The following is a 288,358-nucleotide window of genomic DNA, read 5'->3' as shown; positions in this document are numbered from 1 at the left end:
AGCCATTGGAATGGACCAGCTTATATAAAGAGACTCTTGGGTAAGAGCGAGATGAGAAATGCATCTAGACTAGAACCTTGGGGAGTCCTACATCTAAGGCGGGGCAGAATAAAGAGATCCAGAGAAGGTACAAACAAGCCTCCAGAGGGACAGAAATAAAACTAGGAATGTACCAAGAGAGAACAGATTTGAAGAAAGCAGAGGTGCTGTGCAAGGAACTGCAGAAAAGGGCACAGTGGAGGGAAGGGCGAAAAGGCCCTTCAAATCTTCCACAATGAAGTCATTGGTTACTTCAGACAGACAGTTTCAGGCAAAGGAGAGAGGCAGACAACAAGATCACAAGAGAGACATTTTTATTCTTCTCCCTGTTGTAGCACTCGATGCCTGTCCCTGATTAACCAGCTATGGGACCTAAGGCTTGTGGGCTGGAAAGTATATTAGGAGCTCTTTCTACACCAGCTGGGGATTTGGTGCTGCCATCCCATTGGTACTAGTCAGTCCCCTTCTCCAGCCCACCGCTGCCCCGTACCCGCTTAGGCTTTTCCCTGCCTCCTTTCTCTCTGCCTTGGGAGTCGCAGCCATGCCAGGGGGTTGGAGGCCACAGCACTGATGACACACGCATTCACACTTTGTTCCAAGGTACTGTCCTTACTGGCCTTTCTGAGGGCCTTGATGCCTCTGCCAATACGGGAGCCCTTTCATCACTTTTTTTTTAATAACGTGAACAGACATATCAACACATTTGTCTCAATCACAAGTCAACAAAGAAAATTCAAACGCTTAACAGAGTAAATACGAGAACTGTCTCCAGGCTGCAATAATCTTGCTGGAACTCAGACATAACAAACCACCTCTCATCTGCCTCCCACCAAGCCCATTGCCTGTCACTCCTGGACCCTAATGATCCCACCAGTGAATAAACAATTAGGCTTGAAGCAAGTTTCTTGACCAAGCTGAGCCCATACTGCCTGTGGCCTGATCTGTGATGAATGATCAAGGATCTTAGAAAACTCTGTGCATCGTATATCACCCAAGGAACAATTTCTTGGTGTCAACTTTTTAAAAAGTGATTTCCAAGAGGGCTTAAAAAAAAAAAAAAAAAAAAAAAGCCCACAAGACATCACCACCCTCCTTCAGTTTTGTAGAATCCTTTCATATGGTCAGATAAAAGAAACAGTCCTGTGTAACTCATCGAAGCCTGCCGACAATCCCCTAAGGCCTGAAGGGTATTGGGCCAAGCATGATGGATGCAGGGGCAACAGCACAGGGTATGCAGCCCTGTTTGCAGACAGTGCCAAGGATAGTTAAATGAGCCCTGTGTCTCATGTCACCTTTCCCCCACAAACAGGGCAGAAACGAAATCCAAACCAGGGGCTCTGTTAATAACCTGAATGCACAGAGAGGATGTGATCATCTCTGGCCCTGGCAAAACTACTAATCTGCCTCAGTTTCTCCACTGGGATTGAAGATAGATGCAGCTTGGAGCAGATGCAGTATGTGTCTATGCTGGTGCTGTTCTATGCAGATGCGCTCATTTGTTCCCACTCCAGTCCCCTCCATCCTGCCCTTAGCCACTCCATTCCTGGTGAACAGCCAGGAATGGTCAGGCCATTAATCCAAGTATCAGTATCTCCAAGAAATGATGTTGGACCTCCTTCCTCAAAGACTGGATGTTGCTAAGTACCTCCAATAGTCAGATTCTGTCTGTTTCTTCAGGTCCTGAGTCCTGATCTTTTATTGCCCTATCCCATCACTCTCAGTTGGGTAAAAAATACAACATCATATAGAAATACAGATGACACGTCCCAGGTAGTCTGCCTTACTGAACTATACTAACGATACACACAAGCATGTGTCCGTACCATCGCAATGAATACAGCATCAGGACCAAACATATACCAATTACTTTCTGAGTTGCCTGGGCCAGAGGCTCATTAGTGGAAAAAGTGGTTCTAGTGACAGCAGAGAACATGCTGCCCACTGCCCACAGGTAACAGCTGCCAAGCATCAGAACGGGCCAGTAGGAGGCAGAGGGAACATCGAGTCCCAGTCCTGACTGTGTCCCAGGGGCACTCGGGGACTTTGTTTTTGCTCTGCCTCACCTTCCTTCTCTGTGAGAACACTAGCTGCCTCCCAGGGAGACCGGATTGAGGAGTCCCTAATGAGGGACTTGGCAGCCGTTGATAGCTGTCCTGTGGGGAACAGCACGTCCTTGTTAGCCCACATCTCCCTCCTCCCCTCCGAGATATCAGAGGCTCACAGCAGGCAGCTCAGCTACAGACACCCACAGACCTGTCAGCTCCGTGAGGCCCCCTGCATGGTCTGGAGGCTACTCAAGGATCGTCACTGATCATATAATATAATGCCTGTGCTTCTATTTCCTCCAATGATAAAATTAATTTACTTAGGATACTTAATGAAAACCAGGCATCAGCACCTCATCGCTAGTTCACCGAACATGGTGGCGTTCATTGCACCAGTACTGCTGAGGTTTTCGCAGAGTTTGTGTTAGATTCAAGGGGGCTACAGAGAGGCTCACAGCCAGGGGAAGTGAGTAAGTGGTCAGTGAAGACTGCCTGCCCACAGGTTGGGAAAAGTTCAGCTATAGGCCAGCCTTTTAACTTGTGTCTCCACACTTGTCATGCGTCACTTAAAATAAGCCGTCCCTCTCTTGGGTGAAATTGGACCTGCTTTGGGTCACAAAAAAAATGTTCTTGGCGGTAACCTATGGAACCTGCATCAAGCATTCAGGGCTTGATCATCAATGCTTGATGATCAAGCATTCAGTAATGGGCTGCATCCTGATTTCAAGAGCCTGGCCTCTGGCAGCTCACCATCTCACTCCTCCTTTTTCTCCCTATTCCTTCTCCTTCAGAAGCAGCAGTGATAGCCACTCACTGCTGGAAACCACAGATGCATGAGTTTTTACTTCATAACGATTGTTAGGAGGAAGGCTGAGGTTGTTTTCACTCTACTCACGGTCACATGATCAGAGACTCAGGATTCACAAGCTCTGCCCTCCAATTCATCTGCTCCCTATAGCAAGAGTCTAGGAAGGTATATACAGAGTACAATAGCAGAATGAGAATAAAAAACCAATTCAGTAATAGCTCTCAAATCCCTGACATTCTGAAAAGAGCTCGGTTAAAAATGCTAAATTAGGGGCCGGCCCGGTGGCTCAGGCGGTTGGAGCTCCATGCTCCTAACTCCGAAGGCTGCCGGTTGAATTCCCACATGGGCCAGTGTGCTCTCAACCACAAGGTTGCCAGTTCAATTCCTCGAGTCCCGCAAAGGATGGTGGGCAGCGCCCCCTGCAACTAAGATTGAACACGGCACCTTGAGCTGAGCTGCTGCTAGGCTCCCAGATAGCTCAGTTGGTTGGAGTGCATTCTCTCGGCCTCAAGGTAAGGTTGCCGGTTCGACTCCCGCAGGGGATGGTGGGCTGCGTCCTGAAGCTGAACGGCACCCTCCACAACTAAGATTGAAAGGACAACTTGACTTGGGGAAAAAAAGTCCTGGAGGTACACACTGTTCCCCAATAAAGTCCTGTTCCCCTTCCCCAATAAAATTTTAAAAAATAAAATAAAATAAAATGCTAAATTAGAACAGGTAGATTCTACTTGAGAACTTAACATAACTTACTATTTCCCCTAAATTTGAATCTAGAGCCTAACAAGCTCACATGTGTTTATGAAGAGGGATAAAGAGAGGAATAACCCTCAGGGTCCCCCCAGGGTTCAACCATCCAACTCCTTGGACTCAACGTGAAAGAGAAAGAAATGACAGTTTACCAATTCTATACAATAAGGTGAATGAGAAAAAACAAGAGGAGGTAGGAGACCTAAAGATGGCACTTTCAAGGCACATTGTCCCCACCCCTCCAGTAAATGGGACTCTGTTCCTTTATCACATTAGTAAGTCTTTAGCCCTTGAGAGGCAAACAGAGGTCAGTGCTCTTGAGGAGAGTGAAGAGGGAGAAGTCTTCCTTCCCTTACAACTGACAGCATCATTGTGGTTGTTATCAAGCCTAGATATACCTTTAATCTCTAATCCGAGGCAAAACTGATACCATGTGACCCGAAACTCCCCTTATAAATCACATTGTTGACTATCTTGTGGCCAAAGCCCCTGAGCAAACGAACACACTCCTATCAGGCAGGACTTTCCCAGGGCCTGGAGATCACCCTCCAGTAGCTGAGGGAAAAGGCCAGATCTCTCTTTAGGGAAAACGAATTCTTCACTACACTGGAAGGTTACAGTAGGCCCATGTCACTGGCACCCCTTGGCTCCCAGCATCGACATTTTAGGCGAGCAGAATTAAGGTCAACCAATAAACTCACAATTAAGGTTAATCAAGCACTTGAGAAATTAAGTCATCATGTGTGACACTCAATGGAAATAAACAATAGATTTAGACTTCTAAAGGCTGCAAATATCGGAACTGTCAGACTCAGAATGTAGAATAGCCAAAAAACTATTTAAATAAATAAATAACAGAATTTGAAATATGTATAAAAACCAAGATTCTATAAGAAATAACAGGCACATTCGAAAAAGAACTAATTGGAACTTGGAAAAATAATAAGGGGACTAGTACACTGGAAAATACAGGTGAAGAAATTATCCAGACTGCAGCCCAGAGAGATAAGTATATGGAAATTATGAACAAGAAGATAAGAGGTATGCAGGCTAGATTAAGAAAGTCTAAATGTTTTTAAACGTACCCGGGATTTGTTTTGGTATGTTAAGAAATGCAGACACAAATGCAGGTATGGTAAGAAATGGAGACACAAAATGACTGTCATGAAGGAAGAAGTTGTTATATTCACAGATTCCCACAAACAGGAGGCAAAGGGCCACATAGGGCCACTTGGGGAAGCACCAGGGTTAGTCAGAAGGCAGAGGAAGTGAGGGGAAAATGTGGGCTGGATTCTTTACTGTGGTTTCCATGGAAGGAATGGGCAAGTCAGAATAAGCAGGTGTGGGATCAGCTGCTTTGAATAATTTCAGCAGGCTCTGGAGTGGAGGGGCTGTCTCTAGTTGTCTGGAGCCTGGTCCTGGGTGATATTGGCCCTGAATGTGAGCACCCAATGGAGGAGATAGCAGGATGTGTGAGCTCTGGATTGGTTAGTTTGCACGTGAAAGGCACATTCCTGGGTGAGTCATTTACTATCTCTAGGAATTGGTTAGCCCTGGGAGGGGCAGTCTCTCCAAGGTCCAAGATGTCAAAGCATTAGAAAATACAAAAACTAAAATGCATGGTTAATACACTAATATGTGTCTAATATGAGTCTAAGGAAGAAAAGAATAGAAAAGATAGAAAAGAGAGAGTTTTTGAAGAGATAATGACTAGTAAATTTCAGGAACTGGTGATAATCATGAATCTACAAATCCAGAAGATACAACATATCCCCAAATATAAAGAAATCCAAACCCAGATACACCGTCGTGAAACAGAACAAGCAAGGCAAGAGAAGATACTGAAAAGTAGCCAGAGAAAACTGACAGCTTTCCAAGTAATGACAATTTGACTGAGAGCAAATTTCTTAACAGCAACAATGAGAGAGAAATAACTATCAACTGAGAGCTGTACTCCCAGAAATAAGAGTGGGGTCCCAGCTCTAGAAAAGGTGGAGTGAACACACTTGACTCTGTTGCTTTCACTGAATGCAAATACAAACCATGAACAGAATGCCGGGAGCAGGTATGTGAGGAATCTGAAATGTAAATAACACAACAGGAAGACTGTGGAATGAAGCCAAGATTTCAAGAACTGAACTGGCAGTGAGTTTCCCTTTTTTTTTTTTCTTTTCCAATATTACTATGCCTGGACTCAAAAACAGCCAACCCAAAGCTTTTTGAAAAAAAGAAGAGCTTGAAAAGAAGCTCTCTCTTTCTGGTCTGAGAAGTAGGAAAGGGAATTGTAAAGGTCTAAGAGAATAGGAGGAGGGGTGGACGGGTGGCTCAGTTGGTTAGAGCGTGAGTTCTGGGCAACAGGGTTGCCAGTTCGATTCCCACCTGGGCCACTGAGCTGCGCCCTCTGCAACTAGAATGAAGACAACCAGCTGCCACTGAGCTTCCAGGTGGCCAGATGGCTCAGTTGGTTGGAGCGTCCTCTCAACCACAAGGTTGCCGGTTTGATTCCCGCAAGGGATTGTGGGCTGCGTCCCCTGCATCTAAGATTGAACAACAACAACTGAACTTGGAGCTGAGCTGCACCCTCCACAACTAAGATTGAAAGGACAACAACTTAACTTGGGGCTGATAGGTCCTGGGAAAAACACACAGTTCCCCAATAAAGTCCTGGAAATACACACTGTTCCCTAATAAAGTCCTGTTCCTCTTCCCCCATAAAATCTTTATAAAAAAAAAAGAGAGAGAGAGAGAGAGAGAATAGGAGGAAGCTCATATTCTTTTTGTAGTTATTTTAAATTTCTTTTAATTAAATTTCTTGGGGTAACATTGGTTAATAACATTATATGTTTCAGGTGTACAGTTTTATTATATCATCTGTATATTGCATTGTGTGCTCACCACCCAAAGCCTAGTCTCCTTCTATTTCCATATATTTGATGCCTTCCCCTCTCTTCATGTTTTTTTTTCTCTTTGCCATTCTCTCTCACCCCAGCCCTCAGGGACGGCACTACAGCAGCAACATGATGGTAGCAGTGGCCAGACAGGCACTTACAATTACCAGGGAGAGGAATATTTCTCTCTGGCTAGAGGAAGAGAATAGAGTGAATTCCTGTTTCTTTCTCTTTCTCTCTCTCTCTCCTTCTTTTGCTTGCCCTTGGATGGAGATGTAGTCACTGGAACTACACTGCAGAAGGGGGAAAATAAGACCCCAGATTTCTGGCCAGAAGACTAGGAATGGGGACCCCAATCAGCTGGAAATTGTGAGAGAGATCAAGAAGAGAGGATGCAAGAGAGAGATCCCGTAAAGTTGTAATCCACATAGATTAAGGACTCAAATCTGAAAGGCCAAACTTCAAAAGTATTAGAAGAAAACAAACAGTATATTATTTGAACAAAATTAATAAAAATTTTTTTTTTAAAGCAAGGGAAAGAAAAGCAAAAGATTTGGCACAGTGGCTACCTCAGCGGATAGAGAGGAGGTATAAAGGTTAGTGTAATATTACAAGTGTGTGCTATTTATTTATGCTTTATAAATTACATACAAGTCATATTATATCATTTTTGTGTATCACATATATAAAAGATAATAGAAAAAATAAAATATAAAAATTAAAATAATATTATGAAATACATAATCCCAAATAGTTAAAAATATATGTATTTACATATATTTACAAATAGTTAAAAATAAATAAAAGTCTGGAAAGAAAAAAAAGTCTGGAAGAAAAAATAGCAGAAAGTTAGCAATGGTTATTTCTGGGTTGTGGAGCTTGGATATGGCTGTTTTTCTTTTTGTATAATTGTATGCTTTCTACAATAAATATGCAATACTTCACAATTAGACAAATTTGCTTCTTTTTATGTTAGCACATATGGGATTCAACTAGCTGTACTCAGTTATTCCCCAAACCCTCCGTGTATCTTTACACCACCTCAGTACAAAACTTAAAAAGGACCCATCTCTATTCTCTAGAATAGATGTTTCAGATGCCTTTTCATGTTTTTATTAATGATAATAGTAACAATGACAGCTGACGTTTATTAAGCACCTACGATGTGTACTTTGTTCTAAGTATTTAGTGAATAAATTCAGTTAATCCTTACAAAAACACAATAGTTGGGTGGAATTATTTTCTCATTTTACAAATGTAGAAAAGGAGGTATGGCACTTACTTAAGTAGCTTGGTTAAATTGTTTACGCAAAACCACACAGGTAAGAAGGTGGTTTCCCATCACCATCAGTGAAAAGGAAAGCAACACTTGGTGTTTCACATCTGGGTCCTGTTTTAGGGCCCATTTTCTCAGAAATAGCTTGGTGAAATCATTCTACCTACCAACAAAAAGTGGGGAGAGAACTCATGAAAAATGTATTAGATTTCCTGATCTAATAAATTAGAACAAGCAATTTTAATTACTGGCGATGACAGAACTTCCTGGCCAAAATCAATATCTGTCTCAGTGAGCAGTGTTTGGCTATTCTCAGTCTAATCAAGACAAACAGAAACCTGGATGACATCAGCAGTGGTTAGACTCAAAGGAGCCCTCAGCTTCATTAGGCCCTGGGGTCTCCTGCAATTTGGTTCACCTTCCAAAGAAAAGAGACTAAAATTCATTAGCTGTTCTATTGACTGTTAGAGAAAGTTTCAGTGAGTATTTCCCTCACTCTCAGTGTACATATGTATATGTTCCATGCTGACATAATCAATTACCTTACTGGCCAAATACAATGGAAAATAAATACTATTGATTTCTCCTGGCAACATCATGCTGATACTGAGGCCGTATCAGTCCAGAGGCGTTATTTTTCAACCACAAGTGGCCTGAGACATCACTAAGCAGCTTATTTAATTTTATTCTACTAAAACCCCCAAACTCCCTTGCTTTTAAAAAATATTTATTTAGATTCATTTTAAGAAAATAAGCACCTTATTGGAAAACCCATGGCTTCAAATCCGTGATGGCAGCAAAGTGTGTTTGTATTTGTGGGGATCAGCTTGAGCAACCTGATCTGACCAGGCTGGGAGTGACCACAGTGGCTGACAGCTTAACTCAGCTGCCAGGAAGGGCAGAGCCACGCCCCAGCCCAGCAGCTGAGGACAGAGGAAAAACAACACCCGATGAGACCAATTATTCACAAGGTTCTTAAAAGTGGAAGAGGAAATTAGAAGAGGGAACCAGAGAGATGGCAGCATGAGATGGACTCCTCTTGATGTGGTTGGCTTTAAAGATGGACGCAAGGGGCCAGAGTCAAGGAGAGTGGGCGGCCTATTGAAGCTGCAAAAGGCAAGGAAATGGAGTTTTTGCATTGATTGTTAGACTCTGCCTATGAACATAATTCACATTCTTTTGTGAGCCACACACACAGCTCCTCATAAAAGCATTCCCCACAATTCCATTTCCTATGCTTTCCTTTATTTCTCTATTTCTCCGAATAGAGCAGAACACAAAGGCCTTCGTCCAGCTGTTTTTCAGGGACCCACAAAAACACAACTTATCCTTGGCCATCTGCTTCACCCCAAAGCCCTGTACTTCCTCAACTATTTTACTCCTCTGATTTTGAAGAACCCTGAGCCACTTAAAAGTACTCTCTCATACAAATATTTATTGCACTTCTATCATGTTCTAAACATTGTGCTTATCTCCGGGGATCAAGTGATGAGCAAAACAGACATTGGCTTGGCCTTGGGAAGCTATTGAGGAAAAGAAGGAGTGAACAATTACATAAAAAATAAAAGTAAATACTTAGATAGGCACTATTTTAAATACTTAACACACATTAACATTTTCTTTTCCTAGCAATCCTAAAGGTTATTATTTGTGTCCCCATTTTACAGTTGAGAAACATGAAGCTCAGAGGAGTCAAGTAACTTGGCCAAGGTTATCTATTTAAGTAGCAATGGAACTAGGATTCAAACTGGGGCCATCAGCATCCAGATTTGGGGTTCTCAGTCTTTTTAATGTATCACCTCTTTGTGACCCTATAAATGCTGTACTACCCATTTTTCTTCCGCAGCAAGATCTATTTTTATCTAGAGTGACAGATCAGAAATAAGATTGCTAAAAAGCAGGACAAAGAAAAAGAAGAATCAGAATCAAATACCTGACACCAAGACCAGAAGCCTGGTCTAGTTTTGGGGGAACCTGTTGTGGTCCTAGAAATGAACACCAGTGTTGGATCCCACTAACCATATATCAAAACTCTACCATTTGCAGTGGCCTTGCCCCTGAGAACTGTGACTGCTCTTCAGGTTGCAGTTCTTGATAAGCCTGCTCTGGCCCCAAAATGGATCCCTGCCTTTACCTGCCTTCATCAAAACCAGATTCCACCTATCACATTCTCTCCTAGTGCAATAGCTGGGATCTCAGCCTGAGACTTTGCCTACAAGGAAATGCATCTGCACTAATAGTATGAGACCACTAAGAAATCTACCCTCAGCCAAAAAGCACTTCCTCTCCTCTCAAAACTCACATATGACCAGCTCCATGGTGGGCATTGCCCAAAAGCATCAGCTGTAGGTGAGGTTTGAACTGTCACTAGAGAGTTCTCTCCCAGTGCAGGAGCCTCTTTAGAACTTTCCTCCTGAAGATATTCCCAGCTCATACCCTCTCTTAGTCCCGGAGATCTGCAGAATACACCAAAGTGTAAAAAGGAAAGAAATAGGAAAAAAGTGAATGAGACCGCCTAAACTACCCAGTACCTACCTAGTAAGGCCAAAGAGAACCCAACTAGGTCTCAATAAGAGAAATAAACATAGAGGATAAAGTTAAACCAGTATTGCCAGATGGAGCTTTGCCCCATCCTTCTCTATGGAACCCTGAATGAATGAGTAGACTAAACCATATTTCAGAGGGTCTTGCTTTGGCTGATCTAGATTAGCCTGAGCAGCCCGAGTCAAAAACCATTTGAGTGACTTCCTTGTTCCACTGTCTCTAGGCTCATACCTTCTCTTAGTCTTGGAGACCTCACCAGTGGTGAGAAGAGACAAGAAAAAATAAACCTGTGCAAAAACACACCCCAAAAAGGGGTAGTCTTTCTTTCCCTTAAGGTTCCCAGTATTGGCCTAAAGCTACCTACCTCGAGGTCTTCCTAGGGCAGAGAGGAGGAAGAAGTGTCCCAATAGACAGAGGGTCCAGCCCATCTCCCTGCATTAAGAGAGGGAGCATTCCAAGGAGACAGTTCCAGCTAGAACACACACAGGGAACGCCAGGAGTCAGCCTCATGGGGAAGATTCAGGGAGGAAAAGCTCCCCAAAAGCTTGAACAATACATAGAAGTCATGACTTTCTTATTTTCTATTTTACTCATGATTTATGAAAAATAATAATAGAGTTAGAAATGAAAAACTAAAAAAAAATTAAGAACCTAGGACAGTGTTTATTATTCAAATATTTGTTGGATGAATGCATACTCCCTTCTCTTCACTCAAGAAAAATTGCCAAATTTCCAGAACAGTTTCAGGATCCTATAACTTCACACTGGATCCAAAAGGCTAGTAAAAATTTTGGCATATTCAGCCTCAAGCTGCCCTGCCTGTTTTGATATTGCACGTCCCGTTTGAGAGACTACTTCCAGATGCCTATCAGCTTCTTCTTGCTAAGATGGCAGCAGTGACCTGACAGTTGCTCAGATGCAATAGTGAAACTCTACTGTTATGTCCCACAACTTCTGAAAGAAATTCTACAGCAGCCAGGGACAATACACAGAGCCTACAAAATGATGCAGACTTTCCTTTATTCTTGCAAATAGCTAACTTTTGCTAAACACTTATTGTGTTCAGGTACTTTTCATATATTTTAACTCATTCAGTCTTCCTTGGGTCAACAAGGTCAGATCAAATGGGGAAAAAATACTACTGCCTTCTTAGATAGCAAGAGTCACCTAAAGAGGGCTCAGTGGCTTTACAAGACTATTTTGTTGTAGAGGGCTGTGTCCGGTTCTTGGAGTCACATTTTAAGAAACACTCCACCTGTACTGAGAAGACATCCTAGTAAAGGTGACCCCATCTCATAGCTGAGAGAATAAATAGGCTGAATGACAGCCATGTTCACATTATACTGACACTGACATTCAAACAGCATCTTCACCTGCTTCCTTTTATCCCATTACGCTTACTTCACCTCCTCTGTCTCTGAGAAAGAAGAGTTCAAAGGAATTCAAGGCAAAACACCCACCCCGATTTATTTATGAAATATGGTCTGTCTCTACCGAGCCTGCATAGGAGGGCGAATTATTTTTCTCTTTTCCTGAGGGACATCATTAGCATAGTGATAATTAATGAAAAGCAGCCACCGGAATTTGGTAAATTATTAATGGTTTTAATCATCCAGAGAGCAGACAGCCCCTGCGTGCCACGGTCCTTGGTGATTGTGTGGAAGTGTTCTGGGGAAATAGGGACGGTGGGTGCAGAAGCAGAGGATGTGTGCGTAGCTCTGCCTTCCAGAGTCTGCACACATAGGTCCAACCTTGCTCTTCCAAATGGACTGAGTTTTCATGCAGAAGTGTTCCTAGATTAAAACTGGGAGTAGGTCCCTCTGGCAGGTTGTGGATACTATCAGATTCTCCCTATAGAAAGGCTAAGTGAGAAATAAGCCTTGTCTCCGGGACCTGTTGGAAAGTTGGGGAGAGGAAGAGACAGGTCTCTTAGATCAACCATAGAGATTGGGAGCCAGAGAGTAAAACTGAGAACTGCATTATATCAGTGCCAAAGTGTAGCTGGAGAGTGTATCCAAAACGGGTTATCGGAGCCAAAGGGTTGGAAACAAATATCAGGTGAGATACACAGACAAAGGGAATCACACGCAACCTGGCAAAATGAGAGTGAAGAGCATCATGTGGGAACGGGTGAAAGAAGAGATGATCTGGACAAATACCCAGGGGAGAAGGATCCAATGACACAGTAGAAATCTTTCTCCCTTCCTCGGTCTTCCCATATGGGTCCCACTTAAAAAAAACTGAGCCTTCTTGTTACATAAGATCCTAAGTTCCTTGAGGGTGGCAATCTTGACTGTTTTCTTCTCTGCTATATCCCTGGAGCCTAGCACAATGCCTGACACAGAGTAGGAGCTTACAATGTTTGTTGAATAATAAAGTACAAATGAATGGATACAGCTATCTTATCATGCTGGACACTGGCTAAAGGAAAGAAATATTGAGAAGCACTTTTTTCAATAAAACCACATCAATTGTTACTTTGAGTAACAAAGAATTTACTAAGGAATTCATTAGAGAGCAGGAAAAGAGGTTTCCAATATACACAACCACACAGCAAATAACTGGATATGTGCTCATTAGAGATATGTGTTTCCCTTAAATTCCTTTTCCAAATGTTGTTTCTTTCAACTCTTCCCCAAGAGAGAACATCTTTCTCCCTGCTCTTTACTAAGTGTAAAGTATATACAAAAAGTTCTCTTTATTATTTCATATGTTTTAAAAATCAGTCCTCTTAGAATCGTGATGTGATTTGAAGAAGGAGAGGTATCACTCCTACATGTCATCTCAGGGTCCTTGCTATCTTCCTCCTTATGGAGGTGAGTGTGAGTTTTTGAGATCTCCAGCCACTAGCACGTATCCATAGACCTCTTCTGGAGGCTGGCTACTTCTCCAGGACGTATATTAAGTCAGATTGTGCATAGATTCAGAAAGATATTAATAGATTATGCTTTAAAGATGATTATTTCAATAAATGCAGAAAAAAAGCCTAAAAATTAAATATTCATCTATGTTTGAAAAAACAATTTATCAAATCAGGAACAGAAGGAAATTCCTCAATCTAAGAAAGGTGTGTTTAAAAAAATATATACAAAAAAAATAAATTTTCTGTTAAACTTTAGAAGCATTGTCACTAAAGTCAAAATTAAGAATGCCTGCCATTACCCTTATACCATTGACATTATACTGATAGATCTATTCAATATAATAAGATAATAAATAAAAGTATAAGAATTCAAGAGGATGAGAAAACTATCCTTATTTTCAGATAACATGATTGTCTACATAGAAAATCCAAAAGAATATATGTAAATATTTAGAACTAATAAAGTTCAGGAATATTATAGGATATCATTAATATATGAACATAGTACATAGATTCCTATATACCAGCAAACCAATTATAAAATATGATAGAATTAAAAAACATACATATCAGCAATAAAAAGTAAATACCAAATAATAGATCTAAAACTTAAAAAAAAAATCTAAAATCTAATAAATCCAAAACTATGTGAAGAAAATTATTAAAGTTGTTGAAGAACATTTTAAAAGATCTAAATATCTGGAGAGACCATACTATACTCATGGATTAAAAGATGAAAGAAGATAAATATATTCATTCTTTCTTATTTAATTTACAAGTTCAATGCAATTCCAATCAAAATCCAACAGAGCTTTTCATAAAATTTTACAGGCTGATGCTAAAATTCACATATAACAGGAAGAATAACTGCAAGTATTTTGAAGAACTGTGTAAGGGTGAGGAGGGAGAGGATTGCTCTACCAAATGAGACATCTGTGAACTGCTCTGCTGCTCACAGCTGGCCTCAGTGTTGTTGGAAGCTAGCCTGGTGCTCACAGCTGATCTATGTTATGCTCCTGGAAGACATACACCATCCCATAGAACACCAATCTCAAACAAGTTCACTCTGAGACCCTAATAAAGTGAGTCAAAAACAAAGCCACTTGATTATTTTGCCTAAGCACAGATAAAAATAAGGTTCCTGTGTAACCCATAAGATATCAAGCATTCCCTTCTCTCAGCTAAAACAAGTAACTACTACTTCTTTACGAGGTACACTTTTGTCCTTACTCTAGCCTGCTCTCCCCAGAGATAATAATTACTGAAGTATCCAATCATAGAACTGTCTCCACTTCCTGATGACACTCAATCTAGAGTGAATCCCCTCTTGCTCAGGCCATTCCCAGAAACATCAACAAAAGCCCAGATCCTACAAAGAGTTTTTTTTTGCACACTCTTACTGAGATGCCACATGGTTCCCTGATATCAACTGAAACTAGTAATAAACCTAATTCGTTTAACTATAGGTGTGTTCCTGGAGGTTTTTGGCTGAAGGATGTTGACAGATATCAAGACTTATCTTGGAGAAGAGATCCAAGATGGCAGAGTAGATATACACTGTGTCTGCTTCCTTCTGTGAACACATTAAAATTACAACTGAATTATTTAACAATCAACCTGGAGAACCATCTGAAGTCTGGCTGAACAGAAGTTCTATAACTAAAAATACAAAAAAGAACACGTCCAAATTGGGAGAAGGGGCAGAGACTCAGAACAGGCCCCATACCTCTGTGTGGCAGTTGAGAATCAGTAGGAATATCTTGGCCGTGGAGTTTCCCCTTAGAGGATCGAGGGACCCCAGCCCCCAACACCAGGCTCCCCAACCCTGAGTACTAGTGCTGGAAAGAGGAGCCCCACAACATCTGGCTATGAAAAACAGTGGGGATTCTGAATGTCCAGGTGGGACAGAAGGCTGCAGGAAATCCAGACATCCACTTAGACAGCCCACGCTCAGACTCACTCACTCATAGGCACTCACCTTGGGCTCTGGTGCAGGGACAGTGACTCAGCAAACATTGGAGACATGGGGGTGGGGCTGGTGGGACAGACTGAGGTGTGTGGCTTCGAGAGTAGGACTGGAAGACAGTTGGCATTTTCCCGGTAAAGTAGTCCTCCTTCCATGCAGCCTGTAGGTGGGTGCCATCTTGCCTGTATTAAGCCCGCCCCCCACAAGCCAAATCTGAATCTGATTGGTCTGGTGAACTCCACAGCTCAGCCCCGCTGACTCAGGTGGGACCCACCTGACCCAACTCTCAAAATGCTGGAGGCACTTTCTCATGAGCAGCCAGCCCCACCCACATTGCACTCCTTCTTGGAAAACTGTAGGAGTCTAGCAGGACCCAGGTGGACAGTGACTGGCCCCCATGTGCTCTGAGACTTTTGCTGAGTCACTCCAGGCTTGGTACTGGTACCAAATTGGAATCTACATTAACCTGGTGACCATAACTCTTCCCACTTTAGTGACTCCCTGAGACCCTGCCTCACCCAACTTGCATACCTCATGAGGCTATATCTGCAGCTGAACCTTAATGGAGCTGGCAGGTAGCAGCAAACTACCAGATGTCCTGGCTTTTTGTGGCGATACCTCAGGCCTGGTACTTGTAGCAGCTGATTTTGGTTCACAGTGAGGCCTCTCCCACGTGCCTCCAAGTTTAGCACAAGCAGTGAACAACCACGGATCACTTTATAGCTCCTATCAGGTAGTCCCCACCCAGTCACAGGCAGTGGATGACCTTGGCCTGCACCAGAATCCCTCCCAAGAGTTCCCAGAATGAACATATTTGGAGGTTGGCTTCAGACCACAGCAGAACACCACCCAATTAGCCCCACAAGAAGCACACACAAAGGGTGGTCTCAACAGGCACCAGGTCTGCTGGGATGAATCCCGCTGCACGTGGTAAGCCTCCCACACACACACACAGCAGCCCATAAGCTGTGGACATGGCCAAATTCCACAGCCAATCAGTCTGAGGGTCAGTCCCACCCACTGATGTGCCAATAGTAATCAAGGCTCAACTATAACAGGATAGCAACAAAACCAACACAAGGGACACTCCTAGCGCTCCCAGAACAGGTGACCAGGGAGACTGTGCCCCTGGGCCCCACAAGACACTATATAAGGTCACTGGTCAAGACTGGGAGACATAGCAGATCTATCTGATACATAGAAACAAACACAGAGAGGCAGTCAAAATGAGGAAACAAAGAAATGCATCCCAAATGAAAAAAGAGAAGAAAAATTCAGAAAAAGAACTAAAGAAAATGGAGGCAAGTAATCTACCAGAGACAGAGTTCAAAACAATGGTTATAAGGATGATCAAGGAATGTAGTGAGAACTTCAACAAAGAGATAACAAGCATTAAAAAAAACATAGAAACTATAAAAAAAGAACCAGTCAGAAATGAAGAATACAAATAATGAAATGAAGAATGCACTAAAAGAAATTAACAGCAGATTAAATGAAGCAGAGGATCGAATCAGAGATTTGGAAGACCAGTGTTACAAGGAATGTTATAGGGACTTCTTTAAAATGGAAAAACAGGATGTCATAGGAATGGCGGCAGCAAGACAGACTTTTTGAGTTCTCCTCCGAATCTTATCACAAACGGGACATCTATAACCCATCAAAGGACTCTCTGCTCATCACACAGAACAGCTGAGACTCGTGCAAGGATTACTTGAAGCACTATACACAATAGCCAAGACATGGAAACAACCGAAATGCCCATCGGTAGATGACTGGATTAAGAACCTGTGGTACATTTATACAATGGAGTATTACGCAGCCATAAAGAAGAAAGAAATCTTACCATTTGCAACAACATGGATGGACCTAGAGAACATTATGTTAAGTGAAATAAGTCAGACAGAAATACCATATGATCTCACTTATATGTGGAATCTAAAGAAAAGAATAAGTGAATGAACTAATCAGAAACAGTTTTGGAGACATAGAGGAAAAACTGAGGGCTGCTAGATGGGAGGTGGGGTGGGGATAAGGGGAAAGGTGAGGGGATTAGAAAGCAGTCAGTAACCACAAGATGGCCACGGGGATACGAAAGTTAATTTGGGGAATATAATCAATAATGTTGTAAAGATTTTGTAGGGTATCCGATGGACACTTGTCTCATTAGGGAGACCATCTCAGGGAAGATGTAGATGCCTGACCACTGCACTGTACACCTGAAGCTAAAGCTGAACAATAATGAATGTCAGCTACAGGTTTATATATATAGGTTTATATGTGTGTGTGTGTGTGTGTGTGTGTGTGTGTGTGTGTGTGTATACTTACAAGAAGCGGAGTACAGCATTAGGAATAGAGACAGTGGAAATGTAATGGCTCTGTGCGATGTCAGAGGGGTAGTGGATGGGGGAAGGGAGGGTTGACACAGTGTGAGGGATATAAATGATAGACGTCTAAGTATTACTTTGTCTTGTGCACTTGAAACTAATTTAAAAAAGAGATTAAAAAAAGATTAAAAAATAAATAAAATGGAAAAACAATTTCAAAATTATGAATAATAAAATGTCAATAGCTACATATCTATCAACAACTACTTTCAATGTAAATGGATTAAATGCTCCAATCAAAAGACATAGGAGGGCTGAATGGATAAGAAAACAAAACCCTTACATATGCTGCCTACAAGAGACTCACTTCAGATTGAAAGACACCCACATATGGAAAATAAAGGGATGGAAAAAGTTATTTCATGAAAATGCAAACGAAAGAAACAACAAAAAATCTGGGGTAACAATACTTATTCCAGACAAAATAGACTTTAAAACAAAAGCTATAACAAGAGACAAGGAAGAACCCAGTAACTACACTTCTGGGTATTTATCTGAAGAAAATCAAAATGCTACTTTGAGGGGACATGTGCATCCATATGTTCATTGCAGCATTGTTTACAATGGCCAAGATGTGGAGGCAGCCTGGGTGTCCATTGATGGAAAAATGGATAAAGAGGAGGAAGTACATATATACATTGAAACATTACTTGATCATGGAAGGGAGTGGGTTCTTGCCATCTGTGTCGGCATGCATGGACCTGAAAGGTACTGTGCTGAGTGGAGTATGTCAGACAGAGAAAGACAGATGCAATGTGATTTTATTTGTATATGGAATCTACAGAACAAAATAAACAAAAAACAGAAACAAACACATAGATACAGAAAATAGTTTGATGGTTGCACTAGAAGGAATTAACAGCAGTGGGAGGGGGGTTGGAGGTGTGGATGAAAAGGGGGAAGAGATTAGGAAGTACAAATTGGTTGTTACAAAATAGTTATGGGGGTGTAGGGTATAGCATAAGGATTATTGTCAATAATAATGTAATAACTATGTATGGTGTCAGATGGGTACTAGATTTATTGGAGTGATAGATGGGAGGGGTTGGGGAAAGGGTTAAAAAGATGAAGGGATTAAGAAATACAAATTGGTAGTTACAAAATAGTCATGGGGATGTAAAGTAAAGCATCAATATTATGGTAATAACTATAGTGCCATACTAACCTGGTGAAGGTTATTAGGTGGGTACTAGACTAGTCGGGGGATCATTTCTTAAATTATATAAATGTCTAACCACTATGCTGTACACCTGAAATTCATATAAAATAATATTGAATGTCAATTGTAATCGAAAATTTTGAAAAGGGGCAAAAAGGTGAAGGGGAATAAGAGGTTCAAATTTCCAGATATAAAACGAATTTAAGTCATGAGGATGTAATGTACAGCATGGAGAATACGGTCAGTAATATTGTGATAACGTGGTACGGTGTCAGGTGGTTGCTGGCCTAATCATGGTGATCACCTCTTTAGGTATATAAATGTTGAATAACTATGGTGTACCCCTTAAACTAATATAATATTGTATATCAGCTATATTTTTAATAAAAATCTTTTTAAAAAAAGACTTATCTTAAGTACTGTATAAATAGTATGTAGTTGTGGCACCCAGATGAACTAATTTGTCAGTGGAACAGAATAGAGAGTCAAAAAAACCAACCCACAAATAAAAGAAAACCTGAAAATTGATAGAGGTTATTATTATATGTTTATTATTATATTGTATGTCAGTAGTGAAAGGTAGAAACTTCAATAAATGCTGATAAACAATGACTCTTTCATATGAAAAATGGAATTAAATCCCAAACTTATACCATCATACACAAAAATAAATTTCAGGTAGATTAATAATCTTAAAGTGTAGTACAATATTCCAAATCTTGTAAAAAGTATATAGGAATGTCTTTATGATTCCAGATCATGTTATATCTTAAACGAGTCACAAAACATGAAAAGATCAACTCATTTGGGTACATTAAAATTTATAACTCTGCACAACAAAAAAACTCTATGGTAAAAAAATATGCCACTGATGAGGAGGAAATGTTTGCCGTACATACAGCCAACAAGGAAGGAGTATTCAAAATATATGAAGAACTCCTACAAATTGTTTAGAAAAAGATAAGCAACCCAATTAAAAACCAGGCAAATACAAGAAGAGAACATTCACAAAACAGAGGATTTGAATAAATATAAAAATATATTCATCCAAAGTTGTGAGAGGGATACAAATTACAATCACAATGAGATACCATTGGTACCTCACCAGCAAAGTTAAAAATTTAACAATTCCAAGCATAAGTGAGGTTTTGATGCAATGGGAAGTCTTGTGTACTGCTGGTGGGAATATAAATTGGCACAGCCATTTTGGAGAGAAACCTGATAATATCTTGTAGGGTTAAAGATATGCACTGCACAATCCAGCAGTTCCACTACTAGATCATAGATAAACCTACACGAAGCAAAAGGAGTGGGAGGGGAGGGAGAGGCAAGGGAATGAGAGGAGAGAAAGAACATTTGTGAGTGAGAAAGTAGGACAGGGAATGAAGGAGAGAAAAAAAGACAGAGGAAATGACTCCTACTGGCTTTGGGATCCAGTTCATTTCCTCTGCCTACATTTCCTGCCCTCTAATCACCTTACAATAAATTTCTCCTTTAGACATAAACTCAGAATTTGCTTATATTTTTTTGCCACCAAATGACATGTCCTAGGTGACTTAGCTCAAAAGGAAATCAAATTTTAATATAGACGAACAGGAGATAGAAAGATTAATATAACATAATCAAAAAGGGTTTATTTCTCCCCCAAACACTTCTCAAGGCATTCTCCCAAACTCAAACAGTGCTCTTCCAAACAGGAATTCTGTTGGATAAAATGTCCTACAACCGATTGAATATACTCGCAGACTGATTGCTTAACTGAAGTTTCACTTGGTCACCATAAGGAATGGATAAATTGGTACCTTTAGGGCCTTTGTCTCCTCATTTATAAAATGAGGTTTAATTAAATGACCCCAAAGTTCCCTTTCAATTCTGAAACTCTGTGACCAATCCCCAAATTAAGACAATTTATAAAGTAGGTTTAGCAAACTATACAGCAATAATCACAGCAAACTCCTAAGAAAACCCACAAAACACAACCACTTCAGAGGATTAATGTAGACACTATATATCCTGAAACACAACAGAATGTAAATAGTGGGGGCTCGTGAACCCTCAAATCCCCAGTGGAAACATAGGAGCTCAATCCATCAGAAGTGTGGCTTTAAGACTTCAGAGCCCTAGAAAGCATTTTCTAGTATAAAATTTTCCAAGTTAAAAACATTCTCTAGTTATATCTATACAGAGATTTTCCAGTCTTTATGAAGAGTACATGAGTGTGCTTCCTTGGAAAGTCCCAACTGGGTCCTAACCACCAATACAAACTTGGAAATGAGAATACAAAAGGAAGTAAATTATACTGTGCGTGTGGAAGCAACTAATGTATATAATTTATATACATATATGATGTACATGAATAATGTATGTTTAAAATATAATATTTTAAAACATATTATATATATTATATAGTTTTAAAATTATATATAATGTATGATAAAAATTATATATTATACATTTTCTATAATATTAATATGTGTTTATAATTTAAATATATAACTATAACATTACATATAATTTTTACATATAATATATATGTATATAATTTAAAAGCAATTCTCTTCAAGTTCCAGAAGTGTAGGGTTAGTCACACGATTGCTTAGCATTTTAAAAATCCAAACTTATGAAATTGAGGTGGCTTTATGGTTTATTCTTTCTTGTTAAAGCCTACAGTTCAAGTAAAGTCAAAACCAATTTGGGCTGGAACATATTTGTTTTACTTCCCAATTGCTCAAACATAGAATTTTAGAGATGATCAAATAATGTAGAGTGCAGTCTCAAAATACCTCAGCTGGAAAAGGGAATCTCAAGTGTCTGCCTCTCTGAGGCCCTGTACAATTATGTCACTTGCTTTAGGTCACACGGCTAATGAGTGTCGGAGGCATGACTGGAAAGCAGGCTTCCTGCTTCCATTGCAACACTGCTCTGTACTTGCCTCCATTCTGGTGAAGCCACTTCTGGATTAGAATCTAGAGGAAACCTGGACAAGCTTCAGGTCCCTTAGGTAGTCCAAATTTCAGTCCTCTCCCTGCTACAAGCATCTGCGCCTGTGTTTCCTTTTTCTGGCATATACCATCCCCCCAGCATTTCAAATTCCTGATTTCGTAAGTCTCCACGAATTCAATCGTTGGCAAATTTTTGGATTGTCTAGACCAAATTTCCCACATAACTCTGGCATCCCAAAATAAAGACATTAAATTTTGTTTTGTTGATGGAAACCTTAGGAAAACAACTACTATCATCTCATAAAAGAAAAGACATTTTCAACACTGAAAATGTAGGGAGTGTACACTTCAAAAGGATGGAATTTTATTATATATAAATTATACCTCAATAAATCTGACTTTTTAAATGCAGATATGCTAAAATTTGAATTAAAACAATTAGCAATTAGATTTATCTAACTTTGCTCCACGCAATTTTACCCGAGATGAGGGGAAACATCACAGACTAGAAGAGTTTGGGGGAACTACTGCTTCAGACTCTTCCTGGACAATGTCTTCTGCATTCCTCCTGTCCACCCTCACTACCGTATCCATCCAGACCCTCATCACTTCTTTCCCAGGCTACTGTAGTTCCTTCCTGTCTGCACTTTCTGTGCCCGCATCGCCCTCTCTGGTCCCACCTTTAGTCATTTGTAACTGCCTTCTCTTTCCCCTGCGTAAGGTCATTCACACTATTTCTCACACCTTAAACACATTTTCCCCAATCTTCTTCTTTTGAAATATTACACATTCTTCAAAGAATACTCAGAGACCTCTTTGCCTATGATCCTTGACAACTCACCCTTTGTGCCTCTAAAGTCATCTTTCTCTCTGTCTAGTACTTGTATCATGTATCATGTCTTGTTATGGTGACTCTCTCACCTTACGGTGGAGGTTTGGTTGTCATCGATTTCTATATTGTGTATATGTAATTATTGAATGGATAATTTGCTTCACCTCTTTCTCAGACAATAACTTTATATGCTACATCCCTTGGAAAACAGAAGCCATGAAGGCACTTCCTGCCAACACACCTACAAATTCTCCTGCATCATTATATATTATACATCATTATACATTATGCATTATGTGCCCTCCCACCGTCTTCCTCCTCCCCCAAACTAATCTTTTTCCTGGCTCCAAATCCCATCCTCTCACTCCTGACAAGACCCTTGCTCCATCAATTATCTCCTCTTTCTTTCACATTTTTAACTTTTTCCTTTCTGCTAATTCCTTTTCACAATAGTTCAAGGAACTTGACAAGTTCCTTGGAACATCATAGAATTTCTCATGCCTTATAATTTGTATTTTGTTTGTTTCCTATTAATTGTTCTAATCACCAGACTATAAATTCTATGAGAACAGGGATTATGTATTCCTTGTTTACCATTATATTCTCAGCACCTAGCACACGAAAGGCACTCAAAAAAAAGTGTGGAATTAATGGACTATATGAAAAACTAGCTCAGCATTGCAGTGGGTCTAGGGTAGGAAGCTCAGCAGAACTGCTTAAGGATCTTATTTAAACTACACAATCCTAAAACCCCTTCCGTTAGCACACTCCACTAACTGTCAAAGAAAAACCAGATCTGGATAATAGTTAAAGCCATAAAACAGATTTTATTCAGTACTATTGCAATAGGGGGGAACAGACCTCAGTATAGAATGGGGTTCAATTCCAAGTACAGTATAGGCAAGTAGAAATACATAGCAAAAGAGTAGGGTGGGGGTCAGTGGATGAAAATTACTAAGAAGAAACATCAGGGGTAAGTGAAGATTCTGGGTAAACTCACCTAACAGGATCTTTGAGGAAGACAGGTTAGCGTGAACAGACATCACCTGGAGGATGGTGGAGGATGAAGAACCTGATCAGATATTGAGAGTGGGAGCTTCTTGATAAACTGACTTAGCTGGGTTCTTGCTAAAACTGGATTTTACAAGCAAGTACACACATAGGCCTAGGAGAAGCTTCAAGAAACTGACTGAAATTTGGTCAAACAAAAAATCTCTGTCGATACCCAGATTCAGATACACCATTGGGAGGGAGTATAGGTTTACAGGTACACCATGTGTTCCTCCAGATTCTAGCAGAGGGTGAGGAGTGTAATATTAGTAATTACTGTGGGAAGAAGAGTCCTCCAGTAACTTTCGTACGTCATCTCCAGGCACTTGAGAGACCCACTGCTCTAGGTACCTCATCCTTATGCCTTGTAGCAGTCCCCAGAGCTTTAGATGTAGTTGCTTGTCAACTCTCAGACCCCAAATCTTTCAACCAATCTCAAGAGGCCTCTGAGCCTCATATGTGGATGACTACTTTTCTCATTAAAATTTTCTTAATCTTTAACTTTCTTGTCCTCAATCAATAAACACACTAAGGCATTCTATTTGAAGAAAAGCTCTAATATTGATAAAATGAGAAGACTAAGTTACTTCCAACAAGTCACTTAAGATTAAATATTGCCATCATTAGTGTGGAGTGGTGTTAGCACAATAAACTTAAAACCTGGGTCTCCAGACAAAACTTTTGGGAAAAGCCTTTTCATACCTAGGCTACAGATTCCCCATCAACAATCTCCCATAAGTCTATACCTTTTAGTTTTGTCCAACAAGAAAGAAGGGGTAGGAGTATGGGGAACAAGTTAAAGGCGTTTAGAGCAGAGTTCTTGTTCCTTTCTTTGGACTACAAATTCCTCCAGCATCTCTTGCTTCCAGAGAAACATTCAGGCTGAAATAGGAAGCCGTTCTAAGTATTATCCCTGAGGGTCTTGCCTGTGCACTAGTAAATGATTAAAGCAACTTTCTGATCTTATTTATTTAGGGCTGACATGAATGGGAACAGTTAAGAGACTCAAGAAGAAGGTTAGCATTTTGACTGAAATGCTCTCTGAAAAGTAGCAGACTATGAAACTATTAAATAACTCTTTGCAGTTTTTAAAGATTGATATAATTTTAATCACAACTAAGCCTGTCATGGAGGAATTCAAATGGAAATGTGACCCCAAAAAATAAATTGGCACCCCAGTGAGCTAATTTATGTTAGAGAAGAAGAGTTTTCTGGGGAATATGGGAGATCAAACAGCCTGTCCAAATGCCCAGAGTGACATGAAGGGAAGACAAACAAGTCTTTGGAGTCAGAGGGGTTAGAGCTACAATCATGATTTAAAATCAAGTGCCTTGAGTAAGTTCCATCAGCTCTCTTGGTCTCTGTTTCCTCCTCTGAAATACGGTAATCATATCTATCTTGCAAGATTATTAAGGGAATGAGCCATGCTATTAGGTTGGTGCAAAAGTAATTTCAGTTTAAAGGGTTAAAAGTAATTGCAAAAACTGCAATTACTTTCTCACCAACCTAATAATAGTAATAAGAACACTCAAATAGCGATTATGTATGAGACTATTTTCTTTCAGCATACTTTATCTCCCCATGAATCAGAGAAAGGACTTTCTTTTTCAATTCTACTATTATTCAGGTGCCTCTTGAGTTTGCATTAGGAAGCTGTAAGCATCTGTTCCTGTCATGATGCTGCATCTTAAATGTTAGTCTGGTTTAAACCCTCAGAAATGTGACCTCAGGTAAGCATTTAGAAATATTGAAAGGCTACTTTACATTTAAGACTTTTTGTATTTCTTGAGTTGAATCTGCTCCCATCAATTTTCATTTGTTTCCCCTCAAAACTCTACTAAAATGACCATTTTTCCTTTGAACAGATAATTTTTCCAAAATTGTGTATTTACCAGAGGGAATAATTGAGTTTCACAGCCTGGTTGTACCTAATATAGCTATTTCTCTTGGACAAACAACAACCTCGAAAGAGTCCATTTTAAAAAAATAAATGTATGTTTTCTAATAATAGGGTTGCCAAAACAAAAGTCCTAATGTTTCAAATTGCTTTTAATGTGGCTAAAGCAAAAAAAAACAATTTATCTTTTATTGGTCTTACTGTTAAAATTAAGGGATCTAGCTAAAGGTTTTAATAAATGAGATCATATCAGCTCAGCTCCAGCCATCTCAATCTCATCTCTCTCTCTCTCTCTCTCTCTCTCTCTCTCTCTCTCTCTCTCTCTCTCTCTCTCTCTCTCTCACACACACACACACACACACACACACACACAGCACCACTGCAATAAAAAAAAAAAGAGAGAGTGTGTACAAAAGCTTGTGTGGCAAACTCCTAATTAATGACCAAACTCCGTGGAGTCAAGGTGCTGTTCTCCCAATAGACTGCTGTTTTTTAAAATATTTCTCTTTGAAAACAACCGCATGATTAATCCCACCATTCCTACTTATGTAGAAACAACAGTGTACTGTGAGCAATTATTAAAAACACTTTATTATGTGTAATTTGTACATGCTTCGATTGCTGATGCTTGGGGTGATTTATTTTCCAGGTTGTGATATCATCTACCAACATTAACGAGATCTAATTTTCACTCTGTCATGCACACATGAAAATACAATGTTCAAAGCAAAGTTCCCCTACTTTACACAAAGATACACAAGAGTTTGTCAGACAAACAAAATAAGAAAAGAATACTTTGCACACGTGTGAACACCATACGAGGCATTATCCTTCACAAAGTAACATCTACTGTGTTCTTTTATTTGAAAACAGCAGGAAAAGAGCCCCTTCGCCCTCAGAGGGAAACGCAAATTTTGTTGCTAAAGCCCAACTCCGGGGATGAAGTGGTCCTCTCCGGGAAATACGGGGAGTAGGGACTGCTGGAGGAGGGTGGCCGCCTCACAAGCACTTCAGGAGGAAGGAATTGCAGGAGGTGCCTCGGGGACAGTCGCACAGCTTCCCGATCCTCGCTCCTTTTCGCACTGCGCACTGCTCACCAGCGTCACACTGCAAACAACACAATGCGTGGTCGCCCGGCATGCGCAGACCCAGCTCCCAACAGGTACCTCTCCCAGCAACACAAGTCCTGCCTCGTGGGAAAGCTGGATGGACCCTTTCCTCATCACCAGAGGTCTACGTAATGTCAGGCCTGAACCGCAGAGAGCCTTGCGCTTACAATTTCAGTGCGAGAACTTAAAAGAAATGTACATGATCGAGCCCCTCCTACATTCTTTCCCCTTTAGCAGGTGGTAGATGACATTTCCTGACTCTTTTAATGGCTCATCTAAAAGGGAAAAAATCAACCACACCATTTTTTTCTAAGGAATAAACAATAGATCTGTATTTTCTCAAAATCCTTGCTCCCCACTTTCGCCTCCTCATCCCAAGAAGGAAGATTTAAGTGTGTGCGTGCGTGTGTGTGTGTGTGTGTGTGTGTGTGTTTTCTCCAAGGAAGGTGACAAGCCCTGGTCAAGAATTTTGACCCTAGAACTCAAAAAACTAACAGTGCTTCGGAAGGCAGGAGGAAAACTGGAGGAACGAGAACTGAATAAATTTAAGGGCCCTTCCCCCTCAGCATTCTTCCGGAGGTGCGAAAAGCTCATCTTCAGGAAATGGTCCTTTCCACACAGACCCGAGCTCTAGTTCATGGCACAAGTGTTTGAGCCTCCAAAATGGCCCGTCTGTCTTTTGCCCTTAGAGACCACGGGGCAAGGAGTGACCGTGGAAACAAAGGGGAGCCCAGAGAATCTGCAAACCAATTACCCGAATTATTTAGCCACTCCTAGATCCAAGGTGGTATATTTCCTCTTGGAAAAATATGGGGAGGGGTGACGCCCAAGCCTTACCATGGGGACTTGTCCGTACTTCTTCTCGTAGACGGGAATACGCTTACTCTTGAGCTTCTTCAGGACTTCCTGCAGCGCTTCGATCTGCAACACACCGCCCCGGAGCCCGAAGTTGCCGCCTTGGCTGCAAGCCCAGCCCAGGTGCTCACTTCCAGCCCTAGTTATAAGGAGCCCCAGAACCACACACACTCCGCCCTGGGACTCCGCAGACAGAAAGGATGCTGGAGGAGTGGAAACTTAGGGAGCGCTGTCCCAGGTATTGACAGCAGGTCCCGGAGCCGCTGAGGCTCACGTCGCTCGGAAGAGCGGGGACGACAGATTCGCTCCACAGATTGCCGGGCGCCTGTGGGCTCGAGGGGGTCTTCGGATGACAGCGGGAGCCCGGACTTTGCGCTCATCTCCCCGCGCCCTGACTCTGGGAATGGGGGTGGGAAGGAGGGAAGAAAGGAGGGACGCGTACAAAGGAAGGGACCGCCAGGCAGCCCAAGGGAGTCTGGGGCGTGGGGGATACTAACCAGCTCCTTCTCATGGGAGGCGTCCTCCACGGCGGAGTAGATGTCCAGGGCTCTGGGCTGGAGCTCGGCGTCCTCCTGGGCACCGGCGCCCAGCAGAGGTAGCAGCACCAGCAGGGCGGCTCCCAGAAGGGGCAGCAGCCGAAAGCGAGGGCTCTCCATGGTGCTGAGACTGGGCGCTGCTGGGGCACCCCGCGCTCCCGCCTTTTATACCGAGCCGGAGCCCGAGTGCAGGAAAGGGTGGGGAGCAAAGGAGGAGGGGGGTGTGGAGGAGGGTCCAGGTCAACCGTCTGTAGGCAGCGATCCGCCGCCGCTTGACGTCAATGCCCGCCGGGCTCCAGGAGCCCGGGAACGAGGCTCTGCGCGAAGATGGGCAAGAGCGCCGAGACCGGAGACCCTGCACCCCAATTACTGTCAGCCCCTCGGCAAGGAACGCTCCCCAAGGGGCATGAGCTGAAGTGGAGGGGCGAGAGGTGAGGAATGGAGAACGGGAGGGGGTCAGGAAATGGAAAACGCCTTCTAGACAAGGCACAAGCAGAAGAGTCCCTCCCCGTCACCTAGCAGCCTTGCCTGGACTCTCATCCCAGCCCCACACGTGGCAGGAAGAAGGGAGCGTTGCCTCCAGGTAGGCATGTTCCCTGAGCACCTTACTAGGCATAGGAGAGACGAATATAGTATATAAAAGAAAGAGAAATTGCAGCCTTCCTCACGATGGGTTCTTCAATGGAAACTGTGTGGTAATAATGAGAAAAGGGAAAACAGACTGACCCCGATTCAGGGATAGTGTGGAGAGCGCAGAGAGTTAGACTCTGGTCCAGTCTTGGCTCCCTCACTTAGAAGCTGTGTGACTTTGAGCAAAATAAAGAACCTCTCTGAGCGTCACCTTTTTCTTTTGTAAAACTGGAATTAAAAAGAGGTACCTCACAAAGTTATCAGGAGGATGGAATGAAAGATTAGGTATATAAAACCCCTGGCTCTTAGTACCACAGCACTAAGCTCCCTACCTCTCCCATCGAACTTTGAGACTGCCCAGGTAAGTGGCTGGTGCAGTATCTTCATAAGCCCTCCTCCAATCCACCACCCACCTCTGATACCCAAGGAAGATACTAAAGGAGGGAAAAAATGTAACTTCCTGTTTATGGAAATACCTCCAGAGATCAGAAGTCAGTGGTGAGCCAGGTCCTCAGTGACTTGTGAAGACACTGTTTATTTTTTAAAGTTGGGGTCCCTATAGCCTGAGTGCAAATGAAAGTTCCTGTAGAAGAGGTGATGTTTTCCCACTTAGCGGCTCATCCTACCTGCCTGCCTACATGGCTTCTTTCACCACACGCTTTCTCTCAAACTGCTCCTGAATCCACCCTCTCTCCACCCTCTCTTCTCCATGCCCTTTACTACCACCCCAGTCCTGGACAGCTGCCCCAACCTACTTCTCGCCTACTCCCAACCCCCGTCCTTTCTTCTCTTGCCTTTAATCCATAACTCATCATCAGCCAGAGTATTTTCCCCCTTAAAATACACTAAGGGCTTTGTATCTTACTAAGTACTGAATCTAAATTCCTTGTCCTGACTTACAAAGTACGACATGATTTGCATCTCTCTTCAATCTCATGTCCTACACTCTGCCCCAGGCCTCTCCACTCCATCTTCACTGGCCTTTTTTTTTTGGTTCTCTAACAAGCCACGCTCATTCTCATTTTGAGGTCTTTGCACTTACCTGGAAAGGTCTTCCTGCATCTCCAAATGGCTAATTGCCTCTTGTCATTTAACTCTCCATTTAAATGTCTTAAATGTCTTTGACCACCTAATCCAAAGTATCCACCAATTTGTTCTCCACAGATTTATTGCTTAGTAGACGAAGAGAGTCATTGGGATAGTTAATACATAATATGTATCTGGGTATTTCATTTATCAAGTACTTAATTGTTACTCAAACGCACAGGGGGAAGCAATTCAAGAAGTAATATCTCTTCTAATGAATAGCATACATATTAACGCATCAAAATATTTTCCCTTGGCATAAATCCAACTTGAAAATTTATCTAACACCTCCTCCAGCTCTGCGTTTCACACATACCTTTTGATTCTATACAACAAAACTTTAGTGGCAGCACATTTTACTGTTTAAACCTGACAGACATATTGGCACTCATTGCAAAAATCATTTCCAGTGATCTCAAAAACATTCTAAGCTTCGGAAGAAAAACAGCCCCAAGTAAGATTTTAGCCCATCCTTCTGCAAAGATAGAGTATTCCTAATGCAACACTTTCCCCCAAATTGTGTTCTACCCTGACACAAGTAATAGCTTTCCCTTTGTGCCACTTCTGTTGGACAAATGACTCAAAAGTTCAAGTCCTGCTGATGTTGGGTGGGTGCTACCATCTTCATGTAAGCAGGACACCACTTTTAGTTGAGGCTAGTAAAGGGACCCTTGGACATCCTGTGAAGCAAGGGAGGGGCATTCGGTTATTTACATATCACAACACTTTGTTCACCTTTGAACAGAATGACTTGAGAAACTGTCTTTAGGAAGCATGGTACAGTAAGACTTAGGCCATCTTCCTCCCAAAGACAACTTATTTAAGTTATAACAAGGGAGGGCACAAAAGCATAAAATGTTCTGCAGTCTTTACAACATTCTCTGTCAGGAGAATTTATATCTTCTTGCTACTTTGTAATGACTCCCTTAGAAAGAAAAACTCACCTTGATGCCCCCAAACAAGTGAAGAAAAGTTATAACTCGATTTAATCACTACTTCTCATATCGGTATAGAAAAGGAAGGAAGGTCTCCTTGCAAAAGAAAAACAGTGACCAAGAGATTTACTGTGGACAAACCTCTCTAACCATTCCTCTTAAGATAGAGTAGGCCTTCAGTTCTGCTCTTTGGAATAGCTCAAGGAGAGAAATCTCATCATCAAAGAGCTGAGAAACTAGTGCCCACAAGATCTACTTGTAACACACTACTATCTGAGAAGAAAATTTAAAACACTGGGAAAACCTCTTCTTATTGATGTCTATCTCTTGGAGTTCTGAAACTTTCACTATAAAAATAACCCATTAGTTGATTTGCAACTTGGCAAGAGAACAGTCTACCCTGCTTTGGTCTAAAATCCTTTAAAATATAGGAACTGGTCAATATTACTAAATGATAACTCTAGAGCCCTAAGATGTGAATAATGGGAAAACCAAAGAGAATCAGACACTAAAATGATGTTTTTTCCAGCTCCAGTACTGCCCTCTCTGTCCCTCCTTCAAATTTTGAATAATTTCTTTTTCTATATGGCCCTGGCCTTTTGGGTTATCATATTGCTCAACTGTCAGCTTACTTTGTTATCTGTTAGCCTCCTCTCCATACCCACCCCCAGCCAAGTCTTGTTCAATAGCAAAACTTTCTCAGTTTCACTAACTTCTTAAATATTTGTATTTAAGATTGTTTCTCTTGTGTTCACTGTGTATTCCTCCAAGTTAAACTTCACTCAGTTTTCTTTGGTACACATTTATAATCTCTTAAGCGGTACACTTTTCATTTCTCTATGGTTTGCTCTCCATTCTCCCTGCCTCCAGAAGAGAGATTAATTTCCATTGACATTCATTTTCTGTTTACCAGCTTTCAATCCATAGCCTTCCAAAGGGACTGGTGTTCAGTCTGTTCTGACTAAATATCTTTGTAACTATCTGGAAGAAAATAATCTGTTTAAGTAAAGGACACTTGGCATTGCTGCTCAAGTGGGGGGACGTGCTGGAGATGAAAGCGAGAATATGTTCTTGAAGAACGATGTATCGTGCCAAGTGGGTATGAGACTAATCGGGGGGAATCACTGCATAAATTATATAAATATATAACTACTCTGCTGTACAAACTAATATAAAATAATATGGAATGTCAACTGTGACTGGGAAAAATAATTAAGAAAAAGAATATGTGCTTTACAGACAGCCTTTGAAGGAATAAAGCAGGGAAATTAAACAATGCTTTCTCTTAATTTTTTTTAAGCTTTCAATTAAAAGGCTTTCAATTTCAAGCTTTGAAATTTAAAAAGTCTGAATTCCCAATATTTCACAGCACGGCTAAGTGCCATGAGGACCACTGAGATCACCAAGACACAGTTCTTGCTAGTGAACTTTGCACCTGGTCTTGCCCGCAAATACCTATAATGCGACAACTCAGTGAGGTGAGGGCTCTAATAGAGAAAAGGCAACCCAGAGAAGTCATAAATTAACTCCCTCTAGAGTAGAAACTTCATGAAAAAAAAAGTGGCGTAGGAGCTGTTGGGTCTTAGAAAGGGGGTAGAATTTCAGCGGTAACAAACATCCCACTCTGGGGCATTGGGTGCCAGTGGGCAATATAAGTGAAGTCACAGAGGCAGGGACTTCTTGGAAAACACTGACGGGCCTGGGTTGCTAGAGAGTAAGGTACCTGGAGAATATGAGAGGTAGAGCTGTGCAATAGGAAACTGTAGAGTTGAGAAAGAAAACCCAGAGCAGCAAACCCTGTGCCAATGAACAGGAGGTGGGAGCATTGGCGAACACAAAGGATTGAGTTTTTCAAATGCTAACACAAAAAGCAAGCTTTTTGACCTGTAAGGTTTAGCCTAAGAAAAGTAGCCTGTCAGATATAGGGAGGTGTCACTGATGAAGAGACACTTGCCCCTGTACAAAGAAACTTTCTCCGGTTTCTTTTGGCCAGCATACCTGCAGTGCAGCAGCAGGAGTGACACGCCTAACCCACACTCCCTATGCCACATCTATTAATAGCTCATCTTCCCCTGTGACTTTTCTGGATCCAGATCTCCTGAACTTATAGGATTCACACGAAAGCACCAGACAAGGATGCTCCAAGAGATGAACAATATGACTTAACAGAGAGCAATTTGAATCCTTCAGTAGCTGCTCATTGCCTATAGTTTCAAGTTAGTGCCTCAGTATGATGTCAAAGTTTCTCAAAGTTTGGTCCTAACCCATATTTCTACTTCCAACCAGTCCTGTACAATATCCTATATTTTATTTTGCAAGAATACCATACTTATCTCTTAATTTTGCACTGAATTAGAAGAACAGACTAAGTTATGCAGCCATAACAAACAACCTCAAAATCTCACTGACTTGAAAAAAACAGATATCTCACTCACATGTGCCTCAAGGGTTGATAGAGTGTTGTGTTTATCATGGTCACTCAGAGACCCAAACTGACTAAACAGCCACCATGTCTGATGTTGCTGGTTGTGTTCTAGAGAGAGAAAAAAAAAAGAGCTCTGGACAGTGTTGAACAAAGTTATTAATAGCTTTGGCCCAAAAGTGATACTTCACTTTTGCTTCCCACTCATTAGCCTGAACTAGTCACATGGTTCCAAAATAAAAAGGATTAAAAATGGCAGTGCTACCGTGTACCTGGAATGTATTAATGACTGCCACATGCACTCTGCATGTTTATTCCTCTGCCTTTGTCTATGACCTTCCTTAAAAACCCCACCTTGAACATATAAAAAGCTCATGCTTCAGGACACATCCCATCTGAAGCCTTCCTCATCCACTGCTCCATCACACCACATGTTTTTGTTTTCATAAAGCTTTATACATATGCTTAGTAAAACACCTGACATGTATTATATCATATTGTCATATGATGTAATCATAGCTCACTTGCTAAACAAGGAGATCCTTGAGGGCAGAGACTATATCTAATCACCTTTCTATTCCCAGTATTTAGTTTGGTGCCTGATCCACAGACGAGGAAGGGAAAGTTAGTTACTATGAAATAAAGATAACATTTACACACTAACTAGATGACTTTTCCATAAAGTATATAATTTATTAAGGATAGATTCATTAGACAGTTTAAAAGCACCGCCAATTTACCATCTAGAAACCCTTATATGAAGGAGAAATGTGCCAGAGAGGGTACAACTGTTTCACAGGTAGTCAGTTTCAGAAATAGGATTTCTGAGGTACAGACTATGACCTCTCTCAACATTTCCTCTGATACTAATGGCACTTCAGTTGTAAAATGGAAAATTTTTCCCAAATGCAAAACTTGTATCACTAGAAAGAAGGGTATTGTCTCCACATTCCTGTTACAGACTTGTACGTCACTCCTTTTCTCTCACACTCTCTATAGTACAATATGGGAAGAAAACAGGGACAGGACCACATCCTAAGAAACCTTGGACGTTTAAAACCTGTCCCTAATCACCAATATCCAGACTATAGATGTAAAGAAGTGACTCTTGTGCTGGGCAGATGTTTGCCTTAAATGACATCTAAGATCACTTTTAAAACCACAGTTTTGGGGCTTTCTATGCCTCCTTCAGAACTCATCAAAGTGAAGTCTATTTCTTTTGACATAAACTCTCACCTCAGGAGAAACAGAATACCATCTGGCATGATCCAAAGAGGCAGGGCCTGAGGGCAAATGTATATTTTATAGGAAGAAGGATCCTCAGTGAGTCTCTCCTTTAACTTTTTAGGGGATCTCTGGCCCTAACATATCTCTATTGTGCATCAGCCAAAGTTTAATCTGGTTCTGGTTTTAATGACACATCCGTCATGTTGGTTTGGCTTATCAGCTAAATCAGGCCCAACTTCTCCTGCTCTGCACGCTAGATGTACTGACATTCAGATCTTTGCACTTCCCATCAAACTGTCTCTCTAAAGCCAGTCTGGCAAGGCCTCTGAGATGGATGGGCTAGCAACCATTCCTTAAGCTCCTCCAACATTTGCAGGAAGTCCACAGAGACTGTGCTTATTACTCAGGAAGGTGAGATTACAGTGGGACTTTGAGGAGACTGAAACCCACAGAATGGCAGGCTTGCCGAAGGTCGTGTGTCAAGTTTTCCTCTCCTATTAACTGACGGCTGGAAGACAGCTGTTTGGAAACCCAGTTTAACTTTATGAACAGGATTATAGACAAGGGAGGCTGTTATATTTATATACAGAAGAAGCTTTATGAGCTTAGGAAAGGTAATCCAATCTGAAAAGGGGTGCTAGGGTATATGTCTTAAAGCTTCATTTGTCATAGAGAGTCACTGTTTTAGGGGGACCTCAGGGTAGTAACAATGGAGATTTTGAGAATGCTAAAAAAACAAACAAACAAAAAACCCTCAGCTTTTCTCAGCGCCCCATATCCCCTTAATTTTCACCCTTCTCTAGGAAAGATAGCTATTCAATTGTACTCTCCTCTTTTAGACAGGCTCTGGGGCCACTACACCCATTCATCTGAGGATGTGAGCTATTCCTTCTCTTTTCTGTACATCATGGCAGTCTGTGGAGACCATTACCCCTGACCCACTGTACGACTGTACTGTGTTACTATTCACAAATATTCAGTGCCACTCCCTAGAGGAGGATCACACTTTGGGCCCTGTTCAACACCTAAGTGGCCATGTGACTCACTTTCACCAATGAAATACAAGCAAAAGTATGATGTGTTGCTTCCATGGGAAAGCTTTAAAAGCCAGTGCTCTGTTTGTCCTCTTCCATGATGATTGGCAATGTTCCAGACAGGGGGCCTCTGTCAGCCTGAGTTATAGAGGGTGTGGAGGGAAGAAAATGTTGAGCATGTCTACAACCAGCCTTCAATGGACATACAGTGTGAGTGAGAAATACACTTTTGTGGATGTAAGCCACTGAGCTTTGGGGGTCATTTGTTTCTACAGCATAATTTAGCTCAATCTGACCAATTCAGGCAGACAGACTATCATGTCCACCAAACCATCTCAAAGAAAGTATTAGTTCTCTATTGCTGCATAACAAATTACCCCAAAGTTTAATGGCTTAAAACAACACATATGTATTATCTCACCATTTCTGTGGGTCAGGAATCCAGGCATGGCTTAGCTAGATCCTCTGCTTCAGAGTCTGTCAGGAGTCTACGATCAAAGTGTGTCACAAGGTTGCAATCACAAGGTGTTGACGAGGGCTGCAGTCATCTCAAGGTTCAACTGAGGCAGGGTCCACTTTCAAGATAACTCAGTAGTTCTTGGCAAGATTCAGTTCCTCACAGGCTTTGGACGAAGGCCTCAGTTACCTGCTGGCTCTTGACCAGAGGCTGCCCTCAATCCTTCCAGGTGGCCCTCTCTATCAGAGCAAGCATGCGAGATGGGCCTGCGAGAGAATGGCAGCAAAACAGAAGTCACTATCTCTTCTAACCTAATCACAGATGTGACATCCCGTTGTTTTGGTACATTATATTCACTGGATCCCACCCACATGCAGGGGTTTTCATAAGGGTGTGAATATCAGGACACAAGGATCTCTGGGAACCAACTTAGAAACTGTCTACCACAATGACTCTTTCAAAAAGAAATAAAGTTAAATGAACAAGAATTGTGCAAGAACCTAAGCTTGAGTGGTGAGGTAAGAAAAAGAAATGTGGAGTTTTATAGCTAGGGCTCTGAAACCCAGAAAGGTTAAATACATTGCCTCGGGTATACAGTTAGAAGTAAAGCCAGAACTACAATTCAGGTCAGTGCTATTTTCACTAGACAGAGATAAGTGAAAAATTAAATAGCAATATAAGACAAATTGCATTCAACTGAAACAGAAGCTAGACCATCAATTGCTAATTGAATTGTCAAATAAATCATCCAGACAATGAGTGAATTAAAAGTGCAGCGAAGGCAAGCTCTTTAGGCTGGGGCAGTCACAAAGGTAGGTCATGATATGAACTAGGCTTTAAAGGGTAGAATTGTTGGAACAGAGAAAGGCAAAGTCTTCTTGGCAAGGGACTGGCCAAGCTGAGGTTTCTTCAGGGCTACTACCCCCAGGTAGTACATGGGAATGCTACTCTTCTCTCTTCAATCTCAGTTCATCGGATGACATTTTCCAAACAGGCTGTCTCTGGCACACTGTGCATCCGAGACAAGGCCAGATAGAGACCCTTTAATTTACCTTTAGAGAAAGGGGTTCCCAGGTTGAGGTGGAAGTATCAGAATCAACTGGAAATTTTTGTTCACTAAACTACATGTGCTAGTACCCCAACCCCAAAATGTGGGATACCAGAATTTCTGTGGAGAAGGGCAGTGAGTCTAGCTCATGTCATTGGAAAAAGTTGCCCCAAGTGATTCTGCTATAACCTGATGGATATCACCCCCTGCTGTATCTGTCAGTTGAGGAACACCACTTAGGGGATCTTAGCATCATCTAGTGAGCTGTCAGGGAGCACACTTTGCCCTAAAAGATCTCCAAGGCCAAGACTTTTCAGGATTCTAATACCCTTCCCTCTTAAAACATGAGTAGCTCGATAGCTAACACAGTATGGATGGATGAAATCAAGTCACTCTCAGCTCAACAGGGATCTCTGTTGTCTCCTCATTTAAAAGGTCATGAACAGGGGCTTTCCAAGGGTGCCTAACATGCAGAGATAAGCCCCCAAAATAATAAGTAATTAAACCTGATGGAAGACTTACTTATACTCACCTTGAGCAGATATTGTGTTCCAATTCTGTACGTGATAAAACTGATTATTTAAGTAACTGGATCCAGGTCCCCAGGTGGGTGAGAAAGAATTGGACCCAGATCCTTTGAAAACTTTGTTTTCTTATTTACATTGTTCTGCCATTTTATCAACTTTATCGTTTTTAAAAAGGTGAGAAAAAAGAGTAAAAGAAAGAGAAAAGCTCTCTTTTTCTCACCTTTTTTAAAACGATAAAGTTGACAAACTGGCAAAACAATGTAAATAAGAAAACAAAGTTTTCAAAGGAAAAGAGAAAAATAAAACTTGAATTCTAAAATAATTTCTAAATATTGTGAAAGATAGTCCCTAATAATCAAAGATCCCCATTACTCCCTGAAAAATCAAGTCCTTTTCCATTGAAAGCTGCAGAAATGTAGGTTGAGTCTCCAAGTGCAAGCTCTGACTTTCTAAATGTGAAAAGGGACTCTGTCTTATGACTGAGATCTTAAATTTTGGACTGAGATCAACCTCGATGCCCCTTCGGAGATCTCCCAGACAGACTGCAGAGGCCCTTGAGGGCCTTTTGGTTGATGTAAGAGCAAAGACTTCACCCTGTGCTGACACAAACGCTTCATGCCTGACCGATGAGGAGAGACCCTGAGGAGCCATAGCTACAAACAAATATGATGCTTTTGCCCAGATGCAAATGTCATTTTCTGCCATTTGCACTCTTAGCCAGGGTAGCCCTGGATGAAGACATCACTGATGGACATGGCCTTTTCCCAGAGCCCCGCAGCGGGGATTGGAATGAACTATAACCGTAGCTTTGCCCACAGCAGTCATCAGATACCCGCAGAGACCAAGCTCTCCCCGTGCTTGCTAATGAAATTTCTCCTCGGGAATGAAAAAGACTTCATAGAAACCTGTCAAGTTTGTTTTATTTTTTGTGTGTTATGATTATGTTTTATTTCTGAAGCACATGTGTACGTGAGAGCAAGTAGCTTCTAAATGTCATTACCTGTTTCCTAAGAATCTTAATATTTGCCATAAGATGGTATTGATGTTTGAGCATTTAAAAGGAAAACTTTGAAATATTTCTTTATTCCTTTCTCGTCTATTCTTTCTCCAGAATTCTGTGAAAACACATCTGAGCTTTGGAAGTGTTGACATAAACATTGTAAGGGCCCAGTTACATGTGAGTACATCAGGATGAGGTGAATGAATGGAGCTGCCCAAGAGGTGCCCGGAGACCTATGAAAACAGCAATTTTGCGTACAAGACTTCATAAACCCATTTCTCTGAAAGAGACCGAAGGCTGGCTGCTAATTATGGGCAAATCTAAGCAGAGCTTCCTAAATTGTTGCAGATTAGAACCAGCTTGGGAGCTTTTCAAACAATATCCCCCTTATAGATTCTGATTCAATCAGCCTGGGGTGGTGCCGGGAAAGGGTCATTTGAAAGCTCTCCCAGTGGAAGCCAGAAGTCTTTCCCTCTCAGTGATCACTATGATTGTTCTGGTGCCTACTCTGAACTGGGCATTTGGCTTTTTTTGCTTTGCTCTATCCTAGGGGTTGCAAGCTCAGACATCTATGGGGGCCGGCAAGCAAGATAAGGCATGAAGGGGGCCAGATACAAGGCAACAGAGAGTGGTACAACTTTTTCAATAGGAGATGGAAATTTGGATTCGTACATGACACTTCTCAATTTTAAAGTGTTGACAACTGATTTAAAATGAAACTCTTTGAAAGTGCACAAGGCAGCAGCCTTGGTTCCCACCAGTAGTGTTTCCTACACTTGGTCCTGAGATGACCTGGGTATATCTTTCTCTTGGTTACAGTAAACTAGAAAATTAAGATAAGAGTGAACACATCTGCAGAACTTGATTGCATGACCTGGTAAATAGTGCCCCGTCAGTCGGGGGTGGGGAGTGGTTCTCATTTATACTCATGTATCTTTAATTGACATGCAACAAGACTGTGGTTATAGGGAAAGCACAGGAATATCCCCACGACCAAGATGCATGCCCCTGACCCAAGAGGCTTCACCAGGCCTTAGACAAGGATATGCCACTGAGTCCAGGACTTCAGAGTAAAAGCAACAAAAATAAGAAGAATAACTCTCCAAGAGATCGTTGTTGAGCCTTTTTGTTAAGCTCACTGATCTGAGAGTATGGTATATGGGGAAGAGCAGGCCTTGAAGCCAGATACCTACCCACGGGATAGCACCTGGCAAACCAAAGCATCTTCTGAGCCTCAAACTCCACATTAATAAAATGGGCAGAAAAACACCTTCCCCAGAGAGTTGCAACGATTAAATGGAATGAATATGGAGCACCCAGCACAGTGCCTGGCACATAGAATGCATACCATACATTCCCAATCAGAAAAGGCCACCATTTTCATTCCTTGGTAATCTAACTAAACCCTCACAAGTGAAAAGTTCTTCCAAATATTTAATTTAATTCTAAATTATTTTTGTTTATCTGCAACAGTTGACAATTACACATTTTTTCCACATATTTTAACACAGGTAATAAATGTCTCCTTTCATCAAAGCTCTTTCTCTTTCCAGTGTTTTTCCAAGGCTCTAGTGATTCTGTTGCCCTCTGAATTCTGCCCACCTACCACATACCTCAAGTACAAACTCTGACAATTAAGTTCGCGAACCTGCCACCATGTGCTTACATTGGCAGCACTGTATAAACAGCTGGATAAGGTTTCATAACCTCGGCATATCAGTGTCTCACAGCTGTGTTCGTGTCGACATGTGGCGGTGTCTTGCTGAGTGGCATTCATTATTGTTGTTGTGTGCTTTTGTGTGCCGTCACAAAAATGAGCTTGAATTAGAGCAATGAACAAACATTAAATTTCTTGTTAAACTTGGCAAGAGTGGAAGTGAAATCAGGGACATGTTAGTCCAAGTTTATGGGGATAATGCCGTGAAGAAATGGCAGTGGACAAATGGAGTAAACATTTTTCTGAGGGGAGAGAATGCATCACTGATGAAGAGAGGTCAGGGCGGCCAGAAACGAGCAGAACTGACAAGAATATTGCAAAAATTCATCAAATTGTGTGTGAAAATCATCAGCTGACTGTGAGAAGCATAGCAGACCAAGTAAGCATCAATAAAGAAACAGGAAAATCTTAACTGACAATCTTGGCATGAGAAAGGTGTGTGCAAAAATGGCCCCAAAGGAGCTCACTGATGAACAAAAGTAAAGGAGAGTCAAAGTTTGCCAAGACCTTTTGGAGAGGCAAGACGATGTTTTGGGCCATGTTATCACTGGTGATGAAACATGGGTGTACCACTACGACCCTGAAACAAAGTGTCAAAGTGCACAATGGAAGTCAGCCAATTCTCCACAATCAAAAATCTTCTGTCAGTTCAAATCAAGAATCAAAATGATGTGGAGAAAAGGGAACGCTTGTGCACTGTTGGTGGGATTGCAGACTGGTGCAGCCGCTATGGAAAACAGTATGGAGGTATCTCAAAATTCTGAAAATGGAACTACCTTATGATCCAGTAATTCCACTCCTAGGTATCTATCCGGAGAAATCCAGAACTTCAATTCAAAAATCTTTATGCACTCCTATGTTTATTGCAGCACTATACACAATAGCTAAGACATGGAAACAACCAAAATGCCCATCGGTAGATGACTGGATTAAGAAACTGTGGTACATTTATACAATGGAGTATTATGCAGCCATAAAGAAGAAAGAAATCTTACCATTTGCAACAACATGGATGGATCTAGAGAACATTATGTTAAGTGAAATAAGTCAGACAGAGAAAGATAAGTACCATATGATCTCACTTATTTGCGGATTCTAAAGAAAAGAATAAGTGAATGAACTAATCAGAAACAGTTTGGGAGACAATGAGGAAAAACTGAGGGTTGCTAGATGGGCGGGAGGGGTGGGGGGTGGGGGGGAGGGTGAGGGGATTGGAGGGCAGTCGGTGACCACAGGATGGCCACGGGGTTTGAAAATTAATCTGGGGAACGTAATTTGGTGGTTACCAGAGCGTAAGGGGGTTGGGGGGTGGGGGATGAGGGTGAGGGGGATCAAATGTATGGTGATGGAAGGGGAGCTGACTCTGGGTGGTGAACACACAGTGTGATTTATGGATGATGTGATACAGAATTGCACAACTGAAATCTATGTAATTCTACTAACAATTGTCACCCCAATAAATTAAAAATAAATTTAAAAAAAAAAAAGAAAAAAAAAGAATCAAAATGATGTTGCTAATTTTTTTTGAAATCAGAGGGATTATTCATTATGAATTTGTACCAACTGGACAAACAGTTAACCAAGTTTACTATTTGGAAGTGCTGAAAAGGCTGCGTGAAAAAGTTAGATGAAAACAACCAGAACTTTTTGCCAAAAATTTTTGGCTCTTGCATCACAACAATGCACCAGGTCACACGGCACTGTCTGTGAGGGAGTTTTTAGCCAGTAAACAAATAACTGTATTGGAATACCCTCCCTACCCACCTGATTTGGCCCCCAATGACTTCTTTCTTTACCCGAAGATAAAGGAAATATTGAAAGGAAGACATTTTGATGACATTCAGGACATCAAGGGTAGTATGACGACAGCTCTGATGGCCATTCCAGAAAGAGTTCCAAAATTGCTTTGAAGGGTGGACTAGGTGCTGGTGTCAGAGCATGGCTTCCCAAAGGGAGTACTTCGAAGGTGACCATAGTGATATTCAGCAATGAGATATGTAAGACTTTTTCTAGGATGAATTCGCGAACTTAATTGTCAGACATAGTATATCACAGTATTTATCACCTGCCACTAAGCATACCATAATGTGAAAACATCACAACTTAGCATTCTGCATATAGTTGCCTGACATTACACTTAGGCAAGATACTGTGTGTTGTTCATTTTTTCATCCGCTTCAGATATAGAAATGTCACCCAGGAGATCGAAATGTCACCCAAGGCCTTTTCTCCAGCTTCTTTCTGCAAAGCCCCATCTTGCTTCTAGCACCCACTGCCAGTTATGAAATCCCATTTCCCATCTTGGTGGGCTCTGCATTCTGAAAAGAAGCTACAGGCGTGGCTCACCATTTTCCAGGACATCTGTTTATATTCAATTTAATTCGACAAACACGTAGTGACTTCTCTACTGAAGCCCCAAGGAGGAAAAGCTGAACAATACACAGCTCTTTGCTGAAGCTCCCACAGTACAGAGATTATATATCAAGTTTGCTTGAGGGTGTGACACACCCATCAGTGATTAGGCAGCTTTTATTAATATTTCTCTGTTCTGTATCTCTTCACCAAGCCATCCATCTCTGATTCGGATTCTCTGGCCCAGAAATAGAATGGGTATGACTATTAACTAATATAAATGATTATTTAAAAATAAAGAGCTTCTTTGTCCAAATAGACCTTGAAAGAGATCAGGATATGCTATCCCAAAATATGCCACCTTGACATAAGGATTATTTGGATAAGAATTGGAACTGAAGGCAATTGAGAATCAGATACAGAAGGAGATCTCTGCCCTCCCCTTGTCTGCCTAAAAGCAGGACATAAATTTCGCTTAGTGAAGGTGTCCCCCGCTCCTGTACCAGGAAGCGGAGAGTGACCGCTATCACCAAAGATGAAGAGCACCAAGATGAATCTATAGAAATAAACCTTACTAAGATAGCCCTTATCTTCCATTAGTCATTAGTTTCTCCCTGTATTTCCTAGTCACTTCCTCACAATTTATCCTCCCTTGAAGCCCTCTTTCCTTTGTTAAGAATGGTATATAAGTCCCGATTCTAACTGCTTCTTTGAGTTTCACTGCTTTTCTATGGACTCCCTGCACGTAAATATTAATAAAAATTGTGTATCTTTTTCCTGTTAATCTGCCTAATGTCCATCAAATTCACAGGCCCCAATCACTGAACCTAAGAGGGTGAAGGAAAAGTTTTTCCTTCCTAACAATCTCCTTAAAAGCAGAGGATTTCGGGGACAGTATATGTACATCCCAAACCTAAAGACCTGCACCCCTTTCTTGGAAGGTGCATTGTAGTTGATCTCCTTAGCAAACAATTATTGAGTCTTTGTGCAGGCAGGGCTGCAGATGGATAAGAACAAACACCTCATTGCCCTTGAGCAATGGCGAGGGTGTTGGGGGTGGGGTGAGGGGACATCCAACAACTTACATAGCACAGTGTGAGATAAACTATAAGAGAGGAAAACACAGAATACTCCACACTGGAACTTGCAAGCTGTGTTTGTAGCCCCTTCAAATCCCATTCTCCAACATAGCAGCCATAGTGTTCTTTTTAAACATAAATTGAGTCTTGTTCCCCTGCTTAAATCCCTTGAACATTTCCCTTTACACCTAGTATGAACTCCTAACTCTTTTCATGGTCTACAAGATGCAGGGTTATCTGGTCCTTGCTACCTTCTCCATCCTCATTCACTGGTTTTTCTGAGCATCTACTAGGCTGTAGGTGTCAATTCATTTCTTTTCATGCCATTCCCCTTGACCCCAACCTACTCCTGAACTGTTTCTTCTCGTCCTCTAGGTCTTTTGCTCTAATGTCATCTCAAAGAGTCCTTCTCCAACCACTCAAACTAACTGCTCTTTGTTATTCTTTATCACAGAACTCCATTTCCTGCAGAGCACTTATCACTGTCCATAATTGAGTAAGTTGTTTCCTTCTTAAATGTTTATCTACCTCCTTAGACTGTAAACTCAGTGAGGGTGAGGATGTGGTCTGAGTAGAAGAATGCCAGCCACAGAGTCCAGCGAATGAACAGTTGTGTGTGACGAAATGAGCAGAAGGTCAGCGTTCAGGGCCACCCTTCTCCTCACCCCCTCCCTTGACATGCTGGGCTGGTGCTGTCGGCAGCCAGCCACCCCTCACCTGGTCATGCCTGGCACGTACAGATACTCCCACAGATGCCTGGCACACCCAGCAATAATTCAGGCCCCTTTGCAGCTACATTCTTCCTTTCCCTCCCCTCCCCAGAAAAGCTTTTAGAAAGCCAACTGGGTGGAAATAAAAGCCTGTTCCTTCCCATCCCTCCTCATCCAATGTCCCATGCTGACAGTCATGTGTGTACACCGACACACACACACACACACACACACACACACACACACACACACACACAGGAGAGGTATGCCTAGGGTTCCACTGACAGAGACACAAACTGCCAAGAGCATCTCCTATGAAGTGCAATTATGGCTTTATTCTAAGATCTTTAACTCTTGGTCCTTCACTCCCAAGTTGTTTCCTAAGGGAGTCTATGCTGGGCCTTGATCTAGGGCTCCTGCTGAAAGCCACAAGTCAGGCCTGAGGACAGGGTTGTGGCTGTCACCCAAAACATCAAGTGTGACAACAGTTCCCAACAGTGCCCGTGAGTGACTGCACCACTGAGTGATATCATACATGACTTACCACTAGACTCTCAATGCTGCACCGCACCGTCTTCATCATAAGACCTGGAAAGTACAGATTTGATGCCTCCAGAACAAAATAGCTAACATCTCTTTTCCGAGGGGATCAGACAGTTTCAGCTGAAATGGGTGCTAATAATACCCACAGATTGCATCTCAAGGACCATTTCCCTGAACTAAGCCTGGGTGTTGCTGTCAGAGAAATTACTCCTTTATAGCTGCACCCACTGGGGAAATTTCAGTTCTAAAATTTATAGCATTAGAGAAATGGGGAAAATAAAAACCTGTTACAATTGTATAATAAAGAGGTGGGGAGAGTCATTAAGAGATTTAGATAAACATTGTGTCTGTGTCCTACAGTGAGCACATTAAAATTACAACTAAATTATATGACAATCAATCTGGAAAACCATCTGAAGTCTAGCTAAACAGAGGTCCTATAACTAAAAATGTAAAGAGGAAGCCACACTGAAACTGGTAAAAGGTACAGAGATGCAGAATTGGTCCCAAACCTCCATGTGGCGGTTGAGAATCTGGAGGGATGTCTCAGCCATGGATATTCCCGCTGGAAGAGCAAGGGATCTCAGCCCCACACACCAGCCTCCCCAGCCTGGAGCACTGGTGCCGGGAAGAGGAGCCCCCCATCTCATTGTGAAAAGCAGTGGGGATTCCAACCATCCGGGTGGGACAGAAGGCTGCGAGGAAACCCAGACATCCTCTGAAACAGCTTGTGCACACTCTCACTTGCTCGCATGCACTCACCTTGGGTTCTAGCAGAGGGAGGATGGTGACCTGGGAGGCGTCGGAGACAGACGTGGGAACAGACTGAGGTGTGTGGCTTTTGGGGGGAGGAAGGAAGGACATCTGCATTTTCCCTACATGAGGTCCTTCTCCCATGCAGCTGGCAGGTGGGCGCCATCTTTACTGTGTTGAGCCCGCCCCCATCACAGCCAAATCTGAATCTGATTGGTCTTTTGAGCTCCACTGCTCCACCCTGTTGACTCACTGGGACCGCGCTCCACCCAACTCCTACTTTCTCTGTGAGCAACCAGCCCTGCCTGCATTGCACTCTTTCTTGGAAAACTATCAGAGTCTGGCAGGCCTGCAGCAGGCAGCAACTGGCCTCAGTGTGCTCTGAGACTTTTGTTGAGTAGCTCCAGGCTCAGCACTGGCACCAAACCAGAATTTACATTAACCTGCTGACTACAACTCTTCCCACTCTAGTGACTCCCTGAGACCCTGTCTCACCCAAATTGCATACTGCACAAGGCTCTATCAGCAGCTGAACCTTAAGGGAGTTGGCAGGTGGAAGCAGGCCTCGGAGTGTCCTAGCTTTTTGGGGACCTACCCCAGCATGTAAATGAATTAAATGCTTCAGTCAAAAGACATAGGAGGGCTGAATGGATAAGCAAACAAAACCCTTACATATGCTGCCTACGAGAGACTTACTTCAAATGAGAGACACATACATACAGAAGGGATGGAAAAAGTTTTTTCATGAAAATGGAAACAAAAATAAACAAAAAGCTGAGGTAGCAATACTTACACCAGACAGAATAGACTAAAACAAAGGCTGTAAGAAGAGACAATGAAGGACCCAGTAATCCCATTTCTGTGTATTTACCCAAAGAAATCCAAACACTGCTTTGAGGGGATGTGTGCATCCATATGTTCATTGCAGCATTGTTCACAATGGCCTAGATGTGGAGGCAGCCTGGGTGTCCATCAATGAATGAATGGATAAAGAAGAGGTGGTACATATATATAATGGAATATTGCTCGGCCATGGAAGGGAATGTGTCCTTGCCATCTGCAGTGGCATGGATGGACCTGGAGGGTGCTGTGCTAAGTGGGGTATACAAAGTCTGACAAGTAAGTTCGCGAACTTGTTGCTACCCTTTTTTGCTATCAGAGGGATTATTCATTATGAATTCATACCAACTGGACAAACAGTTAATCATGTTTACTATTTGGAAGTGCTGAAAAGGCTGCATAAAAAAGTTAGACGACCTGAACTTTTTGTCAACAATTCATGGCTCTTGCATCACGACAATGCACCAGCTCACTCAGCACTGTCTGTGAGGGAGTTTTTAGCCAGTAAACAAATAACTGCATTGAAATACCCTGCCTACTCACCTGATCTGGCCCCCAATGATTTCTTTCTTTACCCGAAGATAAAGGAAATATTGAAAGGAAGACATTTTGATGACATTCAGGACATCAAGGGTAATACAATGACAGCTCTGATGGCCATTCCAGAAAAAGAGTTCCAAAAATCGCTTTGACTAGGCACTGGCGTCAGTGCATAGCTTCCCAAGGGGAGTACTTTGAAGGTGACCATAGTGATATTCAGCAATGAGGTATGTAGCACTTTTTCTAAAATGAATTCGTGAACTTAATTGTCATGCCTCATATTAGACAGAGAAAGAAATATGCAATGTGATTTTGCTTATATGTGGAATCTAAAGAACAAAATAAACAAACTCATAGATGCAGAGAACATTTTGATGGTTGCCAAATGGGAGAGGTGTTGGTGGTGTAGGTGAAAAAAGGGGACGGTATTAAGAAGTACAGATTCATTGTTAAAAAGAAGTTATGTGTCAATAATATTGTAATAACTATGTATGGTGACAGATGAGTACTAGATTTGTTGGGGTGATAGATGGGAGAGGGTTGGGGGTAAGGTGAAAAAGGTAAAGGCATTAAGAATTACAAATTGGTAATTACAAAACAGTCATGGGGATGTCAAGTAAAGCATAGCGTATAAAGTCAATGATATGGTAATAACTATGTATAGTGCCAGGTGGGTACTAGACTAGTCAGGGCAATCAATTCTTAAATGATATAAATGTCTAACCACTATGCTGTACACCTGAAATTCACATAAAATAATATTGAATGTCAACTGTAATGGAAAAATTTTAAAAGGGGGGAAAGATGAAGGGAGATAAGTCCAAATTTCCAGGTATAAAACCAGTAAGTCATGGGGATGTAATGCACAGCATAGGGAATGTAGTCAACAATATTGTGGTAGTGTGGTACGGTGTCAGATGGTTGCTGGGTTTACTATGGTGATCACTTCTTTAAGTCTATAAATGTTGACTATCTATGGTGTACCCCTGAAACTAATATAATATTGTATGTTATCTCTATTTTTAATAAAAATCTTAAAGAAAAAAAAGAAATGAAAACAGGAAAAATTTTTTAAAAATAAAGCTTTTGTCATTAAGACAATGAGGTATTATTACCACAGGATAAGCAAATACACCGATGGGGGAAGAAAAACAACAAATAGGCCCACACACATATGGAACCTTGATATGTGAGAGAAGTGGCAGTGTAGAACAGTGGAAGAAGGATCTCAAAATCATCACACACACAAAGAATTAATTACAGGTGGATTTTCACATTAAAGACTTTATGTGAAAAACCCAACTTGGAGGGCAGGGAGAGATGAATAGGTATAGCACAGAGGATTTTTAGGGTAGTGAAAATACTCTGTATGGTATTATAACGATGGCTATATTTTATTTATATTTGGCTAATCCCATAGAATGTACAGCACCGAGAGTGACCCCTAACGTAAAGTATGGACTTCATGAGTCACAACGATGTGTCATTGTAATTTCATCAGTTGTAACAAATGTACCCCTCTAATGGAGGTTAATGGTAGGGGGGAGGCTATGGATGTGTGGGTACAGGTGCATGTGGGAAATCTCTGTATCTTCCTCTCAATTTTGCTGTAAACCTAAAACTGCTCTAAAAAAATTGTGTTTAAGTCAAAAAACAAAACATAACTTGGGTACTTTCTGGAGTATGGAAAATTTTCTTAAATGAGAGACAATGTATCTAGGGCCAGTCCGGTGGCTCAGGTGTTTGGAGCTGTGTGCTCCTAATGCTGAAGGCTGCCGGTTCGATTCCCACATGGGCCAGTGGGCTCTCAACCACAAGGTTGCCGATTCAACTCCTCCACTCCCGCAAGGGATGGTGGGCTCCTCCCCCTGCAACTAACAAGGGCAACTGGACCTGGAAGTGAGCTGCGCACTCCACAATTAAGATTGAAAGAACAACTTGACTTGGAAAAAGTCCTGGAAGTACACACTGTTCCCCAATAATGTCCTATTCCCCTTCCCCAATAAAAAAATCTTAAAAAACAAAAAAGACAAATGTTACCATAATTAAAAAAGAGAGAGACAATGTATCTAAATAATAAAGAAAAATATTTACATAAAAAAGAGGTGGGGAGGATGACTAATTGTTAGGATAGCATAGAGCTTCTCATTGAACAGCAGCCCTAAAGAAAAACGCATTAGCACTCTTGGAGGGGGTGGGACACACTCAATAGATTCTGAAATCAGAACCCATCATGTTTGCCAATGGAGCCCGAACTCTGGGCCAGGCGCTGAGCAAAGCACCTGACAGGCATCTCTCATTTAAACCGAGAATCAGGAATTATTCCCCGCTTTTCACCTGCAGAAATTAAAGCTCAGAGAGGTTAAGTAGTCACACAGCTTGTAAGTGGTGAGTCTGAGCCCTTTGCCAGATGACTCCATCAGTTCTTCCTGACATCATCTATGTGCTTTTGCACTAAAAGGTCAACAAGAAAGCCAGAAATCCATCATCCACTGTCACGTTGTCCTCCCTCTGCTTCCACGTAGGTTGCCACATCATTAGCTGCCCTGGCAGGCGGCTCTTAAGGCTGACACCTTAAAATAGAACCTGCAGGAGCCGTGAGGAGAACAAAGAGCCTAAGGGCAAAAGCCTCACAACCTTGACCTGCCACCTACTCACAGTGCCCCAGTCACCCACATCCACAGCCTCCATCACACAGGACACCGATGACTTGGCTTTGAAACATTAATAGTACCCTGCATTAGTCACCACAATCTTACTAAACCTGAAAACGATGCACTTTTTAAAAGCTACTGTTTTTCAAAGCTCTATAGACAGAGCTGAATATAATGGGTGCCCTTTAAATATAACCTAGCATAGATAGGATAGCAATAACAGTAATCATACTAATAAATTGCCACTGTGTACTGAAGATCTACTATGTGCCAGATACTTTACATAGATAATTCTCTTCAATAGCTGTATCAGGAATAACATACACTAAATGAACATTTTAATAGTGATTAATTTGGTAGTTATTCATAGTATCTTAGTAGTATGAATACACTATTAAAGTATTTTATTTATCCACTTTAAATCATTTGCAAAAATAACCATTTCATTCTTTCAGACTTTCATAGCAATTACAGGTAAAACCCACTGTCACACAGTTAGACGAGTGGTAGAGGCAGGATTTGAAGCAGATCTGACCCAAAGCCCACATGCTTTCTACTCACTACACTGCCTTTCTGGAAGAATATGATGAGAAAGGATTTCAGTTCTGTTTTCCTATTAAACCTGGAATTTATGTTAAAAGCTATTAATCAAGGGAGGATAAACACACCTAACACTCATACAGTATAATTTATTTGTCATTCTTTGCTCTATTAGTTTTCTATCCTTCATAAATTTTGTATCTCCGGGGTTTTTTATAAATCATATTGGTTATCATTAAAAGGATTGTCTATTTCATTGATTGGTTTTAGTGTGAAATTCTGTGAAGTGTGCTATAAGTTTGGATTCACATTTTGCAGCATTTCTTTTTAGTTTATCATAGACTCTCCCTTTCTCCCTTGTTTTCTAAATGGTTTATTTTAAACCAAAATATATAGCAATAGAAACAAGGGGTTTTGCGGGAAACGTATCTGTGGATACTGTGGATACTATTATTAATTTATTGTTTATTCATTGTCTATTCATTGTTAATTCATTGAAATCATGAACCTTACTCCAGAATTCTGGATAAAACATGGCCTACAAAGCAGGCAAGGGAGAAAGGGGAGGGAGGAGGAAAATGTTTAGACTTCATCGCAGTTGGGTCACGCAGACAAAACAAAATGCCTGTAAACTGCATGCCTTCCTTAAAATGCTTTATTTAAAAGCACAATTTGTTTTTCTTTGCCTTTTACCACATTTTGAGGCAAGTTCTAGCCTCCCTTTTGCTTCAATTGGCTGGCTAACCCTGAGGTCATTCAAGATAACTTCCCTGATGTCAGACTCAGACAGAGCAGAAAAGGATAATGGCTGTAAGGTTAAAGATTCAGGCCGCTCCTCCCGAGAACTGACCTACCTTGAGTGGGGATTCTGGCTGCCTCAGCCCCCCACTAACTCGAAGGAGCAAGGGACCACTTGGAAGGAAGGCCTGCTCTATTCTCTGTTGTCTGTCTGTCTCTCTCTCAAACTACTTCAGAGACTTGGGGTAAGCTTAGGACCAGGGATTGGACTGAGCCAAAGCAATGCCCTGAATTTTTACAGGCTGAGACTATCCCCCTTCTTCCTCTACAATCGCACTGAAGTGCTCTTCTTCGGTCCCAAGGAACCATAATGGCGGAGCATTTTCTGGACATCCTGTGCTGAGCCTCACCCACATTACCTGGTACCTCTAGGGAGTGAGTGCTCTGATTTGCACCCTTGCCCAGATGAGGAAAAGGAGGTGCAGGCTGGGACTACAAAGCCAGGCAAGCTGCCTCCAGAGCCCACTACCAAGGACACAGCTCTGCCAGTAGAGCACCCCAGGACCCCAGCAGGGATCTGGGCGCATTGGGTAGAATAATGGAGAGTAAGAAGGCCAGGAAGCCCAGAGCAGGGGAAGGAAGACCATGGAAAAGGCTCACAATCTGTACCTGTCCTCAACCCTCCAGGTCTCAAGAGGCAAACATAAGCTCCAGACCCACCTGCAGGGCTGCAATCTGGGTCCTCAGAGGCCTCAGAGGAAATGAACTTTCAAATTGCTTTCTGGGCCTGCTGTAAGCTAAGAAAATTCTGCTTGAGGGCAATGACAGAGTCAGCCCCTGGACACGGACCTTACGGGAAAGGACAGACAGGCCTCTCTCCTGGGTATTACACTTGCTTCCACTAAACCAGGATGTTCTGCTGATGCCCCAACCCCATCAGCACGGAAGTCCTCTCTCCTCTTCTCCTGTCTGCCCCTTTCTTTCTCCTTCCCTGAAAGTCTTTACTAATTGGACATTTTGAAATATTCCACCACTTGTCTAAAACTTAGTCACACTATCCAATAATTCCTTGAGCTCCTCCATATACAGACAATTAAATAGTTCTTGGCTCAGTAATAAGACTTACTCGGTCAGACTTAAAAAAAAAAAAGGCCTCAAAATGGCTTGTCCCCACAAATCACTCCTCTTTCAAGCCTGAAACAAATGTCTACAATTAAGTGTCCATTGAATAAATAAAATGTAATTTTTTTTTCTCTAATAAACCCTAATTCTTGGAGCAATAAAAACAGTTCATGTTGACAACACCCTTGTAAATCTTTTCTGTTTTTTCCTGTTGGTCTTGTCTCACATTCAGCTAAATGCTCACAGTGAGTTCAGTGACGGAGTGAGGAGACTTTCAATGTCTCCCCGGACAGGCCCCCTGGATGACTGCTGCCTCCCAAAGACAATGTTCATCTCTGGGGAACTTTTCCATTAACCACGGGTCATCACCATTCTCAGAATTTATTATGTGTGTCTCTACATATGACTCTGTAAGTGAGGGAAGCATAACACAGTGCTTTGGCATTAAGCAGCCCTGGGTTCTATTCCAACCCAGCACTTCTATCCTCCCATGTGCGCATAACGAGCCATGGACGTGGATAAATATTACAGCATTGTTTTTAATAGGAAAACATAGGAAACCACCTAAATGTCCATTCCCAAGGAAATTCATTGATATAATATTACACAAGAGTTAAATGAAGTGATCTGGATAAACACAATAGCTCACATTTAAGTGCTTACAATGGAATAACTGGACAAATTTCTGTTCTATAGCTAATAATTTCAAGTCCACCCCCATGCAGCAATGTTGGGAATGCTTGAGAGCACAAGAGGGATTCAGTGGAAATCTGTAGCACCAAAAGAAATAAACAATTCAACATGTTTGTCTTAGAGAGGACCAGCCGGTGGCATCTTTAACAACAGCAACAACACAAACAGCAGTTACTGAGCACTTCCTGTGTCAGGTGTTTCTTTACATGTTTCAACTATACAACAACCCAATAAAGTAAAGACTATTTATTAGAGCCCACATTTCACAGATAAAGAAGTTAGGACACAGAGAAGACTGGAAATTTACCAAAGTCACCTAACTCGTAATGGTAGGACTGGAATTCAACCCAGGCAGTCTGATTCCAAGTCCTGTGATCCGAACCTCTTAGCTCTGTTTCCTACGGGAATCAAAATGGATAGATGCCAAAATAAAATCTGAGTGGGGAGGAAAGCAGGATGCAGAACTTTATGGAAACTTTATGAGCACATGTATATTCTAATAATACTATGTATTAGCTACTAATATACAAATGTATTATGTAAAAGTTTTTTTTAAGTGGACTAGAAGAAGCTACACCTAGTTCCTGAGAATGGTTCATTAGGGAAATAGAGGGAAACAAGACATGGGGAGGGAGAAATGAGAAAAGATTGAATATCTCTAATATTTTAGTTCTTTAAAAAGATTTCCTAAACTTTGATGTATATGAAGTCAATATACTACCTTTTTTAGCTTTCCCAATACTTTTACAAAATGTGCCCATATTTTCCCCTCTAACTCCCCATTTTTACTTGCAAAGCCCAGAATCATGCTTTAATTTTAATCCTATCAGTTAACATTTGCATTATTAGGAGAGTGATGAAATGACATTTACTTTTAAGCAAATTTTATTAAGCTATGCATTTTAATAGTGTGGAAAGATAGAAGGAAAAACTCAAATAGGTTAAAACAAACAAATTTTACTTCCTTATAAAAGTGATGCAGGTTCATTTTAGAAACTTTAGAAAATTCCAATATGCAAAAAGAAGACACTTCACCAGTATGCTACTGTTTATATTCCCATGTATATTATTCCAGGGTTTTTTAATGATTAAATATACATACATAATTTTTATACAAATGTTTATATATTATACTGTATATCTATCTCTATAAACTGCTATTTTCCACTAAATAAACAGCAAATGCCTTTAAATATATTTTTGCATTATTTTAAACAGTTGCATATATTTCATTCTATGGATGTACATATTGTTACTTCCCCACACACAATACACATACAAAAAGAAAGTTTTCCATTTTCAGAAAAAGGGAAGCTGGGAGAATAGTGTCGCAGATCTACACTACAAAAAAAATGTTAAAGGAAGTTCTTATGACTAAAGGAAAATCAAACTACACAAAGAAATGAAGATCATCAGATGGTAAATATGTGGACAAATTTTTTGTTGTTTTTTTAACATTTCTATAAAAGATAATTTACAATTTAGAGCAAAAATGAATAAAAATGTATTGTGAGTTTTATAAAACGTAAAATTAAAAGGTATGACAATAATAGCACAAATGATGGCGGGGGAAATGAAAGCAAACTGTTGCAAGGTTCTTATACTATTCACGAAGTGGTGTAATATTATTTGAAAGAAACTATGTTAAGATGCACATTGTAAACCCTAAAGCAACCACTACATAATTAAAACAAAAGATGAAATAAGACAGTAAACACATGATTCAAACCAACAACTGGTATTCAAAGAAAGGAAGGATGCTTCACTGAGAGACGCAGGCCAACTTCTCCACTATTTTCACTTGCTGCATTCCAGAAATAAAAGTGTCCTCTAACAACTGGACTCTGGTCTAATTCCTTAGTCCACCTATCAACTCAAAATTTGGAGGCAACCAAATCCACCTGAGCAAACTCCAAAGGAAACTGGATATAAATAGCCCAGAGGGGTCCACAAAGAGAATTAAACTAGATGAACTCCAAGCATCCTTGTCATAAGCCAGAGAAGCTTGGGATCTGAAGCCTTGACATTAATCACCGGATTTCAGTTTTAACAACATTATCAACCAAAGTGGAACTATGCTGGCATGTTCAATATTGAGGGATCAATTTTTCTAAGGTTTGGTTCCTTGTTGCATCCACATGCCCACAGAGACAAAAACACAGTGACTTGGGCTTGAATGAGCCCTTGAGGGAACATTCAGCTTTTGATGCCAAATACATATCAGAGCTGTGGTGACGGAAATCAAACAGACTTTCTGAATCATCCTAGCCTGCTGCCTAGATCCAGGCATAGCTCTGAGCGTCTCTGAGGGGCAGTGAGGGCCAGCCAGAGGCTGCAGGGCTCTCACAGCTGGGGTTTTTAAAATGGTCTGTGAATCTCAAAACACGTATTTATCACTCCAGACCCATCCTAGACTTCCTTTGTGGCTTTGGGCAAGCCACCTAACCTCCTAAAATCTTGTATTAGTCACCTGGTAATTATTATATTAATATTATTTAACACTTAGGGCTTAGTATTTGCCCTCTATGGACTTTAAGTGGTTATAATATATAATCACACATATATAATCACATATATACATATATGTATAATTACACATCTATACACATATGTATAATTATTCATATATATGTATAATTATTCATATATACATATATGCAAATATAACAATATAATAAATAATATAAATAAATAACAATATATATTCACTTAATCTTCATAGCAGATAATGAAACTGGGGCAGAGAGAATTTGAGTAACTTGCCCCCAAATTACAACTAACAAGTGATGGGGGCAGCCGGATGGCTCAGTTGGTTAGAGCACGAGCTCTGAACCACGGGGTTGCCGGTTCAATTCCCACATGGGATGGTGGGCTGCGCCCCCTGGAACTAAAGACTGAAAACGGCAACTGGACTTAGAGCTGAGCTGAGCCCTCCACAACTGGATTGAAGGACGACGACTTGGAGTGGATGGGCCCTGGAGAAACACACTGTTCCCCAATATTCCCCAATAAAATCTTTAAAACAAAAACCAAAAAAACTAACAAGTGTGGAGCTGCTGGGACTTTAAACCCAAGACTCGGCTCCAAGTGTCCACCTCCATACTACATGGCCTCTGGTAAAAAAATGAATGGTGAGAGACAGACATCATGCAATCAACTCCTAGCAACCATTCCAAGGGGACAATGGACAAACACTGGGACAGAACACAGTAACCTCACTTCTTGCTCATGTCCCTACCAATCTGCTGTCCCTACAGCCTCCCCTGGACTGTCCCAAGTGTTCATCTTGTGAGCACTTCCCCAAAGGGTGGTTGGGGATAGACAGCTCCCCCAGTCACTCCGGAGAGGCCCAACTGTGCAGCAGATCCTATTCTAGGTGCTGACTCATTGAGCTAAGCTGACGTTCTTACCTTTAAGGAATGCATTTATTTGTACAGTCAACAATTCTTACAGCACCTGCGAAGTGCCAGGCCAGGCACTGTGCTAAGGACAGTGTCAGCAAACAGGTATAGTCCTGGTCCTTGCAGACATATACTCAAGTAACGGAGACAGAGGGTGAACTCACAATTATAACTGCGGAAGAAGGAGGGCAAAATTAGGGACAATGTGATAGAAGAGCCAAGATTTAAGCAGAATTTTGAGGGAAAAGTGGGAGTTTGTCAGTCAGAGCAGGAGAATAAATTTCCAGGCAGAGAGCAAGCACATGCAAAAATGTGAAAGAAAAAAACAGATTTAAGGGTTCCGTGACTGCTGGATTGTGGACAAATGATGATAAAATACGTAGGAAGCCAGGGGGAAGAGATCAGGCAGGCTTTGACTGAGGAAAGCCAAATAAGCAAGGAGATGTGTCTCCTCACCCTCTTTACACACCAATCAAATCAAGGAAAGGAGCACAAAGGGAATAAGCTGGCAACAGATATAGACAGGAGGTTATCAGTGGATATAAAAAAGAATTCATCAAGGTCAAAAGTTCTGGAAAGGGTATCGACTCATGAAGCAGAGTAAAGGAAACCACACTATGCAGAGAGTAGCTGCAACCAAGTTCAGAGCTCTTGACAGATGTCTAAATTTGGGGTTTCCCAAAAGTAGACCCTCAGACAAAGACTTAGATACAGGTAGTTTGCTTGGGAGGTGATCAAGCGGCAAGATCCTTTCAGCAGCTCTGTCACCCTCTATGTCAGCTTCATCCTCCTATAGCAAGAAGGCGCCACAGATCCCCGAGTTACATCTCCACCCAACAAGATACAGAAAAAGAAAGAGATCAAATTTTCTGGCTTTTCCTTGGAGCAAACAATATATATCCTACTACCAGAAGCAACGGCATCAACTCATTAGAAATGCAGAATCTCAAACCCTATTCCAAACCTACTGGATTAGAATCTGCAGTATACTAAGATCCGCAGGTGATTCATATTCACATTAAAGTTTGAGGTACTGCCCTACAGCATCCTGACATCCGGGCTCCTCTTTAATCTTTCCTGGGACAGGCTAATCCATAACCACACAGCTCACAGTACTAGGAAATTCTTACTACAGCTTCCCTAATCATTCCACACTTCCCCTCATTGTGCCATCTCAACTTACAAATGACAACCCATCAGATCTGGGAAACACCTATTATATCTACCCATAGTCCTGTCTCTTTAAGCGAAATATCCACTTCCTTCAAAATTTTCCACGTTGTTCATGTCCTCCATACCAGTGGTACCCAAACTAAGATGTGCATTAGAATCACCTGAAAATATCCAGGGGTGGATCCCAGAAACCTGTGTTTTTTACATAGTCCCTAAGTATAGCCATGGCCCACTTCTCGGGCCTTAGAACCACTACCCTGCATGCCCTGCTCTAGTTTGTCAATATTCTTCATGGAATATGGCTTATAGCACTGAAGACAATAGTCAGCCTAAAGTATAGGCATTATTATGGCCCATGATCAGGGCGTTTTTAAAATCAGTGCAGCCTAGAATGTTATAAGGAGTCTCACCACACTGTTAACCTACATAGACCCTGTTAATAACCAAAATTCCAGTTTTGTTTTTTTTTATGTAAACTGCTGCAAAGTCAGGTTTCTCTAGTTCTGTACATAAGACTTTATTTTCCTAAATTTAGATGTATGACTCTGTATTTATTACTCTTAACTTTCCTCTTGTTGTTTTGAACCCTTGATTTCACCTCCAAGAGTTCTGAATCTTTATTCCATCCTTATTGGATGGATGTGAGTGCCCTGGGAAAAGTTGGCCTCTAGAATCAGATGTACTTGGGTAAAATCAGATTTATTGGAGACAAATGGCTATGCAGAAGACTGTAACTTAAGAGGCCAGCTTAGGGCCTGACAAGAAGTGTTTGTGCAATATAACATTCGCTGGATGAGTTAATGAAATAATGACTGATGGCAGTGACAACCAGGGACGTGGGTTAGGAGTCTCTAATACTGATCCAAGTGAGAATAGAGAGGCTGATTGAGGCTAGTTCAGGGATTAAATAAAAAAGGATTTAGGGAGGCATGTGAGAGGTAGAATCAATAAGGTTTGTTGAGCAACTGAACGTCAGGGTGAGGAAGAGGAGAGAAGCACAGTGACATCCATGCCTCTGGACTGAGCAGCTAGGAAGATGCGGCTGCCGAGAGCAGGCCTGATGCACACGGCCTCCGCCCTTCCCAGGGCCGCCTAAAGGCTCCCGGGATAGCAGTGTCTCTATCAGCTGTGTGTTTGTTTAACTGAAATAAGATCAACACCTTTATGGACCTAATTCAATTGTGACATGGATACATTTGACCAAAAAAAAAAAAAATCTCTGCATGAAACTTGAAGACATCATGCTAAGTGAAATACGCCAGACACAAAAAGAACAAATACTGCATGATTCCCTTATACACACAGAATAGGCGAATTCACAGAAAGTAGAATAGGGGTTGGGGAAAGGAAAAAAAGGGGAGTTACTGTTTAATGAATACAGAGCTTCAGTTGGGGGTGAGGAAAAAGCTCTGGAGATGGATGGCGGTGACACTGCCCAACAGTGCGAATGTCGCTAATGCCACTGAACTGCACACTTAAAATGGTTAAAATGATACATTTTGTGTTATGTGTATTTTGCCGTAATAAAAACGTTTTAAATGTAATTTCCAGTTATCGAGCATCCGTGTTGATGAATATTCTTGTTTTATCTAGTCACAGTTGGTTGGCCGTGAGGAACTGGTAGAAGTCCTTGGAGACTCACGTCCTCATTTTAATCCACTGAGATGTTGCAACAAAGGCACCAGGGCGTAAAGAAATGAGTCAGAGAAAAATTCTGTACAAGCGAAATGTCCACTGCCGTTATGGCCCATTATGCAAAAGACTTCTCCTGTTTTTGCTTGTTTTCTTTTTGCTCTGATCTTATTTCTTTCCATCCCCTTGGATAAACCTCATTAGCAACTTTCAGCTATTGGTAACAACTTTTGATAGTTATCCTGAAACGAGGTACATACAGAAGTCAAAATAAGGCAAACTTTTATCTAGGCTGTTAGCTACATCTAAAAAATGCACACACAATTTAAATTTAAGATTTTAAATTCATGGAAGTGTCTTGAAATGAGCTCCATTCATTTCAGCTGCTCCATTCTGAAATCTCCCGATCTGGCCTCACCCAGAGAAGTGACTCTCAGCTTTGGCTGCACATTGCAATCTTTTGAGGAAGCTTTAAAAACTGATTCCGACACCTTAACCTGAGTCTGATTAAGTTGCATGGAGTCCGGCCTGGGCATCAGGATATTTCATAAGCAAAGTTCCTCAGGTGAATCTAGGGGTCAGTGGGGCTGTGAATCACTGACCAAGAAGTTAAGACCAATTCACCCCACATTGAAAATGGGGAGGAAGGGAAATGTAAATGACCTAACCAAAAATACATAAGAGTGATAATATCAGCAAGGCAGAAACTGATCTTGGAATCCTAAAATTATAGAGCTAGGAAGGAGCTTCAAGATCACCTGGAGCAGTCAGGGTTTCCCAAAGTGATCCCAGACCAGGGGTATCAGCTGGAAACATGTTAGAAACGTAGATTCTGGGGCCCACTCCAGACAAATGATGTCAGAATCTGGGCTGGAGCCCAGCAATCTGTGTTTTAAAAAACCCTCCAGGCGATTCTGAAGCCATCTGCATTTCGAGAATCATTGTTCTAAAGCAGTTACGGGGAACTCTAAAAACATCCCATCACTCCCCACAAAGATTGTGATTCCAGCGGGGATTGTTTTAAAAACTCAGCTGATTCTAATTTGAAACCAGAGGGAAAAACCACTAATCTAGTTCCACCCCCGTATTAAGAGATAAGGAAAGACTAACCCAAGATAAGACAGCTAGTTATTACCACCATCTAGACAAGCACCAAGTTCTTGATTTAAAACTGAGCTCTCTGTCCAGCAAGTAATTCTCGATCTCTTACTCAGAATGCTAAATCCATTCTGGTATAGATTTAAATTATGCCCCAGTTCAGACTCCATTGTTCCTTTACGTATAGTGTTCAGCTCTAGAACGTGATCCTTTAGTTACCTTTCCTATAACCCTTGTGGTGGAAAGAGGTTAGAAGATGGGCACACAAAAATCAAGACAAAGTTAAAATAAAAGACACCAATAGCTCCAAAATAAGAATAGGAGCCTCACAAATACTTGCAAACATTTATATAAAAAAGTGTTCACATATCAAAAGAGATTATAGACAATCTGTTTACCATTCATAAAAGACTTATGAATGTCTTACTTACACAGTACAAAAGTACTGTGGTCTTACGGCTACCCAAAAGGTCCCTTAAGGCTACATAAGAAGTCAGTTCTACCTTCTGTCTCTTGGTATGGCTGTCTTAAAATTATCCCCAGTGAGAGACTGTCAGATATGTTAGCCAGATTTCCAATTAAGAGTAACTTAAAATCTTGCTCAATGACATATTTCAATGATCATAAAGGTTGCAATAAATCGAGTTTCTCTTGTGGCAGTTTAAACACCCGATCCATCCTCACTATTGATGGTAGTGGGACAGCACATCCTCCTTTGAATGCTCTGTGTATCTGAAGGGCCAATATCCTCAGTTTACTCTTCTGTTTCCATTATCTTTTTGACTTAGTTTCAACGTTCCAGTGGTTTCATTTCTAAAAAGCTTTTTTTCTTTTTAATGCAGGCACTGAAGCTTTCACCAAGTTTGAAAATATAGAGAAACTTATTTTAACCTTTGACTTGCAGGGTATGCTACCAGTTAGTGTTTGTTGCTACAAGCACAGAAGCCTGACTCTGGCAAAATTTTTTTTTAAAGAATTATTGGAAAAATACAGGATGCCAGGATACCTCAGGCTCACAAGGTCTCAGTAACTAGAGTGCCAGGGAGCCCAGAGCAAGAATGGACAAACAGCCTCTAACAGTCCCCTGGAACAACTCAGGGCCAGTCAGCTTCCATCTTTGTACCTCTGCTCAAGAATCAGACGCTGGAGAAAGTCAGCCTGGTTAAGGCTCGGTGAGGTGTCCAGCTCTCGGCTGGGACCAGGGCTCTTTGCTTGACACTCCCCAAGACTGCACAAAACAGGAGAGGGATAGCTCCCAAAGGAGAATGAGGGTGCAGTTACCAAAAGCTAGAGGGGTCCTGAGCAGGTGAAAATACTCTCAACTCACCTGACTCACTGCTGCACGAAGTTAGGCACCAGGTCCTTAACTCTGTGTCCCACCCCAAAGCCAGCCACATAGTAGGCTTTCAGTAGATGTTAGTTCATTTGAATAAAATAAACACTGACAAAACTGAAGAAGGCATTATCCTGGTAAACAGTCTCCACCATCAGTCTCACCAAGCCATCTGATGCACTATGTGTAGAATTAAAAAAGCTCTTATCACACCCTACTTTTTTTTCCCTCTAGCTTCTGACAAGTAATTCTGTGATGTTTTCTCTTCAGTAAGTTTTCTATTAAATCCTCACCTTCTAAAACCCTCCCATCCCTCCAATTCTCAGCCCACTTGCCCCAGTCCTGGTAGAAAGAAAGAGGATGCCAGGAAATGGAAAAAGAAACATGGACATCTGAAAAGAGAAGGAAACAACTGCTAGGTCAGAGAGGCTGATTTTTCCCTTCCCATCTTCCTCAAGTTCACACAACTTTTTAGTAGCAGAAGTCGGGCTGACCTGTTCTTCTCCCAGTCTAGGTTTCTTTCCATGACCATGATGCCACCCACACATTTGTGCTGGCTCTGCACAATTTGTTACGAATGTGACATTATCATCTAGACACAATTTTTAAAAATTAAAGGAAATACTGGTTTCCTAAACAATTTAATTCCACTGGAAGTTATTTCAGTATAGGAAAGAACCAGGGTCATCATTATATCCAGCAATAATTGTAGCATAAATGGACATAATAGAGCAGAATTTAGCAATATGCCTTAAAAAGTCTACATATACTTTGATCAAAAAATTCCACTTCTAGGAATTTGTACTAACAAAATAATAACAGTTATGTAAAGAAACTACAGGATGTTTACTGTAGCATTATTTTGTAATAGTGGGAAACCAGAAATAACCTAAGTGTCCAACAATAGGGGAGTGGCTAAATCAAACTGGCTAAAATCAATCATACAACATAATATCATGCAAAACTAAAATTATTGTAGAGGAAATGTTAAATAACATGTAAACATGTCTATACGTTTACACTACATTGCAGATTATAACTTTTTTTGCAAAAAAAAAACTTCTTATAGAGGAAAGGGAATAGTACACAAAAAATATTAATAGCAGCTGTTATTTCTGAGTGGTGGGATTATGTAGAATTTTTACTTTATTTTCTTTACTCTCTAATTTTTCTACAAATAACCTTGTTGGGTTTTAAATTATAAATAATTTTAAAACAAGTTAATTATCTTATAGCTATAGAAATATGATGAATAGAGACAACCCAATTCACCTCACCTCACATGAATAGAGCTGTGGTTGAAATGTCAAATACAGTTTCTACAGAACCCTCTCGATATTAGTTTGAGTACAGTAAGTCCTCACTTAACGTCATTGATAGGTTCTTGGAAACTATGACTTGAAGGAAACGAAATATCACTAAACTTATAAAGACCCAAAACACTTCTAATATTAAACAGTGAAGTAAATGTGAACTAGACATACATTTAAGAAAGATTAATAAAAACAAGTAAGATAATTCTTCTCTTACCTGTTTGTTCCAGTTCAGGGTCACAGGTCACTGGAGCCTATCTTGGCAGCTCAGGGTGTGGGCACAGGCACTCACACATACACAGTTTTTCTATCTATCTATCTATCCAACCATCCATCCATCCATCCATCATTTATCTATCTCTCAGACTGGGACAATTGAGACAACCCAATTCACCTCACCTCACATGCACATCTTTCAGATGTGGGAAGAAACTGGAGTCCTGGGAGAAAACCCAAGCAGGCAGTGGCCCTGGCCGGGAATCCATTTTATTTCCCCATCAACGCTGTAACAAAACGACTTAAAACAAAATGATGAACGAAAAGACATGAAATGACATTACTCGAGGAACTGTTATACTCCAAAATTCTATTTGTTCACTTCTTACAATTAACACTGAATAGCACATTAAAAATATCTTTTTTTCCAGTTTACTCTTAAGAAGTAGTTCTGGTCACAGTTTCTCTTCAGTAAGTTCTCTATTAAATCCCCGTCTTCTAAGACTTTATTCTCCCTCAGACACTTCTCTTCCGTAACATAAGGAGCTGCACAAACCTGTGACTTGGGCCACCTTTATGAAAGAAAAAACTGCCAGACATACTGAAATGCTGGGTGCTACAGAAAATAAAATTGCTCCTGCACTATGGTAAATACTTTTCTTGAATCAATTAAATGGCTCTTTAGAATGCTAATACATATTATGTGTTTGCTATCATACCGAAATCTATAAAAGTTACAAAGCAGGCAGGAGGCTTCTAGAAGCTGAAAAAGGAAATGAATTTTTCCCTTCAAAGCCTCCAGGAGGAATGCAGCCCTGCTGATTGAAATGAAAACATTTTATATTCTCTTGATGACCTCCTCCCACATCCTTCTAAAAATGCAACTTACCTCTGAATTGAGATCATCTATTGGCACCCAACTCAAAAAACTAAATTGACTTCTAATACACAAATGTAACTTAATTGAACATCACACAGAAATGTTTGAAATACTAATTTTATTAGAAAAACATTTGATAGTTGTATTAGTTCATATAACTTAATTTTAAAGTGACGTGGCCTCAGGATATCAATTAAAATATGGATTTTTTTCATTAATTCAATAAGTATTTGAGCACCTACAAGTGCCAAGCACTGGAGACACAGGCTAAACAGGAAGATCCCTGCTCTCATGGAGCTTACATTGTAGCAGGAGGGTAATATTAAAGAAACGTTTGTATTTCTTATAAACATGTAAGACAGAGAAGTGACAGGAAGTGGATGGTGCTTTACAAGAGCATAATGTGGGTGACTAACTCAGCCCAGGGAAGTCAGAGACAGAAAGATAAGTGTGTAAGGGACACTAGAAGAGTTCAGGCAGCAGGGACCTTGCAGACGCTGAGGTGGGAATGACTTTGTAGGTTCAAGAAACTAGAAAAAGTCTAGAATGGCTGACGCACCAAAGTGTGAAAAGAAGAGTCAAGGAGATGAGACTGAAGAGGTGATGATCAAGATCACAGAGGGCACTGGGGGTCTAGCAATCCTATAGGAACCAGTGAAAGCTTTAAGTAAGGGGGTAACATGACCAGATGTGCATGTAGAATGGCCATCCTAATTCCAGAGCAATGGAGAGATTAGATTAGGTAAAGCTGAATGAAGGTAGACCACTCCTAGGACTCAAGTAACTGGGGGAATTTAAGTGAGAGTTAGGAGGCAAAATCAACAGAGCTTGCTGACAATCTGCAGTTCCTCTAAGATAATCAATGCAGATATCCAGGTCTGAAGCTCAGGGGAGAACTGTGTTATGAACTGTCGACGCGGGAATCAGCTGCATTTATATGGCAACGGAAGCCATAAGAAGGGTTGAAATGGCCTAGCAAAAGTAAATCAAGCCATGAGAAACACATATGTTTAAGAATAAGATGTGCCAGGGGCTGGGGGCGGGGGGTAATGAGGAGTTAGTGTTTAATAACAACGTTTCAGTTGGGGATGATGAAAAGTTCTAGAGATGGAGGGTGGTGATGGCTGCACAACAGAGTGAATGTACTTAATGCCACAGAACTGTACCCTTAAAAGATGATAAAATGGTAAATGTTACGTCATGTATATTTTCCACAATTTAAAAAAGAATGGGGAGATACTTCCGTGTTACTTGTATCTTTCAAAGTAAGACTGTACCCATTATTACTAGTGAAAAATCAGGACAAATGGTGAAGCGGTGTCAGAATCAGCAAAGGAAGAGTGGCCTGTGAAGCAAACTAAATGAGAATGGCCAAAGAGTTTGGTAGAAAACCTAGAGTGTCAGGAAATGGAAGCTAAGGATAGCATTTCCAGGAGGAAGTGTTCAACAGATTTGAATGCTGCACAGAATTAAATCCAATAAAGGCGGAAAAGAACCCACTGGCTTCAGCAACATGGAGCTCAACGGTAGCCTTTGAGAGGGCTGTCGGCCAGCGAGGGGTAGGGTGAGCAGAAAATGGGCACGAAATAGAGTCTCCAGTGCAGTCAGCAAGAAATCTGATCATTATCAGAAGGAGTAGGATAGTGGCAGGAGGGAAAAGTAATAGATGCTTTTAAAAAATAAATGTGTTAAAATGTCATGCATAATCATAATCAGCAAAGTAATCATTTCGGTGGGAATACAACTTTATATTAATAGTCTCGATAATACCTGGAATTTATAGCTTATAGGACTTTTCATACTACTTGTGCTTTAGAAAGGATAACTGTAAGTTATTCTTTTTATTTTATGGGTGATAAAGCTGAGGCACTGAAAAATCTCTCCAAGAAAATTTACAGGGAATTGAGGTTCATCAAATAAATATCTTCACTGATTTTTTTTAAGGTAGAAAAGTACAGTGCACTGTTACAAAAACAATTTTACTGTAATAGTCACATGCTGAAAAAGTCTAAAATTTTAATGTTGTGAATGTATTAATTTTTGGTACATGGCCAATAGAAGATGCTTCATGTTCCAGTTACATCCTCAAGGTGCCAAAGTCAGTCTTCTGGATTGGTGCATTGAGGGCCACACTAAGACTGAGACCCAGGACCAGTCTGGTGTCCGCTGGATCAATAATCCCATCATCCCACAGCCTGACAAAAGAACAAAACATGAGTGATTAGGAATCCACCACCAAACTACCACTTACACACTCCCTGCCCAGAAATGGCAAGTTGGTTTTTCTTCAGGTAATATATGGATCTACTGATCAGATCCTGTGGACTCTAATCTCACTGCTGAAACCATGTTTAAGAGAGAGGGAAAAGGGAGAAAGAAAAATGAAATGGCTTTCATCCCACGCCCCCACAGAATGTCAAATCAAGCTTATGGCTTTAGGAACAGCTTGTTACAAGAAACTACAAAATAATCCCTGGTCTAAAAACATTTTTACTTATTTCAGGGAAAACTTTCCTGTCCCTCTTCGGTCCACACAAACATACAAACCAAGGTGATGTATTCCTGTTAATATGAAGAGCCACACAAACCCAGGTAAAGTCTCTACTGGAAAAGGTGTATTCCCCAAAACTCCTCCTTCAGAAACTATAAACATTACTGAACAGACTTCAGTATATTTTATTAATAAAACAATACCTGCATATGTAGTTCTTTATTTTTTGCTATGATAGGAAGAACAAGAAATAGCTTTAAATTGCTTTTAGAAGAAACTTTTAAGTAGAAATTTTAGTTTGCTTTTCAATGACAACCTCAAATTTATAAGAAAAATGAATGAGAAATACTGCTTTTTTTAAAGGTCATTAGTAGGTGGCAGTTTTGCTTTCGTTAAACAAACTGCCTTCAGTATCTGGACATAACATCAATTATTAAACCATACTTACATTGACAGATAATGAATCAAATCTCTGCTTATAAAACATTCATAATAGGGACCCTGCAGTATCAATAGCCAATTTAAAAAAGGCCACTCATGTAATTTGTAAGCAGGTCAATTGATTACACTACCCCCTGAAGCCTACAGCGGAGTGACGTAGCACAATGATGAGGGGGTGGGGTGGGATGGGGGCACTGCTTCATGATGGTCATTAAAAAAACCGCTCCAGATAAGAGGCCTTAGTCAAATGCCTGAAAAGTCTGATTATAAAAACAACTGAGCAGAACAGAACTGGCATGCTGCATATGTAACATGTAAGGATTAAGAAAAACACAGAAGGTTATAGTAGTAGATGAAAAGATAGAGGGAGCCATGTGAAAGCCTAAACCTGAAATTTATTAAACCCAAGGAAGGTGCCATAAATTGGCTTGAAAATCCTTTCATCTTTGAAAGAAAGTTGCTGTCTCCATGCCACCAAATGTTTCAACAGAAGGGTTAAATATCTACAAAGTAACAGAAAAACCTACTATCTTTCAATATGTCTTTTCAAAGATAAGTCTATCTGGGCTATTTGTTCTCCTGCCTTGAAAATAATCCATTAAAAAAATAATAACGTAAGTATGACAGTAATGAAGGATTTAATCTTTCTTAAAAGATGGCTTAGTCAGGGCTGAAAACAAAGTAATGGCTCACACCAAATATGCTATTTTTCAAAGTTTAATATTTCAACTGTCCTTGTAAATTTCAGTTAAAATCTTATGCTAAAAAAGCTGTAGGTGTGTTTACAATATACATTTTCTCTTAAATCTTTTATATGGTTTTCTAGTTCCTCTTTGCTTCTACTGGCTACAGTATAAAGCAGAACATGTTTAGTTCTCAAATCAAAGACTATGAAATATTTTGTTCTTAATTCCACGAATCAGTGACCCACCCCAACAAAATGTACCTGTAAAATTGCTTATAAAATAGATATTAACAAAACGAGAAACAGGCTTTTAAAAAATCCCAAATGGTATTATTTGAAGTCTGAAACTAATTATGCTCTTAAAATAAGTATGTTCAGTCTTTGAACATACATTCAAGTGATTGAAATGGATTCTAACTTTTGATTTTCTTTTCTCCCTCCTCTCCAGTTTCCCTTCACCAGGAAATGGCATAAATCACAGCATAAACTAATTTCAAAAGATACAAATTGTTATTTTCTTTTTTCCATCTGCTCAAGGGATAAAAGGAACCCATGAAGCTTACTCTTCAGAATGCAAAACATTGGAGTTGTTGGAAAAGCTGTCTGAAAGCATATGCCAGCAAGTGTCCAGCTGGGACAGGCCGTGATAATTTATTACCTTATTAAGTGGGATAAGAACCAAACAGAAAACTAAGAGCTACATAGGTGTATGAGGTAATTATTTGATGCTGACACATGGACCCTGGCTGTGACTGACTAATCACTTTCTGAATACACTGGTTAGTAAGCGACAAAAAGTATTCAATCTTGTGTTTAAAATGAGGTAAAAACAAAATAATCAAAGAGAGGGAGGATGATAGAAATCCATGGGTTTAGCAAAAACTATAACAGAACTAATTCCTGAAAACGACACAGCCAGGATTCTAACTTAACTTCCCAGCCCCAGTGTGGCCCACCTCTGGCTGTATGCAGCGTCACTCAGATCCCAGACAGCTCGAGGAGAAATGGGATAAAGGAAGAGGAGTGAAGAGTGGCAGCGTCAGACCAACAGTGGGAGAAGGGGCTGCGTTTCAGCAGGACACATTCCCAGGATAGGGAAGACGTACAAAATTGTGTCTAAATATTATTTTTTGGTTCCCACAAAGGCTGGACCATCCCGACTGCCCAGATCTCTGGAAAGCTGCAGCCCTGTCCACATGTGCCTATCAGAGTTAGTTATTCTCTGGCTCCCACCTTGCACTGGAATAGTAAGGATTTCCTTCCTCTTCAAACCTCTTCAAGATGGGCTCTTTTAAAGCTGCTTCCTCAGCACTGGAGAACTGAAAGCAAAGGAACCACTAGTAAGTCTGCTGTAGTAGAACAGATCCACTCAAGAGAACCTCAAGAGAAAAGGATGACTGTCGTGAATATTGTTACAACCAACATCTGCACAGTGATGTACAGATTACAAGTGATGCCTTAACATACAGAATCTGAGACATGAGTATCAAATTAATGCACTGTAACAGCTATATACAATGTCAGCTATATACAATAGCCGGGGCGGGGGGCCGGGGTTTATCACTTTGTGAGGGGTATAATTGTCTAACGTTGCTTTGTACACCTGAAACTAATAAAAAAAAATTAATGCACCATCATCTCCCCCTTATCAGAGACAACACCCTGAGGCTGGCCGTTCAATATAAGGTCAAAACCAAGGTTACCACATAGTCCAGCAGGGACAACATTGGATGTGAATCATACAATGTAACAAAAGGGTTACGTGACATTTAGCAGCTTCTGTTTAAGAAGGTGAAGCAGGGAATTTTCATTCAAAATAGCCAAACTTTTAAACATTTTAAAGCTTAAACCTTTTCAGTTTCCCAGATAGCTGAGAGATATTTTTCTCTAATTAAAAATTTAGAAACAAGGTATAATTAATTCAGATGTAAAAGTATTTATGCAGATTAATTCTGAAATGCTGAAAAGTAGTTTCAACTTAAAAAATATTCCACAGCAGAAACAAATGACTTATTTCAAATAAAGCTAACCTTCTTTTACGTACTTCCATCGTTTAATATCATTTATTGGTCAAGAATTCAGAGGGAGAACCACTAAAATCCTGTACTTTCCTTTCATATATAAAAATAGATGAATTCATGCATCGGTATATCAAATTAATCAAAGAACAATTATTTAATAAGAGATCACCATGCTGGGCTAGAATTTAAGACTTATCTTCAAAATATTGGAACCTTCACACACACCCCCACATAAAGCTTTCCTTTTGCTTGGACACGCGTCGGTATTAATCTGAAACCTCAGTTTAAGTCTGCAAAGTGCCTGCTGCTTAGAAAACACAACTGGGGATGTGAGGCACGGGTGGGGTGTATCCAGGGAGGCAGGGACCACCCTCTGGCTCTGTATTATTCCCGTCCCACAGACTAGGAGACGGACCAGATGCTTCCCACACAGCAGGACTGAGAGCAGGAGCAGACAGGGCCTCCTCCATTGTTCGCCTTGTTATGATGAAACAATGCACCTCGCAATTTCAGGAACATGCATTTCAAGGCTTGATGCTTATACAAAATAGTTCAAAGCTAAGACTAATAAAAATGAGTGCAAAATTTCAGAAGAATCTCTAACGAAGACACAAACAAAGGAGTTCATTTACCTGCTTCTCATGAAGCTTCCGGTGCCCTTCCCATTTTTCCTCATTTATACTATCACAGTATAAGAATGTTAATCAACTCTCATAAGATGACTGAGTACTCCCACTCAAAGTATCCTTAATGACAATTAAAAGTAAAATAGAAAAAACAAAATTCTGCTGCTTTAGGTCATAAAATCCAAGAAGTAAATCACATTTATTTAAAGCTCACTAACTGCGAATGACGCAGACTCAAACATCTTTACGCCTTAGGCACTCGCAGGCAGTTTCTTGAAGTGTGTTCTTGGGATTCTGAAAATTTTGTAAATTACCACAAGAAGGTACCTCAAATGAAATGGCTCTACAAAGAGAGACAGAGAATGTGTTAAGTCCAAACTCCTGAAACAACTTCCATGCCAGCGTCTTCTCAAAAGCTGAACATCCCTGCACGTTGGACCCCGACCCACAAACATGGAGGGAGTCTGAGGGCGCTGCATCCTGGCTTCAGCGTGTTCACTGGTGAAAGCCAAACTCTGAGATGGAGGACAAATGGCATTTACCTCTTTCCCTTCCCGTGCTCTTTGGTCTCTTGCTATTGTTGCCAACACATTGGCTGCCTGCTCTCCTCCCATCACTGAGATACGAGCATTTGGCCACAGGTAAAGAAATCTTGGGCTATGGAAGGAAAAAAAAGAATGATCAAATTAATTCACTGTTTAACAGATATTTTCAGAAGTCCATGTTTACCTTTTAGACGAGTGGTTCTTCATTCTAGCTGCACATTACAATCATCTGCGGATTAAAAAATATTACAGTGCCTGGAACCCACCTCACACTAACCTCCAGAGGTGGTGCCTGGACCTGGTTAGGACTTGAAATTCTCCAGGTGATTCTGATGTCTGTTTTGATAAACTGTATTTTTCCATTTCATCTAAATTCATTTGACATAAAAGTATTCAAAATAGCCTCTTCTTATCTATGGTCTTACCTATTTTCCATTCCTGATACTGAGTATATGTGCCTTCTCACTTTATTTTTTTGGTGAAAAGTTGCTTAACCTTTCAAACAAAGCAATTTTGGGCTTTCCTGATTCTTCTGTCTTGTGTTTGCTCTTTACTATGTCCTGTTTCCTATTTTTCTTTTGTTTAAAATGTTGTTCTTCTTTGAACTTCTTGAGCTGGCTACTTGGCTCACTGATTTTCAGCCTCACTTCTTTTCCATAACATACGAGTATATAGAAAGTCTACACACCTTTCTCAAAACAAGATGTTAGCCACATCACACAAGTTATGATATATAGTATTTTCATAATCAGCCATTTCAAAATATTTCTTGATTCCCATTGTGGATTTCTTCCAAGGAGTACTTTTAGCACTAAATTTCATTTCACCCCTCCAGATGATACAAATTATGCTAAAACTGATCAAGATTTGTGAATGCCATTCTATATTTCAAATAAACCTGACCACTTATACTTGAAGTGTGATTCTTTCAGAGAAAAATAAAGACAACCACCTACCTGTATGCTCTGCCACACATCCCGTAGTTCCCAGCCCCATAGGATCCCCCGATGATGAGAGTTATCTTAGGAACATTGGCACAGGCTACAGTGGCCACCATCTTGGCACCATCCTTGGCAATTCCTTCAGCTTCATAGTCTCTACCAACCATAAATCCTAACAGAAAGAACAGAAAGAGAGCCTCTGGGTGACAGGATTAATGTGCAGAAGTCAATGCCATCAAGGTATCGGAAGGACAACTTATCAAATTACATTTCACTATAGGCCTCTCACCCTAACAAAATATGTATATGTGAAATACACCCCCTAAAAAAATTTGCTTTAAAATATAAAATAAAATTTTCTCTAATCACTTTAAAACTTTTCTTAAAATGGTTCATTTGGATGCACACAGAGATCTTCGAACAAGACAAGGATGCAATTTATCTTCAACACATGATCTCAAAACAGTAGCTTGGTGATGAAAGAGTGACAGGGCAAGCTAAGGAAAAAGGACTGTGGGCAGCTGAACTGTGAAGGGCTGTAGTATTCACTGACCTGGTTTAAAAAAACAGACTGATCCTTCTGAAATGCTGCTTTAAAACTTGGATGAAATAAAAAGGAATGTTTCAGAGATGTTAAGAGTCTGTCAGGGACTCGATACATTATCATCACACGACCCTTCTAATTGTTCAAGCTCCCAGCTCTGTTGGATGCTCAGAGCTGCACTGGGCCTTCCGGGCCTTGGGCTCCTTCCTCTTCACCTAAGAAACACCCAATCAGGCTTCCCGTGTCTCCCTCCTCACCGTGTCTCCCTCCCCACCGTACACTCGCTAGCCTACTGGACTGTCACTGCTCTTGCTTTGCAAATCTCCAGCATCAGATCATCCAATTGAATTCAACCAGTTCTTATGGAGCACCGGTACCTGCTGCGGATACAAAAGTGGTGACAGGACAGCCCTGGCCCTCACCAGGTACCACCTACTTCCTCTGCCCATCTGAGCTGGGCCATCAGAATAGCTCAGAAATCCTTTATCTACCTTATCTTGACTCACTGTAATATTCCCACAATAGCTATCTCAAATGTCAACTCACCTCCATCCCCCCCACCACCCCGCTGCCCCTCTAAGGCTCTGTAGATAATTTTGCCTTCAGAAAACAAAACAAAAAAAAAAGACTGAGGCTATCTCACTTGGCTTTTTCCGATCCTTCTCCTTCCCACCTGGAAAAACAGTATAATTATACTCCATTTCTTCTTACTGTCATCTCTGTGGAAGAAATTAGAGCTACTCCCAGATTGTCCCTCTTCTCTTCCCAGAGTATTTTTATCTCTTCCCACAGCCTTAAATATCATCTCCATATTCTGGTGATACCTACACTTTCACCTTCAGCTCACACACCTCTTCTGTGTTCAAGATTTTTCAATGGCCTATTATATATCTCCAGATGGATGTCATACAGGTCCCTCAATTGCAACGTTATGAAACCAAACTCAACCTCTGCTCTCTGCCCCCAACCTAGATAAAATAAATAAATAAATAATATTTTTTTAAAATGTAGGAATCTCCCCAGCACACAGTTTAACTTACGGGTGGTTAATAAACTATGCATCATTATTAGAAACAAGGCTGTTGCACCAGTGACACTTCAGAACACTTTATATCTGCCTTTTTATGAGGTTTGACACATAGGGCCCTCTCTCAGGCTGCCGTCTGGATATAACTCCTCTCAAAACCCATCTAACCAAGTATCTTAAACTTAAGATGTTTTACCATCAATACTGTTTAAAGCCTTGTGCCTGTCAAGAGCCAACTTCCTCTTCTCATGAAGGTCTGCCTGATCCTAACAACTAGTTAAGAGCCCCTCCTTCCTTTAAACCTGAGATAACCATGGGTGATTTAGAAGACTGAGTGAAAAAAGAAGTTTTTCAGCTAGCCTACATATTTAAGCGCCTCCTATATGTCAGGAACCACACAACATACAAAACAAGTATCAATAAGAGAATCATGGAATTCTAGGAAAAAGAATTCTAGAACCATAAGATAAGAGACCTTAAAAAATCATTTCATCCATCATGTTAAGATCATCTATGGAACATGAAATCCAGAGAGCTGACATTGGTCATACCATTCTTTGGAGTCAAAACTTAAATCCCCAGACTTCGGTTTAGGATGTGCATGTACATTTTAAAAAGATGTCGCCTGAGGTAGAATTAACTGCATAATAAAAGATGAGAAAAAGCAAGGACCATGGCAGGTGCTTGAAATCCTTTAAGGGGAACAAAGTACTAAGAAAAGGATGCTGGGCCAGACAACATCCTCTGGCAGTGGTGAGAGAGTGTCAAGAAAAAGCTCTGCTGCTCTCTGGGTGTGCGGGTGTGCTCGTGCAGGAGCAAAGGGAGGCCACTCAAATGCCTGTGATACCGTAACTCAGAAACTGCCTCACTTAAAAATGTGGATAAACTCCCCAAAATATTTACGATTCATGAGACATTAACCTTTAAAGAGACTCTAGGAAGAGTATCACCAATAAAACTTTCTGCTATGATGGAAGTGTTCTATGTCTGCTCTGTCCAACACATGAACCATCCTGGACAGTGCAGCTCTAGAATAAGCGCAGCCAAAATGATTACGCTATTTCCTTACCAGTAATGTTCTGAAGGAAGAGCAGAGGAATATTCCTTTGGCAGCATAACTGGACGAAGTGAGCCCCCTATAAGCAAGTAAGATAAAAATCTTTGTAAAGGGGGTGAACAAATCTGTAATCATCTTGCAGCCTACAAATACCACACTTGGGTCAAAGAAAAGACCCAAGATTAGCCTTTGCTTGGCTAATCTGACCTCATAGTAACAGTAACAATAGAACTACTGTGCAGCCCCATTATCAATGGGACATGTGGCTGTGGTTTGTACTGCACGTGTTGGGCACAGTCACGTGTGTGACCACTGGCACACGGCTGGAGGACACGTGCTGTATCAGGGATCAAGTCAATCTAGAACATTCCGAACAGCAAGTGAAACCTCAATAATACAGAAGAAAGAAAGGATTGCTTGTCATGAGGATTTCTGAGCCTCACTATAATTCCCTAGTTCAACACTTTACAAAAGATAGAATATAATCTCTTTAGGGAGATCTATGATGACATTCATGTTTTCATGATCCTCTGAAGTTATTTCATGCACCAAGATTAGAGTAATATCTTTCTTACCAACATACCCCCAAATAAATGGGATTTTAGATGAGTGCTAGAGACCTTCTAACCTTGAGTTTAGGAAATTAACTATTTGATGACATAAAAATATAACTATTCCTTTCCCTATCTTCTAAAGATTATTTGAGTAAGAAAACCTTTATAAACCATTTCCTTTATATTTTACTTTCTATCTGCAGATCCATTTAACTTTGCAGGAAATGCTCTGGCAAGTACAAAATTGCAAAGGAATTGCTCAACCTCAAGTATAAGAATAAGGAAATCACACAGACCTTTAGGGCTTACTTCTATAAATGAAAAATCAGATTGAAGCCAAACATAACTCCTCCCCAGTTTATTTGTGCCAAGCCACCAAACCAAAGTAGGTGGATTTTCTTGGCCTCAGTCTGACATTTCCTGTATTGAAATAAGTATATTATATATTCATTAAAAGTGATTATTTCAGGAATATTTAACATTTTAGAAACACTATACTATACATATTATTAAATGAAAACAAGCAAAACCTCTATATGCAGCCGGCCCTCTATATCCACGGATTCTACATCCACGGATTCAATCAACAACCATGGATCCAAAATATTAAAAAAAATTTTTTTTTCACTTTGTTGCTGATGTGTACTACGTAGTTAGGCCTATGGTGGTTGAATCTGTACTGAACATGTACACTTTTTTCTTGTCATTATTCCTTAAACAATACAGTATAACAACTATCTACAGAGCATTTGTATTCTATTTGGTATTGTAAGTAATGCAGAGGTGATTTAAAGTATATGGGAGGATGTGCACAGGTTATATGCAAATACTACACCATGTTACACAAGGGACTTGAGCAACCAAAGATTTGGGTACCCGTGGAGGGGGCGGGGGTTGTGGAACCAATCCCCTGCAGATACTGAGGGGCAACTGCATACGGCAACACCAATTTTATTTTTAAAAAGGTAGGAGGAGAGATAGGAAAAACTAAGGAACCATAATAAAATGTTACTCAAGGTTATTTCTGGTGTGAGTGTAGGTGATTGTTATTTTCCATATTTTTACTTTCTTGTTTTTGTTTTATAGTCACAGTGAGGAAACAATAACGGATAGCAGGATGTAGAAACTGATTTTACTGGTAAAACAAAGACAAATTCTTTGTTGGTTTTTTTTTTTTTTTTTAAATTTATTGGGGTGACAATTGTTAGTAAAATTACATAGATTTCAGGTGTGCAATTCTCTATTACATCATCTATAAATCCCATTGTGTGTTCACCACCCACAAAGTCTTTGTTTTACCAGTAAAACAAACATAAATTCTTCCTCAATTAGGGTCTGAAAGAGCTTAACTGCCTGTTACCTGCATCAGTAAGAGACCCTTAACCTTGTTATTTACTGTCATTTGAAGAGGAAACACAAGGCTTGACATATTTTTTTCTGAAGAAAACACTACCAAGTAAGTACATGAACTACATTTATTTAAGTTAGTTATTTAAGTTTAGGTAAATCTGAGACAATGATGTATGAAACAGAATACTAAGCCAAAAGATATTCATGAATTCCCTCATTTAAAACCAGAGCTTCAGTAAGAAGACCCATTATCTTTCCTTTTGCAAAAAGTGAAAATAGTATCAAATTAAAGTGATGATGGGATAGAATAAACAGATCAATGATCTCAGAACCATCTGGAAAGTATCTTTGAATCCCTCAAGTACATGAAGCACTAGAGAGTAAAACACTTTCAAGACAAGTATTCCTGCATTCTTAAAATATGTATATATTGCCCACAAAAGTTATAATTCAAGTAGCCTATAAGAACTTTCCCCCCACAAAATTTAACTTTTAACGGTGCTCAAGATGGTTCAGCACGTTCATGTAAACCTCCACAAAAACTGTTTCAAACACTACCATGTTTCCCTGAAAATAAGACGTAGCCAGACAATCAGCTCTAATGTGTCTTTTGGAGCAAAAATTAATATGACACCCCTTATTATTTTACTATAATATAAGACCGAATGATATGATATATGATATGATATGATATGATATGATATATGATATGATATAATATAATACCGGGTCTCATATAAATTTTTGCTCCAAAAGATGCATTAGAGCTGACTGGCTGGGTCTCATTTGCAGGGAAACGTGGTAACACACGCGCACACACAGTGTTCTGTTTGCTAAGGCATCTGGTTAAATATCTTAAAGCTTTTATGCAATAAATTTTCATACATTACCTGATCTTGAAAGTTCATTATGTTTTAAAACAGACAATCTTGAAGCATGTTTAACAGTACTTACCTTTTTTGCAGATTCAGAAAAGAGAACTCCATTATTTCCAATGATACCAACTGGGTATCCAAATATTCTAGCAAATCCTCAAAAGAAAATTGAAAAAAAGATTTATGTATTTCAGAGGACTTTTAATTCACGGCAAACAGATATATTTAACATTCTGTACTTCCAAGTCAAAGTTTAAAATAGAGATTTTGTCTATGGTACAAAACAGCTCACGTCACATTTTGTTTCTCAGGTACTAGAGTCTAGGGTTTTTGCTTTCTTGAAAGGGGTGTGTTATGTATCAAGTTATCCACTTGTCTGGCTGGTTGGATTACTGGGTTAGTGTGTCATCCATTCATTCATGTAACAGGTATCTCAGTGCCCACTATGCAACAGACATGAAGGATATTCTGAAATAGAACAAATCAAAGATGCAGAGCCTTTTAAAGCTCAACGTTCAGAGCTATTGGCCAGTTTCAGGTGACTTGCTTGCCTGAAAATGCCTGTGGTAATGACAGGCCTTTCAAATACTGAGGATACATTCAGCAAACGCAATTTAAAAAAAAAAAAAAAAAAGCAGGAACACCATCAAGCCTGGTGGTGACCAAATTTGAAATAAGAAATCCAGTTGAAGCTCAGAAGAATGAATCAGTCCACCTTCGTCTTCTCCAGGTCTGCATCTTTTTTTCTTTCTCCCTTCCACAAGTTTCATTTATATCTCATCACCACTTCTACTACCACTCCAAACACCCACTACACACACACACACACACACACACACACACACACACACACACACACACACGAGAAATAAGGAAGAAGAAAAAGAGGGGGGACACTTGTTATTTTATAAGGTAGACACTTCAGGTGATTTTAGGAGGCTAATTATTTTGTGAACCTGAAGAACTTCACTAGAGAGACCTTCCCAAAAATGATTTTCAACAAGCCCACTTATGACTATATATAGATGTCAGATACTTGGAACGCAGAATCAACGAGCTGTCTAGTTAAAGTGGGTCAGAGAAAGCACGCTACCAAACTGGAACCAGACTCTGTCTCCAAGCTCAAGCCGGACAGGCTGCTGCTAAGATACCCACAGAGCGATGCCTGATACACAGCAGGTGCTCAAAAAATTAATGGGTAAGAGAATGTCAACCTGTTGATAAGCCAGAATGCTGAATTTTTAAAGATTTGTTTTTAACTTTGGTCTTGTCATGATTTATTTTTTAATTATTGTGTTTATTTAGTGTGGTAAAATGAAACACTGATTAGATGTTCACCCAGATTTCTTTTCGTCTTTCATAGCATAAAGTCTATGCTGCACACCCTAAGTGCACTGCCACTTACAGAGGCAATGCAGAGAGAGGTGGACTTCCCAGAAGGCCTAGCGATCCACTCGGAGTCCTGCCCCACCCACCAAAGGAGCTGGGAATGTCACCTATCTCTCAGCAGTAAGGTGCTACAGTGAAGCTATACTGCCCTCTAACTGCCCTGTAGCTATTTAGACTTTCAACCCACCCCTAGCCCTGCCTGGGATCTCCAGGCACAGGACCTGCTGACTAGGGTGCTATACTAGGCACAGCCATGGAAGGAGCACCTTCACCAGCTTCCCATGGGCCAAACAGGAAAGCAAAATGTCCAAGAAACTACTAGAGCCAACACACGGCAAGTGCAAACCCCTGAGAGCTGCCAGGGACACCTGATGCTCAGAAAACTCTGTTCTTCCCCCTCCTCACTCACTCCCCCCTTATAGCTCCCTCCTCTCACCCCCCTCTCACTCTTCCCCTCACCCTCTGATCGCCCCTCCATCCCCTCCCCCTGATCTCCCTCCCCCTCTCATCCCCCCTTCCCCTCGTTCCCACCTCACCCTCTCAATGCTCCTGCACCCTCTCATTTTCCTCCCTCCCCCTCTCACTCCCTCCCCTTTCCCCAACCTTATTTGAATTCCAGTACAGTCAAGAAGAGATAGAGGAAACTGGATATATCCCTAGTGTTCCAGTGAGCAAAGATGCCACAAGACTTTTAGCAAATACAGGACACACACGTCAAGATAGATGACAAAGACAGCCATCCATCCGTGAGGAAGCAGCAGGAACAGCTCTGACTTGCTTTAAACTGCTGCACAATGAGGGTTCCATCCTGAACTATTTAGTGACAAATCCTGTCTATATATCAGACAAAAGCCCTTAATCACTTAAACACCAAAATACAACAACATAAATTCCACTCTCAGTGTGAACCCTTCTCTTGCTCCTAAATCAGACCAGGAGAAAGTGCTGTGACTTATCCTTAAGCCTCAAAGTATGTTTGCAATTTGGAATTTGGCAGCTAGTTGTTTCTTCTACCCTGACATGTTGTCTTCAGACTAACAGCTATATTTCCAAGCTTTTATAAGACCAAATAAAATGCCCACATTTGTTTTGCCATTTGTCCAAAATAGATTATTATGTGTCTAGCATCTATGTTTCAAATATTTTTCTTCAAAGGCCTACAAATTTAGCACTTCAAATGAATGAATTAACTTTTATAAACATCCTTATTTTGTTTTTTCAGGCTTGGTATTCTGTCCTGTATTCTTAATCTAGTGTTTGCATAAATCAGCATAAAACCTACACTTAACTCAGTCTACACCCTTTGGAGAAGACTTAAATATCATATAAAACTTGCCAGGTAAATTGGAGACTAAAGAATAAAGTAAACAGTGCTGAAATTTTCAAAATAAATATAGTTATCCAGAAAAACAAAAAGAACTACAAACATTTCTGCTAATTTTGCTATGATAAGAAACTTTTTATACAGCTAATGCCACAAAGTCACAGATAAGGGCCTACAGCACAGCATCTAAACATCATCATTTTAAACTCTCTGGATCCATGAAGCTGTTCAGCTACAAATGATCTTTACAAAACAGCTCCATTGAACACTGACTCACACATTTGTACTGCTCTAAATAACAAAGCTCACGTCAAGGGCATCAAAGCTTTGAGACAAGACATCACTTATTTTCCAAGCATCAGAGAATGTTCACATTTTCAGTTCTTCGTCTTTATACCTGTAACTAATGTGTCTCCATATAAGGCTTTGAACTCATTGAATCTGCTTCCATCCACAATTCTAGCAATGACCTAAGAGGAAAAATAACAATGTCCCTGAGAAATTATATTACAAAAGAATTGTTGCATTAAAGTTATTTACAAGGAAAACAAATTCAGAGTGAAGCTGTTACTTTCACAAAATTTCACCCCACACAGAAAATCTCGCTAGTATTTCACTCTGTATGCATGGTTAATGCCCTGAAGTCATTCTGGGCTCAGATTTTACACTTCACCATAAAAGCAACAGCACAGTGTTGCATACCAGAGAAGCAGAGAGACTCTGTGGGCTGGATGCTAGTCGCAAAGCCTCAGTGGCTGTTCAAATGTCTTGGGTGAGGGTCAGGGATTCCATCAGAAAGCAAGGTATGGAGCTTACACTCAGAAGACTGAGGCTCCAACCTAAGGTAGCGCACGTCATTTGTGTGTCCTGGAGTAAGTCATCTAACCCCTCTGAGTCTCAGCTCTCACTTCTGCAAAGATGGGACAAAGTTGTGAAGATGTGATGACCTAGTAGTAAAGGAACCGAAGAAAATAATGCTGAGATGAGGAACCATCTCTGAATCCCTGATCTAGCACTGAGAAACAAGAGTCACAGGCTGCTTACCTAAAATCCTCTAAGCCTCAGTTTCCTCATCTGTTGCTGTTGTTGTTTTAAATAATAATACTTAAAAAAGTGCTAACTACAGCACACTTCCTGGCTGCTACTAAAAGGTAGCTGTTATTATCAAGCCTTTGAAGAGGTTCAGAACAGGCCTCCCTGAGATGTCCTACTGTGGCACGCGATTACTTTGAGCTAAAGGCAACTGAGACCCTGTGGGCTCATGAGAAACTTTTACCTCTCCGTAAAGAATGTAAAGTTGGGGCCTTGCCCATAATAAGAGTCATCACCAGAAATAACTTTTTATGATCTATCTATAAGACAGGGCAAACTTCTAATTACTGAACATATGTTCTTATTGTCCCGCAAATGACCTTCCTCTCCCATGAAGCTCCAAGACACCTTACCTCATCCATAGCTCAAAATGCCACATATACCTCATTTTGATTTTTCATCCCTAAACCGGTCTCTGACTCTCTCATGTATGTTGGGTTCTCCTATGTAATATACAGAAGGTGTCAAAAAAATGTACACACATTTTAAGAAAGTAAAAACTATTAAAATTGTAATACTCAATACATACCGATAACAAAAGATGAATACAAGTCACATCTGACTTCTGCAATTACCAGAGGTGCTCAAAGTGGTTACCATCAGTGTCCAGACACTTCTGATTATGGTGAACTACTGCTTGAGCAATGCTGACTGAAGTGTCCACTTGTACACATTTTTTTGGCACCCCCGCAGTACAATTAAATTTAGTTATTTTTCTCTTTTTGAATCTCATCTGCCCCATGTAGATTTCATTCTCAGATCAGCCAGAAGAACCTTAATCGGTAGAGGAAAGTTTCTTCCTCCCTCACACCTTCAATAAAAGTTCATTGATTCTGAATCTGATATAACCAAATGATCACCCCACATATACCAAGGTGCCAAAAAATGTATACACATGACTTGTATTCATTTTTTGTTATCGGTATATATTGAGTACTACAATTTTAATATAGTGTTTTCCTTTCTTAAAATGTATACACATTTTTTTTGGCACCCTCTGTATATAACTAATCTAAAAGGAGTAGAAATTACTAAATAATTTATCCTTGGGGTTCATCATTATCCATCAGGGCTATTTCAAAGAGTTCCAAACATAAAGCATATTCCAAATTTCTTCAGAAACTATTTTAGATGATACACGTCATTTTTCTATCTAATTTGAACTTCCTTTTTTCTGTTTACCACATCACTCTAATTTGCAAGACGCAAAGGCTGAAAAATGAGTGACTGCTTCCCAATATCTTTCTTTCCAAAAAGCAAAAGTTTCTTTGAATTATTTTTTAGTTATTTTCCTAAAAGGTCCAATTATATAATGGAAATATTAACAGTTATCTGTTCTAAGTGCTATGTACCACCAAAATTGCATCTTTTAAAAAACAATCAACACATAATCACCATTCTTCCCATCAAAGATAAAGCAGCTCAAAGGGCACAGCAACCTAGCACCACTTAGTGTGAAACTACTTTCTAATTGCTTTACGATGAACACCACTCAGCCATATAAAACATAGTAACTCATCTTCACAAAGACTCAAACTTCAGGAAGTAGACACAGTACATATTAGTAGTACTCCTATTCCTATATGTAAAAGCCGAAACCAATGCTCAGGGTTTCCATCCCAGTGCCACTGACGAGGGAGACGAGGACTGGCGTCTGGGCTTTCTGACTCCTATTCCAGTTCTACCCCACAGATCCATATACTAGAAAGACTTCCATACAGAGCTAATTTGCTAGTACAGAAAAATGTAATAAATTATCATTACAAGGAGGCACATGAGCTAGCCGAAGGTTAAAGTCCAGGATACTATTTAAAAAGGCAAGAGACTATCTTTATAAGAAGATCTCCATTAAAATGAAATGGAACTACTTGGAAGGCATGGATCTGCATCTGTTTTTTTGCTCATTTCTGTGCCCCGGGTACATGAAATAATACCTTCATAAAAAAAGGACTTAATAAATACTGTTGAATAAATGAAAAAAAAGTGTTTATGCTTAAGAGGCTGAATTCTTAGCTATCTAGAAAATTCGGCTATCTGGAACTACTCATTTTTCAGGCACATCAGATTGTACCATTTTTTGTGTGCCTGTAATCAGTTGGAAAGTCAAATTAAAATCCTAATTCTAAAACTTACAGTTAACTAAGTCATCTTGCCAAACCGAAGCTGCATAAAAATCCAGGATTTAAGACCCTCTAACAACAGTAAGGTATTGCCTAAAATAAGTAATTCTATATATCTGTAAATGGGATATTATAGCCATCAATTCATTCGAAAAAAATATTTACTGAGTGCCTACCATGTAGCCAGGTACTATCATAGGAATTAGGACATAGCCATGGAAAATGTTTCATGAAAAACTTTTAAATAATGGGCAAACGTTCATAATTTAAATTGGGAAAAGCAGAATTCATATATGTGTGTGTGTGTGTGTGTGTGTGTGTGTGTGTGTATACACACACACACACATATAAAATCTCAACTACATAAAAATGTATACACATTAAACCAAAATACCAAAATATTACCTGTGTTCTCTGGATTGTAGTATTATAAGTAATTTGATGTTTTTCTATATTATCTACATTTTTCACAATTAGTACAATAATAGTTTCATAGTCAACGGAAAAAGTAACAAAATATGAAGGCAGAATCTGGTATTATGGTAATTTTCTAATTTAAAAAACATTCTGCCAGCTCTGGATACTGAACAAAATGAAAGACTTCATGCTATTATATATGCAAACATTAAAAATTGTCAATCTAGGCTAGAAAAGACTAGGTCGACTATCTGTAACCATAGCAACATCCACTGGAATCAAAAGTCTAATCTTTGCTAATGTAATTATTGATCTAAAAGGGTATGTTTATCTTTCAACAACTTACTGACATTTCATCCATTTCCTGAAATAAGAACATTGAAAAGAAATGTTAATAGCTGAAGGTGCCCTACATCATTCCTAATGTTCACAGGTACCATTTAGGAATAAACCAAGCTGTCATCATTGTACAATGAAAACTTTCCAATAATTAAGAATTCCTCACCCCCTTTCTTTTAGTATGTATGTGTACCAATGATACCTACACTACGGAAAGATACCTTTTCCTTAAATGTCCCTCCTGACTGAATCCACCACAGTTCCTGGGCATGAACATATCTAAACAAACTTTAGTTTTAAAAATGGATACACACATAAAGAGACTGACAGAAAGGTTTACAGCTCAAGGTTTACATGCCTCTCGGACATCAAAGTTCCTCTTAAGGTTAGCACCAACTATTCCGTACAATTCATCAGCAGGAAATAAAGGCTCCTCAGAAGGCTCAATGGTAACCTGCAGAAAATAGAAAAATCATATTAACAAATTTAAGACATTATTTCAAGACAACTTAAGCCAAAATGCTTTTTAGGAAACTAACAGATAAAAGAACATATCCTACTCACATCCAATTTCTTCTGATAATTTAGATTCCTCACAATCTTCCTAGTTAAGTGAAGGGCGTGATTATCATCCAAAGCGTAGTAGTCAGTGACTCCAGACTTTCTACAAAGTAAAACACACTAAAATAATCAAAAAAGGAAAAGGAAAATAATTAAGTATCTTAAACCCCAAATAGCTTCTCTCATCTAAGGATGACATTAATTTTTACTTCCAAAACACTTCAACAAATGTTACCTAATTTGATCTTCATAATGTCCCTGGCAAACATGGTGATGTCCCTGGTGTTATCCTTATTTCACAAACAGGAAAAACCAGGTACGCATAAGAACCTTGCCCTAGGATCACCAGTAGCTGCATAAGAACCCCCGCCTCCTATGTCTCAGTCTTGATCTCCTTCTACTCGACCATGGCCTTGCTGACGAGGACTTCTATTTAATGCTCATGCCAGGCAACTCAAATACAACTCTATGTGATCAAGTTCAACCACAGATGGCACAACGTTGTGATGCTGTTGTTAACGAAACGTGTTTTTTCCTGAGTTCCTAATGAAGATGCCAGCTATGGTCTCTCGTTTCTGAGACACTGCTGAGCCCCCTCTTTACAAAGTTACGCCCAGAGTAAGCTGCAGTAGGGTAACAAACACAAAGGCTTCAAGACATTATCCCTCACTCCATGGCTAAAAATGGGTATTAATAAAGTGCTTCTGTGATAAGGGCCATGGACGTTCCAGTTCAATTTCAAGTTCAGTGTGAATGAAGCCAGGGGCTTGCTCTGGTTATTAGTTCTGTTCTGATTACATGGCTTGTTATTTCAGATGTAGATGTACTATGACTTTCTAATAAAGTATAAGAAAACCATAAAGTCGGGCAAAAATAGATACTGAAAAAAAATCAAATTTGGCTCATTTTATGAATAAGGACTAAGCTGCTGTGATCTAAATTTTGATGTCTTGGCTAGGGAAAATGCTAAATCCTTGGGAGACATTTCTTAAAATTGGGCTCTCATAGTGGTTTAATGTTACTCTCCACCTCTGAATAAGAACAGAGACCATATTTACTCCTCATTATGGCCCTCCAATGGCTTTGCAAATGGCAGCCCCTTCTGTTTCTTTAATACAACATTTACAATCGACCACATCTTTTAAATGCTACATACGTAATGCTAGCTACAATTGCTGACTTTTGGCTACACTAGTAATCCAGAAAGCAAATAAAAGCAGAAAAAACTGCTTCCAAATTAGTAAGCGTTTAAAATAAAATGCTTTCTTTTAAAAACTGCCTAGTATGGGGCGGCTGGATGGTTCAGTGGGTTAGAGTACGAGCTCTGAACAACAGGGTTGCCAGTTCGATTCTCATATGGACTAGTGAGCTGCACCCTCCACAACTAGATTGAAGACAATGAGCTGCCCTGAGCTGCAGGAGGGGCGGCTGGGTGGCTCAGTTGGTTAGAGCATGAGATCTCAACAACAAGGTTGCCGGTTCAATTTTGGGATGGTAGGCTGCACCCCGTGCAACTAAGATTGAAAACGGTGACTGGACTTGGAGCTGAGCTGCGCCTTCCACAACTAGATTGAAGGACAACGACTTGGAGCTGATGGACCCTGGAGAAACACACTGTTCCCCAATATTCCCCAATTAAAAAAAAGTAAAATTAAAATTAAAAAAATAAAAACTGCCTAGTATTAGGTCACAAAATAAGCCTCAATAAATTCAAAAAGACTGAAATTATATCAAGCGTATTTTCTGACCACAATGGCATGAAATTAGAAATGAACTACAGGAAAAAAGAACTGGAGATTAAACACCATGCTTCTAAACAACCATTGGATCATAGAGGAAATCAAAAACTACCTTGAGGCAAATGAAAATGAAAACACAACCTTATAAAATCCATGGGATGCAACAAAAGCAGTTTAAGAGGAAAGTTTATAGTTATACAGGTCTATCTCAAGAAGTAGGACAGCAATCCCAAATACACAATCAAAACTTACACCTAAAGAAACAAGAAAAAGAGGAACAAACAAAACCCAAAGTAAGCAGAGGAAGGAAATAATAAAGATCAGAGCAGAGATAAATTAAATAAAAAAACAGAAAACATTAATGAACCTAAGAGCTGCTTCTTTGAGAGGATAAATAAAATTGACAAGCCTCTAGCAAGACTCCTCAAGAAGAAAAGAGAGTAAAACAAATCAATAAAATCAGAAAAGAAAGAGGAGAGGTTACAACCGACACCACAGAAATACAAAGGATCATTAAAGAATACTATGAACAATTATATGCCATCAAATTTGACAATCTAGAAGAAATGGATAAATTCTTAGAAACATACAACCTTTCAAAAATAAAGGAAAAAACAGAGAATCTGAACAGGCCAATTACTAGCGATGAAATTGAAGCAGTAACCAAAACACTCCCAACAAATAAAAGCCCAGGACCAGATGGCTTCACAGGTGAATTCTATCAAACATTTAAAGAAAAATTAGTACCTATCCTTCTCAAACTATTCCAAAAAATTGTAGAGGAACACTTCCAAACTCATTCTACGAGGCCAGCATTACCCTGATACCAAAACCACACAAAGACTCCACAAAGAAATAATTATAGGCCAATATCCCTGATGGAAAATTCTCAACAAAATACTAGCAAACGGAATTCAACAGTATATTAAAAAGATTATACACCATGATCAAATGGGATTTATATGAGGGATGTAAAGATGGTTCAACATCTGCAAAACAATTAATGTGATTCATAACATCAACAAAACCGAGGATAAAAATCCTATGATTATCTCAATAGATGCAGAAAAACCATTTGACAAAATTCAACACCCATTTATGATTTAAAAAAAAACTCTCAACAACATGGGTATAGAAGAATCTTACCTCAACTTGATAAAGGCTATGCTATGTATGACAAACCCACAGCTAACATCATACTCAATGGTGAAAAGCTTTCAGTTCTAAGATCAGTGGCCAACAAACATATGAAAAGATGCTCAACATCACTAATCATCAGGGAAATGCAACTCAAAACCACAGTGAGATACCACCTCACACCAGGCAGAACGGCTATTATCAAAAAGTCAACAGATAACAAGTGTCGGTGAGGATGTAGAAAAAAGGGAATCCTTGTGCACTGCTGGTGTTACTGCAAAATGGTGCAGCCCCTATGGAAAACAGTATAGACATACTGTTTTCAAAAAACTAAAACTAAATATGCCCTATGACTCAGCAATTCCACTTCTAGGTATTTATCCCAAAAAACAAGAACAGTAATTTGAGAAGATACGTGCTTCTCTATTTGCTCTGTAGCATTATTTACAACAGCCAAGATATGGAAGCAACCTAGATGCCCACCGACAGATGAATGGATAAAGATGTGGCATATATACTGTATTTTGCTGTGTAAAATGAGCACTTTTCTGCCCAAATTTATGAGGAAAAACTAAGGATGTGCATTATACATGGGTAGTACTGATTCCATATCTGTATAAATGTTTTTAACTCTTTTATTTATGCTTATCAGTTAAAAGTGTAACTTTAGAAATCAATAATGATATCCATGTGCAAAATAATACTCTGGAATACGATAATTGGTTTTGTTGAACTTACGACGAACTTGCAACAATGAAGAGTTCTTGACCTTCTATGATGCATAAATATCGTAAATTTGTTACCGGTACCTAAAATTTCTTATACCTTGTATCTGTTGTTGTGTTTTGTAATTATTTGTTACATAAAATTTCTTGTACCATAAAATGTTAAAAAATAATTGCTAAAATTCCTTTATAATACAAAAAACAAGTACCTAAATGTAAACAAATAAAAATTTGAATTAAAAAATTAAAACAAAAGATTTTTTCCCCTGAAAGTTTGGGCCAAAAATATGGGTGCAAATTATACACAGGAGCGCATTATATATGGCAAAATACAGTGTGTGTGTGTGTATGTGTGTATACATATATATACATTACATATATGTACACATATATATGTATATACAGATGTATATATGTTTATATACACACATGTATGTATATACACACAAACACAATGGAATATTATGTAGCAATAAAAAAAGAATAAAACTTTGCCACTTGCAACAACATGGATGGATCTAGAGGGTATTATGCTAAGTGAAATAAGTCAGAGAAAGACAAATACTGTATAGTTTCACTTATATGTAGAATCTGAAAACAAAACAAACAAACAAAACAAAAACAGATTCATAGAAACAGAGACCAAAGGGATGGTTACCACAAGGAAGGGGGTGGGGGGATGGATGAAAAGTGGAAGGGGAATACAGTCAGTAATATTGTGATTAAGTTTACATGATGACAAATGATTACTAGAATTAGTGGGGTGATCACATTGTAAGGTATAAAAATGTCGAATCAGTATACTATACATGTGAAACTAATATAACCAATATAAGATTATATACCAACTATACTTAAATAAAAAAATAAAATAAAAATGAAAATATTTATTTATTTATTTGGAAAGAACGAAAAGGAAAGAAAGAAAGAAAGAAAGAAAGAGAGAAAGAGAGAAAGAGAGAAAGAGAGAAAGAGAAAGGAAGGAAGGAAGGAAGGAAGGAAGGAAGGAAGGAAGGAAGGAAGGAAGGAAGGAAGGAAGGAAGGAAGGAAAAGAAAGAGAAACTGCCTAGTAGTTAGCGATAGAACAAGAAAGAGAAACCTTTGATGAGGCACTATATTATGTCTTTGTGTTCAATTAACTCCTACGGATGACTAATCCGAGAGTTATAAATATGTATTTATAAAGACAGAACTCAAAGCAATTTGTGACTAGTAAATTTTATGACACTATTCCCCCAAAAAGAGCTACCACCACCTAATCTTTGTCCCATGATTTTAATATTAATAGAGTGTTCAGTATGCACCAGACACTGTGCTATGAGGTAGGAACTATTCCTATCTTCATTTAACACATGAGGGAATAAAACTCAGGGAGGTTCAGTAGTTTGTTTGGTCACAAGGGTAATAAGTGAAGTAAATGAAAGATGACTTCTAGAACCTACACCCTAAATTGATATACTGCCTACAGCTTTCATGGGCACAGATTACTTTTTTTTTAAACATTCAAAATTTAAAAAAAAAATAATGCTCCTCAAACATTATCTTCATCTACTTTCCCTGATTAAGCACCTGCAAACAATGGCAGTCCACTCTGTCCTGCACCCCACTCACCCTATTCTACCTGTGTCCCCTTTCTGTCCAGGTGAACACATCCACTCCACTATCTCCCTGTGACAGTCAGTAAATGACCAGATAAGAGAGTATCGCTGCATCTCCACTCACACAGTTGTGCTCACCTAAATGAACAAGTATTCTGTTCAGACTCAGGTAGAAACTCAAGCTCTCCCTCTAAGCTTTTCTGTCTACCTCACCTCCACTCCAGTCATTCCCTTACTCATTGCTCCTTTTGCCTCTAGTTGTGAAACTAGATCAGTAGTGATCAGTAGTCTCCCCTGCCTCCTAGCACCTGCATGCCTTATGCACCCCTTAGATAAGACCCCCATGGGGCTTACCAAAACCCCACTCTTTTGGTTTAAACTGACCAATCCGGCCCTAGCCCAGGGACCCCAAAGCACTCCAACCTAGGACCCTATTAGAAACGTGTGCCCCAGGCTCCCTCTGCCTCTCCCTCTCTCCATGCTGCCTTGACCTTCCCGTGTGACGACTCGAGGCATGCCATGTACTTCCTCCAGGACCTGTGAATAATAAACTTCTCTACTTCAACTTCTCTTGTGGTCTGTTGTTGAACTGTGGCTCCCGATCCAGCACCCTGTGCTCCACTTAACAAATGTTAATTTAACAAAATCATAACAGCTACACACCACTGGGCCTGATCGACCTTCCACATGCTCTCCCTACATTTCTCCTTAGCAAGCCGTTTCTCATATACGCGTTTATATAGTTTTTTGGTAATTATCTGTTTATTGTCCCCCTTCCTGACTAGAAGGCAAACTCCTTGAGGTCAAAGACAATGTATATCTTATGTCAAACATCTAAAACAGTGCCTGGCACATGACAGGTGCTTGACGGATGTTTGTTAAATAAGAAACCTACCTCCCCAGTCTTTGTATAATGAAAAAGCTGATGTTCTAGCATAAAAATGCAACTCTACAGTTCAAAGAACTGAACCCTAAAACAGCAGATCAACAACAAATAAAAGTGTGGTTTGTCCGGCAAGTTTAATACTTGGAAAAATACTGTAAAGTTTTTTAAAACAAGTGAAAATCAATCCTGGAAAGAAACAACTGCTTCTGTTTCACCTGCAGTGAAGATCAGCACCTCCAAGATCCTCCGCTGACACCTCTTCTCCGGTTGCGGCTTTAACCTACGGCAAGGAGAAAAGTCAATGGTCAGTCAGCCCATCTGAGATACACAAATGCTTTCCTAACACGCACCTCCCAACCTGCCTATACCTACAACTTTCTTTCACAGAGCTGAAGAACATTTTGTTTTCTAATTCCACCCACCTAGCAAACCTAGATCATATTTTCTCTTGTCTACAGATGAAAAATCTGAACCCAGAGTCACTGTGGAACTTGCCCACAGATCCTGAGCACGTGATGGACCTTGATCTGAACCCAGGCACTTCTGGCCGGAAAGCCTGCCCTCTCCCGTACGTATGTTAGGCTGCCTACATGCACGTCACAGCCTTCTTGTCTGGGCAAGTGCTGCTGCCACTGCCTAGGCTCCCTTCTCCCTGTCGCTCACCTGGTGAATCCCTGCTTATCCTTCAAGCCCCACCTGCTCTATGTGGCTTTCCCTGACCCACCCAGACCTTTTCATCATTAATGATATTGCACAATATTAATAGAGCAATGCTTGTTTATCCATCGTTCAAGAGTATTCCACTTACACCTCCAACATGGCACTTGCCAGACTGTTTCAGTAATTTGCATGTGTCTCTGTCATCTCTATACTGCGAGTTCCTTGATGGCAGGAACTGTGATTTATTCATCTTTGAACACTCAATAAATGTACTGAAGTAATGACTTTATTTCACCTATGCTGAAAAACTCGTCTTAAAACAAAGTCTTAAAGGTATAATATCTTTAAGATGGGAAAAAATATCTAAGATTACTCACATCTAAGATTCAGCAGAATATGACCAAAAAGAAAGAAACCTCAAGTAATAAATTAAGCATGACTTAATTACAGCCTGAGAAATTCTAACAGGTAAAAGAAAGAGAAATCATTTAGTTCTAAATGCCAACGTGATCCTGTAGGAATTGCTTATTGATTTCTACTTCTTTGAGTTGATTGATCTGTTTCTTTTTCTTCAAACAGGAAAAACTTTAATTAGAATAATGAACATTAAAATACACCATAGAAATGACTTATTCACTACATCGAAAGCTCTGTCTTAAATAAAAAAGTATTCCATGGGGAAAGGAAATTAAATTTTTTATCTCTAATAATTCCATAGGCAGACCTAAATTTTTGGTTCTCTGCTTCCCCAAAAAATTCAGTGTAAAATAGCATTCAGACCAGACAATAACTAATTATAAGAGGTGTCTGGATATTTAAAATTGTTAAAGGAATAAACAACCAATATACTATGTTTATTTTCAGGGATGTGACTAAAAAAATAAAAATTTGTCATTGGTTAATATTTATTGAACACCCACAACATTTGATACTGTGATGGGTGCAAAGAGAAAATTAAAATAGCTCATTCTATTCAATAACAAGTTCAGAAGATAAACAAAAGACAGGAAAACAAAAAGCTCCTTCAAAAACTTGTCTTATAACTATGCTTTTTTTCAATCATTTTAAGCTACTGAAAACTATAGCAACTCAACCACACATTATGTGTGAAACCTACAAAGCCTTTTCGCAATTTTCAGTAAAAGCAGTGTCAAAATTTAGAATTCTCAGGAAGATGAGGCTGCTGCTACTTGTCTTACGACCTGCAAACAAGTCTTTTGATGGTGGACTACTGAACGAAGGACTACTGAACGAAGTTCAGTTCTGGGACAGAACTGCAGACTTCTCTGGCTGCTAAGTTACTTCTTTCTAAGGTACAACTTACACCTGAATCCACTGACAACTGCTGACTATTAGACAAAATCTCTGGAAAACAATTAGCATTACTCTATGATGCTGCTGCCTATATTCCCAAAAAGATGTTTAAAGTTTTACTCATATCTTTACTCATTCTCTAATAAAAAATAAACAAGAACTACTCATGAAAATTTGTACCCTTTACTATACAAAGGTAAATTTTCAGTGAATCTTCCTCTCATTAACTAATGATAGCTATCACATAAAGCTAGAGAAGTATTAAAGAATAATAAACATCACAGGCTTTTTGAACAATGCCTTGAGACTTTTACCACATTTGAAATGGCAGCTCTTCACACTTACTTGATCCTCAAAAGTTATCAAAAATTAACAGGATCATTTGGAAAATACACTTATTTCACATCAAACCATAAGCTCTTTTTAACATTCTTTTTAATAAGTGTGTGTTAATATTCCAAAACCAAAGATTCTTTGACAGACTTTTGAAGCAATAAACTTACTTTCTGAGATAGAATTCACATACTGTAAAGTTCACCATTTAAAGTCTACAGTTCAGTGCTTTTCAGTATATTCACCAACTGTGCAACCATCACCACTACCCAACTCCAGAACATCTCCTCACTCCCAAAACACACGCCGTACTCACGAGCAGTCACTCCCCACTCCACCCTCCTCCCAGGACCTCGCAACTACTACGTAATATACTTTCTGTCTCTATGAATGTGCCTATTCTAAATATTTCATACAAGTAGAACTATACAATATTTGTCATTTTGTTGTCTGGCATAATGTTTTCAAGGTTCATCCATGTTGTACCATGTGTCAGAACTTCATTTCCTTTTATGGATGAATCATACCCCATTACCTATAGATTGTCTACTATTATAAATAATATTATTAGCTATAGTTTATAGTTTTATAATGTGACGTTTCTTTTTACTGATTTAATATTCTTGGATTTTACTTACATAATGGGACATTTTGTCGTAAGGTGCAGTGATGACCTGTGTCTTCACCTACCCTCTATCCCTTTGAACTCCAAGATCGTATTGTGACATAAACACAGCAGAGTGATGACTGCGGAAAATCACTGGAATGGAGCTGACCAAAGGGGAGGTGAGGGAGAGACAGGATGATATAATCCAGTCTAGTCCTGCATCACAGGCCCGTGACCAGTGAGGATGCACAGGGTCCCCTCTCGGAAGGGCCCTGTGCTAGGAGTTTAGTGCTCAGTAGTCGCCCTACTGAAATTCTAATTTATCTTCAAATTTGTGTGGTGTAAGTGAAGTCTGACAGGGCAACGGGGCATATGTGTTGGGGTTTAGAGCCTCAGCCCTTGGTCAGTCTGCCTCCTATCATCTCCCGGGGATGGGTTCTTGGCTCCCTGCTAACTGATGTCTGCGCCTGCGGCCTGGGCCCTGCTGTACCTTCTCCTCCCCACCCCTGCCTAGCAACTGTTACATCTGCCGCCACTGAAGGCCTGGCACAGCGTGGGATCAGGGGCCCCGCATGCACCCCACGGTGTCACAGGGTGGACAACAGCACGTCATCACTGTTCTGGGCTGGCGGTGCTGAGTTATGTTCTCCAGCAGATGACCTGGTGTGGGTATGAGCTAAGGGCTAGCCTTTCACCCACTCCCCATGTAGGTACCAAGCAAATCCTGGCATGGAGGCTGCCTACCCTTGGGGGGTCACGTGTCCACTGTGAGTTGGGATAGAGGGCCCACTGAAAGCAGAGATAACCTGGGAGGGAAAAGATGAGAAAGTTCTGGAGATGGGTGATGGTGATGGTTGCACAACAAAGTAAATATACTCAATGCCACAGAAATGTACACTTAAAAACGGTTAAAATGGTAAACTTTATATTATGTATATTTTTATTCAATCAACTGAGATTATGTTCTTACCAAGGGGGGTCCTCCCAAGAAAATGGTACCCTGCTTGCGTACAATGACATTTTCATCAGCCATTGCAGGCACATAGGCACCTCCTGCTGTACAGGAACCCATGACCACCGCTATCTGGAATCCAAGCACACAAGAAACCCATGAGTACAGCTCAAACAGTGAATCATACAGTTTCTGGATCTAGTCTCATAAACATTGCAGTATCAAGGGATATTACTAACTGGTCTCTGTACATCATTTTAAAAATGGAGTCTACTAAACATTTGGAAAAGTTTCTTAACTTATTGTATCAAAGTATTTTCAAGGGCTTATGTCATACTTTCACAAAGTTTATGGACAATCTCCCTGTGAGGAAGAAGACTGGCAAGGTAGACCATTAGCCTAAGCAACTAATGGAGAGAAGAAACTCACAACCTACCCACAGATGAGCAAAACTGTATTAAAAGGATAATTTTTAAATCAAATAATAAGTCCTGTAAAAAAAATGCCACTTAGTCACAGGAATACTGAAATTTTCCAAACGAGTGTTGTTAATACTTTGTGTTATCCTGAATATGATATAAAAGCTTAAAAAATATTCTTACTTAGAGATTAGTATGACAAAAAGAACAAAAAATATGGGTTTGACAGATTACCCCTAGATAGGAATAAATAATATCACAAAGAAAATTAAGCGAAGTATGTAATGGATATTTTCTTAAATTATCACATGAAAGCAGTTTTTGCTACTAATTCCAATATTCCATCAGTTTTCCTTCTGGTGAAACAAATATCTGTTTTGAAAACAAAAGACCACACTAGTACTAATCCAAAAACGGAAGGCAGCACAAGTTCATGTTTTTATATCTAAATGGCTATCACAAGAGCATTTTTTCTTATTTAATGTATGTTACTAAAAATGGCTGTAATATTTCTGTCAACATGCTACAGAAATATTTATAACTTATTGTTTCTGCTTATCAATCACCCAGAAGTTTGTTTTCAAAATAGCAATGGCTAGAAAAACTCTTGCCAATGAGCACAAAAAAACATTCATCACAGCAGTGTTCATAACAGAAAAAATATGCAAATAACCAACATGTCCATCAATACAATATTTTGAATGGGTAAATGAATTATTGATAAATTCTTTAAAAATCGGAGGCAAAAATAACAAATGAAATGTTAACATTTCATAAATCCAAGCGGAGGGTACGTGACTGCTCTGTTCTATAAGTCTCTGTACTTTCTACATGTCTGAAATATTTTATGGGCTTTTTCTTTAAGGTTCTATCAGGAGCAAAGGACAATTTCACCTTCTCAGCTTGTTCTCTCAAAACTACTTCAGTACTAAAAAAAAAAGTCAAGGAAGTAGAGAAGAGTCACAATTAAGTAAGAATCTAGAAGGGGACAATTTTCAAAAGTAAGAAGTAAACAGGCATAGCAGGGTTCCAAGAAAACAACCAGAGAACAAAAGGAAAGAACAGAACAGCACTGTCAGCAAGTATTCAGAGACCAAGGATGGGCGTGTAGGTGGAGGGGGATGGAGGAGACCAACAAAGAGGAATCAGTCTGTCAAAACGTAGTAAGACAAAAATAAGAAAGATGTATGTCAACTCTATAGCAATAAAAAAATTTTTTAAATGAGAGAAATAAAACTGAATGCCATCATGCCATCTGGGGAGAGGAGGAAGATATACCAATTTAGTAGAAAAGTCTCACAAATGAATAGCTGACAAATTATTAGTACATCTATGTCAGAGTTTTACCACATTCCAAAGGGGACTTCAGATGCATTTTCTCCACAGTACTTCTGAAACCAAAGAAATCAACAATCCACTTCTCTGCCACCAGCTAATAATGGTCCCCGATAATCCCTGACTCTGGGTATTCAAGTCCAGTGTGCTCTCGTCCCCTTGAGTGTGTGGAAGATACGGTGATGTGCTTCTATCCAATGGCAGTGCTACTTCTGTGATCAAGTTGGGAGACTGCGTCTTCCATCCTGCTGGCCCTCTCTTACCCACTCGCTTGCTCGCTCCGATGCAGCCAGCTGACATGGGGTGAGATGCTCTACGGAGAAACCCACGTGGGAAGGAACCTGGGGAGGCCTCCGGCCAACAGCTCCTAAGGAACTGAGTGAGGCCTGCAAAGATCTGAATCCCGCCAACAACCACGTGAGCGAGTGAGGAAGAGAATCCTTCCCAGTCAAGCCTTGAGGTGACTGCAGCCGTGGGAGAGACCCAGAGCTAGAAGACCCAGCTAGAAGAGCGCTCAGACTCCTGACCCACAGAAACTGTGAGATAATAAACGCTGTTGTTTTAAACTGCTCGATTTTGGGGTAATTTGTTCTGCAGCAATAGATAACTAATACAAACCATCTACTGTAAGTGACTGCAATTGAAGCATATCTGAACATTTGGGACAGTCTGTTTACAGTACTTGGTTGTTGTTGCTCTTCGATGTATCTATCTGAAAACCAGGTCCTGCATTCCAGATGGGAGACAGGCCATAAATAGAATTCTGTGCCATCCCAGACAGTGACGGAAACCAAGAGAAGGACACAGGTAAACCGTGAAACCCGTCACAAAAGACCGCACATTGCATGATCCCATTATATAAAATGTCCAGAATAGGCAAGTCTATAGAGACAGAAAGTGGACTGGTGGTTGCCAGGGGCCTGAGAGACTAGACAGAAATGGGAACAGCTACTAATGAATAAGGCATTTCCTTTTCGGGTGATAAAAATGTTCTAAAATTGAGTCAACTCTGTGAATATCCTAAAAACCATTAAATTGTATATATTAAATAGGTAAATTTTCTGATACGTGAATTATATCTTAAAAGTTGTTACAATTTTTTTTTTAAAAAAAGCAAAAACTAGAGGTACTAAGTACACCAAGATCAAAATTCTCAAATTTACCATCAATAAGAAAGGCTATTCCACTCAGACATACCTAACAAGAACAAAATTTAATATTGCTAAAGCAAATTCTGATACTAGGAAAAAAAATTAAATAAAAGAACACTGACAAGTTGCTATTTGTCATCATTTCATTCTGAGCCATTCGCTCATGCACAAAATAAAGTGAATGAGGTGTACCAAGAGCTCTGCCACTGTGTCTGCTGCTGCTTCTCACAAAGCACAGGGACCCCAGGGCCAAAACAGCACCGATGACTTTCCAAGTCCCAAAGCATCAGTCTGTGGTACAACAAAGATCTTACACTGGGCCATGCTGGACAAATGATATGGAACCTCAGGAAGGAAATTCTGTTGTTTTCACTACTAAAAGGATATAAGATGCTTGACTATAAACTGTTCTGATGACACTCAGAGGCGTGTGGGGGACACAACACAGCCACTGTGCCAGGAGAGACCCTCACCTGCATCAGGACAACAGATGACTCCCAACACCTGGACTGAGAGGCTACAATCCCCCCAGTCACCAGTGAAGGGGGTCCGCTCTGTGACATGGACAAACCAAGAGATCCCTCTTGCAGGCTGAGGAAGTCCCTGGTGATTCCATAACTTGAATCAAGAAGGCTAAGAATGATGTACACCTGACAGTAACGATATTTGTCATAACCACCACAGAAAGCACAAGCAGAATTTTTGAATAAATGAGATGCTGCAAAACAGAGGTAAAAGTCTTTCAAAAACTTTAGACAAAATTTCATTACCCTCCAACTCTTGTTTGAACAAATAGAGACTGGGTCTCATTGCACCCAAACTGTCTGCCCTATGGAAAGGGTCTCTGAAAGGCAGTCAAGAGGTTTTATGCCGAATTCTAAAAACTGTGTGAACTCTAGACCTCCATCCTTCCACTGGAAAATTGCAGAAGACTATCCAGTTCAAAGGCACACAGTGATATAAATGTATTATAACTTGGATCGGGGGAAAGTTCCGGTTGGTTACTTGATGAAAAGCCATTAAAAATATAACAATGGTTTTTAAATCTCTCATCTTCTTTTTCAATTCCAAGTAACTGTGGAAAGCAAATACTTCCTGTATCAAATTTTTTTGTCTTCCTGTACTTGAAGAGCTGCCATTAAAAAATAAAAGCCACAAAATACACATGTCCATTCTAGAGCCATCCAGTATTTAGGAACATTATTAACTATAGAGACTGCTCACACCACTGATTCTAGAATACTCATGCTAATCTGTACTAACTGGATAGGCTGAAATGTATATGGAAAACAAAAAGTCCATCTTACCCAAAACATTATGTTTCTTCCTCAATCTTTCTATCAGAGACTCAAAGCAATCTTTCCATCAGAGACTCAAAGCAATAAAACAGGCCCTATCTGGCTTCATGAACAGGTTGAAATGCATTTTTAAAGTAATATGATATACAGTGCCTGTCCTAACTAAACCCCAACAATCACCAACGTCTGAAGCAAAGAAAATAAATTTCAAAAACAATGAGCTAATGAGGGTGGCCGGTTGGTTAGAGGCTGTGCTAATAACACCAAGGTTGCCGGTTCGATCCCTGCATTGGCCACTGTGAGCTGCGCTATCCTTAAAAAAAAAAAGCGCTAAGCCAAGGTGGGGAAGAGGGAAAGGATAAGGAAAAAGGAAAAGAGGGACACCTGAGAATAATTTTACATCCCAAAAAGAGAACAAATAGGCAGAAACACAAAGAAAAACAAGTGAAAGACCTGAGGAGCTGCAACTAAACATGGCTCAATGAATAATGCCTGTCTCAGAAGAAATAAACTGTTAGTATAAACAAAAACACATTGTTGCTGGTGTAGTAAGGATTACAGTAAAACAAGGAAGAGAACTGATGCATCGGAACAAAAATCGCTCTAGACTGGACTACCACTAGATCATAAAAATTAATGGTAATGTGAGACCTAAAAAAATAAATACAAAGATCCCACTTTGGAAGACAAGTGTCTCACATGTAAAAAGCCAGCAACATGGAAACAATCAGGAAAACAGAAGAAACGTATTTCCAAGGTCATCAGGCATTGATGGATCTGGAAAAGGCCCAGGAAAGGTATCCTCAGGACGTGAGAACCAAAAATTAGGACAACCAGACATCAATACGCCGTATCTTTAAACTTCAAAAACAAACAAGGCATCCTAAGACCTACCAGAAAGGAAGGAAAGATGGAAAACAAGAGAATACGAAGGTAATACTTCATTTAACTGTCTTTTCTCCTCGAGAGCAAAAACAAAAATTTTAAACATGGAAGATGTGTAGGAATCTGTCTACACTTTTACAACTGCAAAAATATAGAAAATAACAGAAGTCTGATTGTCGAAAGACACACAACTTAGAAGTAGGATATGTGGATTTACAACAGGCAAGGTTAATAACATTAAATAAAAACCAACCCTGGGAAGGAAAACAGGAAATGAACCAGTAAGGAAGGCTGTGTTCACTATCAAAATGCACACGTAACATAACTGGAGTTACAAGTGACTGTTTATATAATAACATATAGAAATTGTTTTTATCACCCACCTAAATCTAAGTCTTATATAAATAATAAAACAATAAGTTAAAATATGGGAAATAGAACTACTCAGTATATCAGATATCACTTTAATAGTCATAAGGAATTTCACTCTTTTGATAAATAGTAAGTACCTTCTCAGGAAAATGTGTGAGGATATAAACATTCACCTAATATTGTCTCTAATCTCTAGTAGCTTAGAGTCTAGTGAGGGAAATTAGTTAGGATATATCTAGATAAAAAGGATAAATGCCGTTAATAAGGTATAGCTCAAGAATTATGGGAGATGGGAGAAGGAAAAGATTACTTCCAGTAAGGGATTCTGGGAAGCTTTCCTGAAAAAGGTAACACCTGAGATGAGCCACGGAAAATGGGTTGGAGAATTAGACTTCAAGAATCGGGGGAAAGAAGGCATGGCATGGACTTGGGCAGACAGTGATAAAAGGCTACGGTGCACAGGTACAACAGTGAGTGGTTCAGATTCACGGCAGCTTACCGGGGATGAGCAGTAAGGCCAGAAAGTTAGTTTACAACTAGATCACTCAGGGTCTTAAGTACCAGGCTGAGAAGTCTGAAGTTCGCTTTGTAGAAAATAGGGTTTGGAACCAGGGAACTAAATAAAGAATAACCTTGCAGTAATGTGTACAATGGACAGAAAAGGAGAGACTCGGCAGACAGGACACCAGGCCAGCATAGCCCGTGCCACAGGATAGTACCAGGATAGCTGGTAATGAAGCCGTGAACTACCCATGGTGACGAATGGAATGGAGAGGAAAAATCGATAGGACTTCATTCGCCAAAGGGTTTCTATGTGTTAATTATCTGACCAGCATCCGAAGAGCTCCTGGGGATACAAAAATAAGGACGATACTATATATATATATATATATATATATATATATATATACACACATATTTTTTTTTTTTTTTTTTTTTTTACCTACAAGAATTAAGTAGGGGAAAAAGCAGAAAAGAGTCCAGGATGACATCAAAGTTTCAATCCTAAGGAAAAGAGCAAGAAGGAAGTACCATCAATAGCAAACAGGAACACAGGTGAAGGAACAAAAACCAGCGGGAAAGCAAATGTGCTCAGTGTCTAGTTTGAGCTGATGGTGCCAGCAGAAAATCCACAGAAACAGAAGCCCTAAGTGTAAGCAGAGGTGTGAAGGGAGGTCAGGACTTGAAAAAGATCACTGAGGTGGCAGGTATGTCATGAGATTTTATTAAACCATTAAGGTCAAGTTCTTGGGTGGGGTTGGGAGGATCAAATAGATAGAGTGGGAGAGTAAGGAAACCCCAGTGGCATGAAGCCTAAGGAGACTCTCAGGAAAGGAAACAATGACGATACCATGAGGTTGTGCCAAGTGAGAATCTGGTCTCTAGAAGGTTAGCAAGACCATCTGTGGGCAGTAAGGCTGTAAGGAGAGCGAGCAGTCAAGAATGAAGATACTGGGCCAATCCTTAAGAAGTTTGGTAAGTCCAGGAAGGAGGGAAGCTTCGAGGACGAGCAGAAGCTAGAAACAGTCCTTTTCTTTTGGCATCATTTTTGGTACTTTTTCTTTTTCCTTTAAAAAAAGAGAAAGTCAACATTAACTATTGGCTATGAGGGGGAAAAATAAGTGGATGAGAAAATATTTAAGTAAAAGAGAGAAATGGTATAAAGTACAAATGGTGTAAAGAGGGGTTGATGTTAAGATTATGACAAGTTTAGCCTTGGAGAAGAGGGACAATTCTTTCTGGGATAACAGACGACAGAGTAACAGTATTTTCAATAGAAAGAGCAGCGCTCACACATAGCCTGACTTTTTCAGTCAAGTACGTAGCAGTAGCTTCAGTGCAGATGTCACGTTTAGAGTTCATATACTGGGGGAAAGATCCGAACGGGCAATATGAAGACTAGTATATAATAAAAATTATTTTTTTTTAATTTCAAGAGGTTCATAAGAATATCAAAAGGCAAATCTCAACCATAAACTTCCTATTGGAGTGCAATAGAAAAAATATGTTAAGAGTAATGGCTCGACTAAAGAAATACTGATGTGAAAATTTTTAGGAAACAAAAATAAAATAGGTGAAAGGAAGGAATTCAGTCAAATGACCCTCAGACATTTTAGACTTTTTTTTTTTTTACCATAGGCAGGTATTGCTTATTCAAAAATATATGGACACTTTTAATTTTAAAACAACCTGTTTTTAAAGCACTTCAAGCTTTAGGTTCCACAGGAGCAGAGACCCTACGTGGTTTTATTCACCAGCATAGAGCCGTCTCAGGGAGCATGGTCCTGCTACCACCTTGACTTCAGACTTCTAGCCTCCAGAACGTGAGAGAATACATTTCTGTTCAGTTAAGCCACTCAGTTGGTAGTAATTCATTATAGAAGTCCTAGGAAACTAATGCAAGGTTAGTACAACTATATAAATTATAATACCAGATTAAATGGGCTAACCTCCCCTATAAAACAAAAGATCACAATAACAATTTCATACCAGATAATTGAAGAGCCATTTATGCAAAATTAAGCAAAGCTGGTTTCTATTTAGATAAATAAAGCATAGAGATATAGGCAAGGTCACTGCACAACAGTAAAATATATAATAGTAACAACATACCCTATTGATAGAAAAGAAAAAAGAAGAGATGTAGTAATTGCAAGTGAAGACAAATTAGAAGATTAAAAATATTACAAACTTAAAAAATCCAGTAACAACATAAACAAAGGAGTAGCATCAGTATTATGAAATATTTCAAACATGTAAAAACCATTAAAGAAAAATAAATGTCCTTTCACCTAATACCAAATCTTAATAAATCTTGACAATCGGCCAAATTTAAATGATATTTTTAAGGAATAAAGTATTTCAGATATAATTAAAGCCTCTACATACCTCCTACCTGACCCCTTTTTCCTCCCTTCCACCTCAAAGGTAATCATTGTTTTAAAGGTAAGTGTATCATTCACATGTACATGTTTAGCCATATAACAGACAGTATTATTTGATATATTTAAGCTTTACATATATAACAATTGGCTGTATATTTATTCCACTATTTTTTTCTCAACATACTTTTGAGACTTATTTACGTTGATGCATGCAATTCTAGTTCATTGACTTTAACAGTTAAAAATTGTATTATTAATCTCCCATTAACGATCATTTAAGTTGCTGTTTAACTTTTGCTGTAACAAACAATACAACTTTCTACTACATGTCTCCTCACACATATACTAGCGTTTCAACAGAGTCCAGTCCTAAAAAAATGATTACTCAGAGCCCATTGTTTTTAAAAACTCTTTTTCTTTGGTGAATAACCTTTATAACAGTATAAGTGTATTCCCATAATTAACAAAAGTATCTAACTAGAGGTAACCTTAAGATATTTTCTATGGAAAAAAACTAAACCTTGAATTAACTTCTGTTTTAAGTTATCTCAGAGTACCTACTTAGTAAAGTCATTTGGAGCAAAAAGCAATATATCTCATTAATGAGAAATTACCTGTGCAATATTTTTAGAAGACATAATTGCCTGATTATAAAATATACGGCCAAAGTGATCTCGATCTGCAAATTCCTCTGCTTGTCGAGGTAAGTTTGCCCCTCCTGAATCAACTGAGAAATGACAGAAATAAATACATCTCTATGAACAAAATATGCGACACACAGGAAGACTTGTATCAATGACAGCAGCAGTTCTTAATCCCATTCACAAAAAACTTGCCCTATCGTTCTAAACTATTCTGCAGCACCTTTCTCCAGTCCCCCAATGCAGCCAAAAGGATTCTCTGTTTTTTCTTCAAGTCCATTTGGCTCTCCTACCCCTGCACAAAACTCCACTTGAAATGTGTAGGACATTCTCTCCTTTGAGGACCAGCTAAAGTCCCAGAAACACCATATATGCTTAACCAGTTCAGCTAAAAAAAGTATCTCTCTTTTAAATTAATACAAAAACCACCTATGCAATTCATGTGACAATTTATCACATATTGCCTTTTGGTATTGTTTTCACTGCAGATTAGAGTAGTGGATAAGAATATCAGCTGAGTTCAAAACAGAGCTCAGTTACTATATACAGGCCTTTTTCCTAGACATTCTATGTCTTGGTTTCCTCATCTGTGAAATGAAGGTAACAACAGTAGCTATCCCATATAGTTGTTACTGGGATAACACGAAATAATGTGTGTAATGCACTTAGTTCAGCACATACTGTGAATGCACACAGTAAAGCTACAAAAAGTTAGCTAGTCCTATTCTTATCACTCTTGGATACAATCATAAGGCTCCTATTGTTAACAGATACATTATATCCTGACTCCAATCAAGACAGAAACAACATAATACTCTTCACGGCCTCCCCCACAGAGTTGGCACAGCACCTGCAAGCAGCAGGGCCTCATTTGCTGTATTCTGTATGTGCAAAGTACTTCATAGTGTAAGTCAACCAGGTAAATTCACTTTCATAGGGAAAAAAAAATCTCTGCATCAGTACCTGTTCAAATACCCACATAAATGAACAATATATATTGGCGTGTTACCAAACTAAACCAATCTCCATCCAGAAGTGGCAATTCTATACTGCCTTGCTTTGATATTCTTTTTTGAAACATCCTCAGATTTAAATCTATTTTAATTTTAAATATAAATTTATTTTTATTGAAAATTAAATTTCCTTACTAGATTTATTGGGGTGATCACTTTGTAACGTCCAATCAATATTAATATCTAATCACTATGCTGTATACCTGAAACTAATATATTATATATCAATTATAATAGAAAAATAAATTTTAAAAAATTACATTTCTTTAATATCTGCTCAAATTAGAAACACACTCAAACATTTAACATAGCATCTGGCACTCAAGAGATCCATAAATATTAGCCACTATTTGTTCATAGTTTGAACTCATTATGGTTAACAGAAAAACAAAATATACAGAAAAAAAGAAAATACACGTGTAGAGAAAAAACTGCCATGCACCAAAATACTGTCAGAGGTTATTCCTCAGTGAAGTTATTATGGGTAGTCCTTGTTTACTTTATCTCCCAGCGTTTCCAGCAAAGAACATGCATTTCTTTTGTAATAATGGGAGAAACGAACAATTATAAATACTAATTGATAATGTCATATAAATAGCCTTCTAAACAGTCTTATATTTTACCAGCTAAAAATAGTTTATTTTACAACTACTGTGACTTGCCCAAGTAGATGCAAGGGAGTCTGTTTTGCATTGCAATTTCCTGTGCCCGTAGATGTTTTTTCACAGTCACTGGGTAGTAGGTACCTCCTTTGACAGTGGCATCGTTGGCAACAATCATGCATTCTACTCTGAAAGGCAGAAATTTCATGGAAAGAAAATGAGAGATTTCTTCAAAGTTAAAGACCAACTACACCACATTCCATGACACTCCACTGCCACCTTCAACTTCTAGTACATATCACCAATGACAGTCATTATATCACAATCTTGGGATACAAAAGCAAGATTTAATCACAATTCATATGTTCATTTATATAATATAAAATGATCGCTTTTAACAAGTTTACAAACTCACACTTAATTTTTATAGAGTCATCAGTCCTGTATTAGTAGTGAAAAATTAACACCCTAAGCCACATTTCATAATGCTTATTTGAATAGGAGGGTATTTGAACAAGATAATAAAAAAAAAAAATCCAAGTCTCAAGAGTGAGAAAACCTATCATAATAAACCTTCATGTTTCCTTTAAGGAAGGTACTTTGCCAAAATGAAAACTAACCCATCACGAGTATTTCTTTTTTACGTTTTCAAAAGTTCACCAATATGGCCATATGCTTTTCTATAAAACTAAAAGAAGTTTAAAATACACCATTTATCTTTCTCAAAGTGACAACAGACGCAAACTTTAAAATAGTATATTGGAAACATATACTACAACGTGCCCTTTCTCCTCAAAACCATGCTGATGGGTACCTCAGCCCACAAGTCACACACTGAGCAGCAGAGTGGGGAATGCAGGCGGCCAGTTAGAGAAACTGCATAACTTGTCAGGAAACCTGAAGATCAGAGGTTCACTTGAAACTTGAAAGAACAGTGTCCTCTTTACAAAACTTAATCTTCTTTATATTGATGATGTTTCTGCGATCACATTTTATATTCTCTAGAATTCTAAAAAAGTAACTCATTGAATCTCTGTTGAAAGTAGAGAACAGGAACTGAGCACACAGCCTGGGCTTGTGCAGTGCTTCTCAGATTAGGGTACGTGGCCTGCAGTGCAGTGCTCTCCAAAGCGTAACAGGGCTGCTCTCCCTGGAGCCTCAATTGTATTCATTAGATCTGTGGGCGGGGAAAAAGGGGCTCTATGGAAAGTAACCTCACGGGGGATCTGATCATAAATTCCTCACTGGGCAAGTCATGGCAGGCAGTCACACCCCAGGCATAAACTTTTTAGTAAAAGGTTTATCTTTGCCTTAAGCAAGCTCTGTCCATTGTTTCTATGCATCTAGGTGAACACACCTAGAAATAAACTGTAACCACCCTCCAAAAAAGCACATAATCTTGTTAAGTATCCTGTAATCCAATCCCCACCTTGCTTTTTCCCCACCTCCATGTAATCTTCCTAAATTCCTTCCTTCATTTCAAATGTATTTTTAAAAAGCTGCAAAATTGTCATTCTCTGGAGCATTCGAGATAGTGTGTCCTGGCATATGTTTGTCTCAAACAAACTCTTAGATAAATCCTCTACAAGTTAGGACATTTCTTACCTGGACAGGTCATATAAAGCCTTTTTCTATGACTGGAATGCAAACTTTTCATTACTTTAACATTAAACAAACTAGACTTGAAAGGGAATTTAGGCTTCAGGCTGGTGGCTGCCCTGCGGTGCTGCAGGAAAAGCTTAAGAAGCTCTGGTGATGGGCGGAGACCAGGCTGTAAAGTCAATCAAAGCTTGGCTGAAATTCTGGCTCCGCCACTTGCTACGTACATGACCTTGAACAAGTGACACAGCGACTATTACTCTACTATTAAAAGGTCACAGACCCGTTACAGAAGGAGAAACAAAATCAGTCCAGAAAAGTATCGTATTGTACATCTATTGGTTTGCCTATCCAGCATCTCTTATTTTGGCAACAGAATGAAACTTTCTTTCAGAAACAGGCTCGTCTCTAATTTTAACGCTGTGCTCTATTTTTTGCCCATGTGGGTGGGACTTGACCCCAAAGCCCATCTTCAAAGATGGGCACAGGAACCAGGCCTTCTACTCAGAGTCCACACTGTGACCGGGCAATGGACTCAGGCCCCAGGCCTATCCCCTTAGGAGTTCCCCTACCATTGCAGCTGCTAAGCTTACACAGTAGAAACCAGGAATGCCTGGGACCAGCTCTGCAACAATGGTGAATGGCTATAGTTGCACTTCCTTAGAGGCACAGAGCTGAGGAGAAGGTGGAGGAACACACACCGCCCACCGGCTTCTGAATCAAACGCAATTGTATCAGGCCAGAGTCCAACTGCCTAAGGTCAAAGCTGAGCTTTGCCAGTGGCTTGACCTTGGACAAGTTATTTCACACTCTAAACAGTTCCCATATCTGCAGAATAATGATGACAGTAACACCCATTCTCACTGAGCTGTGGTGAGGATGAAAACAACTAATCAGCAGGAAGTGTTTATCACAGTACCAGGCATGGTCACTTCACAGAAAACATGAGATCATACACAAATATATACAAATGCATTTAACATCTAGATTCCCTAAGTCCACAGTGGTTTGAGAACACCGACTCCAGGGGCCCACCCCCAGAATGTGACTTAGTGCCTCTTGGGAAGACCTGATAATCTACATTTCTAACAAGTTCTCAGGTGATGCTGATGCTACCTTGGAGAGCTACTCCTTACTTAGAGAGCTGCTCCTCTAAGACAGTGGTTTTCTCCCTAGATGTAAAGAGATCACCGTGGAGCCTAGAAAACCATACAAGCCAAGCCCACACCTGGAGGTCTGGATTGGGACCCCGGGATCTTTGCTAGGGTTTTTTTCCCCTCAATTTTTGTCTCTAAAGCTCCACAGATGAATCTAATACATGTCTCCATAAAAAGCTTCAGTCCTAAATAACATCAATAGCATACAATTTGCATGCTAATATGCAAAGCAGTGAGTGGTGGATGCCTGTGCCTTGTCAATCTTCTTCCTGACCCACAAGATTGAGTGTAAGTGGAATACTCACCCTGATACTCTCCCAATGCCTGTAATAATGCCACCTGCAGGGACCTCCTCATTACCATATAACTGGTAACCTGCAAACTGGGATAATTCCAGAAACGGAGACCTGAGGGGAAGAAAGGATATTGTTTGGATTAAAGTTATTTTATATATATATATATATATATATATATATATATATATATATATATATGTATGTTACACATACATATTATATATTTATACATTATATATATTTAAACAGTATATATATGTACATTATATATATATATATTTAAACAGTTACATGTGGAAAAAGAAGATATTTTTCTTTAATGAGTCAATGTTTCAAATATGCATGTTGTATATAAAATCTACAAAAAGAAGAATATCTAAAACAAAATCTAGTGTGAATACTGTGGGGATTTATAAGGTATAGCCACACAATAGAACACTAGGTACTTATTTTAAAAGATGTTGTACAAATGTATTTATTAACATAGAAAGAGACTAGCACCTGAAACTTACGTGGCACTTACCACGTGCCAGGCTCTCTTCCAGGACTTTTAGACGCCTAACTCCTTTACTCCTAAGAACTATCTTCTGAGGTGGATCCTATTATGATCCCTAGTGACTGATAAAGAAACTGAAACACAGAGATTAAGTCACGTGTCTAAAGTTTCACACCTAGCTAAGTGCCCGAGCTGGGTTTTAATAGCAATCTAGGACCAGGCTCTTACCTACTCCATTATTCTAGCTCGCTCTTACTTAAATGTTCAAGATACAGTAAGTGGCGGGGGGGGGAAGGTTATAAAACCTCACATTTAGTATGATTACATTTTTCTTTTAAAAAACGATGTGTCTAACACACATATGAATAAAAACGGTCTAGAAGGATATATGCTGGGTGTTACTAGCAGTGTTTATCTCTGGGTTGGGTGTGTGCATGGATGTCACGAAAAATACTTTTGGAATCTTCCTTTCCTTCTCTCCAGCACCCCACAAGCCAGTCCTTCAGGAAATCCCGTTGGGCCAACTCTCTTGGCAACACACCCAGAACCTGACATTCTCATCATCTCCACCACTCGTACCCTTGTCCAAGCCACCAGCATGTCTCTCTTGAATCACTTCAGTTGCCCTCTAACTGGGCTCAGTGCTCCCACCCTTGCTGCCCAGTCTACTCACAACATAGCAGCCAGAATAACTCTTTCCAAACATTAAAAGTCCCACAAAAACTCCCCATTTCTTTCAGAGTCTGAGTCAAAACTCTTACGCTGGCCGATACAAGATCTTAAGGAATGCGACCCATCTCCTAGGTACTACTCTCCCCTTCCTGTCCTATTCCCAACCGCACGGGCCTCCTGGCTGCTTGGGCATATCAGCATATCCAGTACAGTCCTACCAGGGCCTTTGCACTGCTCATTTCCTCTGCCTGCAACATTCTTTCCCCAGTATTTACAGGGCTGTCTGTCTTCACTCCTTCAAATCTTTGCCCAAACGTCACCTTCTCAATGAGGCCTACCCTAAACACCCCATTTAAAATTGCAACTTGACCCTCATCTGTTGGTCCTTTACTCTAGTCTACCTTTTCTTCTTCCTATGACATTTACCAGTTTTAACATACTGCATAATTTACGATGTGTATCATTTATTTTCAGTGTCCTTCTGCTACAATGTAAACCCCAGTTGGGCAAGGATCTTTGTCTATTTTGTTCATTGATGTATTCCTAGCACCCCACCTGGAACAGTGCCTGACACACAGTAGCCTCTCAATAAACATCTGTTGTTGAATAGGATACTAAGAACCAGATTTTAAAATCACTGATTTATAAAACTGTCTAAGAAAGTACCATAGAATAGAGAACACTGAGCTAGGACTTCGGTATATACCAACCCTGGGTCCAAAAGACCATCGACTCTTTCTCTGGGTAACAGTTTTCCTCTTGATATGTGACGTTCTCGGGCTTTCTCACCACCTCCTATGATAAATTAGGATATGATAAAACAGAATTGGATTAGATTGATATATAAGGTCTCCATTTAACTTAATGCCAGAAAAACATATAACACTCGATCCAAAATATAGAACTTTTAAAAGTTCAACGTATCCTGTGAGAAATGGCTAATTTTTCAGATCACTCACTTTACAAGCTGCCAATTTTCTGAAGTAAATAATTAAAATGGCGTTTTTAAAAAGTCAATCTATTCCTAATTTCACAGCATATCATACACTTTCTGAATTCACTAGTAATTACTTAAAGAAGTAATATAGTATTTTTTCTGCAACTCATGCATTGCAAACACTGCCTCATCTCCACATTTATTAAATAGCTACTCCAAATATCTAACACTGTGCTATATGACATTTGAAAACTTCCTAACTTCCTCTGTACCAGGTAAAAAGCACTATTTTAGAAATGACTTTCATAAGCACAGCGAAACTTACCTAGGGGGGCCATTAGTGACCCATAACTTTTTAGGCTGTCTCCAAACTGGAGAGAATGTAACACCTTCTGCAGCAGTTTAAAAGTCCCCTTTTTTTGTTAGTGTCTTGACTCAGAGATTGTCTTTGGTGCTTCCTGACATTGTTCCACACAAAGAAAATTACAATACTTCAAGAGTCCGCTGAGGCAGCCTGATGCAGCCGCTTGGGGTGAGAGGTACACCAAACCTCGCCCACCTTGGAGCTGTGGGCTCCGGGTCTTGGGAATACCAATAACCCACTCTCGGCAAACCAAGGTAACAGATAAGGAGGATCAAACTGTACCTTAAAATGCTTCTTTTTCCCTGTTGCCCAAGAAGTTCATCCTAATATACTCTAATAAAATGTTCAGCTATGTAAGAAAGCTGTTTCTTTGCTTTTTAAGTGAGAAAATAAGTCATATCTATTTCAAATAAGGTTCCAAGTATGACTGTATTTTTCAAACCAGTACTCTTTCCTGTATCTAAGGGGATTTTTTTTTTTCCTGAAGAAGTGGATGGCATACTTTTAAGATTAAATCTGCCTTAAAGTTACAAATAATTCTGGAAGGGAAAGATTTAGATATAAAATAGTGTAATCAAGCCAACGCTTTTCTTGTTTCTCCCAACCACAGTTAACACAGAGTTCCCTACTGAAGTGCATTTAAGGGTACAAGAAGGAGTGAGGGGGACAGGGCGAGGGTGACAAAGGGGCAGAGGAAATTTCTGGGAGTGAAACGTTCATTGAGCCGATTGCGGTGATGGTTTCATGGGTGTATACATCTGTCAAAACGCAAAGTGCACTCTTTAAATGATGCAGTTCATCGTATGTAAATTATACCTTAACACAGCTGCTTAAAAGTAAATAGTAAAAGAAAAATGAACTGAAAGCACTCTAAGGAAGGCCAGGCCCCCTGGTGAGGGTCTTTGGGAGTCAGGTGACATAAGTGCCCACTAAGGGGCTAGCAGGGGAAGAGGTGAGAGGGGATGGTGGGGGGACAATGAGATGATAAAAAATTTTTAAGCACTTAAGACAACATCATTCTTTCTTAATTCTGCCTAGAGATTGAATTTGCAATTTGGAACACCTAGTGAATTCTGGTTTTATTAAGAAAAAACAGAAAGTGAGTAATCTGCTTATCCTGATGCAGATTCTCAGAATTAAGGTCTTCTGGCATTTAAACTGGCCTACGAGATGTGGACCTGACAAAACGACAGCGAGACACAACATCTTAGTTTTCCAAGGATTATTCTCAAAGATTTTGTGTTAATGATCTCCATTCCCACAAACTCAAGGCCAGAAAAGCCAGTTTCCTTCTATCTCATCCATCATACTGCATCGTTTCTAAGACATACAGTTTGTTCACATTTAAAGATCCCTGAAATGAGAAAGCATTTTACAGTTTGTAGCATCTTTCAATTGCTGTCACCAGGGGGCAGTCATGACCCAGCTGTCTGCCTCTGCAAGCACAGCACAAATATCTATGGCCACTTCAGCTGTTCACCTGCATTGTTGGAACTACATGCATGGAATTTAACTTCCACTGTAAAATGTCTTCAAAAACTACACATGCCTTACTTTTAGGTCATTAAAAACCCCTGTTTCAACCACCAAAACTATTTGTGGTTTTTCTGTATCAATAAAATTATTACCCAGCTTTATAAAAAATAAGCACTTCTGAATCTATCAAAACACAGCCCTTCAATAAACTTGTGTTAATCAAAGCACTTAGTTCTGAGTATTATGAATAATACGGATAGGTAAGTAGGAGAGTTACTTATAGAAACAGGGTTAGTGGACATTTGTTATTCTTTTTGACCAGACAGATCTTGAACCCCTCTTCTAATGTGGGGAAATAGTGTTAAAAAATGACATGAGTTTTGTCTATTGGATATGATTTGAGAGGCAAAATATCCTGCTGGTAAGCTTCTCTGAAAGATAACTGGAATCATACTCTTGAAGCTATTTTGAACATTCAGATGAGCGTGATGCTGTGGCTGAAACAAAACTTTAAGAAGTAATAGTTTAAAAATTGATGAATTTGAATTTCTACTTTCCCCCAAATAGTGGAGGTGCTATGTGAGCAGAAAAACTGGCCAAGTAATGGGAGAAAATGTCTACATACCAACAAATGCAGTCTTGAGGAGTTAAAAGCTTAATGCTACCAGTTTTTCCTAAAACCAGTAACTATAAAGGGACATTTTAATTAAGTGTGAAAAATTAATGTAAATGGAGCCACTTCAAAATTGAGTTGGAGCTGCTATTTCAGACAAACTGCCTTGCACATCTTACTCCTCAAACCTTTGGAATGTAAAAAGTAGGCAACATTATCTTTGGACTGGGCCTAAAGCAGCATTATATTGCAACTATTTGCAAAGCTATCAGAAAACCAGACGTGACTACAGGACTGAAAATTAAAGACAATCTTTTTTTTTTTTTAATTGGGCAATACTGGGGAACAGTGGTTTCTCCAGGGCCCATCACCTCCAAGTCGCGGTCCTTCAATCTAGATGGAGAGGGCGCAGCCCACCATCCCATGCGGGAATCGAACCGGCAACCTTGTTGATGAGAGCTCGCTCTAACCATCTGAGATATCCGGCCGCCCCTAAAGACATTCTTTAGAACTATCATCACTATGTTAGCTTATCTGTCTCTATCTATAGAAGGTCCTTCCTTAGCTTATGAACACCCATAGAAATTCTTTCCTTCTGTTTCTGTAATTATTCCCCTTAACTTTCTCATAAATACTCCTTATCTTCACCACCTATTTGGAACACTATTTGGGTTTCAGCCTGAATCAGTACGTACTTCCAGAATAGCTATTCTTTTGATCTCAAATTAATGCTTGTTGCCTCTCACTTTGGCCTTTTATTTTTAAGTTAATAAAAGCATAAATTGAAGAATAAATGAGTATTTACCTCGTTTTATCTTCTGTGCTCGTTCATGGAGTTCATTTACTAGTGCTTTCATCTGTTCATAGTTTTCCTAAAACAGAAATAAAGAGTGAGACTAGAAAGCAGATACCTTTTTTTTTTTTTTTTTTTAACCAAAATAAGGGTTAAGGAGAATATCATGTGCCAAACCCATGTGGTCTCCATGCTGGGCTAATCCATTCTATGGAAAAGATTAATTCCTGCCTCTCTTCTATCTTTCCTCAGGCTCTTTACTACCAGCACTCCTCTCTGGTCCATGTATCCAAAGCTCACCCCTCTTTTAAAGCGTAATTCATGTTTCTCCTCATCTCCAACACCATTTCTGGCCACTCCTACTCATTTTAATATCTTTCTCCCTCAAACATCTACTGAACTTAATTGATCTCTACTTGTTTTCCTATTTTAACAAAAATAAGCCATATGTTCCTTAACTTTTAAGGGTTAGAATGACATCTTATTTTTCTGTCCCGTCTTGAGGAGGTTCTACCCAATGCAGAAATACTGGCTTACTGACAAATTACACTTAAAAACAAAGCCTAGGGGAAAAGAAGTGTATCCTATTTCATGTTTAAATAGGAACAAAACTGTTTGCATATGCTTGGAAATTTTCTAGAGTACATACAAGAAAATATAAACAGTGAAAAGTGGAAAATGGGCAGAGGTATTAACTTTTCACCATTCTGTATTATAAATATTTTCAGTACATTACTTTAGAACAATACTTACGTAGCTAATTATTTTTGAAAATTCAGAGTTTATCCCGCTAACACATTTTGCTCCCCATAATGTGATCAACACATCTGGTGCTGTAATTCCCTTTATGTGACACAATACTAAACAGCTTTCCAACTGTTCAAAATTAGATGAATTTACAGTCTTTATAATATATCTCCATTATTTCCTATTTTCTACAGCTCCAAGAGTTCCTGAGGTCAAGAAACATTCCATGTTTAAAATTGATAAGATAAAGAAAAAAGGTTTCAGTGACATCACTTGGGGCTAATTCACCAGCAAGTCCGTCCAGTCATCATGACATCCTATCTCCTGCCCAGTCCTATTTAGCTCAACAGCACTAGAAAATGAAGGAACAGGCAGGTTACATTAGGCAAATTACAGAGTGGGGGGTTTCACTAACACGTTCAGCGCCCCCTTTAGTGTGGTTCGTTGTCATTGCTGTGAACTTTCTTTCATGGACATTTTCAAACATATAAAAAAAGAAAAAGTCTAGTATAATGAAATGTACCCAATGCACTTCAACTATTATCCATAAATGGCCAGTTGTTTCCCTTATGCCCCCCACCCTGAATTATTCTGAAGAAACCCCTACATGTAACACTCATCTATAAGTGCTTCCAAATCCCCAAAAGGAGCATCGTTACATGTCAATAATCTGTTAATATCATCAAATATTCAATTAGCGAAAACATTTCCCCACTGTCAGACAGATGTTTTTTTAATAGTTTATTTGAATAGGATCCTATGGAAGGTCTACATACCCACAACTGGCTGATGTATTTCTTAAGCCTTTTCTAAAGTATAAATTCTCCATCTTCTTTGTCTTCAAATGTTCTGTTTATCCCATGGATTTTTCCCACAGTGCTAAATACATCCCCACAGGGTCCTCTAACAAGTTCTTCTTCCCTTGTAGATCTAGAGGCTGATGGGATTCTGGAGTGCCTTTAATTTTTCATTCTTTCTCCTCCCGCTCCGCTCCTGCATCCTATCTGCTGATCTGCCAACTTTGCAAACCACAGGCACCAAAGTTTAGAGCTGATGAAAAACAGTTCACATACAGAGAAAATAAGTAATCCTCTATTAAAGCATAGCCAAACCCCAAAGTACAATCACTGCAGCCAATGAGGCTGCCCAGTTTACAAGAGCGTCAATGAAAGCTAAAGCTGGTTATGCAAGGGATCTTTACCCTAGATAAGCCAGCCTCTCATTAAAAAATAAAGGAAAGTGTCACTACCTGCCAAGCCTTTCTGAAACACATGGTTATGGGAGAAGTGAGAGCAGGCAGTACGTATTACTGTTCTAACATGCGTGACTAGGAAAATTAGGCAGAGAGAAACTGGACTGTGGCCAGGGCCCCTATGTGCCATCTCTCATCCAAGGCATGGCTTTATTTTTTGTCCCCCTTTTGTGGGTTGTTTGTATCAAAGTTTACTACTTGTAGCTGGAGGTCCCAGAAGATACGGATGCACCTAAGTGAAATCTTTTAACATCCAACATAACTTACGAAGAACACACCCACTCTCTCCATGCTACTTATTATCTGTGGCAGACAGTATTAGCTGCATGTCCATGTCCATTCTTCCAGTCTTCCATGATGATGGAATCCCAGTTTTATTCAAGGTGGCAACATGCCCAGCTGGAAAAGTACTATATCCTGGCTTCCTTTTGTAGACAGGTATGGTCGTGTGACTAAATTCCAACCAATGAAATATAGACAGAAGTTGTTAGGTATGACTTCTAGAAAGGCTCCTTAAAAAGCAGACAAGCAGATGAAGATGTCCTTTTGCCTACTCACCTTCCTCCTACTTTGTGCCTGGAACTCAGACATAATAGTTGTAGCTTAAGCAACCATCTTAGGTAACGAGATTAATTGTATTATTTGTTTAAAATTCTTCCCTCCCATCCTTGCCAAGGCTCACTGGGAGATTATACTTCCCCACCCCACAGTCCATGAGCGTGTCCACATTACTTGCTTTAGTCGGTGGAATGTGGGCAAATGTGATGTGTACCAATTGCAAGCAGAGGTCACCATGTATAGTGTCAGATAGGTAACTAGACTTATCAGGGGGATCACTGCCCTGATGTCTAACCACTACACTGTACATCTGAAACTAATATAAAATAATATTGAATGTCAACTATAATTTTAAAAAGTCATGGGGATATGTAGTACAGCATAGGGAACATAGTCAATAATCCTGTAATAAATATGTACAGTGTCAGATGGGTAATAGACTTACTGGGGTTATCACTTTGTGAGGTACATAAATATCTAATCACTATGCTGTTTTTACACCTGAAACTTAAAAAAAAAAAGAAGAGTTACAAAGTGTTTTCATACTCTGCTCTTGTGCCCCAGCCTTCCACTGTGAGAACAGCATTCCCCCAGTACCCACTGTCCCTTCAGCCTGGGTCCTGGAATAAGAGACAAGTAGAGCAGACCTGAATCTCATGCACTGCCTAGACCAGAACTGCTACAATCAGATCCAAGAGCAAAAAATAAATACTTGTTATTTTGGACACTGAGATCTTGGGATTATTTGCTACACAATATTACTGAAGAAAAAGCTGGCTAAAATACAGATCCTGAGATGACTTTGAGGAGAGGAGGAAAAGCATCAAGAACTACAGTTTCTTGAGGGCTTATTATATTCCAGGCATTGACCCAAGCAATCACTAACTGTCCCAATGAATTCTGTTAGATACCCGAGGCACAGGGTCACTCAGCTAACAAGTAGTATAGCTAGGATTCAAACCAAGGCTCACTAGCTCCAGAACCTTGTTCTTAAACCAACGTGCTACACTGCCTCTTCTGCCCACTGACAGGGCCACTGTTAACATTTTAGGGTATTTCCCTCCAGGTGTTTTCCCCCCTATGGAAATATGTTGTTTGTTAGTTTTTAATATACATGAAATACAGACTAGTGCTTTTTCCACCACAACTGCTTGCCTGTTTTAATTACTGGTGCAAATTAGAACTGAAGATAAAAACATTTTACATAGAAAAAGAAGTTATATTCTCAGACCCACATCCCTAACCCCTAGCTACAGCCACCACCAGAAACATCAGCCCAGACCTGACGTCAAAAAGATGGCAGACCAGGAAGCTCCAGGCCCTCATTGTCCAACAGAGACATCACAAAACAACCAAAAACTGGTTAAAAGAACCTTTTAGGGGCTCTGGAAAACAGTAAAAGGCCTAGAGCAAACAAGAGAACACCCAGCCAAGCAGCAGCCATATTTATTCAAAATGGCAGGCGATCCACCCTCCACGATGCCATCACACTGAGGATTCTATTTCCACAGGATCAGGCCACTTCTCTACTTAAGTATCTTAGCAGACCGCCTGTAAAATGAAATCTAAAGGCGGCTTATGCGTTCAAGGTGCTCCTTTATCTGGCCACATAATCTCATCTACTCCACTGATTTCACACCGCAGCCATGACTTCCAAGTCCTCACACCCACTATATATTTTCACAACTTGGTACCTATGTTCTTTTACCTCCCTTCATTTGTAGTCTTGCCTCCCATCTTCTCCCCTGAACCTGGCCAGCTTTTACCCAGCCGTCAAAATCCAATTTGTTAATTATTTCCTTTCTGCAGTTTTCTGCAATCACCTTTTCAAGCTTTAGACCCCACTTATCACAATGTACTATCATTAACCTCCTTCCTTGTCCATCTCCCTCACAAAATTATGATTCTATTCCCATACATCTACCAAATACCTAAAATAATGCCTAGACCAAAGTAAAAAAACACTTAATGTTTCTGAATTAAACATTCTCTTAACCCCAAGAAATCTAAGGACTTCTGAAAGCCTCTCACTAGATATGGTTCACATTGTCTTTCAATTTCCTTGTTTTCCCAGGGGCAGGAATTCTTTAAAATGTCTTCTCTGAAAGTTATTTTCCCAATTTAAATGCTATCTGTAAAAGCTTAGAAACCATGGCACAGGGTGAAATTTTCCAGCTGTGACATTTCACAAGATGCAAATTATTTTTTATCTTCTAATATCTCCCAGTTCCAAAAAAAAGCCGCTCAAAGATATCCTAGGGATATTTTCTATTAACATTAACAACTATTTAACTTAAGTCTGATAAGCACTACCTCCAAGGTTTGCAGTCCTAGGCCAGTAGTTCCCAAAACTGGCTGCCACCACGCCCTCAGGACATTAACCACGTAAACACCAGAACCCCACCCTAGAGACCCAAAAAGATCCAGGGTGGAGCTTAAGGCAGCTGTATATTTATCAAGCTCCTAAGGTGACAATGCTAAGCCAGGTTTTGAAAACCACCGGTTTCAAAGACACAAAGTACAGTGCTGATGCTAAAAGTGAACTACAATGAACTTGATCTAGAATTTTTTTTTTTTAACTTCATGACCCCTTAGTGCGTCCCAGAGTCACAACTGGGGCTCCAGAGAAAAGAAAAGCAGCTGTAAAAGTGTGCCCAACCTCCACCTGTTTCCTACTCCGGCCAGCGCTTACTCCCGTGGTTATGGCACTAGCGGACGTGATAAAGGAAATCACAGACTCGGCGCGGGGGCTCCAGGCCCAGGCCCCGAACCAGCCTACCTGGTAGATGGCAGAGCCGGAGTCTGGCTGGGTGCCCAGCGTGGCCACCGAATCGCCGTGATAGGCGCGCCGCCCGAAGGCAGCAGCGCGGGCGCACTGCCACAGAGCTAACCTCCGGGTGGCCCACATGGCAGCGGGCAACGAGCGAGGGAAGAGCGCAGGAGAGCTACCGCGCCGGCCAGGAGCCGGTGCTTTTACCTCCGGCTTCCCTGCTTCCGGCTAGGGCTCAGCGGACGTTCGAAGTCCCAACCCGACGCCTGAAACATCCGAGTCCCAGGCCAGGCCCGGGACGGGCCTGTGCATATCTCCCGTGATTGGTCGGCACTACGCACCACACCCCCCAAACTCAGCCAATAAGGGGCAGATGTGCAGCCACGCGAGTCCCCGTTCATCGCGATTCCACCCGCACTGCGAGTCCAGGGGTGGAGCGACCCTTTCCTGGCGGTCCTGCCTCCCGGGGCGCTGAATTGATGAGCTAGCTTTGAATTTCCTTAGAATTGGTTTCAATTCATTTTCTATTGTTTTTTTCTTCGCGTGCTAATAAAAAGGGCATTCCAAGACTTGAAAAAGCATATCCTTGTATGACAGCAGGAAACTGAACAGATACTAAGTTGCCTTAAGAAATAAAACTCTTTAGAGGAGATACATATTTATTCATTCAACAAATGTTTCTTTAATGTCTCCTGTGTAAGGTGCTCTTCTGCTCTAGGGTTACAGTGGAGAACAAAGTGTCTAATTGTATAAAGCGGCGAGATGATCAATAAGTAAGCAAAAAGAATTCTAACAGTGATAAATTACAACTTAGATGTACAATTATTATCCACTTGTAAAACTTTGCCTCTAACAAATCTGGACTTCCTCACACTCTCTTACCTGCTGGACAATAAGAAAAAATAGATTCAACCAAGCACGGATCCAAAATATTAAAAAAAAATATGTTATGTAGTTGCTGGCGGTCTACGATGACTGTCTGTATTGAACATGTAGAGATTTTTCCTGTCATTACTCCCTAAACATACAGTATAACTGTTTACATAGCGTTTACTATGCATTAAGGATTATAAGTAATCTAGAAATGATTTGAAGTATACAGGATTGTGTAAGTTATATGCAAATACTATGCCATTTTATAAGGGACTTGAGAATCTTCATATTTTGGTACTTGTCCAGGGTTCTAAAACCAATCCACACAGATACCAAGAGATGACTGTACTATATTTTCATGGAAAGAAGAAAGTAAGTATAAGCTATAGGTGAAACACTACTAGTTTTGGTTAACTAAACATTAAGAAAAGGACACAACAAAAATAGTATAAAATAACTTTTATTTACATAATTTATATCTATAGAACATAACTGCTTTCTTTAGAACAAGAAAATTTACAAATGACAGATACTGCTTTTTTCGTCTCAGACTTCTTCAAGCAAAATAGTATACATGGTCACTTCTATTTCAAATAACACGGTGGTAAACAATGGATATTCATATTTTTATCTGTGCCTCAATCATTTACCAACAATTAGGGTTTTATATGTTGATCATTTGCTAAGACGGAAATGTTCAGGAGGATAAGTCACGATAAAAATAAAGACCTAATTTAATCATATCTCCTTTAAGATTTACAAAATACAAATTCTTCCAGACATCATCATCTTTACATGAATTAGATTAAATACATTTGTGAGTGAACAAGTCTTCTCTACCTTGTAAGGTAAATACACTGATTAAGTTTTCTTTTCCCAAGATTACTTTTAAGTATATAATAGTAGGATAATTTACTGGCTGACTTGATTCTCTAATACAATGAATGCCCCAAGATAAAATTACTCTTTATACAGTAAGAAGTTACATCTTTCATAAAAGTAATTCACTCTGGGGGCAACCGGGTGGCTCAGTTGGTTGAGAGCGCAGCGCTCATAACACCGAGGTCACCGGTTCGATTCCCCTATGGGCCAGTGAGCTGCGCCCTCCACAACTAGATTGAAAAACAACGACTTGACTTGGAACTGATAGGTCCTGGAAAAACACACTGCTCCTCAATATTCCCCAAATAAAAAAAAAGTAATTCACTCTGGAACAAGAGACAGATATTAACAAAGTTAAAAAATATTACAGAAGGGGTTGTGTAACCTAATATCCAAATCAACATTAATCAAATAAGAAACCTATTCAGAATATGAAATTTTTAAAAATTTATAAAAACACGGCATTAAAATAGCAATGTGATTTACTACCATGATTTTTGTGATATATTAATGACATGAAATAAATAAATGCATACCTATAGAGAATTTCTACTCAGATTTATAAATCCTCCTTTATGACAAAAAAGTTAAACTGTAAATTTCACTATAAGAAAATGAAGAACTGCTCTAATAGCATCAATTGTTTTAACAAATTAGGATTACTATTGTACTTCCTCCTCAGCCATATCCTATTTTACTTATGAACTTGAAAACTGGCGACCATTTTATTTCAATACACAAACACAATTATCTAGACATTAAAATATCTCCCCAATTGAAATACTGAAGCTTTCATAATGCAATCAACACAGTTTTAATTGTTAGGCACAACTTATAACTTCAATGACAAATATCTCATAGACAAAGACATCAGCACGTGTAGGTAAGAAGATTACTATCTATCTCATGTAGGGATCAAACTAAAAACCCAATCCAGACATGTCTATCATCTTAGTATTGTCTGTGGCTGTTTTCAACTGAAATGGCAGAGTTGAGTATTACCAGAGAGGCCATCTGTCCTAGAAACTTGAAAATATTTTGTGGAGAATGTTTCTGACTCCTAATCTAATGCATTATCAACCCAGGAGGCTTTTCAAATAAAAGAATAAATCTTTCAGAAATTTAATTTTAACCACCAAAGACTTACTCGGGTGGAAAACAGAATAACACTCACACATATATAAATCACAAAATAAAAAATAACCCTTAAATTCATATTGATGATAACCACTGATTTAATAAAGTCTTATCTTGTTTTTAATATCACAATTCTGTGCTTAAAGGCCTAGAGTTCCTTAAGCCTCCTTAAGAATTTAATGGGGGGAAAACTACCAAGAAATTAGTTTTTAAAAAAAGGAATGTGTACATATAAGTGTATGTGTGTGTAAAGGAGATTGAGTTTTGTATGGAAATTTGCCTCATAAATGAAGTTAAGGGTTTTTTTCCCCATACAAATCCTGAGATTATCCAAGAAATAAGAAAAACAAAAAATTCACAGTACAAAGTCAATATACTAAACTATGAGAAAAATGTATTCAAAACATATACACTATCCAAACACTTTTAATTATATGACTTTAAATATATTTAAAATTAAAGAGGGAAAGGAGACAAACACAAATTTGTTAATGCCTTCTTTACCCATAATCTGAGGGGTGAAAATAATTAAAACTGAGTATTCTTTTAAATAAAAAATTTAAAAATAAATAAGCTTTTTGATGTTTCATTTTTATAAATAATAAGCTTAAATACTAGTTCTTCAATTAGGACTAATGTTACATCATGAAATAGAAAAATACACATTTTTCAGTCAGTCAAATAGCTGATAATAGAAAAATTTTTAACATTTATAAGTGGTGTTTCACAATTTGCTGTCGTGTACTTAGAGACAATTGTAAAGACCTTAATCATCAAAAACAAATCCAAACAAACAGAAAAAACTTTCACAAAAGTAGGTCGATAAATGTTAAATTCACCTCCATCTACGCGGGCACTGTGATTTAGAGAGATATTTATCCACGCACGACATTCCAAAATGTCCATGTGTGTTCAGCACAGGAAGAGTTGAATGTAAACAAGAGTTGCTATTCTGTCCAAGAAAGCAGTCATAATTGCTTGGTATTTCCAATATGCTAAATTAATTAGAATGAAAGGAACCTCAGTAATGTTTTCCATTGATTATAAAAGTTTCAAATCAAGCTCATTAAATATTCAAAATCAACCTAAAGAGAGATACAGTGATGCTTTTTTTCCAAATACCATTTTGTTGATATAATTGACTCTGAAAGTCCTAAACTTAAAAAAAGAAAAAAGAAAAAAAAAAAAACCTTTATTCTGTTTCATCCACTTCAATAAAGATATCATTAAAGAAATATTCAGAGACTGTAGCTGGCTCCTCTTCAAGTGCCTGGTTTTGGACACTTTTACATACTTCTTTCGGTAAGGAACGATCACAAGCAGCCTAAAAAGGTAATGAAAGTAAGTATGCAATAAAACGTTTATATATTTTGTAATGTTAATCTACATCAGTATCTGTTTGAAAAGCGATATAGCATAAATATTAAGAGTTTTAAATATGCTCATACTGACCAAAAAAATCCATTTCCATGCTATTATATTAAGGAAATAATACTAATATAGTTTTATGAATAAGATAACTTTTGTAGCATTACTTATAATAAAATTGGAATCAACAAATATACAACAGTAGACATGATTAGGTTAATTACAGTGTACAGTATACATGATCCATTACATCACCCTAATTTCCATGAAAAAATTTTAATATAGTTAAACATAACATTGTTAAGTCTATAATGAAAACATTTTAATAACCAGTATAAATATAGATAGACCAATGAAACAGAAGAGTACCCCAAGAAAACATCACAAATGAAAACAATCTTATCAAAAATTTTCATACTTATATATCTATAAAAATTAAGACACCATGGTATAGGCACAGGAAAAGACACATAAATGCCAATGAAACAGAAGACTAGCAATATTCCCAACACATATAGATGGAAATTTAGTATCTGATAAAGTGACATTTCCAAATAGAAAATGAGAAAAGTTGGATTATTTAATAAATGATATTGGAAAACGACATCTCAGGGAAAAAAGTCAGAACTGTGCCTCACCAAAATAAATCCTATATGGATCAAAAGATTTAAATTTAAAAGTATGTTTTTAGGGCCCGCCCGGTGGCTCAAGCGGTTGGAGCTCCGTGCTCCTAACTCCGAAGGCTGCCGGTTCGATCCCCACATGGGCCAGTGGGCTCTCAACCACAAGGTTTCCGGTTCGACTCCCGCAAGGAATGGTGGGCTGCGCCCCCTGCAACGAGCAACTAGCAACGGCAACTGGACCTGGAGCTGAGCTGCGCCCTCCACAACTAAGATTGAAAGGACAACAACTTGACTTGGAAAAAAAAGTCCTGGAAGTACACACTGTTCCACAATAAAGTCCTGTTCCCCTTCCCAAATAAAATCTTTAAAAAAAAATAAATTAATTAAAAAATAAATAAATAAAAGTATATTTTTAAAGTCTAGTATAAAATACCATGGGAAAACTTTCATAATCCTGGAGTTGGGGAGAGGGAATGCCTTTAAAATGGCATGAAAGCCAGAAGTCATCAAAGATTGGTATATTCGTCTACATAAAAACAAAAAACATCTGCATGGCAAAAACCATCATACACAAAATCAAAAGACAAATGACATACAAGGAAAAAAATATTTGTAGCCTATACCACAAAGAGTTTTCTTTAATATAATAAGAGCTTCTACAAATCAATATGAAAAAGACTAATAACCCAATTTTTTAAAAAGTCAAATTATATGAACAAATGGTTCACAGAAAAAGCATAAATGATTCAAATACATGAAGAGATGCTCAGTCTCACTCATAGGTGCTCAATAAATCCACGAAGAATGTCAAAAGTGAAAAAAATTGATAACATGCTATGGTGAGGAAAAAAGCTAATAATAATAGAAACTGTTATATGAGGACAATCAGGCAATATCTGTCATAAGAATAATCACTCCTTTTGATCGCCAATTCTATTTCTAGGAATTACCTGTAGATAAATGTTCAAAATGTCTCATTTATAAGTTAGCTATTACCACACCGTTCGAAATAGCAAATAATTAGGAATAACCTAAATGCCTACCAGTGTGAGACCAATATCACTTTATGGTACATTCAAACAATGGAATATTATGTCACCATTAAAAATAAGGAGGGCACGCTTGTGTACTCATTCCTGAAAAACAAAAACTTATGTCTATACCAATACCAGTATACGAATGTCCATAGAAGTTTTATTCATAACAGGCCATGAATGAAAACAACCCAGATGTCTTTCAATGGGTAAATGGATAAACAAAACTGGTACATCCACACTATGGAATACTATTCAGCAATAAACAGGAATAAACTAGTGATACACAAACCATCTGGATGACTCTCTAGGGAACTATGTTGAATGAAAAGAAGCCAATTCCAAATGTATGATTCCATTTACATAACTGTATATACAAGTCATTTATATCACTTTCTTGGAATGATAAATTTAATGGAGAACAGGTTGCCAGAGAGATTAAGAGAAAGTAGAGGTGGGAGGGAAGTGCGTGTGTCTATAAAGGGCAACACAAAGGACCCCTGTGGTGACAGAACTGTTCTGTGTCTTTACTGTAGCAATGTCAGTATCCTGACCGATACTGTACCACAGGTTTACAGATGCTACCAGTGGGGAAGCTGGATAAAGGGTACATAGGACTGTCTCTGTATGGTTTTTACAACTGCATGTGAATCTACTATGACCTCCAAAGAAGGTTGAACTTAAATTTTTAAAAAAGAGAACAAGAGAGAGCAGGAAGCTCTTTATTTAATGTTTTGCAAAGATCTCCAAGAAATATTGTCAGGTGAAAAACAGCAAGAAAGAGAACAGTATGCTATTATTTATATTAAAAAAAAAAGAATGTTTATATTTGTGTATAAATAAAATATCTCTGGAAAAGTAAAACAACAACTAATAATACTATGTACCTGTAGAAAGGGGGAACTGCGAAGCTAATGAACACATGTGGGAAACTTTTTACTGCAAAGTCTTTTTTGTAGATTATAAATTTTAAAACATATGGAATATATTACTTACTGAAAAACTAAATAAAATAGCAATTTGTGAATAACATTTAGTTGAGTCTTGCGCCCCACCAAATATACCTCACACTATATACCACAGTCAATAACCATGAGTAGAATTATTTTGAAAACTGATTACTGAAAATTTTGTACCTCTGGAGAAAAACCTAATCATAAAAGCAATTTAAGAAATTGCAAGGAAAAAAGTAATGTATTTGACTAAACATTTAAAACTTATGTATATCAAAAAACCTCCGAAATTTAAAAAAGTAAATAAACTTGGAAAAACTACTTGCAGCAAAGAGCAAAAAGGTACATGGCTTTTTTTCACATACATAAAAATCTCACACAAATTGGTAAGAAAACACTAAAATCCCAAAAGCTATAAATCAGCAAAAGACGGGAACAAAAAAGAAAAAAAAAAGAATATCTAGTAAATATATGGAAAAAAAACTAAGTCACTAGAAACTTAAAAAATGCAAATCAAACAAATGAAATGACATGTCCACCCCTCTACCATTATATAAGAAAAAAAATTTATTTTGAAGAGTTAATATCTAATTCTGGCAAGGATGTGATTACACTGGCACTGCAACCCTGCTGGTAATTATAACAGTTCTCCAAAGTAATTTGGCAATAATAATAAAGACTCATAAAATCTTGGTCTCAGAAGATAATTCTAGGAAATAATATAAAATATTTAATAATTTTTTAAAGATTTTTTTAAACAAAAGTACACTTTCCTTTGAGTCTTAGTACCCAATAGATGGTCAATTGCCTTTTTTTTGTTGAGATCTTAAGTCAGACCAATATTCTTCTGAAGTCTTTGAAACAGGTTCACTGATTTTCCCATCCCAGTACTTGCCATATAGACAGCTTCAGAACACATATAAATAAAACATGCAAACAAATTTGAATTTTACTGTTTCTTGAATTCATGTGGGTATCGGGACATTTCTCCTAAAGCAAATAAAATGCAAGCACTGCTTTGGGTCACAAGGGTCTTTGCTTTAAAGAAATGGCAATTAAGTGTCCATTTATGGCTGGTTCATTCAATGGCTCTGTATTAAGCCAGAAGTAACTTTCTAATTCAACACCTCATCTTCTTCCAATATAGTGGGGTATGATGGGAGGAGATGGATAGGAGCTGCTCTGCAATAATTTCTGACACCCGAATGAAAATAACAATTGTCATCCATGGTTTTCCTAGTTGAATCTGATATCCAACCCATTCTATACAAACAGTAAGATAAGGAGTTATCACATACCTGAGTTGCTGAACTGCTAATGTTCTCAGAACGAGTATTAACAACACCACTTGGAGATGGAAGCAGATCAGAGGGCTCTTGAATTTTTTTCTGACTTTCATTGAGTGGATCAGATCTTTTCAAATTCCGTCTTGATACAGGTATAAGAGGTTTTAGGCGTTTCTTACTATGAACCTGAGTAGGTTCATCAGATTCCAAACTATTCTTTGAACATATTAAAGACAAAAATCCCAGGGGTCTTCTGCCAGGTCTAGAAACGCAAACATAAAGATATTCAAGAATATCTAGGAAGACACATTCTTTTATTTTTTAATTACAGTTGACATTCAATATTATATTAGTTTCAGGTGTATAGCATAGTGGTTAGACATTTATATATCTTACGAAGTGATCACCCCATAAGTCTAGTACCCACTATTATTGACCTATGCTGTACTTTACATCCCTGTGACTATTTTGTAACTACCAATTTGTCCCTCTTAACCCCTTCAGCTTTTTCACCCAGTCCAACTCCCCTCTCATCTGGCAACCATCAATTTATTCTCTGTATCTATAAGTCTGTTTCTGTTTTGTTTATTTTGTTTTTGAGATCGTAAGTGAGGTATTTGTTTTTCTCAATCTGACTTATTTCATTTAGCATAATACCCTCTAGATCCATCCATGTTGTCTCAAATGGTTAAGATTTCTTTTTTTTTTTTTTATGGGCAACTAATATCCCATTGTATATATGTACCACATCTTCTTTATCCAATCATCTAGTGATGGGCACTTAGGTTCCTTCCGTATCTTGGCTATTGTAAATAGTGCAGCAGTGAACATAGGGATGTATACACCTTTTTGAATTGGTATTTTGGATTTCTTCAGATAAATACCCAGAAGTGGAACTGCTGACTCATAAGGTAGCTCTACTTTTAATTTTTTGAGGAAGCTCCATACTGATTTCCGTAGTGTTTGCACCAATTTGTAATCCCATCAGCAGTGCATGAAGGTTCCCTTTCAGAAAGACATATTCTCAATACTAACTTCTTTCCATTAATCGTAAAATGGCACATGTGATATCTCATTAGTGGTATCAGCACATCTACTAAGTACTGATACCACTAAGTACTGATATCACTATAGCATGACATGTATTTGTGACAAAGAGCAAAGCTTACTCAGAGCAGCACTTCTTAAGCTGAAAAGTGCACACAAATCCATGGGAATTGTATTAATGATGATTCTGACTGAGTTGGTGGGGGGGGGGGTGGAGCCTGAGTTCTATATTTCTAGCAAGTTTTCAAAGGATGTCCATGATCACCAGACTTTGATTAGCAAGGCTCTAAAGCAGAGATCAGCCAACTGTGGTTCACAGGCCAAATGCAGTCTACTACCTGATTCTACAAACAAGTTTTACTGGAACACAGCCATGCTCATCTGTTTAAATATGACTGCTTCTGCACTACAAATGCAGGGTTGAGTAGTTGCAACAGACATATGGGCCACAAAGCATAAAATATACTATATGACCTTTTACCAAAAAAGTTTGCTGACCTTTGCTCTAGAATACCGCTGCTCAACTGGTTTTAACCCAAAACCCCATGATGCTTCCCTCATTCTATTTTCAGCATTTCTCTAAGGCCAGAAAAGATATTGCTGAGATTTATTTTCTGTACTTTATATAACAGAAACAATAGATTCATTAAATATGCCTTTTCAAGCTACACATGCCCTTTCCTCCCTTTCCTTTAGTGGAGGTTAGTGTACATTTTCCCCACTTTAACTCACCAACACCATGTTAATGATTTGAATGCGACTGACAAGTCAACAATTATCCATCACCTTGACGGCTGGCTTCTAGAGTATGAGGAAAATAACGTGGGAGAAGCTGGCTTTGGGCTTGAACTTCACACTTACTCTTATAGGGAGAAAGCCATGGCTTACCTCTTAGGTATGCCACAAGGGAGAAAAATGTACACATTATTTGGAACCTCAATAAAACAACATCCAGAGCTACTTCTGATGTTAGATCTTTATTTCAGACCATCTACATCTGCACTGGCAACTACTATATGGTAGAATAAATAATGATCAAAATTAATAACCATGGACAAGCTGAAAAACAAAGTGTACAATACTAAATTCTAAAGATTTTCTATCTAAAAAGTTAGCTTCAGCCTTAAAGTTAAGCTATTATTATATGGATTGTATATTTATCTGGAACAGTCCTACAAAAATGTTTGACATTACTATATTTCCTTCCTTTTACATTACCAACAGAGGGACATGTTTCTAAAACAACATCCTTAGTATTGGACTTAGTCTTTATAAATAGATAGGCAGATATAGATACCTATATATCTATAAATATAGACATAAATATAGATATAGATATATAGATATAGATAGATATCTGCTCCATATAGGTTACATTTATTTACTGAGAGAAAGAAATGGAGAGGAACATTTATTAAAGATTTTCTCATGATACCTGGATAGTGAGGTTTTTGAAGACGATGTGGTGCTATCCATTTGTTTAGCCTTAGAAGCTGCACAAGTTGTTTCTTCCTTATCAGACAAAATCATCTCATCCTGAGGTAACTGAGGTGTATTCTTTTCTGTATGTGTACCTATTATTTTATCAGAAGATCTAGATCCTATACTCTGAAAAGTTGGTTCAAGTTGCTCTTTCTGAAGTCCTGGAGTTGTACGTGTGCTTTCTGAGGTAGGGAAGATATCTTGTCCCTTATAAGACTTCCCTTAAACAAAAAAGAAAACAAACGGTAAGCACACATATTGAAATTAATACATCCAAATGAATTGCAACATTTGAAGGAAAAAATCCACAGTGTTCTATCATAAATGTATACTAATAAGAGTAAGCTAAATTATAAATTAATGGAGTTATCTGGACTTTTAAGAATATTATAATTGGTTAAAAGCCATGGTAACAGCTTCTGCATTCAGATACAAAGTAGTCATATCAATATATTTGCACCTAAAAAGGTCTTTCTTTACAAATATTTCTTGAACTAGCAACATGAAAGAGTGATCACTTTCTAATTTCAGGGTACAGCTAAGAACCTATTAAAAACTTTATACCCAGTTTTCTAATTCCTAAAATGCAGTTATTGAGCTCGTACAGGAAATCCCATAGACATATGATTTTCTATTAATTACAGGAAGAAAGTAGCTTCTTATGGCTACCAAAGGGCCATATATCCAAGGTCTCAGCAGGGAAGAAAAAGTTCTAATAATAAAAGCATGACTCTTAGCAAAAAGTGAACAAGACTGCTTCAATCCCAAATTTGAACAAGATGCCTCAAAAATAATCAAGGGTACTTAGAAAAATATAATCACATTAAAATTTATTTTACTCACCTCTTTCCTCAAAAACCTTTATTAATTCCTTTGAGCACACCTGTTTTAAGAAAAAGTACCAAAAAAATTTGAAATCCATTTATCAAATAAAATTAATTTTCTTTCTTTCTTTCTTTTTTAAGAAAACACGTATCAACCCAGAAAGCTCTAGGGTCAAACATTTATGAAAAAGACATTGTTATTATTATTTAAACTATTCCAGAGCACAGAAGAGGAAAAGTTTCCAAAAATCCTTTTATAAATAAAGCACAATATTGATACCAACTAACCAATCTCACATCGTGCAAAAATATCAAATGAAATATTACAGGCACAATTTAGCTGTACTCAAAAGACCAATACAGCATGATCAAGTAGAGTTTGTTTCAGAAATGCAAAGATGACTCAATATTACAAAATCTATTAATTTAATTCAATGGATCTTAAAAGAAAAATATTATCTTCTATTATAGGAAAAGTACCCAATAACATTCTTTAAAAATTTTAAATTGAGTAGACATTTTCTTAAAACCGTAAAATACAACTACTGTAAACCACAAGTCAACAATCCCACTTCATAAACACTTGAGTCAGGAACATTAAAGTCAGGAATAAGGACAATTTTCAGACATTTTTTTTAGTTCCATTAGTCAATATAATTAGAAAAGAGAAATTGAAGGAATAAAAAGTAAAGGGGAGGAATTACAGTTATATTTGCATATGATATGACTGTTTACTTAGACAAGCTAAGAGCATCATTGAAGAATCAATGCACTCAAAGAAGGGAATTCAGTAAGTTCTTTAGATAGAAAACAACTCAATGATAATAACAAAAAAGATAAAATTCTTAAGATAACCTAATAAGAAATGCACCAGATTTACATGAAGAGCTTAAAATACCATTTAGACACACAAAAGGAGACAAACAATGGAAAGACACACCATGTTTTTGGATAGAAAATTCAACATCACAATGATGATGTCAATTTCTCCTATGTTAGTCTGTCAAGTAATACAATACTGACACAAGTACCAATAGCTGGTTTTTATTAAAGTTCTGAACAAGGTAATTCTAAAATTGATCTGAACTTCAGGACATATAAGCAACTAGGAGGAACCTGAAAAAAAAAGAAAATTGTAAGGGGGGGAGAGGCTATCCCTTTAAGATATTAAAGCACTTAAAAGCTACAATAATAAAAACTGTGATACTGGCCCCAGGTGAGTCAATGTAGAAGAAAAGAACATTCAGGAATATACCCAAATACATGTGGGAATTTAATATCAGATAAAAGTGGAATTTTATATCAGTGGAGAAAAGATGAATTATTCAATAAATGGCGCTGAGACAACTACATAGGCATCTGCGGAAAATTAAATTGGTTCTACTCTTCCTAACAGCAAAATAAATTCTAAGCAAATCAATATTAACTAGAAGAATTTATTTTAAAACTCAAGGTAGATTTTCAATGTATAACATAATCACCAGAAGCCATAGATACAAAGACTGACAAATTTGATCACAGAAAAATAAAAACTGTTTGCATGTCTACCTGAATGCAGTAGATGTGCATTCTAGAATTTAAAATTATAACTCTGATTTTTACAAGCAGTTTTTTATTGTTAAAACTTGGAAATAAGGTTTAGAAAATAAAAATCACAAATAAGCCCAACAGACATTGTACTTTTCGTACATATATTTAGTCACACCAATGTACATCTATCATTTTTAAATAGCATATTAAAAACCAATGACCTAGTTTTGTATATAGTAAAATACGGAGATCCACCACTCCCCTCTCCTCCCCCCCCCCCCCCGTCATTAAATATACTTTTAAAACAAATGAAACAATGTCTGCATGGAATGCTAATAAATTGTTAAATTTGAGTGACTGGTACATAGGGATACACTGTACTATCCTGTCTACCTCTTTAAATGTTTGAAAATGTACATATTAAAAAGTTAACCACACTAAGTCTGCAGGAGAAAAATCAGAGAGTCAAATAACCAACTGGGAAAAAATATTTGCAACTCCTATCACAGACATACATAACAGAGTTCCTCTGAATCTGTAAGAAAAAGCACAACACCCAACTGAAAAAAATGTTAAAGAATATAGAGTCATTTCACAGAAAAGGAAATAAAAATGGCTCTTAAGCATACGAAAAGATGTTCAACCTTACTCATGATAAGAGAAATTAAAACTATTCTGGGATACCATTTTTCACCTATCTGATATACGAGGACACACTGCCTCTGCTGTCTACTGTCATGTAAGGACGATAGGTCTTCAACTATCCCTTTGAGAATAAAGATTCTAAATTAACTTTTCCATGGTGCTGTTACATAATGTAGTACAAGAAACAAACACCAGAAGGTGCTAAGAAACCTACAACGTGGTGGCTGCTAATTGAATCTGTCTAGTATCATCAGGCTTCCCCAAGGTAGTGACAATTGAGCTTAAGTAATTTGTATGTTTTTCAAGGAAATGCTTCAGAAATGAGACAGCAAAAGAAATGCCCTAGGATATGAAAGAGTACAGTGCTTTTGAGAAACTGAAAGATGGCCAATGTGGTAGAGAGCGAGGGAGAGATGAGACTAGAGACAGAAATGAGCCACATATATAGAGGGCCTCAGAGGTTCTGGTTTTATTCCTGATCGCAACAAGGAGCTTTAAGCATTGTGATAATGGTGGTGCTGATATCACTATCACTATTTTACACAACAGGAAACTCAATCTGAGGTATCTTGCCTAAGGGCTCATAGCTGTTATGTGGTACTGCCAAGATCCAGATCTGTATGATGCTTTAAGCTTTATTTTTAGCTAACGACACAGAGCTGGGCATGGATTTCCTGATTAAAGCCCATCAATTTTCACCTAGAGCAGGTTGAAAGTGAAAATACAAAACCAGTTTTACCTGAATTATTTATGATGAAAAGTATTAGAACTATCTTTATAGAAAGAATTAAAGGAAAAAACAGGAATTTATTTGTTGTAATATGGCCATCTTACTTGCTTAATTAAGCTTCTCTTACCTCAGAGGTAAATTTTTGACAATCATCTCTTGAAGTGAATGAACTTTTTTTGGCAGGAGGAACATGGTCGCTTTCATTAAGCCTACAATGAAATCTCTTCCTAGATATAAGATCCAAATGAGCAGGAGGCTTTTCAGAATCATCTCTTCCAGAATTAGATAAACACATGGCATCCTGACCAACTGAAGTTACTGGAAAACTCATACTGCATAGAAAATACATACATATTAAATCAGTGAATTAGAAGTTACTTAATGAGGTTAAAGGCTGAACTATTCCAATGCAAACTGCTAAAAAAACTTCAAAGTAACATAAACACAGCTACAGCCACAAAAATGTTAGTTTTGAGCTCCATTCATACTTAAAGGCTCACAACTTAAAATAAAGTAATACTGAATTAAATCTGAGGTATAAAAAATGTTTTCCTTGTCTGTAAAGTTAAATTTTAATCTAAAATGTCTCTTCCTAATATAAAAGCCCTTAATTGCTAAAGCTACTTAAATGACAATTAAGCATCTTAACCAATGACTATAAAAATAAGAATTCTAAAAAATTAAAATGGATATCAAAAATACACAGAAATGTTACCTCTCTGTACTATTCTTGCAACCTTCTGTGAATATATATTCAATTCAGAATTTAATATATATAAATGTTTACAGCATAACCATACCTTTCATACATGCCATTTTATGATCCAGATTGCTAAGTATTTTTAGCTTTCAAAATACTTAAAATACCAAACAAATTTCATATAGAAGTATCACATAATACATTTAAATGGCATATTTATCAGATATAAAATAAATGATTTCTTCTCTAATTTACCATATAATTACTAAATAAGATCTCCAGGACAATTATAAATATTGTCGGTGAATGACTCGTTCAATCAGTATTATTCTATTCATAAAGCACCTTTCCTACTAGCAAAAACAGCTTAGCTCATTCATTACCTCATGTCACCCTTTTCTTCCGTATTCACTGATTTGACCAATATGGGTGCTGGCAGTAAAGGGTTTGGCATTAACTGTGTAGTAGTATCAGTAAATTCTTCCACTGCATTGGTTGGAATTTCCACCAGAGTTAAAATGAATGCTTGTTCATCCTCACCATCGTGGTGTACGTTAGCAACTAGATTCACTATCAAAGTTTAAAAGTTAGTAATGAAAAGCTGAACCATGAAAGAACAAACAATCATTTATTTCATTTCTAAAAGAGTCTCACAACAACTTATCACCAAGAATAAAAAAAACTGAATCACATCCAAAAAAAAAGTAATTTCATAAAGAATAAAGATGCTTCACTATGGAGATTTATAACTTTGACCAACGAAGCTTATACACAAAATACTTCAAGTTGTTTTTCTTTAATTCAAGGCCATCATAAACAAAACAAAAAAAACCAGAACTGCTTTGTTTTCTCAAATGGGGGTGGAGGGTTAAAACTATACTGTTAGGTTCTATGACACTTTATTGAAGCAGATTATCATACCTGTTAAATCTTGAGGATTGATTACACTCTCTTGTTGGACTTCTGGAATACTAGTTGGTATACACTGCCATAAAAATTAAAATGAGAAAGTAAGGTTAACCAAATCTCAGTTTTGGAAAGGATTCCTGACAATTTGATACAATGAACAGTTACTGTTTCAAAACTCAACAACTTACCTAACCATATGCAATTTTTCAAGTGTTTTGAAAATTTTAGTTGTACCAATAAACTTCTGGTTAATTTAAATATATATATAAATACACACACACACCCGAAGGAATTCAAACTAAGTTGTACAATGTGTATGTACAATCTATGAAATGATTTTTGAAGTAACAGGAAAGGGAGATCCAAACCCCTCAATCTTCTCTCTATTCCCATCATAGTAGCTGTTGTAATATTAGTAGGTGATACCTGAATAGAGACAAACTGGTCTGCCTTCAGCAAGGCTCCCTCCAATCTGTTTTCCACAAAATTGCATTCTTTTCTCTAAAATGCAATTCTGATTATAATTCTCTATTGTTTAAAATCTTAAAACTTTCATTTCGCAACTATGATTGAATCAGGCAAGAATAATTAACAAATACTAAAACCACTGGTACAAGGCTGCTAGGTCTCATTTGACAAATTACTTGTTAACTGGAAAAAATGCTGTTATAATGGAGAAATCTGGCAGGCACCATTCTAGCCAAGTGATCTGTCAGCATCACCAATAATGGGACAAACTGCTATTGTACGTCTCCTGATGTGATACAAAAGGAAGAAATATCATCACCTATGTAGTAATCTTGCCAAAAAGTGTTTAACCTGAATCTAATAATGAGGAAGCATTAAAGAAAAAAAATCCAGATTGTGAACTAGCCTAGACTATTTTAAAATATCAAGTTCACAAAAGATCACCCACTTCTCCCAAGAAGACATACAAATGGCCAACCAATATATGAAAAAATACTCAACTTTACTAGGTATTAGGGAAATGCAAATCAAAACCACAATGAGATACCACCTCACTCTTGTTAGAATGGCTATTATCAACAAGACAAGTCATAACAAGTATTAGAGAGGTTGTGGAGAAAAAGGGACCCTCAAATACTGCTGGTAGGAATGTAAATTGGTATAGCCACTCTGGAAAACAGTATGGAGTTTCCTAAAAAAATTACGAATAGAATTACCATATGATCCAGCAGTCTCTCTTCTGGGTATCTACCCAAAAAAATCTGAAAACATTTATCTGTAAAGATATATGTACCCCTATGTTCACTGCAGCATTCTTCATTGTGGCCAAGAAATCGAAACAACCAAAGTGTCCTTCAATAGATGACTGGATAAAGATATGGTATATATTTACATATATATATATATACATATGTATATGTATATATATATAATGGAATATTACTCAGCCATAAGATGAAATACTGCCATTTGCAACCACATGGATGGATCTTGCAGTTATCATGCTAAGCGAAATAAGTCAGACAGAAAAAGTCGAGAACCATATGACTTCACTCATATGTAGAATATAAAAGTGAAAGCAACAAACAAACAAGACAAACAAACAAAACCTCATAGACACAGACAACAGTTTAGTGGTTACCAGAGGTTAAAGGGGGAGGAAGATGGTAGAAGAGGGTAAAGGAGGTCAAATACATACATGGTGATGGAAGGAGAATTGACACACCATGCAATATATAGATGATGATGATGTATTACAGAATTAATTGTACACTTAAAACCTATGTAATTTTACTAATCAATGTCACCCTCAAAATTTAATAATTTTTTAAAAAGCTCTGTAAAATAAACAGATGACATCCATAAAAAAAGTTCACAAAAGAGGAAAAAGGGCAAGAGAACTACTCTAGATTAAAAGAGTAAGAAGAAATGACAAATGTAATGTACGCATAAAAGTCTTGACTGGAATTACGTATTACAAAATATTAAATCAATGTTAGATAGTACAGTAACATTAAGTGGGACAACAGTACTGTCATTCTCTGTATGAGAATGTCCTTGTTCTTACCAGCTACAAACTAGAGTATTTTGGGGTGAAGGCTCATGTCTACAACTTGACTTTCAAATGGTTCAGTTTTTGAAAAGTATTTAACTATAGAGATGGAGAGTGAGACAGACAGAGAGTGGGGAAAGCAAACGAGGCAAAATGTTAACAATGAATGAATCCAAATGAAAGGTATACGCGAGTTCTATGTAACATTCTTGCAGCTTTTCCTCAAGTTTGAAATTATATCAAAATAAAATATAGAATGTGGGGGGTGACGGGAAATCCCATAAACTTTGGATGTAGTCCAAACTCAACAAGTCATAAAAATTCCTTTAACAATATGTCTCCAAGCTACCTATTTCTTCATCTCTAACCACTTTCTTCATTTATATCCCACTCATAACTACTTGTAGTCACTGAACATGTCATATGCCATTCCTCTCCCTTTTAAAAAAAAGTGCTAACGCCTGGGCCCTGTTCCCCCCAGAGATTGATTTCACTGGACTGGGTTGCGAACCTCTCCTACAGTCTTGTGCAAATCTCTCTCACAGCACCTACCAGCCTGAGTTTAATCATTCATTCACTCATCTGTTTCTCATAACTCTTTATCCCCATATCTCACATAGTGTTGGACATGCGGTAATAACATCTCAATAAACACATGCTCTATGAATAAAGTTCACAGATCCAGGGGCTAAGAAACAAGAGGTGAATTTTCTGTGTACAAAGCTTTTACAACAAAGTTAGGTATTGGTTAGGTTATCTCTGCTCCAAAGCCTAAAAACACACTCAATAAAAATTCTACCACAGGACATTCTTGCAAAGACAAATATAGGGGAAAAAAACAGCCCAGTGGTTGCCAGGAGCTGGGGTGGGAGGAGGGATGACGAAAAAAAGCGCACTGGAGAATTTGGGTGGTAATGGAACTGTTCATGTGCTGGTTACAGGACTGTACATGTTTGTCAAAACTTACAGAACTGCACACTAAAGAGGGTGAAGTTTACTGCACTTATATCTAATTTTTTAAAAACGAGGAACAAACAGCTAGCCACCACTTGTTATATTTGACATTCTTTTACCTCTGGCACATAAAGTGTAAGCACACTGTCTCCATCAGAGTCCTTTCTCAGGGGCTCTCCAACAGAACTCTCACCAAGACCCCTACCCAAACCAAGTGTGTGGGGCCTCGTCTCGGAGGAAACAATTGGAGCAACTGACAGTATCTGAAGCTCTTGAGATCCCTCTTCTCGATCTTCCTTTCTGAAAGAGAAATTAGTATGTATTAAGAGTTTTAGTATGTATATGAAACCACGTGGACAACCACACAATAATGTTTAGAGCTAGGGATGTCAAATTCATCTAATTTTATGTTTTTTAACTTTGTTATATTTAAAGCAACAGAACCCGTTTTTCTATCAAATTCTTACAGCTTATGGCTATAGTTGAAACAGAACAGAAACCAAATCCCAGAATTTCTTTCCTTTTACCTTTCAGTTAGGCTTGTTTCCTGCGAAATACAGGCCTCTTCAATACCACATACATGAGACAATCTGCTCTGCTCCTTACTCTCTGCTGCTGTAACTGATCCAAGGTTTTTATCTTCTATTGCTTTAGAAGCATTTTTCTCTGTTTCTTAAATAAAAAAACATATTTAAGATATAGTCCAAAATAATACAGCTAAAATCTCCATATTAGAAACATATTCTCGCTTCAAAGGCAGATCACTATATAGTTAGTGGCTCTTCCAAACTTCTCTTAATCCAAAAAACAAGCTTATTCACAAAACAGACGGGTGGTGCTGGCCAACAAAATTTCTGGACAGTAAAACAGATGATTAACGAATCCCATACTGCACATAATTCACTTCCAGCTGCCACAATAATTGTATCCCCACTTTATGGTAATAGCAATATAATTAGCAACCCACATAAAAGAGAGGTTTAGAGGTGGATACACATGTGGTCTGGCTAGTTCCACCTTAAGAAAAGTGTTGGAGAGGGAGCTATTCTACAAAAACAAAAGTCACAAAGGAGAAGAAAAGGGCTTCTATATAGAAAAGGAAACTTGATTCTACATAATGAGAGAGCTTCTGGGTACTGCTCAAGCCTAAGTAAGTAATGAATTAACTAACTGAACCACAGGCATTGCTGGTTGAAAGAGAAATCCCGGAAATCAGGAATCCCAAAACAGAGAAAAGATGACGCTAATTATCCAGATCTTCTACATATGGGGTTTAATTCAATCTTGGTGAATACACTAACCACCACTGAATTGTACAGTTTAAATGGGCAAATTATGATATATGACTTATCTCAATAAAACTGTTATTTAAACAAGTGCTGAACAGTATACAGTAATGCATATATTTTTGTCCTTTCTGAAATGAATATACATGTATATGTGTATATATACATATATATGCCTGTATATACATGGATGCATGGTATACACACACACACCCTCATTTAGATGCTTATGTATAGCAACTATTTCTAGAAGTCTACAACAAAATCTGTTAAAAGGAATTTACCACTAGAACTGGGATTAGAGAACTGGACAGGGGGAAGGAAGGACTTTTTAAATTTTATGCCTTTTGGACACTGTCTTATTTTTTGCCACATGCAAGTATGCCTTTCTAAGAGATGCATGCTTGAGTCTTCATGTTTACACATACACACACACACACAGAAAAAAATACATACGAAGAGAAAGTTTGATCAATATATCAAAATGATAGTAATTACTGAAACTAATAGGAGGATTTTCTTGGGTGTTTTATAGCTCATTTTACTTTTTATATGTTTGAAATTTTTTAATAGTAAGTTAAAGTAAGTTTAACAACTGAATATTCCATTTGAAATGCTAACGTAATTTCTTGTGTCAAAGTAATTTTATAACTTGCAAGAGAACAATAAAATTTACCTCTTTGAATTTCTTCTACTTCTCCTTTAGTTACAAACAAACTGGGAACTTCCTGATGAGCACCAAATTTGTTGGTCCCTAAAATCTTCCTAAGAATTGGCTTAGCCTTGGCAAATCGATTTCTTAAATTATTGGTCACTTCAGAAGTTGTATTCCTAGAAAAAGAGAGAAGAGAAAAAAAGAGAAATTTGTCAACCCCGTAAGAATACTCTCTCACATTGATACATTCCGTCTAGCATTGATAAAATTATGTGCCACCTTCTCAGGTGCCACGTTGTTTATAAGTGTTCATTTCTTACTGGTAAAATTACATGGTACTAACTTTACTAAAAGTCTTGAGAAAGGAAGAGAATTGGACCATATTTGTACAACAGACTATATTTATATAAAACTATTTCATTAAAGTTTCAGACACACATATTACAGTAATTTTAATATGCAAACCAACTAAAATCAAAATCAGCCAATCATTACTTTAAAGAGGGAGAAATTAGTATTGCCTACTTCGCATTTATACAAGTGTTATTCAAGCTATTAATTAAATTGATAGTTGGTTTAATTATATTTATTAATCGAATACTGTAATTTATTTTTTAATAAAACTCAAAAGAAATACTAGTGTAATAAAGCAAAATAAACCTGGTTGTTAAAGTGTTTCCCTTTATTTTCTCCATTAAACCAATTTCTTCATTAGTACTTTGTTCCTCCAATACAATCTTGTTTTCTTCTATCGGTGAAGGAGATGTACTATTGACAGGTGAAGAAAGCTCCTGACATTCACGAACAATGTTGTGGTTTACATTATCTGGGCTAAAAGGAATATGGCTTTTATCCTTTGAATGAACATCAGGAAGTACACATACTCCTACTGCAGAAAAAAATAAAAAATCAAAATTGACCCAATACAAATAGATGTCCAAATAAAATAAATCCTTCAAAATTGAGCAATTATAAAATTCTATATTGTTGTTAAAGTTTGCTCTTTTTGGCTCCAAATTTAAATTTATGATCTCATATTTCATGCCAGAGATTTGACTTACTCTAAAGCTTAGTAATTCTTACAGACTGAAATTTTGGTGCCATTATAAGTAACAATGAATCTTTTTGTTACTTTCAGTAACCACATAAACTCAAATGAATTTCAAGATAGGATCACCTTCATTTACAATTTTTTAAAACTTATATTTATGTTCTAGAGATTTGTAACAGGGTCCAAAGCAATATTCTACTATTGAGAAATAAGCATTACAGGGAACATAAATCAGAGTGTTTCCTGATAAATACATAGTTATGGGCCTAAAAGTCTAACATCTAAAATAAATGTCAGGCCACTCATCAACAGTGAAAATAATTAACAGGAATATAATTAACATGATTATCCATTTAACATACTTAAAGTAGAACATACTTAGATAGTAAAGACTATAGCTTCTCTAGAAGGTCAGACAAAAATATTAAAAATCTCGGTTGACATATCTTTTGGCTCAGTCTAAACTAAAAGAACAGTCTAAACCAAATGCTCTCAGTGACCGCTATTGCCCATTCATAGTGGATTTGACTGTCACGTAATTCTGAAGACTATCCGAAGAGGCAACTCCTTTGCTGAAGAAACATGTATAAAGTAATCAGTGATCTATGAGCTCAGTTAACCAATGATGTTTATAATGACAAAGGTAGAGGATTCACTAGATTACTATTCCACAAATACAAATTATTCATTATAAACAAAGTACACTATCTCGAAATGGTGGCCACTACATCTAAAGGGGATAAGATGGATGAATCGATACACACATATTGCCTTTTCTGGAAAAACAACAAAGTGATGTCAACTTCAAATGTAAGCAAGTATTCACTTATTACTGAAATGTGGGTATAATTTCTTAAAAGTTGCAATTTAAAAGTTTCTTTGTTGAGAACTTGTCTTTCATTCTTACCGTCACTCTGTTCTGTACTGATCTCTGATTGTAACACTAGATCTCCCATTGTAAGTAAAGTTATGGCAGCTTCGGTGCTTCCATCATTGGTACCTTGTGAGAAAATATACCAACGTTAAAACAGAAGAATAAATCTTGAAACTTAATTTTGTTTACATACAAAAGTGTTTTTAATTCAGATATTTATCCTCTAGTAACAAGCTTCAATATCCTCTGTACACTAATGTTTTTGTTCAGCTTATACACTACAAATAAAGAAATCAACTGTTGGCTTTTACTCACTGAAAATGCCTCCCTCTCAATTAAATAACTTAATACCTTCAAAGAAAATGCATCTGTGCAGATCAGAGGCAATAAATACTTCTTTATTAAACATTTAACTCTTAATTCACATTCTAAAATAACATTCCAAGAATCCACATTTCTCCAAAAGATAGCAAATTCAACAGCTGAATCTTTTTGTTCAACTCTCCATCAAAATGACTCATTTACTAACTACCACCACTACTAAATCATCATGCTAGTATTAACCAAGTAGTTTTAACAGTTTCCTCATTGATAGTTACCTGTTTCATCTTGGGTATGTTCACCTGTGGTCATTTCCTAAAAGAGGAATAATAATATATTACATATTTTCCCAAATATATGTTCTATATCTCAAAAAAGCACTGTTTTACAGGTCTTTCTATGTTTTGATTATGACGGAGTGGAAATTGGTGTTTCCCCCTTACTTTATAATTATTCATAAAATTTCATAAACAACAAAAACCCAATTCTTTTGTATCTTGGTTCTTGTTTTACCTTTTCCTTGCATTATATGCAAAAGTTAACTCTGATCATATTGCAATGTGCATCTACCATTCTTACTTTACTTCTGCACTTTCAAAATCCTTTAACTTCAGGCATATCTGCCACTAGTTCCAACCCAATGGAAACCATGGTCTTAAGAATACTGCCAATTGTTTACACTACTAAGAGGTTTAAAACTTAAATGAATTTTAATAAATTAAGAGGTTACAGCATCAATGTCCAGCATGAGAACATGAGGAGTTCTGCTGACCCTCTCCCATTGGCACTGGTGAAGTTTATTAAAAAACAACCATTAAAGCATCTGGAAATGGACCTATGGGAATAAGAGGGAGAAACATCTATTCAAGAAACTAATGAAAATTCAGTAACAAAGGTGAAAGTCTGAGGTATTTGAACTACGTCTGCTCTCTCCTTCCTCCATCCCAGCTCAGCAAGGCAGAGACTCCATCTCAAACTTCTGCAGCCAAGAAAACAGGGCCCTTTCTCCCGCAGGTCCCAGCTGGACGGTTTTCGTCCTAGAAGGAGCAGGGCTTCAACTTCTAACACAATAATCTGGTGTCAGACTCAAAATAGATAATAAACCATTATCTATTATGAATATGGACACAAAAATACTAGTAAACCAAATCCAGCAACATACAAAAATTACACATCATGACCAAGTAGGATTTAACCCAGGGATACAATTTTTGGTTTAATATCCAAAAGTCAATCTATGTAATACATCATATCAATACAATAAAAAACAAAAATCATATGATCATCTCAAAAGATGCAGAAAAAGCGACAAATGCAGATACGACAAATTCCAACACCCTTTCATGATCAAATACACAAACTAGGAATAGAATGGAACTTCTTCAATTGATAAAGGGCATCTATGAAAAAAACCACAGCTAACATGGAACTTAACAGTGAAAGACTGAACACTTTCCCCTAAGACCAGGAACAAGACAAGAATGTCCACTCTTGCCACTTGTACTCAGCATTGTACTGGAGGGTCTAGCCAGGGTAATTAGGCAAGCAGAAGAAATGAAGGACATCCAGCTTGGAAGTGTGGTAAATCGAACTGTGTCCTCCATAAGATATGTTGAAGTCTTCTTAATCCCCAGTACCATGAACATGAAACAGGGTTTTTGTAAATGCAATCAAGTAGAGGTCATACAGGATTAGGGTTGGCCCTAATCCAGTATAACTGGTGTCCTTATAAGAGGAGAAGAAACACAGACATACAAACGGGGAAAATGCTATGTGGTAATGGAGGCAAAGGCTGGAATTGCGCTGCCATAGCCAAGGAATGACAGGACTGGCGGCAACTGCCAGAAGGTAAGAGAAAGGCTGGGATGGTTTCTTCCTCAGAGCCTCTGGAAGAAGCCATCACTGACAGCACCTTGATCTTAGAATTCTGGCCTCCAGAACTGAGAGAATAACTTTCTGTAGTTTTAAGCCACCCAGTTTGTAGTAGCTTGTTATCGCAGCCCTAAGAAACTAATACAGAAAGGCAGAAATAAAACTCTCTCCGTTCACATATGCCATGATCTTGTATGTACATAATCCTAAGGAATCCACTAAAAAACTATTAGAATAACTCAGTTCATCAAAGGTGCAGGATACAATACCAATATACACAAATCAATTGTATTTCTGTACACTTGCCATAAATAATCCAAAAATGAAATTAAGAAAACAGTTCCATTCATAGTAGCATCAAAAATAACATTCTTGAAAATAAATTTAACAAAGGAAGTGCAAAGCTTATACTCTGAAAACCACAAAACACTGTTGAAAGAAATCAAAGACAATCTAAATAATATCCAATGTTCACGGACTGGAAGACTCAACATTATTAAGATGGCAACAGACGTGCCCCCTACCACCCCACACACAAAAAAACTGATCTACAGATTCAGTGCAATCCCAATCAGAATCCTAGCTGACATCTTTGTAGAAACTGGCAGGATGATTTTAAAATTCATATGGAATTGCAAGGGATCCACAATACCCAAAACAATCCTGAAAAAAAGAATGAAGGTAATTTACACTTCCTAATTCCAAAACTCACTACAAAGCAACAGTAATCAATAGAACTTCACCTGCACAGAGACACATAAATCAATGCAACAGAAATGAGTCCAGAAATAAATCCATACATCTACCGCCAATTGATTTTCAACAAGAATGCAAGATCATTCAATGGGGAAAGAATAGTCTTTTCAAAGAAGGTGTGACACTGGATAGTCATATGCAAAAGAATGAAGTAAGACTCTAACCTCACAATATATACAGAAATTTACTCAAAATGGATTAAAGACTTAAATATAAAGCTATAGTTAAAACCATGTAACTTTTAGGGGCTGCCAGTTAGCTCAATTGGTTACAGTGCAGTGCTCATAACACCTTCGACTCCCACGTGGGCCAGTGAGCTGTGCCCTCCACAACTAGATTGAAAACAATGACTTGACTTGGAGCTGAGCTGTGCCCTCCACACCTAGATTGAAAACAATGACTTGACTTGGAGCTGAGCTGTGCCCTCCACAACTACGTAGATTGAAAAACAACGACTTGGAGCTGATGGGTCCTGGAAAAACACACTTTTCCCCAATATTCCCCAATTAAAAAAAAATAAGTAAAAAATTAAAAAATAGATAAAAAAATTTTTTAAAACGTGTAACTTTTAGAAGAAATATAGGAGTAAATCTTCAGGAACTGGGCTTTGGCAAAGGATACTTGGATACAACAAAATCGTGAGCAACAACAAAAAAATAGATACACTGAAGTTCATAAAAATTAAAAACTTTTGTGTTATAAAGGGAACCTTCCAGAAAATGAAAAGACAACCCACAACATGGGAAAAAATATTTCAAATCATATTATCTGATAAGGGACTTGTATCCAGAATACAGTAGTCCCCCCTTATCCACAGTTTTGCTTTCCATGGTTTCAGTTACCCACGATCAACTGTGGTCTGAAAATATTAAATGGAAAATTAGAGAAATAAATAATTCATAAGTTTTAAATTGCATGCCATTTGTGTAGCGTGATGAAATCTCCAGCTGTCCTGCTCCAGCCCACCCAGCATGTGAATCATTCCTTTGTCCAGCATATTCATGCTGTGTATATAGTACAATAAAATATTTTGAAAGAGAAACAGATCATATTCACACTAACTTTTATTACAGAATATTGTCATAATTGTCCTAGTTTATTATTGTTGTTATCTCTTTCTGTGCCTAATTTATAAGTCAAACTTTACTACAGGTTTTTTTGCTTGTTTGTTTTGTTTTTTAAATTGGGAAATACTGGGGAACATGTGTTTTTCTAGGGCCATCCGCTCCAAGTCGTTGTCCTTCAACCTAGTTGTGGAAGGCGCAGCTCAGCTTCAAGTCCGGTCTCTATATTCAATTTTAGTTGCAGGGGGAACAGCCCACCATCCCATGCGGGAATTGAACCGGCAGCCTTATCTTTGAGAGCTCACACTCTAACTAACCGAGCCATCTGGCCACCCTACTATAGGTATTTATGTATAGAAAAAATATAGAATTAGGTTGGTGTAAAAGTAATTGAGGTTTAAAAGGTTAAAAATAATTGCAAAAAACCGCAATTACTTGTGCACCATCCTAATATCTATATGATTTAGTGCTATCAGCGGTTTCAGGGATCCACTGGTGGTCTTGGAATACATCCCCTGTGGGTAAGAGGGGACTACTGTATATAAAAAAATTCTTACAACTCAGTAATAAAAAGACAAACAGACCAATAATAAAAAAATGGGCAACGGCTCTGAACAGACATTTCTCCAAAGATTATTTTAAAATGGCCAATAAGTACATGAAAAGATGCTCAACATCATTAACGATTAGGGAATGCAAATCAAAACCATAATGAGGTAACATTTCACACCCACTCGGATGGTTAGATCAAAACAGTCAAACAACAAATGTTGGCAAGCACATAAAGAAACTGGAACCCTCATACATTGCTGGTGGGAATGTAAAATGGTGCAGCAGCTTTGGAAAACAGTTTGCTGGTTCCTCAAATGATTAAACATAGTCATCATACAACAAAGCACTCCTAGGACTGTACTGAAGAGTAATGAAAATATATGTCCTTGTATATATTTGTACACAAATGTTTATAGCAACATTATGTATAATAGCCAAAAGATGGAAACAACCTAAATGTCCATGAACAGATGAATGGATAAACAAAATGTGGTATATCCATCTGTACTATTATTTGACCACAAATGAAATGAAGTACTGATACGTGCTACAACATGACGAACCTTGAAAACATTATGCTATGTAAAAGAAGCCAGACACAAGAGACCATATTATGAGTCCATTTATATGAAATGTCCAGAACAGACAAATCATCAGAGACAGAAAGCAGATTATTGGTTGGCTACGCCTGAGGAGGGTTGGGAGAAAATGGGGTGCAACTGCCAATGGGTTTCTTTTTGAGGTTATGAAAATGTTCTAAAATTAACTGTGATGATGTTTGCACATATTTGTAAATATACTAAAAACCATTGAATTGTACACTTTAAATGTGTGAATTGTAAGGTGTTAATTGTATCTTAATAAAGCTGTTTTTAAAAAGTTGTGATTCCAAGTCTTCATTTGCAAAAATAAGATAAATACCAACCAAATAAGGAAGAATGCTAAACAAAATGCAACTAAATATATTCATTCCAAATAATTTATATTTAGTATAGACTTAATGCAACAGAACTTTAACGTAAGTCTCTGATGATATAAAGAGCTATACACAAACACACACACACACACACACTCACACACAAATCACTGCTTTTCAAGTAAAATATAATACTAGTGAATGGATTATTCACTAGTTTCTATTGTTCATACTTACAGCTCCCTACATGCTAGAAATTATAGCTAAGAACTGCTTGTAAACAAACCAAAAGCTTCTAAAATAAACTTTCAGTCTTTTGAAAGTAAACAAAGAATTAAAACATGTTAAAATGGATGCTTACAACTGGTAATGCATTCAAATTTTCTTGTTTCATTTCTTGCGTGGTCACATCTGTGTTTGAGAATTGATGTTCATCAACAGTTATGAATCCCATGTCTGGAACATTCACGGTTATTTCAAGCTGTCAAAATGAAGTCTCATTAATTCATTTTGGAATACTAAACACAGCAAAATGTTAAACTGACGAAATAATCCATATTCATACACGATTAAAAAATTGAAATATAGTCATTCTTAAAACTGATTTGACATCAACTTGGCAAAAGTAAAACATTTAAGGTTTTTGAGGGGTCTGTGATTCTTATAACCAGTAAACAAAATTTCCAAGGCTAATCTTCCTACCTAGCTTTCACTTTCCATTATCCCCACTTTGTCCTTACTTTCGCATAATTTCTCTCATCAGTTTGTTGACATTTATGGAGTGCTTCTGCAGGTACAAGGATACAAAGCTGAAGAAGACAAGTTTGGCCCTGCCCTTGAGGAACTCACAATCTAAGAAAAACAGATATGTATCAACTAACTATACACTGAGATGAGTTGAAAACACTTAAAAAGATTTATTCCCTCCCCACCAAGGCAACTACCCTCTCCCACAATTCCAAAACCTGCATCACTCTTGACAGCCATGTCAACAGCTATGTAAAATAATGGGTTCACTTGCATTTACTTATATTCATTTAGCAGTCTTACTGGTTAAAGATCCCTATAGTCCGGAGACAAAAAAGACTCAGATTTATCTCCTAGACTATATACAAGACAGTCTGGCTCCTATTCCCTTATTAACAGATAAGTATAAAAGACTGATTCAGTAGAAACTGAGTAGAGACTCAAGTTTGAAAATCTGCCTTCAAGACATGTTTATCATATAGTTAACACCTGTGTGTTCGGGTTTGTTTTCTCAGATGCAAACATTAGGGAAAAATCTTTGCTAAGATCTTATATCCCTGGGAAGATTAAAAAGTTCAAGTGATTTGAAAAGATAAAATATTCTGAGAAGTTGGGTAGAAAATGAAAATATTCCAGATAATTGTTAAGTTGGTTGATTGAGCACTACACATTTTCAAAGCTCTACGTTTTTTTTTAACAACTTTATTGAGGTACAATTTACATACCATAAAATCCACCCATTTAAAGTGTGTAATTCAACGTTTTTTGGATTGTGCACAAATAGGTACAACCATCACCAGTCACTTTCAGAACATTTTCATCACTTTAAAAAAGAAACCCATACCCATTAGTTATCCCTCCCTTAACACTCATCCCCAAATTCCTAAACAACCAACCACTAATCTACTTTCTGTCTCTCTGGATTTTCCAATTTGGGACATTTCATATGAATGGAATCATATAATATGTAATTTTTTAAACTGGCATCTTTCACTTAGCACAATGTCTTCATTCAAGGTTCATGTTGTAGTGTATATCAATACTTTATATCCCTTCATGATTTAATAATATGCCAGTATTAAATGCTTTTTAAAGGAAACATTTTCTAACATATAAACGATTTAACTGCCTTCGTAATTTGGCTATAAGAAATGTACTTTAAGCTTTCTTTATTCAATTATTATGATTAATGTTTTTTGTTTGTTTTTAGCAAAGAGACCATCCAAATTTTATTCTTTATACTACTGACACGACTTTGGTACATGGTATTAGTATTTTTCCTAGGAGCAAAAGTAGCAAGTTCTACTTTTCTCAAGGCCTTTCCCCCAACTTTTCTGGAAGTAAACATTATTTCCAACCTTCAAATTAAAATGTTACCCTCATAAATATTGTAACAGGTTGGTATATTCACATATATCCTTTCCAATTTCAGGCTAAGCAAAGACATGCATTTAGAGCTATATTAACATCATTAAAGCAAAAAACAATCCAACTTAATGTCAAGAGAAAATGTGACCTTCCATGCAGTATTTGATATAGAAAATAATTGATTTTGCCACATTTTATTCAAATACCAGTCTGATCACACATGGTCCAAGAACATTCAAATAATAAACTAAAAAGAAACAGATGTTAACGATTCGTCTTCAAACATTATGATTTCGCCCACATAAAACCACATCCACACCTCAGTGGCCGCCAAACCATTCAGCGGAGCTTCCTTAACTGTGAGCTATTTGCAGCTACCAGTTTGAGCACTACTGACTTTTTTTTTTTCAAGCTCTGAGTAGCCATAGGGATCTCAGCAGGTTGGAGGAACCAGCTCAACCTTGGCATAGTGCCAAAATGTGGCCAATCAAGGCTTTGAGTAAGTCACAGCAGCGTTGACCAGCACCGGGGCCTTCTCTGAGAGGTTATGGACAAACTGGGCCACGGCTCTAGGATGGAAAGTCCATGGCCTCGAACAGACAACTGAATGTCACCCCCCGGAAGGACCCCTGATTAATGTTATTTAAGAAGACATTGTGCAATAATTGAGGGATGAATCCTAGAACCTGATTTTCAGAAAATTCTGGTATTAGTTTTCACTAGCAATTTTTCTTTCACACAAAGAAATTTGTAAAATACAAAACATACAGCTAAATGAATTCACATGTGGTATTAAGCAGCTGTCCTTCCACAAAGTTAACTTTCCTTTTGCATTTTCTTAGTTTCAACTAAAACTTAAATTCACTATCTTTACTTTGAACTTTTAGTTATAAGAAACAGCTTCATTTTGCGTCATTTGTATTTAGCTTCGACCATTCTAACTCATTAACTTTACAACATCCAGCATGTTATTATTAACAGTGAACAACTGACGGTGGCTTTGGACTGCCATTCATAAATGTAAATTTACAAATGCAGTAATCCATTAACTCTGGGTTAACTTAATATTACTTGAATTATTTTATGTTTCCTACTTCTTTTATTATCATCAATACCATCTTGGTTAACTCCTGATTCTGTTTTAAATGACTCAGAAATTATCATGAATATTTACTACAAAACTGGTTCATATATGCTGCCCTATAAGCCAAGTAAGTTACTGAAAATGGAGGCAGAACAGAAAAGTTTGTAGTTACAAAGTTGGACTACTAGACTAAGAGGCAAAATGATAAGAAGCTTTTATAATAAAGTTAAGTTGAAGTAATACGTTCCTTCACCTCAGATCCATCATGACAGTTATTATCACAAGAAAGAAAAGAACACGTGTTGGTGAGGATGTGGAGAAACGGGAGCCCTTGTACACTACTGATGGGAATGCAGCTGCCATGGAAAACAGTACGGTGGTTGCTCAAAAAATTAAAAATAGATTTACAATTTACCATATGATCCAGCAATCCCACTTCTAGGTATATGCTCCAAGAAATTAAAAACAGGAGTTAAAAGAGATTTTGGACACCCATGTTCATAGCAGCAATCTTTCTAATGGCCAAAAAGTGGCAGCAACCCAACTCTCCACAAAATGTGGTATATGTACACAATGGCCTATTATTCAGGCTATAAAAAGGACATGCTACAACACAGATGACCTTGAAAACATTATGCTAAGTGAAATAAACCAGTCACAAAAAGGACAAATACTGTCAGATTCCACTTACATGACGTACCTAAAATAAAGTCACAGAGACAAAACGAGAATGGTGGTTAGCACAGACTAGAGGGGTGGCGGTAATGGGGAATTACTTTTTAATGGGTATAGAGTTTTAGTTTTACAAAATGAAGAAAGTTTTCTGGGTGGATGGTGATGATGGCATAGCACAATAATATGAATGTACTTAATGCCACTAAACTACACACTTAAAAATGGTCAAGATGGTAAATTTTATGTGTATTTTACCATAATTTTTTTAAATGTCCCTCCTACCTTCTGTACCAATCAGAGCTCAGCCTTATCCTACCACAGTTAATAGAAAACACCTGCCAAATTTTTTTTTCATTGATCAGAAAGTAGACCAGATACAAATGCAATCATCAGATTTCTATCATTATTATTATACTGATTACCTTGTGGTGGGCCTGGGCTGTAAGGGCTGAGTAATCACAGGAGATCCCATAAGCCTACTACTGATTCCTTAGGCTTATCCACCAGGCACAAGACAAATTACATTTGGTAGAGGTCATTTAAGAGAATGAACTCTACAAATCCTAGTAATCACTAAGAGAAGAAAAAATGATCCACTAAAAGAAAAATACAAGTAAGATAAAGTTCCAAGCATTCAAAGAAACAAACTACCTCTTCCATCGTTTCCTCGATCTGAGCAGAAACAGGTTCAGGAGATCTGAGACCAATAGGTACAAACACTGGAGCTTTGTTTACTTCTTCTGGAGCAAGATGATAGCTTTCTTCTTCATAGTCAGACTCTAAATCTTCAGCATCATCTTCGTCCTCTTCCTGGGAAGCCCGAAGAGTCACCAGCATGGCCTTGGAAGCTCTAGGTTCCTTCTTAGAGGTCTTACTCCGAATTCGTTTGGATCCACGCCCTTTGGTGACATTTGGTTTGATCTTTCGATGCCTTCTCCTTTCACTATGATCTATCTCACACCCAGGGGCAGAAGAGATAGTTGTTCTTCGATTCAGAGCAATTTTAGAGTAATTTGATTTTTTTAGCAGTTGTGAACAGCTGGATGTTTAATCAAAACAACAATATAGTCACTACAGGCACAAGGTTAATTTTGATAACCAAACTTTTAGAGTGAAATCCCAGTTCAAGCCATTAAGTGAAAACTCCCAGAAGAAAGGAACTATTAGTTTCTCATTCAGAGTTAATTCTTAGTTATCTACCTACAAATTTTCCATAGTAAGTTTTTATTTCTGGGCCATTTTCCCCTTTGCTATTTAGGTGGAGATGAAATACAAGGCTGGCAAGTATCAGAAGAAAAAGGAATAAAGTACAATGGGCCAATACATACAGAATATGGGGTCAAAAAGTGATAATGGTTTGTATTACTGGGTAAACATATTAGTATATAAGGAAAAAGAGGAGGCAGAAAAATCCATCAGAACAATGTTGTTTTTCAGAACGTAGGTTCCCTTCTACTTTCCTTGAAAACCACGGAAGAAGGGTACCCTTCACTTGTGTTTGTGACCCCAATTGAATTATCATTCAAATTATTTAGGCACTACTCTTCGGTCACGCTTCTGTTCATGTCTAATATACTCTAGAAATTTTAAATGTAGGAAAATCTTCCTAAGATCAGAAAAAAGTTAATTTTAGTAAATAAAAATCAAAAAGGGGAAACAGACCTGTCAATAAAAAAACAATCTATACAAGCCATATGTCACTCTCTCAATATATTAAGGTAGGGGGCGGCCAGTTAGCTCAGTTGGTTAGAGCGCAGTGCTCTTAACAAAGTTGATGGTTTAATCCCCACATGGGCAGGCCACTGTGAGCTGCACCCTCCACAACTAGATTGAAACAACTACTTGACTTGGAGCTGACGGGTCCTGGAAAAACACACTTAAAATAAAAGTTTAAATAAATAAACAAACAAATAAAAATAAATAAAGGTAGGACATCCATAAAGAGTAAGTTTCTATTTCCTATTCTGAAAGTATTTGTTAAATAAAACTTTACCTTGCTAGTTTACTGAGATACTGCTCTTCAACGACTGAAGACATAGAATTATCCCCTACAGTTTTCTGTCCAATGCTTGCTGATGGTCCAACTTCTGACTGAGCATCTTTTTTGACCAAACCAATCTCTTTGGAACCTACACAATCTTTTCTTGCTGAAACTCCCAGGGATGTCAGAAGCTCAGCCTTTTCCTTAAATTTAAGAAGAAACAGCAAGTAATATTACCATGGAAACAATCTTGATGGTAATTTGGTTTGACAGTTTGGCCTAATCTTACACACACACACACACACACTCACAAATGGTTTCTAAAGTTTTATAATACTAGAAAGTCACTCACTTTTCATGAAAATAGTTAAAATACAAAAGGCAAAACTATAGATTTTTTAAGGCTTTCCCTCACAATCAGCCCACTGATAAAAATTATGTTTTTCAAACTTACTTTTTGAAGGAACTGGGTATCAGAATCTCCTTGCTGCAGCAAATTATCTTCTGGCTTCTGTGACTCACTAGGATCTGCTCTGGTTTTTTCTACACCTGATTCCTCTTTCTTACTGTATGCTCTTCCCAAATTTGGCTTAGCCTTTTGGAATTGCCTTCTTATCGATTGTGCTGGACTGGGAACATACGTTTGATGTTCATGTCTAGAATGAAATACAAATCACGCAGAAGAAAAAAAATCAGAATTCCTTCTTAATGTAACAGCTGTTAAATCAAACAATTTTTCACACAAACCAATTCTATGTTCAAAGGACTACATATAAATTGGCTACAAAACGAAGCATGTAACATGAAACTACACATGCTGATATAAAAGGAAGAACATAAAAGCTTTTATAACTTCCATTTTCTGTACAGCCTGGGGAATAGTTTTACAATAATCTTTTTTACTTTCATTCCCTGATTCTGGTTTGTGGTTTCATTCTACCGTAAGATATTTTCAGAGTAATAACTAGAAACAAACAAAATAATGCCAGTAGTTGAAGATGGATTTCATAATGGAACTTTAACAAATGCTTCAACTGGGCTCTGAAGCATGAACAAATATACAATGGTCACAGCAAGCATGGTTCTACTAGTAGTACAAGAGCAAACTCAAAAGCTAGATGGTCTCCTAGCATATGCCTGTCATCTCATAGTAAAGGGTTTATTGACAGTTGGTGTCATAAAGATCTCAATATAACCCATATATAACTGCCAAATCAGAGAAAGACTAGGTTTTAACATTCAACAGAGTAGCCATAGCCTCCCAGGCAACCTGAACAGCTGTCTTAAGGTCTCCTGGGAAGAAATAATTGGCAAAGATCTGAATTCTGAATTAGAAGGCTTAAAACTAATATAAACTTGGATATTTATGAAGAATAACTGGATATATAAGTATTCATTATGAGTTCTCTGAAAGATCTGTATTAAAGACTAATCTTAAGTAATATTTCTAATAAATTCCCAGAAGAGAAAGTACTTAGTTACATTTTCAAATGTTCCAACCTGACTAAACTCTTCTGGCAGTAAAATAAGGAAGTTCAAAGAAGTTCTAACAAGGTTATGATATTAATAGGCTAATGTATTTGGGAAAACAAATTATATTTAACTTAAATATAAGCTATTTACAATCAAGTGTGATTCTACAAAGGTATTTAAAACTAAAATATATACATAAGTGACAATGTGCTAGCAAAGTCAAAAGCAACAAGAAAATGCTGGATGTTAGAGTAAGCTAATTTACAAACTGTACAGTATACTCTGAAGAAAGTATCAGTCATGATACAGCTAACAGCTGGAATAAACCTCATGAACAGAAAAGATGAAAAAGGGGGAGAGGGGAGTTGAGTAAGGTATAGGTTTCCATATAGGAAATTTAAAAGTTAGATCTCTCCCCCTAAAACATGCAAAGACTAAGCATAAAATCTCTTGACATATGTAAAGTTTCTTTCAGGAAGCCCTGCCTATATAACTATAGGATTTTGCTAGTCTGAAAGTCATAAATCCTGAAAACTTAAGTTTAAATACTACATTGCCAATGTGACTTTGAGCAAGCTATTTAATCCTCTAGGTCTGTTCAGTCAATTAAAGACGAGGGCATTAGGGAAGGCTGACCTCGAAGGTCACTAGTCTTTAAAGGCTCACTTAGAGTAAAAATCAAAATCCTTACAAAGGTCCACATAATCTGCCCTTCCCCCTACTCACTTTTGCCTTTCCTTCATCTACTACTCTTCCTCTCTTGTTCCCTCTTTCCCTAGACCTCCCCTTGACTTGCTCTTTCACCTCTTTTAGGTTTTCTCTCCAATGGTGCCCTTTCAATGAAGCATTCTCTGATCACTGCTAATTAAAAAGTAAATACCCAATCATGATACTCCTCACTCCCCCACCTGCTTTATTCTTCTCTACTTACTTATTACTGATTTATTCAACTTACTTATTTTGTTTACAATCTGTTCCCCCAATGAGAATATAAGCTCCACAAGGACAGGATTTTTTTGTTTGTTCCTATGTTGTCCTATATTGTCAGTACCTAGAACAATGCCTGGTACATAGGAAATGAATGAATGTATAAGGTTCTTTTTAGTGGCAAAATCATGTAATTCTGTAAGACCAAAAAGGGATTAAATTATACACGGACCATAAATCCATAAATAGTAATTAGGAAAAGGCAGAGATGGAAACAGGTTAATCTTTAATGTTTGGGAGTTAACATCTCAGAAAGTGTTCTCTGGCATCACTTTTAGAGATGAATTACTCAATGGGATCAATCACCAATCTAATCCAATATATAGCACTTGTAATACAAATGTATCTATAATGCATTTTAGTGAAAATATTTTTAAGAACCAATCACTTTATTTAAACATCCAGTTTAAAGAAATGAAGAAATGGCTGAGTAAGAAAACTTGAAATTAAATTTCCGCCATACACACACGCGGAAACAAATGAGAGAAATTCGTACTAAAACAGTAAGAGCTTCATATAAGAAGAAACCTGCCTAAATGAAAACAAACTCTTTAAAGTCATCCAAAATCAACAGCACCACTCATGCAGTTAGATGACAAAGCAGGCCCAATTCTATTTCATGGCTTCACAAAAGGTGAACAAAAAGATACAGTAACATCTCTTCTGCATGTTCCAAAAAATCAAGTTAATTCTACGTAATTAAAGGAAGCTGGAATGATCAAAAAGAATTACATGTTCTGAAGACATCCTGCAAAAAATTAATGAATACTTCACTAAAACATGTCCTAGTTACAAAGATAGTATAGTAAATTAGATGGATCGTGAACTATATCCAGAAAAGGAAAGGTGTTTTTATTTCCCTCGTATAATAAAAAAGAACCTAACACAGCTTGCTTTAATATCAACAATAAAGCAGACTGCAAGTCATAAAAATGGTAATACTGATATATCTTCACCCTTACAGCATATCTCACTTAAAAGATTTCGGTTTTAAATGGTTTGTGACACAGCTCCAAATATAGCATATAGTAGTCCTTCATTGCACTACCTATTTATGAATTTTAGTCAGTAGGTTATAAATTTCTAAAGATACAAAGAACTTAAGAACCTCTGTCACCAACAAAGTTCAGTTTTAAAATAAAAATGAGGATGCTTGCCAAATTTTTCACACAATTTACAAATTAAGAGAACATCAGTCATGCAATTCACACAGTGCTAAAGAAGCAGATTTAAAGTATTCTAGTTTCATAATCATTATCCTTTCATAAAATTTTCAAGATGTGAAGTTAATCAATTATGTAAAACCCAGCCTTTGTCTTTGGAAAGTTTTATGCTTTTCTGCTTGAAAAGGAAACTCACCTCATCTTTTCATCTAAAACATTAATTTTGTTAACATGAAGGTTTTCTGCAAGAACCACGTGACTCTGATTTTCATACATTCTGTCCTCTGAAACTTTGGAGGATACAACTTCAATTTCAGTTCCAATTTGAGAACTTGGCTGAAATGACAAAACCACACTAGTATTTTTTTTTTTTTAACAACAGAGCATACCTCCTAAAATATGTCAATTATTAAGAAAGGTATTTTAAAATTATAAAGTTTTTAAAAATGAAGACTCAAACTGGGTATGCAATATTCATGTTTGCTACCCAAAACAAAACTGCCTAACTCAGAGAGGAAGTTTCAAAGATTATCGCAGTGATATGTTTTAATGCTTTAAAGACTACAATAACTATCTGTTATGAAACCAAAGAAATAAAGTTTAATGATTTTTTTTTAAAGAGTTGGGAGGTTCAAATAAGGATTACAATCGCTTTAAATCTAGATTTTCCCTTGGTAGACAGAGAAAAGGACAGAAAAACAAGAACTGTTGAAATCGGCATTACACTACTTAAATTTATTTTTAATATCAAAAGATCCATCAGTAAGAAATTGGTTAGACTGGCATTCAAAAGAGCACAATGTTATGCAGCAGTTAAAAATAATGTATTACGGGCCGGCCCGGTGGCTCAGGCGGTTAGAGCTCCAAGCTCCTAACTCCGAAGGCTGCCGGTTCGATTCCCACATGGGCCAGTGGGCTCTCAACCACAAGGTTGCCAGTTCGATTCCTCGACTCCCACAAGGGATGGTGGGCTGTGCCCCTGCAACTAGCAACAGCAACTGGACCTGGAGCTGAGCTGCGCCCTCCACAACTAAGATTGAAAGGACAACAACTTGACTTGGAAAAAAGTCCTGGAAGTACACACTGTTCCCCAATAAAGTCCTGTTCCCCTTCCCCAATAAAAAAAAAGAATCTTAAAAAAAATAAAATAATGTTTTTCCGTATTCTTGACACAGAAAGTCACTTAAGATATTAAGTGAAAAACAGTAAGTCACAAAATCACATGTATACAATGATTTCAGTATTTAAATTTACATAAGTGTGCACATATGCATGCATGGAAATAAATCTGCTAAAATTATGTCAAAAGGTTTACAGTGGTTATCTCAGGGTGGTGAGATTTGGAGGAGTTATTATATCATTTTGTATTGATTAAAGATTTTCAAAATGAATAGGTTCATTAGTTAGGAAAAAAATAAATCTATATTCACTTGTTTAAAAATTCAGAATGGTAAATACGAAACAAAACTAGATACATACTGTATTCATTGATTGTCAAATGCCTATATTTTAAGTCAAGTCTGAGCTATCATTTGATATGTTAATATGCATTAAAAGGCTCAATTTAATTACATAACAGTAACTCACCACAATCAGAAACTTCTTTTCAGTTTTATCTTTTTGTAATACTGTTCTTTCTTCCTTAATTATGCCTTTGGCTCCACCTTTTTCCACTATTTGCCTCTGTCCAGCCTTTCTTATGTTTGGTCTGGGTCTCTGAAGTCGCCCCCTTACTGGTCGAGCAGTTTGGATAACACTTTCCTTCATTTCTTGTTGAAAAGTGTCTATATTATGACTCCTAAAAAGGAGGAAAGGAAAAAAGAGAGGGAGCTTGACTGTAAAAAGATGAAAACTACTTAAAAATACAAAATCTGAATCTCCTCTAATATACTCTCTATAAAAATGTTTTATACCATGAAAGGAAAATTACTTTCTGAATATATCTTATTTTATAAAAGAACAAAAGTTATTTCAATTCTTAAAAGGTAATGAACTTGAATGAGGTACCTAGAATATTCAAATTCACAGAAAAAAAGTCCAATTGTGGTTTCCAGGAACTGAAAGAAGTAGGGAATGGGGAGTTATTGTTTTATGGCAGGTTTTCAGACAAAACTTCTGGAGATGGATGGTGGTGATGGTTGCACAACAGTGTGAATGTACTTAATGCCACTGGACTGTACTTAAAAAATGGTTAAAATGGTAAATTTTATATGTATTTTACCACAATTTTTAAAAGGCAAATAATACATATCTTATATACATATATTTTTAAATACACTGCTTTGTGTAAGATCTTAAGCAGCAGCGAACAGTGAATATGAGCAGGGAAGCATTAAAAGGTGTTTAACTCAATCTGACTTTCAATTTTAGGCAGTCTGCCATATGAATAAAAATAAACCAAGTACAGTACTCTTTACATTCATTTTTAAAATACATTAACACATTTTAATAAAAATGAAGAAATATTTGAAAGAACTCTTATTTTAGATTTTCAAAGGACTATCACTGTTTACCCTGTAGAAACAACTAATTCCTTTTTCTGGACTTGTGCACAAGAACTTGAAGGCGAAAGGTCCTTTTCAGTCTGTATACACGGCAATATCATAGCCTCATTCTCCCCGTGACCTGATTTGTCTTTTTCTCTTGATGTCATTAGGGAAGCCACATCCTAGAAGGCAGATAAAATAAATTTCATTGAGGGTTGGTAGAAGTATAGGGAAATAGGAACTTACATATGCTATTAGAAGAATAAATTATTATAGTTTTTGTAGAGGACAATGGGACAGGTCTATTAAAATTTTAATTCCCAGAGATTCCACTTCTAGACATGTGTCATAAGAATACTCAAATAAGTATCTAGAAAATAATATACAAGGATATTTATTACAGCAATATTTTTACCCCAGAAGAAAAACAAACAAAAAATTGGTAATAGGACAAATCTATCAGTAGGGGATTAAAAAAATAAATTCAAATTTCTTTATAATGCAACAGTACAGAGCCATTTAAAAGAAGATAAATTTCTATTTACAGATCCAAAAAGATGTTCACAATATTGTGTTAAGTAAAAAACCCAGAAGGCAAGTTATGACGTCATTTTTGTAAAACAATGAAAATACCCTCACATTTTATTATTTATATAAATAAGTATCTATACAGAAAAGTCTAGGTGGATATAATGAAAATTGCTACATGATTAACTTGGGCAGGAGAGATGGGGCATTATAAACAACTTTTGCTTTTTAGATTATATATTTTTTCTAATGTGAAATATTTATAATCAGAAAAAAATAGGAAAAAGTGATTTACCTTTTTAAATACAAGGAGAAAAAAGTACAAATGTTCAAGCATAGTAAGAACTATGCTTTTTTAAGATGCAAAATAAGGATTTTAATTCAAAGAAGTACATGTTTACAACAATTTATGACTGCTATCACTGTATTTCAAAGTTTTTGATGCTACATCATACAATCTTACTCTGCTATGGACCAAGTAAATAAAATATCTCCTTTCACTCATATCAAGCTTTAACTTTTTACCTTCACAACAGAATGAAAAATGATTGTCATTCCCATTTTTCCTATGAAGAAACAAACTGCATCATCTGGCTATGGTCACATAGCAAATAAAGGTCATAACTTGAACTAGAACCCAGGCCTCTTAAATTCCTTCCCATGACACAATTGCCCATCATCAGAGATTTGAGATTCTTACACAAACCATGAGGAACAATGAAGCACATTAAGAATAGCTATAACACCACCACATGCAGTAAAAATTATATGAGGAAATATGGTGTTTTACTTCAGTAAACATAATAAGTAAAACAAAAACCTCCATCTTAAAATATCACTCACATGTTGAGAAGAGAGAGTATTCATTTGTTCATCATCCTGTTCTACCATAATAGTTTCCGTCTTATCTGTTTCCAATTTCTTCCCAGATACATATTTTTCTAGTCCCGTAGTCTCTCTCTTTAAAGCTGCTCTTGATAAGTTTGGTTTTGGTCTTTTGAATCGAATTCTCACAAAAGGTGCTGGCTTGATTTCAGATGGCTTCTGTTCTTGAGGAAGAGATTTGCTTTTGGAACAAGGATTATCAAGCTTTAGAATGAACTGAAGGGCAGTGGGAGCGGAGTCTTAAGACAACTTTAGAGATTGGCAATATACATTTAATTCTAATTCCTAACAGGAAAACAGATCAGACTATTTAGTAGATCCTGAAAAACATGAGTGGTACAATCCAGATATAAGCCTAGGAATTATCCTTGCACAAAGAAAATACAGGTTTGTCACACTCATATTGACTTAGGAGTGTGTATTACATACAATTCCGTATGTTATTAATTCTCACAATCAACTGTCAGAATGACTTCAATCTTCACTCCCACTCTTCTCAAAACCACCTTCAAATATCTAACACTATACTATAGATATTATGTCTTAAGACCTCACTTAACATAATCTGCAAATATAACTTTATGTGCTCTTTCTTTAAAAACACACAGATCTATATACTTGTACCTTAAATTCATATCTGAAAACTTCTCAGAAATATCTGGAGATCGCATCCCATGGTCTTCTGTTCTATCATGTTCAGAAGTCTGTGAAGAAGTCTTCAAATGACTCAACTGACTTGATACTTCCTTTTCAGAATTTCTGTTTTCTTCTACAGATGTATGGACCATGGATGGTACTTCACTGTTAATGTTCTGGAAAAATAGTCACAGTAAATCAGCACATATACAAAATTCCTTAAGCATTTCAAACAAAAGCCTACTACATTCTCACCATTTTTCTTTAAAAATCCAGAAGTTTGTTTTTTATTAATTTTTAAATAAAATTTAATTTACAAATGTTAAAACATAAAATTCAGGAAGAAAACTCTTTTTATATTGTGTATTACGATTTTTCCTAACCACAAATGCCATTATTACCTACCCAAACAAAACAAGTTAGAAAAAAAGAGCCCTTGAAAACGTTAGAATGGCATGAAATTCAAGTAACTGAAACCTTTAATAAAAAGAACTTTTAAAAATGGAGTAAAGTAGGGTGGGACAGGAAAAAAAGAAAAAGTGATTGATGGCCAAAAGAAATAATTCCAGTGTATGTTTATACTAGAGTTAGCAAATTCAGTCCAATTTCCTATATTCCTTTTATTTAAAGATTAACTTCAAACTGACATTAAGAATAGTAACTTTTCTACAATTAAAATTTTTAAAAACATTTTTTAAAAAAGAATATATAGTTTCTTCACGGTCCTGAAACACAGAATTAAGGGCTGGGAAAAACTTTAGGCTCTTGAGATTTTAAACATTGTTGAACTTAAGGGTAATAATCATGAAATTATTTTGATAATGTTTCTCTGAAACAGTATTCAAAAAAATTTTAACGGACAGAAAAATACATACTGTTATATTCAGTGGAGGCAAAGCGCCACAGTCCCCACTGCTGCTCTGCATTGAATCTGTCTCAGTTTGTCTTGAGGTCCCAGTCTCCTCTGGTTCATTTTTCCTTAGAGAAACGTCTATTTTTCCAGTTTTTTCCAAATCTGCCATTTCCTCCGTAGCACTGATCTCTTCTGATCCACTTTCCCTCAAGGAAATTTTTCTTTCAGTTTCTTTCAAATCTGCCTGTGTTTCTTCAATGACAGTCATCTTTCCTGATTCCTTTTCCATCAGGGAAATGTCTCTTTTTCTAGTTTCTTTCACATTAATCTCCATTTCCCCTGTAACACTGATCTCCAATAGCACCTTTTCCCTTGGAGAAATTTCTTTTTCAATTTCTTTCAAATCTGTCTCCATTTCACCTGCAGTTTTGACCTCTGGGGCCTTTTCTTGTGTGGATATTTCTCTTCTTTCAGTTTCTTCCAAATCTGTCTCTCTTTCCTCAGTGACATCAGTCACCTCTGGTATCTTCTCCCTTGGGGACATCTCCTTTCCAGTTTCTTTCAAACCCGTCTCCCCTTCACCTACAGTGTGGACCTCTTCTGGAGCATTTGCCTGTAGGGATATTTCTCTTCTTCCAGTTTCTTCCAAATCTGTCTCTCTTTCCTCAGCGGTATCAGTCATCTCTGGTATCTTCTCCTTTGGGGACATCTCCCTTCCAGTTTCTTTCAAACCCATCTCCCCTTCACCTACAGTGTGGACCTCTTCTGGGGCATTTTCCTGTAGGGATATTTCTCTCCTTCCAGTTTCTTCCAAATCTGTCTCTCTTCCCTCAGTGGTATCAGTCATCTCTGGTATCTTCTCCCTTGGGGTCATCTCCCTTCCAGTTTCTTTCAAATCTGTCTCCATTTCCACATTGATGTCAATCATTTCTGGTATTTTCTCCCTGGTAGAGATGTCTCTTCTTCCAGTTTCTTCTAACTCTGACTCCATTTCCTTAGTAGTGTTACCCTCCACTGGTACCTTCTCCTTTGGTGAGGTTTCCAGTCTTGCTGCTGTCTTTTCCCCAGAGGCAAGAATATCCTCTGATACCTCTTCCTTTGATAAAATATCTCTTCTTCCAGGTCTCCTTCCTATATTTGGCTTTGGTTTCTGAAATCGATTCTTTACAATTGGAATTTGTTTGAGTATATTTCCTTTACTATTCTCTTGAATACTATTTAAAAAAAAAAAAGACATACAATCAAATTTTAAACCAGACTGCCTGTTGGAGAGATAATGTTAGGAAATGACGACTAAAATACCAGGAACTATCAAAAAAAAAAAAAAAAAAAAAAACAAACAAACTAAAGAAGCACCAAAAATATCTGGGTACAATTTAAAAATTAAAAGGGAAAAAACAAATTCCATCTTTTGAAATTATGGTAAAATTTTGAAATAATTAAACATATCTAGTAACATAGAAATGTAAAGAGAAGTCCATCAATAAGGTCAATTAGAGTAGCTGCCAACTAGCCCTCAGTAGTTTCTTCCTAATTGTCAGCCACACCATCCTTTGCAAATACTGGTGAGAAAGACTCTCCAGTTCTTTACATCGGAGCTAGGCCAATTTGTGTCTGCTATTCTCACATCTTGCTCCCACTATCCTTTACACAGATATATGCGTTTCCATAAGAGTTAAGAACCTCATTTACATGGCCAGACTTGACTAGCATCTTAGACAGCTGGATGGAGGCATGATTTGAATAAGATACAACCTTATGATTAAGAACTAGGTCTGTTACTCCTCACTTTTTAAAAATAATTAAAAATGAGATTTCCTGTATAGACATTTCTCTAAGAGCTGTGATTTCATAATACACATTGGGAATACAAGCAAAGATTAAATAAACAATATTTTGCAGTTTGCTGAATGCTACTGGGCATAAAACAATCACTACCTAGAACAAGCACCTCATTCTCCAGAAAAGCAGCAGCACCTTGGTTTGCATTTTATCACAGTACTAGATGGAAAAACCAATAAAAATATATAAATGAATGAAGAGCTCTTAGTGACTGGTTAAGAAAGATCATTAAATCTCAGGCAAAAGCTAGTTCAAATGAAACACTAGATTTATTCAGCAATGTTAGTCTGAATAAGTGTATACACTTAACAGCTTTTAGAAAAAGATTTAAAACAATATTATTGCTGTTTGAACTCGTCTAGGTCCTAACCTATCTTTCTTCATTGAAACAACAGTTTTTCATAATGCAATTTTTGATCACACAAGGACGTTAGGAAAAAGACTGCTTTTCAAATTGTACTTATTTATATAATTGAGGTGCTTTATATTTATCAACTTCAGTAACTGATAATGTTCAGTGCAAAAATCAATAAAGGAAATTTAATTTGGTTAGTCCTCAGTGGATTTCATTCTGTTTTCTGACTTACGATACTTTTCATCTCCATCCAGAAATATCTAACTTTTAGTGAGGTTCCTGTGCAAGCAATCTTGGTTTGGTCATCATGGGAAAAGATAAAGTGTCTTTATAAAGTCGTATTTTAAATACTAGCATATTCTTAAAACACATAAATGCTTTGTAAGCAAATACCTTATTAATAATTTCATTACTTCAATATCAATTTAGATTTTAAGATACAAATATGGAATGATTATATTCTATCTGCTAAGATTGTCTCTAAGCAATAAAAGGACTTTAATAAGCTTAACTTTTATGAAGAAATAATAAATATCATATTACTTAGAGTTCATGAACAATCAATAAACATATAGTTCTAAGCACCTATTACATGCCAGAAAGTCATGTGCTAGGAAGTGGGAATACAATGGTGAACACTACAGAACTTCTTTCATAGAGCTCATATCAGCCGCACAATTAACTGAAGGGCAGTAACTCAACTACATTATTTCCCAACTTAAAACATGCAATGGATACACTCTCTCTCCTCAGATCACAAAATTTAAGGGAAAAAGCAAAGAAAGAAAGAGGATCACAATTGAAGAAAATAGGAGAAGGCATGTGCACGAAACTATAAATCTGTTCCACGGCCCACATATGTTTTTCTCAAATAAGAGTTTAAGAATCTACAAAATATTTATAAACCTCCATAAGATAACTCACCAATCATGACTCTAACCCCAAAACATTTACATGAAGTATACAGGATGCAAAATTAGCCTAGAGGAATAAGCTTCAAAAATATATTCGCTACTTTATCTAATCAAGTAGAATTTTTAATGCATTCTTCATCTCAGAGTCTCTTTATTTTCTCCTTCTCTTACATAGCATCTTGAACAGTTCAAGTGTTTGGGGAGGAGGGAGAACTGCCTGTTAGATACCGTATTTCCCCGAAAATAAGACCTAACTGGAAAATAAGCCCTAGCATGATTTTTCAGGATGCTCATAATATAAGCCCTACTCCAAAAATAAGCCCCAGTTAAGATCATCAGCCAGACGGATGCATTTAGTATGTCCATTGCAAAACACGACGGACGTACTGAATTATAAAATAAATGATAATATAAATTACAATTAAGTATTTGTAAATACCCAAGAGGACACCTTTGGACAAAAGGTAAACGCCTATGCAAACAGATGAACTCGAGACTTATTGCCAAATAACCAATCAGAGTACAGACACAACACACGAATAACGTGCGCACTTAATGAATGGATGCGGTTGTGTCTTATATGAATCTTCATAATTCAACATGTCGTGTGTTGTAACGGACATACTTAATACCCTCATGTGAAATAAAGAAACGTTTTCTGAATTTTGGTGCCTGCAATTTTTCGTCACTTTTGTGTGGACCATCATTCTTAAAACTGTCATCATTTTTGTTGCCATTCCTGTCTCGTAAGTTTTCAATTAACACTTGATTTAATGGTAGATTTAAAGGGAATAATATTTTGACCCCCAGAAAGATGAGTACAAGAAAGGAATCATGGAGGACTCCCGGGGCAAGAATCTTACGGCTTTCTGCAAAGAGAAGAAGGCGGATCTCCGAATGGTCCAAAAATGGCGAGAAGAGTACGATAACCTCAGTCAACAGGTGGAGAGGGAAACGCTAAGAAGCACAAGTGTGGATCAGGTCGACAACCATTATTTCCTGAGCTGGAAGACATCATCTGTGATTGGATTGCCGACAGGAGAGCAAAGGCTTTGGTTGTGCGCAGGGGCTGATATTCAAGCATTTGCCCTTGCAATGGCACCACACTTAGAAATATCCCCAGAAGAATTCAAAGCATCACAACACTGGCTGGATGGCTTCCTTCAGCGATATGAACTGTCTGTAAGATTGACAACACTGTTCAAGCTGGAAGATACTGAAGTTATTAAACGTGCACTTGCATTCAAGTCCTTTGTTGATGGCATCGATTTTTCTAAATACCAGCTCTCCAACATGATTGCTATGGATGAAACTGCAGTGTCTATGGGCCAAGGATCTCAAACGACAATTGATCACAGGGGTGCCTCATCAATCTACATTCCCTCCACTGTTTACGAAAGTGCACGTGTTACCTGTATTTTGGCAATTCGCCCGGATGGAAAGAAATCCTCCCCTCTACTCATCACTAAAGGGCAAGAAAGATAAGGTTGAATGCGTTTTAGGCATTTATGTTCTTGAAACCGAAAAAGCCTGGTACACACAAGCAGTTATAAGGAAGTGAGTCGATTTAACGCTGCTACTTGTTTTGTGAGGTGGCCAAAGAGGTCTGCTAGTCTGGGAATCAGCCAGCACTCACCACGCTAAAGACATGAAGAGCTTCCTTGCAGAGAGAAGAATAGCTCAAATAATGATTCCCGCAGGAATGACTGCCTATCTCCAGTCTCTTGATATTGCAATAAACAAGCCATTCAAGGAGCATTTGCGCATGGAAATCAATGGCTACATTGAAAATAGAATGGAGAGAAATCAGTGTGGAAACTTTGTGAAGCCTAGCCTGCAAGAGATCGTTACTTGGGCAAAGAATTCATGGGATAAAATCACTGACAGCTGTGTTGCCAATGCACTACGAGCAGGCTCCATGGACAAGAAGTGCTCATTTAAGGAGAGCTCTATTGCTGGACATGAGAGATTGGGGCCAATGGTTCTACAGGAAATGGAGTCGCAAGAAATTCAAGCCAGAATTCGGGGTTTGGAGAGTTAGGACGATGCTCTAGAACATGACATGACTGTGTTTGAATAATTATAGATTTTTGTACGTGAATAAATGGATAAATGTAGATTGTTGTACATGAATAAATGTAAACTGTTGTACATGAAAACATAAGACATCCCCTGAAAATAAGCCCTAATGCGTCTTTTGGAGCAAAAATTAATATAAGACCAGCTCTTATTTTCGGGGAAATGCGGTATAAAGAGGCACATGATTTGATAAAACACAGAATCTTAGAATTGTTTTTAAGGATGTGGGAGATTCAAAGACCAGAAAGATCACATGATAAAACAGAAAGGACACTTGGAAAGGAAAGTTGTTGACATCAGACTGGATAGTAGTTATAAACAATATGCATCAGGGTTCTAAAAGCCAAAGACCACTAAAGGAAAAACTTAATTTTCTACTAAACCACATGAACTATTAAATAGAGTCCAGTAAACTGAAAAAATATAAACAAAAAATCCAAACTGTCAGATATCTATAACTAATATCTGTATCCAAGATATATAACAAGTAATGCTATTGCAGAGAGATTCTGTGGCAGAATAGTAAAACAGTTTGGGAGTGGAGGAAAGGGAAGGAAGTAAGAAGCAAAAGAGAAGAGAAAGAAGTGAGGAATAAAGGAATTTTCCTGTTTTCTAATAAAAATCTTTAAAACAGTTCAGGAAGCCTAGCTTTCACTCTCAGATTAGGTATTATTTAAACAGCCTAATACAGCTAGTATAAGAAAGTACAGGATAGGCCAGACTTTAAATGTAAAGACTGGAAAAATATTATAATTGTAGAAACTAGACAATAGGTACATGGGAGTCCATTTTCCTGTTTAATGTGCTTTTGTACACATTAAATATTCCCAAAAGGAAAAAAAAAATTTAAGTACACTAATAATTCCATCAATCTAGTTTGCTGCTCTCCAGAGGGGAAATAACAAATATAAAAAGCTTTGGCTATGAGAAGTATGGATCTTTACATAGGGGTTTTACATAAAATTTATGTAAACCTTAAGTAAAGACAGTATGTGATCCATCTAATCCCAAAGAAACAATAAGAAAATTAGGATTTTCACATTTGGACATAGACATCTAATTTAATATGCATGTTAAGTGATAATGCGACCCATATTAACTCAAGGTCTATTTTGTGATAAGTAGCTCTCTTCAAATCTGGAAATAACTAGAATTCAACATGAAGGTTATGATATAAATTGCCTTGAAAAATGAAGTTATATTTATATGTATTATATAACTTGATATACAGAAAACAAATCAGTCTGATTTGCTTTTGTTTTTAAAAACTGATTAACAATTTTTAAAACTTTATACAAAATTCAAAAGTTACATAAACAGTAAGATGAGGCTTACCTTAGACATTCATCAAGAGCCTTGGGCTCATCCAGTTGCACATTTTGAAAAGAAGTATCTTTTTTTTCAGATTGTGATGTGATGTCTTCACACTCAAAATTTTTACATAACTGATCTTCTATTTGTTCAGGAGTCTTAATAACAAACACATTTTAAAAACAGTTTTAGGTTTCAAAATGAAACAACCATTTATAAAAGAGTTCATTTTGTCTAATTTGAGTACAAGGAAAATGGTAAACATTTCAAAATTATAAAATGATATTCAAGGGACACTTTTTAATGTTTTATTTTAAGATATCTTAGCAAATTTCATAAGCCACAACTTTTACCTCATCTCAAAGCCCCCCTTTTCCTCCCAGTCAGAAAGCAAGTTACTGCTTCAGTCTCATCTGTAAAAATTATTCCCTAGGGTCTCTTTCTGTATCATTCTTATTATTATAATCACATTATAGACCTTGGGAACTAAGGGAACTTATAACTATAAGTTCCTTGGGAACTTATAACAAAAGAAATTAAATTCTCAAATTATGCCACCTGTTACCCTTATCACGAAGACTAGTTATATAAATAATCTAAACTCCATAATCTTCATTCTTAGAATTATATTTTAGAAGCGTGCTTTTAACACTTTATTTTGTTTAAGCCAGAGTAAAAATTCATATATCTAGCTATTATTTTCAAAAGGGAAGAGTAATTCAAACACCTGCTGAGTAATGGGGAAAAAAATCCAAACATGCGGAAAGAGGGAAGGTGAAAGCCAATGATGTATCACATAAGTGATCAAAATTCAGAAAGCTGGGAGTTAAATGGCTTTACAATTAGTAAAGCTTCTGGCTATGAGATTTTGGCCTTATATTTAATGAACAATGTACATAATTATATAGTATTGCTGTTTTTAAAAGGGAGTGAAAGGAGGCTTACGTACTTAAAAAAAACTGGGAGGAATCAGAGTACTTACATCTCTATCAATACAAGATTCATTTTCATTCTTTTCTACATTGGCCCCAATTTCTTCCTGTGATGCAAGAATTTCTTTTCTTTCAGCAGCTTTATCTACATTGGGCTTTGGCCTCTGAAATCGGCCTCTAATTAGTCGTGCAGGTCTGAAAGCCTTTGGTTGATCATCTTCCTGCAGACATATTTTTTCACTCAAACTAGAACAATTACAAAGGAATAAAATCAATGGTTATTCTGAAGTCACATGCTAGCTTTTCAGTATTCCCTTCTCCCAGATATGAAGTAAACCATTTGTAATAGATATTTCATACTTATACACCTTAACTCTTTGGAACAGACATAGTCCTGGAAGCCTGAGTATAAAAAGCGTTTTAAAATCAACTTTTTCAGGGCCGGCCCGGTAGCTCAGGCGGTTGGAGCTCCATGCTCCTGACGCCGAAGGCTTGCATTTCGACTCCCACATGGGCCAGTGGGCTTGCAACCACAAGACTGCTGGTTCGACTCCTTGATTCCCACAAGGGATGGTGGGCTCTGCCCCCTGCAACTAAGATTGAACACAGCACCTTGAGCTGAGCTGCCACTGAGCTCCGGGATGGCTCAGTGGTTGGAGCATGTCCTCTCAACCACAAGGTTGCCGGTTCGACTCCTGCAAGTGATGGTGGGCTGCGCCCCCTGCAACTAACAACGACAACCAGACCTGGAGCTGAACTGCGCCCTCCACAGCTAAGATTGAAAGGACAACAACCTGACCTGGAAAAAGTCCTGGAAATATGCAGTGTTCCTCAATAAAGTCCTGTTCCCCTTCTCCCCCCCAAAAAAATCAACTTTTCATCACAAAATTTGAAAAAACCTACACCTAACAAGCATGTAATACTATTTCCCACTCAGGATACTACGGTGTAATGTACACCTCCAGGGCACTGGAAACAGATTACGGCATAAGTGTACAGTCATATCCACTGGTTCAGATTCATCCTGGAGCAAGGCCTATTCTGGATGTCCACTGCAAGTTAAATATTCCTATTTGAAACCTCTTGATATAAACAAAATTATTCAGGAATATATATCTTAACCATTAATTTATCTAACAAGACTGTTAATAATTTTGTTAATAAGTTGAGGGAGAAATGTAATTGCTAGCTCAATGGATCCATATCATAATTTATTTCTATAGTATTAAGTATAGCATCATCAAAATATTTCAACAACACCTATAGTTAAAAATGGACTTAGAGTACATTAGCTAAAATTAAATTCTGACATTATCAAATAGAAAACTAGTTGTTACAATCATTCCTAAGAGTTACTATTTTTATTCTACTTCCTAAGTACTTACTTAGATACAGTATCAGCTTCTGAGTTCTCTCTCTCTGTTTTCTCCATTCTAGAAATGTCAGATGTTTTCATTTTATCCTTTTCCATGTGAGTCTACGAATTCAATTTTTTACATTTAATCTACTTAACATAAAGTTCAAATTTTGTAATTAAATAAGTGGAAATTAAAACAGTAAAATTTCCTTTGTACTTCTAATTAGAAGAGTTTTAAAATCATACATACAAATGTAAGTATTATAAAACATAATCTCATACATTATGGACAGAAGTACAAATTGGTATATCCTTTCTGGAAAGCCTTTTGCCAATATTAATCAAGACCCTTAAAAATGTTCATACTCTTTGACCCAGTAATACAGTTTCTAAGCCTCCATTCTAAGAAAATATTTAGACAAAGATTTAAGTACAAGGGTGTTCACTGGAAAATTATGTAAAATAGCAAACACTATAAATAGACAAAATATTCAATAATGAGTAAAGGGTTAAATAAATTCAATCACATCCATTGACAGAATATTATAAAGTCACTAAAAACCTGTTTTCAAAAGATGTTTAATGATATGGAAAAATATTTATGAAACGTTACATACCAAAGAAGGATACAAAACTGAATTAATACTAAATTTTGTTTGGGAAAAAAAAAAAAGCTGTAAGGATTAGATGTTAAAAGGTTGGTTGCATCTGGATAATGAAATTACAAGTAGTTTTCGTTTTAATTTTTACATGAATCTGTATTTCTCCAATTTCCTAGAATATAAAAATATCTTGTAAGATAAAAATTAACTATATTAAAAGTATGATAAAAAATATTTCACATAAGAGGGAAAAAGGCAGACTAACATTTTTAAAAGTATTTTAGCCAAAATAAAAAGTTTATAACAATATCATGCTGGCAGGACTATAAGGAAACAGGAACATTCATTTAATGCTTGTAGTAATGTAAATAGATTCATTTATTTGACTGTCAGTTTGACAATGCTTATTAAGAGCCATAAAAGTATGAAAAATGATATTCTGACCCATTTAATCCCACCATGCCTGGAAATTTATCCTTTGCCTTATCCTTAAGAAAGCCCTATTTACAAAATTGTTTGCTTTTATTTCAAGAGTTAAAAAATATGGAAATAACCTAAACATCCACCATTAAAGAAATGGTTAAATTAATAATACATTATCCTGATGCAACTATTTAAAAGATCAGTTAACCCCAAAAATGTATAAATGGTTTCACAGAAAAAAGTTTTAAATTTTATGTGTTATGAATAAAAACTACATAAATGTTTCCATACATAAAAAGATAAAGTTTATAAATGACAAACAGGAATGTATGTGTGTTTAAATGAAAGGGTTGTGGGAATTTTATGTATAGCTGGTTTAAAAAATATTTTGAATAAAAATTTTATATATTTAAAGAAAAGACAGATTTGTCATTATTGAGGATGTTTGAAGTTTGCCCTTGATTCTAAAGAAAATGCATAGACTAGAAAATCGTAGATTAGTAAGACAAACTTAATACTCATGTGTAATTTCATGTATCTTTGTTTTAGTATCAATAACATCACTTGGTAATTATAGCTAAACATTTTTAGTCCCACGATTTACAGAAAATTGTTATAATTTTAATTTCCATAAAGTCTCTTACTCCATACCTTTTCAACTGAAGTTTCTGGATGTAAACGCTTGCTCTCTGCATCTGTTTTACCTTGTGAAAGAACTAATTTCTTCCCCACTGCCCTTGACAAATTGGGTTTAGGTCTCTGGAGTCGTCCTCTAGCCATCGGTTTAACATTTTCTATTTGATCAGTTTCCCTAAAAAATTAACATTATTTAAATTGCACCATCATTCAGGCATATTAAATTCTGAAAAATTCTTTGAAAGTCCACTCAGAGTCAGAAAAGAACTCCTTTAAGCTAACCTATGGTAAGAGTGGCAAAGAAATTGAGAAAGAGCAATAAAGGGGAAATAACTTGTTCTATCGAATGTTAAAAATATACTATTAAGCATCAATAATTAAAACACTATGGTACTGATAGATGAATAAACAGGTAAATGAAACACAAAAGAAAACTGAGATGACTCCAAAATATACATGATTTCAGTATACAATAAAGGTAGCATTTCAAACCAGGATTAGATGAAATACCAAATAATATATATCCTTAAAAATAAATATTAAATTAAATGATGATAGAAAAATGGGGAATAAAATAAAATTATCTCCATTCCGTACAGTGCAATTACATATTAAATGGTCTACAGTTCTCTTCTACTACCTAAAGGAGCAATGTTATAAATTCTTACATGATAAGAAATTATTGAAAATAAATTTTAAAATCCTACCATATAAAATACTCACAGTGATTTATTTTTTAAGTCAGTATTTCCTTCTTCTGTACAACTAGTCTCAGCATTATTCACTTCACACAATGCTCTAATTCCAACTTCCAATGAATCCAAATCTGAAATGCTCGATTCTGAAGTCTCAGTTGCTACAGAAATGGCATCAGTTTGACTACTAAGAAAATGGAAACATCAGGAGGAGAAAAATTCTTAGTAATGCATAGTTTATACTAATTATTTAAAATATTTTTTAAAATACTGTATACGAAACCAACATTTTGGAAGATAATCCTTCATATTATGAATAATCGAAATGGGTATTTTGGTTTTTCTATGATCCTACTCGTACCATGTTATTCAAAAACCATTCCTTCAAAGAAAAGTAGCCACCACAAATTAACATGCTTGGGAAAGTGCTCAAAAAGTCACAAAAGGAAAACCTCTTAATTATATGGGGTTCACAAATCAAATCTATGTTTAAAATCATAATAATTTTTAGGAATTATCTTTTGTTAAAATTTTATATAGACAGTCCTTGCTTTGCATGGATTTATACTGTTAACCAAAGTCGAGTAAATCGAGGACATAGTTCCAATATTCCCAAGTTGCAGTTAACACAGTACTATGCAAAGGGAGGACTGTAGTATTATTATTTCAATTAACAATAATATAAACTATGGCCATGTACTAACTAGCACTCAGATTCAACACATATTCATATTTAGCCATACTTTTTTTATTTTCGCTCATTTTTTTCTATTGGCATTCTCCAACTAATTAGCAGGAGCTCTTTGTTCTTTTTTGATTAGAAGTTACATATAAAACCTCCCAATAAATAGCTAGCCTTTTACTTTCTTTAGAGCCTTTTGTCAACAGAAGTATTTTTTTACTATAAATTTATTAATTTCATTTATTAAAGTTTGTGCTTTTTATGTCTTAAAAACTCCTTGACATCACAAAGATATTTTCCTATATTTTCTTGTAAAAGTTTAAAGATCTGCTTTATACATGTAGTCTTTATCCAGAAATTAGTGTACAGGGTGAAACAGGGATCTAATATTATATTTTTCATATCTCAACACCATCTAATGAATGGTTAGTTTATTCTTCACCCACTAATTCCTAATGCTACTACCTCTGCCATATATCAAATTCCTACACCTCTTCTTAGACTCTACATTCAGTTCCTCTGAGTCAATCTGTCTCTGTACCGGTACTATATATACTCCTTTAATTACTCTAGCTTTAGAAGTCTTAATACATTTCCTCTCCAGAGCTGTTTCTCAAAATGGTCTTTAATACTAACGACCTTTTGCTTTTGTGTATATAACAACTTTAGAGTCAGCTTGTTGTTTTATTAAACCTGTTGAGATTTTAAGTCATTACGAGGTTCTTTTTCCCCTATATTAGAAAAACGAATCAGTATTGTTTTGTGCATAGTTTATGAAATTAGTTGTATCTCTGACGTCATAATGTGGAAGTCTGTCACCTAGCAATCAGACGTCCATGGCTCAGCTTCAAAGAAACTATTAACATTCTGAGCTGTATGAATAAATTGGCGTATATGCATATGTGTATATTTCTACATGAGATAAATAACTTTCATCAAATTTTTCAGAAATCAGACATGCAGACCGATAGAACAGAATAGACAGCTCAGAAATAAACCCACACATATAGGGTCAAATGGGTGCCAAACTACACAAGAGGGAAAGGATAGTCTTCAAATGATATTGGGAAAGCTGGATATCCACATGCAAAAAAATGAAATTGGACCTTTCTTTATCTTATACCATAAACAAAAATCAACTCAAAATGGATTAAAGACTTAAAGGTAACACCTTAAACTATAAAACTAGAAGAAAACACATGAGAAAAGCTTCATAACATTGGTATAGGCAATGATTTCTTGGCTATAACACCAAAAGCACAGGAAACAAAAGCAAAAGTAGACAAGTGAAACTGTATCAAACTCAATAGCTTCTGCACAGCAAAGGAAATAATCTAACAGAGTCCAAACGCAAAGTATGGAATGGGAGAATATATTTGCAAACCATGTACCTGATAAGGACTTAATATTGAGAATATAAAAGGAACTCCTACAATTCATGGCCAAAAAACCAAATAACTCAAATAAAAGATGGGAAAAGAACTTAATAGATCCAAAGAACACATCAAATGGCCAAAAGTTACATGTAAAGATGCTCAACATCACTAATCGTCAGAGAAATACCAATCAAAACCACAGTGAAGTATTATCTCAAATCTGGTAGGATGTGCATTATTTTAAAAAATAATAATAATTAATAACAAGTGTTGGCGATGATATAAAGAAACTGGAATCCTTGTGCACTATTGGAGGGAACATAAAATGGAGCAGCCACTATGGAAAATAGTATGGAAATTCCTTAAAAAATTAAAAATAGAACTACCATATGATCCACCAGTCCCTCTTCTGTGTATTTATCCAGAGAATTGAAAACAGGATCTCAAAAAGATACTGCACTCCCATGTTTATTGAAGCATTATTCACAATAGCCAAGAGATGGAAACAACTTAAATGTCCATTGACAGGTGAAATGAATAAAGACAATATGATGTATACATACAATGGAATATTATTCGTCCATTAAAAAAAGGAAATCTTGTCATATAACATGGATGAACCTTCAAAACATTATGCTAGTGAAATAAACCAGTCACAGAGGGAGAAACATTGCATGATTCCACTTATGTGAGGTGTCTAAAGTAATCAAACTCATAGAAACAGAAAGTAGACTGGTGGTTGCCAAGGACTAAAAGTTAAGAAGGAAATACGGAGTTGCTGTTCAATGGATATAGAATTTCAGTCACAGGATAAGAAAAAGTTCCAGAGATGTGTTGTACAACATTATGCTTATAGTTAACAATACTGTAGATACACTTTAAAATTATGTTAGAAGAGATCTCATGTTATGTGTTTTTTACCACAATTTTAAAAAGAACAACAAAAAAACTTACCAGGATACATCACATTCAAACTCCTAAAAACCGAAACTAAAGAGAAAATCTTTATAGAAAATGATAAATCCATGCAAACACTATCACAAGAAAGCTATAGTGGCATAGTAAGCACCAGAACAAAGCGCAATATCAGAATATCATGATAAAAGGGCAATTTCGCCAAGATACAACAATTCTAGATATGTATACACCTAATAACAGAGCTTAAAAATACATTAAAAAAACCAAATATAACTGAAACGAGAAATTAGCCAATTCACAATTACAGTTGGAGACTTTACACTCCTCTCTCAGTAACTGACGAAAGATGCAAACAAAGTCAGGAAAAAATATAAAATACCTTGATGAATGGATAGGGCCAGTTTTCTTCTCCACTTTGTCACTGGAGGATAAATCCGCAGTGTCATCTGTGTTCTGTACACTGGAGAGCTTCTGTTCCTTACAGCCTTCATCTTCATTTATCTCAGGCCTTAAAGACTGACATTCATCTATGAATGCAAAATGCATGTTAGTCTAAAAAATGATAGCAAAAAATCTATATTTTAAAGTTCAAAGGACAACAATATACATGGTGTTGTAAAGTTTACATACAACACCATCTTTTATAAATCATTCATCCATTCAACATTCTAGTTCCTATATGCAAGGAATAGATTATATTTTTAGAGTTATTAATAAAAAATCAATCACTCATAACTGTTTGTGTTTTGAGGATCAGCCCAAATTTCCTGAGCAGTTTGTAGCATCTTCCTTTATCTTGCTTAAATTTTAAGTGGTTAAATTGACTTCTTTTGTATGTGTCTAGTTAGGAAACTTAAAGTGGAGTTGGCTATTCTGCTCCTTCAGAAGTGTCGTAATTAGTAACACAATAATAGTGATCACTTATTGAGTACTCACTAAGTGACAGAAACTCTAAATCCATCAGATGAATATCGCATTTAATATTCAAAACAATCCTATTAAGACATATTAATATGAACACCATCACAAAGAAAAAGAATCTGAGTTCAAAGATCTTAAGTGATTTGAACAAGGTCACAGTTGGCAAAAAAAGAGCTAGACTCTAAACCAAGGTCTGCTTGATTTCCGAAGTCCAATTTCTTAATCATTGAGCAAATTTGCTTTATATGCAATGTCTTTAATAATAAGTTAGCCACAAAAGAGCATAGTATTTTGGTGTCTATAAATCACACTATGCTACCTACCAGGATTCATTTATTAAAATCATATTGGTGAGGCTGAACTACATAAAATTTAAATTCTATAAAAAGGTTATTCTGGTCTGCTAGTATCTTTCTCTCCTCTCTACTTGAGTATCAGCTTTAAGTAATCTATACATGAAATCCCAAGGAAAGAGGCCAAGACTTGCCTAAATTCTTAGGCCTCATTCCCTAGCAACTCATAAATATCAATACATCTACATTCTAAGGAAGTTAAAAAAAAAAAAAAAGTGGAAGGAATACTTATTCCAGTAGCTCTTTTACAGAAATTAAACGACTTATTGTGGGTTCACAGAGGTGCTCTGAAGGTAACATGAAAACCTGTCATTTATTAACAAGACACAAGCAATACATATTTAACTACAGTAAGTCCTCACTTAACGTCGTCAACAGGTTCTTGAAACTGAGGTGAAATGATATAGAACAAAATCAACTTTACCATAGGCTAACTGATATAAACAAGAGTTAAGTTCCCACAGCACCTCATCACGCTGTAACAAAATGTTGAATGAAATGAAGTTATTCGAGGACCTGCATTATATCTCTGTGACTTCTAATTATTGTTAATGGGAATACACAGCAGGTAATACACCTTAGAAACAAACTTCAGAAAAAAAAAATCTCCCCATTTCACTTTGTTTTTTTTTAAAACAATAAACACTTTTTTATATGAATTAAAAATAAAAGGGTTTAACATGGTACATTAATTCAGAACAAATTAATAAGCATTATTAATTGCTACTATCCAGAAGGAAGTCATTTAAGTTATACACCATATACATAATTGTACATATGTTCTCCAGTAATACAGGGGTTATTAAAATACGTAAGAAACTCACTTTTCTGTTTTTCTCCTTTAGAACAGCCTGGCTGAACAGTGGCATTTCCTGAAAGATTTTTTACTTCTTGTTTACCAACTTCACCCTGATTCTTCCTTCTCCTTTGCTTTTGATTTAGGTCTGGTTCTAATGCAATCTGATCTGAATCCTGTCCTGATAAAGTCAGAGACTGTTGTTCTTCAACTGTCTGAGCATCCTTTTGAGATTCTTCTGTGTCTGAAATTTTAGCGCTCATAGACTCATCTGGATCATCACTCACTCCTTCACTGGCAACTTTTTTCACTGACAATTAAGAGAAATGGTTATTAACAAATAAAAAACAAACAGAAAAATTCTTAAAGACTGAGAAGATAAATACTCAAAGACATCTTCTGCAATATTATCTGCATGAGCAGAATTTTGAAGACAACATAAAATGTCCAACAGAAAAAAAGTTAAGCTATAGTATTACATTTATGCTATAAAAATCCATGCAATAAATAATAATGAGGTAGGCTTACATGTAGTAATGTAAAAGATTTCAAAAAATATTGTTGCATAAAAAAAAAGAATCAAGTTGCAGAATATATAGTATAATTTCATTTTTATTAAACAAAAACAATTATATATACTGTAAGATACACACACACACACACACACACACACACACACACAGGAATTCAGTTAATAGTTATCCCCAGAAAATCTGAAGAATTTGATTTGAAGGCAGGGTAACAGAGGGAGTTCAAGAATTTTATTTCCTGTGTCATTTGTTTTTCAATAAATAATCTTTTCACCAATATTTTAAAACAATTTCTAGTGCCTTTTGTTTAAAAGCATATTAATAGTCAACTGTATCAAAACATAAAAACAATTTTAATTAAATTTTTGAAATCAAAAATAGAGATCACCATGGAATAGCATCCAAACTAAAAAAAAAAAAAAAACCTTAACTTCACAACCATGGTTGATAAGACATCTCTAAAAATATCTAATCTTAAAATATACTAAAACTCAATGTCATTACTTTTGTTTAAAAAAAAGGCAAAACAAGATTTTTAAACTGAGAAAATAACACTTGATTTATTCTTTATCAGAATAATCAGCAATTTTTAAATTCTAAGACTTGTAATAATATAACTGAAAATATCTCACATTAAATAAGATACAGTGATATAAAGCAACTAATTTAATAAAATCACTATTTGAGGACTTAAAAAAGAGATAGTGGGTTACTGTAATATCACCTATAAAATGATAACCACAAGATTAATGTATCTACTTTAATCTTCTAGGATTACATATAGTAAGTAAAAACAATTGACTAAAGAATGAAATAACTTCGGGGCTGTGGGATTGCTCAGTGCTTAGAGCACAGTGTTCATAACACCCAGGTCACCGGTTCGATTCCCACATGGGCCAGGGAGCTGCACCCTCCACAACTGGACTGAAAACTGCGACTTGACATGGAGCTGATGGGTCCTGGAAAAACACACTGCTCCCCAATATTCCCCAATTAAAAAAAAAAAAAATTTAAAGGAAAAAAAAATGAAATAACTGCATTTACCAATACTACTTTTAAAAAGACATAAGCACCATACACCAGTAAAGGAAACTCTAGATTGGCTCTGTGCATAAGAGAGTTAACATAGCAGGCCATTCTTTGAAAGATCTACTTTAAAAGGTTGGCCCTTTGGCTGTTCCCATCAGCCTAACTGACAAACATGGCTCACTATACCTAAATTGTACAAACAATGTGGTTTATGTTAACAACTGCTTTCCTTCTGGGAGTCTTAAAATCTAGTACATGCTAGGCACAGGGTGTCTATAAGACAAACCTCCAATAAAAATCTTGGGTACTGAGCTTCTAACAAGCTTCCTCAGTAGATGTTTTTCGTATTTCGTCACAAGTGGTAATGGGGGAATCAAGCACATCCTGTGTGACTCCACTGGGAGAGAATTCCTGGAAACTTGTAAGTGGGTTCCGCTAGACTTATACCCATGCGCCTTTTCCCTTTACAGATTTTGCTCTGTATCCTTTTACTGTAATAAATCTCAGCTGTTAGTACAACTACAGGCTGAATCCTATGAGTCCTCCTAGCAAATAATCAAACCTGGAGGTGGTCTTGGGAACCCCCAACACAGGCTCTCACAGTCCTAGGTTTGAGTCCTGCCTCAGCCACTACTAACACTGTGACCCTAGAAAAAAGTGGCTTTGGATCTGCAGGGCTATTTCTGGGTGATTAAAACAAACAGAAAGGGACTGGGATGTGGAATAGCTCGCATACAAGGTTCCCTGTAGTTCCAGGATTCTTTGCATTATGTGATTACAGCTAAACATTGTCCTCAAAGATCAGAGTTCAAATAATTAAAAAAATACAAGCTTAAAAGTAGAAATATGTACATATAGTTTTCTACCTGGTACAAGTCAACATTAACCCTCAGAAATAAGTTATGCTCACACAATACAATTTACAATCTTAGTTACAACTTCGAAATATTAGAATTCCTTTTTTTTAAATACTAGAATTTTGTGCCGGATTTATTTTACAGATGAAAATGGTAACAAGTAACCAAACAAGACATTCCAAAATTCTGATGCTCTTTTCTTAGCTACAACTATGCTCTAGAATCAAAACAGGTATCAAATAGCTCAGCCATGCCAATTAAAAAATTTAAAAGGAATCTGCTGTTTTGAACCAGATAATTGGAAGACTGAAGAAAAATCAATTCCCTCCCAGTGGATGCCTCAATGATGTCAACTACCTGAACTACATCTGAATGCTCAAAGACTTGAGGGACAATATTGCAAGTATATTAAGTAAAATAACACACTTTCTTTTAAAATAAATACCTTTTATACTCTTCCGTGGTTTGGAGGATTTCTTCTCCTTTAAACTCTGATTTTTAATAGATTTTTGTTTTCTTTTCTCTTCTTCAGCGAGAACTTTCTGAAGCAAATGAGCAAAAAAATCGAAGTCAAAAGGACGCTTTTCCTCTGTTTAAAAAAAAAAAAAGACAAAGTTGTTTTATTCGTTTTTATTTTAAAAAACAAACGAACTTTCAAGTTTTTTTTAAAGTATAACATCAAAAGCAAATGGACTTATCAACAGGAGAATGGATAAACAACTCTAGTCACTATAGTAGTTACACAATAGACCACTGAGCAATAAAAAGGAACAAATTCTTTTCGTTTAAAAGAAAAAAAGGAACTACTAATACAAACAATAAAACAGGTGAATCTCAAAAATATGTTGAGTGAAAGAAGCCAGACACAAAAGAGTACATACTGTATGATTCCATGATAAGACATTCTAGAATAAGCTAAAATAATTTATGATGATTCAAATGAAAATAGTGGTGGTCCTGGGTCGGGATAGCAGCAAAGACTGACTAGAAAGGAAAATAAGGGGCCTTTCTGGAGTGATGGGTTATAGAAGATTTATATCAAATAAAGTATAATTTACATGATTACAAAGTTTCCATTTCCACATAGAGTATTCCACCTAAACAGTTTCCCAGTCATGTCAAGTGATTGTATCTTCTCACATTGCAAATGAAATGCTGATGGTCTAAAAACTAGACAAGAAGCTAAGGTATCATCGGCAAGTTCTTTCAAGCTGTCAAAGGTCACAAGTTCCTATTTTTCTTGTTTGTGATCCCAAGCCGGCACCATTTTCATCTCATCCACTCTGTTCTTATGGATTTGAAAAGCAGGTGAAATCCACCTACCCCAGGAGAACTGCTCACTGCACCAATTCAAAGAACCCAACTTGACACTGCATTTGGGGCAAAGAAGTTGTCCATCCATCACCGCCAACAAGGCGGATCCCATCCACTGCACCGGTACAATGAAATAGGACATCCACTGGGTCAGACTCCCTGTGACAGGCATGAGGGTGGTGCCATCCTCTTGTGGGGAAAGGCTGTAGGACCACTTCCCTCACTATGATCCAAAATCCTACAACTTCGAAATAAAGATCGCCTGCATTTTCTACATTTGTGGAGAACTTCAATCCTTGTGAAACAGTGGTTGGGTCAACAGCCAAGAGCTCTTGAGGTAAGTTCTGCAGTACTACATGACAATTAAAATGTATCCATTGGTTGGAATCAACTCTGAATAGTTCTCTGTAAGCTTCTGTAAATGACATTGCTTATAAACTGCACTAGAGATATCTACTTCATATCCCATGGTCTCGTATAATTTCAGTTGCCACGCAAACCCCTCATCATTCATCTTAGTCTCTGGTTTGATAGTCTGGAGGTTTTCATGGGTTTTTTTTCAAAGGTAAGTTGGTCAGTCTTCATGACAAAAGCAGTCATTACTGCCACACTTCGACTCACTCCTGTGTGACAGTGCACCAGCATCGCGCGGCCCTCGGCACCGGCCTGGCCCAGGAAGGCCACGCACTGGTCCAGGTGGCTCAGCAGGTCGGTCTCGGACTTGTCCAGCGCGGGCACGAAGAGACTCTACAGGCCCTGGACCTGGAAGTCGGGCTCCTCCGAGTCCACCAAGAGCACGGCCGTGATGCCCACCCGCTGCAGGTGGCCCGGTTCCAAGACGACCGCGACTCTGCCCGGGTACAGCATCTCTGGCGGCGGGCCAGGCGCTCACAGCCCCCAGCTTCCAACATGGCGGCGCCCAGCGGACGGCGGCCAAGGCCCTGTTTTATTGTAGACCCTGCCTTTATTTGTTCTGACCTTCCACAACAGTAACTGTGAAAAATACAGCACTAAAATCCACAAAGGTTCCTAGACGCATTTAAATTTTAAGTGCTAAAAAACACCATTTAGGTTTTAATTTTTTTTCACTACAAAGCACCAAAATCAGTGAATTTTAAAGGTTATCTACTATAATGGTTTTAACAATGATTCTGCACCTCATGAAGACTGTTTATAGATTTATGAATTCTTTTCTGATTTTAATGAGTAATGAAAAATTTCAGGACCCATTTTCTAAAACAAAGAGGATTCAGGACCACAATCTTCCAGCTCTTCCAAGAGCCATTCCTGGAAGTGGTTTCCCTGAGGACCCAAAGGAACACTGGGTATAGGGTACACTCATTTACCTTAGTGTTTATTCATAAAATAAATGTACATGCTACATAACCTAAGTCCTACCTTTAGACTTTTTTCCCTAAGGTTAGCACTTCAGCAAATACGTACTGAACACATATATTAATCATTAGACAGTGATAATTATCTTTCAAACAAATAATATAGGAACTACTTTAAACAGTACATTTAATTCTGTTTTTCTTTATAGATCCCTGATGTCTTACTCTGGACTTAAGAAGGAAAAAAATGTTAATTTTAACGAGGCTATTAGAAGCCAAAAGATATATACATAATTCCTTCAAATCAGGTCTAAATTCAAATGTCATCTCTTCAGATAGAACTTCCCTGAACACATCATCTAAATATCCACCCTATAACTCCCTTTTTTTCTTCTTCTTAGAAATTAATCACTATGTGAAATTATGATGTTTACAAACTATATCCCTTCCCCCTCCCTATTAGACTCAAGGCTCTAAAAGCAGAATTCCCATCTGTCCTGTTCACCGTTATGTCCTCAATGCCTAAACAGTGATTATCACACAGCTGGTGGTCAGTATGGTTGATTGAATGACTGACTGACCACTGGAAGGAATCATCTATAGTATAATATCTTCCAGAAACAACTCCTTCTTGAATACAATTCTCTCAGAACAAAGAGCACTTAGAAATTGTATCTTCAGTCCATTTGTAACCTCCTGGACTCAACTCTACTTACTTGGTTCTTGATATTTTAGATCTCCCTTGCCTATAGACCTGTATTAACTGCCAGACCCGCACTGCTAAAGAGAAAATTTCCAGTCTTATTCTTCCTGTGACGATATAAGGAAAAAACAAATCTAAAACACAGACAAAATCTGAACCAAAGACAAAAGATCGGTCACTTTTTAGGATCTCCAAATGATATGTTGTAAAAAAGGACTTAATACTTACGGAATGCTTTGTCTATTCTCCATCCATTTGTTTTCTCTTCCCGTTTAAATTTATTCTGTTAACAAAACAAAAAAACCTATAAATAAGTGAGGATTAAATAAGTGAGGATTATGTTTTTTAAAAAAGCATTAAAATGGAACTCTTATAATAACATGATTCCCAATAAATAAAATGTCTTTGGCAATAGGCAAGTTGCTTTAATCTTTCGCTTTTTAAAAATAGAGATGAAAGATTTTTACTAAGCGTCCTGATCCTCATTATGATCAACAGTATGAATTAGTAACAGAAGCTAGATTTACAGAAAATAGAAAAAAACAAAGTCCGCTAGCACACAGATAGACCAAACCTACAATCATTTAAGCTAACCAGTATTAACTAACTCTTTAAAAACTAATATATCGTATTAAGTTAAACCTCTTACATTATTATTCTAGTATGTTTTTAATGGCATGGAGGGAAGACTGTAAAGAAACAACTAAGCAATATTTTAAAGGTGGCCAAGTTTATCTTTGGAAACTTCTTTACATTAAGGCACATTTCCTCATACCCCATTCCCAGTTCTACTCCAAGTTAACTCCATTACGATGGAGATGGTTATGGTTTAAGGCACAATCGATCCTAAGGTCGTTAGGACATCTGAGAGCATAAGTTTGTGTCTGAGAATGTCTAATCATGTACATACATCCCAGGAGAGGGAACAATTAGCTAATCTCTCCTTTGTACAGATCAGTGGTCCAAAGCTTTTATTGGAAATATAAAAAATAAAACTTTTTATTGAAAAAAATAGAGAAAAGCACACAAAACAAAGGAACTACTTTATGGTCCACGTCGTCCCTCTGCAAAAATCTAACCTGACTTTTAGAGCAATTATTTTCTTACATTTCCTTACTGTTTATCATTCAAGGATACATTCTTAGACTTCTATAGTTTATCCTTGCCCATTTTTTTTTAATTTCATGACTTTAACATCTTTTAATCTACAGATTACCCCTCCTTTCCATTCTTTATTTTTCTTCATAAAACTTATTACCAAGTAATATAAAAGTTTTCAAGAATGATCATCTTTCTCCCTTAAAAGATATTATTCTTTAGATATCTCAAAAGTTAACAAAAGTTACATCCATATAAAGTGACAGGCTATAATCACTAAATTAAACATCCTGAGAGAAATGCCAAGACTTTAGGCATTATTCAATTCTAAAGTATTCCTACATCATTTTTTACCTAATTGCAAATATAATTCAGAACAATTTAAGTTTTTTGAAGAACGTACTGATATTAGTCATTGATTTCTGACAGGAACAAACAACTGTACATCAAATCTTATGACCATAAAATAAGTCCCTTAATTTCCACCTGTGGCCCTGACAAAGTAACTTGTTATAGGCTTGTTCCACATATCCAACCACACTGTAAATAACTTTAACAATGAACAAAATGAACATACCAACTATTTTCAAGCACTGGACAATATAAAGAACAAGAAAGACTAAATCCCATAATCACGGAAAAAAGGGAAACATACAAGAAGTACTAACGTTCACCCTGGCTCTGTTCCTGAGTTAAATTTCCTAACCAATGAAAGGGAGATAAAGGCCAAAGAAAAGCACAGAGATACCGTTGAGCTGAGGAGGTAGACAATCTTTAGGCGCAGGGTTCTAGAGAAAAAGAGCTAATTAAAAGGGAGCCTCACAAGCCTGGTGGAAGTACCCCACATCTTCGTCTATATCTGGGTTGCGTATGTCCAGAGCATAAGGCCTAGTAGAGAACAGCTACTACAGGAATAAGAAGAGAAAGAAGGTACTATAAGTTACACAACACAATGAGATGACAGAATTCTAGCCCACATGAATGGAAAGATGTCATCAACACCCAGACATTTACTTCAAACACCAGAAAAGCCACCACTTAAGAGATAGGGATGGCACTCTAGAGCTACCTTTCTCAATCAAGGTTCTAGCATGAGAATTAAGCCCTAATGCCCTAAAGCACCTACCATATGTAATGAATTACCTTCTCTCCTATACATTTGAATAGTACTACTATGACCATCCTTGGAGAACTTGGAAAACAGTAACTCAAATTATTTTCTGTTGTTCAGATGGAAAACCTAGAGTAAGGACCAGTTTACAAGTGCCTTAATGAAGCCTAAAACCAAGCCTTGTAGGAACAAGCAGAGTTATACTAACTGCCTTCCAAAAACAAATCTCAAACACTTTTTAAAGGAAAAAACAAACATAATCCAGACACTGTACACATATCATCCACAACAGCCAGCATACAATTAAAAAAACCCCACAAGACATGAGAAAAAATAGGAAAATGTGACGGACTGTCAAGGAAATAAAAAGAATGTCAATAGAAACAGATTCCCAACATGACCCAGGTGTTGAAATTAGTGGATGAGAAAGTTAAAGTACCTGTTATGACTATGTTCAAAGATTTAGAGGAAAATATGGAATGAACAGATAAGTAAATCTCAGTAGAGAAATGGAAACTAAGAAAAGTAACCAAGTAGAAATTACAGAAATGAAAAATATATCATATCAAAAAATATAATATCAAAATGAAACATTAACTGAATGGGCTTAACAGCGAATTGAGGATAGCAGAAAACAGGTTCAGTGAATTTATAACATGGTAATAGAAACTAACAAAGTTGAAATAGAGAAGAAAATTGGAAAAAAAATGAACAGAGCTTTAGTAACCTGTAGTACAATTTCATGCAGAGAAACACAAGTAAGCAGAGTCACAGAAGGAGAGAACAAAGCAGGCAATATTAAAAAAAGACACTATCCCCAGGTAAATCATAATTACACTGTTGAACATCAAAGTTAAATAATAAAATCTTGAAACCACCACAGAAAAAAAAATTCATCACATACAGGGAAAGAATGGTATCAATGATGGTTGACTTTTTATTGGAAACACTGGAGGCCAGTGGACAATGGAATGACATTTTTTAAACACCAAAAAGGAAAAACTGTCCAACCAGACTTGTATATCCAGCAAAAATATCCATCAGAAATGAAGCCGAAATGAAGATTTTCAGATAATGAAAACGGAGAAGAATTTTTCAACAGCAGATCTGCCATTCAGACAGATTTGAAATGAAAAGCATAAAAAATGCTAAGTGACTAAATATTAAAGACTAGTTTATTTTTTCAACTCAATTTTCTCTAAAGACAAAAGACTTTAAGCTAAAATATGTAAAGTGGTGTTTATATGGCACGTAGAAGCAAAACATGTAATAGCACAAAAGATAGAGGGTAAATGGAATTATACTTAGAAAGAGTTTATCATTTGTGAAGTATGAAGAGTAAAATGCACCCTAATAAATTTAAAAAAAAAAAAAGAGTAAAATGGTACAACAGAGGACATAAAAAGTATTACTAAAAAAAATTTGATTAACCCAAAAGGCAGCAGGAAAAGAGGAATAAAATACCGATGAAATCCATGGAATATAGTGAGATGGTAGGCTTAAACACAGCCATACCAACTATTACATTAAATATAAATGAACTAAATTATTACACAGAAATCTAAAACAGACATTTTGTTTTATTTTTATCAAGGGTCAACATAAGAATACAATGATCATTTTCTCATGTCTTACAGAAATACATTATATAAAAAAATTAAATTAAAAGGCAGAATGTCAGACTGGATAAAAAAGCATGACCCAAATGTAAATCTAAACCACAATGAGACATCACTTCATACCTGTTAGAATACCTATTATCAAAAAGACAAGAAATAAGTATTGGCAAGGACATGAAAAAAAGGGAACGCTTGTGACTATTAGTGAAAATGTAAACTGGTGCAGCCACTATGGGAAACAGTATGGAGGGTCCTCAAAAAATTCAAAATAAAATTACCGTACGGTTCAGCAATTCCACTTATATTTATCTGAATGAAATGAAAACACTAACTGAAAAAAGGTAACTGTACGCCCATGTTCATTACCGCATTATGTACAACAGCCAACACATGAAAACAACCTACGTTAAGTGTCCATTAATGGATGAATGGACAAAGAAATTGTGTATATACCTACACAATGGAATTATTATTCAGCCATAAAAAAGAATGACATCTTGCCATTTGCAACAACTGAGGGTATTAGCTAAGTGAAATAAATCAGACAGAGAAAGACAAATACTGTATGATCTCTCTTATATTGGAATCTAAAAACAAACAAACAACCCAAGAGCTTGAATACATAGAGAAGACTGGTGGTTGCCAGACTTGGAGGTAAATCCATGATGGAATCAAAAGGTAAAAAAATAAAAAAATAAATAAAAATCCTAACCCCCATGATGGTATTAGGAGGAGGTGGGGCATTTGGGAGGTAATTAGGTCATGAGGATAGAGACCTCATGAATGGGATCAGTGCCCTTAAAAAGGGGCCTCAGAGAGTTCTGGCCCTCTTTCCTCCATGTTAGTGTACAATGAGAAATCCTCAATCCACAAGACAGCCCTCACCAGAACCTGACTATGCTGGCACCCTGGTCTTGAACTTCCAGCCCCAGAGTTGTGAGAAATAACTGTGTTGTTTATTAAAATGAAAAAAAAATTACAAAGCAACATCCCTCATAAAGATGTGTACCAAAAACATAATAGTGAAAAAGGGTAGAATGAAATTTAAAACAAAGGTTAAAAAAAAAATATTAGTAACTGAAATTAATATAAAATAATATTAAATGTCAAAAAATAATATTAGTAATTTTTAGTCTTTCCAATAAATAAATGTAATGGGTTTACTTTACCTTAATTTCTATCCTTGCTCTGTGAGGAAAAAGCTGTCCAATCATAGAAAAGTCAGTTCCTACCATGCTGATGGCTAGAAAAAACATATCTGTTTCTGTAAAAATAAACATTTAGAATGATTGAAAATTAACCTTCTCAATAATTCAGAGAGAAAAAAAATCTTACCCCAGTATATATTTTGAGTTAAAAATAAATTTGACAGTACTTAACATTTTTTTTATTATAGTCCAGTAAATCTTCAGTCATAGAACTATGTCTATATACAAAAACATACGTATTTCAATGCAAAGAACTGCATGGACCTAAAAACATCCTCTTTAAACTTTTATACAGAAACATGGTATAAGAAATTTGCATGCTCATACCTAACAGCTGGAATTAAAAAAAAAGAGAGAGACATTCTGCCTATCTGGTCTCAAAATCAGTCATAGCCAGTACAATTATTACCGCTATGTAAGCAACTAAGATGTGTTTAGCGCAGTGGTGTCCAAACTGCAGCCCACGGGCCAACTGCGGCCCGCAATCCATTTTTAACTGGCCCGCAGCAAATTCCAAAAATATATTTAGTTTACTTCAATAAACCAGGTGAGGCAATACGTACTTCACCTCGAGTGAGTGGCTCAGCTGTTTGTGTATTTTACTGCATATGGCCCTTGGTAAAAAACGTTGAAAAAAGTCTGGACACCCCTGGTTTAGCGGTATGTGAAAGAAAGTAGCTAGAAAAATACATAAGAAACTGTTAACAGAAGTAAACTCAAGAAAATAGGATTAGGAAGTCAGAGAAATATAAAATCTTCTTTTTTGCTCTATTATTATTCTATTATGTATGAATTTTTTCCCAAAACAAACTGTATTATGCCTATAATAAAAACAAATAAGCAACAGCATGTAATAGTGTTATATACTTTTTTAACAGCATAATTTTTACTTTTAGAAATTTTACTGTGCATTACTATTGGAGGTAGAACATTATTATAAGCATTAGAAATACTGTTAATTCTTCATTAAAACAATATTTGTTGTACATGGATTTGACAAAGAGAAATACTCCGGCCAAAATGTCTATAATGCTAATTCCTAAAAAGATTTCTAAGATAAAGTCAGAGATATAGTTCATGGTTGGGAGCAGGGGGGAGGTGCTAATAAAATTATCTAGAGAGAAACAACATGGTTGTTTGCATTTTATTTACTTAGGGGAAACCTGGTTTAATTCAGAAACAGAGAAAATAATTCACTTCACTTCAAATAAATGACCTACACAATTTAAAATGAAAATTAATTACCTTTATTTGACCATGGTTTAGAGTAATAGTTTTTCCTAAAACTGGAATATGTAGTTGTAGAACCACGCTCAAATATGGGATCATTTTCCTCAACAACACAGGGACCTTTTGTCCTTAAAACTTCTACAGTTAAACTGAAAGAAACACATTTTTTAATAAGTCCACACTAAAAACAAAGAAACAAATAGTAAACGATATTTTAATAGTGATATTTTGAAATTTACCATAGCAGAGTCATACATTTGAGGTATGCATATTTTCTATGAATTCACTCATTTTCACTTAAAATGTGATTGCCAGGGAGTAAAAAAAAAAATATATCAATTTTTTTTTAATCCTTAAAAGCAATATAAAATTTAGAAACTATCTTGGGGCAACCCAAAAAATTATTTATTTGACTGACTTCTGCATGCCTCCTATATTTAATATATATTATTTTATGCTAGACACAAGAAATATTGAGAAATAAAAACATTTTATATTTGTTTTACATTCCTGCACACAAAGCAGTTAAGTATGCCTTTGACTATTTAATGACCAGTAAAATCATCATCACAAAACAATGTACAAAAACTATTACTGACAATATTACATTTACTGACAATATTACATTTACTGACAATATTACATTTACAGAACATAGAATTTATGTTCTGACTTTTTTTACAAATTAAAACTCTCAGAAGACTTTCCATCCCTCTTTCTTATTTACTTAACAAATCTTCTTCTTTTAAAAATACACTTTGGACAAACAACTAAATTCCATAATACCAAATTTGAGAAATGAAATGTTTTAACTGAGAAATTGAACCAAAAAGAGAATTAAACCTCACCATAACAAAAGCCAGAAAATGTTAAACCTCTGTTTCATTGCAGTTTCATTAGTTACCACCATACACCAAAATATGGTATTTGTTAACAATATGAAAATTTGAATATTGACTTTAAGACTGAATCAATATTTGAAACCTATCCTCAGGAGAGGACAGCATGTGATTAGCTCAATAGCTCCTTCCAATTACCAGTAAACTTGGTTAAACAATGTTAATAGGTTAATGGATCAAGTCAGCAGTGCCCACATACAAAAACATACAAAATCTTCTCATACAAAATGCAGAATTACAAAAATTGCTAAAAATTAAAATTGAATATAACACACAATTCTATTTACGACATCCACTATGCAAATATAAACATTAGAGTCTAAGTGACAATGACATACAGAAACTCAATCTCTCTCATTAGACAAAGCAATTTAGTTCTCATGAAACCACAACCTCTCTCACTTTTTTTTTAACTTACCTTTCTTCATCCAAAATTATAGAACCATCTTCTGCCACTTTCACTCGGGGAACCAGCAATGGCCCTTCATCCATTTCTTCTTCTACTTCTTCATTATCTTCAGCATCAGGAGTACTCTTATCTTCTTGCCTACCAAAGACAGATTAATTCATATATCCATGAGAAAAAGTGTTTCCAACTACTAGTATGAACTTCTAAAATAAATTACTGCAAATTCAACTTTGTAGATATTTCCAATTTTCCCTATAATCTAATTGAAAATACTTCCTTTGTTAAGGGCATAGTTATAAGATTTTCTCAAATTTTATCTGGTAGCATTTAATAAGAATTCTTCATTCTCTTTGAAAATAAAGAGAAATAAATGCTCATCTTTTCTATCTCAACAGAGTATGAGAGTAAACCATCCAGGTATTACAGAATTAACAAAAATAACCATTACATTTATGTAGCATCAGTTTCCAGATCATTTTATTAACCCTTCAAAACAATCCTTGGGGATGAGTGTTTTCATACTCTTTTGAGGCTTGGAGAAGATAAGTACCTTTTGCTCTAGATAACACAACAGTAAGGGTAGATCAAGAAGCCAAACACAGTTTCCAAGTAATGACTCCAAATCCCATATACTTTCTAATTAATTACATTGTCCCCCTTAAGGTTTTACTGAAGCAAACATAGCTTATAAATCTATAAAAACATAACAGATTTGTAGCTTGACAGTACTGTTTTAAAACAATATGGATTCTAAGCAAAATAGTAATCATTACTTAATAATCCCTGAAGCACCTAACCACAAAATCCCAATGTTTCTGCTAATTTTCCACAATCCCTCATGTTGAATTATAAGGCTACCATAACTTCCTAAGAGGTCTCTTGGAGGGCTTCTTTGGAGTAAACTAACATGACAAGGCAACAGGGAGCTTGTACAAAAAAAGAGACTCTCTAGTGGCACCAAAACTGTACCTATTGCTGGACTGTATACACAGAATGCTAAAACACACACACACACACACACACACACACACACACCCCAAAAACAAAACAAAGGGGGAAGGGAAAGAGAGAAAAATGGAAAGGAAAAATAAAAATACTATATACATGTTTGCTTAAATAAACATAGAATGATATATCAAAAAATTGGTAACATTTGTTGCTTCCAAGGAGAGGAACTAGATGGCAGAAAAACAGAGTTGGAAGACTTCACAGTATACTTGTTATTTTTGAATTTTGTACCATGTGAATATATTATTATTCTAAAACAAAACAAAACCTCTTTAAATTATAAAAGCTTTAATATAAAAGCATAAGATTCTCAACAAAATATTAGCAAACCTAATTCAGCAATAATTTAAAAAGATTATACACCACGACCAAGTGGGATTCATTCCTGGTATGCAATGTTGGTTCAATATCTGCAAATCAATTAACATGATATACCACATTAACAAAATGAAAAATAGAAATCATATGGTCATATCAACAGATGCAGAAAAAGCATTTGACGAAATCCAGCATCCATTTATGATAAAAACTCTGAGCAAAGTGGTAACAGAGGGATCATATCTCAACATAATAAAGGCCATAAAAATAAATTCACACCTAGCATCATACTCAATGGGGAAAAGCTAAAAGCATTCCCTTTAAGATCAGGAACAAGACAAGGTGTCCACTTTCACCACTTTTATTCAATATAGTTCTGGAATTTCTAGCCACAGCACAAGAAAAAGAAATAAAAGGCATCCAAGTTGAAAAGGAGAAATAAAACTGTCATTATATGCATATGACATGGTACTGTATACAGAGAACCCCGAAGACTCCACCAAAAAACTATCAGAGCTGATAAATGAATTTAGAAAAGTAGCAGGATACAAAATTAATATTCAGAAATCAGTTGCATTTGTATACACCAATAACAAACTATCAGAAGGAGAAATTAAGAAAACAATCCCATTTACAATTGCTTCAAAAACAATAAAATACTTAGGAATAAATTTAACCAAGGAACTAAAACACATGCACTTAAAAAATTGTAAGACATTGAAGAGAGAAATTAAAGAACATACAAATAAATGGAAACATATACCATGCTCATGGATAGGAAGAATTAATATAGTTAAAACGTCCGTACTTCCTAAGGCAATATATAGATTCAATGCAATCCCTATCAAATTACCAATGACATTTTTCACAGAACTAGAACATATCCTAAAATTTATATGGAACCATAAAAGACCCCAAATAACCACAACAATCTTGAGAAATAAAAACAAAAGTGGGAGGTATCATGCTACCTGACATCAAATCATATACTACAAGGCGATAGTAATCAAAACAGCATGGTACTGGCATAAAAACAGACACATAGATCAATGGAACAGAATAGAGAACCCAGAAATAAATCCATGCCTATATGGTCATTTAATCTAAGACAATGAAAGCAAGAATTTACATTAGGGTAAAGACAGTCTGTTTAATAAATAGTGCTGGGAAAACTGGACAGACACATGCAAAAAAATGAAGCTGAACTGCCTTCTTACACCATATACAAGAATAAATTCAAAATGGATTAAAGACTTAAATGTAAGATCCGAAACCACAAAACTCCTAGAAGAAAATACGAAGTAAATTTGTAGACATTACCCTTGATAATATTTTTATTGGCATATCCCCTTAGACAAAGGAAGCAAAAGGAAAAATAAACCTGTGGGATTACACTAACTAAAAAGTTTTTTTTCATAGAAAGGAAACCATAAATAAAACAAAAAAGCATCCTACTGAACGGGAGAAGACATTTGCCAATGATACATCTGATAAAGGGTTAATATCCAAAATTTATAAAAAACTCACACAGCTCAACACCAAAAAACAAACAACCCAATTACAAAATGGGCAGAGGACACGAAGAAACATTTCTCTAAAGAGGACATACATATGGCCAACAGACATATGAAAAAATGCTCAACATCACTAAAGAGAGAAATGCAAATGAAAACCACTATGAGATACCACTTCATCCCACTCAGAATGGCTATCATCAATAAACCAACAGAAAAACAAGAGCTGGCGAGGATGTGGAGAAAAGGGAACCCTCATGCACTGTTGGTGGGATTGCAGATTGGTGCAGCCACTAGGGAAATCAGTATGGAGGTACCTCAAAAAATTGAAAATGGAATTACCTTATGACCCAGCAATTCCACTCCTGGGTATCTATCCAAAGAAATCCAAAACACTAATCTGAAAAAATATGTGCACCTCTATGTTTATTGCAGGGCTATTCACAATAGCCAAGATATTGAAACAAACGAAATGCCCATCAATAGATGATTGGATAAAGAAACTGTGGTACATTTATACAATGGAGTATTACTCAGCCATAAAGAAGAATAAAATCTTACCATTTGCCACGACATGGATGGACCTAGAAAATATCATGCTAAGTGAAATAAGTGAGATGGAGAAAGACAAATACCATATGATCTCACTTATTATGTGGAATCTAAATAATATAACAAACGAGCGAACAAAAAATGGACTCAGATATACAGAAAAAAAACAACTGACGGTTGCTAGATGGGACGAGGTCGGGATGGGAGTGAAGGTAAAGGGATTAGAAAGTACAAATTAGTAGTCACAATACTTCCACAGGGATATGAAAGACAGTTTGGGGAATATAATCAACAATGTTATAAAGATTATGTAGGGTGCCAGATGGGCACTGGACTTATTAGGGAGACCACATGCAGATGCCTGACCCACTGCGCAATACACCTGAAGCTGAAGTCAAATGTCAACTATATTAAATATATATGTATACATATATATGTGTGTACACACACACACACACACACACATAGTCACGGGATGTGGAGTACAACACAGGGAATACAGTCAATGGAATTGTAACAGCTATATTCAATGTCAGAAGGGAAGTAGATTGGGGGGGGTTCATCACTTTTTGAGGGGTGCAAATATCTAACTATTACATTGTTTTGTACACCTGAAACTAAAAAAAAGTAAAAATAAATAAATTTTTAAAATCATAACATTAGCCATTTATGTATGTAATACACAAATAGCTTGAGGCTTTCTTATTGATTTAAATCAGGCAAGAACTTTTATTCTTGTTAGTGACTCTATTTAAAAATTCCTGTCCCATGTAACTTGACTACAACAGGAAGTATCATTTGATTTCATTTTTTTAAAAATGTACACATACCAGAATATATTCAAAACAGAATACGATAAGATGCTTACACTCTTGTCTGGAGTGGTGTCAATGATTTTTCAGTTTTCTTTTCTTGCTCCAGTGAAGAACTATTAAACACAAACAACAGAACACTTTTTAATAATTTACATCTTGCCAATTCTATCTGTAGGCAAGAAGGAAATCATTTTAATTTGCATTTTTTAAATGATATACCGTAACATTAGTATTGATATTAATGCGTCTCAACAAGATAGTGTGTCTGAACAGACAATTTTTCAGTCAAAAATTTTTGTCAAGTATAAATAATTTGTTTGGCCCAAAGTGGGGAACTCTCTTACTCTCTAATTCCTCAGTGAAGGGAGGCTCCCAGTCCCAAGGCATGAAGCAACCTAGTGGTTCGTCAAACACTCAAAACCTAGGTTTCTGGCTCTTCCTTCAACTAGGCCAAAGACCTAGTGAACCTGAAAAAGTCTATACTGAAAATATGCCACTACTCCTACATCCATTGGCTAAACCATCAACGACACAACACTGAAGAGATTTATCATAAACCCTCTGCTTCCCCAGGCTAACTTTGATCAAAGAAACTTTGTTCTTGGAGGATTTATTAATCAAATGCCACTGCCTTTAATTAAGAGACAGGACATAAAAAGTAGATTACCCCTTTCAGTCAGGTTATATATAGTGTGCAAGAAATAGAAATTGCAATCATGATAAAGCTTAGTTCGTTTTACTATATCTTAGTGATATAACCAAGGAAACTTATTTTTAATCTCAGAGGTGAAGGGCCTTACCATTCCAAGAATGCAGTTACTTGAAATATCACTAATTTTTGTTGTAAAATTCTATTTAAAAGGACATCAGATGTGCTATAAATTTTGTCAACATGCTTTTGGAAAACATGACACTGTAATCTAAAAATTATACTTAAATCACTACATACTGAAACAAAATAAAAAATAAATAAAGTTTACTTACATCATTGGATTCTTATCTGGCAGGTAATATATGAAGTCTCTCATAGTCATTTTTGAACGATCTGGTGGCCTCTGACTTTCATTTATGGCATATTTGTTTTTCCATTGCTTCTAGATACACACACACACACACACACACACACACACACACAAAAATCCACTTTTATTTCATAAATATAGAATTTCAAATGTACTATATTCAAGTACACAGCCCACTGTTGCAATCACTGCAAGTGTTTAATATCACTCCTACCACAATTATGCCTAATTTTAGGAAATATTTTATAAACTGAGTATTAAAGAGTTGTAGCACATTAAGGAATTTTAAAAACTAAAGTGACTGGGACTTGATAAAAGCCCAATGCTTAAAAGCATGCTTACTGATGCCTTTTAACTACAATAGTTTACCAAAAATTTATAAATGCATAGCTTTTGTTTACCCTGCAGTGAACTGGAATTCTGTGTATTTCATAAAATTCTTGAAGCAAATGCTTAATTTTCAATTGCCCAAAATAAACCTAATTAATCAGATTCTACACAGAACATTTTCAGAAGCCTAGATTTTAGAGGATATGGATTCAAATCCCTTATCTTCCACTGATGTTTGACAAAAGAAATAACCTGTTTGAGCTTGTTCTCTACTGTATAAAATAGTAATATCTACTTCACACAGAATTAAATAACAAGTATAAAGCACCAAGCTAAGTGTCTTCCTCTTAATTAAAAAAATAATTCTATAATTAATAATAAGAGTTGACGTTTGTTGGGCTGTTATTATTTGCCAGACACTAGTCTAAATAGTTTTGCACGTATTAACTCATTTAATCTTCACAAACCTCCAATGAGGTAGATACTATCAGTAGTTCTACTTTAAACATGAGGAAATAGACATAGATTCAGTTGCCTAAAGTAACAGTCAGTAACCGATGATTCAAACTTTAAGTATCTAACTCCAAAGCTTGCATGCTTCACTATTGTTACATTGTACTCTCAGAAAAATAATCTTCAAGATCAAAAAGAACGTGGACTCTATGCAAACATGCAAATTTTTCCCATTTGTAATTTTCCATATTGTCTGTGTTTTCTTGCATCTCGTTGAGTTTTTTCAGAACTACAATCTTGAATTCTCTGCCATTTAAGTCACATATTTCCATATCTTTAAGTTCCTTTTCTGGAGACTTTTCACTTTCTTTCTGAGCTGTCTTGTTGCCTTGGTTATTCATGGCAATTACTGATTTATTATTTCTCTTCCTAGACATCTACAGGAGTGGCTTCTGCAACAGGTTGATAGGAAGAGGTCTTTCTTTTGTTTTCCAGTACTTGTTGGTAGAACGTTTTCTTTTTCTCTCCGACCGTAGCCTTTTTTACTCTCACACACGGTAGTGCTATGTTTTCTCTGCACTATTCCAGCTTCTCACACAATGGGGGGATTCCCTGGGAGACGGGCTTCTCCTCTGTTAATAGTTTGCCTGGGTCACAGGGCGCAGTGTCCAGGTGGGTATGCGGAGAGCTTTTGAAGTTCCAAAGCTCTTCCTGCACCAGATTCAGAGCCCGTATGTTCCAGCAGTTCTGTTTACTCCTGCAGGGATCTGCCCAGATAGGTGGGGACAGGGGCGGGGTGAGTTGTGAGAGGTGGCCCAGAGCAATGGCAGCGACCACCACCACAGCCGGTCCTGCTTCCACAGCTCCCTCCCCTCTGCCGGAACTAGTTGGGCTGCGAATCTCTGTCTGTGGTCCAGTTCTCAGAACAGCAAATATTCTGTTCTTTTGATCTGACACTGCTACTGTTATGCTCCTAGCACCGGGCAGGTGGGGGCGGGGCGAGCTCTGGGAGGGTAGGGAGGGGGCGGCTAGTCTCAGTGTCTAAGGCTTCCGTTCTCTGCTCGGCAGTCAGGGCTTAAACCACCGTTTTCAGCATTCTTACCTCAGTCTTTCCTCCGAGGTCTCTGCCGTGAGCGTTGGGTTCAGCTGTGTTATATGCTGCCCCCTCAGCCCTGGGGGCCATAAACGGAGCCCTGGCAGTCCGAGTTCTTCCCTCTCCCCCAGCTGCGGTAGTTCCAGGATGCAGCGAGCTCGGAGCACTGAGCTAGGTCTGTGTCCTGTGCCTGCCCGCGCGGCTCCATCTCCGCACTTCTCCCTTCCCTCCTCCCCCACTCACGCGATTCGTCCCCTTTTAGGTGAATTCAGTAGTGGGCCTCTTCGTCTTGCCTGTCTGCTGTGCAGGGAGTCCTTTGTGGAGTTATAGTTGTTTGATTAGTTGTAAATTCCAGGGGAGGTTTACAGAGGCTCACCTCACGCCGCCATTTTGATGACGTCGCCAATAATTTTCCATATTGTCAATTTAGAAAATAGTACCAATTCATTTTCACTGAACTATATCTGTCTTAAACCAAACGAATATAACTCATGTCACTTGGACATCCTCACAAAGAAATCTGATTGACAGCTTATTTTATAAATATGCTTGTGTGTTTGTGTGTGTGTGTGTGTGTGTGTGTGTGTGTGAAAGAGAAACTTCTATTTATGGCCTTCACCAAAAACAATAAAAAGATATAGATGAATAAAATACATAAAAATTAATATCATGGGAAAAAATAGCTTAAGTCCATAGTGTTTCTTAACCATTTTGTTAATAAAAGGGGATACTCTACCATCATGAGGCATGTTATTTGGTTTTATTCCCCCATAAATATGCTACAGATGCTTATTTTTCCTCCAAATGATGCCTGACTGACATAACAATAGAAATCTAGCAGGCAACAGTTAAAATTCGTATTTTTCTCTCTTACCTTCTCTTTTCTTAATTCTTCTTTTAACATTTCTCTCAGTTTCTGGGCTTTATATATTCGGTACCTGTCTGAGCATGGCTGTTTCTCTTCAGTTGGAATGGGGTTTGGCTGTGAAGTTTCTTGATTAACTGTAGATAAGGGATGAGGTTCTGAAGGAACACTGACACTAGGCTTAACCAGGGTAGAAGTACTTGATATCCGTTTTCTTCTCTGTGAAACAGTAGAGGAAGATTTACCGGATTCTTCAACATCATTCTCACGATCAGTCTTTTCATCACTGTTGTAATTCAGAAAGAAAAAAAGGGCATCATGGATCTTCTTTTAAATATTCTAATTCTAAAAACTAGGCGGGTAAAAAATCCAAAACAGTAAAGTCTCATTATTTAAAAAATCAATGACTTGAGATACATGTTAATTGTGACAGAGCTTGCAATAAAAATTTGTAGTAAATCTTAACAGACATGTAAATTCTAATGAAAACTGTTAATCATTTTACAAAGTTCGAGTCCCTAGGCACATTAGAGCACGTAATTTTATGCTCATGCCAGGTCCCTCAAAAAAGAAAAAAAAAACTGACAAAAACAAAGCTTGATTAGCCTAATTTGAATCACTAGATAACTAAGAGTTGTTTCTTTAAACTTTAACTTTATAATTTATGTATATAATTTAAAATTTCTAATCCATATTGACATCCCCCTAAACTGATCTAAATTACTGGCATTTCATTTTACCAATCGCAGGATCTGTCAAACCAAACATGTAAAACTTCAAACCTCTGAAATCCTGGTATGGCAATATTTGAAGATACACATTTAGTTATACTAATCAAACTAAATTCTGTTTGAGGCAGCAATCATTTGTCTTTTGTCAAGCACACCTTTACAGCGATCAAACTCTTCACTCAAAAAAAGTGCTCAGTCATTCCAAATTACATATTAGATATAGTTCAGATTGGATACAAATTTCAGGAATGGTCTGAAAGCCAGTTAAGTCAAGAAGAGATGTAAGTCAAGAAGTGCCCAATTAGCTCAGCTGCTTAGAGCATGGTGCTAATAACACCAAGGTTGCCGGTTAGATTCCCACATGGGCCACTGTGAGCTGCCCCCTCCTTAAAAACAAAACCAAAAAAAGCTGTTTCAAAAAAATGTTTAAACTACTTATCCCTGCAAAGCACTACAGAAGAATGAAAACTACGGTAACCTATAAATTCTTTAATGAACAGTATCACATGCTGATATTCTTCACTTCAAGACTGTTACACCTGGATTCCTCCCACGACCACTTGAAGACGGGGTCCCCTCCTTGAGAATCTATAGATCATAACAAAATCCACATGTGCCACACCCTGTGGTCAGAGGCACAAACTGCAGTTTGGAGTGGGTTCATCCGGCCTCAACTGTAACACTTAGTGCAAGCGAGGGAGTTACTCCAACGGTCAAGTTCATCTGCTCAGCTTCCACCTGACAGGACCGTGGAGGCGGAGCAGATGAAGATGCTCCCCTCTTCAAGCATTTACCTGCTCCTGGGAGCCTCTTCTTGGGGCTCCGCTCCTCCGAAATCCACCGGGGGCTCATCTGTGGGCTCCGCTGGCTTCGGGGCAGAGGCCGCTGCAGGTTCCGGCGGCCTGGGAGCCTCTTGTCCACGCTGGGGATTGGAGGCGGTGGAGCCCCTGGCGCCTACACCAGGCCTGACATTCGGCTTCACGCTAAGGCGTGCCCTGCGGAACATGGCGGAGCCAGGGGGCCCGGGGAGGCGGCCCCAAGGCCGCTCTCAGCCCCGAGCCCCGGTTGCTGCCCCGGGAGGGGGTTAGGAACTACGCCCTCCCCACAAAGCCACAAACCAGGCCAGCAGGCAGCTACCGCAGTTTCACGCCCCCGCCGCCTCCTCCTGCCTCCCGCCGCCGCCTCTTCTTCATGACCCTGCTATACTGAGAGCTAAGTTTCCCCTGCACCTTGCTCCCGCCCTCAGAAGGCGCCTGAACTAATTGCGTCATCAGCGAGCGCCGCGGAATTACATAAGACGCACTCCGCCCGTAGTCATGGTAACTGTCAAACTACAGAGTCTAGGCTACTTGTGAACCGGAAATGGAGACTCAAGGCGTGTGATCTCCCCTCTCCAGGGGTCCTTAGGAGTTGTTGAAAAGAGGGGAAGGAAGTAGTCAATACCTCAGCCCAAAATTTTACAGGAACTATTATAATCTCTGGCCGATTTTGTTTTTAGAGGGCCCCGTAGAGCAGTGTCAGTTCACCAGCCATCCCCAGGGCTTAGAAATTCTAAATTGAGTAGAACAAAGATTAGAAATTCAGGTGTGAAGAAATTGATAATAGTTACCTCCTAGGAGGGGAACTGGGTTTTGGGGGAACATGTCATGGAAGGAAGACCATTCACTGAATATGCCTGTGTACTTTTTACTGTGAATGTATTACCTGTCCAAGAAGTATTATAGTTAAAACTTTGTAAATTAATGTATTTTTTTAAAGGAGGGCGCAGCTCATAGTGGCCCACACGGGGATCAAACTGGGAATCAAACCAGCAACCTTGGTGTTATCAGCACCAATCTCTAACCAACTGAGCTAACCGGCCATCCCCAATGTGAGTATTCTTAATCTGCTTCAGTAAATAGCAGTAGAACAGTAAATGACATTCTGGGTTGGGAAGAAAAATACAACAAACAAATGAACAAGATAACTTAAGAATACATTACTATGTACAGAGTCAGATGGGGGCTAGACTTATTGGGGGGATCATTTCATAAATTATATAAATGCCTAACCACTGCACTGTATGTACACATGAAACTAATATAAAATAATATTGAATGCCAACTACAATTAAATATATATATATATATATATATATATAGTCACGGGATATAAAGTACAGCATAAGGAATATTGTCAATGGTATTGTAATAGCTATGTACAGTGTCACATGGGTAGTAGATTTGTTGGGGATAACTTTGTAAAGTCTGTAAATGTCTAATCACTGCGTTGTTTTGTACCCCAAAACTAATTAAATAATTAAATAATAAAAGAATGCATTAAATGCCATAAAAGAAAAATAAAGGGTAATATGACAGATTAATAGGAAACTGGCTTACTTTAGGTAGGATGGTTAGGGAAGGCCTCTATGATACAGGAAAACTGGCCAGAGACAAGGTTGGCTCTACAGAGTGTGGGCCGTGTTTGAACCTGCAATACAAATCCCCTGACTCATGGAAATGCAAAGGCTTGACTTCCTTCTTGAAAAGAGAAAACAACATCCTGCTACATTAATAACAAAATGTCAAAGGAATAAAGTCCTGAATTGACTGAAGAGATTACTAGGTCAACCAGAGGGAGAAAAAGAAAGTGCTTTTGAGAGTAGGAAGGCAAAGCTGAAGGCACAGAAAAGAGATTCCTCCAAGACTGGGAAGAAGATAGAGGCCTGTGGGTTCTGTGGGCTCCCTCCCATATTCTGGGGAAGGAATAGAACCTCAGATAAACCTAAAAGAGCTCAAGAACATTACAAAGAAACCCCTGCTGAAGATGTGTCAGGAATCTTGGAAGCCACTGCCGCCAGGACCATATAGCTTTGGACAGCAAATTATGGTATAAACTGAAGACACAAGGACCTTCCCCAAATGTTCTGTTCCCCATAAGAGTCTAGGGTTAATCACAATTCCGTAGTTAAAGAATCAATAATTTCACATTAGTAAAGGGATGGGAACAGAGTCAGATTTAATTTTATTATTAAATATAAAGTTATAGGATATCTGTTACACACCCAAATTTGTGAACTAAATTCTTAATGGCATCACAGTAATTTTAAGTCTCCAGTTTTCTCTGGCAGACACACCCCAACATTCCTGATGTACACAGTGTATATCATGTGTATCCCTACAACTCAAAAACTATATTTTCAGCTGCAAAGAAAAAGCTCAATTAGACTGTAAATTAAGACCACATACAGAAACAAGATCTCTACCACTTACTTACTTTCCAATCCCAAATTCCTTCCCTGCCTTCCTCTATAGACAATCTCTTTGTCTCTATAAAAAGCCTGGCCAGAAAGTCAGTTTTTTCCCCTTACTCAAGTTACTCCAGAAGAGGTTCACCAAGTGTAAACAAACATCTGGCCTGTAAACCATATTGAGGAGGAGGAGTGGCGTGTGGAGAGAGTGATAAGCATGCAAGGCTCTCAGAAACTGAAAAAATCATGACGGGCAGCCTGTTAGCTCAGGTGGTTAGAGTGCAATGCTCATGACATCAAGGTTGCCGGTTCAATCCCCGCATGGACCACTGAACTGTGCCCTCCACAACTAGATTGAAACAATTGCTTGACTTGGAGCTGATGGGTCCTGAGAAAATAGACAAAAATTAAAAAAAATAATAAAAAATAATTACAACAATAGCTAACATATTGAGTGCCACCATTGGGTGAACACTTAGTAGTTCACATATATTAATTCAAGTAATGAAAGAGGTACAATTACCTCCCCGTTTTACTGGCAAGGAAGCTTTAATGCAATGAAATATCGTACCCAGTTTCACACAGCTCCTCATTGGTGGAGCCGAGCTTTCAACCCAGAAATTCCATCTCCAGAGCCCTGTCTTCATTTTCTCCTGCCTTCCCTAAAATAGGCGATTTTTATGCAGTAAAAAAAAAAATATTGAAGCTTGGTCATGTATACTTGGGGTCCATTAAAGTATTTTCTATACTTTTGTATATGTTTGAATTTTTCCAAAATAAAAGCCTTAAAAGAAACAGAGTAATTTTAGGGTGTCCAGACTAACTCTACATATTCCTATTTGTAATAATCAACGGAATAGATAAAGAAAATAAGAAGCAACCAAATGAACCATCAAGCATCTGTACACGTCTGTTTCTAGCAATGGCAGATGCTCCACAGCTTTTACATAGGTTCCAAGGTTATTCTGGGCTATTCTGAATGCGTGGTAAGACGGCATGCCCTGCCATCCACTCCCATCACACGATCCAAGCACAGAGCCATTAACCTAAAACTCCTCAAGTACCTTCGACCGTAACAAGGGCACTGGGATAAAATGGGAAATGAACAAACTGTGGAGTCCGTCTTAAATTTGAATCTCACTTCTACCAGTCCCCCTACCTGTTGGGTCAGTAGTTTCTGGTCTGGAGTCTCAGTCTCTCCTCTTGAATAAAGTGAGAACAATGAAGCCTGCCTGCCTTGCATGGTCGGTGCGAGAATAAAGAAGGAAATTCAGTAAAGGGCAGAACACCTGCAGTCTGTTCTGTCCCATTCTTCCCCTTCCCGCCGCTGCAAGGAGATGAAGAAAGCTGATGTTCTTTGTCGGAAAGTTAGATATTGTAGCGTTTATTGTCGTTTTTGTCATTACCAAAAACGGGGCTGGCCAAGCACCGGTGCCCGGCACAAGGTGGGGAAAATCCACACACGCCTATCCCTGTCTAAGACACAGGACCTGTTTCCCGGACTCCACTAAACTTGCGTGACAGGAGGGCCTCAGGCGCGGACTGGGCTCCTGCTGCTGCGGCCCGGGAGCCCCAGTCGCGCTCGCCCCGCCCGCCCAGCGGCGCACGCGCACTCGCTCGCCGGCCACACCGGCCGCTCAGGTCTGGGCTCGGTGGGCGGGGCGGTGGACGGAGCAGAGGCGTCGCCCAGCGGACGGCCGGCGCCGGCTCAGCCTTCCAGATCCACCGGAGGGGTCGTTCGCTGAGCGTGCGAGGAGGCCGTTGTTTTTCCGAGTCGCTCCTTTCCAGGCTCGGTCCGGTTGTTGGCATGGCCCGTGAGTGTGCGGACGGGTGTGGGAAGCGGCGGGGAGCGTCCGGCGAGGAACCTAATGGATCACTGAGAAAGAAGGCGGTTGGCGGGGAGGTGGGGGGGCTGGCTGGTGAATCCCCATGGCTCCGGCGGGGTGGGGGACCCTGTCTTCAATCAGCAGAGAGAGAAGGACCTTTGGCTTCGGTCCGGCCTGAAAGGTCAGGCAGGTGCCTGCCCTTCAGGTGCGAGTTTACACGGTAAAGGAACACCTCCCCGGAGGTGAGGTGTGTGGATCCGGTGTGTGGAGATGGGAGCCTCGGGAGGGGTCCCGGTCTGGAGGTGGTTTATAGCTGGTACTTAAAATTGTAAGGCCTAATAAAAACCGGGAGTTCCGAATGCGTCTCGGCCCTAGTTCTTTTGTTTGGCCCTCGCAGGTAATGTTTTACAAGCATCTGCATTTGCTTGCTTAACAGTTGGATTGTCATGGGCCAACTTGTGCGAGGTGTGATCTCTGTGTATCTCTCTTTCTCTTTCTACCCACACCCCTCAAAAGCCAGAACTTATTTTGGAATACTGGCCCACATGTATAGATTCTTGGAACGCCCGTTTTAAGAGATCTGGTATGTACGGCCAGTGAACACCTTGATTGGTATGATAATCCTCTTAAGACCTTAAGTGTTTACCTTTAAGCTTCCTCCTTGTGGTCTGACCTGGGAACACCATTGAGTGCAGTATACTCTGATGGCTTATATTATTAAAAAGTAAACTTAAGATGCTCTTAAATAAGAGCCTTATAATGGAACTAATAATTTTGGAGATGGGAAAAGAGCATGACTGTTTCTCTTTATAGGTGGAAATCAACGAGAACTTGCCCGCCAGAAAAATATGAAGAAATCCCAGGAAATTAGCAAAGGAAAAAGAAAAGATGATAGCTTGACTACCTCTCAGAGAAAGCAGAGGTCAGTGATATTCATGGAATTCTCAAGTCACTGAAGTTTTCATTTTAGAGAATGAAAAGCATTTTTAAAATCCTTGGCAGAAAGAGGTAACGGTTGAATATCTGTTGTGTGCTAGGCATACTAAAACTACACGGGGTAGTTGTCTTCCCAACCCATGGATGAAGAATTTAAAGCTCTCAAGCTGTAGTTTGTCTTGCAGAGAATCTCATGCAACTCCACCACAACCATGAGAACTTCATTTAGCAAAATAATTGAACATCTTCCATATGCTCACTGTTAGAGTTAGGTGTTAAAGATACAACATTTTCAAAGCAGACATTCTACTCAAACTTGTCTGGATGACAAGTGACTCGATTATAGTAACTGTTCTGAAAAAGACACAAAAAAAGTACATGTAGCTATACTGACTTCTGAAGATTCATTGGGCTGGAGAGAATGCAAGTACACAGCTTTGATATACGACTATATGTGACATATAAAACAAAACTCTTACAGAAATACTTTGAGCTTAAGTGAAAAAACGCATTCATGTTTAAAAAAAAAGTTAAAGTTTAATTTTATTCTAAAATCAAATTTTGTTGTCCATGTGGAACTTGTAGGTCAGTGAATAATGGACTAACATGCTTCAGCATGGTTTCTCTATGGTCTTCAAGCCTGGCTGAATATTAGAACCACCTAGAAAACCTTGCTGTCAACCCAAACCTATGCCCTCCACAGGTCTGGGGTTGGGCATTAAAAGGTGCTCTAGGTAAGTTGTATTGTACATAAGTTAAACCTGACTTTTAAAAAGCTCCCCAGGTGTTTCTGATGTGCAGCCAGAGTTAAAAATCATTGTTTAATGAGGTGGAAGACCTTAAATATCACTTCATGCTTTCTTTCTATGACATTTATTATTAAAATGATAAGCTTTGCCTTAAATTTCTGTTTACTGACATTGGAATAAAAGTGAAATTGGTACAGATCAGTGACCCTAATTAGAGAACCTAGTCTAGCTTGGTTCAGTAATAGCCACTGTTCAATGAATTCCAACTTGTTATAAAGCTCTATGCTAAGTGATCTATATGTATTATCTCTATTCATCACAGCCCTGAAAAGTGGTATTAGGCCCAATACATAGAATAGGAAACTGAAGCTCTGAACTTCCATAGCAATACTAAGGTCATACAGCAAACACAACAGAGCTTGGTTTTAAACAGAAAACTATCACTATTCTTTTCTACAGTACCTCATTTCTTTGTAGCTGTCTTGTTTTTCCTTCTTTTTCCATCCTTGTTTTTGCTATTGTCTTTGCAGAAATGTCTTACTGTCATGAACAGAGATACTTATCCTGAATTAAAATATAATATTAAATCTGTGCAATAACAAGATAGGAAAGAGCCTGGACCTTGAAATTGGGCAAACCTTGGTTTTTATTTATTTTGGGGAAAATTATTTCGTTCTCAGCCTTTACTTTTTATTACTTTTTTAAATCTGAAACGTGGGGATAATAACTCAGAGTTGTTGTGAGATTTAATCAAGAGCTAGTAAGTAAAGTACCTGGCACATAGCAAGTGTTGAATACATAGCCATTTAATTTGGTAGATGGTCTTCTGGACCATCTACCCTAGGTAGTCTGGTTGTAGTTCACACTTAGTATGGCATGTGGAGTTCAGCCAGAGGCACAAAAGGTTAAGAAAATCCCTGGATATCCTGCTTTTCTTTAGTGTAATCCATTTTTAATCACTAGCTATTGGGCTTTTGGACTTGTAAGAAACTGAATTGCTTCGTAACATCTGTGTTCTAATCCTAGGTACCAAGTTAGGATATCTAGGAGACTTCATAAATCCCCCTTTTTTCAGGAAGAAATTTAGAGTGAATTAACTTTGTTGACAACAAAGAGTGTCATTTCTGCATATAGCTAGCTAATGTCACATGCTTTTACATATATATATTCATAGCTATTCCTGAGAACAATGTTGATAAGTACTGCTCTGATTTTGAAAGGGCTTTGAGGTTATTTGCCAAGGTCACAATAACAGTAAAGGTGGTATTCAAAATAATATCTGACTTCAAGCCTTTCCATTCTTTGCCTTCTCATTCTGTCTCCATCCATGAAAATGGAAAGACATGAATGTTTATATCGTCTTTTAAATTGTCTTCTAGTATACTGAATGGGTTGTATATAGAAAACAAGTGAGAACATAATCAGTTTTTCTGTAACAATTTACAACCTTTTCTCCCATTATAGGGACTCTGAGATCATGCAACAAAAGCAGAAAGCAGCTAACGAGAAGAAATCTATGCAGACAAGACAAAAATGATGACTGACTATTTGGAACACTTGGGTGCTACTGCCAACTAGGTGTATCATAAGCTCTATGATCAAGATTTTGTAGAGTGAACAGTCATTACGTATGTTATAACATATCCTTATAAAACTGTTTTAAACTTTACCTTCAGCCTGACTTAGTGTGATGTCTCAGAACCATTCTTCAAAGAATAAAACACACCATGCATGTGATATATTGGTGAACATTATTTTTTATCAACAGTGAGCATGTATATAATTTATTAGAGAGGTAATGTGATCAGATAATAGGATCTCATATAACTCTAGAATCTTTGCCATAAATTTTGTTAAAGTACATCTTTGAAGTCAGCTTTATTGTATAGAATTCAAGATAATGTTTATCTATTAGTAATTTTGCTTTGTAATCAATGGGTTTGCTTGAAGAACTTACAATAGATACATAGTACAAACGACCTGGAATAGCAACTAAATGAACAAACTAAATGAGATCTCAGTAAGAGTTCTACTTAGAGCTTTAACATTTTTGGAATAAGTGCCTTTTTTTTAATAGACTATTTTTCAGAGCAGAATTCGTTTTACAACAAAATTGAGATTTCCCACATACCCCTGTCCTTCTCATGCAGAGAGCCTCCCCCACTGTGAACATCTCCCACCAGAGTGGTATGTTTGTTACCATTGATGAACCTACATTGACACATAATTATCACACAAAGTACATTGTTTCATTAGGATTCACTCTTTGTGTTGTTAAGAGTAACATTTTTTAGTCTGTTCTGAGACTCTTCAAAAACTTAGGACTTAATGATGGTTATAACTTTGGAAATATGTTAACCTAGAGAAGCTAAGGTTTGAGACCTTTTGCTATTCTGAAGTAAATATGCATAATTATTGCAAAGAGAATTAAAATACCATTGAAAAAATAAAAATAAATTTAAAATACCATCGAAGTAGTAAATAACATAACTTTAAAGTATTATTCAAGTACTTGATTTTTCACTTAATGCAATTCAAATTTTTACTGATCATCTAATATGTCTACCAATATGTTAATGGACAAATCTTCAAGAGTTCACCTAATATCTTAATGAAGGTTCTGGTAATCTTGTGATAAGTCACTTTACCACTGGTATCACCCATAAATAGGATAGAATTCTAAATGTCTCTAATACTAAATGAGGCAAACAAGAAATTTTTTAGCTTGAGTTTTTATCTTCAGAGTAGCACTGATTTTCATTTAAATTAAAGCTTTGTTCTAATTCTTGGGTTAACTTCAGTCTTCAAAAGTTTATATGATAGTAGTCACAAGGGTAAAAGGATTACAACAGCTTAAGTTACATTCTGATAAAAGGGATAATGAAGAAGTCTGATTGCACTACCAAGATTCTTTATGGATCTTATTTCTGTAATTCTATCTCTAGAATTTCTACACCAAATGATAAGCTATGATACAAAGAACTTTTTATGCTTTAAGCCATATCTTTTATTTGGTTTTTTAATGAATAATTTCCATGTTTAAAATATCCCGTGTAGTGGAATAACTTGAGACTTTTTAATAAGTTAAATAATTCTTATAAATCTAGGGAAAACTACAGTTCCAAAAGAACATGAATATTAGGATAAAGAAGCTCTCTACGTTGTAATTATTCTTAAGACTTAAATCCAAACTGAATGTTATTAATTTTTTATGGTATTTTGAAGAAATTCATTAAGATAAGGGTTTGATTTTTAACTTCAACCTTACCAGACATTTCCTCCAGATGGACAGCAAAGTTATCTAAGAAGAAGGAAAGTGTGATTGTTGAAATGTATCGACACTTCAGTTTTTTTTCATGTAGTATATTTAAGCAAGGTAACTAAAATAAATAAACTTCTAAAGAGGGAAACTGGTTAATTACAAGATAGTGAGGGGAAAATACAAGTTAATAATTGTAATCAGTTGGTAAAGTTAATTCATGTATCAACTTTAGATATTTCTTTGATTTATTGCCAAAGCAAGATAAAATTATTTAGAAGTAGTACCATCTTTACAGTGTACTTTGGAAAATACCAAACTCCATGGAACACCCTTATTATAGACATTAAAAATACTGTCTTGCATCATCCTTAACAGGAGGTAGTGCGTTATTATTAGCAATCTTCCTAAGTCCTGCTGGAAATAAGAGGGAGCAGCTGCTACTATCCAAGGTGATATACAGAGGTCAGTTTCATCAGTTACTTGATTCCCTTTGAATGCCTTTTCTATTAGTGGCAGTGTAAGAAATTGTTACCCGCTTATCAAACTAGCCTGTTTTTGAAAATTGGTCTAAAAGGGAATATTGATTACTAACATTATTTTCCCAACTTTAAAAAAAATATATTTTTCTCTTTCTTCCCCCCATGTTTTTATAGATGAAGAGTTTACCCACTTCTAGAAACTGACAATCTATTTTTGTATAATATTTTCAAGTTCTACATTGTAAAAAGAGCTTTCCTCTTTAAAGCAGGTGTACTACTGCTGTTAGCTTTGTACACCTTAAATATATTCAATTTTTGTCAAACATACTTCAACAAAGCTGGGGAAAAAACATATCCTTAAAGTGAAACCTAATATAAAATTGACTTTGACTATCAGATTATGAGATTTGTACATTTTACCATCTGTGTCGAGGTTTTAGCAGTGATATAAACTAAGCAGGGAGCATGTCAACTTCTTTAGGTAAATTCCTCATTGCCTTTGGTGATAAAGACCTATAAACACCAAAATTTAATTTAAAAATTGAATTATTTTTATGAAATTGTCATTTGTTGTTTTCCATTAGATTAAAACTGAATAAGAACACTTATTAAACTGCTTCTTACAGCTTCATCTGCTAAAGTACTTGCTATATAATAATGTACTGGAATATGTTGTCTTTCCAGATGGCCAAGTTATGAAAATATCACTGAGATAAGAACAATGACTATAAGTTGCTCAAATGCACTTCCCTATAAATTCCAGAAAGATTTAAAACTTATTACAGGCTTTTCCTTACAACCTTGCTTCTTAAAAACAAAAACCTATTACATAGCGCTAATTAGCTAATACATATTAGGTAATAGCATTTGCCCAGGAAAATTTAGCTTTTAAAATTTCATTATACCATTTATAGAAATATTTTCCATGCCACATATTACTCTTGCTACTTTATCAGTTGGACGTCACTTTGCTTACAGGTATATCAGTGCAGGAACAATTACTTGCATTATAGTCTGGTAGAGCCTTTCTCCACACTTGTCAGTTTACAAGAAATGGCTTACCAATCTCTCTGAAATCAAGACAATCCTATTGAATACTTTCCTTTTATAAACATATTGCATGTCAAGGACTTTTTTGTGGGCGAGGGTCAAAGGCTCATTTGGCCTTGTACCACTCAAGATGATTGTTAGGGTGGCTTATGAATGGATATTTAATATAGTTATGAATTTTAATGTATGCTTGAGGAAATATAACCACATCAAAACGGATTTCATGATATATTGGAATTTTTGGTTACAAACAGAATAATTTATTAATAACCACAACCATTATTTAAAAGGATGAGAGACTCCAGGGTCCAAAAGTTGAAGACTCAAGGCTTTGGAAAGGTTAAGAGTTGAAACCTCCAGGTATCATGAAGACATTTTTTTCCCCACAGTGCTGCTATCAGGTTGAAATCCTGACAACCATTTTCAGTCTTTATGTCACTTAGAGTGCCTCCAGATGGACTAGTTTGGGTTATGTGTCTTCCCCTCGGCAAGAGGAGGACAGTTCATCAGAGTTCATGGTATAAGCAAAACTATATCCAGTGAGAAATAGGTGGTCCCCCAAACAAATCTGGGGTTTAGTTGCCAGAGGAAGAAGGGAATGGATGGTGGGCAGACTAAAATGAAATAAGAGTCCAATACTCTAATTGTAAGGCTAAGACTAAGTTTTAAAATTACAGATAAATGATAATGCAAATCATGAAGGTGGTAAGGGAATGTCTGAAGTGTGAGAAGCAACAATGAAGCTTATACCATTTGTATCTCTACCAGTTTTCAAAGCCCAAAAATGCAATGCCTGCTCATTGTAGAAAAATTGGGAAAATGCAACAAAAGGGCTAAAAGAAATTTGGCAATAAATTAGGCAGTTACTTAGAAAACTAAACATACCCTTACTGTGTGTCCCAGTAATTGCACTCCTCGGTATATATCCCAGTGAAATGATAATAAAGAGACTACAGCTTAAATGTACATGTCAATTGACTTTTACATAAAAATACTCCACCCGTATCAAGATACATAGACATTTGCAGCACCCTAGCAAGCTCTCTTGTTACCACTTTTATATAATGCCCCCATCTATCACCATGGATTAGTTTTTTGTTGTTGTTTTTGGATTTTTATATAAGTAGAATCATTTATATAAGTAGACTCACATGTACTTTTGTGAGTCTGGCTTCATTTGCTCAACATTGCATCTGTGAGACTCCTCTATCTTGTATGTAGCAGTTTATGCTTTCTCATTGCTGTGTAGCTTTCTGTTATATGAATATACCATAATTTAGTTATCCACATTATTCTTCACGGACATTTGGATTGCTCTTAGTTTGGGGCTATTATGAATATATATACATATATCTTTTGGTGGTCATAAGCACTTATTTCTATTGAGTGTATTCCAGAGACTGGAATTGCTGGGACATAGGGTGTATAAAAGAGTTGTATATTCCTCTCAATACTTATGCACACATTTAAACATACATATACTCGTAACTGAGGGCTGTGGGGAGTTTCCTAGGGCTGCCATAACAAATTACCACACATTTGGTGGCTTACAACAACAGAATTTATTCTCACAATTCTAGAAGCCAGAAGTCTAAACACAAGGTGTCAGCAGGGCCAATCTTGGGGAAAGATTCTAGGGGGAAACCCTTGCTTTCCTCTTCCAGCTTCTAGTGGCTCCAGGCATTACCTGAGTTGTGGCAGCATAGCTTCTATTTCAGCCTTTGTCTTCACATGACCTTCTTTTCTGTCTTCTTCCTCTCTTCTAATGATTTTTGTCATTGGATTTAGGGTCCACTCTAATCTACAATGATCTCTCGTCTTGAGAGCCTTAATTATATCAGCAAAAACCTTTTCCCAAATAAGGTCACATTCACAAGTAGCTGATGGACTTTTTTGGGGCCACCATTCAACCCACTACAAGGAATTTTGTTTTGTTTTTTTTTTCCTACAAAAAACGGGAAACTTAGCTGTAACTTGATACTTTTGTTTTTAATAGGCCTACAGGTCAGTTCATATAGATCTGACCAGAGTATAGATGTACAATAATTTCTCCAGTCATTTCCTTACTGGACAATCAAGACGTTTGTAAGCTTTTGCCATGACAAATTCTATAATACTCGTATACATATATTAGCATACTTAACCCCATGTAGTGGTGCTTTTATGTATATAAGAATGGATTCTTAAAGGTAGGATTCCTAGGGCAAGAGTATATATGTTTGTAATTGTAAACATGTTTTCCAATAAGAGGGTAGCACTTCATAGCTCCATGCCCTTGAGAACATCAGATATTATTAATCTCTCATAATTTTGCCAACCTGAGTGAGAAATGGTTCTTAGTTTTTAATTTACAATTCCCTGTCTATAGATCTTAAGCATATTTTCATGTATATTGGACATTTGTAATTTTTTTGGTGAACTCCCCATGTTTTCTATCTGCTTTATGCTTTTTGTTTTATTTAGTCTTCACATGTAGGTACTACAGTGATGGCCGTATTTATAAAGATACGGGATTTGGGTTAAGGAATTTCCCCCAAGGTCACCAGCTAATAAGTGGCTGGTTAAGGATATGAACCAAGGCAGACTGAGTACAGAGCTTCCAGAGTTGAGGCTTATTTTTATATTTATTGGACATTTTTTCCCTCTATGACTAATTTGTTTTATCTTTGCCTGTTTTGCTGTTTTTACTTTTAATTTGACAAAGCTCTTTTTAAATATGTAAGGAATATTAATATTTTCTTACGTTAGAAATATTTTCCAAACTATTGTTTGTCCTTTGATTTTGTTGCTTTTGCCATAATTTTAAATCACATAATAAAATGTATAGTTTCTTTATGAGTGAGGATATCAACTGACAGACTTGCCCTAAATTTTTTTAAAAATTTGGAACGTTACAAATTTTTAATGTGAACTCAAATGCCTTTATTTGGGTGGAGTGAGTGGGGTGTGGTGGAGGGATAGCCTCAAATTTACTGATTGTACCCACTACCCCTTATTGCTAACTCTTCCTTAACTCATTTATATTACCTGCCTGACCCTCAAAAGGTATTTGAGTTTTCAATCCTTGTGTGGTTTCTTGTTTCTATCTTAAGATCTCACCTATCCCAAGTTTATAAAAATCACCTAGAATGTATTTGTGGTATATGATGTATATATATGGGTAGGGAGTCCAAACCTCATGTACTGGACGACTAATTATATCTTTAGTTTATGAATTATACTACCATTTGCCCATTCTATAATTCAAATATTCTTCCAAAACATCACTTGGAATTTTCAATTTTGTGCTGTTCTAACAGTTTGGTGTGCACTCCGTATGCAAATCACTGATACATCTCTGATCTCCTGACCCTAGAGCCTAAAGTAAGGTGGGGGTAAGGAATTAATTGGTTTGGGCCTTGTCCTTCGTATATTCACTATTCCACTTCACAATTCCAATATACGTTATTCAAATTGGAAATCTGATTACTAATCATTTGAATTCTTTATTTGACTAGGGGCAACTTCCAAGAGTGACTAAATGTAGGTTTTTGGTCTGAAAATTCCACATACACCAAGATTGGTTCCAGTTCATGAAGAAATTTAATGTTTACATAAGTGCCTTCAAATCTGTTGAAAGGGTTTCCTTTGGAAATTCACTATGTTATGCTTTGAGTGCTTTGTCTATCATATGAAATAACTTTGTAAAAAAAACAGTAATTCAAATCTGGATGTCACCATCAGGAAAAAAGTCATAATTTCTTTGAGGACAGAAATATCATAGGTTCATTTTTGTTGAGCCAGGTTCTGATAAGTAGAAATACTTTTTCAACAAAGAACCTGCCATTGGGTGGCCAGATGGCTCAGTTGGGTAGAGTGTGAGCTCTGAACAACAGGGTTGCTGGTTTCTATTCCCACATGGGCCAGTGAGCTGTGCCCTCCACAACTAGATTGAAGACAATGAGCTGTAGCTGAGCTGCTGGAGGGGCGGCCAGATGGCTCAGTTGGTTAGAGCACAAGCTCTTAACAATAAGGTTGTCGGTTCAATTCCCTCCATGGGATGGTGGGCTGCGCCCTCTGCAACTAAAATTGAATATAGAGACCGGACTTGGAGCTGAGCTGCGTCCTCCACAACTAGATTGAAGGACAACTTGGAGGGCCCTTGGTAGGGCCCTGGAGAAACACTGTCCCCCAATATTCCCCCCCTTAAAAAAAATTACTGTGAAGTTAATTTGATTTAAAAAAACAAAAACAAAAAAACCCGGTCGGACCGGCCTGGTGGCTCAGGCGGTTAGAGCTCCATGCTCCTAACTCCAAGGCTGCCGGTTTGGTTACCACATGGGCCAGTGGGCTCTCAAACACAAGGTTGCCAGTTCAATTCCTCGAGTCCCTGAAGGGATGGTGGGCAGCACCCCTGTAACTAAAATTGATCACAGCATCTTGAGCTGAGCTGCCGCTGAACTCCTGGATGGCTTGAGGTTGCCGGTTCGACTTCCGCAAGGGATGGTGGGCTGCACCCCCTGCAGCTAGCAACGGCAATTGGACAACGGAGCTGAGCTGCGCCCTCCACAACTAAGATTGAAAGGACAATAACTTGACTTGGAAAAAAAGGTCCTGGAAATACACACTGTTCCCCAATAAAGTCCTGTTCCCCTTCCCTAATAAAATCTAAAAAAAAAACCCTGTCATTTAAAATTCATTAAAACATTCCTCCTTGAAAACATGCAAAGTGAAAAGAGCCAGACACAAAAAGCCACATATTATATGATTCCATTTACACAAAATGTCCAGAATAAGTAAATCAATACAGAACGGTTGTGAGGGGCTAGAGGGAGGAGAGAATGGGGAGTGACTGCTGATGGATACAAGGTTTCTTTTTGCAGTGATGAAAATGTTGTGGAATTAGATAGTGGTAGTGGCTGCACAACCTTGTGAATATAGTAAAAACCGTTACATTGTATGCTTTAAAATGGTGAAAAATCTAATTGAGCTTTAAAAATACATATGTGTTTCTTATTTCTATAGAAGCTAAAAGGGGAGGCCTCAAACTTCCTTGGTCCATCCAAGGAAGTAAATTATAATATATACATGGAAGTCATATGGCAATACTAAACTCCTAACAAAGAATACAGGAAAAATAAATGGTAAGAACTAAGAACAGCACTTGATCCCATTTGTTTTTTTTTTTAGTTCAAAAATTTACTGGAAAAGATTTGTTAGAATGGCCATTAACCTAAATGTTAGGGTTAGGAAGTGTCTAAGGGTATGAGCTCTACTGCCTGGATTCTAAGCTGCTGTGTAAACACTCTGTACCTCAGTTTCCTCGTCTTTAAAATAGGAATACGAGCCCCTAACTCGTAGCATTGTTGTGAAAATAAAATTTAGCAAAACTCTCCAGTGTACTTTTAAAATAGTTATTTTGGTTACCTCTGGACTGATTGTTATTGTATTGCTTTACCCATATTTTCTAAATTATCTGCAACGAACACTATTTTCTAAGAAAATTTATTGTTCAAAACAAAAACACCCTGGCAGAATCATTCTACAAATATACGAAAAAGTGAAATCAAAGAATTGAGAGAATACAGAAAAGAAAAACCAACGCGACCCACGGTGCGAGACGGCGACCATTCGTAAAGAGCGCACAGACACCCCGCTGGCTCTCAGGCCACCGTACTCTTCCGCTCCCAGAGGCCCGGGGCAGCGGAAGTCGTTATTCTCAGTGGCCCGGAGCCCACGCCGCGAGCCCCGTAGTACCCTGGCCATGGCGATGGGGGGAGGAGGCGGTGGTGGCGGTGTTCCGGAGCAGGAGGACTCCGTGCTGTTCCGACGCGGCACAGGCCAGGTGAGGTCGCGGCCGGCTGCGCCTCCCGATGCGCGCCCAGTGCGGGCCCCGAGCGCCCACTTCCCGACCCCGCGATCCTTCGCCGGCCACGGGGCGGGATCTTCCAGTCCGTTCACTGCAGGACTGTGGTCCTTGTGATTCTACGTCTTTCCCGATTTGGTAGCCTTAGCCGCAGGCTCTTTCCTCGCGCAGCTCGGGTGCCTGATGGCATTGAGCCGAGGTCCTACCACAACTTGATCGTACCTTGGTTTGTACACTCTGACTGGGGAGGGGGGCAGGGGGGCAGGCCAGGTTGAAGCAGGGAAATCAGGCGTCTATTGAAATGACCTACACTTAAAGCGAGGTGTCAGCAAAGGAGAATAAAGAACTTGGATTCTTGATATATTTTGAAATCAGAGGCAACACGTGTTGCACATGGATTTGACAATGAAGGTTGCGAGAGGAAAGTCAAGGATAACTTCAAGACTGTCTTCAACAGTTGAAAAGATGAAGTTGCCTTTTACGGATGTACTGAGATGGGGAAGACTGCAAGTAGAGTAGGTTTATAACGGAGAAGATCAGAAGCTTAATTTGGGGTGGAATAGTGGGGGTGAAATCTGATTGGAGTTTGAGAGTGGAAGAGGAGAAATTCAAGGCAACATTTGTAAACAAATAGTTCGAGGAGTTTTATTGTAAATAGAAAGTAGAGATATTGGCCAATAGATGGAGGGGGAAGTGAGATAAAAAGGATTCTTAATTTTTTTTAAGATGAGAGAAACATGTTTCAGCATGTTAGTGGGCCGATAGGAAAGATCCAGTAAGAATGGAAAAATTGATGATGCAGGAGAGAGAATTGCTGAAGCATGTTCTAGAGTAGGTAAGAGGGGATGGATTTGGCCTTTGATAGGAACATTGACAGTTAACGTGGTGACAGTTGTATGGTACAGATCAGTCTGTGTGGATGGGCAGATACGGTAGTGGGAGATTGTGAAAGTGGTCTTTTCTTTTGATTGTTGCTGTTCTCCAAGTAAAAGAAATAAGGTCATCAAGCTAGGAATGAGGATGTGGCAGGTGTTGGAGTTTTGAGCAGAGAGAAGGTAGGAAGTAGGCCTCTAGGACAGTGAAATGTGGTGGAAATTCTGCTAGGCAACATTAAAGGCCTACTCGAGATTTGTGATCATGAGTTTAAAGGAGGCTAGACAGCATGATTGTGTTCTTCGCTAGCTAAGTTCAATTCAGGTGTCTGAGGGCAGGCACAGAGTAAACCAATAGTGGAAATTACAGTGGTCCCTCGATTTTCAAACGTAATCCATTCCTGAAGACTGTTCGAGTTCTGAAACGTTCGTAAACTGAGGCACGGTTTCCCCATGGAAAGTAATGCAAAATGGATTAATCCATTCCAGACCTTTAAAATCAACCCCTAAAACTTAGCATGAATTTTATTTACTATCTAATGATACCATAGATCCATAAAACTTACAATGTTTGTAAACCGAAAAGTTCATCAACGGAGACGTTCGAAAACCGAGGTACTACTTACTACTGTAGTGGGTTGTACAGGACTACCTCATTTTATTGTGCTTCATCTTATTGCGCCGCACAGGTGTTTCATTTTTAACAAACTGAATGCAAGACCCTCCACCAGCAAAAAGATTACAACTTGAGGGGGTTGACGGGTTAGCTCAGTTGGTTAGAGCGTGGTGCTAATAACACCAAGGTTGCCAGTTTGATCCCCGCATGGGCCACTGTGAGCTGTGCCCCTCTTAAGAAAAAAAAAAATTACAACTTGCTTCATTTTAATTAAAACATTGTTTATATTTCACATTTTGATATTTGATGATACTTGTTTTCTATTCTTTTCTTGTTTTGTGTGACAATATGTCTTAAAACCCTTATTAGACCATCTCTTGTGAGCAGGTAGCATGATTTCATGTGCCTCTCAATGATGAGTACTTAGTAGATACATGGATAGTGGGTGCTCAAGATTTTATCGGGGAAAGGGAACAGGACTTTATCGGGGAACAGTGTGTACTTCCAGGATTTTTTTCCAAGTCAAGTGGTTGTCCTTTCAGTCTTAGTTGTGGAGGGTGCCGTTCAGCTTCAAGTTGTTGTCCTTTCAGTCTTAGTTGTGGAGGGTATAGCTCAGCGCCAGGTCCACTTGCTGTTGTTAGTTGCAGGGGGCGCAGCCCACCATCCCTTGCGGGAGTTGAACCGGCAACCTTGTGGTTGAGAGGGCACTGACCCATATGGGAATTGAACCGGCAGCCTTCGGAATTAGGAGCACGGAGCTCCAACCGGCCCGGCACAAAAAATATATATATTTTTAAATAAATTTAAATCCTACTAAACACTCATTAAACTTAAATTGAAAAATAGAAATGATATTTAGGTTTTTTCCAGATTACCTAATATCAGTTGTTTTCTCACTAAAACTAAACCCTTTATCTTATCCTTGGTTTGACAAATTAAACCCTTTTTCTGCTCTTAGAAAAGATTGAAATGTAAGTTAAGCTTGAACAAATCCACTTCTGGTCAGTGGATAGGGATTAAATTGTGAAGCATTCACGTCATGGCATACCTCTTAGCACTTTTATGTATGTGTAGTTTGGGGGTAATGTCACACAATTTATAAGCAAGTTAGGCTTCTTGTGGGTATAGTTAGGATTCTAAATACCCATTTTTAGTTTAAATTTATTATGTTTGAATTAAGATGTCTCTTGGCAGTAACATACTTTTTTTGATGCTACCTATCCAAACTTGAATTGTTTTTATTCTTCACCTTTCCCAGAGTGATGATTCTGACATTTGGGATGATACAGCATTGATAAAAGCTTACGATAAAGCTGTGGCTTCGTTTAAGGTATAAAATGTTTACTCTTTTTCTTGTTTCCTCATGTTATTCACTTGGGAAAAAAAATCAGTAACATATTTACAGTAAAGTGTACATATTATTCAGTTCTAATTTTGAAGATTAAAAGATGACATGGGTTATTTAAATTAGGTATCCTCCCTTAGAAGTTGGTAGGTAGCCTGTCTATATGTCATCCCTTTAAGAGAGTCAGTTTACTCGTAACTAGAATTTTAAACATCTGTTGATTTAAATATGTTTACATTGCATCACACTATGGAAGGCTTCTAATTCAGATTAGTAGAAAGACAGTCTGAATTATAATTTTTAAACATTTAACAAACCTTTATCGAAATAAAGATGATACATAGCAATAGTATAGTAATTAACACTTAGAGTATTTACAGTGTTCTAGGCACTGTTCTAAGCGCTTTACATATGTTACATTAACTTAATCTTCCCCAAGGCCAGTGAGTTGGGTATCAAGTTGGGTGTTCCTGATGGTATGAATGAATATACAGTAATTTTAGGGGGTGTAGTATGTTATTTTAGCCCAAACAAGACACTTAACACAGTTGCCCAACATCACTTTACTCACCGTCTGAGATATTTAGTCTTACTGAGCACCTTGTGTAAACCATCAATGGTCCAGGCAGAGAGCATCCACTCATACCGAATACCAAGCAGAGTCCAGTTCATTCCTATAGTCGTTCCTGTAGCATGAGGTAAAGAGATCAAACCTGTATGTCATCTTTGAAGCTAAATTCTAAATTTGTCAATAACATGCTTTCCAGTAGATACTTAGACTAGACCTGCACTAATTCAAAGTTACCAAGAGAGTTCTATAAAATGCAGGTTAAAGTAAGGCTCAGTGTGGAATGGGGTTGGTGACATTGTAGGAGGCAATAATTTGAATAGAGGAAAAGAACTGATTTGAGAACAAAATAGTTTGCTTTCACTTGTGTTGAGTTTGAGGTAAATGGGAAGATAGGAAATTGGTAATTGGAAATGTTGGATTGAACTAAGGAGACAAGTCAGAGCTGGATAATAGCTTTGGAAGTCTGTTTGCATAGAGGTTATAAATGAAGTAGTAGGAGTAGATGATCGTAATCAGGTAAAGCCAAATTTTGTTCAGAATGCCCACGTTTAAGAGTTGATCAGAGAAGTAATAAAAGCATTGGGGCCTTGTGTGGTTGTGTCATCCAAAATGTGAGTATCAAGAAGAAAGATGATCAACAGAGGCTAATGTTACAGAAAGGTTGAGAGTGAGGAGGTTTGATTAAAGGGGTCCTGAAAGCTGATGATCAGCTATATGATGCCTTTCAGAGCAGTTTCTGTAACACATGGGATAATGAAAAGCCGAAATAGAGGCTATCTGGTTGGTAGGGCCGTAAGACTAGCTTATAATGACTGAGTTATATTGTGAGTTTTTCTGTATCATTCTGTAACATGGACATTTCTGTTTGTATTTTCATAGCATGCTCTAAAGAATGGTGACATTTCTGAAACGTCAGATAAACCAAAAAGTACACCTAAAAGAAAACCTGCTAAGAAGAATAAAAGCCAAAAAAAGAATACCACAACTCCCATGAAGCAGGTATTTTAAAACATTGAGATTTAACTTCAAAGAATTTCTTAATACTGTTGTTACTAAGTAGTGTAAAATGTCTTTTACTTAAATGGTTAGTAGTGTTTTCGATTGACATGCAATAAAATTTCTAAAACAACTATTAAACTTTCTATTGTTCAGGAACATGCATGTCAATAAAAGTATAAGGAATTAGGTAGGAATGATGAATACTAAATTCAAGACAGTGTTGACTTTGTGTGGGGGGAGGCAGTACTATTTGGGAGGAATATCTTAAGGCCTTAAACTGAACTGGCAGTATTTTACTTCTTAAACGAGAGATGGGTATCCTTTTTTTCCCTTCAAAACCCCTAAAACCATTAATACTGGGAAACCAAAAATTCTGGGTAGACTCATTTCTGCCATTTAAAACTAGACCTGGAAGCTAAATATTTTGGTGTCTCATTAGTTACTTTACTCTCATCATTACCAAGGAGGAAGAGAGCTAATATTTGTTAAGCATCTGCTATGCTCCAGTCCAGTCTTTACACACATTACCTGCTTTCTATTCTTCACAACAAATAAGTGAGGTAGATTATATTATATCCACTTACTAGATAAGGAAAATAAGACTCAAAGAGATTAAGAAATTTATCCATGATTATAAAAATGGCAGAATTTATATTATAGGCATGATTATATAAACAGCAGAATTGTATTTATATTAGAATTCAAATGTATGTGTTTTTGGTTTCAAGTCTTTTTCGCTGTTTCATTCTGCCTTCCAGATAAGCTAACTGGAGACTGTCCCTTCCACTCCCCACTCTATCCCACCTGAACAAGATTATAGTTTACCCTCTTTAAAAGAAATTTGTGTGTGTATCTTTGGGTTTTTTTTTTATAGTGGAAAGTTGGTGACAAATGTTCTGCCGTTTGGTCAGAAGATGGATGCATTTACCCAGCTACCATTGCTTCAATTGATTTTAAGAGAGAAACCTGTGTTGTGGTTTACACTGGATATGGAAATAGAGAGGAGCAAAATCTGTTCGATCTACTTTCCCCAACGTCTGAAGTAGCTAATAATATAGAACAGAATGCTCAGGAGGTAAGGATACCAAAGTAAAAAAAAAAAAAAAAAACCACAAGAATTCTTGAAAGCAGAGACTAGATGAGAAACTAAATAGTATAACTAGTTGTCAGTTTGATCCACTGAGTCATTACGTTCTTTTTTAAAGACATCTATATAACAAAAATACTGATATTTTTTTCTTTTTAAAGAATGAAAATGAAAGTCAAATTTCAACAGATGAAAGTGAGAATTCTTCCAGATCTCCTGGAAATAAACCAAATAATATCAAGTCAAAAGCTGCTCCATGGAACTCTTTTCTCCCTCCACCACCCCCCATGCCAGGATCAGGACTGGGACCAGGAAAGGTAATTTCTGCACAGAAAAAGTTTCCCAGGATATAGTTAATAATACTGGAACATTCTACCTCTGCATTAAGAGAATTGTAGCTTTTCTCTTAAAACTGTTGTAGCTTTCTGTAGATGTTATAAATACAAACAGAATTTTTTGAAAAGGAAATAACATAGTAATGCAGAATAGTTTATAATGAAAGGCTTTTCCAACTACTTATATGGAGTATTAAATATTAGACTAATAATATAGTGAACTTAAGTTAGGAAATAATGATATTTTATCATTATGCTGTAATCCCTAGTCACTTGTATAAGACTAAAAATTAGAAGAGAATACAGTATTTATATCTAATACAGGTAAAATCCTAAGGAGTTCCCAGATTGTTTTATAGAGTAAAATGTAAATATTGTTTTCAGTTATGGTTCTTTTGGTTATAAGTAATAAATCAGCTTTAAAAAGATTTATATTTTAGGTTATATCATGGAACCCAAGTAGCTATGTCCCTGTCTAATTGTTTTGTATAAAGCAGTGATTTCTTCACTGGAGGTTATGGTATTCAGGCAATAATAATTTTTTAAAAATAAAAAAATCAAGCATGACTTAATAAAACTTTTCCTAAGATTATCTGTGAGATCCTTCTTGAGGTTTACATTATATTAGTTCTAGAATGGTCAAAACTTAATTTACATATACATATCATGTTTCATTGGTCTTGGCTAATTTTTCTTAAGTGAGAGATTTACTAATTTTTTATAATATATGCTTTAAGCATATGTAACTACCAAAAGGACATCCATAAAAAGATTAGACAATTTAGTTAATGAAATTGTGAGGGATATAGTCCTTTATGATTGAAATATCTTGCTAAATACACTATCTCTTGATTTATTAGGTATTAATAATTAAAAATCTTTACTTTGGTTTTACTCCCTGAAAGTGTATAGAAAGGAAGTGAGAAACATCTAGATTTATGAATCTATTTGACTTCAGCATTTGGTACATGCAATTCTATTTAATCTTTTTGATATGTATAATATAGATATTCTGGGCAGTTATTTTAATTCTTTTGACATTGAATCTTTTCCACCTATCATATTGAAATTGGTAAATTAGTCTTTCTTTGAAATACTTTTTACAGCCAGGTCTAAAATTCAATGGCCCACCACCACCACCACCACCACCACCACCACCTTTCCTATCATGTTGGTTGCCTCCGTTTCCTTCTGGACCACCAGTAAGTGCAAAAGAATTCAGATTAAACTTTTCTTTCATACATAGTTTGAGGTTTAGCAGAACATAAGTGATTAGGAGTTGTCATTTTAGACCATTCCTAGGGCCAGGTTCTAATGGGTAAAATTTGAACTAAACCTCAGGTATTTTGTTTTAATGCCCTCCTGCTAGCCAAACCCCACCACTTAGCCCTATATTGCCTTCTTCGTTCCTGGCAGAGGTTGTATCTTATTCTATAGTCAGGTAGCTCCTATCTGAAAGGATTTAATTATATTGCACATAAGGATTTATGTTTTGCCCTTCTAGATATGCTTGAATGTTAGCTTCTAATCTCATAGACTATCCAGATATCTATGGTAGACTAATAAGCTAGACATAAAGACACTTTTGGCAAACTGTGTGTTGGTATCGGGGCAGTGCAGATGTTTTACCCCAGACCTTTATTTGAAATGCTGTTGTGTTTTTTGAGGAAAACCATCAAAGTATTTATGCTTGGTCTTTTACCCATAACTTCTAATAGAAAAGAAAAATAGTTTTGATCAAAGCAAAATGTTTAAACATTTTACGTGACATATTGTCTTTTGATTCTTGTTCAGTTTAGTTTTATTGGTCTTTTGTTGTTCCTGGTTGGCTTTCTTCAAATGTCAGATTTTTTTTTTTTAATTTCTATAAATTACATAGAATGTAGAGAAAGATACAACTAACATCCAGCATTCTCTCCATAAAATGAATCTCCACATTTCACATTTTTGTTTACTGACTTTAAAGTATATTTTTTTCCATCTCCAGATAATTCCCCCACCACCTCCCATATGTCCAGATTCTCTTGATGATGCTGATGCTTTGGGAAGCATGTTAATCTCTTGGTACATGAGTGGCTATCATACTGGTTACTATATGGTAAGTGATCACTCAGTATCTTTCCCTGACAATCACTTTTGTGGTTCTGTGTTTATGACTAAAGGGTGGTTTGTTATGTTAGGCAGATCCTAAGGGTTAAAAACTTTCTTAAAGTTTAAAAAATACAACTATTTGTCTAAGTTACTCTTGTATTGTTTCCACTAATTGCAGTGCATTTAAAAATCTTTCATATTATTAATTTTGATTATCCATCTTCTAATTTAATGACAGTCTCATTAGTCTTTCTGTTTTGGAATAAAATGGATTGTGGGAGATGGGGAAAAAAAAGGATGATATCTTGCCCCCCAAAAGAAGAAAGACAAAAAGATTAGGTTCTTTTTGTACATAAAGGAAAGTCTGGGGTGATAAATGCCAAACTGGACCTTAGGGACTGAAGCTTCCAACTTGTCATTTGACATATCAATCTGTTGCAGACATGTCCTATTGTAGTTCAGGAAATTTTTAAAATTTTTAAAAAGGAAACTATTATCCCATACTAAGATTATGATGTTTTATTGTAGGCACTTGAATTTTTAGTTAATTAATATACATAAGAAAATAACTCACTTAAAAGTGTAATTTTTTTAAGTGTGTCATCTGTCCATGTCCCCATTAATAATTCTTATTTGAAAGCTACTCTTCCACTGTTGTATAACCTTGATAAATTTGTACTATACCATGAAATTCGCCTTTTAATGACCAAAACGGTAATGATAAATGACAAATTAACAGTTTGTAATTTGTCTTGAGACCAGTTATCTGACTGACTTCCTAAGTTTCCTTCTTCTGCACTTCAAATTTGTCTGCATGTTTTTAAATTATGAAATATTTTGAAAAGTCGCGTATAACATATACAAAGTTTTGACATAATTTATGTTTACTTGTAAATTTTTAGAGAAAAGGGGAAAATTCTTCCATCGCTCTGTTACCCAAATGCACTGAATTTTGATTTATTTTCAGGGTCATGTTATGTATAGGTTCATGGTTTTGTTTGTTAATGTAAACTTTTAAATGAAATATGCATGTAGAAAAGTGCACACAGACATGAACAGCTTGATGAATTTTCATGAAGTAGTAACATTTGTGTAATCAGCACCAATATCAAGATAAAGAACATTATCACAATCCCAAAACTCTTTATGTCTCCTTCTAGTCATTACCAGTCCCTTTCCCAAGGGTAACCACTTTCCTGACTTCCACCACCATAGATTAGTTTTGCCCTGTTTTGAACTTTAATGGATAGACTCATACGTGTACTCCTTTGTGGCTGGCTTATTTTGCTCAGTACTTTGTGAGGCTCATCTACATTATTTTGTGTAGTTGTAGCTGTATTGCATTCCATTGTATGATTATACCATAATCTGTTTTAACCATTGATGGACATTTGGGTTGTTTCTAATTTGGGGTTATTAAAAATAGTGTTGCTATAAATTTTTTCTTAATTAAGCTTTATTGAGATATAATTCACATAGCATACATTTCATTTTTTTGAAGTATACAAGTCAACGGTTTTGATTTTAGTATATTCACAATTATGTAGCCATCACTACAATCAATTTTAGAACAGCTTCATTACTTAGCCCCTGCACCCCCTCAATCCCAGCCTCCACCCCCCATAAACAACCCCACATACTCCATTTTCTCCAATCTCTCCAGCCCTGGACAGTGACTAGCCTGCTTTCTCTATGGATTTGCCTATTCTGGACAGTTTTAACAAATAGATCATACTATATGTGATCTTTAGTGTCTGACTTGTTTCACTTAGCATAATGTTTTCGAGATTCATCCATGTTGTAGCATGTATCAGTACTTCATATTTTATTGATAAAAAATATTTAATAGTGCACACCACATTTTATCTACTTACGAGGTGTGATCAAAACATATGGTGAATGTTTAAATAAAAGAAAATTTATTACAGTAAGACATTGCCATTAATCCCCCTCAAAATACTCCTCCTCACTTAGAACACACTTATCCCATCGTTCTTGCCACTTCCTGAAGCAGTTCTGGAAGTCCTCTTTCATGAGTGTCTTTAGTTGCGCTATTGTGGCTTGATGTCCTGAATTGATTCAAACCATTTACCTTTCATGGTCATTTTGAATTTGGGAAAGAGCCAGAAGTCGCACGGTGCTAGATCCAGTGAGTGAAGTGGATGAGGACATACATAATGGTTTTATTTGACAGAAATTGCCATACCAGAGCAATGTGTGACATGGAGCCTTTGTGTAAAATGTGTGATCACTGTATAATCAAAACATACAATGAGGGGGCTGGCCTGGTGGCTCAGGCGGTTGGAGCTCCGTGCTCCTAACTCTAAAGGCTACAGGTTCGATTCCTACATGGGCCAGTTCAACTCCTCCAGTCCCGCAAAGGATGGTGGGCAGTGCCCCTGCAACTAAGATTGAACATGGCACCTTGAGCTGAGCTGCCACTGAGCTCCCGGATGGCTCAGTTGGTTGGAGCGCATTCTCTCAACCACAAGGTTGCTGGTTCGACTCCCGCAAGGGATGGTGGGCTGCGCCCCCTGCAACTAGCAATGGCAACTGAACCTGGAGCTGAGCTGCGCCCTCCACAACTAAGACTGAAAGGACAACAACTTGACTTGGAAAAAAGTCCTGGAAGTACACACTGTTCCCCAGTAAAGTCCTGTTCCCCTTCCCCAATAAAATCTTTAAAAAAAAACCAAAAAAAACATACAATGAATGCTGCTGCTGAGTGCCATCAAATGGAACAGCAGTGCATTGAACCTTAGTAACAGTGTGTGACAAGTTTCAACTTGTTTGGTGTGGTTGGGTGTGAGCTACGGTTGAGCGAAGGTGTGTTTTCAAGTGTGCTGTAAATCATCCTCCATCATGAGAGTGCTCTGTGTCACATATCGCTTCTGGTATGGCAATTTTTGTCAAATAAAAACATTATGGTGTGTCCTCATCCACCTGATTCACCAGATCTGGCACCATGCAACATCTGGCTCTTCCCCAAAGTCAAAATGATTCAGGACATCGAGGCAGCCATGACAGTGCAACTAAAGTCATTCAGGAAAGAGGACGTCTTCAGAAAGTGGCAAGAATAATGGGATATGTGTGTTCCAAGTGAGGAGGAGTATTTTGAGGGGGTTAATGGCAATGTGTCTTTTACTGTGATAAATTGTTTTTATTTAAACATTCACCGTATTGTGTGATCACATGTCGTAGGTTGTTTCCACTTTTTGACTACAATGAATAATGCTGCTATGAACATTTGTGTACAAGTTTTTGTGTGTATGTTTTCATTTCATAGCTGGGAGTGAAATTTCTGGGTCATGTGGTATGTGAAACTTCAGCTTTGGTAGATAACCAAACCAAAGTACAAGTGTTATTTTTTTTTAACTCTTGTTTTTAAAAATTAATTCAGACTTACAGAAAAGTTGTGAAAATAGTGCAAGAATTTCCATGTATTCTTTACTCAGGTTCCCCAAATGTCAACTTTTTGCCACTTCAGTTTCTCATTTCTTACTCATCTCTCCTCCTCCTTCTGTAGCTATCACATCATTTCTCTTCTCCCGTTCACAGCCAATCTTTTTAAAAGAGTTCTCTCTATTTCTTGCTTACCTCACATTGTCTCTTCAGGCCGATCAGGTAGAACTTGTGTTTTCCCTATTTTACTAAGATTTTACCTCCAGACTCCTAACTCAGTGGTCATTTTCTGCTTCTACCCCTCAACAACATTTTTATATATTTGACCACACTTTTGAAACATATTTTTCTCTTGCTTCCTGTGTCACCATATAATCTAGTTTTATGCCATCCTCCTTGGCTGCTCCTTTTACACTTCTTTAACAACTTTTCCTCCTCCTCCCAATCAATACAGTAGTCTTCCTTTATTCACAGTTGCACTTTTTGCTGTTTCAGTTACTCTCAGTCAACTGCAGTCCAAAAATATTAAATGGAAAATTCCACAAATAGTTCATAAGTTTTAAATTGCACATCCGTTCTGAGTAGCATGATAAAGTCTCCCAGCTTCCTGCCAAGACATAAATCATCTCTTTGTGTAGCGTCTCCACACTGTAGGTGCTCCCTGCTAGTCAGTCACTTAGTAGCCCTCTGTGTTATCAGATCAACTTTCTCAGTATCACGGTGCTTGTGTCCAGGTAACCCGTTTTATTTAACAATGCCACAGTCACATAACTTTTATTACAGAATATTTTTATAATTGTTCTGTTTTATTGTTAGTCATTGTTTAACTCTTACTGTGCCTAATAAATAAATTAAACTTTATCATAGGTATGTATGGATAGGAAAAAACATAGTAAAGTTTGGTACTATCTACAGTTTCCATCCACTGCGGGTCTTGGAACATATCCCCTGCGGATAATGGGGGACTACTGTATCTGAGTGAAATTCCTTATTTCCACCTCATATCCTCCTTGTCTTCTCTAACTATAAATTCTCACAAGGTGACCTCATCTACTCCATGGCTTACACTGGTATGTTTGTACTGATAGTTCTCAAATGTCTAGCTCTGAATTTCAAACTTGTTTATCGAACTGCCTATTTTCCCTCACCTTATGGATGTCCATTTAGGTACATCTCAAACTAAATGCAGCCAAAACAAAACTGAGTGTCATCCCACACAACCCTTTTCATCTCAGTAAACAAAAACGTTGGTGCACTAGTAGCACCAATTTCTCAAGCCACAAACCTGCAATTGTGCTTTCTTTCCACTGCTACCACCCCATTCATGATATCATCTTTTTTAATTGTGATGTAATTCACCCCTTTAAAGTGTACAGTTCAGTGGTTTTTAAATTATATTCAGTTAGGCAGTTGATATCTAATACCAGAATATTTTCATCACCCAAAAGGAAACCCCTTTAGCAGTCACTTTCCAATACCCCCTACTCCCAGACTCTGGCAACCGCTAATTAAGCTCCTTTTCTATTTCTATGGATTTGCCTATCCTGCACATTTTATATAAATGGAATGATACAGTATGTGGCCTTCTGTGCCTGGCGTCTTTCACTTAGCCTTAGTTTCTCAAGTTTCCTCCATGTTGTAGCATGTATCAGTACTTCAATTTATTGTTGAATAATATTCTATTGTATGAATATACTACATTTCGTTTATCTACTTATCAGTTGATGGACATGGGATTGTTTTCTCTTTTTGACCTATCATGAGTATTTCTATTATAAACATTAGTGTATAAAGTTTTATATGGACATGAGTCTAGGTTTTTCTTGGGTTTATATCTAGAATTGCTGGCTCAAAAGCTTACTCTAGAGGACTGCCAAACTATTCCTAGAGTGGCTGCATCATTTTACATTTCTACCAGCAGTGTCTGAGGATCCCTATTTCTCCACATCCTCGCAAACACTTATGATCTCCCTGCTAGATGATAGCCATCCTGGTGGGTATGAAGTGATACCTTGTGGTTTTCATGTGCATTTCCTAATGACTGATGATGTTGAGCATCTTTTCATGTGCTTGTTGGCCATTCGTATATATTCTTTGGAGAAATGTCTATTCACATCCTTTGCCTGTTTTTTAAATTGGGCTGTTTGTCATTTTATTGATAGGTTGTAATAGATTATATATTCTGGCTTATAAGGTGTCATCGTCTCTTAACCTTTCTGCAACAGATTCCAACTGTTATTTTTGCTTATAAAATCTCGCATCCCACTCTGCCAAATCCATTCTCCATACAGCAGCTAGAGTGATATTTTAAAATGTAAAGCATATCATATTTGTCCCTTCAAGACTGAGAGCTTCTAGTCACACTTAGGTTAAAATCTAAAATTCTTGTCCTGGTGTGTAAAGTATTACATGATGTATATCTTGCCAACTTTTTTATCCACATCTTATTCCACATTCTGCCTTACTCCACTCCTACAACACCGGCCTCTTTTCTTCCTTACATATACCTGGTTTATAACTTCTTCTGGGCCTTTGCACTAGCTGTTCTTTAGTGTGGAAAGTTCTTCTTCCAGATTTCACCTGTCTGTTGTCATTCAGCTATCTACTGAAGTTTCACCTTCCTTGTTTAATCTAGAAGTGATATGCCCTCACTCTTTGTTCTATCACCCCACTTAAATTCTCTATGAGGCATTTATCATTCCTGGTATGATTTTCCATACCTGTTTATTTGTATGCCTCTTGTAGAATGTAGGCCTCATAAGAGCAGGGACCTCGTCTGTCTTGTAACTCTTGTATCTCTAGTATCTGGAATAGTGCCTGGTTCATAATAAGCTGGGTTCAGAATAAATTCATTCTGAATGTTGAACCTTAGGTAGCAAGAGTTAAAAAATATGAATGTACTAATGTGTTAGAATAGATTTGATTTGAAGGATGTCATGGATGAAAATTAGAGTTGGCTAAATTGTATTTAAAAACATTCTTATTTCATGTTCTTGCTTTTACTGTGTTATTAAAATCTAGCAGATTTTCAGTGGACTTTTAACTCTGGTCCTGACCAACAAAATATAGGTGCTTCTGTTTCTCTCATGAGTTTAAGCACCAATTCTTAGAAAGCAGCTTTGTTCAGAATATTTGCCACAAATTCAGGTCCAGCCTATGACAGACTTGTTCCAGAGAAATGATCTTTACTTTTAGGAGTTTTATTTGTATACTGCATAAATGAAAATATAAATAAACATATGCTTATATTCCAAAGTATGAGGAAATTGCAGTTTCCTAGATCTTGTATTTTTGTCTTTGAAATTTTTACCACTAAAAAGCCACTACTCACTGTCAAGTTTTCTAACACTTTAAAAATGTAAAGTGTTTTTTAAACACCCTTAACCTCAGCTAATGATTCTTACCCATTGCTCCACAGAAGCACACATAACTGACAGCTTGTTCCCTGTACCCATAAGAGCAGCAAGATAGAGTTTGGGTTTAGCTCTTACTCTCTGCCTTTTTCTCTCTCTAGAGACCCAAGCAGAATGCAAATGACCAAGAGTAACGTTATTGGAATAACAGTAGATAGACTATAACTTTGGTACTCGTTAGTAACAAATCACTCTTAATAAATCTTACGGACCTCTAAGGCATAGATTAGCAGTGAAGTGTAAAACTAGTATATATGTAGGGAAAGATAGGAAGCATTGAGGGTAGGAGAAAGAGAGAGGACATTTGGGCTAGGTCTGACCAGGAAAACAGTACATATTTTAGTATTGATTTTTGTTTTAAAAAACTTCTAAAATGTTTTTGTTTAGTGAGCACTGGTCTTTAATGGTTTTATCTTAATAAATAAGGTATAAGTGGGCTCATGAACATCATTGGACTTAGTGAAGGAAGGAAATTTCTTAATTACAGCCTAATTATTTACTTTGGGATCACTTTTAAAGCATTGGAAGACTATAAACTTTTTTTCCGATTTTTTTTTAAATAGAATTAGTAAAATGTCTTATGTGAAACAATATGTTTATTCACAGCTGTATAAAATGTGTATGCTATTTTCAATTTCTTTATTGTTCTTACAGGGTTTCAAACAAAATCAGAAAGAAGGAAGATGCTCACATTTTAATTAAGGAGTAAGTCTGCCATCATTATATTTTGTATAAATTTTATAGTTTGTGGAAAACATTTTAAAAATTGAAATGTTAAAAAGTAGAAAAGTTAATATAAAACAATATTAAAGACTTTGGTAAAAGGTTTATATGCCCTCTAGAATTCTCATGACATCACAGTATCATCTCACCAAATACTTGTTGGTTGGTAGTGTGGAAAGGAAAACATACTTTTCAATAAAGAGATCTTTAGAATCAGTATTGAAACTTTTCATCACTGTGATCAGACAGCCAGACTTGCTTTTTGATTCATGATACAGTATGGAATACACTATGTTACCTGTGAAGTGTTTTGGTCAAAAAAAGCGTAACTGGAATTTAATCAAGCCTTTAAGATCTACTTTCCATTTACCAGCAATACTGGGGATACAGCAACAAGTTAAATGACACCACAAAAGAAATGATCAGACAGCTCCACAATGTGGAATATGGTAGAAGATTACTGACCTCGTTTCTTCAGAAAGTCAGTGTTATGAAAGCAAAAATGGCATGGAGTGGGTAACTATTCTAGATTAAAAATTACTTAAGAGACACCACAGCCAAATACAGTGTGGCATCCTTGATTGGACCCTGATTTGAAAAGACTTGGGGATTGAGGAAATTGGAATATGGACTGGATTTTAAACGATATTAGATAATTATGGATAATTTTATGAGATGTGATAAGGATGTTGTAGTTTGTAAAAGAATGTTCTTCAATTTGCATACTAAAGGATTTAGAAGTATTACAATGTCTCAATATTTTTTAATGATTTAGCAAAATATGTGTGTGTATGAGGCATACATGGCTATTGAATCTAAGTGGTGTGTGCATGGATGTTCATTGTACTTTTTTTTTCTATTTTCTGTATGTTTGCAAAGTACATAATAAAAATGTTCGATACTTTTAAACTAAATTAGTAAAAACTACGTGTCTATCATTGTATTCCTTTTTCACATATTACATTACACTTTTGGTTCATACTCATCTATACTTTGATATGGATGTCATAGCATTTTTAATGCTTTTACATATTCTTTCTGCAAGGTTGTTTGTCTATATGTTATGCCACTTCTGTAGTTCAGTAGTTTTGGGCAATCTGGATAACATTACAGTAAATACCATCCATCTGTAGTGATTTGATTCTATTCTGTCAGCTTTAGAGTCAATTTCTGTGTCGTGACTACTTGATTAAAGATTGTGGATATTATCACGATTCTTGGTAGATGTTTCCATGTTGCCTTGAAAAGCAAACTTTGAAAAACATTTTTTTTTTTTGCCTTTTAGAATGGGAGATGCATTCATGGGAGGGTTATTTTTTAAATTATATAGATCATCACATTTGAAAGTATATTAACCTACATTTCATTCTTTGATTAAAGTCATTTTCATTCAATTGAAGTTTTTCAGCTAGGTTATTCAACCAAGTCTAAAAAGGTGAATAGAAAAATTAGGCAGGGGATGAAATGGGTTGAAGTGTTCTAGACAGAGAATATACAAAGCCAGAAGAATTAGGACAGTGTGTTTCAAGGCCCAACGTAGCTCAAATGTCTGTCGCTGTTCCTAATGCCACTCAGCCTTCTTATCGCCCCATCCATACAATTTCCCCTCTTTGAATCTCCTCTTTACTTACATCTATTACATAGTGTTTCACATTATATTATCTTTATTGTTCATATATCTGTCTTTCCTCTGTCACTAGAGGCAAGGCACTACATCTCATTCTTAATCATGTCTACAATATTTGGCACAGTTTTTAAAGTATAGGATGGGCTTAGAGCATAGAATGCAGGGAATGTCAGAGAAGAGAGAAAATGGTAAATGGAAGAGAGATTTCAGACTTGTTTTCAGATTAGATCTTTCACCCATCATGAAAAGTTAGGCATCTGCTCTATTTCCTGCCAGTTTTAAAGACTTTTCTTTATAAGAAGTCCTACAATTAGATGAATGGTTTTGAAAGTTAATTAAAAGGGAATATATGTAACATTTTGAAGATATCAAGTAATATGGTTGGAGAAGCTTTCGGAGAAACTAATTTTTGAGATTCGAAATTCTGATTTTTTCATTAGTATTTATTATGACACATAAATTGGCCTTTGACTTTTTAAAATGACATATAATTTAGAGTTGAGCCATATTTCACTTTAAATAAAATCAGTTCTTGGTTTCCAGGCAGAAGAAGCAGTTTCCCTGAGCATTAATAATGAGTCTTTGTGTTTACAAAGATTTCCGGTTAAGAGTAAAAAAATCTTTGTAAATCTTGGTTTCAGTAGACTCTTAGGTACATGTTAGTTTGAGTTTATATTGTGAGGGAAACTAGAAACTGCCACGTGAAGTTTTTCTTCCCCTTATAAGTAATAATAGCTATTTTTTGAGTGATTACTGTGTATGCTAGGTATAGTTATTTCATTTAATCTTTGTAACACCATCAAATTAGATACTATTCCCATTTTACAGATGAGAAAGCTGGCCCACAGAGTTGAAATGACTTGCTTTGGGCCACGTACATAGTAAATGGTGGAACTCTGTACATACAAGCTCAGAATTCTCTCTTCAGCTCTCAGCACACCTCTTGCCCTTCTCTTCCCCTGAACAATTGCTTCTTCCAGACTTTGTGTTTTGTCCTACATGCATAATTTAGGATTTGGACAAGAACCTACGTGGAAATCCTATGCAAATTTCTGGAACTTATTCTCTTCAAATTCCTCCTTAGACCCTACTTCTTCAAATTCCAGCTGCCTAATTCCAAGGCCCAAACTCCGATCTGTTTCTTCTATCCAGAAAGAACAGTACTCTCTGCTCAGGCTCCACCTTCCATGCTGCAGTTTGGAAATTGTGTCCAGCCAAAAACGGTGGAAAGCGAAGCTCACCTGATGTGTTTCCTTTTCTCAAGGATCTCAGCCCTATGCTATCTGTTGCCCAATGTCTGAGAACAATTGTATCATATATTGTGCCCACTGTATTTATAATCTATGGCAGGAAAACAATTACATCAGCTAGCTATTCCCCCTATTTTTAAACAAACATTTTATCATTTTCCTTATGGATACTGGGTAGGATGATACAGTTCATTGTATCACCTTTCCCATTTTGGAACAATTTTCAGTTGCATGTTTTCTGAAAGATTAGTCTATTGTATGTGATGGTTAAAACAAAATGTACTAAACAATGATATTACACTATATCTGACAAGTACATCAGATTAATATGTCAAATTTGGGATTCTTATATATTTCTACATGTCAATAATAAATGTATTTTGGGCTTTTTTGTTTAACATAGTTCCGTAGAATTATTTTTTGTGCATTGATGATTAATTTTGTATATTGGCTTCAGATTCTAAATAGTTCCGTAGATCATCATATGAGTATGTTGTCCTATTGCTTCCCCAGAATACACTAGTTAATGATGTCCCGGAGTGTCCTCTTGTTATAATTTATTTATTTAAGAGTTATTTTTTATTGTTACTTTTATATAAACTAAAAGTTCTAAAATTTGAACTAATTCACTTTACTCTTTTAATTCTTTTTTGTTGTTTTTTTAAACTACCCTGTTGCTTGTTATGTGTAGCATTTTGATAGGAAGATATATTTAAATGAAAATAAAATGCAGAGCTGTGTATATTATGCTACCTGCTATTTGTATAAATATATATTTACATACAAGTACATGTATGTATTGCACTGATGATCATCTCGGCCATGCTCAAGTTACCCCTGAAGAGAGACTAGAAGATAAAGGCATGTGAGGGATACTTCACAGTATATACACCTTTTTATATTTTTTCTATTTTTGTGCTATGTACATTTACTGACAATAAATATGTAATTAAAATTAGTAAGATATATCTATCGTTATTTTAAACTTTTAATTTTTTGTTTTTATAGGTATTTCATACAGTATTCTTTAACAGGTAAGTGCTTTTTATTTCTTATATTGAAATATATACTCCATATCAGCATAAAAAACTGTTTTAAACAGTTGCAGGATATTCTTATATATAAGTGTATACCATACTTATTTAATTGAGCTCTTATGGATGGAAATTTAGGTCGTTTGCTATTTGTAGATATATGAATCCATCTCTAGGATTATCTAAATAAATAGAGTAAGAATCTAGAATTCTAATCTAGAATTAGATTCTAGAAATAAAACTGCTAGATTGAAGAGGATATGCATTTATAATTTTAATAGGTTTTTGCTGAATTGTTCTCAGTAGATATTGTATTAATTTATATTCCCATTAACACTGACTTCCTGTTTTCCAGTCTAGCCAATAATTTATCAAACCTTTGGATATTTGTCAATCTAATAGTTGAAAATGGTCTTAAGTGTATTTTTAATTACCTTAGTGTGAAGTTCAGTACCTTTTCATGAGTTTTAAGAGCTATGTGTCTTTTCTGAAAACTTTATGAACATCACTTTCACCCACTTTCAGCTGGGATATACGTTTTTCCTTCTTGACTTGCAAGAATTCTTTATATGTTAATGGAAACCATCCATATGTGACATGAGTTGTAGATATTTTCTAGTATGTTATTTTTTGTGACTTTACTAATAGTGGTAGCAGTTGTTATCATTTTGACAGAAATCTTTGTTTTTTATTTAGTCATATTGCTTAATTTTCATATAGTCAGATTCATCCCTTTTTTTATAGCTTTTGGGTTTTCCTCTAATGCCTTTATTGTTTTATTTAGTTGTTTTCCTATATCTATATGGTTATTTCCCCATTATCATTTTACATATTTGTGTTTGCGCTCTTAAATTTTTGCTGCTAAAATTTTATCTACAGTAGATCCTCCTTATTCATAGATTCTGTATTTGCAAATTTGCCTACTTGCTAAAATTTATCTGTAATCCCAGAATCAGTATTCATGGCATTTTCCCTATCATTCATGCACACGTGCAGAGAGATGAAAAATTTCAGTCACCTGACACAGATGTTCCCAGTTGAGGTTGAGCACTGCTGTTTCCTTGTTTCAGCTCTCTTACTATAAACGAATGTCTTTTTCACAATCTTAGTGATACATTTTTCATGTTTTTGTGCCTTTTGATTTCACTCTTTAAAATGGCTGTCAAGCATTGTGCTGAAGTGCTGTCTAGTGTTCCCAAGTGCAATAAGGCTGTGATGTGCCTTACAGAGAAAATACATGTGTTAGACGCACCTCATTGAGGCATGAGTTATAGAGCTGTTGGTTGAGTTCAATGTTAATGAATCAACAATACATATTAAATAACGTGTCTTTCAACAGAAACACACATAAAACAAGGTTATGTATATATCAGTTGATAAAACTGTGACTAGAGGCTTGTAGGAACTTAGCCCTTTATTTCTTCTAGGAGCAATGGCTTACTACTAATACATGCAGCATTTGTGGTGACTTTTTAGAACATCACTGCCATGAATAATGAGAATTATTATTAGCTGTATTTCTTTTTAAGTCATTTTACAAACAGTACACAAAAGAATAAAGAGATAGTTCAAATGACTTTTGTTAGCAATTTTAATGATAATTCACATATAGCAAACCCAAATGTTTATATCGTATTTTCCCAGTTTTGAATGTATAGGGGTGTGTGTGTGTGTGTGTGTGTGTGTGTGTGTGTCCACCCACAATGTATAACATTCTTTGAATGCAGCTAACTGTTCACTAGCTGTTATGTGTGGACCTGGAATATATTTACCTTACAAATACTGACTCTAGATTTCAAATGTATGTCTACTGTATTCTAGCTTTATCATTTCTTTGTTTATTCATGCACTGGCTTCATCAAAGTGCAGTGCTTTTAAAAACTTAATGGCTTATAATTTTGTTGAATAGACAGATGATAACTTTATTGCATAACAGCAAAACATTTCATTTTTACATTTACAAACACCAATTAGAATGATCAGTCCAATTACTGTTTTTCATTTGTACATCATCTGTTACCTTCCCATTACTTCATATATGCATCTGTCTTCCACATTTGTTCACTTACAAACTCTTATCAAGTAAATTTTGATGCACAAGCATCACAAAAGATGAAAGAATACTGTCATATGTCCTTTTAGGAAAATGGGATGGGTCAGGTTTTTATCACAAAATATTATATAAAATCCTGTTGAATAACTGGATGATTGTACCATATTTCCTTTTTTGTGCTCAGAAATATATTAATTCTTGAGTTTGAAAATACTCACCTAAGTAGAATATGCCATGTTCTATGAAGACACATCAGTGGAGACGTTGCTTATATGAACAATTTTTATATGAACAGTCACGATTAGTATAGAGTAGGGATCAAAAATGTATTCTTAAAGGGTTAGATAGTAAATATTTTGGGCCATAGTTTTCCAGTCACTGGTCTAGATGTTGCTACTTGTCTATTTACATTCATCTTCTAATTGGTTTAATAATTGTGAAGTAATTTCCTCTGTCAATTTTCCTAGTTGTTAAGGACAGAAAATTAAAAAGTCTGACTTCTCAACTGTATTCAAGGAAAGCTTGGGGTGGGGGGGAGGGGAAGACTACAAGGATGGAGTCTCCCGACTTACATTAAAACTTCTTGAAAGATAATCTAATACTTTGGGCAATAGAATAAGAAAACTGAGGGATGATATAATTGTGAGGCTTTATTTCACGACTGATGGTTTATTTCATCATCCTTTTAGGTGACTCCTATCTCTAGTTTCTGTGGGTCAGAAATCCAGGAGCAGCTCGCTAGGTGGTTCTCATGAGGCTGTAGTCGTCAGCCTCAAGACGGCAGTCCTCTCAGGGTTCTACTGGGCTAGAGGATCTGCTCCCAAGTTCACTCACATGGTTGTAAGGAGGCCACAATACCTTGCTACTTGGGCCTCTCCATAGGCAGCCTGAGAATCCACAACATGGCAGCTGGCTTCCCCAGAGTGAGGGATCCAATAGAAAATGAGCAACACCCTACCCACCTGTATAACTTAGTCTCCGAATCACACATCATCACTCACCTTTTTTATTCTTTAGAAGTCCATCCCAATCAACTGGAGGGTATTACAACAGGGCGTGAATACCAGGAGGCGGGAATTATTGGGAACCATCTTGAAGGCTGGCTGCCACAATGAGTTAAAATAAGTCCTAGGATGAAGAATAACAAAATGTTTCAAAATAAGGAATAATACAATCATGAAGATTCTATATTTTCAATTTATAAAAGGCCGGTAGAGTTATAGCATAATTAAAAGACAGGAGTTTCATTAATTTTTTTTTTAATAAGTAAATTTTCTTTGCTCTTTAGCAGACCCCTAGGAAACAGTGAGTTATGTATCCTTACAAATAGGACTGCTTGAAAAAGAAACTCAAAAACTAAAATTGGGTCCCGTGGACCCAGATGATACACAAGGAATTAATTTCTTCTTTTTGCTTTCAAGTTTTTAAAAAATTCCTTAACTATTATTTATTAATTATTATTATTTAATAAATATTTATTATTTATTAAAATGGGTATTTTAACAGCATAAATTTTCCTCTGACAGTGCTTTAGTTGTATTCTGTAGATTCTATTATGTAGAATTCTTATAATTTTCTAGATATTCCAAAAGTTTAGGTTTGTTTCCAACTCTGGAAATGTTTAATAAATGTTCTAATTCCTGGGTAGTTAGGAACACTTTTTAGTTTTATATTGTAGTTGGAGAATGTTTGCATTGTTGTAATCAGTATTGTTTTTAACACGACTTTGATAATTGTTTTGTAATATGTTTTAAATTCTATTAAAACAGTCAAATACCAGTTCCTCAAAACTTTTAAAAATACCATTGTCTATTTACTCTTCCAAATGAATTTCACAATTTGTATCTATTTAATGTATCCAATAAAGACTGAAATTAGTATTACATTAAGTCTTTGTATTCCCAGATTTTTATTCTAGTTTTACTTACCTTGATGATTGCATTGCTTTCCATTTTCTTTACGATTTTGTAAGAAAATAGATTTTTAAATATCATAATTGTATCTAGACTTTTTTTCTTTCAAATTCAGGTGCAGCTCTCTCCCAAGGAGAAGGGTATTTTGATGTGCCCTGGTCGATGGTGAACAAAATTTTCATCATTTTCTTCGTGAACACTTTGTTGAGTGGGACAGTCATTTGAATTTCCCTTTGTCACATGTGACTCATGTTTAAATAATCAGCCAGGTATTTCTAGGGAATAATCAGTGTGAATAACTGAACAATGGAAATGTGAGTGATTAAAAGAAACTCAAAGTCACATATAGTGCAGAAAAGTCAGCCGGTCAATATCGCGATTGAGCGGTATGTGTATATTGTAACTTTCTTAGTATGTTAAGCTTTTTATTAATGTCTTTAAAAATAAATGATAAATTTTTTTAAAATCTTGACTATCTGTGTGTTTTTCTTTGAAATACATATGGTGAGGTGGACTCTGTAAAAAGAAAACTACTCAGGCTTATTTGGGTAGTGGGTAGTACTATAAAGATACAAACAATTGTAAAATAATGTTGCTGATAATCCAAGGTTAGGAAACAAAGTCTAGCTGAAGCTAAGTGTCCCAAGGACTGGAGCTGGCCAGTCAGGAACCAAGGTATTGTTTTTTGGAAGTCCTATTGTCATTCTCCTCCCTGTACCTTCTCTTGTCTGGCTGCCTTGCTCTCTCCTGGACTCCACACGCTCATTGTACACACTGCCTAACACGGTTGCTGTCATGCAGGGTCTCTGGTTCCGCTCCCCACATAAGAACGCAGAATATGGTGAGGCCAAAAAGGCACACCCACGGAGCCATAGATAGGGGAGTCCTACCACTATACTCTCGCTGGCAGCCGGGCGAGACACACAAAGTAGGATCCACACGATCAGCAATCCACCGTCCACTTCTCTTCCTGCCAACCAGCCAGCCAACTAATGCAGTCATAGCAGTTACATCAGCAGCCAATTGACCAACCGGCTACAACCAACGGTCAACCACCACCCGAGCCAGCATCCCCCCATGCAAGGCCGAGAGTCTGGAAACTGCTGTCTGGGACTCTGTCCCCACACTCCACCCCAGGGTCTGGCCTCACAATCTGTGACAAGCGTCTTCCACAAGGGGCCATGTGTCAGGAACCCAGCTCACGAAAAAAAAGGTCCCACTCCAGTTCAAGTAATGTCCCAGTTCAAGTAGGTGTCCCTCGATGTCCACCTACTTTCTGGGCACAGCCAGAGCTCCCAGGGCACCGCCAGTCTTTCTGGGCACAGCCAGACGTCCTGGGCACAGCCAGGATTTCTCAAAAATAAGACTGCAATCTGCGCCGGTGTCAACTAGGGCCAAGACCCTCTGCACATTAGAAGGGGACCAATGTATGGACAGTTCCATGTGGGGCCTCCAGTCCCCTCCACGTTCATTACCTCTGACCTTGTCCCCACCCCAATCGAGCTGAAAGGAGTTAGCCTCAAGCGGCCGAATGAAGTCCTGGAGGGACACAGGTCGCGATTTCCCAGACTTCTCCTGTAGGCTTTGCCGGAATTGCTGTTCCGGACACAACTGTTTCCAAAGTTCCAACAAGACTGCATTGGGTTGTCGGTCTGTTTTTTCCCCCATCAACCCCTGCTGCCAGGAGATCACGCCACATCTGTGCGCATGTCACTCTTTGAGGCCCGTGACCTTGCCCCCTTACTTTTGATTTGGGCTTCCAGGTCTCAACTGCTCAGACCTCCTGTCTTAACTTCCTTTGCTGCTGGCTTTCAACATCCCCTAAAGTGGCCATGGCAGTGGTAACTTCATGGATCCGCCGCCCCACACAGGACATAAGAATGGCAACCAAGGATCCAAAAGCATCACAGGTGCAGTATCCAAAACCAGATCTCTCATGCTGGTTATAAAAAGCTCATCGTCCTTCCCCCGAATATTAGGGTTGAAAATAGCATGTCTCATACCCATTTCATGGATGATTTGAATAAGTTCCATATATGACTGCCATTTACTCACAGTGTCTGGCAGCTCACCAGCCTCTCCCCATACTGTGCGTACTGCAGCAGTGAGCCACTCCATTAGAGTGTGGTTGCCCTGGTCTTGAGCCAACATACGGCAGTTCTGTAACCTTTGTCACAGGGACAGATGCCCCGTCACAAAGGCTAGCTTTTCCATTTCGCCTGTGGAGCAGAGACCGCTGTCTGCCCCCTCATCCTATAAATGTAGTAGCCAAGCCGAGACTGGCTCTCCAGGGCGCTGTCTGTACCACCTCCCCAGCTCCAGCAACTCAGTGGGAGTGTATGGGGTATAGGGTGTGAACTCAAGTCACAGCTGGGTTACCAGCAGCAATGCCCCCAGGGCCCAAAGGTTGCTCATGCTTTACCTTTTGCTTCAAGATGGGCCGGGCTTGGGGGTTGGGAGCCACATTGTCTCCACTGGCTTCCTCCGCCTCTGCCTCAGTCTCCACTGTGGGGCTCCTCCTCTAACAGGTGACCCTAGCTTCCAACGCCTCCCACCAGGACACCTGGTCCCGCACCTGGGCTATTCCAGCAAGCGCTTCCTCTGAGTTGTGATGCAGCGCGGTGAGAACCTCCTCCAACCGGCGGTCCTGAGCTTCCAGCGCCTCCCCCCGGGGCTGCTGGTCCTGCACCTGGGCCATTTCATTAAGTGCACTTTTTGTGTTGAGACTCAAGGCCATGAGGAACAGCCAGCCCACACGGCCAGCAGTACCCTTTGCCTCCTCCGGCAACCGCTCAGCCAGAACCTGCAGGGCCCTCTCCACACTGGCTGGAGAGCCATCCATGTCCTCCCACCCCTCCTTGGGGGTCCAACTCCTGAGAACAGTGGCCACCGGACACCACACACTGTGTGGGGGCCACATGTCCTCCTGCCCAGAGTCAGACGCCATTTCTACCTGGCCGGAATCCTGCTCGCCGTGCCAGGTGTCTGAGTGGGTGGTGGCCTCGGTGTATAATGTCCACAATCCTTGGAGCCTATAGCAGAAGCAGATCAGCAAAAGGAGGACAACGCCTTCCACGGCCAAGAGGGAGGTGTGCCATCTGGAGGCTCGAGTCTCTCAGGCCGACCGCACCTCCCGTTGCCGGTGCAGCTCCTCACAAGCCTTCTGAAACTGAGCTTTCATACGTATAAACTGCTCCATTACCTTATGGAGAGTTTCGGCTGACATCAAACCCTGCTCACTGCGCCATGTCATGCAGGGTCTCTTGTTCCGCTCCCCGCATAAGAACGCAGGATATGGTAAGGCCAAAAAGGCACACCCACGGAGCCATAGATAGGGGAGTCATACCACTATACTCTCGCTGGCAGCCAGGCGAGACACACGAAGTAGGATCCACACGTTCCGCAGTCCACCATCCACTTCTCTGCCTGCCAACCAGCCAGCCAACCAACGCAGTCACGCCAGTTACATCAGCAGCCAATTGGCCAATGGGCTACAGCCCACAGTCAACCACCACCCAAGCCAGCATCCCCCCATGTGAGGCCAAGAGCCTGGAAACTGCTCTCTGGGATTCTGTTCCCACAGTTGCCCAAGCCATTCTTTCTTCATCACTACCTTTCAGTTCCAGCTATCATCCATTTGACTGTACCTATATCTCTCAGTTCAAATTCTCAGGAGAGGTAGGAGATCATGTTTCAGTTTAGTCTGAGGTTTGGTGTCCAGGGCACCTAGGATTCTTTCTGGTCCATTTAGTTGCGGGAGAAGAGGTTAACAGGCTAAATGCTATTTCTTTCAGAGGTTTTGCGAGGGAAAACCAAATGTGCCTAGCATATCAGGAGCTGCCCAGTAGAGCTTTGCTGAGTAAATGAATGTTCAGTGTGTGTTAAGTAAGTTTTGCAGAATGGGATGTTCTATGACTTAAGCTCTCTTGTACAGGTAAGTGGAGGTTTAACATTTTTCTTGACAATCAGCCAATATTTTATATATTTAGCATATTTTAATTGCCTGAGTATATGCCTCGTTAAATTAATTATGAAGGCAGTTTATTTGCTTTCTAAGATATTTTTGGATGTTACCTCCCTTAATATCTATAATAACAGTTGGAGAGAGGTTGTACGTTCATGAAAGTCATTTCAGCAAATCTTACTAACTATTGTAGATGCTTGGGAGACAGCAGTGAACAAAACAGATGAAAGTTCCCGCTTAGAAAGGTGGGAACCAGCTAGTAGCAAGCAAGTGAACTTTTTTAAAAAAATTAGTTTCAGGTGTACAAAACAATGTAATAGTTAGAAATTTACACCCCTTACAAAGTGATAACCCCTCTCCCCCAGTCCACTACCCCTCTTGACAACGTATATAGCTGTTACAATTCCACTGACTCTATTCCTTATGCTGTACTCCACATCCTGTGACTATATATATATTAAGTTATAATTGATAATCAGTATTATTCAGCTTCAGCTTCAGTTGTACAGTGCAGTGGTCAGGCATCTACACCGTCCATGAAGTGGTCTCCCTAATAAGACAAGTATCCGTCTGACACTCCCTAGAATCTTTATATTATTTCCCCCCCCTGCCCCCCAACTCCGATTCAAGCCGTTGTTCTCAGTCTAGTTGTGTAGGACACAGTTCCATAGCCCATGTTGGTATTATGAGCCTTGCTCTCCACACGGCTAAGGCAGTTGGTCACCGGTCAGCTGCTCAAAGCGGCTTGGCTGCTGGCCGCTCACGCCAGCCACCAGCCACTCAAAGTAGCCCACAGCAGCACACAGCAGCTCATGCTGTCCTCCGGCTGCTCACAGCAGCCCAGCTCCAGGGAGAGCTGTTGTTCACAATCTTAGCTGTAGAGGGCGTGCCAGCTCATTGGTCCATGTGGGAATCGAACCGGGGACCTCGCTGCTAGGAGCATGGTGCTCCAACCACCTGAGCCACCGGGCTACACTCCAACATTATTGATTATATTCCCCATACTTTCATATCCCTGTGGCAATATTGTGGCTCCCAATTTGTGCTTTCTAATCCCCTCACCTTCTCCCTCATCCCCATCCCCTCCCATCTAGCAACCATCAGTTTTTTCTCCGTATCTTTGAGACATTTCTGTTTAGCTTGCTCATTTATTCTATTCTTTAGATTCCACACATAAGTGAGATCATATGGTATTTGTCTTTCTCCGTCTGACTTATTTCACTTTGCATGATACTCTCCAGGTCCATGTTTGCCATTGCAAATGGTAAGATTTCATTCATCTCTATTGCCAAGTAATACTCCACTGTATAAATGTACCACAGTTTCTTAATCCAGTCGTCTACCAATGGGCATTTCAATTGTTTCCATGTCTTGGCTATTGTGAATAGCGCTACAATAAACATAGGGGTGAATATATTTTTTTCAAATTAGCGTTTTGGATTTCTCTGGATAGATACCTAAGAGTGGAATTGCTGGGTCATAAGGTAGTTCCATTTTCAGGTTTTTGAGATACCTCCATACTAATTTCTATAGTGGATGCACCAATCTGCAATCCCACCAACAGTGCACGAAGGTTCCCTTTTCTCCACATGCTCACCAGCACTTGTTGTTTATTGATTTATTGATGATAGCCATTCTGACCGGAGTGAGGTGGTATCTCATTGTGGTTTTTATTTCCATTTCTCCAATGATTAGTGAGGTTGAGCATTTTTTTCGTATGTCTGTTGGCCATCTGTATGCCCTCTAGAAAAATGTCTCTTCATGTTCTCTGCCCATTTTTTAATTGGGTTTTTTTTGGTGTTGAGTTAAATGAGTTTTTTTGTAAATTTTGGATATTAATCCCTTATCAGATGTATTGTTGACAAATATCTTCTCCCATTCAGTAGGATGCCTTTTTGTTTTATTGGTTTCCTTTGCTGTGAAAAAACTTTTCAGTGGAGCGAAAGACAACATTGCTCATCACTGTTCGTTTGCTGAACTATGTTATTACTGTATGCAAGTCAACTTACATACTTACATACTGCAGAGAAAAGTGAAGCAGGGAAAGGGGTTAGGCAGAGTGAGATTGTTGGAAGTGGGGATGCTTTTTTTTTTTTTTTTTTTTTAGTTTCAGGTGCACAAAACAATGTAATAGACATTTATGTCCCTCACAAAGTGATTACCGTCCTCCCCACATCTACTACCTCTCTGACATCACACACAGCCATTATATTTCCACTGTCTCTATTCCTTATGTTGTACTCTACTTCCTGTGACTATATATATAATTATAATTGACATTCATTATTATTCAGCTTCAGGTGTACACTGCAGTGGTCGGGCATGCTTTTTTAAAAAAGAAAGGTCAGTAAACTCATTGAGGTGACATTTGAGCAGTGATCTGAAGGAAATGAGAGCCATTTACATACGTAGAGGGAGAACCTGCTAGAGGCAAAGGAAATGACAAATGCAAAGGCCCTAAGACAAAAGTATGTTTAGCATGTTCAGGAAACAGCAAAGAAACCATGGCTGAGTGGAAGTGAGCAAGGAAAGGTTAAAGATTTGAGATGGAGGTAAGAGAGGTAGCCTGGGGTCAGATCATTTGTAGGCCACCGTAAGGTTTTCAGCATTTACTTTGAGCTGGGAATCCATTGGAGGATTTTGAACCAAAGATATAGCATGATATGATTTATAAAAAGAGCCTTCTGGCTGCTATGTTGAAAATAGATAATAAGTTTCAAGGGAGGAAACTGGCCAACTAGTTACGACAACTGGGTAGTAGCAGTTGTTAGATCTGACTGTATTTTGCAAATGGAGCTCAGGATTTGCCAATAGATTACATGCGAATTGTGAAAGAGAGAAGAAGGGTTAAGATGATGCCCAAGGTTTTTAGCCTAAGCAAGTGCAGAATAAAGTTGGCATTTAATGAGATGGAGAAGTCTGAATAAAGATCACTTTGGTGGAAAGCCATTCAGAAAATTCTGCTGCTTAACTGGTAGGAGTGAAATTCTGGACACTCAGATGTAGACATTCACATTAAATGTAATAACTTAAGCCGTATGAAGTCACTAAAGAGAAATATGTTCTGCCTAAGCAGAGTGGATAAATAAGAAAATTCTAAGGCATTATAGCATATGTTAAACTCTCAAACGTGGTAATCTAAAAAAAGCATTGATATTCAATTTTCTAGAAAACACAAATTTAGCTAATCTTCAGTAATGCTAAATTCTATTCTGCATTTTTTTTCTTGTGCTTATATAGCAATGTTGAATCAAAAGCCTCTAGAATAAAAGCATTTTCCCTTAAATCCTATTTCTTCACAATGGCAATGGATAAAGGGAAGGTATACATAAACTCTATTACACCAAAGGTAAATACAAAAAAAGTCCCACAGGATTGAGGAATATCTCTAGACCCACAAAAGATTCATCTGACGGGAACTCTTATTTCACCTATGTGTAAAACTGAGTCAGTCCTTAGGTTAGTCATTTCACATGTAACTTGAATACTTCTTCCATATTGTGGCTTTAAGATAGATCAGTGTACCTTCCCCAACCCACTCTCTGTGGCTTTGTTACTCTTTACCATAGTTAGCCTGAAAACCTGATGCTGACTCTAAATATGGAGGGTTAGATGTATAAACTTGATTGAAGGGCTGCTCTTTAGTTGGGGAGGATCATTCAGGGACTTCACAGATACTGGTAATCTATTTCTTACGCTCTGTGATGGGCAGACAGGATTGGTTTTTTTTGTGTTTTTTTTTTACATATGCCTTACATATTTTACAGATATTCTTCTGTATATAATATTTAATGTTTTTGAATAATTATGTTTTTAGAATTGTTGACAAAAATTTTCTTGAGTCAGCAGTATCTGGCTCAATCTATTTCTGAATGATTGGAGAGAATGGCAGTGCCCATCTCCAGGAAACAGTTAAGAGTTTAGATTGAGGATGTCTTTCTTTCGTAGAAGTAAGCAGTGTGATGTCTTCTGCATCCAGGAGCCAGCTTAACATGTTAAGTCTGATGAGGCTTGGCAGCCGTAACATACATTGACTCAAAGACTTGATTGTTGTGGCCTGAGCTTTGATACATTCTGTGAAATGCCTGGAAATAGTCAACTCTTGCAAGTTTGGCAGGTTGTCTAGTACTTGAAAGAAATTTCTATATCCTTCCTCTGTAATCTTGTGATTGATTGAAAGATTTAAGTTCTCAAGTTTCTGGAATCCTCCATTGATTGCTACCTTGGCTATAAAAGCAAAATATTTATGAAAATAGAATCGTAAGGACTTTTATTTCAATAATGATAGACTAGATTATTTCAACCAACCTCCTCTCCCATCATCACCACCACCACCACTGAGAGTAAAAAATGCCCGATAGAATCTCCTTAAAAGTCCCAAAGAGATGACAAGTTAATGAAGAACTGTCTGGCCAAAACCCAAGGCAAAAGCAGAAACAAGAGAAGTAAAGCTAAGCCTTAGAGCCCTGAAACCACTTTTGACATGCGAGTTTGGTCATTCTGTGCAAATTTGGACTTCTCTTTTGTTCTCACAGGAGGACAAATGTCAGAGCACAGCATGGCTAAGAAACAGGCTAAGTTACAAGGGATAATAGAGATTGTGGCAACCACATCTCCCCTTTTACAGAGAATAGGATGTGACATTCCTCAAATCATGTCTTCTCACTGTCTACTACTAGACACGACACTTATTGCCCAGAAGGGACCCCGGTTATTGAGGGTTCCGAAGGATATGGGATCCTGGCACACAGGAAGTTCTCAATTAGTTAATATATGTTGACTTTACTTTGGAAGTGGATACCTAGCAAGGTTTTTGTTTTGTTTTTAACTGGTAAATCTCTTTTCCTTAATTTGGGCTAAGATTAGGTTTGTTTTCACTCTACAATCCATGATTGTAGCAAGACTAACTTTAGAGACTGAGGTACTGAGAAAATGAAAACATTGATCTGTACATTTATGATTTGTGTACTTTTCTGTATGTGTATTAATATTCCATTTTTAAAAATACTGTAAAAAGAAGAACATGGAAGGTATGTGGCCACCAGTCTGAAATGCTAGGTGTCAAGAACACAGACTTGAAGGCTTGTATAGCTTCAAATGGGAAGCCGTCTTTTACTTCTATATCTGGCCAAAATGAACCTAAATCCACAGAACATAAGAGAAAACAATAAGATAGCAAAAATGAGGAAGTGTCTTGAACATTTTTAGAGAGACAAAAGTATGGACATTTTGCAGCGGAAAACAAGAAATATCACTGGCTTTCATGCAAGCTGAAACATTTTATTTGAGGGTAACTCACCAATTTCCATTATACTGTCATCATTCAAAGTTTGGAAAAATGAGAGAACTCGGAGATGTTGAAGATGCTGACACTGCTGGATGATCTGTTTGGCCACCTGATGAATCCCATCCCCAGTAGGAAGGATCAATTCTTCCAGGTTATTAAGAGAACCTAAAGTGTAGGCTATCAGAAGAGACCCGAATGTTATTTTCCACACTGTGTTCCCAAACAATAGTAATCTACAGCCTCAAAATCATGCACCATCCAGGACACCCCATGTAGCATAGAAGCTATTCCTCTTCCACTCCAAGGGCAAGAGAAAGGGGTCAGCCTATACCTTGATCTCCATTGCTCCCTCCAGACAACCATTCCTCTACTCTCCCCCCAATCAATCTGTTCTGCACTAGAGTCCAGAATACCTATGATATATCCATTTCCTCTTTTAGAATGAAGCTTCTACTGGCCTCCAGGATACTCTCCTAGCTCAATGCCTTCAGCACCCTTCTTTTCAATCCAACCTCCTGCTATTACCTCAGTGATTTCTATCTGCCCCTTTCCTCCTCCTTGCCCCCCCCCCCGCCAGCATTAAAGTCTCACAATCCACCACTCATAACTTTCCTTTTCACTTTGGTCCCTCCTTAGAATGGTACATTATGGATCATTTGATCCCTAGAAACTTCTCTACTTCTGAGGCCTCATACCTGGAAATGTTTCAAACACTTTCTAGCATAAAACGATGTTCCAGGTTTATCTTTTACTTTCTCTGTCCCAGTTTGTATCTGCCATTTCTCCAAGAACCTTAGTTCCTTTTAGGGAAGCCAGTGTTGAGAAGTCAAGAGCTGGGTATTTGGTGTGCTCATTGCTATTAAGGTGCTTTCTAGCCTCTCACTTAACTGAGCTGAGAAATATGTACATTAATTACTGTGTGTATATAAATGGATATCTATGTGTACACTGATCTGTTTATTTGTGTGAATAGGTTAAAAACATGAGCCCACACCAATATTTCCAATTCTAATTTAATACTACCTCAAAGTTCTTTCTAGCCTCCCCTTTCAATATTTATAAATTTCTTCTCTAACAGTGAGGAAACTTGGCTCTCGTTATACTCAGTGTATTTGCTTAATCAACCGTTTGTACATGCCAGCCACCTCCTTGGCCCCTGATCCTGCCTCTGCTATCTCAGCCCTCGTGTTCCACCCCCACCAACAAAGCTACCTCCAAAGGAAGAAAACAGGAAGAGGAAGAGATCTAAGTGATCCTTAAGCATGCTAAAGTTTGAGAAGCACTACTGCTCAACACTCCCTATCTCCACTTATATTTTCCTGTGTTAACAATGAGACAACACGTGCAAAATGGAGTTGCTTATGCTAAGCCCCAAGTCACCAAACCAAGACTTAGAGTTTTGGCTCTCCCAGAAATGGAATCTTAAACCAGTCAATCAGGAATTGCCTGAGCAGCACTAGTTAAGTAATCTGCCTATAGACCCCTGCCATCCCCTAAAGGAAAGTAACCTTGCAACAACCAACCCGCTTTTTTACCTAGTATAACTTCCTGATTCCTGCTGTCTTCTGCCAATAAAAGTCTTTCATTCTGTACAGCTCCTCAGAGCTCTCTTCTATCGGCTAGACTGGATGCTGCCCAATTCAAATCCATTTTTGTTCAAATAAATGCTTAAAATTTGTAATATGCTTCAGTTTAACACGTTAGAATTTTTTTCCATGAGCATAATTACTTTTGTAATCATAAAAAAATTAAAAAGTATTTAAGCTCTTTCTATAGTTAATCATGTTGTTAAAGCCAGATTTTCACATACTGCATTTTCTTAACCTTAAAAGATGGTTTCACCTATACCCCAGTAATCTTTGAAACAACAGACTTAACATGTTTGGAATGGGTACCTGACAATGAAATTGCATAATGCTATAATGACCAAATATGTATTCTAAGAAATAAGGCACTCTGAGGATATTGCTTTGAATGAGATCGAGTGAGATGAAGGCATTTGGAAGGTAAAAGTTGAGCAGCACTGTCTCTCTTAATTAGCTATGGCAGCTAATAACGGTGATTTGTTGTACCTAATGCGAAATAGGAAATGGATTTTTTTTTTAAGTGTGTTTTTCCAGGACCCATCAACTCCAAGTCAAGTAGTTGTTTCAATCTAGTTGTGGAGGGCGCATCTCACAGTGGCCCACGTGGGGATCGAAATGGCAACCTTGTTGTTAAGAGCACTGCGCTCTAACCAACTGAGCTAAGCAGCTGCCCCAGGAGAGGGATTTTGTAGGGAAGAGAATAATAAGTAAAAGGCACTGTTTTGTAAACATACCAAAATTTTCAGATGTTTCCTTATCAGGAAATTGTTGGAATTCAAGATTTAATATCTTCAGAGAAGTAAAATTTGGCAAAGTGATGACTATAAAAGGGAAAATAAAAATCTAGTTATGTCAGCTATATCTCTTATACCAAAAAGTAATACATTTAAAAAATATTTTTTAAGTGACAAAAAGTAATACAGTAATTCAGATTGAACTAATTAGTATGAATAAAATAAAACAAATCTTGGTTCAGGAAATAATTCTGATAACTAGAAATAGTTAAACTTCTAGAAACAAATACAACTTATTTGATAACTTCATTTAAGATCAGATACATATTACAATAGTTCTTTGACATTAATTACATTTTAAAATTTGACTATTTTTTAAAAGTGCTTAGAATGACTGTTCACAGAAGCGTCTTAAACCAAAATTTTATGATTATAGCTCTTACCAAATGGGATGGCTTTAAAAAATGCTCCAGAAAGCTTAATTTCTTTGAGTTTCTTGCAGGAAGCCAGTACAGTCATGAGAGACTCAAAATCCGAAAAGAAATTACATTTCAGATGGAAAACATGAAGGTTTGGAGAATTCTGAATTAATTTAACTGTAAAATATCAATGATTTAAGAAATTAGAGAAGATTGCAAATTTCTATGAGGATTAGCCACATAATTTATTGTTTTGGTTCAACAATACTGAATTAAAACAAAGCACCACAATGTAATGATGCAACAATCAGGCCACTTGGGGCTTCAGTTCAGGTTCTGCAACTAACTAGCAAGCTGTGTTGAATTTGGACACATAGTTATTGACCCTCTCTGGTGATCAGTTTTCTCTTCTGTAAAACTAGGGCATTGACTCAGTAAAGTCACCTTCAGCTTTAACATAACATCCTAATGTCTCTCATTGGACATTTACACAATAGGAATACTATATAAAGAAACACAAAAGCAAAGAAAGAAAAAGCAATTCTGAAACAAAACCTAAATTTGAAGTGAAAATTGATGACAAATATAATAAAACTACCACTTCCAGCTTCAGCTTCAGGGAATTCTTTTGAATGCAACTCTGCATGTCAGTTCCATAGAGATTTACATTTCCTTAGTCCTTAGTGTTCAGTCTTTATTAAACTAAGGAACTGCTGATGCCTAAATCATTTTGCTAAATGATGTATTTACGAAAGATGGCTGTATAAGTAAGTGGTCCATCAACCATGAGAAAAACAGGGACGTCCTTCTGATTGCTACCAATCAGAATATTTCCTTCTGGCAGATCTGTAAGTTGCACTGAAAGAACAACTTAAAATAAAAGAACTCTACAAATTATTTTGGAAAGGCAGTATACCAGTAGTTAAGAGCTCAGACTTAGTACCGTGTTTCCCTGAAAATAAGACCTAGCCGGACCATTAGCTCTAGTGCGTCTTTTAGAGCAAAAATTAATATAAGACTATGTTGATAAGACCTAGTCTTATATTATAGTAAAATATGACCTGGTATTATATTAAGTTTTGCTCCAAAAGACACATTAGAGCTGATGGTCCGGCTAGGTCTTATTTTTGGGGAAACACGGTAGTAGTCAGGATTCCTGTGTTTGAATCACTGATCTATCATTTCCTTAGCTGGGTGACCTTGAGCAAATTACTTAACCTCTTTATACCTCAATTTCCCCAGCTGTAAAATGAGAATAATTATAGTACCTTACCTCATAGAATGGGTATGGAGGTTAAATGAGTTAAATTTGTAAAGTGCTTGGAACAATTCCCAGCATGCAGTAAAGGCTCCATAATTACAAATAGCTCTCTGCTTTCTTAATGAGAGGTGCTATTCCCACAATTTACCATGGATACAGGCCACATCCATACAAGCTTTAACTCTTAAATGAGTTATTGGTCAAGCTTTTCCAAGTGATATAAAAATACGTAAATCAAAGTGCCACCCTTACCTAGTTTGGAAGGACTATCCTCCCCTGAAATTTGGATTAATAATTTTTCCATATAGTGGAGATTTAGGAATTCTTCAGAAATGACTGAGAAAACATTTTCTTTATCCAGATTCACAAACAATTCTTTCAGGCATGGGAACTTGTCCAGATTAGGAAAGAGTTGATCTAGAAAGCAGCACACAATTTTCCATTATTAATATAAACAGTTCCGAATGGAAAACTTGCAATTCATTTTGATTCATCAAGCTCTTTTCATATTTTCAAATGAAAAACTTTCACATACCATAACACATTTTCTAAAAAATATATCTGTGAAGGTACTGCTTTATGCAGCATTTGCTGAATGTCTACTATGTGGGAAGCATTGTGCTACTCTGGATTCACAAAAATAAGACCTCGCCTCAACAAATGGTGCTGGGACAACTGGATTACCACGTACAAAAGAATGAAGTTGAACCCCTACCACCCAGCACTATATACAAAATTAACTCAAAATGGATCAACAACCTAAATATAAGAGCTAAATCATGCAACTCTAAGAAAACATAAGAGTAAAATCTTCATGACCTTGGATTTGTCAATGAATTCTTAGATATACTACCAAAAGCATTAGCAAAAAAGAAAAAAATAGATTGGACTTTATCAAAATTTAAAATTTACATGCATCAAAGACATTGAAAAGACAAGCTATAGGAGAAAATAGCTTCAAACCACATGTTCAATAAGGATTTAATATCTAGAATATACAAAGACAACTCAAAAAGACAACACAATTTGAACATGTCTCAAAGAGACAGCTAATAAGCACATGAAAAGATGCTCAACATTATTAGTCATTAGGGAAAAGCAAATGAAAACCACAATGAAATACCACTTCACACCTACTAGGATGACTTTATGATTAAAAAAGACAACAAGCATTGATGAGGATGTGGAGAAATTGAAGCCCCCCCTCCCCGCCCCCCGCCCCGTCCAATGTTCTTGGAAATGTAAAATGGTGCAGCCACTGTGGAAAACAGTTTGGAGGTTCCTCAAACATTAAACAGAATTAATTGATCCAGCAATCCCACTTCTGGGTATATGCCTAAAATGAAAGCACGGTCTCAAAGAGATATTTGCACACCCATATTCATAGCAGCATTACTTAACAGTAGCCAGAAGGAACAATGCAATACACACACAGTGGAATATTACTCAGCTAAAAAATAAATGAAGTTCTGATTCATGCTACGACATGGAAGAATCTTGAAAACATGCTAAGCTAAATAGGGCCAGACACAAAAGGACTAGATATTGTACAATTCCCCTTATATGAACTAGAATAGACAAATTCATAGAGACAGAAAGTAGTACAGACACCAGCAAGTGGGGAGAGGAAGGAGTTACTATTCAGTGAGTACACAGTTTCTCTTTGGGATGATGAAAAGTTTCTGGAAATAGTGGTGACGGTTGCACATCATTGTAAAAGCACTTAATGCCACTGAATTGTACGCTTAAGTCGTTAACATAGTACATTTTATGTATATTCTACCATAATAAAAGTATTAAAAATAGCAAACAAAATTTTTATAAATTTGATGATAAATAACCGACAGATCCAAAAAACATTCAGTGACCCTCAAGCAAGATATATACAAAGCAAAGCACACCTAGGCATATAACCACCTGTTGAAAAACCAAAGCCATAACTATCAACAATTAGAAAATGATAAAATATATATTTATACAAGTATCAAAAAACAAAAGTACATAGGAATAAATCTAATGAAAAGAAATATAAAACCTACATGGAAAACTCTCAAACATTACTTAGGGAAGTGAAAGGAGACACAAATAAGTTGGAGATACTATTTCCCAGAAAGTATAAGCCCTTCTTTCCATTAAGAAGGTAGGGGAAGGGTGATTCTCAGGCATCATTTTTACATATAGATCATTCTTTTACTAATAACACGTAATTTGGGTCTGTTTATTAAGAGCCTTCATTAGTTAATATTTTATTAATTTTTATCTGAGTTGTTTGAAAATCATTATTTAGAGGCCTTTCACTAATTCATACTACTGACAAAAATAAAGAAGTGAAGATTTATTTTATATCTATTCTATCAGCAAGAATTTATAGTCCCATGCTTTCAGAAGCTTTATCTACCTGAAACTCAGAGTGAGCAAATAAAATTATCATCAGAATAGTTGGCTAAAATATATTCAGGTATACCTTGTACGTGGGTTGTCCCTGAAACTTCAAGAGATTCCAGGGAAGACAGGTTGAGAAGCAATTCCTGTTCTACCGCAGTCAGCTCAAATTTGCTTATGGAGCACTTGGTGAAAGAGGCCTTATACTGTTCAAGAGCCGGGCGGAGGCTTTCAATAAAACCCCTGCAGTTCATTAAAAGAAGTTCAATGTGCTGTGAAGCTGAGAAGACTGCCATTAGAACCCGGAGCATCTCCTGGTCCAAACCGTCACTGTCAGTTACGTGGACTTCCAGCACAGGAATCTTGTAAAGCTTTGGAGAAAGTAACCAGTAGCCAGTGTTGATGTCTGGTGGTGCATTGCGTTGCATATCCAGAAACCTCATCACGTTTTCTTCTTTTTCAGCTAAATTCCGCTCCCATTCATCCAGAGGTTCAAAGGCAGAAGTATAGTCTTGATCTATAGTTGGTGCCTGTGATTTGTCTAAACATGTTTCCAGGACTGAATATTCTACTCTAGGTGACCTTTTTTTCCCTCTTATGGAGAACTGGATGCTCCTTAACAGTAACAGGCTTTCTGGGTGGTCAAAAAAATAGTGTAACTTAAGCACATCCAAAGTCAGGGTTCTCCCTTGGAGGAATTGCAAAATAAATGGAGAACATGCAGCGACACTATTGCTTTGATATGCAATTTTTAAGGCAAGAACCAGTAAATGTTTTGAAACCACTGAAAAGTAACCTGGAGATGACTGACAGAACAGCTGCCTTAATAACAGCTCCCTCTCAAAAACTTCCGGATGGTGCTTCAGTTTGTCATCATTTTCAGATATATTCTCCAATGATTCTTTATTATCCACCAAATGAAGCAAGTGAGACACAATTTTTGGCGCCGCTTTTGTTGAAGGGTAGCAGGAGACATACTTCAAAAAGTTGTTACAGGAACTTATAGTCATCATGGATGAGTTAATTTGTTTCAAATAATAAAGCCCCAAATGTTGATCTTCTTGCCTATCGGAATCCAAGAGTAAAATCAGCTTCATCCCAGCAAGAAATTCTTGGAATGCAGGGTCTAAAAACTGATAGACTGGCCTCAGTCTCTGGGCCGTGAATTTACTCATCAGGTACATGGTTAACTCTTCAGCTTCATCGACCCCTGCTTCTATAAGGTCATCGTCACTAAACTCAAAGCGAGATGAAAAGAACCCTTTTAAAGCCAGCACACCACAGGAGGACACAACTGCTTTGAGAAGTTCACCTGAAGTTTTGTGCTTTAAGAAAAGGCATTCCATATAGGACTTGAAAACAGCCACATCATCAAAGGATTGGACAAAAGGATACGGAAACCAATAAGCACTGATTGCTTCTACGAAAAGAGGAGTTTTCTGAATTCCCTGCAAACTTGAATTTAAGCTGAAGTGAATCATAAACTTTTGCAGGAGGGGTATATTGTGTGGAAAGAACTTCCGTAATATACAGATAGTATTAAAGAAGGGAAACACTTTGATCTCAAGAATAGTATCTAGGTATTGGCGGATGGCCCTGTTTGTATGGACAGCAATCAATAAACAGGTCCTTGATGAGTAGTTTTTTTTAATCAGTTTTTGTAAGACTTGAGGGACTGAGCACATTTCTCTGTAGTCATCCAAAAGGAATAACACCTGATTCTTTAACTGCTGGATGATACTCCTCAGGCACATTTCAGTAACAGATCCTTCTGTCTCTAGGAGTTGGTCACAAATGATGTTGGCCAGCCCCTGGTCCAGTCTGGTGGAGCTAAGGGAGAGATAGAAGACCAGCTGGAACCTGTTTAACAAGGGACAGCATCCTGATGCCCACAGAAGAGCTATTTTCTTCAGGAAGACTGTCTTTCCACTACCAGCTTCACCCTCCACACACATGACAGAGTTCAAGTTGGCAAAGACCTCAGGCAACATCACAGGCTCTTGCACAGGAGTGCTGATGTGCTTTAAAGCAAGGGACAGATCACAACCCAGCAAATGGTTGGTGGCTAGACCAGAAGACACCTCAAGCAAAGACATGCGGCGGAAACTGGCATTGGTGTAGGCTTTTCTCAGTTGCTCACTCAGACTCTTTGCCTCCTGAAACCACTGGGCTATCTCTGTGGAGAGAAGAAAGGCACAATTACAAATACTCTTTTAAAATCCCCTACATATGAATATATGTACACATACATACAATCCCATGTGCTACTTACCTGGCACGATAGAACTAACTGCTGCTGAATCTTCAAGATTGCTTTCACTTGTGGTTTCCTTTGAAAAATAATCCTCTATTAATAATCAAAGTTTGTATAAGAGGGTGGGGTTTCATGTTACAGTTGAGGACCAATCATCTAAACACAGTTCACCCTTAAATATGTATTCCAATTGAAGGGAAGAGAGCTACAGATATGGAGTAATAAATGATATGCAAACATCTGTAACTGTGGCTCCTAGGTGGTACACATACAGTACATTCCATGCATTAGTCAAGCAGCTATTACTGTCCATCCAGACAATCTGAATCATAGCATCTGGAGCAAGAAAGCCCTCCAAAAATCATTAGATATAGCTTTGACCTTAGCTATTAACATTTTTAATATTACATATCCGGGATCCAGGCAGGTTGTTTCTTCCTTTAAAAATAAGCTACTTATATATCCCCGAGTTTTTTTTTCAATTTCGTTTTTCAGCTCACAATTATAAAATTTGAATCAAATAAATAGCAAGTTACTTTGTTTTCTTTCTGTGGAATGACGAATGTAATATACCTAACATACAACCTCTAATAAGGAGTGGTGTGTGTGTGTGTGTGTGTGTGTGTGTGTGTGTGTGTGTAATTGATAGTGGCGTATATCCCAGAGAACTATGAAGATTTCTCAGTTTAAAGGGGTCAGCCTATTATTTAGGTTTATGATTTGGTCATTTGCTTTTGTAAAAGAAACATAACAAGTTTCCAGCCCCAAGAGCAGCCAAGTAGCAAGTCAGACCTTACTGTCCTACAAATGAAGATCACAGATGGAATCCAGACAGCCTGAATACTAGTCACCTCTAAGTCTAAAAGAGTCTGAGCCCCAAAGTAGAAGGGATTGAGTCTACATTTCATGAAGTTAGATATTATGTCTTGTTTATTGTAGTATTCCCATGTGCACCTAGCTCATCACAGGTACTTAATCGATATTTGTAGGATTTATTTACATATTGATGATGAGCAATTCCTGTTCAAAAATAGTTTTCAATCACATACTGCTAAAATAAACAAGATGGTGTTGTTCATTACCGTTAATTCAGAAAGTTCACCATGGCTCTGAAGGTCTGGAATCACTTCTGCAGAGGCCTTTATATTTTGGAGAAACTGACAACTAAGCACAAAAGTTAAAAGTTATAAAAATAGTTGTAGGCAAGTAAGCATATGCATTAGGTTTTTAAAAACACTGCTGGGGTTTTAATGACAAAAATTAAATTTAAAGTTAACGTTTCTAGTGATTTACTCTGTCAGTGTTATTATCAAACAAGACATTTATACTGTTGCTCTTAGCAATAGAAATGTAAATGGTTTATAAAGTGATGGGGATAACCAGTGAATTTGGTGGAATGGGTACATATTGAACATTTATCCATGAAGCCAACTAAAATGAACCCAAAGAATCAAAAATAGAGAAGGAAACTCCATCTGTGGATTCTGGAACACTCAAAAGAAGACAGCAAAATCCAAATAAAGTCTGGAGTTGATAATAATGTACCAATGTTGGTTTCTTAATTTTGACAAGTGTACCATGGTAATGCAAAAGATGTTAGTATCAGGGGAATCTGGGTGTGGGAATATAGGAAGTTTGAATTATATTTGTACTATTTCTCTAAATCTAAAATTATTCCCAAATAAAATGTTTATTAAAAAAAACAAAAACAAAAACAAAAAAACCTCTATCTATCAATATGAAGACTAAAGAATGGCCACAAACATACTCTCTAAAAACCATTTGCCAGACTTCATGAAACTGGGAAGTAAATGTCCTCTAAACTCAGACATGATGTCTACCTGAAGAATAAAGGGAGAAAATTCCAAAGAGCTCTGCCCAAAATGATTAACTTGGATAGGTGAGATCTATAAATGTGAGTAGGTGAATGGGAAGACTAAGACCAACCAACCTACTTGGGCTCATTTTCATGCTGCAGAATCACAGGAAAGCAGGAGATAAAGCAAGAGGACACTCATTTTTATTTTCCTGCATGGCCTGGAGATGAGTCTAGGAATAGAAGGGTAGCTGCAGGAAAATGGCAAATAGGACTTTTAATATTTCTGCCCAAGGTCGCTATGCAGATAGACCCATCAAGGGAAAGGACTCTGAAGGAAAGTGAAATAGAGGCTTTTTCATACAAATGAAGCCAATACAGTTATTTGCCAGCAGTCCTGCACCATGAGAAATGTTCTTTAGTTAAAAGGAAAATGATAACAGATGGAACTCCACTTGGTTCTAACCAAAGGAATGAAGAGTGCCAGGGATGGTAACTAAGTGGGTAAATGTAAAAGACATTTTTTTCTCTTTTTAAAATGTATTTAAAAGATAATCTAAAGCAAAAATATAACACTATATGGTGAGATTTATACTATATATATGGAAATAAAATATAAGACAATAGCACAAAGAATAGGAGGGGAGAAATAGAAGTATACTGTTACAGAGTTCATACATTGTATGTTAAGTGTTATAATATTTGAGGATGACCATGGTATGTTAGACATGCACCTTGTAAACTGTAGAGCACGCAGCACTTAAAAGACAAAGATGTACAGCTACTAAACCAATAATAGAGATAAAATGGAATACTAAAAACTAAAGAAGTCAGGAAAAGAGAAAAAAAGAAGATATGGGATAAACAGCAAATAGCAAAATAGATTTAAATCCAAATATTTCAATAATTACATTAAATGTACATGTTATAAACTCCCATTACAAAGCAGATATTGTCAGACTTAAAAGAGCAAGATCCGACTATGTTGCCTACAAGAAACTCACTTTAAATATGAAGTCATAGATTAAAATGATTTCAAAAAAGATATGTAAAAACTGCAGAAAAGCAGGAGTGGCTATATTAATATCAGATAAAGACAAGAATAAGGAATACTATGAGGGATAAAGAGGGACATTTCATACATTCTATGAATATGAAAGAGCAAAGAATAATCAAGACAATTCTGAAGAAAAATAGTAGAGAAATTGTAAGGGAAAATATGAAAATAGGCTCAATATTATTAGTAATTTGATTGTCAAAAATTAAAATTTAGTCAATACTAAGTTAGTGAGGAAGCAGACCAAAGGAAACTCATCTGTGCTAGTGGGAATGTAAATCAGTACAAGCAATTTTGTAAAAAGTTTTGCACAATCTAGTAAAGTTGAATATGTGCAAACCCTGTGACTCCAATTCTATGTTTTGTTATGTATCCTAGAGAAATACATGCACAAAGAGAAATACTGTGTTTCCCAAAAAATAAGACCTAGCCAGACAATCAGCTCTAAGGCGTCTTTTGGAGCAAAAATTAATATAAGACCTGATCTTATTTTACTGTACATAAAATATTAAGTAAATAACATTAAAATTAAAATTAAGTAAAAAAATTTATAGTAAAATAAGACTGGGGCTGATATGATATGATATGATATGATATGATATGATATGATATGATATGATATGATATAATACTGGGTCTTATATTCATTTTTGCTCCAAAAGATGCATTAGAGCTGACTGTCCAGCTAGGTCTTATTTTCGGAGAAACACGGTATGCACAAGAATGTTAGCATTATTTGTAGCATTATTTGAATTTGCAACTCTGAAAACAACTCAGATGTTGAATCAAGAATAGGATGGATAAATTATTATATATTCATAAAATAATACACTATATAGCAGTGAAAACAAGTGAACTACAACTCTACACACAATTATGAATGAATTTCAAAAACAACGTGGAGCAAATTGTGTCACTCACAGAGGAATCATGCAGTATGCTTCTACTTATTTATAATTCCAGAACAGACAAAGTTCAATGTTTAAGGATACATATGTAGTTTGAAAAACCATAAAGTGAAGCAAAAGAATAATTAACCCAAAATTCAGGGTCATGTTTACCTCTGGATTGGAGAGACAGGATATAACTGAAATTGGGGAAGATGTGCACACACTGGCCTTCTAAGGCATTGGTAATATTCAATTTCTTAATTTTAGTGGTGAGTTTATTGCTTTCTTTTATTATTGGCCTTCAAATCATAATAAGTATTTTAGGTACTCCTTTGGAGGCATCCTAGTTTTTTATTTTAAAAAATGACAGAGGAAGAGTAAAAAGCCATACAAAAAGTGAGCTGATAAGATTCTAGAAAAAATTTCTAAATAAAATTAGACTGCAAAATTAGATACTGCATCCAAACCTATCTTTCCAAGAATTAAGAAGGAAGTCCCCACTGTTTTCAATAATTTATTACATACTAAATCGAAATTTAAAAAGCAACTACTTCTGTCAAAACTCCTTCAAAGCAATATTCTCTTTAGAATCTTAGAATTAGATCGAAGTATTCATTTTAAGATCTGCATGTATTAATATTTATTTCTGGAAAACTCTTACAAATTACAAAGGGAAAACAACAAATTTATTCTTGCAATTGAACATTTCTGAAGATTTTGGTGGGTGAAAAATAAATAAACCAAACACGTTTAAAGATCCACTGAAAAAAATATTAAATAGCCATTTCTTCATGAAATTTGAGAACACTGGAAACAAACAAAATCCTAAAAGCTTCCAAAAGGGGAGAAAGTAGTTTGCAATTAAAGGATTAAGAATCAGAAAGGTATGGAATTGTTCAACAGCAACACTGGAAGCTATAAGAAAATGTAGCAACGCCTCTACAATTTAAAATTAGAATGACTTCCAACCTAGAACTTATACCCAGCTAAACCACCAAACAAATGTGAGCGAGTGTGTGCAAATAGATAGATAAGCATTATACTCATATACAAGCTAGAAACATGGACCTCTTGGGCAATCTTTCCCAGGGAACTGTGGAGGAGTGTTCCACCAAAATGAGTGAATAAACCAAGGCAATATTAGGTTGGTGAAAAACTAATTGTGGTTTTTGCAATTTTTAACTTTTTAAACCACAATTACTTTTGCACCAACTTAATAACAACATTAGATCCAGGACACAGGACCTACAACACAGGAGAGAGACAATAGGAATCCCTAGGATGACCATGAAGAACGATCCCAGCATTGTAGGACGACTAGAGGATAAAGAATTCATATTGGAGACTCCTTCAAGAAAATGAAATGATGGGATATCTTATCAGTCCGAATGACTGGAGAGGAGATTTAAACATTTGGGAGAATTTGAACTAGTGCTAAAGACATTAAAAAAAAAAAAACCTAAGCAAATGGCTATAGTTTTTTTTTAAAAAATAAATATTAATGAGAAGATGGAGAAATTGAAATATATATATTTAATAAATTGAAATACATACTAATATATTAAATATATACTATAGAATATAGAATATATTTATATATATTGAATATATATATAAATTGATATATATTGCTCAGCTATTTAAAAAGAATGAAATACTTATACATGTTACTGCATGGATAAACCTCAAAACATTATGCTAAGTGAAAGAAGCCAGATACAAAAAGTCATGTTGTGTGCTTCTATTTATATGAAATATCCAGAATAGGTAAATCTATAGAGATAGAAAGCAGACTGGTAGCTCTAAGGAGCAAGAGTGGGGTGGGGAGATTGGGAGTAACTACTTAATGGGTACAGTTTTCTTTTAGGGTAATGAAACTGTTTGGAATTAGTTGGGGTGGTTGTACAACATTGTGAATGTACTAAATGCCACTGGATTGTGCACTTTAAAATGGTTAATGTACAAATTTCATTTCAAAAAACAAAAAACTAAGCAAACGTACTAACAAGACAATAATTACTTTCTACAAAAATTAAAATTTGTACAGGGAGGGGAAAATAAGTCATAATTTAGTACAGGTTCAGCTCTGCATAGTATTTATATAGCCACAAGTAAACATATAATGTAAAAATACTGATCTTACCAAAACTATGCTATAACTATAATGAGAAGAAGGCTAAACGGAAAGGGTGTCATGAGAGCAAGGGGATAAAAGATAAAGACTCATTCTTCATAGTATGATTCAGAGGGGTGGGCAAGGTTTAATCAGAAGATCAAATGAGGAAGAAAATGAGGGGAAAACTGTTAAAGTACATCCAAACTCACAGACACTAAACATTCATTCTACTCACTTAGGAAAATGTTTGGTGTGATCTTCTAATGGGTCATCACCTTCCTCCCACTTTTCTGAACATCCTCTACAGAGAAAACACTGGATGATGTCCTTTATACCTAGAAGTAAAGAAATCTGATCAGTGCCATCGGCATGTGTATTTGTCAAGTGATGTGGGTAATAATCGCCAGGCCTGTATTAGCAAAACCCTACTTCCATTTCCAATCAGATTTTGTGACACAGTCACAAGTTGGGTCATCAGTGAGGCGATATTCTATACAGGACCAGTGGTATAACGAGAAATAGCCACGAATGCTCCTATGTATCATGCACTTTGATGAACCTTCTCCCTGTCCCATACTCCTATGGAGCAAGAGATTTGCAAATCAGAGTGTGGAATTAAAGCTCCAGGAAGGAAGAGATTTTTGTCTGTTTTGCTCACCAACGAATCTCATGGACCTAAAAGAGTGCCTAGCACTTATTAGGTACTCAGTAAGTATTTTTTTAATGAAATCAGAAAGAATATATTTGGAGCTCAGGAAAAAAATAGAAGCAAATGCAGCAGCGCGTATGTAAGTTAATGAGGAATCAAATGCCTCTTACTACATTATTGCCAGGTTTATTCCACTAGAAGTAGGATCAAGTCTCCTTGTGGAACTGTATTTCTTTGGAAGGAAATTAGCATTTGGATCTACCAAAGAACTGAACTAGAAATGCTCCATCATCTTCCTTCCACTCTTGGAGCCCTGTGAGCACTGCACAGGTAGGGCAGAGGAAAACCTCCCTTTGTATCTGGACAAAAATATGAGGTACTAGAGCTTGCCCTAAAAAGGTCAGATGACTAGGATCTGTGGGGAAAGGTGGAGGTCCGAAAAGGAAGAGGGTGAGGACTGGGCAGAAGGTCTTTGAGGGAGGCTGGCAAAAGACCAGAATAGAGAGAGTAGGGAGAAAGTGTAGACACTGCCTTTCCATATGCTTAAGGCTATGAAGCATTAAGATTTTTTGTAACCAATGGAATATTCCTGTTAAAGTGCCCACTACATTCCCCTATTCTGTGCTGCTCTGTGGTATCTACTTGACCTCTCAGTAGAAGATCTACATGGACCTCCACTGTAACTCAGTTTGTGTGTTTGGTCTGAAGGTCAGCAAGGTACCAAGGAAGGACACAATTTCCTTTCCCTGATCACCTTCCTGTACCCCAGGCAGACACTTAGCTGAGGGGAACCTACTCTTCGTATTACAGAGTGGTACTTCCTGATGACCAACAGCCAAAGAGAATACTATGAACTGGTGGAGGATTCTACATGCTTAGGCCCCGTTAAAAAAGTATTTCTGGTTTTCTCTTCCAAGGATGTGTCACAGACTGCTTATCCACACTCCCAGTATCTCTCATTCTTCCATAGAATCAGAAACACCAATTTTTAACTGCGTACATTGACAGCCAGGAAATAGAATGAATGTCCCAGCTTCTCTTATAACTAACTAAGTATGGCCACCTAGTTCTCGTTAAAGAGATAGACGCAGAAAGGTCATGTGACAGTTTCCAGAGGATGGGGTGGGGTGGTGGAGGGGAGGAGACTAATGTATAGGAAGACATGATAATTATCCCAACCACGATACAGGTTTCTCCTGCTATCCGAACGTACAGCATTCCTATGAAGTCTTTCATAAGCTGAGATGGCAGAAAGTGAAGGAGCAATTACCTCAGGACACATCTTGCTAATGGATGCATAAAATAAGTCGAGATAAAGCACAGATGCTCATAGAGACAGTTCAAAGCTATGGAGGTTTGATGCTGAGATGCTGAGTATAGTTCCCAGGGAAGCTTGGCAGCACCCCTCTCACTGCTTGGGGGTGCACACTGCCTCTATAAGGGCTCACTGCAAAACAAATGCTGAACACTATTTTTGTTGTTCGCCTTTTTTTTGTAAAAGCAAAAATCCTCTTTGGATTTCTTTCGGTTAGTGAAAATAGGTACAGGCATACCTTGTTTTATTGCACTTTGCTTTAATGTGCTTCACAGATGTTGCATCTCTTACAAATGGCAAGCAAAACCCTTCACCAGCAAAAAGATTATGACATGCTTATTGCAATAGTTGCTTTATTGCAGTGGTCTGGAACTGAACCTGCAATATATCCAAGGTCTGCCTATACTAATGTATGTCTTAAATAAAAATGACAGTGCTGACCCGGTGGCTCAGGCAGTTGGAGCTCCACGCTCCTAACACAGAAGGCTGCCGGTTCGATTCCAACAGGCCAGAGGGCTCTCAACCACAAGGTTGCTGGTTGGACTTCTTGACTCCTGCAACGGATGGTGGGCTCCACCTCCTGCAACTAAGATTGAACACAGCACCTTGAACTGAGCTGCCACTGAGCTCCCAGATGGCTCAGTTGGTTGCAGTGAGACCTCTCAACCACAAGGTTGCTGGTTCGACTCCCGCAAGGGATGATGGCTGCACCCCCTGCAACTAACAACTGGCAACTGGACCTGGAGCTGAGCTACACCCTGCACAACTACGACTGGAAGGACAACAACTTGACTTGGAAAAAATCCTGGCAGTACACACTGTTCCCCAATAAAGTCCTGTTCCCCTTCCCCAATAAAAAAATCTTAAACAAAATAAAAATAAATAAAAATAAAAATAATAAAAATAAAAATGAAGTGGTGTAAAGCAGACTTTTGAAAACTCAGGATATCTAAACTTGTATTCACTGTTAGTCCAGACTGTAAGGTTTCAAGTATGAAGCTTCTCTACCCAATGGAGGTGTGGAAAACTGGGAGAGGATTTCTGATACAGCAAGGAAAAGGGATATATAAAGAAAGATTGAAAGAGTGGAGATTGTTGAGACTAGAAAATACAAGCCCAGGATCATGAAGTCTATGTGCTGTTTAAACGAGCAGCAAGGCAAGAGTTTGGTAGAAACTACTGGCTCACCTGTGTAAAGGACCTGCTTTGGCCAGAGCTGCAACTCCCATAGGGGGTGCCTGGGGCCAGTTCTTAAAAGAGGTCCTAGTTCTTCATTAGCAAAGATGCTGTCATTGCAATAAGCTTGAATAAAAGGCGTACAGTGAGACCAACAAGTTTTCATATTGCAAGTATAAGTGCTCAAGTTATCCTTTCGTATTTACAGATAGAATGATATGATGTTTGGGGTATGCTTCAATATAATTGGAGGAGAAGTAAAAAAGAAGAAAGGGGGGTCGCAGATGGCTCAGCTGGTTAGAGCACGAGCTCTGAACAACAAAGTCAAGGGTTGCTGGTTCGATTCCCAAATGGGCTGTCAGCTGTGTCCTCCACAACAAGATTGAAGACAACGAGCTGCCGCTGAGCTTCCGGGGCAGCCGGAGGGCTCAGCTGCTTAGAACGCGAGCTCTTAACAACAAGGTTACTGGTTCAATTTCCACATGGGATGGTGGGCTGTGCCCCCTGCAACTAAGATTGAAAACGGCAACTGGACTTGGAGTTGAGCTGTGCCCTCCACAACTAGATTGAAGGACAACGACTTGGAGCTGATGGGCCCTGGAGAAACACACTGTTCCCCAATATTCCCCAACTGAAAAATAAAAAGAAGAAGAAAGGGATTTAGATGAAGCAAGACTGACCACACGTTAAATTGTTGAAGCAGAGTGGTGGGTATGTACATACTATTGTCTTATTTCTGTATATGTTGAAAATCTTCTATAATAAAACCTTTAAAAATTATTTCTTCATCATCTAACATCAGAATAAAACTAAAAACAGCTAGAGGAGACTCACTTCTTACCCAAGATTTGAAAGAGGCAAATTTTCCTCAGAAATCCCTTAAGAGCAGGCAGATTTATTTCTTGCCCTTTGAAGTGTCCACTCTATGGATTGGTCTCCATTAGACTTCCCACCTTAGGTGGGTCCTGGGATTTGGTTCCTGTTGTCTGCGCCCTATAAAGACTTTAAAATTAAACTTCTGTTAACTTGTTTCTGCAAATTTTCTAAAGATGAGTTTGCTTCAGAGTTCCACTTAACCCCAGGATTTCTGCCATCACTTCATTTTTAATCTGCATATACTTAATATATTGGAAAATCCTCAATCTTTTCCTCCCGTGTGTCTCCTTGACTCTCACACTGCACCTCTGACACCAGATGTGTGGGGTTTTCCTCCATCAAGCAATTCTCTGACACCAGCTAGGTGTCCTACAGTTTGACTCCAGTCTGACACTCTACCTAGACAGTGGCAGCTTCCACAGGTTAAGTGCTCAGTCCCACAGGCCTGCGTCCACTCCACTTCACTTACTGGAGTGACTCACAGAGTTCAGGGTGACACTTATGTTTAAAGGATATGGTGAAAGATACACTCAGATGAAGAGATTCATACGCTGAGACCTGGGAGGGTCCCAAGAGCAGGAGCTTTCATCTCCATGGAGTTGGGGTGCGTCACCCTCCCAAAGTGGATATATTAACTCACCTGGAAACCCCACAAACCCTGTACTACTGGGGTTTTTATGGAAGCTTCATCACATTGATCATTAACTCCATTTCCAGCCCCTCTCCCCTCTCTGGAGAATGGGGGGGCAAGACTGAAAATTCCAAGCTTCTAATCATGCCTTGGTCTTTCTAGTGCCCAGCCCCCATTCAGGAGCCCACCCAGAGTCACCTCGTTAGAACAAAAGACGTTCTTATCACTTAGGAATTTACAAGGGTTTTAGGAGCTCTGTGCCAGGAATTGGGGGCAGCGACCAATATATACCGTATATATTTTCTATTATCTCACACTTAGTTTCTTAACAGACATGGATCCATTTAAGAATGCTTTCAAAACCATTTTATCCAGAAATTGTAATTGTTTTAGGAGAAGTGTCAGTCAAGGACCCAGCCCTGCCATATTTCCCTATGCTCATTTATGCTAAAAAACTAAGTCACTCCAGAAGACCAGAAATCTTATGAAAAGAAATTTTTTTTAAATAACTATGGCACCATAAAATGGAGAAGAAAATGGAAGGATTTTTATAAAAAGGATGAGGACAAAAGAAAAGCAAATGAAGAAATAAATAAGCAAAGACTTTGGAATATGTCTGAGTCTTTACCTGGTGCCATAGGTAAATCTCTCTTGATCCAGGAATTCACAAAATGTTCCCCCTGAAGGAAATTAAAATTCAAGTTATCAACTTTGAATTAGAGTATACACCAATCTATGAATAAAAATGGAAAGAACCCTCCCCCAATGGAGAGTTTCATTGGATTGAGTGGCAGGGTTGTTGGAGATCATTCCTTTAATTTTTATTTCTATTAATGTTGGAATTTTTTATATAGCGCAAAAAAAAAAAGAACCCATGAATGTTTATTTATACCTAAGAGAGGAAGCCTTCTGGGGTCACTGCTTCTAGAGATCCAGCTCCAAAGTGGATTTACATGTAGATATCACACAGGTACTTTAGCTAATAAGGAAGTATGAGATATTGGAAAGGAAACTGGATTCAGAAGGGTATTGGGTATTGAGCAGCTAATATTTCTCTGATAATTGCACTGGATTTCTTTCTAAGGAAACACCTCTCCCCCACTTTCAGGCCATGTTCTCTCTTCAGGGTTCTGATCTGAGTCATGTTAGCCAATAAATTCCTTTTTTAAGCTTAAACCAATTTGGGTTGGTTTTTCCACCATCTGCCACTAGGGAATCCTTATTAATAAAGTAAACAGCTAGAAGGCAGCAACTCAGAGGCCCTCACTATGGATGACGGTGCCAAGTTTCCAATATTCAGATGGGGGAGCCAAGGAAAGCTAGGTGAGGAGGCCTCAAAGAGGGGAAGACTGTCAGGAAGGCAGACAGACCAATCGAAAGCCAGCCCTGGAAAAAGGAATTGTAAGGGCTCTAGTTCAGTAAGAGAATGTGATTTTCTTCACTCTGCCAGATGAGAGGTAGGGGAAGGAAAGAAGGAATAAGAAAGAAGTACAGCCCATGACAAAAAAAAGAATGCCCATCCCCTTCTAATTCAGATATTATTAGGTAATCAAAAGGAAACTTGAGGGGAAAAAATGCTGCTGTAAATTACCGTGACGCCAACAAATCCCTTGTAGCTTTGAATATACTCAGTAATTTCTTCTGAGGATTTCTTACTTCGAAGAAATTCACATCTATAATTAATAAACATAATTAAAACTTACCCCAAAACTATGATAGAGATGTCCTACATCTCTATTATTGTGGTGATGGTTACACAATGAATATTTGTTAAAACTTACTGAATTGTATACTTAAAATTAGTGAATTTTATTAAACTTCAAATACAACTGTCAAAAGATGTATCTCAAAACTTATTTACACAATGGAAATACTACTCTGCCATAAGAAAAGATGAAATACTGCCATTTGTGACAAAATGGATAGATCTTGAGATGATCTTGCTAAGCGAAATAAGTCAGAAAAAGTCGAGAACCGTATGATTTCACTGATATGTGGGATATAAAACTGAAAGCAACAAAGGAACAAGACAAACAAAGAAACAAAAACTCATAGACACAGACAACAATTTAGTGGTTACCAGAGGGTAAGGGAGTGGGGGGGGTAGATGAGGGTAAATATATGGTGATAAAAGGAGAACTGACTCTGGGTGGTGAACACACAATGTGATATACAGATGATGTATTACAGAATTGTACACTTGAAGCCTATGTAATTTTACTAACAATGGTCACCACAATTAAAAAAATTTTTTTTATGAGAATCACCATTCTCATATAACTATTCTTTATTTCTATTAGTAACAACATGAATAATTTATAATTAAAGCTTCAGATTATCTTTTCTCTTGAAACAATACATAATACAATCAAAAAGACTGCTTTATAGTAATACATAGGCTGGGGGTTCTTTTTGTTTATTAAACTACGGTGACTAAATCTAGTTCCTGTGGTTATATGAAAGATACTGGCAGTAAGAGGAATTATATAAAACAATATATTTCATCTATCGAACAAAATACACCGTGTTTACCCGAAAATAAGACCTAGCCAGACAATCAGCTCTAATGCGTCTTTTGGAGCAAAAGTTAATATAAGACCCGGTATTATTTTACTATAATATAAAACCTGGTCTTTTATAATATAATATGTAATATAATATATATAATATAAGACCGGGTCTTATATAAGACCAGGTATAATATAATATAATATAATATAATATAATATAATATAATATAATATAATATAATAATATTGGGTCTTATATTAATTTTTGCTCCAAAAAACACATTAGAGTTGATTGTCTGGCTAGGTCTTATTTTCAGGGAAACATAGCATCCACCAAGGATCCTTAAACAATGAAAGTTAATAAATTTTGAATTAAAAAGAGCATACTGAATACCATTTAAAAGCACATTCCTTTCCATAAAAGAGAAGCAATGTTTAAATTAACTTGAAAAAGAAATCCCTCTAATTCAAATTTAAGGTATCTTTCTAGTAGTGCTGTAATAAGTGGACTGGGAATCAAGAGGCCAGAATGTCAGTCCCAGTTATGCCATTAACGGGGATGTGACCAATCTTGCCACTGTTCTTTTGTAATCACATGAGAAAATGAACTCCTTTAAATGATTCATATGTACTCCAGGGCCACCATTCTATGGGTAGCCAGGGTGTGGAGGAGAGACTTTTCCATGGGACCCCTGTCTGTCCTGCAAGTTGCACCTGGGCCAGAACAGAGGTTGGGTTCCACAGACCCCCCTTAGAGACTCTCTGATCGTACCTGATGTTTATACTGACTGACGTAAACCAGCACCTCCCCTGCCTCCTGCAACATGCTGGTTCCTGGAACAGGTTGTTGTCCTGACCTGCTCAAACATATAAAGTAATTTCCATACCCGCTAGCATCACATACTAGTATCTATATAATTCTCTGGCACCTGCCAAGCAGCGTGGGGATCCATTTCATCTTGCAGCTACCCATGACATGCCTCGCATAGAAGTTTTCCTTAATAAACTCTAATTAATTACTAGACTGCAGTGGCAAGCCTTTCTTCAGTCTTACCCTGCCCCTCACTTACGGGGACAGATTTTCAGCCCAGAGGCTTTTCCCTGGTGTGTGGGTACCAACACAGGGCCCCCATTCTGCAGGTGTACAAGTCCTCTGAGAAATTGCCTCAAGTCTGCACATAACCCATTTAGCACACGTTGGATGGGGTGGTGACCTGCCCACACACTTAGTATGGACTGAGGAGGCACTCAACACATGGTACTTTCTTTAAAAATTACAATAAAATCCACGTACATTTATTGAGTACTGCATTTTAAAAAGCGTAAGAATACTCAGACATTTTGTCCACAGTATATAAAATAAGCAACAAAGCCAGTCTACAAAATTGAAGTCCAAACAGCTAAGAGATAGAGTAACCAACAAGAAACTTGGGGATTCTTAGTTCTCATTCTAGCTCTGAAATTTATTGGCTGACCGTGTGCTCACAATGACAAGCAGAAAAGGTGAAACAGTTGGTTATCTTCACATAATACATGGTAGTTTTTACAAGGCATTTGCTCCATATAACTTTATATAACTTATGATGACTCTACAAGCTACATATTATCATCTGCATTTTTATATACGAGACTCAGAGTAACTTGTCTATGGTCTGATAGGAAGTGGCGTTGCATTATCTCCTGAGCTTCTGAACTCTGCCCTGCCTATGTTTGTATCAGCAGGCCTTAGCTCCTTCCCTCTGAGGCTGGTTACTGGACTGGTGGGTGTCTTCTCTCCTGTGCTTCTACCTTTCCTTCAGCCCTATGTCAGAGAAGGCATACCAGGGCCATTCCAGACAGGATGTGCCTCTCTAGTTGGTACTAATCACATGATGCTCTGTGTGAATAGTGTCACTGGGAGTTGCCCAGTGTATAACCCAATGACATTAAATATGGTGGCCCTGAGTATAAGTGAAGAGTGAACTGAGGCCAGAGCTGAGACAGGTGCCCAAGAACCATGAATACTGAGCCAGAGCTGACACTCATCTGGTATCTACCTGTAAGGTACATGTCAACATTGAGTACGATTGCGCTGATTCTAATTGGTCAAGGGGCCAGAGTAACATTCAAAATATTTAACAATCTGGTTTCATGCATCCCTACAATTGTCTTATCTGCTTGTCAGGAAGAGCTTTCCCCTCCTGACTCCCTCTCTCGCCATCTCTCTCTCTCTCTTTCTCCTCTCCTCCTTTGTTCTCTTTCTCCCACCCACCCCTCTCACTATTCCTTTTCAACTATAAAATACGCATTTGTTTCCACAAATTTAAACAGATAGAAGTGAACAAAGTAAAATATGAAAATCCCTTTCCACCTCATCTCACAACAAATCCAAACCCAGATACTATATATCTATTGTTTATTTTTATATCTTTTCATAACTTTTCCTATGTATTTTCAAACAAGTCCATATATAGGTTGAGTGCCTTTACACATTTTTAAGGGCTTACACTACATATATTATTTTGCATTTTTCTTTTTTCATTTACCACATCATAGACATCCTTTTTTGTGAGCATGGCTGTCCATGCACAAGATGACTTATAAACGTAACTGCCCAGCTTTTTGGGGGTTGACCTATGATCCAACCAACTTCTTTGCATGTAGGTGTATGAAAAATATTTGTTAAAGAAATAGAATATGAGCCTGATCGCACTGCTAGATCCAAGTTTTAGGTTAGAGGAAATACAGGAAGTAGAGAAACATGTTAACACCTCAGAAACACATTCAGCCAAACCTAGAGTACAGGGAATTATACAGATTACATGGCTTCTTTAACAAGCAAATGACAAGACAAAGATGGGAAAGGGGGAAATCTATAAATTAAAACCCTTACAAGACCTATCGACTAAATGTAATATATGGACTGTGTTTGAATCCTCATTCAAATTATCCAACAGTAAAGAGAGAGGGAGATGGGAGGAAGTAGACATTTGAACACTAACTCAGATATTGGATAATATGTATTAAGGAATTACTGTTAATCCGTTTTAGGAGAGATAATGATATTGTGGTTATGTTTCTTAAAGATAATCATATATTTTAGATTTATATACTAATATATCAACAAATGACATTATATGATATCTGGGATTGACATTAATATAATCTGGTTATTATTTCTGGGGAAAAGATGGATGAAATGTGATTTGGCCATGTGTTGATAATTGTTTACTTATTATACTGTTCTCTCCACTTTTGTATGAAATTTTCCATAATGAAAGTTTTAAAAATTGTTAAGGGAATGAATCTACTTGGTAAGTACAAAGTCATGTACAACATACTAGTAAACATAGGATTAAAAATAATTAAAATACACTTTGTTTTCTAAGCAGGGAACTAAAGACCATTCCCAATAATGAAAATTTGTGTTTTTAAAATACAATATTTTCATTTGGTATATAATCAGCAGTACATGAAACCATTTGTAATGACATCTTAAACATTGTTTTACTTTCCAACTTCCTCTGTATATAATTTTACATCACCCCTATGCAAATTATTTTTGTTTGTTAATTAAGGCAGATCCTGAAACTTCTACTTAGCAAAACATGTCTTTGCATTTGGGATAATAAAACATTTAAGAAATTATTTTAAAATTATGTAATTCAAAATTTTCATGATGTAATCAGGCCTTTCTTGCTTAAGTGCTTGAATAAGGTCTGGAATGTCCCAACTTTGGATAGGAAAAAAATAAAAACTGAAGGTGCTATTCTAGGTAAGTGACTTTCTTTAGTTTGTTTTGTCTGGAAAAAAAAAAGGGTATTTATCTACTTACTTAGGGAACCATTTGGCATGTTCCTTCCAAGGATCATCTCCTTCTTCCCAATTTCCTAAACAGCCATCACAGGAAAAACACTGTACAGTGTCCCGTTTACCTGTATGTGAAGGAAAACATTTAGATTGCCCCGCAATGCCACCTGCGGGTAGTCCAGAAGGCGTGTGTCTGGGAGCCGACTGCTCTGCGCATGAGTAAAACGTGCTCCTGCCTGTCTTTCCACTCACACTCTCATCTGGATGAATCTCCAGTCACAGCCCTGCTGCCCTAACTGACCATTTTCTAAGCCCTGGACCCCACCCCTCAGCCATGGCCATACTTCACGTACAGACCGCTAAGCTGTTTGACTCAACACGCCTGCAAGGTGTTCCCAGAGTTGCTGTTTTGCTGTTTGAGCTCTCAGAGCAGAAGTAGTGGGGAAGCAGAGAAACCCCAGCACTCATGAAGTAAAGCAGAGTTAGAAAACCTAAGTTGTAGTTTTGCCATGAAATGTCTGTGGAAAGTAAGGCATGTTTCTTAAATTCTTTGAGCCTCAGTGAATTCAACTGTGAACTTGGAGGAAATGGCAAGTTTGTTGGATCAGAATTAGTGCTTAATCCATGTCCAGTTGGTACTTAGTAAATGATAGCTGTTACTGTTATTACAATTCTCATTCACATCTGTTGTATATTTATGGCATGGCTAGGACAATTCAAACAAGTACAATTTTCTGAAATGCAGTCTGCTCTATACATTAGAGTTTGCCCTAAGATTAAAACCAACCAACCAACCAAAAAAACCCTCCAATATTGCAACAACTAAAAGAATCAAAGATCATGTAAGAGCAGCAAAAAGAAGATGTGTGAGAAGGAGACTGGAGGCAGGCTGTCCTCGTGATTTATTTTCAGGACCTTAAGAATGCAGTCAATATTGTCTAGGGTCCAAACTTAAGTGTGTGTGTGTGTGTCTGTGTGTGTGTGTGTGTGTGTGTGTGTCTCATATATCAAATTAACTCACTGCATGAAACATAAAATAAAGCTAGAGTAAAATTACTGAAGTTGAATTTTAATAAAATAGACCTTGTTCCTACTATGACACATTTAACAAGTGAGGAAAGATTCACTAAATATTGCAATTGAAATATGGAACCTAAACTTAAAACTCCAGAGAAATACTTCAGAAAATGATTTCAAATTACCTGTAAAGGCAAAGCCAGCCGCTGAAAGCTCCCTTGGGGATATCCTGTGGACATAAAATGGCCAGTCCTTGAAGGACTCGAGTCTGGCCTTCTCTTCTTGGTACCTTGCTTTGTCTCCTCTTAGCTTCTCTGGATTCTTAACTCTCACATCATACTTGGCAATGTTACCAACATCTTTGCCCAAAAGGAACTCACAATCTGGATGAAACTTCTTGTGGTCTTCTATGGGGAGTCTCCGGAGGCTGGTACAAAACAGAATTAAGCTACAGCAAAAGCACTGAATCCCAGATTTTACGCCAGTGAAATAAAATCCAGCTGCTGCCATCTCCTGTGGTGTCCACGAGCAGTCGGACTTATAGGTCACGAAAGTTTTTAACCGTTTTGCTTCACTGCGCATTTCTGAGTTAAAGCCTTTTTGCATTTGTTCTCGATCTTTCTGCTCCTGTTTTTCTGCTTCCTTTGCATATTGAACTGCATCTATGCCCAGAAGAGCAGACAGTTCCGGGAGCCAAGCATAATCATACTGGGAAATCCTCTCTTCAGCTGCCTCCTCCTGAGTGGCCATTTTCTGAAAAGGGCAAAGAGAAAGTTAATGAACATTTCCACTTGTTGTACTAGCCCTGAGATTTTTTTCAACCCTTTTATTCTTACTGTTTCTTTTCTTCTGAACAATACTGATTTTCTGTTCATCATTCTGCCCAGTTCAGAGCAAATATGCTGGTAGGTGTGTGATAACGTCTCTCACTGCAACCTGCCCTCAGTAAGGTCATGTGGAGTCCAAGTAGTTGGAGGCCCTTGTATCACAGCATCCATCATCACTTAAGTCAAAGGTATAAAATAGGGGATATCTTGGTATCATCATATAACAAGTCCAAAGATGCTTGCTTGCATCCTCAACATTTCAGGAACCTCAGGCGTATTCCGTTTAATACTCACAGGTGGAGTTGGATGGCTCCACTTTACAAGGTGTGTTTTATGTGTCCCCGCCTTTATCCAGTTCAACTGATTTGCAATTTGCCCATCTACCCACATTTCGGCAAAAGTTGCAGCTAATAGGAGATCGTGACCAGGCATGACCTTCGTTTGGCAGGACATAATGACAGGAAAAGAGCTCCTATGTCAGTGTGTTAAATCCATTTCAGCAGTGTTCCCTCAAGAAGCTCTATAAGTGCACAGGGTTACTTAGCTTTTTGACTGAACAGCTCCTTTGTTTCTGTTTTCTTGATGTCCTCTCCCTGTAGAGTCTCTTTAGCGGTTATCTATCAGATGAGGGTCTCATTCTGACCAGAAGAAATATCTGCCCACCTCTCCTGTGGCCTCATGTTCCTTCCATTCACAGAAAGAACTAGCCAAAGCTTGGTGGTCTTGGCAGCCTAGGACTCTTTCTTAGTTACTTTCATTTTTGCCAAAGCAGCAAACACCAGCCAAGGTACATTATTTTTGACTGACTTCCCCGCTACCTGAATTTCTGTTTTAATCCACTTAGTTATTTCCTCTGGCTCTGGACTGACCACCTTTAAATTCTATTGCTGTGTTTTCCCTCCTATCAACAGTTATAGTACTTGAGTGAATTCAAACCAGGAATTCCTCAGCAGCCAGCCTCCATCAGTGGTTCTAAATCTTCTCCCAACAAAGCTTTAGCTATGATTTAAATTATAAAGACAAAAACTGTTTGAATTATCCCATTCACAGTACTATATCTTTAGCAATTACACAGGGTTGGATAATTGAAAAAACTTATAGGACTCTACGTAGTATACTTACATAAGACTTTGATAAAGGATAAAATACAAAAATAAAAATAAGAAACAGGCAACCATCAGAGAGGTCTCAGTTTATAGGACCAGTTCCTGGGAGGCCTTTTTCAGTTGCATAGGCTGTGCTGCATTTTAGGTAATGAACCACCTAGATGTGTGCAAGATACCTTGGTCTTGGGGAAACCACAATCTCTTCCGAGAAGGGGTCTTTTATACCCCTCTGGTCATATGGCCAAAACTAGGATGCATGACAAATCTCAAAAACAGAAATAAGCTGGTACAGGCTGCCCCTGGTCTGTCTCAGACCTTAGCACAGGACTACATTAATCACTAGTTAGCACATTCCATTCAGGTTTGGCCAAGAGACAGCACCATGGCTCCAGCCCTTCTGGAGATAAATAAGCAAAGGATTGCAACAGACCAGTTGGGATCTATTTTGCCAGTTTAGTGGTCAGTTTTGCTAATCCCGAGGCCATTTCTGGGGAGGACAAAGGATTCTGGGGAGGACAGAGGATCTCCGAGGCCCTCTCCAGATTCCTTGGTCTTTGACTACGAGTGGTGAGTGCCAGTGTGACGACTACGTCATGGAGCTGGGATTGAAACCAAGTCTGTGTGACTCTGGTGCCTGTCCTCTTGCCTCCAAAGAGAGAAACCACAATAAGAGAAATAAAAGGGCCATAAGTTTAGGTGTGAAAGAAAAGCACCTTGGCCAGAGGAAGTAATTTACTTACCTAGAGGTTTATCCAGCGTCCCAGTCAAATGGAAGGAGAATGTGTACCCTGAGTACAAATGCTCTGTGTTTGTCCTTTAATAAAAGCAATGGGAAAATATTTGAGGAAGTAAAACTCAAAACAAATTGCAGTTCATTGGGAAATTACCAGTAAATGCTCTAGGATATTAAGTCAAAAGGGCTTAGTCAGGACCCAAAAGGAACAACAAAACCTGCCAAGTTCCACAACAGAAGTATTTTATTCTAAACAGTTAAGATCGGTTAATTGTTACAGAGCTAGTGTCTTATTTCCCTGACGATGACAGTTTCTATCTTTCTGGTATCTTGTAGGAATTTTCTTTTTTATCCTTGGGGTTATAAAATTTCAAAATATTGTGTCTAGATATGGGTCTTTCTACATTCGTTGTACTGGGTGGATACTCAGTGGGCCTTTTCAGTCTGAACATGTGGGTGTCCCCCATCAGCCCTGCAAATTATCTTTGATAATTTCTTTGATAATTTCCTACTATTATTCTTGTTTCACTCTTTCTGGTATTCTCATTATTTAGATGGGGATTTAATTGATTACCTAAATTCTTATCGTTTCTCCCCCCATATATTCTTAGTGCTTTTGCTCTACTTTCTGAGAGACTACCTATCAGTAATTCTTAATTTCAGCAATCACACTTTTAATTTCTCACAGCTTTCTTGTTGTGTTCCTTATTCTCATGACATCTAATTTTGTTTAACCAACGCAATCTCTCTGGATCTCTTTTATGATACTGTCAAATGACAAAACTAAAATAATTTAGTAACGCATTTGATGTCCTTGATTCAAGGGAAAATAACCCATGGATTGGGGGAAGAGCAGTGCCTCACAAGCACTGTTCCCCAGAGATTTGGGGCAAGAGCGAGTTTTATAAACAGGCAACGTGGAAATAGGGTATGATTGGCTAGAAGGGCAGGGATTTCTTTATAAGGCCATAGTCCTGTTATCTACGGGAAGGTAAACTGGCTACTAAAGCTGAGTTTGGGGGCCGGCCTGGTGGCTCAGGCGGTTGGACATCCACGCTCCTAACTCCGAAGGCTGCTGGTTCGATTCCCACATGGGCCAGTGGGCTCTCAACCACAAGGCTGCCGGTTCAACTCCTCGAGTCCCGCAAGGGATGGTGGGCTCCGCCTCCTACAACTAAGATTCAACACGGCACCTTGAGCTGAGCTGCCGCTGAGCTCCCAGATGGCTCAGTTGGTTGGAGTGCGTCCTCTCAACCACAAGGTTGCCGGTTCGACTCCCGCAAGGGATGGTGTGCTGCGCCCCCTGCAACTAGCAATGGCAACTAGACCTGGAGCTGAGCTGCGCCCTCCACAACTAAGACTGAAAGGACAACAACTTGAAGCTGAGCAGCACCCTCCACAACTAAGATTGAAAGGACAACTTGACTTGGGAAAAAAAAAAAAAGTCCTGGAAGTACACACTGCTTCCCAATAAAGTCCTGTTCCCCTTCCCCCCCCCCAAAAAAAAAGCTGAGTTGGAAGATTGTGATTGGTGTATGTTAGGTTTCCATGATAGGTGTTTTCGTCGGCACAGGCTGACTTGGGTTTAGATTTGTGACTTGGGGTGGGCCACTGGAGTGGCCTTCATTTTGTGGGTCCTCATAAATAAATTAACTTTATCAATACTAATGTTTAGTTCCTCTGTCTCCTGAATTATCTGTTTGTTTCCTCCAAGGCTATTGCCATGTACCTTGGTACAGTGGTATCTCGGTTTTTGAACATAATCCGTTCCAGAAGACGGAGTTCTGAAACATTCGAAAACCGACGCACGGTTTTCCCATAGAAAGTAATGCAAAATGGATTAATCCGTTCCAGATCTTTAAAATCAACCCCTAAAACTGCAAATTTAGCATGAATTTTACTATCTAATGACACCATAGATGCGTAAAATTTACGGCATTCGTAAACCAAAATGATCGTCATCAGAGATGTTTGAAAACCAAGGTACCACTGTATTTATTTTTCACATTGCCAGCTTTCCTCAAATGAATCCTGATCCTTGGTTTTCAATATATGTTTAAGAATTAGGCAATTTAAAAGTTGACTGGGCAAAAGTATAGTTAAAATCTAATTGAAAGCCATATGAATGACTTGAACCTAAGCACTTTACTTCATGCAGCCCAGAATGGGGAGCCGAGATTTACCCTGAAGAAGCCCGAGATGTCAGGGGAACTCCTCAGAAAATGATTGCCAGTTACCTGTAAAGACAGAGCTAGCAGATGAAAGCTCACTTGGAATGTTCCTTGAGCATAAAATGCCCAGTTCTCAAAGGATTCTTTGTTTTGGGGTGCTAGTGCCCACACTGGCTCCTCTAAGTCAGCTGAAACAGTTTATTCAATTTTTTTTTTTAAAGAAAAGAATCATCTAATTTTTTGCCTTAGGGTTAACACTTGTCTATCATATAATCTGATGGTGGGAGAATGGGGGGAAGTAGAAGAGGGTAAAAGTGGTCAAATATATGGTGATGGAAGGAGACTTGACTTTGGGTGGTGAACACACAATGCAAATGATGTATTATAGAATTGTACACTTGAAACTTATATAATCTTATTAACCAGTGTCACCCAATAAATTAAAATTTTTAAATCTTCTTTTAAACTAGGTAACAAATGCACATATATAAAATTCAAAAGGTACAAGAGGCTGTACAGTGAAGACTACATCTCTCTACTACCCGAGTCTAGCATCTAGAGGCTGCCTCTTTTATAAGGAACAAGTGCTTTCCAGATGCCACCACTTTGCAGTAACCAGGCCCCTTTGCACTTACTTGCATTATCTGTCTGGCCCCTTTGCCATTTGAGTTTGCATCCAAGCCAATTTTACAGCTCCTCTTCTGCCTTCCCATAGCACTTGGCATAGTATTCACATTTTCACAGACTTCTTTATAGGTCTGCCTTCTAGGCTAGGAGTTTCACAGATCCATGAGGTTAGGGTTTGTGTCCTCTTTTTGGTGTTTATATCCTACTGCCTAGGATCCTATCAGATAGATAGCAGATATTCAAGGTTTGTTGAGTGAGTTAATAAATATATGAACAAGTTGTGTATTATTACAACGATAATAATACACTCGGGGTCCAGGCCTGAGGTGTAACTCAAACAGCAATTTAGTCAAGTGAAATCAAGAATTTAAATCCTGGGGCGGCAGTTTGGCTCAGTTGATTAGAGCACAGTGCTCATAACACCAAGGTCGCTGGTTCGAATCCCACATGGGCCAGTGAGCTGTGCCCTCAATAACTAGATTGAAAATAGTGACTTGGAGCTGGGCTGCGCCCTCCACAACTAGATTGAAAACGACTTGACTTGGAGCTGATGAATCCTGGAAAAACACACTGCTCCCCAATATTCCCCAATAAAAATTAAAAACAAAAAGGAATTTAAATCCCTTAAGAACCGCATCAGAACTCCCAGTCCACCTTGTAACCAGTCCACCTTGTAATAGGTCTCCCCAGAACAGAATTAGAATAGAGAACATTGATAGAAAATAATGAATCTTTAATTCTTAAAGAACAGGACCAAAAAGGGGCCTTAGGACACTCCTAAGGCTGCTTTCCAGAAGCGTCACAATCTCCTATGCCCTTTTCTTCCTTTCGACAGGCCCCATGGACTCAAACTTCTTGCCCTTTCTCCTAAACTCTGCGACCTGCTAAAGGCCTTGCAATTCTACCACCCCACTTCCAGAGGACCGGCTGTATGTATCCTTTCTTGCTCACCACTCATGAAATCATTTCATGTTATGAATTTGCCAATCACTAGAGAGCTATGGACAGCTGAACATCGATGACCATGAACATGAAGAAGTTAAAAAGTATTGAGAAATCTTACAAAATGTTTGTGGTTCTTCCGAGCAGAAGTCCTGCTCTCCCCACACTGTTTTGACATGTTAGTGTTTTGACTATGCCATGCATTCAGGTATACAGTGGGTCACAGTTGGTCCTTAAATACAGGACTTTTATGCTTTTAATCTAAACACTTTTCTTCAGCCTTGTAGAGGAGAGACTGTCCCAAGACATGATGGCTGCCTGACCCACGAGCTGGCCCCGGGACAGAAGGGGGTGATTGCGTCCCACTAAACACATTTGAAGAACTGTCTGTAATTGATGCTCATTCTTCTTGTCTGTAAGATTTTAATTTTTTTAAAATGTACATGAATATTCATTACATATTTACATCTTAAAATACCACCCAATTTAGTGAAAACAAAGCATTTGATGGCAGCAGAAGCGGCTTATTAACTACTCATTGTTATGAAGCCATACCTATATAAACACTAAAGTGAATAGATTTAAGTCAATAAGAAACAAGTATAGTTATAAATAATACCAGATTTTAAACAGGAATCTGTAAATGTTTTACTACATAAGGATTTCAAAGTAGACAAATTACAGTTATCTCAAACTTGGAGGATATCAAGTTCATAGATTTCCTCTTAGTTGAAGCCTATCCAACCTCAGTAACATTTCTGGATGAAGCATAAAGTTACTGCTATACATTTTTAAGGTTTGGTCAAGTTGTGTTTTTTGTTTTTAATTCCTGCTCTTCATTTACAATATTGGCGGCAGCAACATCATGTGGATTGTCTAGAATGTCGTTAAATCCATCTGACTCCTCCTCTTTTTGATCCTCAGCTGTATTAATATTTTTAGCTGTCTGTGCCCTAGGTGTGTTTGTTAACAAGTTATTTCCTAGGGACCATTACTCAGTAGCTTTGCCTGGCTTCTTTCCAAGACCAGTTGTTTATTTCTCTCCATTCTGTTGTTGCTTTTCGGTTAGTCTTCTACTTGTCTCAGAAGCAAACTTCTCACTTTCAGATGAATTTGTCAGAAAGGGATCTGATTCAATAGCAGTTACATCATGGCCATTATTTTACCCTACTTCATCATTATTGCTAATAAAATCTTCATGTAAATTAGGGAGATCAAGTTGAATTTGTTTTAAAAAGGTCTGAACTTCCTTTTTTATTCCCCAGGTATTCAAGTCTGTCAATAAAATCCTCAAATTGCAGTTTAGGGAATAGCCTATGTGCCCAGTGCTCCATGTGTCTGATTAGCGTCTTCAAGTCTTCAGCCTCATGACTTTAACATTTGATTTTGCCTTATCAAACACATGCCTTAATGCAGGAGGCCCTCTCTGAAATAAATCTCCAAGTATCGAGCTTGTGTAGATTTCTTTTACCTGTTCTCTTTGGAGGTACAGGAAGAGGTGCTTTCCTTCCTGACCCTTCATCAGGTTCAGCTCCTTTACCATCTTCTCTCTCTGGAGAAGCTGGAGGTAGGAAAGAATCTGGAAAAGTTTCATCTTCTACATGCTCATTATCTGGCTCATAGGTCAATCAAGCCATTCTCCTATGGTTCCAGCATCTTTTCCTCTGGTTTCCTCCCCTTTTAGACACTCCTCCTGGATCTTCTTTGATTCATCTTCCTCTACCCTGGTCAGTAAGACTCCATCCTAGGCCCTCTTTACTCATTTACTCATGTGCCTGAGCACATGGCTCACGCAGACTAGTGGCCACAGTACATCTGATGCTGGTTCCGACATAAACCGGTACTTCTCCCCTGCTCCCACTTGTTCCTGGAACAAGCCGTTGTCCTGACCTGGTCAAGCATGTAAAGCACTTAACCACACCTGGAACTAGTCATGTACTACTGGAGACTATCCTGCCTTGTTATATTTAATTCTTTGGCACCTTCCAAGCAACAGGACCATTTCGCCTTGCAGCTGCCCAAGATATGTTTGGTTTGTAAGTTTCCCTTAAAAAACTCTACTATTTACCAAACCGGAGTAGCCAGTCTCTTCCGTGCTTCCCTGTCCTTTGCTTATGGAGGTAGATTTTCAGTCCCAGGACCTTTCCCTAAGTCTGCATGTACTAAGCCTCCAAATAGTACTGCCATCTTCATCTTGTACAGATAGTTATTCTCAGAGGAAAAGAGGTCACAACAAAATAGAAATGGTGCACATATTGACACGTATGAGTGGAAAATGCATTGTTTGAACCATGACCCAAATAAATCAAAAGGAAATTTTATTACAGTTCCCCTCCAACCTCCAGCCCAACACTTACTACCTTCTTTGATGATCATGATTGCTTTTGTGTTTATTATTCAGGCCCTCAACTAACAGCTAACATTTGCTACATTACTTTATTTTCTTGTTTTTTTAAACAGGACTTTATTGTTGTCCTTTCAATCTTAGTTGTGGAGGGTGCCGTTCAGCTTCAAGTTGTTGTCCTTTCAGTCTTAGTTGTGGAGGGCGCAGCTCAGCTCCACCTTCAGTTGCCGTTGCTAGTTGCAAGGGGTGCTGCCCACCATCCCTTGCAGGAGTCGAGGAATCGAACTGGCAACCTTGTGGTTGAGAGCCCACTGGCCCATGTGGGAATTGAACCGGCAGCCTTCAGAGTTAGGAGCACAAAGCTCTAACGACCTGAGCCACCGGGCCAGCCCCACATTACTTTATTTTCATTTGCTTCACTGCAATTTCCCAGGATTCCATAAATTTTGTTTTTGAATACTTAATCTGTTTGCATGGCTCAAAAATTTAAACTATATAAAAATATTTAAAAATAATTCTCACACTCTTCCCTGACTTCATCTACTCTTCTATACCCACATTCCAGGCAACGACTTTTATTAGTTCCCTGTGTATTCTCCCAGTGTTTCATTTTTTAAAAGACAGCTTGAGATATACATCACATACCATAAAACTTACCCAATTAAAGTGCGTAATTCAATGGTTTTTAGTATGTTCAGAGTTCAACAATCGTCACAATCAATTTTAGAACGTTTTCATTATACCCGTTAACGTTCACTCAGTTGTTCATAGTTTTCCCTTACAACCTTTATTTTGGTCAAGTCCACAGTGATGGCTCCTTTCATTCCCGATCTTAGTGATTTGAGTTCTCTCTTTTTTTTCCCTCTAGCTACAGATTTTTCAGTTTTGTTGAACCAAGTTTTCGTTTCACTGATTTTTTTCTCTATTGTTTTCCAGTATTTCTTTTCATTAACACAAATACATATTCTTATTTTTCTTCTTCCTTACATAACAGGTAACATATTATATACCTTCAACACTAGCGTATTCTGAAGAATGTACTTCAGGTGAAGGAAAATGATCTTAAATAGATCTGAGATGTAAAAAGAAATGAAGACACAAAAGTGGTAAATATGTGAATAAATCTTAATAAACATTGACTAATTAAAACAAGTATTAATGTCTTGTGAAACAGAAAATAATTAAATATACAACAATAATAATAGATAAGTGAGAAAGGAGATAAATGAGGTGAAATGTATTATTTGTATTAACTTTAGATTTTGGTAATATGTATATGGACACATGAGTATTGGACACAAACTCCTAATGCCTCCTCAGATTCCCTTGGCCACTTTCTTCTTTCCAAGGTGTTGCCTGCCTCCTGCTCCACACTGCTGCTGCTTTCGTCCAGCTTCCTCAGCTGGCTGGAGTCCAAACTTATACACACCAAGCCTATCTGATCTGAGTTGCCCCTCCGCCTTTCAGAGTTGGCTGCAATGTCACACCACTGAGCATGAGACCTGGCTTCCTGAGCAGTTACCAAAGGACCAGATGACACAGCCCTGTGTGGCAAACCTTGGCCAACGGGAAACAGAAGGAGTCAGGAAACTATATTACCTCTATCTTCCTCCCTTCAATAGACTGCTCAGTGGGGCAGTTTCTCCTATAAGCCTTCTGAAGAAGTCCCACACTCAAAATGAACATACTTGCTGAGAGACTTCTACAAGTCTTCATAGCTTGTCACCAAGACTGGCCACTGTGGTAACACACTGCATCAATTTTTTTCTTGACTAACTTTCCTTTTTTTTCCTTACCCTCACTTCCCTGGATCTGCACCTCCCAAATAAAGGAACAATTCTTTCATCTTTGCCTCAGGTTCTACTTTATAGAGGACCCAAGTTAAGAAAGTATGTGTATTATAATTTCTAGGGTAACACTAAAAGAATAAAAAATAGAGTACGTAATTTCCAAACTAGTTGAGGAAAAACAAATAATAATAGAAAACAATCAATACAAAAAAGGCAATAAAGAAGAGAAAAAATAAAGATGAGGGGCGGCCGATTTGCTCAGAGGTTAGAGTACAATGCTCATAACACCAAGGTCACTGGTTTGATTCCCACATGGGCCAGTGAGCTGCACCCTCCACAACTAGACTGAAAATAATGACTTGACCTGGAGCTGAGCTGCACCCCCCACTAGATTGAAAAAAAAACCAACTTGACATGGAGCTGATGGGTCCTGGAAAAACACACTGTTCCCCATATTCCCCAATAAAAATTTTAAAAAATAAATAAATAAATATGGAATAGTTGAAACAAATAGCATAAAGTGAGACAATAGATTTAAACCCAAATATATCAGTAGGCACATTAAATATAAAGGGACTAAATGCTTCAGTGAAAAGATAAAGATTGTCAGGCCAAATAAAATAAAACATGAAGTAAAATGCATGTACTTAAAAGTATTTGAAATTAATTTTCATAATGAACTTTGAGTTTTAAGAAGTTTTCTAATTAATCAAACAGCAGAAAGACATACTATTCAGAAAGATCTCTACTGTTAAACAGTTTCCTTCACTATTATAGTATACTGTGGAGTTCCAAAAAGAAAATTAAAGGCCAGAGCTAACAGTCTGAGATCACCATTTCTATTTCTATAATCTTAAACAAGCCAGGATTTTCTTTATAATTGTGAAAAAGAAAATTCCTCCTTAAGCCTAACTAAAATATTCACCTTTACCTTATCAAGTATGCAGATGAAACCCAAAACTATAGAAAGAGATAAGCAGCCAAAATCAGGCACTGAATATTCCTTTGATATACAGTAGTGAGATGTTGTCTCTCTAATATATTTCTAGTAACTTTTCAAGGGGTGACCACTCGGCCTTTCTTCTACTAAGTCAGGTAGAATACTCTGATCATGTTAAAGGTATCTCCTATAAGCTACTGATAGCTCTGTTGACAGGGCAGAAGGAAGAAGACAGTCATTACCTCGTTATCTAGAGCTGAAATCTGTTTCCACACAAAGAACCATTTGGGTCTAGGTTCAAAGTATGACGCCTGGGAGAAAGATCTGCTACTTTGGTCACATTATATTTTGCGTGTGTGTGCATGTGCATACATGCGGTTAAAAATACATATTCGTGGGCTCCATCTAAGACTTAATGAATAGACTCTCCAAGGTGTCTTTACTGATAATGTACTTTGCTAAAAATTGGTATTTATAAAATCATGAATATCTAGTGAAACTCAATGTAGATTGACTGAAGTTTATATATTTAAAATAAACATACCTTTGCTATGGAAACCTGATTCACTTTAAACAGGATAAACCTTGAAGAGTTTTGCCTATAATAGTAAAACTGCACTGAACCTGAAACAAAACTCATCATACTTTCTTATCTAAATTTTTCTGATGATCTAGAGTGGGAAA

At 37.8% G+C, this 288,358-nt stretch overlaps 6 protein-coding genes and 2 pseudogenes across 13 annotated transcripts; 2 read left to right on the top strand and 6 right to left on the bottom strand.

The window, feature by feature from the left end:
* Positions 1-26,046: 26,046 nt before the first annotated feature.
* On the bottom strand, positions 26,047-28,199 carry CARTPT (CART prepropeptide). Its single transcript, XM_033110796.1, has 3 exons — positions 27,902-28,199; positions 27,387-27,470; positions 26,047-26,547 (listed from the first exon to the last, which is right to left on the bottom strand). Exons 1-3 carry the CDS (start codon positions 28,058-28,060, stop codon positions 26,440-26,442), a joined length of 351 nt encoding a protein of 116 aa, XP_032966687.1. The 5' UTR covers positions 28,061-28,199; the 3' UTR covers positions 26,047-26,439.
* A 36,233-nt stretch (positions 28,200-64,432) lies between these two features.
* Positions 64,433-118,628, bottom strand: MCCC2 (methylcrotonyl-CoA carboxylase subunit 2). The gene is made up of 17 exons (XM_033110718.1): positions 118,324-118,628; positions 113,000-113,066; positions 109,515-109,599; positions 107,646-107,747; positions 104,645-104,772; positions 102,943-103,055; positions 94,002-94,115; positions 90,333-90,397; positions 84,036-84,135; positions 83,830-83,925; positions 79,901-79,973; positions 76,870-76,946; positions 74,024-74,090; positions 71,399-71,555; positions 70,440-70,554; positions 68,484-68,569; positions 64,433-65,828 (listed from the first exon to the last, which is right to left on the bottom strand). The coding sequence occupies exons 1-17, from the start codon at positions 118,450-118,452 to the stop codon at positions 65,711-65,713; spliced, it is 1,692 nt and encodes a 563-aa protein (XP_032966609.1). The 5' UTR covers positions 118,453-118,628; the 3' UTR covers positions 64,433-65,710.
* Positions 118,629-119,631: 1,003 nt separating this feature from the next.
* On the bottom strand, positions 119,632-200,997 carry BDP1 (B double prime 1, subunit of RNA polymerase III transcription initiation factor IIIB). Of its 3 annotated transcripts, none has more exons than XM_033110450.1 (39): positions 200,553-200,997; positions 199,037-199,313; positions 196,249-196,358; positions 195,318-195,377; positions 191,067-191,195; positions 189,765-189,898; positions 188,481-188,575; positions 183,712-183,766; positions 180,578-180,721; positions 177,745-178,026; positions 176,026-176,173; positions 172,699-172,857; positions 171,991-172,150; positions 170,343-170,434; positions 169,008-169,212; positions 168,050-168,183; positions 161,547-162,738; positions 160,660-160,847; positions 159,994-160,216; positions 158,650-158,804; positions 157,724-157,934; positions 156,333-156,472; positions 152,968-153,169; positions 152,526-152,716; positions 151,184-151,571; positions 147,020-147,139; positions 141,777-141,813; positions 141,211-141,303; positions 139,913-140,141; positions 139,274-139,428; positions 137,839-137,983; positions 137,431-137,611; positions 134,350-134,413; positions 133,812-133,998; positions 132,856-133,060; positions 129,843-129,882; positions 128,953-129,220; positions 126,483-126,732; positions 119,632-122,530 (listed from the first exon to the last, which is right to left on the bottom strand). In XM_033110450.1, exons 1-39 carry the CDS (start codon positions 200,762-200,764, stop codon positions 122,399-122,401), a joined length of 7,392 nt encoding a protein of 2,463 aa, XP_032966341.1. In that variant the 5' UTR covers positions 200,765-200,997; the 3' UTR covers positions 119,632-122,398. The 3 variants fall into 3 exon arrangements, with proteins under 3 accessions (XP_032966341.1, XP_032966343.1, XP_032966342.1); XM_033110452.1 differs by having other exon boundaries at positions 139,913-140,138; XM_033110451.1 differs by having other exon boundaries at positions 196,249-196,355.
* Positions 181,347-182,313, bottom strand: LOC117025065 (dual specificity protein phosphatase 12-like; annotated as a pseudogene).
* A 3,618-nt stretch (positions 200,998-204,615) lies between the features above and the next one.
* Positions 204,616-208,343, top strand: SERF1A (small EDRK-rich factor 1A). Its single transcript, XM_033110639.1, has 3 exons — positions 204,616-204,801; positions 205,627-205,735; positions 207,963-208,343. The coding sequence occupies exons 1-3, from the start codon at positions 204,795-204,797 to the stop codon at positions 208,033-208,035; spliced, it is 189 nt and encodes a 62-aa protein (XP_032966530.1). The 5' UTR covers positions 204,616-204,794; the 3' UTR covers positions 208,036-208,343.
* Positions 208,344-216,966: 8,623 nt separating this feature from the next.
* LOC117024917 (survival motor neuron protein) lies at positions 216,967-240,931 on the top strand. Of its 4 annotated transcripts, none has more exons than XM_033110619.1 (10): positions 216,967-217,113; positions 219,881-219,952; positions 221,418-221,537; positions 222,412-222,612; positions 222,786-222,941; positions 224,066-224,161; positions 224,947-225,057; positions 232,520-232,570; positions 236,474-236,499; positions 240,581-240,931. In XM_033110619.1, the coding sequence occupies exons 1-8, from the start codon at positions 217,033-217,035 to the stop codon at positions 232,565-232,567; spliced, it is 885 nt and encodes a 294-aa protein (XP_032966510.1). In that variant the 5' UTR covers positions 216,967-217,032; the 3' UTR covers positions 232,568-232,570; positions 236,474-236,499; positions 240,581-240,931. The 4 variants fall into 4 exon arrangements, with proteins under 4 accessions (XP_032966510.1, XP_032966511.1, XP_032966513.1 ...); XM_033110620.1 differs by lacking the exon at positions 240,581-240,931 and adding an exon at positions 239,242-239,332; XM_033110622.1 differs by lacking the exon at positions 219,881-219,952.
* On the bottom strand, positions 239,553-281,821 carry NAIP (NLR family apoptosis inhibitory protein). 3 transcript variants are annotated; one of them, XM_033110617.1, is made up of 15 exons: positions 281,667-281,821; positions 278,868-278,941; positions 276,380-276,947; positions 275,203-275,302; positions 270,470-270,551; positions 269,507-269,558; positions 264,467-264,566; positions 259,435-259,516; positions 258,371-258,428; positions 256,181-258,274; positions 253,969-254,133; positions 252,480-252,632; positions 252,037-252,123; positions 249,729-249,893; positions 239,553-239,680 (listed from the first exon to the last, which is right to left on the bottom strand). In XM_033110617.1, exons 3-15 carry the CDS (start codon positions 276,942-276,944, stop codon positions 239,583-239,585), a joined length of 3,801 nt encoding a protein of 1,266 aa, XP_032966508.1. In that variant the 5' UTR covers positions 276,945-276,947; positions 278,868-278,941; positions 281,667-281,821; the 3' UTR covers positions 239,553-239,582. The 3 variants fall into 3 exon arrangements, with proteins under 3 accessions (XP_032966508.1, XP_032966507.1, XP_032966509.1); XM_033110616.1 differs by lacking the exon at positions 239,553-239,680 and adding an exon at positions 248,158-248,656 and having other exon boundaries at positions 281,667-281,818; XM_033110618.1 differs by lacking the exons at positions 239,553-239,680; positions 269,507-269,558; positions 270,470-270,551; ... (2 more) ...; positions 278,868-278,941; positions 281,667-281,821 and adding exons at positions 248,158-248,656; positions 267,384-267,870.
* A 1,265-nt stretch (positions 281,822-283,086) lies between these two features.
* On the bottom strand, positions 283,087-284,256 carry LOC117025003 (TIMELESS-interacting protein-like; annotated as a pseudogene).
* Between the last annotated feature and the right edge of the window lie 4,102 nt (positions 284,257-288,358).

Source organism: Rhinolophus ferrumequinum, chromosome 7, assembly GCF_004115265.2.
Source record: "Rhinolophus ferrumequinum isolate MPI-CBG mRhiFer1 chromosome 7, mRhiFer1_v1.p, whole genome shotgun sequence".
Classification (NCBI taxonomy): domain Eukaryota; kingdom Metazoa; phylum Chordata; class Mammalia; order Chiroptera; family Rhinolophidae; genus Rhinolophus; species Rhinolophus ferrumequinum.
The sequence above is the reverse complement of the archived record's forward strand: the minus strand, read 5'-3'. Positions and strand labels throughout refer to the sequence as shown.

What these genes read in the sequence shown, in the direction of transcription:
- SERF1A (XM_033110639.1), top strand. An exon ending in ACCTCTCAGAGAAAGCAGAG is followed by an intron (nt 205,736 to 207,962) that starts GTCAGTGATATT and finishes CTCCCATTATAG; the next exon opens with GGACTCTGAGATCATGCAAC.
- BDP1 (XM_033110450.1), bottom strand. Translation starts at nt 200,764, where the DNA reads ATGTTCCGCAGGGCACGCCTTAGCGTGAAGCCGAATGTCAGGCCTGGT. An exon ending in TAAACCATGGTCAAATAAAG is followed by an intron (nt 188,576 to 189,764) that starts GTAATTAATTTT and finishes TTATTTTTACAG; the next exon opens with AAACAGATATGTTTTTTCTA. An exon ending in TTTTCAGATATGAATTTAAG is followed by an intron (nt 160,217 to 160,659) that starts GTACAAGTATAT and finishes TTGTTCCAAAAG; the next exon opens with CAAATCTCTTCCTCAAGAAC.
- LOC117024917 (XM_033110619.1), top strand. Translation starts at nt 217,033, where the DNA reads ATGGCGATGGGGGGAGGAGGCGGTGGTGGCGGTGTTCCGGAGCAGGAG. An exon ending in TCCGACGCGGCACAGGCCAG is followed by an intron (nt 217,114 to 219,880) that starts GTGAGGTCGCGG and finishes CACCTTTCCCAG; the next exon opens with AGTGATGATTCTGACATTTG. An exon ending in CCACAACTCCCATGAAGCAG is followed by an intron (nt 221,538 to 222,411) that starts GTATTTTAAAAC and finishes TTTTTTTTATAG; the next exon opens with TGGAAAGTTGGTGACAAATG.
- NAIP (XM_033110616.1), bottom strand. Translation starts at nt 276,944, where the DNA reads ATGGCCACTCAGGAGGAGGCAGCTGAAGAGAGGATTTCCCAGTATGAT. An exon ending in GTGAACTTTCTGAATTAACG is followed by an intron (nt 258,429 to 259,434) that starts GTAATGAACAAC and finishes TATTTTTCAAAG; the next exon opens with GAAACCACAAGTGAAAGCAA. An exon ending in TTTTAAAGCCATCCCATTTG is followed by an intron (nt 252,124 to 252,479) that starts GTAAGAGCTATA and finishes TCCCTTTTATAG; the next exon opens with TCATCACTTTGCCAAATTTT.
- CARTPT (XM_033110796.1), bottom strand. Translation starts at nt 28,060, where the DNA reads ATGGAGAGCCCTCGCTTTCGGCTGCTGCCCCTTCTGGGAGCCGCCCTG. An exon ending in CCTCCCATGAGAAGGAGCTG is followed by an intron (nt 27,471 to 27,901) that starts GTTAGTATCCCC and finishes GGTGTGTTGCAG; the next exon opens with ATCGAAGCGCTGCAGGAAGT. An exon ending in AGTACGGACAAGTCCCCATG is followed by an intron (nt 26,548 to 27,386) that starts GTAAGGCTTGGG and finishes TGTTGTTTGCAG; the next exon opens with TGTGACGCTGGTGAGCAGTG.
- MCCC2 (XM_033110718.1), bottom strand. Translation starts at nt 118,452, where the DNA reads ATGTGGGCCACCCGGAGGTTAGCTCTGTGGCAGTGCGCCCGCGCTGCT. An exon ending in GATGGTCTTTTGGACCCAGG is followed by an intron (nt 107,748 to 109,514) that starts GTTGGTATATAC and finishes TCTTCCCCTCAG; the next exon opens with GTCTCCGTTTCTGGAATTAT. An exon ending in ACTCCCTTGCATCTACTTGG is followed by an intron (nt 103,056 to 104,644) that starts GCAAGTCACAGT and finishes GTCATTTCTCAG; the next exon opens with TTGATTCAGGAGGGGCAAAC.